The sequence below is a fragment of the Lissotriton helveticus genome, chromosome 2_1 (genome assembly GCF_964261635.1).
Source record: "Lissotriton helveticus chromosome 2_1, aLisHel1.1, whole genome shotgun sequence".
NCBI classification, from domain to species: Eukaryota; Metazoa; Chordata; class Amphibia; order Caudata; family Salamandridae; genus Lissotriton; species Lissotriton helveticus.
The window spans coordinates 1,002,603,263-1,002,891,620 of NC_136059.1; the positions used below are offsets into that span (position 1 = coordinate 1,002,603,263).

The 288,358-nt window shown below is 45.9% G+C and overlaps 1 protein-coding gene across 1 annotated transcript; it reads left to right on the forward strand.

Moving 5' to 3' along the window:
- The first annotated feature begins 6,964 nt into the window (after positions 1-6,964).
- On the forward strand, positions 6,965-235,504 carry LOC144818400 (cytochrome P450 1A1-like). Its single transcript, XM_078675774.1, has 8 exons — positions 6,965-7,053; positions 79,463-79,561; positions 110,177-111,004; positions 169,468-169,585; positions 170,669-170,758; positions 170,858-170,981; positions 200,369-200,455; positions 234,892-235,504. The coding sequence occupies exons 3-8, from the start codon at positions 110,198-110,200 to the stop codon at positions 235,172-235,174; spliced, it is 1,509 nt and encodes a 502-aa protein (XP_078531900.1). The 5' UTR covers positions 6,965-7,053; positions 79,463-79,561; positions 110,177-110,197; the 3' UTR covers positions 235,175-235,504.
- Positions 235,505-288,358: the final 52,854 nt, after the last annotated feature.

The window sequence follows — 288,358 nt, forward strand, 5'->3', positions numbered from 1 at the left end:
GTGTTGTGGAATGTCGATCTGGTGGGTATAAACCCTGCTTTATCTGGAAGGATCAGCCTCGTCATTAAAACTTGCAGTCTTGTTGCTAATATTTTAGACAGTATTTTGGAGTCAACATTGATTAGAGATAGCGGCCGGTAAGAGTCACATGTCTCCGGGTCCTTGTCCGGCTTCAATAGTGCTATAATCAGAGCTTCTCTCAGGGAGGCCGGTAGCACCCCCTTCTCGTGTGCATCCCCCAGCATAGCTACTATGTGTGGGGCTAGCAAATCCACAAACGCTTTATAAAATTCCCCGGTGAATCCGTCCGGACCCGGCGCTTTGCCATTTGGTAGTGTCTTTATTATCTCTGTCACCTCTTCTACTGTCACCGGTTGGGATAGATATTGTCTCTGCGTATCCGATAACCATGCCAGTGCTATCGTATCACAGTATTTATCTATTTCGTCCGCTGTGGCGGTCTTGTCGGCTTTGTTTAGTTTACCAAATGTATGTCGGAACGCCTCTAATATGCCTTTAGTGTCATGTCTCCGCTCCCCATAATTGTCCTTTACCGCCTCTACCACTTGTGGTGGTTTCTGCCCACATATTGTAGCCGCTAGTGTCGCACCTGGTCTCCCCGCTTCTCCGTATCGTCTTGCTACCTGTCGTTTGTGCACGTATGTTAGTTCCGTTTCTGCTCGTTTTTGGTATTATGATAGTTCGAGCCTAATTTTCCCCAGGATGGCTGGATCTTGCGTTTCAGTATATTCTAATTCTAGTTTCCTGCTTTCAGCTTCTTTTTTCTCCAATTGCTGTCTCAGGTCTTTTAATATGCCCGCATTAGTGCTAATACAGACCCCTCTGATTGTGGCTTTGAAAGCCTCCCATAGTAGTTCAGCGTCTTTCGTTGTGACCTTATTAATCTCAAAATATTCCGATATGGCTTTACTGATTGTGTCTCTATAACATTCGTCTTGCAGGGCTTTCCCATTAAAACGCCAGCTGAAAGGAGGAGGCACATAGTTAGGCAGATTGATCGTGAGCAGCACCGGGTTATGGTCAGATAGTGTCCTTGGGATGTGTTCTATCTCTTCCATCCATTGTAACACTTCCTGCGACCCAATCCAGTAATCTATTCTAGACCAGCTGTTAAAGGCCGCTGTAGTGTGTGTAGCCGCTTGTTTGTTTGGATTTTTTATTCGCCATAAGTCTACTAGCCGCCTATCTAACATTATGTCTTGTAGTGTGCGTAACGCCCTTTTGTGTGTCTCCGTGGAGTTTTTGGATCTATCAACTTCCTCATTCAGCGCCATGTTAAAGTCTCCGCCCCATATCATCGGTACATCTGGATGATCGGATAACTTCGTCCAAATTGTTGTATAATACTTTGGGTCGTGTATATTTGGAGCATAAATGTTTAGAAGAGTAATCCTATGTCCCCTTAGTATGCCCGTGACGATTACATATCTCCCTTCACTATCAGTATGTGTTTGCTCCAGTTTGAACTGTAATCCTCGACGTATCAATATAGTTACTCCTCTAGAGTAGGAAGAGTAAGTAGCGCTGTATGAGGCTTCCGCCCACCGATGCCCAATGCGCGTTTGTGCATGCGGGTCTAAGTGCGTCTCTTGGAGACATGCTATGTCTATATGTAATCGTGTTAAATATGCCAATACTTGTCTGATTTTTTTGGGGTTGTTCAAGCTACGTATATTCCAGGACAATAATCTTAATCTTTTGACATGCCTATCCATCATTATATCTTGACAGTAAAATTAGCATTTGCATAATGTTGAGAACAGTCTTGGTCATAGTTTTTGACGTATTTAGCCCATAGAATGCAGCGAGCAATTTATGAATTCCATGGAGTCTGGCAGTGTTTCTCAAATACAGTTCCGTAATCCAACTGTCCCCAACTCTCCCCCACCTCCCCCCACCCACTTCAGCACCTTAATCATGCCTAAGCCATACCCTGAATGTAACGAAAACTAACATTGTACCATATTGGGGGGGACACCCCGTGGGGGGGTCCGCTCGGGTCACACAACTTTATCCAACATAGTGGATGTGGCCCGAGTGGTGTGCATAGTGCAGGTGCAGCAGTTCACACTATTCGTGTTTACCCCCACTCTTGGGTGTGCACCTCAGTAGTGCCATGTATTTCCGCCTTCATACCTCACGTGTGATACACCGCAGCCTATCTAGCACCATCGTATAATTCTTCCAGTTAGCCACCTTTACTTCTCAAATAATCATTTGTAGTATTCTAACGTTACACAGTTCGTTTGTAACCACTTACACAACACAGCAACGGGCAATGTACGTTATCATGCTACATCAGTGTTTCTACCATAGTCTGTGCGCTGTGTTACAATACACTGCTCTAGCCCCGCAGACGTTAACTATATTTCACCCAACCGCCAACAATCCAATAGTCCCTTGCATCATCTTCTTTACAACATTGTCGGTTAATCAGTGTTCAACTTATCTGTTTGCTGTCTGTGGTGCAGTCTTTCATCTGTGAGTTTGTCCTCTGCTGTTCGTATGATGTAGTATTTATGTTCGCCCATTACCTTCTTCACATCATATTGAGATCTTATGGTGGTGTAGTCCGAGTATTTTGATTTCAGTGGTTCAATCCGAGTCTTGATTTTGCTCCTGGCGTCTTTGTTCCCTTCTCTGTTGACCCAATTTTTTAATATAGTTATTCGCTTCTTTAGGAGTTTGACATATCACTGATTTACCATCTCTGGTGATTTTTAACCTCGCTGGGTAAAGCATCGCATATGTTACGTCCATTTCTCTCAGTTTCTGTTTGCCGATGCGAATTCTTTTCGTGCCAACTGTACATTGATGGTGAAGTCTTGAGCGATAAGCCGAGCCACCACCTTATCTCCTGCGCTTGGCCTTATCTAGAGGGTGCGCTTAGTACTGTTTTACACACCCCACTGCAATCGCTCAACACCAGGGCAGCAATATTCCACTGCCGCTTCCCTTCGTTAATCGCACTCTGTTTTTACTGCTTCGCAGCACACAAACGATCGACACGTTTCCCCAGTGCACTATGTACCAAAGTCGCGCCGTCCGAGGTGTTTCTTCTCACTCCCCTCGTTTCTCCGCACGTTTGTATAGTTTGAAGCCTGAATGCGCCTTGCGCGGGAATCCCCTCTGTAATGGTGGCCGTTGCAACAGAGGCTGAGTGTAGGTGTACCGTCTTGTTCGCGCCTTTTTGGAGCGTTCTTGCCTACAGCGCTACCGTTTGCCCCGCGTTCGCTTCTCCTCAGCCGCGACTCACTTAATAAGCGCCGTATCGCCTCCTGTATCGTCGCTCTTCTTTGATATTCTTCTACAGGACGACGTTATTTATCATTTAGGCACTCTGTTTGCTCCGCAGTTCACCAGCCTGCAGGCGCCGCCATGTTGTGCTTCCAGGCTACACACTGTCTCTGCTTGGTCTCGCGCCGAGTTACACAACATCCAATTTTTAGTATATGATCATGTACATCTCATGTTATTACACAGCTAACGTTGACCGACTTAGCAGCGCCATGTGCCCGATAGACCTACGGCATGTACATTATCTAACGGAGCTTCCCAGACTGTTTCGCGCCGTTAATAATTATTGCGCCTTCCACACATCAGTCTCATTGCCAAACAAGGCTCCACACTCCGCTTATCACCTCCCGCTGTGGTCTTCCGGCGCTGTATAGTTCAATTCAACGCTGGTGGATAGCTTGAAAGTGCTCACCTCTTCTGGCTGTCACTGCGCCGCCATTTGAGCCGCAGTTGTTTACCCGCCTCGCCGGATTCAAAAGTCGTTTTCTGGAGGGGTATTACGCGTTTTAGCAATCCGCTCCTGTCATCGTGCTCTCTACACCTTCCGATTTATTTCCATGTCGTTTTCGGTAAGTTTAGCACCGTTTTTCATGCTATTTGTTTCTGTTGTTCGTCTCTGGCCGGCGGAGCTGTCTCAGGAGGCAGCCATTCCGCTGTGCGCCCTCTAGCGCCCCCGACCGAGGACAAAAGTTGGTTTGTTTTCCTACTCGCCAGAAAGGGCGAGTAGGACCTAAAAACAGCTCAACCTTGTTAAATTTAGCTCGACTATGCGAGCGGTCGAGTGGAATTTTCGAGCCCTGACACGTGATGTCGCATGTGGCGCCGCTGTCAAGCTCGAACCGTGCCTTGTGTGGGCCGACGTCTATTGTCACAGATTCCGTCTGTTTGATTGTTTTCTTATCCACCAGGCGAATGCTTTCCTCAGTTTTGCCTTCATCTGTGGACATGAGGTAAAGTCGCTCCACTTTTTCTTCTTCTTCCTCGTCTCCTGACTCTACTGATGAGCTTCTGTTTGTTGTTTCAATGTGCCTGACCTGCCTGCTTGTCACCATCAGCGGTATTCCTGGTCTTCCTCTTTCATTTATAAACTGCATTCCTTGGCACACACTGGCAAAGTGGTTGCTCCGGTTGCATTTTATGCAAGTTTGACCAAACGCTGGGCATGCGCCTCTATGTGGAAATTTCAAACCACATCTGTAACACTGTGACTCTTGTTGTTTCTTTGTTGTATGTTCGTTTTGTCCTTTCTTCCAGTTGCCGGCGCGGCTGTTGTCTGTCATGCGGTGCGCCTGTTCAATTCGCCTTTCTATTTGCTTTGATTGTAGTTTTGCCCTTGCTTCTGCTCTTGCTAGCGACAGGATGTTTTCTAGCGTTGTGGGTTCCTTCAAGATTCGTGTGTAGAACTCGGTGTCACGACACCCTTCGATGATTCGTAGGCGAATCGCTTGCGCGTTGTCATACTTGTAGAACTCGCAGTGCGTTACTAGCTTCCTTAGTCGCGTCGCAAAGTCATCCAGCGACTCATCTGTATGTTGGAAAGCTATGGTGAAGGTGTATCTTTCTAAATCAATGTTTCTTTGAGGGTCAAATTTGTCTGTCAGGCACTTGATGAGCTTTTTGTATGTTGATGTCTCACTTGCTGGTAAGTTCACTAATAGTTCATCCACTTCATCACCCACTAAGTTTAGAAACAGGCCCAGTTTATTGGCCTCTACTACGTCAGTAGCCTCCATGTATCTTTCAAATCTTGCGATCCATCCATTGGGTGCTCTGTCTTGGCTCTGCCATATCTATATTTTAAGTATTTCTCTTTGTTACTTCCTTTCTTTGTTTCTACCTCGTGGTGCTCTTTATGGCACTTGTTTCTTTTAGGCTCTTTCAGGCTCTTTTTTGCTCTTTTTTCGTCGTCTGGAGCTCTTCCTTGCTCTTTATTTTGTTCTTGGCTTTCTTTGTCGCCTTTTTCTTTACTTTTGGGGCTCTTTTCGGCCTTTTTACAACCTTTTTTGCTTTTGCCTGACTTTAAAATGTCCGCCGGCTCTTTCTGTCTTCTGATTGGCTCCTTTGCCTGACCTCAAGATGGCTGCCGAGATTCTCGCGCGATTTCGCGACCAATCGGGCTTTGCCTGACTTCAAAATGGCCACCTGTCTTTCCTGCACGCTGATTCGTTGATTCCGCCTGACTTCAAAATGGCCACTGAGACTCTCGCGAGAGCTCGTGCCAATTTCTTTGATTTCGCGCTCTTTCACACAGCACTTACCGGGCACAGGCTATATTGTTCTCGCAGCGGTCTGGGTGGGCTCCCGCGTCGCTGCTCTTCCTCATGGCGCCAAATATTCTTCACTTTGGGCACGACGGACGCGATCCAGGGAGTGTTCCTGGTTTGATTGCGATGCGGGCGATCCGAATCAAACGACACGCGTGGCCTCTTCAAACCTTCGTCGCCAGTTGTAATATCGTAGAGGGTCCCCCCAATGATCACACGCCACTCAGTATCTTCAGTCAGGTACATTTATTCTTTGTTCTGTTACAGCCTCGTGCATTTGCGTCCTTCCCCTGTCCCCGCTCCCAGTGCTCTGCCTCCTGCCCCCCTGACCGGATGTGGTGTCCGGTGTCCTTTCCCCAGTGTCCTTGACCCGTGGGTCCTAGTGCCCAGCTGTCTGGTCACGACAAGGCCCAGAAGCTTCTTCCGGGGGGGGGGGCCCGAAAGTGGCCACTCGTGGAGCAGCGCAGCCACAAAAACTCGGCGATATCCGGTCGCTACCAAAGCTGATCAGGGCTCCCGGTTGCGGGACCCTTTTTTTTCGCCCCAACGCCTACCCGTCCTGCAAACAACTGAAAAGGTGGAGCGGGAAGGCAGAGGCGTGCAGCCGGCCACAATGGGGCAGGCTGCTTCCCGGGACCGCACAGTGTGTCACATCTGCCTAACAGGAGTTTGCTCGAACCAACCACTGCACCCGCTGGGAGCACTTACCGCTACGTGGAAAGGACGAACATGATTGCTGAAATGGCTGCAGCTGATTCCTTTGCCATAGGCCTGGTTCGTAAGGCCCGCTGCGCACCTTCGCCGCGCAGTTGATATGTAAAGGCGCACCAAAGCAAGGCACTTGAACAAGGTGCCACCGCCCTTGAAGGAAAGCACCCCGCAGGACGACTCTGGAAAGGCTGTGATCCCGGAGATTTCTACTGCACCAAGACTTTGTCGGGGCGACACGCAGAGCTCCGCCTCTCCAGCTATGATCAACCGGTAAGGACAACAATTCCGCTGTGCGCCTCTCCCCTGCTCCACGCTGATAGGAGCTTCCAGTTATGGCGCCGGCCCTCGAGGCACCGTTCTGGGGCGGCTGCTGCAAAAACATTTGTAACAAACGATTTACAAAATACAATTTTTATGGGGGTGTAACACCCCAAACACACCCCCTGAAGGTACGCCTCTTCCTATGGCTTGCAGGTATCAAAGAAATCTCAGCAGCTAAAACTGTGCCTGCTGAGCAATGTTGCTGGCTGTCCAAGTCAGATAAGCAATGTAGAGCTAGAAGAGCCCCTGCAACAACAGAGTTTGCACTGTCCCTTTAAAGGAAGGGAGGGGCGAAGAGGTTTTTCCTGAAGTCTGCACTGGTTATCGTTAATTCTACAGCGAGAGAGCTCGGTGAGCGAGGGCAACGGGTGCACGTTCCTAGAGAAGCTGCATTGCATAACACATCAAAACACGCCTCGACCCGGTACTGAAAACAAAGGTAATTTTACAACAAGATAAGTAAATAATGTTTAACTAACGAGACCCGGATGCAGTAATTAACTTAAAGGAAATGTTTTAAAACGTGGAGGACTGTAGATTTTTTTTTTTTTTTAAAGCTGTTGCAGGCTAAGGTGTTCGTTTTTTCCCCCGCAACATTCTTTCTCATAGTTTCCCAAAATGTATTTACAATTTTGTTTTCAACATTTTTAGGTTTAGAGTGTATTTGACTATTGATCGGAAAACAAACTCTAATACATTCTCAAAACTTTTATGTCTCTATTACATAAGACGCCCCACACCCTTTTTTTATAGTTTCAAACATCGCAAGGTGCCCTTTTTTTTATCGGTTTCAGAACTAGAGAACCCTAGGAAAAATGGCAATGGAAGAAGAACCCAGCCTAACAAAGCGAAAAGAAAATATTTCAATGACCACTAGCCGCTTGTAACTCACATCGGGAATTGTTCAATTCATCCATGTTTCAATCGCGTGAGAATGAACACTAAAACCATGCCTTTTCGAAGGGGCGTTCGCTCTCCGGTTTCAAGCCCCAGGCCTTGGACAAAGTGAGTTTTAAAGATCAGGCAACTTAACTCCAGTCTTGGTCTGCTCGGGCATGTTCACTGAATGAATGATTGTCGCTGTGCAAGGGTTGTTCCTTACCGAGCAAAATATCGGTTCGTAAAGTAAGAGTATGTAAAACAGTACTACTCCTTTACGTACAAGTATGTAAGAGGGGAATATTACAATGGTAATAACACAGTAATATTCATATACAATTAACACAAATTAAAGGGACCACATTCTTTGCACTTTTCCTGATAGGGAGATGGCGTAATTCGGGCTATTTCACAAAGGTATGTGGAGTACACAAATAGTAGTCCTGCAGTACTCCTCCCATACTCCTAGATGGCTTTGTGAATTTACCCCAATGTCTTCAAATAACACAGACTCCTTTAAGGCATGCTTTAGCATATACAGACTATAAATTGACCTTTTTGACACACCTTCAATTGGTAAAGATCCAGATTTTGAAATAAAGAAAGCCTGCGTTATAAAAGATTTCTTTTTTTATTTAGATAATTGTTGGTATTTTCTGTCAACTGGAGCGATGTTTGCATTATGTTTTACTATGTGAATTAGAAAAAAATGTGGGATTGCTAAAATGGATTACGAGAGAAACAGACAAAGCAGCATTTTTCGTTTAGGGCGATACACATGTCATACGTTTTTAGTCTTGATCAATCTTATTGGGAGCAACTATAGGCTGCAAGTAGCACCTGGGCTCTCATAAGTAGTGTCAGCAGTAAAGGGGTTATACCTAGGGTGACCAACTGGCATTGGCGCAAATTCAGGACGGTGAGTGTAAAAATTCAGGACAAAGGGTCAAAATTCAGGACAGAAATTCAGGACAGGAGGTCAAAATTCAGGACAAAACTTCAGGACAATTGGATAAGTTTTACAGACACATCAGAGGTCGCGAAATAATATATAAAGAAGCCCAGCCATATCCAAACATATTCAACCAGTTGCAAACCTATCCATCATGTATCCTTCCATCTATCATTTCACTCATCCATCCCTTCATTCATCCTTTCACTCATCCATCCATTATCCATCCACCCACCCTTTCACCCTATCCGTCTGTACACTCATCCATCCACTCTTCTACTCACCCATCCATTCACTCATCCATGCAGCCATTTACCCTTTCACCCATCCAGCCATCCTTTCACTTACTCATCTATCCACCCAGTCACTCATCCTTCCACCCTTTCAGTCATCCATCCATCCATCCTTTCAGTCATCCATCCATCCTCCCTTTCTCTCTCCATCGACCCTTTCACGTAGCAATCCTTCCTTCCATCCATCTACCCACCCATCCATCTACTCATCCACTCATGAATCCATCCATTGACCCTATCACTCATCCATCCTTTCTCTCATCCATTTATCCTTTCACTCCTTCACTCATCTATTCATCCCTTTGTCCATCTACCCTCCCTTTCACTCACTCATCCATCTTTACATCCACCCTTTCACTCATCCGTCCATCCGTTCACCCTTGCACCTATCAATTCATCAATCCATCCATCCATCATTTCACTCATCCATCCACCCACTCACTCACTCATCATCCACCTTTTCACTCATCCATCCTTTCACTCATCCATCCACCCTTTTACCCATACAGCTACCCTTCCACCCATGCATCCAGCTATTTACCTTTTCTCTCTTCCATCCTTCCACTCACTCATCAATCCATCCATCCTCTCTCATTATCCATCTATTCAATCTTTCATTCATCCATTCACCCTTTCACTAATTCATCCAGCCATCCCTTCATTTACTCACTCGCTCACCTTTTCATATTAATTTTGAGCTGAGCCTTTTTGAGAAGAGGCCTATCAAGAACTTCACCCTCGCTGCAGGAGCCATTCCAGGACTGGGACAGAAGCCAACCAGGGCAGAGACAGGATCCACTACAGGGAGAGACAGGAACCATAACAGGCGGGGAGGGGGGGGCAGGAGCCACCACATGGGGGGACAGGAGCCATCACAGGAGGCGGAACAGGATCCACCAGGGTGGGCACAGGAGTGGGCATGCAGTATTCTAGGATAATCTTGGTCTCTTCCAGGGTGGGGTAGGGCTCTTCACCCCCTCCTGGACAAGACAACGAGAAGACAGGCTCTCTTTCCAAAATTTTATTTTTGCCATCCACCACTGTGATGTACAGTACTTAAAGGAGATACACCGAGAGAACTGATTTAACGGATTGCCCTCCATACTTTGTTAATCAGTGTGGGTGTGATTGTGCCATTTTTTATTTTATTACATTTTAGACTGCATGTTTGAAGAACCTAGGTTTGTTTGAACCACGTGCTGCCTCGGTGTAATCAGGGCCGGTTCTAGGATGTTTGGGGCCCTGGGTAGAAAAGGAATGTGTGAGGCCCCTCTAAATTGCAGAGACATGACGCATTCAGGGCTGTTTGCATCTGAATAGATGCCCCTGCTCCTGAAGCTGTGGCCCCTCCCTCTCAGTCACCTTCAAGCACCTCTTAACAGCTCATCAAGGGCTGGAGGTGTGAGGGTTGCCACCCCGCTGTGCCTCTCCAATGCTGCTGGGTATCTGAGCTTTGGTGCAGCATCGGAGTCTGTTACACCCGACCTTAGCAGCTTTGGAGTCAAGAAGGGAGGTGGGTGGTTAAAATTACGGACAAATGGCGTCCGTTAAAGAATCCTTCACGGACAGCCGAAATTACGGACTGTCCAAGAAATTACGGACGGTTGGTCACCCTAGTTATATCTTCTGTGAGTTATAGTCAGGGGCGCAACTAGACCCGAACTGTGAGGGGGCGGGAGGCTAAGCCTCCCAGCCAGGGCTGGCTCGAGCACAGGTGGTTACGACAGTCTTTTTTTGCAGTTTCCTCCCCCATATCCTCCTTCTCCATGAATTCCCTCACTACCACTCTACTACAGTGCACCTCATCTCTCCATGGTCTCTCTCTAACTTACATTTAATTGTGTTATAGTGCTATTCATAGTTCACTCACACTCGGTTCTGTGATCTGCATGGTACACTTTTTTTGCAGCAGGCACACTAACCCTCTGTGCTACTGTATGATGAGCCAAAATTGCAACTAGACAACATTCTGAACTCTCACTAGTAAGAATATTAATCACCAGAGTTAGCTTGATATGTTTATTGTTGCCTGAAAAGTAACTGATGCATAAGTAAGTTTATGTGCTTTTAAACCAAAAATAATTTTTAAACATAGCGCCCCCCACCAAAGTCAACGTCAGGTGTGCCTGCACCAGTCGCACTGCCCTGAAGCCAGTCCTGCTCCCAACAATGGTGCTGGACAAGCATTCACAGAAATGGGGTGAGAGCTAATCTCATACCCATAATAAGAGGAAAAAGATCTATGTAAGTGGTTGGGTGTGATACTTCCTCCGAATTCCAGCAAGCAAATCAAGTTAACCAGATTTCTTGTAGATAATTTAAGGGAGAGCAGACCTCTCCTCTGAGAATTGTTTGAAACTTTAGCAGTCAAAATATGCTGAAACCCACAGATTCTTATGGGCATTCATGAGAAATTTCAGTACTTGTGCGCCAGGGAAGCCTGGCCTTTCCTAGAAGTGGATCTCGTTTTTCCAACTGCCTTAAGCCATTATTTACTTCCACTGTACCAAGGTCATCCTTTTTTCATGGGTGAGCCCCTTATGCCAAGGAATACATTCAGTATGACAGAGACAGAAATGTACCACAGATAAATCAGCCACACCCACAGGTCCCTCTAAAAATTCTATCTGGTTTATAAGGGTCGGCATTTTGCCATTGACAACCCCTATAAAATGAATACAGGAAATCTTATGACAAGAGTTACCTCAAATATCAGTTTTAACATTTTGCTAAGGATCCATCTAGTATGCTAAGAATTATGTGCATTGTCTCAACGCCTTCCGCTAGGTGTGGTGGTGCATGTTCTGTCTCCCTGTCGCTGCCTATAACTGGGCTAGTGGCTTTTTCAGTTAGACAGTTCGTGTCCCCGCAGCCAGTGATGGTGTCTTAATAGGAGCATGTCAGGGCCTGCAGTTTGCCATAGGTATTACTTCTCATCTATATTCTGTTAGTGCCCTTGTCCATAAGGCAAGAATACTCTCCAGTATGCCAGACCACCAGCATACTTGCATGCATAGCACACATACACTGACACACATTCTCTTGCACACACATTCTCACTATATCTCTTGCACTCTTTCGTACATTTGCACACTTGACACCCTGCCACTCAAGATTCCGTTAGTCAATCTGCTTTTATTGTGTTGAAAAAGCTTACCCTGCTGCTTCTGCCTTACATTTTAGTGAAACTAAAAAAAAATATTCTCTATACGCTATTCAAAAATAATATATTGCCTTGTAAATGTTTGTTACAAGTATGATCTGAATGAAAAATAAAATTAAAATAGGTGTAAGGGGTTTATATTTGATTTCACATGTAAATCTAGCAGTTACAGTATTGGAAATGAACAACTCCACATTCTAGCATGTAATATCACAGCATCCAACTGATCTTATGAAATGCTTGACTTCTTCTGCAACCATGGATTTTATCCAGTAAAACTTAGCATTTTTCGATTTTTTAGACCTAAAATACAATGTAAAAAAAAAAAAAAGAAATCAAAATCCACAAGTCCCAGGATAAAGCATTGTGTTTAATGGAAAGCCAGGAATGGCTTTCCATTCAACACATGATCACATGATCCTTAATCCATCTGCATTCCCCAAAGCCTACGCCCTCGTCTCCCTCCTCTTGCAATTCCACATTCTCAGTGCACTCTCCCCTCTTGCACCAGCCCTGTTGTTGAAGATGTGATTAAATAGGCATCCAGTACTACGGAATGAGCAGGTACTCTGTGGGTAACATTGTAGAAATATGTGCATATTCATCAGTGTTGTGCAATTTTTATATGTGCAGCGTAAAAGGCGTGCTCATATAAGTGCTGGGTGATGTTGAATAGTTTGAGCTAGTGCAACGTGAGTGGTGCAAGTGTAGAGTGAAAACTGTGCTGATGTTTCGGATGAGCTGCAGGAATGCAATAAGAGGAGTGGCCATGCAGGTCAGGTGAGAGGAGTAGGTGCAGAGTGAGAGGAGTGAGTACAGGCTGGTGTGAGCGGTGTAAATGCAGGGTTAGTGGTGTGCCTGTGTGTGGTGCAGGGTGTGCTGCGAGAGTGAAGGGTGATCTGTGAGAGTGACTGGTGAGTGTATGGTGTGAGGAGTTAGTGCAGAGTGAGTGATGTGTCCCTCCGAGTTCCAGCTGATTATTGTCCCTGTGTGCAGGCAAGGTGAACAGAATGCCTGCATGAATGCAGGCTGGGAGGTTTGTCAGTTTGAGAGGAGGAAGCGCAGTTTGCGTGGTGTGATTGCAAATGAATGCAGTGCCCATGTGAGTGAAAGGTGAGCTGTGTTAGTGATAGGAGTGCCTATGTGAGTGCAGAGTAAGCGATGTGACAGAGTGAGAGTAGGGTGAGAAGAGTGACTGCAGGGTGAGTTATGTGACATGAGTTTGGCTGCGGGTGAAAGTGCAAAGTGGGAGCAAGGAACGAATGCAGGGTGAGTGATGTGCTTGTTTGAGTGAGATTGCAGAGTGAGCAATGAGTGACAGGTGAGTGAAGTGTCACAAGTGCAGGGTGAGTAGTGTGCTCGTGTAAGTGCATCAAGCAGCTGCAGAGTGCCACTTTGTGTCACAGGTAGGGGGCTACCAGCTGGGGGAGACCCAATCCGCTGCTTGTAGAGGAATGTAGCGGCAGGTGCTGCCATCAGACATCTGCCAGCAGACATCTGCCCCCCTGCCATCCACAATTTGCCAATCCACCAAGCTTTTCTGTCCTTTCTGGTTTTTTCTGGTCCCTCTGAACCCCTGATTTCCCTGTGCTGTTGGCAGCTGGGCTGGACCAAGGTTTCCCAGCAGCCCACCGCAGCTCAAGGGTGCCACGAGAGCCCCTGGAACACCATTGGGTCGCTGAGGACCTGCTGGTGCCCCCATTCACAAACATCCCACTTAACTCAACCCAACCTCACCAACATCCCACTGAACTCCACCCAACCAGGCCAGGCCAGACCAGACAAACACCAGACAAATACCTGCAGACCTGCACCATAGGCAACTTGGTGTAACCCAACACTAGGGGACCAATTGTGGCCATTTGTGGACAGGAAGCAGAACCTAACGGTCCTCAGTGGCACTCTGCCAGTCATTACAACTTTTCAGTGCTTCGCACCACTTTTTAGGTCCCTTCGCTCAGTGGGGGCGTGGGTACTTGACTGCGCAGCATCAGGCAAACAGCCACTTGGACGTCAGTCTATAGAACCAAATATTAGACAAACTACTCCTCAGACCGGGGCTCAAGCCTGGAGCCCATAGCCACCTTCTTCTTCCCACCCAGTTCAACCAGTATCCCACAAGCGGGCACAGATGACGTTGGGGATTGCCAGAGTCAACAAGAGGGAAAAAACTAAAAAACGTTCCCCCCTGCTCAAGGTAACGCCAGCGCCACATTAATCACCTCAAACTCTGCATCAAAAGATTTGCAAAGTGGTTTAACTGTACTAACCTAACCGAAAATCTACACAAAATGTAGTTTCCTCACTGACGCAGGCTCAGCAATCTATTTGAGCAATACCACCCTCAAACGTCTGCATTTCCCTCTGCCCCCTCACAAACTGAGTTGACCAAACAAACTTTTCAGACACAAGAGACAACCTGCCCACGCGCCAAGGAGCAGCCAAGCTTGCCACTAGCTAACAACTCAGTCACAAGAATGCTTACCTCTCCAGTGGGCCAAAAGCCCTCTCCAGAGATCTGCAACAACCACCGCTCCCCTTGCTCCACCTGCTACAGTCAGCTGGGGCCTCCAAAGGCCTGTCCCAGCACACCGTAGCGGCTCCTGGAGGAATGCTGCGGGGCAGTGGGGTGGGGCGGGGAGGGGCAGGGTGGGGGGTAGTAAACTCTGGCATACGGTCAAACGGAGGTAAGTACATAATTAAATAAAACAAATTACATTGCGCACACCTCATCACCATTTGGCTTTACAGCATGCGCAATGTAATTTGTTTCATTTATTTAATAATTTATGTACTTACCTCCGTTCGGCCGCATGCCGGAGTTTACTACCTCCCACCCTGCTGAAGCCCCGCCCCACCTCACTGCCCCATAGAACTCCCTCCAGGAGCCGCTACTGCAAGCACAGCAGACAAAAATCAGCCCCTTTCCCGAAAATCCCCAAAGAACCTAGAGCTCGATCAACTTACAACAAGTACAAGCACAAATACACCAATGTCAAAATAAGTCATGGGCAGCCAACTGCTTCGACTCAGAATCAGAATTAGCAGTGGAACAGGCCCCACTGCAGGCCACAGTGGGGGTGCCAATATCTCACGAGTGCTCACCCCAAAAGGCTGCTTGCCCACTGGCTCCCAAACAAGAGTATAATAGCCAAAAAAGTACTGTATTGCCAAATCAACTAGAATCTGCCTCAGAACGCCCCCCAGGATGCGACTTAGAGGACTGCCCTTTCCTGACACTAAAGGAGAACAGTGCCTCATGCCTGACACGCTCAGAGAGGATCAAACAGGCAGAACGAGACCTAGAAAGCTGTTTCAGCCAATTACTGACATGCAGGGATACCATGCTGGCAGCCTCGCTGCGGCCGGCAAACACAATGGTATCAACCCCAGATCCTCCACGTCCACAACTTTGGACATCGTCAATCCCACCCAGACCTTCTGAAGAAACAGGGGGGGTCTGCTGACCTGATCCACAAAGTGGGGGGAAGGCAGCGCTATCATATCTGAACACACAAGAATGGGAGGAAATGCTTGCCGCTTATTCACTTGACCCGCAACAGAGTGCTACTCCAGCCACGGTCCCTCACCTACGCTCCCTAAGACCTAGCCAATCAACTGGGGAGGAGTCCGTAGATAAACCTATAAGTGGGACAGTCCCCAAAGAGCAAGTCGGCAGCACCTGGGCCTTCCATCCTAAACACGATTCAACTAGCTGTTGAGGCGCTCAAATATCAGTCCGAAAAGATGGATATCCAACTCTCACTCTTGAACACCTTGGCTCTGTTCTCCGCAGGCATTGATGGGAAATTGGGGTCGTTCAACGGCCTAACTATGAGTTCTCAATCTGAGGCCCAACTCAACTGCGGCTGTAGCTACATAGTTGATAAACTTTCCACCCTGCCCTCAATGTTACACAACCTACAAAGGGAGATGACAACCATCAACAATCGGACCTGAAAACAAGCCGCTAAGTGGCAGCACTACACCACCAGGGCCGACCGAGGGGCATCAGGCAACCCTGAACAGTGGGCCGCTGAACCACCAAAACCAGCAGCCTGGATCTGACATCAAGGAATATGCCGGGTCGTCAGGGATTCACAAAGACAAGAGGTTCGAGCCCCAAGAAGGAACGCACGCCTTAAAGCAAAACACCAAATAACGACGCCAACAGAGAAGGAAAGGCCACAATCAGAAAATCGCTGAAAAGCCCACAATCTTCTACCCAATCTTCTCCCGTCAACACACACAGCTGCCCACTGAACCTGTTTCAGCCAATTTTCAAACCAGAGACCTCCTGTCGAATAACTATCTGGACCAAGGAAGTCCTTTTTTTTTTTTTTTTTCGTTTTTTACAAACCCCGGAACAGGAGCTCAAGCCAATCAAAAGAGATAATGGAAATGGGAACCTAAAAAAAAGAAGGCTCCCCAGAGCAACAGCCAACCGAGGCCTGAATGACCAGAGCCAAATGGAGGATCTCTGCCCCCCTCACACTCCCAGAGCAACCACGACAATCTACAGAAATGGATTGGCCCAGACCAGTATCACTGGGGGCAGCCTCAAAGAGTTCTAAGCCACAAAAGGTTATAAGCAACAGCAAAATTGGGCAGCCCTGGATGGCAGTGCAAAATCCGGAAAACGTGCCCTTACCTACCATCCTAATGTTTGGAAGGCACCTTGTAGATCAGCCTGAGAATCACGCAGTTCTACCTGAACAGAATGCACAGCACCCCCCTAAGCATCTCTCGACAGAGGCAGGCTGTGGGCCAATAATACTCGAGATAGAGTTAAGGAATATAGCTGACAGTTTGCTGAGTAACGGCTGGGAACCCTTGCCAAAGGCAGTACTACAAAGTAGCCACCTTCCTGGCACCCAATCCAGTCAATGACCTCAAACAGAAAACTCCTTCAAAGGGAGACTTGCAGATGGCCACTCATGCCACTCTCCTCTACTCCATGTTTACATCAAAAGGACTTTAGGACAAGTGAACAGTGGGAATATTCTAAGGCTGCTGCAAATGATTCCAACCCTCACTGATCTGAGCTATACTGACATACTCTTGATTGAATTCATTTGCCGCACAGACCTTTCAATGTCAGAGACTACAAAGGCCCTTGGAAATCAGCAAAAGTTGCCCAGAAGGTACTAGTTGAACAGGGCACCTTTAAAGCGTGGGGGATAGATATTGCTCAGCATCTAACTCCCACGTATCCATCACCTTTTTTGGCCTTCACTTTGGGGTCAGCAGTCACAAAACCACAGGGGGGTCCAATTTCAATGATTAGAGGGGCGCTAGGCCAATCACCTTAGCGGCGGGCCAACCTGAGGACGGCCAGACAAAACAGCTCCTGCGCAGAACCGGTCACACGAAGCAAACCGCCCGCCTTCGGCTCAATCATCTGGACAACAACCATCTCCGCAGGAAGGCAATGAAGATCAACACAAAATGGTCTTTGGGATAGAAAAGACGCCATCCCTCTCCGCTTATGCTCGTGGAATATAAACAGCTTGTTGCCCAAAATCAAGGATCAAAACTTCTTACAATATCTCAAACTTTTCGACATAATCATGCTGCAGGAAACATGGCTCACATTACTGCATCACATCCTAGGCTATATGTGTTTCTTGACACTGTCCACAATGAGCTACAAATATGGACACAACTCAGGAGGGCTGACGACCTGTGTCTCCACAATGAGAGTCATATCATTAGCTCTCTTTGGCCCCCTTGCACCGGCTACCTCCGCAGTGAAGACTGCTCTCTCTCTCTAAGACGGGCAAGATAAGGTGGTTCTCCTTAACACTTCTGACAACCCAAAATGGAAAGCCAAAGATTTGGAGAACTTAACCGCCAAAGTATCCAGTTTCATAACTGAAATGGAAACCCAATATTTCATTGTAACAGGAGACTTTAATTAACATCTCCTTGGCACATGGGGTGGTGAAGAAACCGCCATCCTCAATTCACTCTGCAACATCCCCCCACAATCTGCTTCATCAACCGCAAGCAAGATCCGGAAAAAAAACATCTCTTGGAAGACCTAGAACATCTAAATCTAAGGGCTCTCAACTGCAGATTCCATGAGGATTTCCCCCCTGCTCGCTCACATTACACTAATTTATCATGCTTAATTTTAGATTACACGTTCGCAAGCCTATCATTGTTTCCCTTTATACATGGGTTCAGAATGGGGGAGAAGAGGGACAGCGACGATCATCCACAGGAAATCCTACTGTCAGCTATTGCATCCTTCGCCACCCAGCAAGAACTGGCTTTGGAGCCTACCTACACTTCAAATTTAAGGAGGATCAAATGTGCGGCAACAAATACTGAGTCTCTGTCAAAAACAACAACCAAGCTTTTTCAATCAACAGGTACAACTGACCGGAGAGGACACTGGGAACACTTTACTGCAAAGCTCTTAAGCCTCTAGGGCACAACAATGCCAAAAGCAGAGTCTTGCTGGATAACTGGCCCGAGAAACAGGATCCCTAAAGCTCAAAGGGACTAACAAAAAACACTCAAGAAATCAATAAACTTCACCCTAAGGTGCTTGTGGAGACATCCAGGGGACTTAAGAGCAAGCACATTCTTGCTAGACCGACAGAAGCTTCTGAAGAAACTAAACTGGGAAATCAAGAAGATGAAATCTGGGTACAGCTGCTCCATGATGCTAATCACAACAACAGCGCCCCATTCTGGAAAAAGGTGAATGTTATAATCTGCCCACATCACAAGGGAATCTCATCCCACATTTCAGAGGAAATATGGCTCAAATTTCTATCTGAGCACTTTAACAACGAAGCCAGGGACATATGCTCAATTGATCAAAATGGACACATGCCACGAGATTGCCCGGAAGCAGGCCCCAAGACAACGCGGGAGCATTGAACATGCCTGATCCAGCAAAATTATCAGGGCGTGAGTCAGGCGAAACACTCCCATCGGCAATCAAGCAGCAAATCACAAAAGAGAGAAGAGAGGGGGCTCTGGTCCCGAATGGAATCCCACAGGCCCTGTTCAAACACAAATCGGCCGACTGGGCTAACTTCCTGCAACTTCTATTTTCGGAAATCCGGTCACAAGACAGAATACCCGAATCAAGGGGAGGCCCAATGATCGAGCCGATCTACAAGAGGGGCAACAAGGTCCGGCCTAGCAACGATCGCCTGGTGGCCCTGATTGACATCGAGGCAAAGTATTTTGCAGGTACCATTTTGCAGGATCTCATAGCCTGGGCAGATGCCAACAAAATAATCCTGCCAAACCAGACCGGCTTCTGCAAAATGACTGGTACGACAACAAACATCCACGCACTCTCTCTTCTTATCGATGTAAACGAAACAGCCAACTTGCAACTACATCTATGCTTCATTGACTTTAGTGCGACTTTCGATAATGTTGAGAGGGGGAAACTCTGGGGGAAGCTGGCACGCTGGGAAATCCCTTAGGACATCTTGGACATCCTGCTGCTTCTACACACTGCCACCTGCATCCAGGTGAAACTGGGAGGGGTAACTTATCTCTCTAGAAAAGTCCCTACAACCAAAGGCCCGAAGCAGGGTTGCGTGCTGGCACCCACTCTGTTCAACCTCTATTTGGCTGACCTCCCTCAAGCGCTCAACATCAGCAATGCACATGCACCCAGGCTCGAAGGAAAACCACTGACAAACCTTATGTATGCTGATGACGTGGTGCTGCTCAGCCATACATATGTTGGTCTTCAGCATCTACTAGATGAAATGCAGAAGTACGCTGTAGGAAACTGGCTCTATATATACTACACCAAAATGATGTATAGTGTGTATAGAGTCCAGTTGACCCCAGAGGTAGGAAGAGTTTAAAGTTAGATAGAACCTTACTCTGTATTTGTGATAGAGTGGTCGAGCAGTAAGGCAGTATCAGAGGACAGTGTTAAGCATTTGATGTGCACACTCAGTCGGCAAATGAATTCACACACTCAAGGACAGAACTCTAGACCAACTGTTTTTGTATAAAAAATATACTGTTGTTTTATTTTTAGAACCAAGCAAGCCTGGCACAGGTAAGCATTAAGTACTTTACAGTAATAAGTTGCTGAATGTAGAACAGTTTGAAAATGCAATAGGACTTGTACTTTGTTTGATTTACAGGGGATGCAGTAGGTTGCAATACTTAGCAAATACAGTACATTGAAATGAATAGGCTTTTTAGTAAGTTACAGGTAAGTTACTTTTTACGTTACTTTTCTAACTCAGTACTGGATACCTAGATTCAGCCCTGGGACATTTCCTGCAAACAGGTAAGTAAATACGTTTTGGTTATTCGTGCGATTTTTAAAGAACATTTTTAGATTTAAAAACTCCACACTTTTTGGAAGAAAATTGTCAATGTTATCCTATGGAGGAAAACAGGTTATCGGTTCACAGGTAAGTTATCAACTGTGGTAGTTATGGTTCTGGGTTTAGACTCAGGGGTCCCCCAGGGTGAGTGACACACTCTTGTTACACCCTCAGCGGCACTAGGGCGGCCGGGTGCAGAGTGTTGAGGGGCTAGGGGGCTTACGGTTGGTGGCTGCTGGCAAGCAGACCACTGGGTTGGGGGAGCAAAGCTCCTAGGGTTTAGGTCAGGGCAAATTGGGAAACAAAGTAGCACAAAAGGTGCACCCTCAACGGCACTGAGGCGGCAGGGTGAAGAGTGATGTTTCGACATCTGCGCCTTGTTGTTTTCAATGGAGAACCTCTGGTTTGCAAAATCACTACAGGCAGGGAGACGAAGGACTATTGGGTGCGACCACCACTTCGAGAGGTCAGTTGGGAAGTTAAGGGTTGGTTAGGCACCATTGGTTTGGGCACACAAGGCTGTGGGGCGTCGGGTGCAGTGGAGCCTTTTGGGCTCGGATCTTCTTACCAGCTGGTCGCGGGTAGGGGGGCCTTCTGGATTAAGTCTGCAGGTGTCGGCTTGAGGCAGGTCAGGGGAAGTCGGATCTCTGGTCAGGATCACCTCATGGTATTTTTCTACTCGAGCTCGAGCTGGGTTCGGCGGTTGCAGAGTGGGTTGGATTTGCGGTTGCCGGCTGCTGCCAGAGGTTGCATTTGAACAAATCCAGTGTTCACGGGAGAAGTAGTCTTTGGAAGTGAAGGCAGGCAGGCCCTCCAGGGGTTTCAAGGTTGCTGGCTGCAGGAAACACCGGGATTTAGCAGGAATAGGTTTGAGGGGACACAGGCCTGTAGGGCTGGGGCCAAGTCAGTGGGTGTCTTACTCTTGCTAACAGGTTGCGCCACTGTTTGGCCCTTCTTCTTTTCTTCTTGTTGTTTCTGGACCTGAGGAAGCAAGGTTCAGGGTGCCCCCTAAATTTTAGATTTAGGGGCGTTACAGGTAGGTAAAGGGCAGGGAATAATGGGTCCCTTCCCTGGGGTGGGTACACCCCCTATCGTGCCACCCTCCAGTGAGAAGGGGGCAGGAGCCTCTCCTTGGTTGGTTGGCTCCCCCTTCCTCAAGGTGGCGGGGACTCTGAGTTGTGCTTCACCTCTTCTCCCCCACCTCAGGGATGGAGTTGGCAGAGGTGGGAACACCTCTTTCCCTCACTCGTTTTTCCCACCGGTTCTCCCGCCCAAAGTAGGGGGTAGAACTGGTGGGTCAAGGCTGTGGGGAGTCCTTCTGGAAATGGGCATAGAAAGATCACTGGTGGGCTTCTTAGCCGATCTCTACCAAGGATTGGAGGCTTCGGTTAGAGTAACTAAAGACGGTAGATGCACTGAACCCTTTAACTCTCAGAGAGGAGTGAGGCAAGGTTGCATCCTTGCCCCTCTCCTTTTCACTTTGTACATAAACGCACTTGAGCCGGCGCTTACCACCCTGGGGTCTGATGTTCCGCGTGCAGGAGAGAATAACATCCCGGTCCTCCTGTACGCGGACGACGCAGTCCTCTTGGCACGAACAGGTGTGGCCCTTAATAAACTATTGGCTTCCTTTGGGGACTTTATGACCTCGCTAGATTTAAAAATAAATACACAAAAATCACACGTTATGATTACGGGACTTAAAGGCAGGAAAAACAAAACCATAACTTTCATCTGCACAGGAAAGGAAGTTCAAAGGGTTCCTTCCTTTACTTACCTGGGTGTGCTATTCGATGATAAAGGCAATTGGGGCGCCCAATATAAGTCCAAATCAAACGCAGTTACTAGATCTGCTGGAGCCATCTTGAATTTTGCTAAAAAAATGGGGTCACGTCCAATGAATGCTATTCTTAAGGTTTACAATGCTAAATGTTTGGCAATTGCCATCTATGGGGCCTCAATATGGGGATACACAAACCCAGCCCCCATCCAAAGGGCGGAAAATAGGTTCTTTAGATCATTACTTTCCGTCCCCCAGTCTACCCCTACTTTTACAACTCATTCAGAGCTGGGTACTGGGTATGTTACAGACATCATAAAATCTGCCCCTATCATTTCTTGGCTAAAAACTTTGCTTAATGAGGAAATTTCATTAAATCGCATAATCCTCAAAGACTGCCTGAGCATGGATGGAGCCTTAAAGATCCCATGGTTGATGTATGTAAAAACGATGTTAACCCAGGTGGGACGTATCGATCTCTTTAACTCCCCAGATGGCATTCAAAAGGAGGATGTCAAGATGATAAAGACGTCACTGATAAACCTCTTTACAGCAGAGCGGGAGGAAATAGAGCTTAAAAAAACAACGGTTAGAAGAAATTTTACGCTTAAGACTGTTCCAGGCCCAGAACCCTACCTGGCATTTGTTAATAAACCATTTCATCGCTTTCTTTTAATTAGATTTCGTTTAAACCTGATTCACTTTTTGTTGGGCACCTACTATAGATGGCATACACCTGATAACACTAAACCATGTGATTGTGATCAGTTTTCATCTCAGGACACTTTACATTTTATTATGTTCTGTGACCATTATGCTCAAATCAGGAGGAAATATCTTGTTCCAATCCTCCGAGAGGCTGGCTTCTTACAGGTGAGGTCAGCGCTCTTATTTCTGCAACTTTTGCACAATGCACGAATCACTTTTCATGTTGCAAACTTTCTAGTTGCAGGAGTCCGTAGTAACAAAATGCGTAGTAAAGGAAACAAAGGATTAATTATAAACGATTGTTGAACCCACCACTGATTACAAATACCTTGGTGTCAATTTTGAAAAGGAAGGGGCTTTAATGCGCCAGAAAGAAGAGATCAGAAGGAGAGGCCTGGTTGTAGCAATAGCGCTGAAAACCCTGGCTTCAAAACTGATGGTGCCCTCTCTATGCCCCCTCCTGAAGGTAGCACAGGCCAAGCTTCTCCCCACGTTAACTTACGGAAGAGAAGCAATGCGGGGGAGGGATGCCAAGCAACTGGACAGCTCCCTGATATTGGCACATAGAACCATGTTCATCCTCCCGAAATATACTTCACCAGCTCAGATAGGGTTGGAGTTCGGGTTAGTGAAACAGTCACTGGCCAGGCATGGTGCTTACATCATCTGCCGGAACAAGATAAGACTCTGCCTCGAACACTCTAAACCAGCTGCTATGGCAAGAAATCCAGGGATACCTCTCTGGGCAGACACTACCTTCAAAAATCCCTTGAAATCACAGGGCTCACTAATCTCTGGAACACTCAGCTACAACACACATCCTTCAAAAAAGTGGTCTGGAAGTCAGTAAAACAAATCTCATGGCTGGAAGACCAGGCTCTGTTCTCAGCCAGATCTAATGCCTGGATGACCCTGAACTCTTATAAATCATCTGCACCCCAAAAATACTTCAATCAGGGTTACCCAAAGACTCTTAAGATAAAGTTTTTAAAGCACCGCCTGGGCATTCTACTGTGCACCGAACACCTTCCACCATGGCAGAGGGCATGCTCACCAAGCATGTGCAGTCTGTGCGACACAGGCCCGGGAGACATTCTGCATTTAATCTGCAAATGCACAGCCCTGCAGCAAGAGAGGATACAGCTGCTGAGGTTCCCACTCAAGCAATTAGGGATCTGCACCGGGCGGAAAGCGATGCTGGCATATTTAGACTCTGGGGCCACATAATTGAACTGTAGAGGGAACACATTTCTCACACTGACGAAACAAAAAACGAATCAACATCATAGGAGCCCACAAGCCGCTCTAGTATTAAGCGGACAATGAAGAACCTGACATGCCAACCGGAAGCTGCTTCCTTAGAACTTAATTTAAAAAAAAAAAAAACCTTTAAAGAAAGAGCCCACTGAGCTGGGAAATTCCGTCCTGTCGCTCAGCCATCAGGATCCTCCTCCTGATAAGAACACACTCTCTGCACTCTGCCCTGTGGTTGTTTAGCACTATTGCCTTATACAATAGATGCCCACCACAGGCCACAATAATCATTATCATCACAGCCATGTAGTACTTCAGTGTACACTTTTTAGGGCCCCTGTGTTGTTTTTTTCTTGTTTTTCGTAACTGTTTTTACTGTCATAGCTTTGGCATTCACCAAATGGTTTTATCAGTCTTGTAAACTTGTATGTAAGCACGGAACAGTACTTTCGTCATGTGTATCAATGTTTGTTGTTGAACCATAATGGCTTTTTTTAATCTTGATAGCACATAATTGTGCAATGGTTTTTAATAACTATGCACAATAAAATAAACCTAAAACCTGTGAGTGCAGGGTGAGCGGTGTGCTCATGTGACTGCAGGGTAAGTGGAGGGAGATCAGCGTGAGTTCATGGCAAGGGGCAGTGTGGTTGCTGTGAGTGTAGGGTGAGTGGTGTACTTGTGTAAGGACATGATAACAGGAGGATGCACAGTTTGAGTACAGGGTAACCGCTTGAGTGCAGTGTGAACGCTGTAATTGTAGGGTGAGTGGTGAAAGTGAAAAGGTAATGGAGTGTTATGTGCTTGCAGGCTGAGCGGTGTGCTCGTTTGAGTGCAGGGTAGGATGAGGGTGAAATACGTGAGTGCATGGTGAGCAGTGTAATTGCTGTGAGTGCAGGGTGAACGTGAAAGTGAAGGGTGAGTGGTGCGAATGAGAGGGTGTTGTCTGAAAGCAGGATGTATTCCCAATCACCTGGAGTAACTTGGAGTTGCATTTGGCGGCTGACGTAGGGTTTCAGATACAAGTTAAACTATTGCTATTATGGCATCAATCGGGGATGGAGGGTGGAATGAAATAAATAATGTGCTGATCCTGCAACAAACTTTAGTTTTCCAGATTAGGGTTGCCAGCTGATTGGATTTATACCGGCACCACGAGTACTTTGATGTCATAGCCATCTTAATAATAAGCAAAATCACTGGTATTTTTAGCATAATTCAAACAGTAAATATAAATAGCACTCTTAAATGTGTTCTAGGGCTGCATTAATAATCCATGACTAATTAAATGAAAGAAAGACGGAAAAGTCATGTTACAATAAAATACATGCCATTTTATTTACATCTCAATTTAGGGTCAATGTGAGGCCTGTGCAGACTCTTTAAACAACAACCAATGGCCTGTATTTTTCTCTGGGAAAGATGGCATCCCTACTTCTGAGATGTTTTTTCACTAAATGCATTCTTCCACTGTGTAAGTAAAAATAGAAAGCAAATGTAAGAATAGGCAGCATCAGCATACAGACTCGGGGGGGGGGGGGGGGGGTACTGGAAACTGTGAAAAATGCAAAGCCTCGTTAACGAGTTCACAAAGATATGTAAATGTTCTTTTAAAGACCTGTGAAAAACTTGGGTGTGGTAGAGATAAGACTCCTGACACTGCCCAGTCAAGCGCACGGCAGCTCAAGCTACAGCAGCCTGGGCTGAGACACACGGCAGAGCGGTTGCGGACTGGGGGCTAACGCCCTTTTAGCCCTATGGAGGTTGCGCGCCTGGTCAGTGTAGTGAGAGCCTGGCCAGGGTGCAGGCTCAAGGGGATGCACCACCAATGGACATTTTCCAGGGGCAGCTCATGGGCTGTCTTTTGATATAAGGGGTGAAGAAGGGACTGGAGCAATTTGTGTCATTCAAGGTGGCTTGCACGGTTAGCTTCTTGACTTTGCTCACACTCACCTTTGGCCATGCAATGTAATCTTGATTCGAGATGGCCAGTGGCAGGACTTTCTAGATAAAAGTTCCTCATCACATTACACTAAACACTTTATTCTTTGGGTTGAATTAAGCCTTGCTCCCTACATGCGGTGTAGTACATCTGCTTCTCCCTTCAGATTGCAGCAGCAACAATTCTTTTCCACAGTCAGGAGCATATTGTCTTTTCCTACTAGAAAGGCAAACAGATTATAACCAAGAGTTAATCATATATATATAGGAGAGTATGCCTTGCCTAGCTCTTTACCCTTCTGGCCTTGCTCCCGATCCCCCCTTTTTCCTACTTTCTACTCCCCCTCACCATCCTTGCTTACCATTTACCTCCCTGGTCCCTCGTATTCCCCCGTCATTGCTTGTCTCTTGCTCATGTTACCCCTAGCCTCCCTTCACCTTGTTCATTGCTTCCTTCTTGCCCAACCTTTCACCACTTTCTAGAGCCTGCAGATGTGCAATGGTCTGGGGTCCATTTGAATGGATCTGTGTCTCTGTGGCACATTACACCATAGCAAAGATTGTGGGTGAGCAGTCTAATGAGCTTCATTTTAGCATCTTAGGCATAGTTTTAGTCCCCTTAAAGTTAACGGATACTTATTTTTTTCTTTCAATGCGCGCTTAAATAGTTTTTTTGCTATTAAAATATATAACATATAAAAGTCTTATCAGAACAGTCGGTGCTAGAAAGAAAGTGGACGGACATGCTTGCCTTCATGAAGCATTCCTACCTTCCTTGCCTGCCCTATCCGTCTGGCCATGGCTTGCCACCTCAGCTGTCTGCACTGCATAACAAATATCACACAGCTCTGTTCTCACTCAGCAGGCACTGAAGAATGGCAAGTTCACTCACTTAGGCACAGACAATCGGGGCTTCCTTTCCTTGAATACTTATGTTATTACAGGAACAGGGCCTGGCTGTCGCAGCTCCGTTTGTGGCTCCTTCTAGGCACTATGCACATAATCACTGTCATGTCCTTAATACAAGAACGTGGATTAATAAAGGGAATGCGATATGTTCTCTGCCCACCCTAAAGAGAAATGTCAGCTTCTGAGCACAAGATCCGAGCCTAGCTTAGTGGTTTAAGGTGGTCTTCTTGAGATCACTGCTTCTTTAGCATTTCCCTATGGGAAGATTCCTACCAGACATGCTATCTACTTCTAACCTCCCTATCCCCCTGCCTAAAGCTTTTTTTTCACAGCATCCAGAAGAGGTAAACACTCATAACATTGAGCCACATCCATGTAGGCAGGATACGTCTTTATTTAGCCTCATCTGTTGCCTGTAAACTATGTCACCTCGAACTGTTATATGGAACCGTAGGATTACAAAACACATTTTGTTCCATTATGTTGCTGGAACGCTAACCTCTAAAGAGACCAGTAAAAAAACGACTCTCTGAAAATACCTAAGGCCTCTACTGAGTATGCTGCTTCTACAACATCAACCCAACTTAAAGAGGGTTTTCAGATGACTACTGATGAAGAGTTGTAGAGACGAGAGTTCCCCATTATAAGCAGACCGGCTCTGTGTGCAACTCAATTGATCCTCTAACTTGATAATACTAATGGACCCCAATTGGAACATTTCCACCTATAATTCTGTTTGAGACAATGTCTTTCTTGTGTAAGTTCATGTTCAATCAATCAATCAATCAATCAATCAGTCACTTGTTAAGCGCACTACATACCCGCGAGGGTCTCAAGGTGCTGGAGAGGGGGGAGCGCTACTGAGCGAACAACCAGGTCTGAAGTGTCTTCCTGAAGGTCAGCAGGTCTTGGGTCTGTCGTAGGCTCAGTGGAAGGGTGTTCCATGTTTTAGCGGCGAGGTGGGAGAAAGATCTCCCGCCGGTGGTTGCTCTTTGATGCGCGGGACTGCAGCGAGTGAGAGGTCGGCAGAGCGTAGCTGGCAGTTGGGGATGTAGAAGGGGTAGAGGGTGAGTCGTGCCGAGGCGTTTTGGATGCGTTGCAGTCTTTTGATGAGCTTGGTTGGGGCTCCCGCGTAGAGGGCGTTTCTGTAGTAGTGTGCTGCTGACGAGGGCCTGGGTGACTGTCTTTCTTGTATAAGTTGGGATACATCTGTAGATCTTCAGTGTTGAAGAAGGAGGAGGAGACTGCATTGACTTACTTGGTCATTGAGAGCGTCGAGTCTAGGATGATTCCCAGGTTACGTGCGTGGTCGGTGGGTGTCGGGGCTGCCCCCAGTGCCGTCGGCCACCAGGAGTCATCTCAGGCTGAAGGGTTGGAGCCGAGGATGAGGACCTCCGTTTTGTCCGAGTTCAGCTTCAGGCGGCTGATCTTCATCCAGTCGGCGACGGCCTTTATTCCTTCGTGGAGTTTGGCTTTGGCGGTGATGGGGTCCTTGGTGAGGGAGAGGATCAGTTGAGTGTCGTCGGCGTAGGAGATTATTTTGAGGTCATGCTGTCGAGCGACGTGTACGAGCGGGCCATGTAAATATTGAACAGAGTCGGGCTGTGGGAGGATCCCTGGGGTACACCGCAGATGAACTCGGAGGCTTCGGATCGCAATGGGGGCGGTGGACGCTCTGGGTTCTGCCAGGGAGGAAGGAGGTGGTCCATTCTAGAGCCTTGTCTCGGATCCCTGCGGTGTGGAGGCATGCGCGTAGTGTGCGGTGGCAGCCGGTGTTGAAGGCGGCGGAGAAGTCTAGGAGGATGAGTTCTGCGGTCTCACCGTTGTCCAGCAGGGTCCTGATGTCGTCGGTGGCGGCGATGAGGGCGGTCTCGGTGCTGTGGTTGCTGTGGAACCCTGACTGGGAAGGGTCCAGGATTCTGTTTTCTTAGAGATATCGGCTTAGCTGTCTGTTGACGATCTTCTCGATGACCTTGGCCAGGAACGGGAGCAGAGAGATGGGCTGGAAGTTCTTGAGGTCTCTTGGATCTGCCTTGGGGTTTTTCATTAGGGCGTTGATTTTGGCGTGTTTCCAGCTCTCTGGGAAGGTCGCGGTCTCGAGAGAGAGTTTGATGACGTTGCGCAGGTGGGGTGCGATTGAGCTGCTTGCTTTGTTGAAGACGTGTTTGGGGAGTGGGTCTGACGGAGAGCCGGAGTGGATTGTGCTCATGGTCTTGATGGTGTCATCGATGCTCACGCTGGTCTAGGCTAGCAGGGGGTCATGGTCGGAGATGTGCGGAGAGTCTGTTGTGTCGCTGTCTGTTGGGGCTGTCTGGGTGTTGAAGCTGTCGTTGATGTCTGCTATCTTGCGGTGGAAGAAGGTGGCAAGGGAGTCGCACAGGGCTTGCGACGGCGGGATGTCGTTGGTGTTGGAGCTGGAGTTTGAGAGTTCCTTCACTATGTTGAAGAGCTCACTTGCTATTGTGTGTGTTGTTGTCGAGGCGGTCTTTGAAGGAGGTCCTCTTGGCCCCCCTGATGAGGTGGTGGTGGTTTCGGATGGCGTCCTTGTGTGCTGCGTGGCTGTCTGGAGTCTGTTCACTGTGCCATTTCTTCTCTAGTTTCCAGCAAGTTTGCTTGGAGGCTGCGAGTTCTGGGGTGGACCAGCTGGCCCCCTTGCTGGTGTCTTTGTGGGGTGGTTTCTTCAGCGGAGCAAGGGTGTTGGCGCAGTCCTCGATCCAGCGTCTGAGGCTGTGGGCAGCGTCGCCAGTGTTGGAGGGTGCAGTGGGTGGGCTGAGAGCGAGGTTTGCATGTAATTGGTCTTCGGTGATTTTGCTCCAGCGGCGGCAGATCTGTTGGTTACGGTGGTGTGTGGTGGGTTTCTGGAAGGTGAAGTGGATGCAGCGGTGGTCGGTCCAGAGGAGTTCGGTGGTGTGGTTGAAGGAGACGTGTTGCCTTGAGGAGAAGACAGGCTAGAGCGTGTGGTCTGGCGGAGTGGGTGGGCGATGTGACGAGTTGCCTCAGTCCGAGGTTGGGGAGGTTATCGATCAGGGTTGTGGAGTTGCTGTCGTTGTTATCAAGGTGAAAGTTCAGGTCTCGGAGGAGGATGTAGTCAGTGAAGGTCAGGGCGTGCGTGCTGATGAAGTCGGCGATGGAGTAGCTAAACTGGGGGCGGGGTCTGGGGGGGTCGGTAGACGAGGGTGCCTCTGAGGGTGGAGTTTGGGTCCGTGTGGATCTGGAAATGCATGTGTTCGGCAGTGCGGAGGGTGTCGTTGGTGAGATCCTGATGCTGTTCTTGTGGACGATGGCGATTCCTCCTCCGACTCCGTTGGTGCGGTCTCTACGGGTGATCTTGTAGCCGTCTGGGATGGCTATGGCGATGTTGGGTGAGGAGGAGTTGTTCATCCATGTCTCTGTCAGGAAGGCGACGTCCGGGGATGTTGTGTCAAGCAGGTGCCAGAGCTCGACGGCATGTTTGCGTGCAGAGCGGGTGTTCAGTAGGATGCATTGGAGGTGGTTAAATATGAATTTAATTGATGGGATGTGCAAGGCGCCACTGAAAAACTGTAATAATGCAATTGGCTTTATCTCGCCTTAAGGAAGACTTCTTGCCTACCAGGGCTAGACCAAAACATTAGTTTGCTAAAGCAATTGTATGCAACTAGGGCCAACTTTAGCGTGGTGGTGCCTAGTGGTGAACCCCTAATGACCTTCTCCACTGATTCCATCTCTGCCATCCTCCATCAGTGACCCGCATCTCTCAATAGCCCTCTCTCACAAGCATTTAATTTGTTTTAAAGTGCTGGTTGAGGTTGGTTTTACTAATATTTGTAGCTAACCCTTTTCAGCAACATTAGGCCTGAGGGGTAAAAACATAATATCATAACTAACCTATACTATGCAGTTTACATGCAGCTCCTTGATGGCAGTTCATAAGTCACTGTAATGTATCAGGATTGTAACTTATGAACTGCAAGTAGCAAAAGAATCTCTGTGACAAAGCAGTAACGCACCGAACTATCCACATACAAAACAATTCGGTGGTCTGCATACTACACCTGTTTTCTCTGCTACGTTATGAAAAGTCAAAGCGCCACTAGACAAAATTCCCATCTCTCTCCCCCCCCCCCGCAGCAGAGTTATCAAGACATTTTTATTGTTGCCTGAAATTTAAAGGGCACACGGAAAACTCTGCAGCATGTGCTCGCAAACCCATTCAATCAATCAATCAATCATAACACTTGTATAGCGCACTACTCACCGAAAGTGACTCAAGGCGCTTGGGGGAAGGGGTTTGCTACTGCTCGAACAGCCAGGTCTTGAGTTGTCTCCTGAAGGCGAGATGGTCCTGGGTCAGCCGAAGGTGGATGGGGAGGGAGTTCCATGTCTTGGCCGCCAGGTAGGAGAAGGATCTTCCTCCGGCGGTGGCTCTTCGGATGCGTGGTACGGCGGCGAGGGTGAGGCTGGTGGACCGTAGCTGGCGGGTGGGCGTGTAGAAGGTCAGGCGGTCGTTGAGGAACTTGGGGCCCAGGTCGTGGAGAGACTTGTGTGCGTGGGTGAGGAGCCGGAACGTGATCCTCTTGTTGACGGGGAGCCAGTGCAGGTCTTTCAGGTGGCCGGAGATGTGGCTGCGTCGGGGGATGTCCAGGATGAGTCGGGAGGAGGCGTTCTGGATGCGTTGGAGTTCTTTCTGTAGCTTGGCTGTGGTTCCGGCGTAGTTATTTCTAAGCACAGCTCCGCCAAGGTCGGTGCAGGTGCGCTTCACCTGTCGCACCACCGTAAAGGCTGCAACTTTAGAATTTCATGAAGCAGGGTTGCGCTAGCAGCTTGGCAGTGAGGGCCCAATCTGCACTTCATCTTTCTTCTTCTATTAGGAAGTTCTGATGAGCATGCACTCCCAGAATTCAAACAAAATATATGATTTAGCACTGCCCCCCTCCTAAGTGCATGCTGTGCAGAGACACATCCTTCGTCACTGACTTGCTGCACTCTATGTGTAACGTATCTGTTGCTGTTGTTGTTTTCACAACATATTGGGGTACTGCTGGCTTGGTTCACCAATTGATTGATTGCCATGATGCTCACTTTCAGCCAGAGTACGTTTTTGGTGCCTTCTCCTTCTTTATACGTGATTCATCTCATGATTTTCATGGCTCACAGCCTTCTGGCACAGAGCGCTTGTATCAAAAGTAGTGTTCGTTATCCTGTGTCAGAAACATTCACACAAATCGAGTATTCTGTGAAGACAAGTCCTTCTCCTATATACATGCCCTTCTCCGATGTGCTGATGCAGTAACAGGCGGCGGCATTTCTCCTTGCAATTGCTGGTTTATTTTGGCATTTCTTGTCCTTAGAAATGACCTTGGAACACAACATACATTCTGCAGGTGGACCTGGAATACAGCAAACAAAAGACAACTAGTCTACTGCTGCTCTCCGGGCAACTGTGTCCATTCAGTCGCGTGTTCTTGCGTTGGGCCAGAATGCTTAGAAACTGTACCACTGCTGTTTGGGTGGGGAACGAGTCTAGAAGATGCCAGTCGTCATCAACATCAGGATCACTGGTCATAGGTCAGGACAATCGTCAGTTACCAGCTGATGACGAAGTCTGCACTCTGACAGCTATATTGTTAGTAAGTGTAGATGTCTCTGATCTGGTTGCAACTGCTCAACTCCCTTTACTGTAGAGTTTGTGGGCGGATGATACGTCTTGATCCCACTTTTATCCTGTAGGCATCTGAATCTGAAGATCCTAGCCCTGGTCGTGGTTGTATACCCTCTGGATCATGTTCAGGTGGCAGAAATGATGTCACAGTTGCCCTTCTAGATATCAGATGGGTAAATATCACATTTGCTATTTAACATTACATAGCATAGATTTAGCAACAGATACTCCACTTAGCTCTGTGAAAGTGATCTGCTTTGGAGGGAGGAGGTGCTGGTGACTTTTGCAACTGGTAGTGTATTGCAACTAAACAAGTCCGGATCATCATTGATGAATGAAGCTACAGTAATATTTGCCATAAAAACACGCTTATCCTTATTTCCCTGCAGATATGGTCAATGGGCAAAAGAAAAGGCATTTTCATTAGGGGTGGGCAATAAATTCTGCTCTGCCAGCAGAGATTTACCTGGTAAAACTGCGCCAACCATTGCATGGCAGAGTTTTTTTCTTGTGTGCAGCTCGCCAGTAAGTTGGCGAGGGAGAATTGTCATCCCCTAGCGTAATTTTCATGCACTAGGATGGCACCCAGCAAGATTTTCTCAAGGCGGCAGTCGCAGCTGTTTGCAGTTAGAAAGATGCTGTTCGAGTAGAAAATCTACTCGAGTGGCAGCAAAGAAGCAGCATCCACTGGTGCAACGCATAATGCAGTTCACGCGTATTTTGCAGTGTGAAACAAGCTCCTGGCACTAAAAATCATTGCAACATGCTGATTCTGCCCGCTCGTGGAACTCCACGGAATACTACAGAGTTTTTAACTAACTCTGCGAAATTCCACAGAGTGAAACTCAGTGAGTTCCACCCACCCCATATCTTTATAGGCACCTGAAGTAGGGGTGTGGGGGATGCTGCAGCACCCCTAAAAGAACCATACTAGAGTACAGAAGGTGAATGAGCAATAAAGATGCCTTTACATTTTGTTTTTATCTTGTCACATTTGCTGTGTGTTCAAAGACAGAGGTAAAATGTTCGGCTATATCGTCTGACAAATGACTGCTTATTGTTTTAAAATGGAAATTGGTGTTTTACGTTTCTTTCTCTGACTACAAAGTGAGTTTTCTGTGAAGTGAATTATGTAAACTATGTGACTGTGTTACTGGCATACAGAGAGTGTGAAAGGAAAGGCTGTAAGATATCTATTTGTTCTAACACACAACACAATTAAATACCTGTACATTAAATGTATAAAAAACGTAAAAACAAATATCAATAGTTGGCACCATTTTTTTTGTAATTCTAAAGCGTGGTGGAATCAAAGATTATAAATGGATCAAAACAAATCAAGACACTTTATTTGGCAGAGCGAAAATGACAACTATCCACTAAAAATCCCACATATTATGTATAGTTTTATTAGTAAAACTTCATGTGTGTGCAAATGCCATGGTGAATTAAATGGCAAATGTGCTGTTTCTAGTTGACAGTGCACTGTCGCACCATGCATTAGTAATATATTTGCAACTATGCGCTCCAAAATCCTCCTCTGGCTACATGCCACATTCCTGCTGAATGGGTGTGACTCATTTACTACACTTGTATTTTTGTGTAACACTTCTATTTTTCACTATAAGTTTAATGATGTAATATTGATGGTAGCATCCCCACTGTGAAAATTGTTCCAGCACTACTGGACATTTTATGTTTTGACATAGTCTCAGTCATTCAGGATAATCCTCTTCTGCAGAATTAACGAAGAAAAGCAGACTTCCAACTGCTCTCCACTCACTAGTGCAGTGTTTAGGCACAAATATATTTTTTCGGAATCAAATTCTTTTTTCTTGCATAGTTCTCACTGATATTGTACAGTTAAACGGAAGAGTGTGATAAAATATTTTTGGAAAGAAATAGTCTCATTTGAAGAAATGCCTTTTTATTAAGGTATTGTCACAATCACATACCCAAGGTCTGAGAAATAATTGGTTGTAAAAGAAAGATTAGTTGTTGTTTCATAGAGAACACCGGCTGTGTTTAATCATGCAGCAAGTGAGCAAAGCTTGAACATCACACATTTTAGCCTCTTGAGCAGGCACCTAGAGTTTACTTTGAAAATCAGCTTTGACTGCTTTGCTGCATTTGCCACAGCATCCATCTGCTGCATAATTTGCAAATTGTAACAAAAGAAATTTTGTTTGTAGCTCAAACCGTTCAAAAGTTAATAAAAGTGCAGCAACACTTGCTGCCCGGCCTTCAGTGGCACTTTGGGAAGGTTGACTGGTCACCTTTCTTCTGCCTATTACTATATTTTGTGTTCCAAACTGGTACTAATGAGGTGCAACAAAGTACCCAGACAGTGTTAATAAATGTAAAAATGACTAAATAATGAAATAATACTATCACAAAATGTGCTGCGGTATGACGTATGATTTGCCTTTTCTTGGTGCATAATTTCCTCAGCCCTGCTGCCTAATTTGGCCAGCACCTGCTGCATAATTCCAGTGGCACGACATATAAACTAAATAACCTTGGATGCCAATAGTTCATCTTAATTGGTACTCTTGATTGGATCTCTTAGGTGTCTAGTTCAGTTGTGTGCTATTGATTTGGTTGCTTTCCTCCCTATACTTATGTTTGTACCAATCAGGAGCATTTCATTCTCACATTTTTCAAATTGGATGATTTGTATGCTTCCATTGCATTATTGAGGGGCTCATGTTTAGGTCGAGCCTACCAGACAGTGCAGCTGTCTGATAATGACCTAATGTCAGTTTATCAAGAACTATGAATGGGCTTAAAGCTTGCCCTTTTCTTACCATTGGTGGTTTATTCGTCATTCTCAATTGCTTCCTTCTTATTTTATGGCTTGCCTTGCCCATCTTGTGTTTGTCCATCCTCTGGGGCATAGTCTGTTTATCTGTGCCTTTCCACGGCTCAAGTTTTTAGGAACTACCTGTTTCTTTTAGCTCAAGCACTCCATACGACTGCCTGTGATTTCCAGCTGTCACCGGTTGCTTCTGTCACCCGTGCTCCATGTTGTTTCCCTCAATTGTGTGCTCCCTGCTCTATGTTGTTACCTCTCACCCATGTGCTTCTCTCTTTTGTGCTCCATGCTGTTCTCTCACTTGTTTTGGGTCTTCCCTCCGCCCTGTGTTGCTGTCCCTTGTGTTTGACTTTTTGCCACCCACACCCCCATTGATTACCACCCAACACATACTCTTCCATTGCCCCCAGCAGTCCATTTTTTAAATTACGTTTTTTGAGAAAATATATACTTAAAAAGGGTTTTCGCACTACCTTTTTAGGTTTTGCCTAGGGAGCGCATGCACTGTCTCGGCAAGAGATGCTGTATACAGTATAGTGGGGGGAAGCTCCGCCCACTTCACGGCCATAAATGTGATTGGCTACAATGAAAAATTCTGCATTTTGATTGTTTTTTGGCGTCTTAGTCCCGCCTCCTGACTGCCATGGTGTCATTTTTCCTCTTCCGCAGCTATCCACACCTTTACTAGTAAAACCGTTTTGTTTCCCTGTCTCTCCCCATTCCCTCCCGCAGTCTGTAACTTTTTGTACCACAACCAACACCCCAACCCCTCCCATTCGTGCCTTCTTTCATGCTGGCTCTTCCATTTAAAATGCAATAGGTCTCGGGTAAATCCGAGTCCTATTGCATCTTCAATGCTTGTTTGTACCGTGATTGGTTGGTGACTTTGCACTATATTTTGCCTGGCCTGTCCTAATGACATGCGCAATACAAACAGCTCTCTTACGCTGCCTTATATTCCACGCATGCTGCATTTTCTTAATTCTTACTCGAAGCCACAAAGCTTTGGTGGCGATGAAATAGTGCTGGCAGGTTTATTATACTGGGAAGGGAAACGGCTCACGCATCCATATATCTACCTTTGATTATTTACGCCACATGGTGCTACTTCAACAATGCACACAATGCTAACATGTCTCACACGTAACTATAATTTGACATACTGTACAGGCGATAATGCTTCTTATAGCTATATAACACAAACACCAGCTACATTAGGCAAGGACGTGTTTTTTAGGTCTCGCTCGGGACCTATTGCTGTTGAGATGCCTCTCAAGGGAGACACGGGGCACGCGTGGCGATTGGGGTCAGTGGACGCGCACGTACAGGCACGTGCACATCTCCAGCATGCAGTTTAACTTTCGCCCCATTGTTGGAGCGGCTCGCAATGGCGAGTCCGCTCAGGAAATAAACTTGATACTGTGCCTTCATCGTCACAAATTGAGAATCCCCCACTCACCCGGTCTGTGGGGGGAGGATCCTCCTCAACGGTGGCTGGCTGCGGCCGGAGCACTCCAGCTCCTCTACACATCTGGCTTCACGACGCGGGGCTCTCTCCATAAGCATGGGAGCCCCACACTGCTGTGTGCCACTCTTCCTTTTTGGCGCCGGGTATCTCTCTTCAGCACGAGAGCCCCGGAAGGGGACAGGCGCTGCTTGCACCGGCTGCACACGCCGCCACTGGGCATGAGCTGCGGGGCACACGAAAGCCGGGCCGGATGTGAAGTTGCTTTCTGTTTTGCTTTTTTTTTTTTATCCATTTTGTGTTATTCCGAGAGGCCGTATGCATTTGTATTACATTTTGAACCTTGCCGTGTGCCGTGCTGATGAGTGAACTCTGTCTTCTCATTTTGTCTCGTGCTGCTGGATAGGTAAGTGTGACTAGACTGTGTAAGGCGGTGACAGTCCCTGCTCAAGACAACGTCTGCGATTGTCCTGCTTAGGTCGTGTATCCTTGATTCGAGGTCCCTCTGCTCAGCCTCAATTTCCAAGCACCGGAAAACCCTCCCCCTCCCCTCCGACCTTATCTACCTGTACACCTGAGGCTGCTGAAGGCATCCCCTCAGTTGTGTAGAATTAGCTGGCATCAAGAAAGCAGTGAAACCTTCTAATGTTGTTTGCGCAGTCGCTGTTGCTAGCTGCCAAATGCCCACTGGTTTCTTGCAGGAACTGTCTTCCATCTCTTTTAGGAGCGATGTGGTGTATATAAAATTACATTTGTTTGGGGGACAGTCTGGTAAGTGTTCATACTTTGAAAGCTTCACTGCGTTTCATACCGGATATAAGTAAGAAACTGATTAAACCAATTTTGTGTGTTACGTTATGAAGCACAGTTTTTATGTAGCATCTGTTTATAATTCCTTGACTTCTTGGAGGTTTTGGTTCTCACGGACAGCCTGATGTCCACAGTTGTGGGTTGATTTGATGTAGAGCCTCAGAGGTGGAAGCATTCTGATTCAACCTTCAGCCGACTGGTGATAAAGCCAATAGGGCAGAGATTTCCTCCTTGGTGGTGTTTCATAATGGGGGATCTGATTTTGCGCTCCTCCAAACTAACGTGCGTCATATATTGGTTCTCGTCTGGTATAAAAATTGGTGTAAGGTACATGTGTATGGGCTTATTGTTCACATCTTTTTAATGGGAGTATTGAAGGAAATCCCAAAACAGCAGTGCGTTTGGGCTCAATGGCATGCCCACCCTATTCAGACATGCGTAGTTGACAGTTGTACGGTGTGCTGAACACAAGACAGAGTGAACACGAGTTACAGGTGTTGCATTTCACAGTGTTGTGCATCAGTGTTTACCAGTAGCGGCTAGAGTGATGGCTCTAATGTGCTGCAATATTCTCACGTGCACCTGGAGCTTAGTACTTCCCACATATCTAAGCCCACAGGTGCACGTGAGGACATATACTGCAAACTCTGGGCGGCAATTGTAGTTGCCCTTAATGTCAACTTCATTTTCCCTGAATGGATTAGTATACTTGGTTGTATTTACTCCAAACTTGCATGCGCGGCACGTTATACATTTAAAGAAACCCTTTCTAGGTGTTAACCATCTTTTCATCGGTTCCCCCTCAGCATTGTTCTTGGATAACTGGGTGGCCATTGATTGGGATTTCCTAAATGTAATCAATGGTTTCTCTGGCAATCTGTCATTTAAAATATTATCTGTTAAGACAATGGGCCAATTTCTATTTATTATAGCTCTGATCTTACGTTCTTGGCAACTGAATGTGGTGATTAATCTAGGTGAATCTTCCACACATATATATATATATATATATATATATTCACTGAAAAAACCATAGGTTATAGACCATATATAGTTAGGAATTAGCATTTAAAAAACCTTATTTTACTCACACAAAACCATTGAAATTCCATATATAGTTAGTTGCACTAACTATATATCGCGCACCCGCAATCCACTGCTGATGATGTCACATATTACATCATTCATGACATGGTCAGTGACATCACTGATGACATCACTGATGACATCTCAAATGACATCACTGATGATATCTCATTTGACATCAATGGTCACATCAATGATGATATCATTAATGTGACAATACAATGCATCTCCTCACACTTTAATATAACCTCTGTTACACCCAGTGTTAAATACAGAGTATAATTTTTGAAACCATTGACACACCAATACTAGTTACTACATACGCACTCACTGATTCCTACGTCTACACACACATTCACTCATTCACCCATACAATCATTCATACATACAATCACTCATCTTTACAACACTATCATATGCACTCATACACCTATACAGACACTCACACTCTGCCACTCATCCATGGAGTTACTCACACACCTAGTCAGTCCTGTAAAGAATCAATCACACTTCCATTTTCTAATCTACACAGTTAAACATAGAGTACCTTACATTTTCAAACATATACTAACACATACTTACTCTCTTATAGAATCACTGATACAAGTACACATTGATCTGCACAGTCACACACCTCCCAGCCAGCCATACACACACTCAGTCTCCCATACAAATACTTGTGCAACCAATCAATAACCCATATAGCTACTTATATAGCTACTGATCAACACATGCAGCAGCTTGCACAACAACAGACATACTGATGCACACTTTCAGACAGTTTAGTCACTAACCCGTGCATTTAGTAAGACGCATTTAATCACTCACTCATACAGTCAATCACGCACCTACTAAAACCTTCATTCAGACACTTATACATCCACTCATTCTTCAATATGTAAAACATATTTAAACTTTACAGAAACACATAATCACTGGATGTTGTCATCAGTGATGTCATTTGAGATGTCATCAGTGATGTCATCAGTGATGTCACTGACCATGTCATGAATGATGTAATATGTGACATCATCAGCAGTGGATTGCGGGTGCGCGATATATAGTTAGTGCAACTAACTATATATGGAATTTCAATGGTTTTGTGTGAGTAAAATAAGGTTTTTTAAATGCTAATTCCTAACTATATATGGTCTATAACCTATGGTTTTTTCAGTGAATTTTCAAGGTTTTGTAAATGCTAATTCCTAACTATATATAATCTATAACCTATGGTTTTTTCAGTGAATTTCAATGGTTTTTTAATAGCAAATATCTGTAGCTGTAAAATGTATTCTTCTTTAAATCCCAAAATATAATTTATATGTTTATTAATAACTTTTTTTTAAAAAATTTTTTTTCTTCGTTCCCACTTCGCGAATCGTAAAGCTTCCCGTTAGCTGACCTTGATGCCGCGAAATAGACCGCGAGCCGGTAAACGTTTCTTTACCGCAACTGCCGCGTTAGAAAACAACATCGTGACGCCTCCCGTCCGCATGACGTTTCGCGTTGTCGCGTGATACGTCATATGACGTACTACGTTAGCGAACTGGTACGCTTACCGAGTCGCAAAGCACAGGTTTCTGGAAGCAAACCGGAAGGCCCTGCAAAGCGTGTAACGTAAACACAGCAGGTCATGTGACTTGGTAATAACACTTTTCATTGGTTCATTTCACTTTTGGTTTCCTAATGATGTAAGACTAGGTCATATAATCTAAAATGAACACTTTTCATTGGTTGAGAACTATTGTTTTTCCCAAATGATGAAAATCCCTCTTTCTTTCCTCACTCTGACTTTCATCATTGTGAGAGAAAGACCCTTTGTTACCAGTGAGCAATGGCTTCTTTAGTAGCTTCAGCTGGTGCTTCCCCACCACCTCCACCACATCCAAGGAAGAGTGGACCGATGTGTGAATGTGTTCACTGTATGCAACAACTTTGACACTTACAGAAGCCTCACCTTCTCCATGCCTCCTACACAGTTCTACATGTACATCATAAATGCAAACAGAACAGAATTAATTATACATGTTAAATGGTTTATTTTTGCTGTTCTAAGAATGTATCAAATTTCACTAAAAACAGTGACTTGAAGGTATTCATCATATAACAGCGGGGAAAAAAAACCACAATCAAAATGATTGTGTTTAAAAAAACCCATACAACATAACAAATCAGAATTCAGAACTCCTTAAAGTTAACTTACTTTCCATGACGGCCAAGGATGTCCTATGAACAGCTTACACTCTGTTGTGCTGTTATTACTTTCAACCCGCCACTTTCTGAAAGAAAACCTCCATCGTTTTCAAAAACATGTTACATACAATAAATGACTTCTTGCTCTCTACCACAAGTTTCCACAAGGCCAAATCTTCTCAGACCCATTTATAACTCTTGGATTTCTTGTAAGCCAATCCCGTCTTTTCGCATTTCCGCAACTTTCAGAATTAAAATGTTGAAGATCATTTACACAATCCTGGACTAGTAATATCTTCCCCTTCTTGCTCAATCATGTTCTACATTTCCTATCACACTGATACTGCTTACTATGAAGCAGACTTACACTACCTTTATGACTAGTACAATTATTTAATTCTCTACATCACTTTTAATCACAAAGCAATGTAAAACAGTAGACAGCATTGCAGACTTACATTCCCTCTACTCCATGTTTTGATTGGCTGCTTCAATTAGCTTATAAAAAGAAATAGTTTTTCTGAACTCATTCAAAGTGCACGTATTTCTCAATGACGTCCAGTGTTATGGTAAAAAGTTATGTCTCTGTACTACACTTATCCTCAAGGCCAAATAGTGTAGGAGCCATGAGAACTTCTTGAAATTCCTCAGAGCACATCCCGAGATTCTTTCCCTAAAATTTTGGTTTTAAAAACACCAGGTAAGAGTTTTTAAGGTCATATGGCAATTTTTTTTTGAAAATTAAAACAGAATCATTGCAGAATGACCAGCCATTTCTACACTTTAAATAAGCTGTATAATGTCCTGATGTTATTGAAGGACCATCATGATATATAATTGCTACAGTTACAAAAGTCCTTCCTGATATTGACAACTGTGAAGCCACAAAATTTTTAATTAAAGTTGTCAATTTTGTTCCATCAGGCCTACATCGTTGGAACATTAAAATGACATACTGGCCATATGTTCGTATAAATAATGTGGACATCATTTCAGATTTACATTGGCTACACTCCATGTTGTGATCAGCTGCTTTTACTAGCTTATTAAAAGAGACTGATTTACTGTCTGGCAAAGTTAAATATATAAATCTTTCTGAGTCTACACTAGTAGTACTTGATACCCTACAGTTCTCGCAGTCATGCTGCCATTGATAAGAAAGCCCAAACAGGTGATCTACATCTACACCTTCATCATGCAATACATCAAGCATATACATTAAAAACTCCTGACAATCTTGCTGACTATTTTGAGAGAATTGTGTTTGGCCTGAACATCTGTCTAACAGATTTCGAATTTCAGACACACTTTCTATGTTTGTTCTATCAGTGCTACATTTCTCTAACACAGAATTTAACAAACTGCAAAATCTTTGATCAGAATTGACCACAATCTCTTCTTTTACATTTTCTAGAGAAAACAAAACATTAACCACTACATTAGCATAGCAGTTGACACCAGAACTGTTTTCAAATTGAAAACCAACAACATCTTCAACAGAATCCTTTTTGTTTCTGCTTATAATTTCAGGTTCATCGACTTTTCGTCTTTTTGCTACAACCTCCCCAGTATTGGTCACATTTCTTCGTTTCCGGCCTACCACACGTTTCTCAAACAAAGGATACTGAGGCAAATGTGGCGCATACTCTCTTCTCAACCTATTGTATTCCTTAACACAATCTAGATCCGCACAAATGTTTGTGACATCACACTCAATCAAGTACAATCCCGATAAAGTCCTAACTCGTGACAATGCCACATATGCCATACCCTCCTTGAACACAGAACTGCCAATATTCACCAATGCACAGTCTACACTTAAACCTTGCGATTTATGGATTGTCACCGCATATGCCAAGCAAACAGGAAACTGCTTACGACGCACATATAAGTCTTTTACAAGCAAAAATCTAGCAGAACAACGAGCAATTAGCTGTACTTCCTCAATGCCATCAAATTTAATTTTTAAAAATTCAATTCCATCTCTATTTCTGTATTTCACAAAATCAACAACATTACCCATTGATCCATTTACCAGACCTCTTTCAACATGTAAATTCCTTCTTAAAATTATACGGCAGTTCAAGCACACATTCAGAGTCTTTTCAAAACCCGCAGTTTTAGATATACTCTTCTCTAATGAATCCAATTTTGTTTTCAGATTCTCAGACAAAATAATTGTTGATCCCATATGCTCTACTCTGTCAATAGCTTCCAGTTTCACAATCTCTTGCTTTTCTAAATGCAACATTTTGTTGTTGAATTTGGCACATTCTGCAAGAGTTGGCATCAAACATATTCCAGATTTTTTCTCAGTAACTTTCTGAAAAATATTCTCAGGTACAACATCTTCGTCTGGATATAAATTTGTCAGTAATCGTGCATGTAAAGCTTCTTTCCCATGCTCGGTCACTTTTCCAATTCTAACATCTTGTAGAATAGTCTTGTAAACTTCATCCTTTGCCCGACGCATATTTTCATGCAGTTCAGCATAATTGAAGTTTAACCATATATTGACGTTGCCAATGCTCCCTAAGCACTTCCTGGTATCTTCATGCGTGAGCATTTTGAACACAGGTTGCCCTTTCACTGGTGTCAGCTGCAGAAGATCTCCGAAAACAATGATGTGTTTGCCACCAAATAACACATCATACTCTGTTTTGAGAACTTCTTGCATTCTCAAATGCACAAAGGCAAGCATGACATTGGAAACCATGCTTACTTCGTCAATGATAAGAAGTTTCATTTTCCTCAAGACTCTTGAAACTTCAAAACAAGCATCTCCAGATAGCTTGTGATATTCTAATTTGTTGTCATGCTCCACTGGCAGCATCAGTAAACGATGTAAAGTAATCCCTTTAATGTTATGTGCTGCCAGTCCAGTTGGAGCGGTGACAACACAAGACAGCGATGACTCTGTCCTTTCCTGCAAATAACATGAAATTGCTTTAATAAGGAAACTTTTTCCAGTTCCCGCTTCTCCACTCACGTACAGTCGGACAGGCTTCAACGACGTACATGAGCACTCTTTCTTGTCATGACTTAATCCATGATCAATTTGCATGGTAAGTTCGTCATATATTTTCCTCTGCTCAACGTTGAGTTGTCTTTCCAACTCTTCTAAGTTAACCGCATCCTCCTGAGCATGTGCCATGGCTCTTTCCACTTCATTCATAGCAGTGGCAGCTTCATTTTCGATAAGAGGTCCTCCTAGTGGATCCTGACTCAATGAAGCAGAACTCTGACTGTCCTGAGAACTGTCTCTGGCAATCTCGGCTGCAATCGTTGCTTCCTGCTCAATTTCCACATTCAACATTTCTACATATTTGGGAAAAGCAGGACATTCTATGGTCTCCTTGGCAGCATTGGATGAGTCTTCGTAACAAAGGAAATCTCCAAGCAGTTCCTCTTCTGCACGCCAAGGCTTAAAAAGTTGCAAAAGTGCTAAATAGAAAAACTCCTCTTTTTCTCTGGAGATTCGCCACTCAATTTTCGATGGTTTATCAAGTGGCATTTTCTTTGCTTGACCAGACATCCCTCACTTCCTATTACAGCATACACTCCTTTCTCAGTATCTTCTTTGATGTTCCTCTTGAATATGTAATTTTGCAGAACCTCATACAGACAAACATTCTCGAGGTGACTGCTTCGATTTGGATAATATGTATCCAACATGTTGCTCTTCAAAATGTCGGTACTGTTTGGCTCCTTTTCCGCCAAATACTCAATTTCCCGCACAGGTTTCAGAACTCGATTACGCGTTGCAGCAAGACCAACACTCGCCCAAACGATACTCCTGGACTTGGCATAGAGACTTGCTGAAGACAACCGGTCAGAACATTCGTAAGCTCCGATTTCTCGATGCGACAACATCTTCAGACTGAAACTGTACAACTTCTTGCTGAGGCTCTTTTCATGGGAAATGTCCTCCCACATATCCTTCAATTCTGTCTTCTCTTTTTTGGTGATGTAAGATGTCACATACCGAGCCACAGCCATACAGTTATCAGCCACAAACTGTATATCCATGTTAGCATTCCACATGGACAAAATCACCGGGTTGTAGTCGTTGATGTACTTAGACTCTTCGTTCCTCTTCAAATTGTATGTGTTTTTAGGTGATTTCTTCATCACATTATGTCGCAGCGAAGACATCAAACTGTTCACTCTTCCTTTAGAAATCACCGATCGTGGAAAGCCGAAACGTCATTTGGTGTAGAACTTGTCTTTGTTCCGGAATTTACGACGACAGTACTTTCCACATCGATGGCTTTGGAAACGTAGAACTTTTTCTCTTAGGCTTTTTTTCTCCTTTGCGTTTGGAACAGCACACGTAGAATACTGTTCTATGAAACTCATCACTGAGTCTTCTGCATCCGTTCCAAATTTAGGTGCATCCTTGATCCACAGCAACATATGTATATGAGGAGCACCTCTTGCTTGGTACTCCTTCCTCCAGAAGAAATCCAACACCTCTCCAAGAGGTGGATTCTTCTTATTCATGATGAAAGACATCATACCTTCAAATCTATGATTGAAGTACCTACATACATTGACTGGATCCAAAGAGCACAGTTCTCCGGGTGTCTTGAATTCGATGTTTTCTACGTTAGCATTTGCCTCTCGTAGAAATTCAAGTAAGTCTTCCCAGCCATACTCAGCACAGCTCAAAGTGAGGAACCATGTGGGACTTCCTAAGTTCCTCAGCATACATTTTAAATCACCATGACGACGGTACCAGTACTCATTAGTACCACGCTGACACGCCATGAGATTAATCAGGTGAGAATCCAAAATACTGTCTTGGACATTGACTTTATCCATAAAGTCACTTGCCGAGATGTTTTGCATGTGTATACCACTTTTCAAGATGTGGTTCACTGCATATGACAGTCCAGACAGATCGCTTTCAAACAGGAGATGAAACAAATAAGGAATGCATTGTCGAAACCTAGGATCTCCTGCATACAATCGCAAAGTCCGGTATTCAGAAGCAGGAATTTGATGAGGTCGCTCATCATATCTTCCTCCCTGACCTGTTGGAAAAAGCTGTGGGAAACACCGAGCTTCCAAACTTTCCTCCCAAACACTAATGGGACTCCCTTTCGCTTGTTTCATTTGAAACAACTCAATAGCATTCCCCATGACTTCCTTGGAATGCAAAGGATGAACACTATAATGTTCATATATTTCTTCACTAGTACAGGGTTCTACTTTCTCAATTTGACCAGCACACAAATCGCTATCCTCTTCCTCACTTACTTCCTCTTCTGCAACATATACATTTTTATAGTATTTATTATTTTTTTTCAAATACAATGTTGCCCTTTTGACTTTCCTAACATCTACTAAATCTTGCCATATTTTCTTATTCTTTGTCGGAACCCCATTAACTAAGATAACAAGAGGTTCCTCTTCCACTTTTTCTACTCCAATTGTGTTAATGTTTTTCTTCAAATCTAGAGGCAAATAAACAACTCTTCCCTTTAATCCTCTCTGTAAATCTGATGGAGGCAATTTCCCTGTCTTTGGCTCCATTCTTACAATAGCCTGAAAGGGATGGATACTTTGAATCAAAATAGATTCATAAGTATTTAAATCCTTCAATTCAGAAGGAATCTCAACCAATTCCAGATTATTATGAACTGCTCTAGCAGGCATCTGGTTTTGATTTAATTTGTTACAACAATAAGTACACACACGTTGATCCAATCCCAAATCAAAACAATTTTCTACCATCAAGTATGTTGTAAAATCCTTCCATTCACTATTATTTTCCCTTTCACTTTTTCCATATAAATCCACTAACTTAGTCTGATTCTTATAATAAGTGCGTCGACAACACACACAAGTGAAATTTGGCCTCTCACTTGATTTCACCTCAAACGTCGCAATTTCCCTCTGGAAATTATCTGTACTGGAAACCTGTACACTATCTTCCACATTACTCTCTTCTTCTTGGTCAATTTCAACATTCTCCTCTTTACTTCCAAAGTAACAAAACTCAATTTCTTCACATATATTCTTCACATCTATTTCAGAACCATGCAAAAGAGCAGCGCATAATTGTTTAAGCATAATTGCTGGACTCTTAGCATAATACAACATTCTAACTAATTTCCTCACTTTATTATGATGCACTGCTAGCATCCTGAAATGATGAAAAACACTCTGGCATACTCTCCTGGAAAGACAAGCCAGTGAATGACCATGCAAACCTATCACTTCTCTCACTCTGCAAGGATCTAATTCTTGCAACAACTTCATTTTCTGCTTCAAACTTTTCTTATTAAATGACCGTATAAAATCACAAAGCAAATTGATGGAATCCTGTCGTACACTGCAAATACTACTACACTTCCAGGTGTACACAGGACCCTTAGGACGTCTCCCTAAAACCTCCTTACCTAACACCTCTTCTATCTCTGTTCTCACAAGTTTTTCTTTTTCAACTGGACAACCATCTTTCACTTCATAAGCTCGACCACTGGTGTCAACTGCATGCACCAAATCATTATCCTGGAAATAACTCTCCTCATTAAAAAATGCCTCAGAGCTTGAACTATGCATCCATTCTCCAGAAAAAACTTCACAAAAATTACTACGATTAACTATTCTCTTCCATCTACTATTTCTTTTGAAATCATAAATTGCCTTGTTTAGCTTCCTAATTCTATTGATTGTCAAAATAAATAACTTACGTTTAATTTCAAATGCCTGATCAATAACTTTCTCAACTATTTTTTTTCTCTTATAAAAAACCACTTTCTGTTGACCTTTCTTAATATTTTTTAACAAATTCCCAATTATCCTGTTGCGGAACATTCGTTTACGAATGTCCCTAAACTGTTGTTTCCTTCTACTTTCATGCATAGAGTTATCTCTTACTCTAGCAGTAACATTTCTCATTGGCCTTTCCTTACCATTTGAATTGTTTCTCCTTTTCTGGACTGAAACATTTTCTGTAGTAATATTTTTTTTACTAGACATATTTCTTATGACTGTTTTTGGACTCTTACCCGGTGCTTTCTTGGTGACTTGACAAATCTTTTTGTTAGAGGACTGCTGCATTATTCCATGGTCCTGCTGTCTTTGACGTTTTGCAGCCTTTCTCACTCTTTCTTTGCTTGGCATCCTAAAATCTTGAAATAATCTGCAGTTGAATCTGTGGCAAAATATAATAAAAAATGTTATTAACCACTATTAGCCAACAGTAAATTAATAACAGTCATCAAAAACTTAACACACTACTTAAGTATATAATATACTGAAGCCTATCTCCAATTTTTCACTGAACAGGACTCATCTCTTCTTAACCTTGGATAAACCTCACCTACTCTGTGTCCCCTGCACATAAATAAATGTAAAGGGGCAGATTTATATTAACTAGCACATCCCCAGGGATGCACCAGTTAACGTGCACCGCTGCTCTGCCACCCACGGTGTGCCGCATTTACAATCAGATAGGACAAAGCTACATCAAAACCCTGCGCCTGCTTGAAGCAGGCATAGATCTTGATGCAGGTAGGCTGAAAGCTAAAGCAACAACTAAGTGTCGTGTGCAGAAGTTACAAAAAAGGAAAAATGGCGTTTAAACCAGTAATGAGCCCATGCTAACTTAACACAGAGTAAAAATATCCAGGATCTACATCAGTTTGGGGTTCACGAACCTGGCAGGTACAAGGCACTAAGGCTTTCCACCGTGCATGTCTCATCCCAAATCATATGTTGTTTGTGAATGAAACAATTTCCCAGACCAAATGCTTTGGATTGGCTACTTCTCAAAAATTAAACACCCCTACTATCCCGGAGTTAGAGGAATATGATAGTTGGAGTAATTTTACTCGTTGTCCATTAAAGATTTACAGGCCCTACTCCGTAATTCTTCCTTTAACATTTCCAGTATAAATCCAAAAGGTTGACTGCTTTGGCAACGTGCCTTATCCACGGTTTAATAACGCTGCCTTTTGCTTTATATAAGTTTTCAAATTGTATGAAATAATAACCAATAGGTCGTTATTAACCTTTAGGTAGTGGTTTTCTTCATGAGGTCTGGTCGCTTCCATACACATACAGATTTTCAAAGATGATCAAGAAGTTTATCTGAATGGAGAGGAATGCACTGAGACGCCAGATCATTCACTAATGTGTAGGCACATACAGTTACACGGTTCATGCAGCAAACACCGACCAAATATGGCTTGCGTGTTGCAAGGCACACCAGTTCCTGCTATCATCCCCACGTTCAAGTTCTTGGAAAATGGTAGTTATTTGATGCTCAATAATGAAGATTGTTCTGGGTTAATTAAAAGTATTCATTTTATCGTAACAGTAAATGAACGGGTTATTTGCTGCAGAAATGTTCTATTTCCTCCCACACATGAACATACGGAGTTTTCAATCTGGCCACAAATACCAACCTTGGGAGCACATTTCAACGGCATGACAAGAATAAGAGCTCTTTTGTCTCAGAGAGAGGTGGCCTTGACTTCGGCCCGTGAAACTTTCGTGCTTCACATAGCGAACACCCGTACAGAGTTGCAGACCCTTTTAAATACAGATTCGCCTTTCCATTTCAGCAAGATGGTTCGGACTATCTCTAACGCGTCCTCCACAAAGGGCCTGGCGCACTTTTTTAAAGTTGTTACCAGTGGTCTCGTGACTTCATTTGAGAAAATCTTTGGAGTCATCCCTACTTTCTTTCATTCTATTTTTTCCACTCTGCTTCGTGGATTCCCATTTTTACTTGCATTACCAGCGGACGCTCTTGTGCTTTTTTACATTTTTAAATATGGATGTCCCTCCTGTGCAAGCTCCCGCCCTGCAGCTGCTGACACTGTTCCGCAATCGCATGCTAGAATATTATGGCACAATGCCGTTGGCGATATTAAGCACGGCATATGGATTATCTTTTCGATTCTCCTACTTCACCTGTGTCCAGCCTGTATTTCACTGCCTGACCTGTGATTTCCATTGGGCCATTGATTTGTGTCTCTGCGGACCGGTTTCTCCTGACGTCGACTTTAATCAGCTGATGACTCCTATCATTACTCACGAGTTGGTTTGTCCTGGCGAAAGGATTATGGCTGTGGCATTGATGCATGGACTAATTGGTCCCTGGAATTTACTGGCGGCAACACAGTCTTTCTTGGAACAGAGCTTTCTTGAAAACCCACCGAGCTGTCCTCTGATGTTGATAGAGGATCCGGTGCTGGGAGAGCACATATGTTCTTTTCCGCTTTTAAATTGGATGGCTGAACTCTTTTCGGATGAAGACGGTGACTTCCTATTGGAGGCTGTTGCAGCTTATTTTGCATACACAGTTATGTCATAGACCTTTTTCATGTTTGATATGCTGAGTACTAGCATTTCATTGACAATTCATTCACTTATTTGTCAAGTTTTTATTATTTAGCTTGCCTATTGGCTTAAGACTCGATAAAGTACTTGGCTGTTTTATTTTTCTATAGCATTAAATTTTCCTAGTTTTTAATGTTTTACCTTGCGGACCGTCCACATATAAACTTGCAATCTGCTCTCATGAGATGGCACTTCTATTATCTTATTCAGTTCGTTTCCGGATCATGGGGAGGTGTCATCTAGGTCCTGGATATCTTTACACCGTGTTAAGTTAGCATGGACTCATTACCGGTTTAAACGCCATTTTTTCCTTTTTTGCAACTTCTGCACACGACACTTAGTTGTTGCTTTAGCTTTCAACCTAATAGTTCATCGTGATTTACATGACAATAATATGTTATTGCTCTACTATCTGCTTTACTTGTTAAACTATATCTGTACAGCGAGTGCTGAAGTTTCAAGAACAACACGATACAGAATTGTTATGAGGTCTGATCTCCACGACTTCATACTCATAACATAAGTGCAGCTTCTGCCAATTCTGGGCATGAGGCGGGTTTTATATTGCTTTGCCGAACACACATACACAACACTTGATGCGGTTCACATGAAGAGAGAGCTGGTGTATGCTGATGTGATTCCTTCAAATCTAAGACACTAAAGTATCGGCACGCCCTAAACCAACACAAAGAGACCTTCTTAGGAAATAATATATTATGTGTATTAGGGAGGGTGAGATATAAGCAGCCGTGGGCCGTGGAGGGAGTTACGGTGGGGCAGGGGCAGGGTGGAGCCCTCTCCACCCTGCCCCTCCCCCTCCCCGCCTCCCTGCCCCACCGTAACTCCCTCCTCGGCCTGCGGCTGCTTATAAGTGTTGCTAACTCTTATTCATTTACAGCATGTTAACATACTGTCACCATTCGCTTTTTATGTACTACTAACTATGCTGGTAATTTTGCTACTGATAATATGTGTACTTGTATAATCTAAGATACTACGCCTGAGAAGACGGCATTAGTAAATAAACATTTCAAATACACATGTGTTCTTCTTAACTCCATGTTCTGGTTTCAAAGAAATATATAACGACCGACTGTTCATGAGTTCCACGTATCCTGAGGTACTATAAGTTCATATTCTGGATTGTCTAAACATTGAGAGTTTGTTATATCCAATGTGACACTGTACCTAGCTTGCTAAGGGGTTTTGATTACTAAGGTGAGTTTTGGGACACCCTAATTCGCCGAGGTTCCAATCCTCTGTCCACAGTTCTGTCTGAGAACAGAAACCCTGCGACAGGGACACCCCTGAGCCTTGCTGGAGCTTCATCACACTTGCGATACAACTCCAGCAATGCGCCACCTTTACGGCACAGATACGTCACGCATCTGTGCTGTTTTTGCCCCATGATGCGCCGCATTGTAAATGCAGCACACCATAGGTGACGGAACAGCGTCACAGAATGACTAACACATCCCTGGTGATGCGCCAGTCATCATAAATCTATCCCTATGCTTCTTATCTTGTTAGAAATGAACCGCCATATGTATCATCAAAGTTTTTTGCATTTCCTAAATAGCGAACTTTAAGGAATAAATAGCGATTCTTTACCATTCCTAGTTTGCGATGACCTATTTGCTAATTACAAATTACCCATTCATTTCCATGCAGCAGGAGGCCCATAGGAATGAAGGTGCAATTTGCGATTAGCAATTACCTCATCGCAAACAACGAATTTTTCCGAGGGTGCAGGGGTGTCTCAAGAACACCCTGCTGCACCCCTGAAAAAGAAATTTGGGGGCATATGGCGCACATAAATTTTGAAAACATTCCTTTACCTCAAAAACGATTTTCAACTCATAATTTGAAAACACTGCACATGGGGAAATGACTTAAAATGTCCTTAAGACACATAAAAGCGTTTTTTGATTGCCTTTGCAGCATGTTTCAGTCACCTTTAACATGCCTATGTAACGCAAACATTCAAAATGTAAAATTGCCATGCACAGGTGGGAGCATATGTACAAGCAATTTGCTCCACAGACAAACTTCTTACATTGAAATGGGAAAAATAACATCAGAGACTCTCAATTACCTTATAAAGAAGCAGACACCATTATGTCCTTCTCATCAATATTAAAACCATTGCTTTTTCTCAAAAACGATTTACAAGTCATAATTTGAAAACACTCCACAGCTCCTATGCACATAAAAGCCCTGTCAGTACTAATACTTCACATTTTCTCCAATTACAATTTCTCAAAGAAACAAAATCTATTTGTAAAACACTTGAGACAAAGCAACATTTGAAAAACACAACTTTCTTCATAATTTTCTCCTTAAAGCACACTATTTTCTATCTAAATTAAAGAAATCTTTTCTCACCTTAGCAAATACTTTGAGTTTCAAAACAGTCTCAGAAACACACCAATTTGTCTTCAGCAGAGCAAAAGGTATGCACTCCAGAGTCTGCAGCTATCAAAAGCGCAGAAATGCTGTAATTCCTCACACATATCTCTCATGTCACCCAATCAAAACTCTTCCCTCACTTTTTTTCAAATGAAAACCCTTCCCCCCTCTGCCATTTCATGCCTTTTCTGCATAGCAACCATCTCTTGCAAGACCTCTGGTGTTTGCAAGTTCACACAACAATGTTGCAATTGAACTCTGAACTCTCAGTGCACCTGCATATCCAGAGCATTCTTTCATTTAATGATTTTTTCTTCGCCACTCAAAATACATCTTTCAACGAACTCATCCATGCACACTAACTTTCTGTTTTCAGCAATCAAAATCCACCAATCACTCTTACTGCTTCATTAACACAGAAACTCCTCAGTTTTTTTCATTTTACACTCTCATTTTTTCAACTGCCATTTCATTGCCACACTTCATCTGACTGCAGGAGAACCTTCTCTCGCCATGTTTTCTGTCTGGATTGTTGGACATAGTTATATCTATTGGGCTCAAAGGTACGCTGAAAACAGGAATTTACCTAACCTCAATTTACAAGATGTGGAAATTAAGTGGTTTGGCCACAGAGGATTAAAATGTCACCAATTGATACCATTGGTGAAAACCTTTATGCATTTGCCAAAACCTGACCTGTTAATTGTGCACTGTGGAGGTAATGATTTGGGCACTTTGACTGGGGTAGGTCTGGAAATGCTTTTAAAGGACACCTTTGAGCAATTGATGGCACTTTTTCCTCAGACTGCCTTGGTATATTCAAATATATGCCAAAGACAGAAATGGAGGTGGTCGAACCAATTTTGTCCACAAATTGAGAAATCGAGGAAGCATGTAAACAAATCTGTTTCAGCTTACATGAGAGACCATGGAATGGGCTCCCTGTACAACAATAACTTGCGTTACTACATGCAAGATATCTACAGAGGAGATGGAGTTCACTTCTCAGATGAGGGCAACAGAATTTTCATTCTGAATTTAAGACTGTGCATTGGTACCTACTTATAAGTACCTAAATGTACCATAAACCCAAAAGCTCTTCTCAGAGCTACCCTACATCTGATCACTCACAATTATTATTTTACTCTAACTTTTTTCACTAATTTTCAAGAAAGTACGCTCCCCAGAACGCTTCCCGGTTCGCGAACCGGGCGCACTCCACGCAAAAAAACAAAAAAAACTGTATATTTTTTTTTTGCCCTGCGAGACCCTTTCAAAGCCTCCACATCAAACCTAGGGGGTCAGGGACGATCTACTATGCCCCCTTATGGTCATTTGCCCCTTCGCTTTGGCCTCCTCTTGTCTCTCGATCCTACCGAGAGACAAGATGGCGGCCGCTACGGACTGTTTGGAATGTTTACAGACGCCGAAGAACCAATCAGCTTCGCAAACCTCTGTAACGCGAAAAGTACGCGAAGCGGAGCGCTGTTACAGATATATATCTTTTTTTGAGCGTTAATTTCTCAAAATCCACTGGAGCACATATATTGAGACCTAGCAAAGGCACATCGGGCTACCAGTCCCTACAATTTTGCCAAGTTTCGTGCAAATCCATTCAGCCGTTCGATTATTATTATTTTATTTTTTTTTGCCCCGCGGGGCCCTTTTAAAACCTCCACATCAAACCTAGGGGGTCAGCGACAATCTACTATGCCCCCTTATGATCATTTGCCCCTTCGCTTTGGCCTCCTCTTGTCTCTCGATCCTACCGAGAGACAAGATGGCGGCCGCTACAGACTGTTTGGAATGTTTACAGACGCCGGAGAACCAATCAGCTTCGCTTCACAAAGCTCCGTTGCGCGAAAAGTACGCGTACTGGAGCGCTGCCCGGTCCGCTGTTACAGATATATATCTTTTTTTAAACGTTAATTTCTCAAAATCCACTGGAGCACATATATTGAGACCTACAAAAGGCACATCGGGCTACCAGTCCCTACAATTTTGCCAAGTTTCGTGCAAATCCATTCAGCCGTTCGGGCTAAAAGTGAGGCCAACCGCCCTATGGAAATTAACATGGGAAAAACGCGTTTTGGGACCCCCCTTTTTTCTCGGCCCCCCCTTGACGAACCCCCCCAAAATTTTCAGGGGCTGCTCAGAAACAAAATGTGCCATTTTCCTGAAAATTTCAGCCAATTCCGTCCACAAACGCCAAAGTTATTAGACATAGAATTTTCAAAAATCCCATAGAGAAAAAATCCTAACTATATATACCTACTGGCGACCGCCAGTAGGTAATATATATATATATATATATATATATATATATATATATATATATATATTTCTTTATTTATATATATATATATATATATATTTTTATTTTTATTTTTTATTTTAAAGTAAAAGTCAGAGCTAACGGGTATAAGTATGATCCTTGTGTATTGCAACATGTTTGCCTTGCTTTTCTTTCTCCTGGAAGCTACCTGTAGACGTTCCACAAAACAAGGTCTCCCTCTTACTCTCCATAGGGAGGGAAAGGGCTTCAGGAGCTTGGAGTCTGTACTTGCCTGTTGAGTCTGAGCGAGTTTGGGGTTTACCTGTATTCAGTGCACAGAAAGTTGAGCATTGGTTGAGGGCTTCAGTTCTCTTTGCTCTCCATCAGAACCTAGGGCTTAGAAGTTGTTCCCCAGTGTGCTCTCTGCTACCACCCTGCCCCACCTCTGCACAAGCTTAATCCCTACACCGGTGTGCTCCAGAATCTATTGTTTACTGCTGTTATGTTTACATGAGCCCCCTAGCTGAGATTGTCGGTCCATTTAGACTACAAATCGTCTCCTACGCCGACGACACTCAGCTAGTGGTGGCTCTAAACCAAACTCACACAGGGCCATGCAACATGAGGGACTGCCTGGAAGCAGTGACCTCATGGATGACCTCGTCTTGTCTCAAACTGAACGGGGACAAGACTGAGCTGATGCTCCTTGGGAACACCCTGCACCCCTCCATTGATTCCTTATGGCCATCCTGTCTTGGACCTGCCCCCATATCCAAGGACTCAATCAAGAGCCTGGGTATATGGCTGGACAAGGCACTGAATTTAACCATCAAGCTGCCAAACTTTCAGCCGTTTGCTTCGGCATACTCAGGCTCATCCGGAAAATCCTCCCCCTACTACCCTTCAAGGCGAGGCAGATTATGATTCAGGGGCTCATCTTGTCCTGCTTGGACTGTGGCAATGCCCTCTATCTTGGATCCCCCAGGCAACCCTAAACAAGCTCCAAGTTACTCAGAACTGTGCCGCCCGAACCCTTCTTCAGATCCCCCGGCGCCTCTCCGTCGCAACTGAACTTAAAACCCTCCACTGGCTCCCTATCATGAGCAGAATTGAATTTAAGAGCCTGTGTATCGCCCACTGGGCCTTCTGGAAAAAGGTGCAACCATTAACCACACTCTTATCACCCCATACTGCCCAAGCAGACAGCTCAGATCTGCCTCCTCCTTCCAGGCCACCGTTCCCAAGATCCGGAGAGCTAGATGTGGCGGCCGCTCGTTCTCCTACAGCGCAGCACGACTTTGGAACTCCCTCCCCATCCATCTGCGATCAGAGCCCAATCTACTGCCCTTTCGCAAAAAGTTCAAAACCCTGCTGTTCAATAAATCAGACTAAGCTCCCACTGTTCATTTACATCCGCCGTCCAAAGCGCTAGGACGCCTCAGGGTAGCTACCGTGCTTTATAAAAACTCTTTTCATTTCATTTCATATGCAGACTAGTCACCCCATTTCATGCCTCTTCTCTAAATGTGCTAAATCGCTGAATACGTATAAGGTCCCAATGGTGAAACCGATTGCATTGTAAATGCTTGTTTAATTTATATTTGATTTATATTCACAAACAGTTGTCAATGTATTTGAGCATCTATTGCCACTTCTTACTTACACCTTGCAGTTTTAGGAACATGTGTTTGGAGAAGTGCACCAAATATAGCTAATGTCAGAGATAAGTTGGAACGAGCAGATTTTTAAGGGAAAACATTAACTAAAAAATACACCTTCAGTTACATCCCTGACCCATTACTTTTGACAATACCCGTCATCTGAAGCCCACTGTCAAGGTGACATGGAGCCACTGGCTTCACTGAAAAGCTAGATGGGCACCCGAGTCTCAGCAGAAGGATAAGCAGATGCAGTGGTCCCAGTGATGGGATGAAATTAGGCTCCCAATCAGACTGAAAATGAAATGGCTTTCTGACGCCTCACAAGATTAAGACTTCGGTGCAGCATCTCTTATTTGGGCCCTCAACCAATGGGCGGGTGGCAGGATGAAAGGAGCCACTAGGGGCGCTGAACTGTAGCAATATCCCAGCGTCAGGACAAAGGTGAATGAACTACTGGGGGTATTCTAAGGTAGATGTCCACCAGAAGTCTTTTGACATTTAGACTTTGAAGGGGACCATCTTGGCGTCATATACATATACAAATACCTCCCACTCGACCAACCCTAATTGTATTCTGGCCACAAAGAGCTCTATTGGGCTATCCCTTGGAAATAAAGTATCAAAGAAAAACGTACAAAAATACATACATTGCTTTTTTTATTTATCATTTTCTCCTGTCCGTTATTAAAGCTTATTTTTTTCAATTACTTTTTTTGAATGGTGACACCACCATAATTTTTACTGTGTCCATATATACAATAACAGATCAAAGGTGATAAAACATTGTGATACTTCAATTGGCTATTCAAATTTATATATAATTAATGCAATAAACATATACAAGATTAATATATCCCCAAACCAAAATCACATTTTCACTCACCTCACATACAGTCATTAAATATCAAACATACTCGTACACACATCACATCACATTCATTATTCTCCAGCTAGAAATGGCTTGCTACTGCGAACTCATGGTGAAAATTCTTCATTACCTCCTTGTCCATCTTCCTCGCCACAGTAATTACTAATGAGCATCCTGCTCCCACAGAAACTCCAGGCAAAAGTTAAAATACTAGTCTCCCTATCCCTCCAACATGGCCCCCAGTGGGAACCACCAATCACATAAAAGGATACAAGATCCACAACACAACCTGTTTTTTTTGTTTCTGCACTACACCGAGTGCTGTTTATGTTCCTATTCTTCAGGTGAGTTGGGGGCGGCGGTCCTGCTTTAGGGGACTCTTGGGCCCCATTCTGATGGGGGGAGTTGGTTTTCACGCTCGTATTGCCTGTTTCACTCCCTCCTTGGTTGGCGCTTAGGGCGATTTCCCCTGTCCTGCTCTAGCTGACACTGGGGATTGCTGCGCTGGTCTCTTTTGTTTGTGCTACCGGGTCCTGCTTTTGCGGACTCGGCGTATCTTCCCAGTTTTTGTGCCTCGGTGGGGGGGGGGTCTGGTGAATCGCATACAGGTTCCCTTCCTCCCTCCTGCACGTTTCTTTTGGCTGTCCTGCGGACGCGGCATATCTTCGTTGTTTTCATGCCTACGCAGGGGGGGTGAGGGCTGGTGGTTCACTCGCCGGTTCCCTCCCTCCCCCCATGCATGTTTGGTTTGGCTGTACTGCCGTGTCTAGCGGACTCGGCATGTTTATTGGTGCCTCCTGATGCCGCCATTGTGCTTGTAGCAGTCCTGGCGTGTTTTCCGGGGTGCCCGCCCTCACGAACCAGGGTTCGACTCCTGCCTAATCTGTGAAGATTTCCCCAGGTGGTACTTTTTCGTAAGTCCCGTGTGCGTTTCCCTGCACGCCTTCCTGTTTGTGGCCACGGCATTTGGTTCCTGCTGTTGGCCATTTTTTAAGGTGGGCAAGTGGGGGAGCTGCTTTAGCTTGCGGTTTGTGTCCGCTTCTGATACTGCATGTATTTATGTAGCGCTTGCCTTGCGGGTGCTTGTAGGGTTTGGTGTTTCCTTCCACTTGTGCTTCTGCATGCTCAGTATGTTGTTGGCTTCCCTACAGGTCACGCTGGGGGTCACGTACGTGTTCTCTTCTCCTGACTGCTCCTCTCATTTTGCATGTTACTGTGTCCTGCTTTAGCGGACTTGATGTTCCCTGCTTTCGGGCCTCCCTGTTTTGCTCGCGTAGGAGGGGGTTTGACTGTGTGTTTGTAGGTCCCTGCTTCTATCATGGGGTTTGTCACAGTTTGGACTTCTGCTTTGTATGTCGCAGAGCTGTTTGATGTCGAATCGTTTTGACGCTCTTCGTTATCATATCCTTTAATGGCTGTGTTTCTTGGGATCATACGTGACATGCCTGCAGCGTGCTGCACCCGGACTGGGGCTCTTTTCTCTGGTTTCCATGGTGATGGTACCCTTTTGGGGTGCTCCTACTTGCCATGGTGATGTTGCTGGTCATTTTTTTTCCGCGGCCGCGGAGGGTTCTTCTGGTTCTCTGGACTCAGTCCCTTGCCTTGTGTTGTTTCAGAAGCTGTTGGTTCCTGCGGTGGTGGCTGCCTTGCATGTTCGGGAATCGCCTCCCCCTGCCGTGAGGGCCAGCTGGGTTCCGGGTCCTTCCTGTGTCACGGTGAGGGAGGAAGTTGTGGACCTGCATGGTCTTTTTATGCTGGGGTCGGATCATGGTCTTATTCTTCGATGCATCCGTTCCTTCCTGTTGTTTCCCGAGTCCATGTTGGATTTCCCCTGGTTTCTGATGTGGATGGTGGGATGTCTCACGGAGGCCTATGTCCGGTGATGGATCTGCCCTGGTTGGATTGATGTTTTGGTTCTGTCACATGCCAGTTGGTGTCCTTGGAGGTGTTCCTGCCTCTGCTCATTCATTGGGCTTCTGGATTCCTTCGGTTTGCGGGATGCTTCTCTCCATGCCCCTGTCGTTTTGACCTCTCGTATTCGTTTGCCTTTTGGCCTGTGTTCCTCCCCTCGTGTCTTTGCTGCGGTTCTGGCACCTCTGGTTAGGCTTTTTCATGGGAGGGGGATTGCGTTCTTCCTTAACTGGTTGGTTGGTTGAATCTGTTTCTTTTTTCTCTGAGGCAATGCTCCATGTCAGTGAGGGTTGCCTGGTCCTCGTGGGTCACAGTTTCTCTTGCTTCCTGATTCCTTCTCTGGATCGGATGTACATTGGGGCTCACTTGGGACGCTGTTGGCTTTGGTGTTCGGGCGTCATACACTGACTTTGCCTCTGGAGCCTGTTTTTGGTCCCTGGTGTTGGGGACTTGCCCTCCAGTGTGTCTTTGGTTGGGGGTCCGGGTATTCTGTCCGCCTGCTTGTTGATGGTGCCTTGGGCTCCTCTCCCTTTGTCTCTTATGATGAGCTATCTTATTTTTTTCATTGACGCCCCTATGGTCGGGATTTCGATCTGGGGTTCCTGTGCCTGCCCTGGTGAGGGTGGTTCTGTGTTGGTGGCTGGATGTTGGTCATCTGTTCCGTTGTTGTCCGTTTCTGTTTGTTCCCTCTCGGACGGTCACTGCGCATGTCTGTCTGTGGCCTTGGGGGGCTTTTCTGGATGACTCTTTGATGCGGACTGGTGGTCGGTGGCTCTGCTTTCTTGTTCTCTGTTGCAGGGGGCTGAAGGCTGTTCAGTTGGGTCGCTGGACGTTTACCAGCCTTACTGGCGGTTCGCCGTGTTGGTGTCCGGGCGGACTCTCATGTTGTCTCTGTAGGGAGGGTTACGCTGTTAGTTCCCTCAGTTTCCTCTGTCGACTCCATTGTTTCGGGCCGGAGTCATGGTTGTCCTCCCTGTCTGCGGTTTCTCTCCTGGAGTGGGGGAGTGTGGGATCTTCCCTCCGTGGGGTCTTTTTATCTGCTTCAGATGGTATTCCTGCCATTGTTGTGGTGTTTTGAATATCGGGTGGTGGACTTCTTTGCTTTTTCGGTCCTTGGCACGTTCCGTTGTTTCTCCTCTTTTGTGCCTTTTTTGTGGGCTTGGAGGTGGATGCATTGTTCTTCCAGTGGCCGAGGGGACTGTTGTTCGCCTTCCTCTGGTTCCCCTACTTCCGGCACTTGTGCTGGGGTTTGGATGTGTTGGGGCTTTGGTGCCTCTGGTGGTTCCGGGTAGGCTTCACCCCCGTGGTTTCCTCTGTTGTTAGTGGCGGCGTTGCGTCCGGTTTGGGCGTTGCCGTTCCTTTCATATCTATTCGTTGGACCCTCTGGTTCATCTTCCGGTGTTCCGGTCCGTGTTCCTTCTAGGTTGGCTCTTGTGCAGTGTTCCCTGTTCCTGAATGATTGTTCATTTGGAGTTGCGGGCCTTGTTCCGCTGTGGGGGCGCCCCTCTGCTTTGTTGTCTTTCGCTACGCTTTGGGTCTCCTTTGCTATTGAGGTCTGCACTATGATTTGGCTCCTGGTTGGGTCCTGGATGTTTTTTTTTGGGGGGGGTCGGTGTTGGTTGGGCTTGGCCCTTTCTACCCTCCATGTTTGGGGTGGGGGGATACCTTTGGAGCTTTTTCTTGGTCTCCCTTTTGTGTCTGTGGGGCCTTTTGGAAGCTTTTATTTCGCGTCTCTGGACCTTCTACCTTCTTGTCCTGGGTTATCTCCTCCCTGTGGGTCCTTCCGTTGGTGTGGGTGCATTGCACAGGGTTCCATTGGTCAGTTGGAAGTCGGGGACTTACTGTTCTTGACGTTTGGAAGGTTTCGGTGCTCTTGCGTACTCTTCCTTCTGTTGTGCCTGCTTGTGCTCTTTTTAGTCTGTCGGCAGGGGTGTTGCTTCCTGTTGACTCCTTTGCACATTTTTGGTAGTGTGACGTGCCTTGATGTATTCTTGGTCTCGCACGTCTGCTTTTTCTGTTGTGGTCTCTTGTTTGTCATTTTGGCTGCTCCGTAAGGACCTGTTGCCATCTCTTCCGCTCTCGACCGGTGGATTTGGGTGGCTCTCCTTTTGGTGTCTGTTTCAGTCGGTAGTTCCCTCTCGTTTGTTTCGGGGGCATTCTTCTGGTTTGTTGCGGTTTCTTGGTCCACCTTTCTGGTTGTTTCCTTGGGTGTCTGGCTGGTCGACCACTTGGTCTTCCCCTCATGCCTTCTTTTCTCGTTACCGGCTTGGGGTTTGGTGCTTCTGTTGCCATTGCCTCTTTGGTTCTGTACTCAATGGTTTCTTGGGGTGTATCTCTCTCCTTTGTTGTCGCTGAAGTTTTTTTTTTTTTTTTTGTGCTGCCTTCCGTGTGTGGGCTGTATTTCCTATCCATGAAGCTGATATTGCTTTGGTATCTGCTCATTAGTAATGACTGTGGCGAGGAAGATGTACGAGGAGGTAATGCCCCGGTTACTTACCAGTAATCTTCATTACTCCGAGTCCTAGTGTTCCTCGCCACAGTATAGTTTCCCTTCCGGCCCTTTGTTGTAGCTTCATGTATGTGGCTTTGGTTTACAGGTCGTGTTGTGGATCTTGTATCCTTTTATGTGATTGGTGGTTGCCACTGGGGGCCATGTTGGAGGGATAGGGATACTAGTATGTTAACTTTAGCATGGGGTTTCTGTGGGAGCAGGATGCTCATTAGTAATTACTGTGGCAAGGAAGACTAGGATTCGGAGTAATGAAGAATACCGGTAAGTAACCGGGGCATTAATGTCCATGGTTATGCCGCCAGCTGGAAAAAAGTTCAGGCCGACGCACGTGTCAGTTGATACATATGATTCAGTTCACCTTCTTCAGGGCCGCTTGCTCTATTTCATTTCAGGCTGACTTCCTTTTCACACTGACCCATCCATATCTCTATGTTCTGTTTTCAATTGGTCATTAGTAGTTAGTGCTCCGACTATTATGGTCACTTTTATTCACTTTGTTATACTTTATTTGGGCATCTCATTTGTAGTGCGATCTAATTTCTCAATTTATACCGGGTCCATTATTATTGTTTGGCTGTTATTCTTTTCGCTGCCCAGAATATCATTTGGAAAGCTGCTCGGACTCCTGGCTACCGCAAACCCATCTGCCAAACACCATCTTGGGGTCATAACATCCTCATTTAAAAAAAAAAAAAAGAGGTGGCCATCTTGGGGTCAAACTTGTACTCCAGTGTGGACAAAAGCAACAAATTTGGGAGCAGTAAAAATATACGAAAATGTATTTGTATATATTGCACGCATGTATGAGATAAACATTGAATATCGGATGATTCAGTGTAATTTGGATGTTTAATAATCTCATCCCCATTGAAGGCATAAATATACATCTAAATCTTCGATACATGAGTTGAGAGAGAAATATATAAATATTATGTATGCATTTTAAAGTTTTGGTAACAATAGGTGCTAAAACTATCCATAGTCAGTGCTAGAAAATCATATATCCCTCTGTGTGCTGTTGCTATGAATTCAGAGTAAGTGAAGTGGGGAACTCCCCTTACCTATAATTTTTTTAATAATGAAATTCTAAAGAACTTTATGAGCTATGTGAAGGGCAAAGGACAAAGTTTAAGAAGCAAGCATTGGCAAAGCCAATAGGTCTCGCCTATCTAAGAGCTATTGACTTTGCTAATATGTTTAGCCATGTTGTACATCAGCGTGGCTGCAGATCAGCATGGTAAACATGTAGTGGGGTAAAGGAGAGTGGTGTGAGTGGCATATAGTTGTGGAGTGGCATAGAGTGGAGTGATGTATAGTGTTGCACAGTTTTATAGAGGAAGTAGAATGTCGTAGAGTCAAGTGCTGTAGAATGATTGGAGTGGCATAGAGGGTGTTGCTTAGAGTGGAGTAGTGAAGTGGAGCAGAGTGGAGTAGTGTGTTGTAGAATAGAGTGGAGCATGGAATGGCATAGAGGGAGTTGTGTATAGCATTGTAGAGTTGAGTTGTATCACAGAGTGGCGTGTCATAGAGTAGAGTGACCTCAAGCGAAGTGGCGTAAAGTATAGTGGTGCATCAATTTAAAGTACAGTGGCGTAGAGTGCAGTGGCACAGAGTAGAGTGCAGTGGCATATAGTAGAGTGAGGCAGAGTAGATGGCAGTGGCGTAGAGTGCAATAGCATAGAGTGGAGTGGCGTAGGGTGCAGTGGGGTAGAGTAGATGTGAAGTGGTGCAGGGTAAAGTGGAGGGTTGCAGGGAAGGATTTCGATGTGTGGAGTGCCATGTCATAGAGGGCAGATGAGTGGCATAGATTGCAGTGGTGTAGCATGGAAAGCAGTGGCATAGAATAGAGTAGTGTAGAGTGAAGTGACATAGAGCACAATGGTGTAGAGTGACATAGCATGCAGTGACATAGAGTGTTGCAGAGTATAGTGGCGTAGAGTACAGTGGTGCAGAGTAGTTGGCATAGAGTGCAGTGGCATAAAGTGGCGCACCATAGAGTGCAATTACATAGAGTGGAGTGGAACACAGTGGAGGAGGGTGGCATTGAGTGCAGTGGCAGGGATGTGGAATTCCTATAGCCCGACCCCTGGAACATATTGTTTGGGGTCGAGGGCAACAAGCTTTCATGTGTATTTTGTCCTTGCGACAAGTAGGCCCAACCCCCTAGAGCCTTAACCCTTTGGGTGCCAGTTTCTAGTAACACATTATGAATTAGGGAAAGGCATTGCATGCAGTTAAGGTAATTTTTATATCCATGTCTTAATGCTGTTCAAACTTGTATTTATGGTTCATTAATGCAAAGGCTTTATTATTAGGGCGAGCGCTCAAAGTAAATGGTTTAGGCTCAGACTGCACTACTGACAGTGGTTAAAGTATAAAAATTTGTACACACATTTTAAATTTTTCCCATTATGCTCTCTGATTACATTCTAATAATTGCAGAATCTTGAAATAAAGATAGATGATTCTTTGCTTTCAAAATAAAATGTTCACAAAACAAAAGCAAAAACATTCAGCTAAACTACTGAAAATATTTAGGGACCAATTGAATGCAGCATCATTTAGTAAAATGTGTTGCTGTACGCTAGTATTTCGCAAAAATATTCATAATGGAAAATCAGTGTAACCGTTTTTAATATGTTTATGTTTATGTTTATTCAATTTGTAATGGGCACAAATACCCGAGGGTGTCTCGGCGCAGAGGATTTAAACAATTAACTGAAAAGAAAAATGAATTTATTGATCAAAAAGCCATGTTTTGAGCTGTTTTCGGAAAATTAGCAAGGTTGGACTGGTTTTAATACAGAGAGGAAGGGAGTTCCACAGTCTCGCCGTAGCTACCAGAAAACGTCTGTCTCCCCAGGCAACTGTTCTGGTGCGAGGGAGGGGCAGAAGAAAGGTGGATGCCGAATGGAGAGACCTGCTAGGGGTGTAAATCCTGAAAGCATTTATTAAAAATTGAGGGCCTGAGTTATGTATTGCCTTGTATGCAATACAAAGGGCCTTGAATTTTATGCGGCTTCTAACTCTAAGCCAGTGGAGTTGACGTATGGCAGCTGCAACAGATTGATATTTGGGGATGGAAAGAAGTACCCTGGCCGCTGCATTTTGGACTAATTGTAGTTTATCCACAACCTGCTGTTGGGCATTTAGCAGGAGGGCGTTGCAATAGTCCAATTTCGAAAATATTAATGTGGAAATCAATGTCATTCCTGCAGCTAGGGGTAAAAAAGGAAGTAGTTTTTTGATTTTCCTGAGGGTAAAAAAAGAAGCTGAGGTCACATTGTTGACATGATGGATAAAAGTTAGTTTGGTGTCGAACGTGACCCCCAGGTTCCTGACCTTGGCAACCGGTACTGGTGGGGGGCCGAGTTCAATGGGCCACCAGATGTCAGACCACACCGGGGACAGGTTGCCAAAGGTCATCACCTCAGTTTTGTTCGAATTTAATTTAAGGCAGTTCCCCAACATCCAGGATCCTATGGCTAGTAAAGCCTCCTGAAATCTTGAGGCAACTGCCAAACCATTCTTATGGACCGCCAACACCAGTTGGGTGTCGTCTGCATAGGTGGTCAGATTCAGTCCATAAGTTTTTATGACGATTATGGGAAACAAAAATAAATAAGCATTTGTAAAGCCAGTAGGTCTGAAATTGTTGGTCAGCCTTTTTGTTTTGTCAATGGGTCACTGGTATGGTTTTGTAAAACCTTATTGGTGTGAGAGCTGCTGGGCCCTAACAATTATACCAAACACTGGCAAAAGCAAAAATTGTTTTGGTCTCAAAAAGCACACATTGCACAGTAGTTCCTGGCACTGAACAGAACAACTGTGTGTTGATATGTTCCTTGTGAAAAGAACAGAATGCTGTCACTCACAGTAAAGCTAGCTGATAGACAGAGAGAGAGACATAACATTTTAATAAACACATAAGGTCATGGTTAAAGCAAATTAGGGGCTAATTAGGGGCTCAATTATTAATTAAAGTGCACCCATGTCTTTGGATTAAGTGCAGATATACAGCTTTCATGATTTCCCTAGACTTTACAGAAGGAGGCCATGAAATAGTTCTCCTAGAAAATATTTGTGAACTACATTTAGCATGAGCAAATTATGCAGGTGTAGATTTGCTCATGCGAAAATCTGAGTGTTTGCAAGTTTTCTTCCCCTCCAACCATTTTTTTCCCAACCCAGGAATAAGTTTTATGTCTGCCATTGTCAGGAGTAAATATGCAACCTTTCTCAGTATGGGAAAAGATTTGAGAAGAGTTAGTGAAAACCCTTAAAACGTGCAAGTTAGTAGGTTTGCAACAGAAAATATACTCCTAGGCAAAGGACAGTTTAGCTAGTATCGGCTTTATTATACAACAAAATTATAACAGTTTGTAAGGAATTTCCAGTGTGACAACCAAAGATTACATGTGTATAAAATTGTATTTATTATTTTCAATAAAACCAGCTTTGATAATTTAAAATCAATTAAAAATGGACCTCAAACGAATTTGACACCCTTAATTTCCTAAAAGATGTATTGCTACATCAACGTTTATCTCATTTTACAAAATATCTCAATGCATTAATACATGTAAGATACAATAAAAAGAAGAACAATAATTCATGGCAGAGGATAAATCTTCAATGCGTGTTTCGGCGTTTGTAATGCCTTCGCCAGGAATGCCACGTTCACCTAAAATAATAATAATAATTGCAAGCCACACTGAGAAGTTTAAATAGTATACAGTGAGTTAACTATATAGTGTCAATGTAGGACTCTAAAACAAGGTCAATATTAAGAGAGGATATATGAATAGAAAATAGAAAAAGTAACGTGAATATTGATGCATCAAAGTGTTGGAGTATATAGATCATAGTAGAGAATGGGTTGGATAGTCCCTTTTCCCGCTTTAGACACCTTGTGCAAAAAATATAGATAGAATGAATGCTGTTTACTAGATAATATACTTATAAATGACTTTTCTCCTGGACGTGGACCAAATAAGTTGCTAGGGTTTGCTCAGCAAATGCAATCTGTAACAACCCATAGATTATATTAGCAATATTTCAAATGGATACATGTTTTGAACTAGTTTAATGAGAAGATATAATAATTACCGTAAACTCCAAGTTTCAAATATGTTGCTAATGTCAAACCGCTTGATATCTGAATTCTTTGTATTTAATTGTCGGTAATCTTCTAGTAGTAAGCCAATTAGGTCTCTTGTTCAAAGAAGGTAACAGAAAGCTATGGATTCATTTTACCTTAATCATTCTATAATCTATATTAGGAACTGTATTTTTGACCGGTAAGACTCTAAAATGTAAGGATGCTTACCGAAATATGCTTTACAGATAGATCAGCGATAATGGATTAAAGATGGTAAGTGTAGTGTCCTGCTAGACACGTTCTAGTTGTTCTACTATGTAACCCTACACTGTACACCCACCCACCACTGGTGTCACGAGTCAGGTGACCCAGTCAATAAAGGGGGCGGAGCGCACGTGCTCTTCGCCCATTTACTTGCCCACTATCCTGGTGTCCGTATCTCATTAACAGTACCTCATGTGGGCCTAGGGCCCAACATTACACTGGCGACGAGGTGGCTGTACCCCGGCATGCAACAGCCAATGAAGAAGAGGGAGAGAATGCTGCCCGCCTAGGGGCAACCCCCCTACAACTATCGGTGCCGGCCGCCGAGAAGCCCGCGGGGCGTGTGTCGTACCCCGGGGCCATATGCACATATTGAGGTGACCGGGAGCCCACCCCGCACCTCAAGCGCCTGCACCGAACTGCCCCCCTGTGAGGAAGCACCGGGAGAGAAAGCGGACCGACCGGAGCCCACCCGCGTCGGCCGCGACTGACCCCAACTGTGAGGCGACCACCGCGGAGCCCACCCGCGTGGAAGTAGAAGGCCCATCGGCCAAAGGTGAGCCTGTGCAAGTGCAGCGGACAGAGACCAAAAGCGGAGCCCACCCGCAACGATTGCAACCGCGATAATGGCGGCCGCCAGCTAGCGCCGCCGGGAACACTAAAAAGCGGAGCCCACCCGCTATGAACACAGACTGTGCCCCAACAAAGTAATCGACGTTGGCTACTGCCCCCCATAGGGAAGCAAGGCCAGCGGAGCCCACCCGTGGCCTGCCTGCAGCGTCCCCTGTCCCCGCCACGCAGCGTGTGTGATGTGAGGCTGCGGCGGCAGGGGTGAATGAACTTAAAAGGGGAGCTCCCGCAGCGTGTGGAGAGCTGCCAGGCGGCGAACACTAAAAGCGGAGCCCACCCGCATTGAAGCGCCTCAAGGAATAACCGGCGGGTGCCAACCCCGCACGGCCACACACGGCACCAGCCCCCCCGCGCAGCCGGGAGGAGTAACAGCTTGCTGCGAGGGGCGAGAAGCTGGCAAAGCGGATCACAGGCTGTCCCCCCTCCCGACTGGAGAGAAGACTGCGAGCTGACCCCAGGCGGTCACAAAGGAGTGCGACCACTCCACGGGAATAGGAGACACCAATAGAAGCCCCGCAGCGTGTGAAGAGCTGCCGGGCATATATGCACCGAGCGGAGCCCACCCGCCGAAACAGGAGCCCCGGTGTCTGTGTCTTCCTCCCCCTCCCCAGCCAAACTCGGGCACGAGTCTGTCGCCCCCGGAACCCTGAATGCTGCCCGTCAGAGGCTTACCGGAAGAGTGGTGCCCAGAGCACGCCAGTGCAGCATTGCGTCCCAGCCTTAGGGAAGGTAACAGAGCGCCAGCAGAGTGAAGAAAGCCTCTGTACCAAAGAACACGGAGACAAACGAAAGCAAGGCCACAGACTGCAAAGAAAAGAGCAGCCGCGCCACCTGCTGGCCAATTTACAACACTGCACTTACGAACGAAAGTAATGCAGGTGCGAACAGACCTAAGCAAGGACTACACTGTTGTGGTCCACGATTCGCCTGGGAGCCCAGATAGATGCACTTGCTGCATTTTAAACACAAGGACAAGACCGCTCTAGCAGAGGAGGCAGCTCAGACATTGTCCGTCCACTGGTAAGGAAGAAAGCAATTTCCGTCCCCCCCTTCGGCAAAGGAAAACCGGAAACGCCTGGGAATTTCAAATAGAAGAGTGAAGACAACACCATTCCACGGTAAGAAGTAAACAGCATGAGATTGGCGCAGGGGCGCCACACAGCTACAAAAAAAACAAGCATTGCACAAACCACTCAAAAAACTCTTTCTAAGACAAGCCTGCAGCAACGCGGATTGGAGACGGCAACCCACGCTACACAGCAGCCCACAGGAAGTGCCATGCCCGCAGCAATGTAGAGTCTGCGTGAGAGATCTACCAAGACAGAGTAGCATACACCAGCAGTGTGAACTTGCAGGCAACAAAGTTCCAGAAAGACAGCAGCAGCACAGGACAAGCTGTCTTGCAGCAGGAGAAGGTTGCCACGCCCGAATGTCGCCAAGTCGCCACACAGCCCTTAAGGACAAAGAGGGACAGCGCACGAATGCGCCAGGAGCACAAGAACTCCAAACACACATCAGGACAGTGCAGCACTGCGCAGGAATGCACCAGGAGAGAACTCCATGCACAAGGACATGCAATGAAAGAGTGACGCAAGTTCACTACGCAACCAAAGAAGGCGAAGCAACCATGCACGTTTAACGCCCCAAGAAGCACAAAAGCCTCACCGTCAGCACGCGAGAGACCGTGCCCAGCGAAGAGAAGGTCACAGGAGCGGTGGCGTAGCCTTCCGGACACAGTGAAGAACCCGAAGAGCGCGGACAAAAACACGCCACGGCAAAAGCATCGCATCTGAAAACAACAATGATAACACAGATCACCGGAGGCATGAAGAGTCACGAAGAGGAAGGAAAGCCGGCCACCCAGCCTGGTCTCAAGGAAAAGAAAGCCGGCCACCCAGCCTGGTCGCAAAGAGAAGAAAGCTGGCCACCCAGCCTGGTTGCAAGGAGAAGAAAGCCGGCCACCCAGCCTGGTCGCAAGGAGAAGAACGCCGACTCCCCGGTCTGGTCGCCAGGGAGAAGAATCCGACCACCCAGTCTGGTCGCAAAGGAAAGGAAGTCGACCACCCAGTCTAGTCGCAAGGAAGGTAAAGCCGGCCACCCAGTCTGGTTGCAAAGAAGAAAAAGCGGACCACCCAGTCGGGTCGCAAAGAAAAGAAAGCCGACCACCCAGTCTGGTGGCAAGGAAAAGAAAGCCGGCCACCCAGCCTGGTCGCAAGGAGGACGAAGTCGCAAAGAAGAAGATAAAGCCGACCCCTGTCTGGTCGCCAATGAAGATGAAGTCGCAAGGAGAAAGGGTGACCACCCAGCCTGGTCACAAGGAAGACAAAGCCAGACAATCGCATAGAAAGAAAAGGAGAATCCGACCAGCAGATGGTCGCCAGCGCAGAGAGACCTGGCAGGAGGTCTGCTCCGAAGACAGAAGATGTCCTTGAACCAAATGCCCAAGTGAGTGTCCGGAAGAGGATCCGAAGAGACGGACGCAACACCTACAAGAACCAGAAGTAACAGGAAGCAAGAAAAATCGCAACGAGCGGTCCAGCCACAGAAGAGAAGAAGACAGTGTCCGAAAGCCAGGACAAGACCAGAGGGAAACAGGCGGAGTGCACGCTGCCTGGAGAAGCCTAGTCAGGAAGACAAGGACAGCGAGATGACCAGACCGTTTCGCGAAAAGGAAAATGGAGAAGAAGGGCACGACGCCATGAAGGAAGGAGAAGAAGAAAGGAGTCATGTGGCACGACGCCATCAAGAACAACAACATCCAGAAAGGTGAGGAGAGGTGTGACAAATCTACACACCCACCAGAAGAAGAGGTGACACGCACCACAACACCACGTACAGTGACCCACATGTCCAGGAGAACGTTGATGGTACTAGGAACAGAAAAGGCATCTACTTACAAGTTCTCCGACGACCGGTCGACTACAGGAGAGTACAGGCTGAACCATTGGTGACACCTACCTTTGGGATTGAGCGGAAGATTGGATGCGGAGAGCGCTCAGACGTCCGGCAGAAGGAGAACTGACCACTCCACGCCAGCCCGTGGATATCCAAGGGGCAAAGGCCTCAGGGACACCGGTGGCAGAGGGTCCCAACAAGAGAGATGGATCCACCGCCGTCTATCCTGCACGTCCTGGGAAGAAGAGGAACTTGTGCGCAAAGGCAAGAGTCAACAGCCACCCTCCAGGTGGAGCCACAGACTGCGAGGTAGTAATCTCATCGCCTCCTCCATTCACACCCAGACTGTGGAGTTGGAGCAACGCTGCAGAGAACACCCAGCCCAGGGGAAACCTGAAGAAGAGGGCCTCCGGGACATCTTGTGGCAGGAGAACACCCGCGAGAGGGGCGTCTCAGTGAGAGGGATGTCCTTCATCCACTCCCTCCTTTGCAATATGAAGCCAAGCTGCCTACAGTGAAGAAACCAGACGGACTAGTAGAAGATAACATCCCTCAAGGCTATCATCTGGTCATCCTGTTCGGCGTCACCCCAAAAGCAAGATCTCAATGGACTGAAGAACACACTGCCATGGCGCAAGTCCAGAAGAGCACGCCCACCGAGAACCAGGACACCGAGCCCAAGAGAACGATCGTTTCAGCTGCAAGTTTCCACCGTCGTCATCTAGCAGACAGCTGAAGAGCCTCCTTCTAAGTTTACAATATTGCATATTTGATTTTCCTCCCACAGGTTCGGACTTTGCTTTTCCTCAATTCTTATTAAAGTTTGGGAGGAATGTAGTGTCCTGCTGGACACGTTCTAGTTGTTCTACTATGTAACCCTACACTGTACACCCACCCACCACTGGTGTCACGAGTCAGGTGACCCAGTCAATAAAGGGGGCGGAGCGCACGTGCTCTTCGCCCATTTACTAGCCCACTATCCTGGTGTCCGTATCTCATTAACAGTACCTCATGTGGGCCTAGGGCCCAACATTACAGTGAGTATACTTCTTTTTTCCAAGGAATACGATTCTATGTAGAAACGGGAAAAATAGATGAAAGGGGGGATGGAAAGAACAACAAGATGTTAACGGGATCTATTTTTGTAAGAACCATTTTCTAGATTGCGGACTCCATATCTACGTCCTGCTTACCTGCTTCTCCTGCGTTGATGATTTCGTCATCCAAACTGTTTGCGATCGCTCGTTCAATGAGTGCTCATTCTATCACTGACATCCCCATTTAAGCGATATCGGTGATTCTCCTCAATGGCATGTCAGCTGATACTGACGTGCCATAATGACGTCGCCCGGACCTACGTGTATTTTCTCCATGAAGGGTTTACTGCTAAAGAAAGCTAGAATGCTAAGTATTTTCCTGTTTATCGTGCTACTACCTCTTACTTCCTGGTTCTGAATAAGTCAATTAACAATTTAACTGATATTGGCGACCTATGATGGATGACGTGCTTACAGATGTTAGGTCTTCAAAGAAGTTACAGCTAAAAAACGCTAGACTGCCAACTTCTTTTTTGAAAAATAACAATGAAAATTCTTACTCCCTGTTTGTATTTAGCTAACTTTATTTGTTTTCAGTTACGGCCTTCATATATATTTTTTGGTCTATCATATTATGAAAAAATGAAGAAATCTTTGGTTTATATCTCTTCTATTATGTTCTGCCTATCATTAACCATTTGCTTACATTAAAATGCAGAAAGTAATACATCTTGAGGGAGCTATATTAAAAAACATCAGTATATTAACCCCTTGGGCGCGGCCGCGATTCTGCGCCTGTGCGGCACTTCTGAAGAGTGTGCGGGTTCATGACGACCCCCAGCCGTCATCAGCACACGAGCACTGTGATGCATGACGGCCAGGGGCCGTCATCAGCATGGAAGGGGTTAAATAGCGTTTTCCAACGGCAGTTCATTGTTTAATCCACATGAAAAAGTATTGAGGGAAAAGATCCGATAAACCTCTCTTTTTTGGGGATTTCCAGTCCGCCGTTCTCATCTGCAATTTAAACATTTTCTAAAATGCGTCATCTCATATCCTCTGGTGAATGATTCAATTCTATATAGTGTTTCACTAGCGTTGCTGTTAGTTTCGCAGTCCTAATTGTAGAACGATGTTCTGTAATTCTAATGTTGATTGCTCAAGATTACTCTCCGACATAGCCCAATTGGCACGGACAAAGAATTAAATAAATTACGTTTTGAGTTTTACAGTTCCACATTTGATTTGCATGTATGGTAACTCATTATGAACCAAAGTTTCTCATTCCATGACTGTTTCTTAGGATTGACATGACGAGCATTTGTAGGTTCCTTTAATAGGTCTGCTGCCATCAATTGTTTTTTTAATAGAGACAACTCCCAAAGATTGTGATTGGAAGCGTGAATGAACAATCATATCTGTAATGTTTTTGTTACGGTGATGTGCAAATAAAGGTTTGGCATAGTGATGGTCTTGTTCAGGATCACTATTAATAATATGCCAATTTGAGTAGATAATAAGTTTGACAGGGTTCATTGTTGAATGTTTGGTGACATACTATTTGATTAGTTTTAGGTTGATTGGCAGATTTCAATAGGTGATCTCTGTCATAAATTTTGCTCGCTTGTAGGTTTCCCGTATCAGCCGATGGGGATAACCTCTTGCCAAGAATTTAGCTTTCATCACTTTTTGCTTGCACATCGAAATCAGATAGATTTGTGCAATTACGTCTTATTCGTAAAAACTGTGAGCAAGGGATACTTTGTTTTTGGTTACGATGATGGTAACTTCTAAAATGAAGGAGAGTGTTTCTCGCAGTAGGTTTAACAAATAAGTCTACTTCTAAAATACCTGAATTATGCCTGATTTTTATAACTAAGAACGCGACTTCTTTGGTACTCGTATGCCGTAAACTTCAGGTTGGTATCTACTAGATTTAACCATAATAAAAATTCTTGTAGATTCTCTTACCCATCGGTCCAGATAAAAAAAATGTATCATCTATAAATCTGGACCAATGGAAATAGACTCGAAGAATGGGGCAATGTCATTTTATATATGAATTTGAGCTAAAATAAGGCCATATAGATATTTGCTACTGACGGAGCTACAGAAGCCCCCATACTTACACCCTTGATCTGGCAAAACAAATTGTCGCCAAACTCAAAGACATTTTCTGTTAAAACTATCTTTAAACATTTAATTAAGAATAGTTTAGGGCACGGAATGTCAAATTCATCAATAAACCATTCAACGGCTTCCAGAGCTTCTCTTTGTGGGATTTTACTATATAGTGACTCTATGTCTAGAGTCACTAAGATGTTGGTCTGTGGGTTAAATTGAAGGTTTTCCACTTTATTAATCATGTTCCCTGTGTCTTGAAAATACGATCGACTTTATGGGATAAATGATCTTACCTTGTTATCAATAACGTTAGATAAGGGTTCTGTAACCAACCCTATAGTTAGTAGGTTTGCACAGACTCAAAAGGGCATTCCAACCCTGAAACTGTTGATTTCCACTACCTTCAGCCCCAGTATGTAGATCTGTCAAAACTTGGCAAAATAAGGGAATTGCTAGTATTCAAAGCCTATTATGAAAGGAGCCCTGTCATAATCAGAGCGGCTGTTTCAGAGCTCCTATATAAAGAGATTGCTGCCAAAATGTGTCACCGCATTACATGGCACAAAAGGGACAAGTGGATTTTGTTACAGGACAAGTAGATTTATGAAGCAACCTGCCCCATGGACAAGTAGATATTTGATTAAATTCCACACCCCTGGCAGTTAGTAGATTGATGTACAGTAAAGATGTGCAGGGTAGAGTGGAGTGGTGCTGGGTAGAATGCAGTGGCAGAGAGTGGCACAGCATAGAGTACAATTACGTAGAGTGGAGTGGCACATAGTGAAGTAGGGTGGTGTTGAGTGCAAAAGCATAGAGTGCAGTGGCATAGAGTAGGCTGATGTGGAGTGCTGCAGGGTAGAGGGGAGTCGTGCAGGGCAGATTGCAGTGGGATATACTTGTGGCATAGAGTGCAGTGTTGCAGAGTAGCATTGAGTACAGTGGCGAAGAGTGGAATTGTGTAGAGTAGAGTGCTGTAGAGTGCAGTGACGTAGAGTGCATTGGTGCAGAGTGCACTAGTGTCTAGTAGAGTGGGGTACAATGGACTGGCGTAGAGTAGTGTGTTGTAGAGTAGAGAGGCGTACAGTGCTGTGCCATAGAGTGCAGTGGTGCACAGTAGATTAGAGAGGCGTAGAATGAAGTGACATAGAGTACATTGGGGTATAGTGCAGTAGAGGGGTGCAGAGTAGAGGGGATGCAGAGTAGAGTGGCATAGAGTTTAGTGGTGTAGAGTGCATTGGTGTTGAGTGCAGTGGCATAGATCGGTGCAGAGTAACGTGCCGTAGAGTGCAATGGTGTAGAGTAGAGGGGCATAGAGTGTTCCAGAGTAGAGGCATAGCATGTTTCAGGGCAGAGTATAGTAGCATGCAGTGCAGTGGTGTAGAGTAGATCAGTGTAGAGTGTAGTGCCAAAGAGTGCATTGGTTTTGAGTAAAGTGGTGTAGAGTGCAGCTGCTTAGAATAGAGTGGCTTAGAGTGGAGTGATGCAGAGTAGACTGCAGTGGCATAGAGTCAGTAGTTCAGAGTAGGTTAGAGTGGCTTAGAGTGACTTGGCATAGAGTGCATTGACATAAAGTGGAGCTTTGCAGAGTAGAGTGGCCTAGAGTGTAGTGGCATACAGTGAACTGATGTAGAGTGGCTTCGAGTGGAGTGCCAGATATGAGCAGTTCCCACCTGTCCAGCAGCCCGACTTCTTTTACTGACCCTATCCTTTTATGTTATGTAATGTCTATTTGTAAAGCACATTATCACCCACAAGGCTATCCTAGAGCTGAGCAGGTGTGTGTTTGCCTAACCCTGCCTATGATGGGTTGGTTAATTGAAATGTGGGAGCTTCAGCTTCTTGGGGAATTCAAAAAGAGAGGAGAATACTCTGATGTAGAGTTGGAGGCCGTTCCACGCTTTAGGAGTGTTATAAGAGAATGCCCATCCTCTTTATCTGGTTCTGTGTATGAGGGGGATGTGTGAGTGTAGGAGTTCTGCCCATCACAGGTGTCTGGTTGGTTGGTGAAAGAAGATACAACTATTCAGGTAGGTTGGGCTTGAGTTGTATAGTGCCTTGAATTTGAATTGAGCACATTTGTTGTATCAGAAGCTTCCTAAGGGATGGTGTGATATGAGTTCTATGTGAGAGTTTGAGGATGAGTCTGGCTGCTGAGTTTGGGATGGTTTCTAGTCTTCCAGTGAGTTGCTTGGGTATCTCAGCATAGAGGGGGTTCCCATATTCCAACTTGCTGGTCACTAGGGCATGAGAAACAGTTTTTCTAGAATTGCTTGGGCACCATTTGAAGATCTTCCTCAGCATCTTCAGGGTGTGGAAGCAGTTTGCAGTGACAGCTTTGACTTGTGCGGTCATGTCCTATTTGCTGACGGTGATTATTCGAAGGTTCCTGGCACAGGTTCTCTGTGTGGGTCATGTTCAGCCAGCCACCAGCTAGAGTTCCATAGTGAGGTGTTAAGGAGCAGGCCTCAGGCCCAGATCCCTTGCACTGCTGCACCACTCTGCTCTGCTTCCTCACTTATTGTTTGAGTGCTTTCTCCTGCTTTTGCCTCTTTTTTTACTTCTTCCTTTCCCCCCCCCCCCCACATTTTCTGGGTGCTTTTCCTGCTTTTGCCTAATTTTTTACTTTCTTCTCCTTCCTTTCCTCCCCATTTTTCTAAATGTTTTTCCTGCTTTTGCTCTTATTTTACTGCTTTCTCCTTCATTTCCCCTGTTTTTCTTGAGTGGTTTCTCCTACTTTTTCCTTTTTTTAAACTTGTTTCACCTTGCTTTCCCCCTTTTTCTGAGTGCTTTCTCCTGCTTTTTGCCTTGTTTTTCACTGCTTTCTCCACGAAGCAGCTAGCAGCTCCAGCACCTTGAGACCCTCAGGTGATTTGCCACACTTTATAAATCCTGACTGATTGATTCTTGCCGAAGATCATTACCTCTGTCTTGTTGATGCTGAGCATAAGACAGGGGCTTTCATCCAATTAGCGACTTCAGGCAAGCATGGAGTGAACTTGTTTCTTGTGTTGTGGGCCTTGTCTGAGAGGGAAAGTCTGAGATGCATGTTTTCGGCATAAGAGAGGATGTTGTTGTGTGTGCAAATTATGTTGGCCAAAGGAATCATGTATATGTTGAAAAGGGGGTGGACTGAGTGATGAACCTTCAGTTACTCCACAGATGAGTTTGTGGGCTTCCGAAGTGTAAGGTGCGTAGCTGACAGGGGCTTCAGATGATTAAGGTGCCCACCTGACACCTTGTGTTCTATCCAGTCTCGTGCAGACCCCCGATGAGAATGGGGTGTGAGACTGTGTCAAATGCTGCAAATAGGTCCATGAGAATGAGTGCTGCCTTGTCTCCTCTGCCAAGGGTCATGCAAATGCCATTTGTGGCAGCTATGAGTTCTGTTTCTGTACTGTGGTTGGGCCTAAATCTGAACTGAATGGCATTGAGGAGCTGGTGGTTTCTGAGGTGGACAGTTGAGCATCTGTTGATTAGTTTCTCTAAGACCTTCACCAGGTATAATAGGAGGGAGATGTCTGTAGTTGGAAAGCGTGGCTGTGTCAGCGGATTGCTTCTTGAGCAGGAGCATGACATTGGTATGTTTGCTTTTTCTCTTACCTTGAACCATGTACCTGAGTAAGGATGGGTTGCTGCAGCACTCCACAAGTTTCCTGCTGCAAGGTGTCCCACATGAGACATCCTTCCTGCAGCAGGAAATCCTTTAGTTTAATCTGAAAAAGCTCAAAATCTTTGCCTGGTATTACCAGTGACAATGTATTCACTTTTCATAACTACTCTTGCAAATATTTTCCCTTTGCCCAGGTCAAATGAGCATGTATATAGTAGACCATATTCAAATGCACATACCTAGGCTGTGGGGTTTTAGGTTTAAACCTATAATAACTGATAAAACCCCACTGAAAGAAAAATAGCCCTCACCGGTGAAAACATATAAACACTGAAAAAACACCAGCACAACCACAAACTAAATGTCATTCAAAGAAAGGAAAAAGAAAGTGAAAGTCATTTTGTTCTTACTGAAGGGGTCAATAAAATGTAACTTTGTTATACAAGCTAGCAGTAAGAAAGACTGGCTAACATTATTCTGCTTGAGTTTTGTTCTTTAGGGATGCCACTAAAATATTGTTTCTTCTTCCTTTTACTTTTTTCAGTTTTATGGCCTTTGGTGTAAAGATGCAGGGTTTAGTTTCACGTTTTAGGTTTAGTTTAATTATTTTATAAACTGTAGAGAATCAGGACATATGTTATGTTATGTTATGTTAAGGGTTTGTTGAGCGCGACAGCTGCCCCAGCAACGGGGCGTCCCGGCGCTAAGAACTATAGCACAACCTACTGGGGTGAGGGAGGGGAGAAGGGACCTACCAACATGAAAAAAGGTGGGTTTTAATAACTTTGCGGATAGTGAGTAGGTTGTCGATACAGCGGATGTGGAGGGGTAGGGAGTTCAAACTAACATTTGATATTTTGGCTGCATTTGATTCTTTCACTGATAGGTAAAATGGCTAGTTTCATAAAAATCTTTCCTAATATGTGTCATCACATTTACCCACAGAGAATGGGTAAAAACCCTTAATACATCAGACCATAGTTTTTAGTGGGTCAGTATTTTGATAGTAGGTGAATTGCCAACGCCTCAGGCTTTAAACATTAAATGCAGACTTTTGGAAAGCATGGAACGCAGTGTCACTTGTTATGCTCTGCAAAAAAGGTTCTTTCCAAGTTCAACAAAGATTGGAGTGATATTGTTTGTATTTGTAGTGATTCAGCTACGTATATAAAAAATGTGTGGGATGACCTGTCAAAATTGATACCCGAGCTGAAGTGATTCCCTGTAGGAGATCCTTGCCACTTGTTAGATGGTATGCTGAAAGCATCTTTACAATCTTCAGAGTTAATGAGGGATGCTATTGACTTTTTAGTCCATTCTGGTGCACTGTTTTCTTATGCCCAGGAACTAAAATGCAAATATTTATCATTTCGTGCTTTATGTGGCATCAAAGAAAGAGTCATCCCAACTGTGTCCCTTAGCTGACGGTTCTCAGCCCAAGGGGCTATGAATGCCCAGAGGGCCTTTTCACAGACGTTTACATGGGAAGTAAAGCACGAGCGCACATGAAAAATCTCTTTGGACCTCATATACACTATACGTACACTGTCTATATACCATGTTCTTTCAGTGCAAAAAGCAAGCAATGATAAAAGCGAAACGTTCCATAAACACCGGGAAAAAACTTTTTCTGTTGTTTTATTGGCGTGAAAATGTGTAACCACTGATAACAACTGTTTTTTAAGATATTGAAAACACTGAAAAAACCCCACCAGAATTTACCAAAAATAGAAACTGAAAACAGGACAGCCTACACATACCTAAAGGGTAAAAAGGAAGCTCATTTGAGCATTGGTTGGGAATTTTCCACATTTACTTGAGTAATGTATGGCTTGCACGTTCTGACCATGTGCAAGCGCAAATTATGATTCTCCTAATTCAAAAGTGCTTTGTGAATCTGGGCCCTAGTTATCTTTCTTTTTTACATGCTGGTTGTAGTTTGATTACATTTGTCCTACATCTCAGTACTTTTTTGCAGAGTCTTGAGCTCCGCCAAGCTCCCAGAGAGTTGAGAGGTTCTGAAGGCACCTTTAGCTCGTGCATACAGGAGTTTTGGGATTGTGGAGTCCTGGCCACAGTGAGTGGAAAGAATAATTTATTTTCTTTACCTCCATTTTTTTTATTCAGAAATGTCTTAGTACTCTTTCTGTAATTGTCAAAGTGTGGCCTGGGGTCAAGCTTGGGTGCCTTGCATTAGTGGATCATCTGAGGAATTCCTAATGAAGAGGAGTGAATCTTTGTATTCGGAGTGTTTTTTTCTCATAAGATACGTGTCAAAGGCAAAATGTGGTAGATAGAAGAGCAGTATGTTGTGTACATTTATAGCACAGTAAAGGCAATTTTGAAGGGAATACTAGGAATCATTTGGACTACCCCCCTTCTGCTAATGGGTGGCTGTAAGTTTCCTGGTAAAGAGACGGCAGGGCTGTCTGGATATGTCACGGAGCATAACTGCATCAATAGGCTCCTATTAAAACACCAAAGGTGGTGCTTATAACATACTTTCACAGTGTGTTGGGTGAGCCATGCTGTATGAGTGTGTACAGAATGGTACCAACAACTAACAGAAGACCTTACAAAGCAAATAGAGAGTGGAATCAGCACAAAACTCAAATGGGGATTAGACCAAGGGATCCTAGGACCCAAAGAGTTTGTGTTCCTCAACAAAAAACAACCACGAATTCCAGTGATTTATTTCCCCCTGAAAATTCATAAAAAGCAGCAACAACCACCCGGGAGACCAATTGTATTGGGGTGCGATTCAGTGCATTAACGGATAGCGAAATATGTTGACGTCTTCCTCAAACCGTTCTTAGAACAAGTACCATTGTACCTTAGAGACACCACAGATTTTATCAATAAAATTGAAGGCCATCCGTTTGATTCCAACCAACAATGGTTGGTCTCATTTGATGTGAATTTGTTGTACACTCCGATCCCAAAGAAGGAAGGCCTGGAGTCTAAGAAATGTGACCAAAACCTCAAAGAGTTCCAACAGAGGTCATATTGGACCTGGCAAGAGTAGCCTTAAAAAAGAACTACTTTAAATATGAAGACATGTTCTTCATGCAGGTCAAGGGTACCGCTATGGGGTGTCAATATGCCCCAGAGATGGCGGTTGTCTTCAAGGCCCTGCTTAAAGATCGCTTCATTTTCAATCATAATCCATATAGTGTCAATATTTTATCATGGTACCGATACATCGACGATGTCTAGTGCCTATGGGAAGGCACAGATGATCAACTGTCAACTTTTTTCGAGTGGCTTAACAGTACACATGCAGATATCAAATTTAGCATGACAAAAAACTAGACCTGCTTAACGTTTTTGGATGTAGAAGTGATTGTGCAAGATGAAAAGTTAACCACCACTTTACACCACAAGCCCACGGACAAAAATACAATTTTATTGTATCAAACCTTTCATCCTAGAAGTTACAGTCAACTACTGAGAATTAGGCGAAACTGCGCCCGAAAGGAGGACTTCTGTATTAGGGGATGTCTGTGTATAGTCATAATCTAGTGAATAGTCCCGCCCATGTGCGTGGACCCCGGAGCAATCAAAAATAATCTCTTAAAGTGTCGAAAAATGCAGACCTGCACAGACACTTAAGAGAGAATTAAAGACAGATAATGCAGCCTATAACACAGGCTACACTGTCCAGTACTTCAACTAGAAATTCCACCAAAAAAATCCACAAAACAGCAAAGCCTGTACAGATTTCCCTTGCCTCCGCAGCAAAAAACCTCAGGAATGATAGAGAGGAAGATCTGGACAGACAAGCCCCATAGGCTGCCATTATGTGGCTCAGAACAGGATACTGTGCCTTTAAGAGAACTTTCCAGAACTTCACAGTATCCCAGAATGCACTGCAGGTCACTTTTACTTTCAGTTCTTTTTTCCGGCTCCTGCAAGCAGGACCCTGGAGCATTGAGCTCTTCCTTTTCAAGGGTTTATTGGTGATTTTTCACTATTAATTTCATTTTGAGTGCTTCTAAAGTACTTTAGTGCTGTTCTTCTTGGTTTTTGCTCCTTTTTGATGTCAAATATGCCTGCATTATTTGACAAATGCCCGGAGTGCTCCAAGAAGAAGGCCAAATCAGATCCCCATGAGGTGTGTATCCTCTGCCTTCCCTCTTCCCATGTCCCAGAGGAGTGTGAGATTTGTCAAGGCTTCTCTGGCAGGACCCTGAAGGACAGACAGAAGATCAGGCTTCAGGGACTCGAGGAAAGTATGCTGAAGGCGCAAGGTGGGTCTGTAGGGGCTCCTTCTGCCCATGCTGAGGCCTCTGGGGGGCTCCCCAGAGGCAGGAAGACCAGCAAGCGTGCCCACTCTCCGTCTGGGTCGATTGCCCCGACCACGACGTCGAGAGGAATGACTACGGTCTGTTCCCCGTCTCCCCAGGGCTCGACGTCGAGGGATGTGCACAGACCGCCGTCTAAGTCTCCTGTGACGATTTCGTCGTCATCCTCGTCGGTCTCGACGTCGAGTGATCGACGTCAAAGGGCCCGACGTCGGCGCTCGCCGTCGAAGCGACACCGCCGTTCGTCGTCGGCGAAGAGGAGAAGATCGTTGTCGAGGGGATCCTCGTCGTCGAGGAGTAGACCGCCGTCGAGGCGGAAGAGGTCGCCGTCGAGGCACAGGAGGTCGCCGTCGAGGCGCAAGAGGTCGTCGTCGAGGCGCAAGAGGTCGTCGTCGAGGGCGGTTGAGATCGCCATCAAGGCACGAGAGATCGCCGACGAGGCATGGAAGGCGGTCGACGCCGAGGAAGAGACGTTCGACGTCGAGGGGCCGACGCTCGCCGTCTGGTCACCGTTCTTCGACATCGAAGAAGCGGGAGAAGAGGCCTGATGCCATGGGAGGCTGGCCAACGTCCCAGGCTGGAGGTGGATCACCGGGCTCGGTGTATTCCGAGGTGTATACGCCTTCGGAAGTTACGCCTCCTCCTCCATTGCCGAGGGGTCCCCCTCCGAGGGCTCCTACCCCTCCTCCTTTGCCCCCGCTTCCACAACCCATACCTCGACCTCAGGTGCCAGAGAGTCCGCCCCCGGTTCCTCCGAGGTCGGTTTCGTTACCCAGGCTTCCGACCCCTCCCAAAGGGACTCCTAAGCCGCAGGCCCCGGTCAAACCCAAGACGCCTGCTCCGGTGGAACCGGCGGATCGTCCGAGGCCTAGGAAGTCAAGATCACGCTCCGGACAGAGAGGAAGATCAAGGAGTCGGCGCAGATCCTCCACTAGATCTCGGCATCGCCATAGGAGGCGTGGATCCAGGTCCCGCACGGACTCCTCCAGGACACGATCCTATTCGCCGACCTTGTCGGATTCCCCGGGGACAAGGGTGTCTCCGGTGGACGACATCAGCACGTTCCAGGAGGTTCTCCTGAGGGGGGCGACGAAGTTGGGCATCACGGTGACGGCTCCTATACCTACGACGTCCGTGATATTTGAGACACTTCACAAGAAGCATCTGTCTCGCCCCCTGCTGCCACTAGTGCCAGGTTTGGTGGAACCTGCGGAGGAGCTGTTCCTTACGCCAGCGGTGGTAAAGGCCGCTCCCTCCCGACTTCTGAAGAAGTACAGGGCCCCGGATTCGGACCCGGCATTCCTGCGAATGGATCCAGTACCCGATTCCATTATAGTGACGGCGGCCAGGAAGTTACACTCTACCTCCCCGTCCTCCACCGTGCCGCCTGACAAGGAAAGCCGATGGATCGATTCGGCTGGGAGTAAGGCTTGTGGGACTGCTTCCACGACCATGAAAGCCTCCAGTGATTCGGCCTTGCTGGGGCGGTACGACGGTGCCCTGTGGGATTCCCTGCAACAGTTCACGGAACTTCTGCCGCAAGACAAGAGGGAGGACTTCCTAGAGATCCTTAAGGAAGGGATGCTGGTTTCAAACCAGGTCATCAGCGCGGCTGCGGATATCTCTCTCTTGGGGGCCCATGGTTACTGTCATGGGATCAACCAGTGACGTCATGCTTGGCTCAGGCTCACGTCACTCAAGCCGGAGGCCCAGCAGCGGGTGGCCAATCCGCCGTTTTCAGGAGAAACTCTGTTCGGAAAACATGCCGATGATGAGATGGCCTGCATGAAGGCGGAGGCAGAGACCCCGACTGCAGTGGGCTTGAAAAGCCCAAAGAAAAGAAGCCCTACCGACCGTTCCAGAGACGGTTCGGTGCACAGGGCAGAGGGCGAGGACAGTCTTCGGGACAGCAGCAGCAACAACAGCAGCAGTTCCGAAGCCCTACCGACCGTTCCAGAGACGGTTCGGTGCACAGGGCAGAGGGCGAGGACTGTCTTCGGGACAGCAGCAGCAACAACAGCAGCAGTTCCGGAGACCCTTCCAGAAACGCCAGAAGGGTAGAGGTGGACAGCAGTCCTCTACAGCAAACAAAGGCCCGGCCGGGTCTCGACCCTGAGCGGTTACTTCCCCCTTCATCCGTTACCCGCTCCGGTGGGAGGAAGCGTTCAATTTTTTCTGGCAGAGTGGAGAAAAATTACTCAGGACAAGTGGGTGCTGAATATTGTTTGCAATGGATACAGTCTTCGGTTCACCAGCCCTCCTCCATCGATTCCTCCGGTCAGCTCGCAGTATCAACTGCGCGAGCTCCAGGCGGAGGCCGATATCCTGTTAAGGAAAAGGGCGATAGAAGACGTACCTCTGGCTCAAAGAGGAAGAGGTCTGTACTCCGGGTTCTTTCTGGTCCGCAAGAAGGACAAGAACGAGTTCAGGCCCATTCTGGACTTGCGACAGGCAAACAAGTGGATTCGCAGAGAAAAGGTTTGCATGCTGTCGTTGCATCAGATTTATCCTCAGTTCCAACAGGGAGACTGGCTATGTGCAATAGACCTACAGGATGCGTACTTCCATGTGCCCATTGCACGCAAACACAGGAAGTTCCTGCGATTTCAAGTCGGCACCAATCACTATCAGTACACGGTACTTCCATTCGGGCTGAAGTCTGCACCCAGAACTTTCTCGAAGTGCATGGCAGTGGTAGCGGCACACCTGAGGAAGAACAATGTGTTTGTCTACCCGTACCTGGACGATTAGTTGATCAAGGCCTCCTCCTTCTCGGAAGCTCAAGCACACTTCCAGAAGACGTGCATTCTATTGAACAAGCTGGGGTTGCACATCAACATGTCCTAGTCTGTCCCGACTCCGGTCCAGTGCATTCAGTACTTGGGAGCCACCATCGATACGATGTCAGCAAGCGTGTCTCCTTCGGAGGAGCGACGATTATCACTCCTTCGGAAGGCTCAGGCTCTTATGACCACTCCGTCTACAACAGTGAGGACGGTGTCTTCTCTACTGGGATCGATGGTCTCTTGTATCTTCCTGACGCCACATGCGCGGCTGCACATGAGACCGCTGCAGGAGTGCTTGGAGGATCAGTGGGACCAGAGGAGAGGATCTTGGGACGACAAGATACGACTGTCTCTGCATGCTCTTCAGTCTCTGAAGTGGTGGTGTTCAGCGGAGAATCTCCTCAGAGGGGTTTCCTTCCACAAGGACATTCCCACTCAGACTTTCGTGACGGATGCTTCTCTCCAGGGATGGGGAGCGCACTCCGGAGACGTACAGATTCAAGGGACGTGGTCCCCGACGGAGTCCACGTACCACATCAATTTCCTGGAACTAAGAGCTGTTCATTTGGCACTGAAGGCTTTTCACCCGTCCTTCCAGACCAACTCTCTGCTTGTACAGACGGACAATACGACCACGATGTATTACCTCAACAAGCAGGGGGTTTCGAGATCACGCACCCTGTCGCAGGAGGCGCAGGCGATCTGGCACTGGCTTCTGGCTCGAGGACTGACGATAACGGCCACCCATCTGCCAGGTGTGCAGAATGTTCAGGCAGACGCACTGAGCAGACTGATTCAGGAAAACTACGAATGGGTCATAAACGACGAAGTACTAGGAGAAGTCTTCGCAAGGTGGGGAACTCCAGACGTAGATCTGTTCGCCACCGCAGAAAACAGCAAATGCCGAGACTTCGCCTCCAGGTACTACCAGCCGGGGACGCTGCGTAATGCGTTATGGATCAACTGGTCGAACAGCTTTCTGTACGCTTTTCCACCCATTCCCCTGATTCCGACGGTTCTCATCAAGCTGTCCCAGTCCAGGGCGCGGATGATACTGATTGCCCCGGAATGGCCCAGACAGTGATGGTTCATGGACCTGCTTCACCGGTCTCTCCTTCCTCACATGAAGCTGCCGTGCAGGCCAGACCTTCTCACGAAGTTCGGGGGGCAGATGTTGCACCCCAATCTCTTGTCTTTGAGTCTGGCGGCATGGCTCCTGAGATAGTGCAATATGGCCATCTTAATCTCCCAGAAGATTGCATGGACATACTGAAGGAGGCTAAGCGACCTTCCACTAGGACTTCTTATGCTTACAAGTGGAAGAGGGTTTGCATCTGGTGCAAGTCCAAGAACTATGACCCGACGACATGTAAGGAAGATGTCATCCTTCCATATCTTCTACATCTGGCGCAGTCTGGCCTTAATGTCCATTCCATTAAGGTCCATCTGGCTGCATTGACTGCCTACAGGAAATGCCCTTCACAGACTTCCTTCTTCCAGATCCCTGTGATCAAAGACTTTTTGGAAGGCTTGAAGAAAGTGTTCCCTCCTGTCAGGCTTCCTTCGCCTTCATGGGAATTGAATGTGGTGCTGTCCAGGTTGATGAAGGAGCCTTTTGAACCTATTCATAAGGCTTCGTTGCAGCACCTGTCCTGGAAGGCGGCGTTCCTCGTGGCCATTACATCGGCCCGCAGGGTGAGTGAAATTCAGGCGTTGTGTTGCCAAGAACCTTATACTGTATTTCATGCTGCTAAGGTTGTTATGCATACTCACCCTAAGTTTCTTCCCAAGGTTATTTCTGATTTTCATGTCAACCAGACTATAACTTTGCCTACGTTTTTTCAGAATCCTTCATCTCCAGCGGAAAGGTCTTTACATTCCCTGGATGTTCGGAGGGTGTTGAAATTTTATCTGGATAAAACCAAAGATATTCGTAGGTCGGACTAATTGTTTATCAATTATGGATCAGTCAGGACAGGTCTTGCGACCTCTCAGCAGTCCATCTCGAGGTGGATTGTGTCCTGCATACAATTGTGTTACCAAAAGGCTAATAAGACCTTAGGGGGCAAACCTAAGGCTCATTCCACCAGGGGCAAAGCTGCCACGACGGCTTTGATTCGTAATGTTCCCATTGCAGAAATCTGCAAGGCGGCCACTTGAAAGTCGGTCCATACCTTTGCTAAGCATTACTGCCTGGACACTGATGCCAGAGCAGACGCTCAGGTTTGGCAGGCTTCGCTGCGAAATCTGTTCGCACAATAGTGGTGTTATTTCTCATTTCTCCACCCCCGCTTTGGTGTGGGGATGGGCTTGCCATTCTATTCACTAGATTATGACTATACACAGAGATCCCCTACTACAGAAGGAGTCGTTTCTGTCCTGTGACTCCAGTTCTGTAGTAGGGGTATCTCTGTTATAGTCATAAGCGCCCGCCCTCCTCCCCGGTGGAGAGAGATATTCATGTAAGGAATGCTACAGGTCTGGCGTGTTACGCCTTCAAAAAGAACTGAAAGTAAAAGGGACCTGCAGTGCATTCTGGGATACTGTGAAGTTCTGGAAAGTTCTCTTAAAGGCACAGTATCCTGTTCTGAGCCACATAATGGCAGCCTATGGGGCTTGTCTGTCCAGATCTTCCTCTCTATCATTCCAGAGGGTTTTTGCTGCTGAGGCAAGGGAAATCTGTACAGGCTTTGCTGTTTTGTGGATTTTTTTGGTGGAATTTTTAGTTGAAGTACTGGACAGTGTAGCCTGTGTTATAGGCTGCATTATCTGTCTTTAATTCTCTCTTAAGTGTCTGTGCAGGTCTGCATTTTTCGACACTTTAAGAGATTATTTTTGATTGCTCCGGGGTCCACGCACATGGGCGGGACTATTCACTAGATTGTGACTATAACAGAGATACCCCTACTACAGAACTGGAGTTACAGGACAGAAACTACTCCTTCATGGTGCATGCAGAAGTCTTAGGTGAACAACTAAAGGAAAGATGGTACCCGGGGGCGTGGCCACGCAAGCGTCTAAGATGGCCGCTTGTGATTGAAGCTCCACCGGCCGGGATCGTTTTTCGTCCGTTTTGATATGAAGAGCCCCAGATAACGGACCAGAAAGCCCACCGCTGATCCCGTGAGGCGCAGCGGAATTGAACGGCATCACCCGGCGGCTGCTCCGATGCCCTGAACTGGGGTTACTGACTGCTGCGCAAGACCGCACCGAGATTCTGAGCCGCGGCTTACGACATGGCTGGGAGCTGCGGAAATCTGGCCCTGAGGTGGGCGGGGGCCGCCGGTCGTCCCTGGATCCAGGTACCGCTTTCCCTTGCAGTTGTGTGGCTGTCCCCCCCTGATCCCCCTAATCCCCCTAATCCCCCAAAGCCCCTAAGGTGTGCATTTCCCTGGTTTATGGGTGTGGCGTGTCCAGAGCGAGGCCCAACCTGGCGCTGACTGCCTTATCTGGAGACCGAGTCGGGGACAGGGCGTTCCGGTTTCCTTGACTCCTGGGGGTACGGTGGGGGTGCGGGGCGGCTCTCTCGGCCCCACACTCGGGGTCGGGACATCTGCTGGGCTGACTGTGTGGTGCCTGCTCCCTCCTCCACTCCTCAGGCCTGTTTGCTTCACCATGGCTGACTGCCGGGTCTGGTCATCTACGAGAGCCCGGGAACCTCATCCCCTGCGGCAATCAGCACCGTAGTGCTGACAAGCCCGCATCGCCCTGTGCCTGGCAAGTTTGGGTCATTTTGGAGATGCTCTTGCTGCTTCACCCCTTTGACACTGGCAACAACTGCACTCAGCCATAGACGCCTCACAATCACCTGTGGCACAGTTTGCTATTCGAGTGCTGCAATTCCCCTCCCATTGTTGCCTCAGGCATCTAATACATTCTCTCCCTGGGGGCTACGAGCGGATTGCTCATGAGAGGCTGTAGCTCTTCAGGCTGTCCCGCGTCTCACCTGCTGTCCACAGGCCTCTGCAACAACTACTGACCTGAGATTCGCTGACCCTGCAGAGGCCACTCCCCGCGTGCTCCGGCCTGGCTCTGGTTGCGTTGGGGAAAGGGGGCACTGTGACGCTTGAGGCTCCGGAGCTTTGTGGCAGACATGCGCCGCGGCTTACCAGCGTTGGATTCCAGGCCGCTTCCACTTCTGTATGACACTGGGTGGCCTGCACTCCGAGACCGCTGCCCTGATCTTCGTCCACAACTGCACGACTACGTGGGATCCACTGCCCCAACACGGGCCCCTGTTTGCTCTTCAGATCTACCTGTTCTCCCCTGGCAGTGCCTCTTTACTTCCCTGCGACATGGGCCGTAAAGCCTTTGGGAATGTTGCAGACGGCGCGTCCGATGACCCCACTGACATGGCAGATGACACCCATGGAGCCGATGGTACGGAAGACCCTCAGTCCCTGACAGTGGCCATGCTTCAAGAGATGAGAGCAGGATTTCGGCAGGTTCGACGCGCTTGATAAAAGTCACACATGATCGACGGCTGGATGAGGTGGAGGCTAGGATATCGGATGTGGAGGATGGCGCAGCGCAGTCACGGAAACATCTGGACAGAGTGGAGCGTTTTTGAAAGAGGTGGCGATTAAGAACGAGGACTTGGAAGCGCGTAGTCGACGAAACAACGTACGCATCTTAGGCGTACCAGAAACAGCCACAACTGGTTGCATGGACCTCTTCATTGAACAGCTGCTGTCTGATCTATTTGGTAAAGCCTCCTTTACTCCAGGATTTGTCATAGAACGCGCCCACAGATCTCTGGGCCCCCGTCCCAACCCTGGCTTTCCTCCAAGACCCATCGTCGCAAGAATTATGAACTTTCGGGATCGAGACTCCATTCTACATGCCGCACATGAATGCGGTGAAGTGCAGTGGCAAGGTTCTAAATTATCCTTCTTTCCAGATTTTACTGCAACGGTACAAGATGCACGCCGCATGTTTAACGGGGTAAAGGCTGCCCTACGAAATCTGGGACTTCGGAATGTAATGCTCTATCCAGCTAGATTTAAGGTTAATGTCGGAGGTTGTTCCCGTATATTTGACACCACAACTGAAGCGCAGGAGTTCTGCCACTCCTACAAAAAAGACAGCAGTGGATCAGCGGCAGCAGCTAGTCTCATCCCCTCCCCAGAGCAGCTCTGAAGCCAGCATGGAATTCTTTTCCAATTCAGGGACTGGATAACGTGGCAACAATGTTTGGGCTCTCTGATTTTGATGCTTTCGTTGTATGGTTTCTTTTCATTCATTGTAGTTATAACTTGTATGTCCGGTCGGCGTGGCGTTGCCACCTTTCAAGGTGTATACCTGATTTTGGTTTCTAATTGTTCAAAAATCGTGGTGTGGGTTTGTTTTATCCACTACTAGATTTGCATACTACTGGCATCGCCAGATGTTCCGGTGGGCATGGTTTTGATTCGCTAGGGAAAGGGTGAGGCTGGGTGGTGGGTGGTGGGGGGGACACTTACATTATGTTCAAGATCTTCAGGGGACAGATATACATGTCACTATCACATGGCGTTTGGTTTTCTTCTCTACACACAGAACTAATATCCCCGTCACAGTATGGCACAGCTAGGTAACTTGCCTGGTCCTTCTGGGTTGTCCCTTATGTCATGGAATATCAGGGGCCTAAATAACACCCGTAAAAGACGACAGGTGACCAGACCTCGAGTCACTCCCCACGCCGCACGGCTCCCCCTGAGTGCCCGTGCCTCTCTCCCGCTCCTGCTGAGGGTTCGCAGCCCCTGGTGACTGTTGGTGACTGTTTTGGTTGAACTGCTAATCTTGTTTCTTTTTCCCAATTTGTTTACTGTAACTTGTCTTTGGTATTTCTGCTTTTTTGTCTCTACTTAGGCGCTCCTTCTTGCGCCACTGCCCTCTGTGCCCCCCCGCCCCCTGCTTCCCACCGCTGCTCCCCTGCGGCCCGCCCCCTTTTTTGCCTTCTGTGTCCGTCCCCTCGCCCATTGGCCGCCCCGCTCCCAGCTGCCCCTCCCTCCCACTTGGCCTCTTATGGAGGTCGCCGCGCGGCAGTGAGTGTGACCTGACCTCGGGTCACTCCCCACGCCGCACGACTCCTCCTGAGTGCCCGTGCCCCTCTCCCGCTGCTGCCGAGGGTTCGCTGCCCCTGGTGACTGTTGGTGACTGTTTTGGTTGAACTGCTAATCTTGTTTCTTTTTCCCAATTTGTTTACTGTAACTTGTCTTTGGTATTTCTGCTTTTTTGTCTCTACTTAGGCGCTCCTTCTTGCGCCACTGCCCTCTGTGCCCCCCCGCCCTCTGCTTCCCGCCGCTGCTCCCCTAAGGGCCGCCCCCTTTTTTGCCTTATGTGTCCATCCCCTCGCCCATTGGCCGCCCCACTCCCGCCTCCCAGCTGCCCCTCCATTCCACTTCGCCTCTTATATAGGTCGCCGCGCGGAAGCGTAGCGGACGCGCGCCACTGGCGTGCCGAAGGCGCGCCAAAGGCAAGCCCGTCTGCGTCCATCCGCGCCTAGACCGCGCCCAGTGCCAAGACCCCTGGACCCCCCGCAACGCCAGACTGCACTACGACTCCAGCACCCTCCATGCACTCAACACCGGACGAGACCAACCTCTGCTCCCGGCCACCCCGAAGCACACCCAAGGGCCCTTCGCCTGCCAGAACTGCAGATACACCAGCATCCAGCCCACCAAACCACCAGTCAGAGAACCCAACCACCTCCGCTGCATCCTCCTCAACACCCGCTCCGCTCGCAAGCACGCCATCGAACTCTGGGACCTCCTAGACTGCACCACCCCGACGTCGCCTTCCTGACGGAGACCTGGCTGAACACTTCCTCAGCACCAGACATCGCCATAGCCATCCCACAGGGCTACAAGATATCCCGCAGAGACCGCACCAACGGAGTGGGAGGGGGAATCGCCATCATCCACAAGGACACCCTCAGAGTCTTGACCAACACCGACGACACCCTCACCACCGCCGAGCACATGCACTTCCAGATCCACACTGACCCCAACACCACCCTCAGAGGAACACTCGTCTACAGACCACCCGGACCTCGACCACAGTTCAGCGACACCATCGCCAACCTCGTCAGCACCCACGCCCTCACCTCCATGGACAACATCCTCCTCGGGGACCCGAACTTCCACCTCGAGAACAACAACGACGCCAACTCCACCGCCCTGATCGACAACCTCGCCAACCTTGGACTCAAACAGCTTGTGACGACACGCACCCACGCCGCTGGACACACCCTGGACCCCATCTTCTCCACACGCCCCCACGTCTCCTTCAATCACACCACCGAACCCCACTGGACCTACCACAGATGCGTCTTCACCTTCAAGAAACCCACCACACACCACCGCACCCAACAGCTGCCATGCCGCTGCTGGGGCAAGGTAACCAACTGACAACCACCCTCGCCCTGAGAACACCCGCCGACCCCACCGACCCAGACACCGCCGCGACCAACCTCAAACAGTGGATCAACGACTGCGCCAACACCCTCGCCCCTCTCAAGACCACCACAACCAACCACACCAACAAGAAAGCCGCCTGGTTCACCGAATACCTCCGGATCTCCAAGCGCACCTATCGGAAGCTGGAGAAGAAATCGCTCCACGACCGAACACCAGACAGCCATACAGCCCACAAGAGCGCCACACGCAGACACCACCAACTCATCAGGACCGGCAAGAGGACCGCCTTCAAGGACCACTTAGACAACAACGCACACAGCACCAAAGAGCTCTTCATAATGTGAAATAACTCTCCAACCCCAGCTCCAACACCAACGACATCCCGCCATCACAAGACCTGTGCGACTCCCTGGCCACCTTCTTTCACCGCAAGATCACCGACATCCACGACAGCTTCAACTCCGACACCCCCGCACCCACCACCGAGTCCACCACCCCTGCGACCACCACCCGCACCAGCCTCCTGACCACCTGGTCCTACGTCAGCGACGAAGACACCATCAAAACCATGAACTCCATCCACTCCGGATCCCCATCTGACCCCTGCCCTCACCACCTCTGCAACAAAGCCAGCACAACCATCCCGTCCCACCTCCGGAAAACAATCAACAGTTCTTTCGAGACAGCAACCTTCCCGGAAAGCTGGAAGCAAGCCGAGATCAACGCCCTTCTGAAGAAGCCGAAGGCGGACACCAAAGACCTCAAGAACTTCCGGCCCATCTCCCTGCTCCCGTTCCCAACAAAAGTGACAGAGAAGATTGTCAACAAACAGCTAACCCGCTACCTCGAAGACAACAACATCCTGTACCCTTCTCAATCCGGTTTTCGCAGCAACCACAGCACCGAGACCGCCCTCATCGCCGCCACTGACGACATCAGCATCCTGATGGACAAAGGAGAAACAGCCGCCCTCATCCTCCTGGACCTATCTGCAGCCTTTGACACAGTCTGCCACCGCACCCTATCAGCACGCCTCCTTGACGCCGGAATTCAAGAGAAGGCCCTGGCCTGGACCACATCCTTCCTCTCCGGCAGAAACCAGAGCATCCGCCTCCCACCGTTCCACTCAAAAACCACCGAGATCATCTGCGGCGTCCCACAGGGATCCTCCCTCAGCCCGACGCTGTTCAATATCTACATGGCACCGCTCGTCCACGTAGCACGACAACATAACCTCAACATCATCTCCTACGCCGACGACATCCAGCTGATCATATCCCTCACCGAAGACCCCCACACCGCCAAAGCCAACCTCCACAGAGGAATGAAGGCCATAGCCGACTGGATGAAGGACAGCAGACTGAAACTGAATTCTGACAAGAAGGAGGTCCTCATTCTCGGACCCACCCCATCAGCCTGGGACGACTCTTGGTGGCCCACATGGCTAGGCACAGCCCCGAAACCCACAGACCATGCACGCAACCTGGGGGTCATCCTCGACGCCACCCTCTCCATGACCACGCAAGTCAACGCCGTCTCCGCGTCCTGCTTCAACACCCTCCGAATGCTCTGCAGGATCTTCAAATGGATCCCACCCGACACGAGAAACTGTCACCCAGGCCCTCATCAGCAGCAGACTCGACTACGGGAACGCCCTCTACTCAGCAACAACAACCAAGCTCCTGAGACGACTACAACGAATCCAGAACGCTTCGGCACGACTGATCCTCGACGTCCCCCGACACAGCCACATCACACCCCACCTGAGAGGCCTGCACTGCCTACCCGTCAACAAGAGGATCACCTTCAAACTCCTCGTCCACGCACACAAAGCACTACACAACACCGGACCTACATACCTCAACAACCGTCTCAGCTTCCACACCCCCACCCGAAGCCTCCGCTCAGCCAACCTCGCCCTCGCAACAGTTCCTCATATCCGGAAAGCCACCGCCGGCGGCAGATCCTTTTCCTACCTCGCCGCCAAGACCTGGAACACTCTCCCTACCAGCCTACGGCAGACTCAGGACCTGCTGGCCTTCAGAAGACTTCCCAAGACCTGGCTCTTCGATCAGTAGCGCCCCCCAGCGCCTTGAGACCCTCACGGATATGTAGCGCGCTTTAGAAATGCAATGATTGATTGATTGATTGCCAGGTGATCAGCTACTTACTTCGCTACAACATCGATGTAGCCTGCCTTCAGGAAACACACTTATCCAAAACAGACTGTTCCCCAGTGGCTACTAGCTGGGGAGCACACATGTATTTTTCGAATTATAGCAGTTACGCTAGGGGGGTTGCCATACTAATTCACAAAAGTATCCCCTTCTCCCCCAGGTTAAGTGATTATGGATAGCGAGGGCCATTTTTTGATTGTCACAGATACTTTAATGGGTCACTTTTTTGCAATAATAGGCATCTATGGTCCCAATATAGACTCCCCAGAGTTCTTCTATTCCTTACAGGCACACTTGCTGACATTAAATCCCTGTTTAATTATTATGGGAGGTGATTTTAATTTATTGATGGATCCTGTTAGGGACAGCACTTCTTCCTCTCCAGACACCAAAACCTGCTCTCGCCTTGCATTACAAGACATCTGTCAGCAATTCTCCTTAGTGGATATTGAGCGCACACACAGTCCTGCCACTGTTTCCTTCACTCACTATTCTGGCTACCATAACACCTGGACTTGAATCGATTACTGGTTGGTCTCCCCTGGAATAGCGGGCTGGGTCCAGGCGCTTGACACCCTACCACGTACCTACTCAGATCATTCCCCTGTGGTACGTAGGCTTGCTGTCCCGCGACCCGGGGGCGTTAGAGCGTCAGTGGAGATTTCCGAGTAGAGCACTTCAAGATCTGGTGTTCCTTGAACAAATTAGGATTGCCATAGAGGACTACTTTTAAATTAACACTGGTTCAGTGGATACATGGGCGGTCCTCTGGGAGGGCTTTAAAGCGTACATTTGTGGGGTTTGTATTGTCAAGTTTTCTTAAAGACTTGTGTAACTCTCTAGCGCGCATTGAGCAGAACATATTGGCACTAGACACAGAGATGCTTCAGAATGCCTCTGCAGAGATGGAAAGTCTGCGCCTGGCTCTATTAGTGGAGTTCCGGGATACAGCAGATAGGGAAATATTGTATTTGAGTAAATATTACACGGGCAGGAGATATGGTGAGGGTGAACGTCCTGGTAAGGTCCTTGCGCAAATACTCCGCCCTCCCTATAGCAGGGCATACATAACTGAAATTAAAATTCCCACTGGTCAGTCGGTGTACTCTACCCCAGAGATAAGTAACACGTTCTTGGCTCATTTTAAATCCCTATACAGTTCCAGAATAGATGGAGACCTAAGCGCTCTGTAATATTACTTATCCAAAATAGCGCTAGTTTATCTCGAGAAGCATATGCAGGACTTCCTAGCCATCCCAATAGCCCAAGACAGTTTTATGGAAGCCATTGATGCATTACGGAGTTCCTCTGCTCTAGGTCTAGATGGGTTTACGGCAGATTTCCACAAGGCGTACAAAGACATTCTAGTCACCCGATTGATAGAGGTATACGAGAAGCGCTGGAAAAACACATCTTTCCTCTTACTTTTAGAGAGACCGTTATTATTCTGCTTCCTAAACCTGGCAAGGACCCCTCTCAATGTGGTTCGTATAGGCTCCTCTCTCTATTAAATCAGGATTATAAAATATTAGCCAAGGTGGTAGCAATCAGACTTGCTTTGCTAATGGAGTATATTATTTCCCTGCACAGTCCGGGTTCGTCCCACATCGCTCCACTTCGCCTAATCTTAGAACCCTTTTTTCAGTAATACACATGATAGATCAATTGGTCCCGGCAGCAGCAGCATTATTAGATACCGAAAAAGCTTTTGATTCCTTGGAATGGCCTTTTCTTATTTCAGTATTGCGCCGCAGGATTTTGTTACCACCACAGCTCTTTTATACACTTGCCCCACCGCTAGACTACACATCAACGGCACGCTGTCCCTGCCCATTTACTTGGCCAGCAGAACGCGGCAGGGATGCCCTTTATCTCCATTATTGTTTATTTTAGCTATGGACCCCTTGGTGAGACATTTCCAGGAACGTCACTTGCACCGAGGGCTACAGTTCAATACTGATCCACTATTGGTATCACTTTATGCAGAAGATACTATCATATATGTGAGACATCCTCAGACTAAGCTTGAACCAATAATTAGAAAAATCTTGTGGTTTGGCCTTTTTTCAGGGCTCGGCATCAACTGGCACAAGTCTGTAATCTTTACATTGACGTGCAGCACGGAACCAAGGGAATGTGGGTTTCCGCTTGAGTGGTGCTACGACTCGGTCAAATATCTCGGCATACATGTTCAAATGGACACCTCTACTATAATTATGCTAAATTATAGGCGAGCTATAAGCTCCTTGGAGTGTGAGTATGAAAGGGGTAGGCCCTTAAAACTCAGGACCTGGGTCCGTTGGTCAGTACAAGTGAGGATGGTCTGAGTATAGCAAATGTAATATACATATATATACAAATTCAGATAGAACCATGTTCACCTTTAAAGTTGAAAACAATCAAAAGAGAATTTAAATTTTTGTTTTTCTTTCTGGCGTTTTATTCATTCATAGCCAAAATTGTGTAGAGTAAAGGTGTTGTGACATAAATAGTTGCATCCAAGTTAAAAATGAAAAAACCTCTACAACCAGACTAATGGGCAAAGGTTCCCAATTGTACATCACGCATAGATTTATGAGAATACATCTCTTAATTAGCTCCTATGGTGTGTCAAGGAAAAACGGCGTATTTCAGGTTTTTTCATTTTTAACTTGGATGCAACTATTTATGTCACAACACCTTTACTCTGTCCCCCTCACTTATTCACCTACCCTTCCCTTTTCATAGAGAGCACCGATTTCGAATACGGAATGTAATGATGCAACAATTACATGTCTTTATCATAAAATGCTCTACACAATTTTGGCTATGAATGAATAAAACGCCAGAAAGAAAAACAAAAATTTAAATTCTCTTTTGATTGTTTTCAACTTTAAAGGTGAACATGGTTCTATCTGAATTTGTATATATATGTATATTACATTTGCTATACTCAGACCATCCTCACTTATAAGCTCCTTGGAGGCACAGGTTGAGAAATGGCTTCGTCTTCCTTTGTCTATGGCGGGTAGGGTCACCATTATCAAAATGATAGTACTGCCTAAATTCTTTATATCTTTTCAATAATATTCCCATTCCCCTCACTCAAGCCTTCTTTCTGAAGCTGCGCCAATACCTTATAAGGCTGGTTTGGGGTGGCGGGTGGCCTAGGGCTGCTTGGCAGATCTGGACTCTCCCGTATGAAAGGGAAGGCTTTGGCGTTCCAGATATGTATTTATATTACTTAACAGCGCAGTGCAGTTATGCTTATGCTTGGTATCACCCGGACGCCCGGATCCCCTTCCTGAGGCCGGAGGCGGACCTAGTGCTCCCTCACAATTTGTCCACAGTCCTTCCCAGGGGATTTCCTAGAGACCCACTTGACATACAAACAGTCTCCACTACCAGCTGGGCATGGGAGAAGCTGCGTAGACTGCTGGGGCTGGATCTTCTTTATTCCCCGGCATTACCTCTTCCAAGCCCTACATGGCTCCCCATCACGGGAGAAACACTAGTGCAATGCATGTTAGCTAAATTTGATATCCAACAGATTGGCGATCTCTTTCCCCAATAATTATATATTCTCGATGCCTGAGGACGCTAGGTTTCAGGGTAGTACTTTCATGGACGCCTTCATAATGATACGCATGCATTTCGCTCTGCGAGCCAACCTACCTACCTATCCAATGGTGGAGGAACCTGCGGCCCCATTAACACTGATTATAGAGAGCGTGACGGGCGCTCATTTAATTTCTACAATGTACAAAGCATGCCTCAAGATACGTCCGATCACCGATATTAAAGTCCGCTCGGCATTTGAGCATGATCTCAGTCGGCCCATATCTGATGATCAATGGGAGCAGTGCTGCAGGGTCACAAGGGAAATCTCTCTCAACACTAGGCACAAACTCATTCATTTTAAATTCCTGAGCAGAATGTATCACACTCCCGCCTGGTCACATAAAATCGATCCGTCTAGACCACATCATTGCTTGAAGTGTTATGCCCCCCAAGCGGATTTTGCCCACTTAACATGGACGTGCCCTAAACTAGAACTGTATTGGGAGCAGGTACATGATACACTAGGCAAAATTACCTCCCTATCACTGACCCCCACCCCGGAGATCTCACTCATGGTTTACATGACTAACTTTCCCAAAAAGACAAAAAGGTTCGCGGCACCTAGGTTTCTGCTGGCTAAGCGGGAGATAGCGCTGATGTGGGGCGGGAGAACAGCTCCAACATTGAAGGCCTGGCTGCGCAGACTAGCTTATTGTAACGTAAATAGTGAAATCTATGTGTCACTAATGCCAAACTCCTCATGCCCTAGAGACATATGGGGCCCATACCGGGCGTATGTCGCCGAGAGGTGCAGAGACACAGGCACACAAATTGAAAAAGGCATTGTGCCTGAAGGGGTCGGCTGAGACAATATGACAAGGGCAGGCAATTCTGGTAATTTAATGTATTTTAATTTTGCACTTCTGTATTATTCTGATTTCATTATGTACCATAGATTACTGATGTTGTAAATGACACGACTTACAATGCTCAATCGTGCCAAAGCATTCCTGATCGAACATGCTGAACTGTGTAACCTGTCTATTCCTTAGCCCTTTAGACTTAATTTATTGCTCTACTGTTGCCACATGCTGTGATATAGATGTCATAGAATACCTCTGCCATGTGACGATGTTCCTAACTATTTCCCATTTCAATACTGTTTCCTGATTATGTATGACGACTGAAAAATAAATATTTAAAAAAAAATGGAAAGAGGGTACCCAAAAAAGATGTTGAAACATGTGACAAATCGAACGTGGTATACACCGCGGGAACAACTACTGATCAAGAAGACCAAAAAACCACTGGACAAGCTAGTATGTGTATCCACATTTGGCCCACACCCTCACCAATTTTGCAAAGCCATCTTGAACAACTGGCATTTGTTCACTGGCCTTGAATGCCCTATGGATAGACCACTCCTCGCGATGAAAAAGAACAAAAGCATAGGCCAACAAATCATATGTGCCAATTTGCCAATTACTTAGACTAACACAGACCTAGGAGCATTATGGAATTTGAAAGGCCATCATAAATGTGGTACTTGCTCCGCATGCATCAACACCGTGTAAGGCAAGGAATTCATGTACAACTCCATCAAATGGGTACATAAAGAATTCACAAATTGCAAAACTAAAAATATTGTTTATGCCATCACGTGCCCCTGTTCCAAGTTGTAAATTGGTAAAACAATGCAGCAGATTAACCAGAGAATTCTACAAAATTGCTCTAGGATAAAGCAAAAAGTCTTAACAGCACCAATGGTACCACATTTTGTCGAAAATGAACATTCAGAAAAGATTTTGTCTGGACAGTACTGTCAGGAATCAAATCACCACCAAGAGGCGGTGACATTGAAACATTGCTCCAAAGGAGAGAAGCTTATCTAATCCTAAAATACAATTCTGGGACGAATGGCCTGAACGAAATGTCAGAATTGCATCAAATCTTGCGCTGAGCCCTCTGTAAATATTCCAACTGGTGGTTGAAGGAACACTCATCAAAGATCTTGATGTAAATGTGTCCTTCAGCTGGAAAATCTATGATCCATATTGAAAACTTTATAGATCTTTTGCTCGCAGGGCACTCCAGCGCCGCACGGCCACCAGCTGTGCCGGTGACCTCTCCCTTCGCTGCTGCTCAGCCTCGCTCAGACCTCCGCCCAGCTGACCCGCCTCCCCCTGCGGCGTGCTCTGCTGCTAGGCAACGCTCGCACTCTGTGAGCGCTCTCCCCCTCTATCTCGGCTCCGCCGGATCAGGTAGCACCCTGCTGCCCGGTTTCTCTTTCAGCGCTATTGTCTAGTGTAGTTAAGTATCTGTGTATTGTGACTTGTGACTGCTGCTTTTTGCACGTTTCTCTTGTGCTTGTTCCCCCTGTGCCCTCCCCGCCCCGCTCCCCGCCGCCGTTCTCGCGGCCACGCCCTCTTCCTTTCTGTGCCCTCCCCGCTCCCGCCTCCCAGCTGCCCCTCCCTCGCTCCGCCCCCTCCCACTCTCCACTTATGGCAGAGTGGATAACGCGCAGCGGTCACGCGCAACGGGCGCGCCGATTGAGCGCCGAAGGCGCGCCAAAGGTAAGCCCGTCCGCGCCTGGACCCCTGGCCCCTGCAGACCCCAGCCCACCCGCCGGACGTACGACGCCGCCACCCTCAACGCACTCAACGCCGGACGACTCCCAGGATGCTACCGAGCCACCCCGAGACGCACCCACGGACCCTTCAGCTGCAACGTCTGCAATTTCACCTGCATCCGGACCATTAATTCTCCTGCACCAACCATGACCAAGACGAGCAACAGCAGCAGCCACCTGAAATGCATCCTGCTCAACACCCGCTCCGTCCACAGACACGCCGTCGAGCTCTGGAACCTGCTCGACACAACTTCACCAGACGTCGCCTTCCTCACGGAAACCTGGATGAACGCCTCTTCAGCACCCGACATCGCCATCGCCATCCCAGACGGCTACAAGATCATCCGTAGGGACCGTATCAACCAGACCGGAGGAGGCATCGCCATCATCAACAAGAACACGATCCGCATCACGACCAACAACGACGACTCCCTCGCACCCACCGAACACCTGCACTTCCAGGTCCACATCAACCCCAAGACCACCCTCAGAGGCACCCTCATCTACAGACCCCCGGGACCACGCACACAATTCAGCGAGGACATCGCCGACTTCATCAGCCCACACGCCCTCCTCTCCGCCGACTACATCCTCCTCGGGGACCTCAACTTCCACCTGGAGAACAACAACGACCGCAACACCACCACCCTGCTGGACAACCTCGCTAACCTCGGACTCAAGCAACTGGTGACCACCCCCACTCACTACGCCGGACACACACTCGACCCCGTCTTCTCATCCAGCAAGGACATCACCTTCAGCCACGCCACCGGACTACACTGGACGGACCACAGCTGCGTCCACTTCAGCTTCAAAAGGACCACGATCCACCACCAACAACAACAGGTCCCACGCAGAAGCTGGAACAAGATCACAGCCGACCAGCTCACGTCTTCCCTGAGCAAGAACCCACCCACCAGTGCAACGAACCCCAGCCAAGCGGCCACCAACCTCACCAAGTGGATCAGCAACTGCGCAGATGACCTCGCCCCCCTGAGGACCCCGCCCAGCAGACCCGGCAGCAAGAAAGCCCCATGGTTCACCGACGAACTCAAGAGCTCCAAGAAGAACTGCAGAGACCTCGAGAGAACCTGGCGCAGAGACCCAACACCGGACAACATGACTGCCCTCAAGCTCGCCACCCAAAAACACCACCAACTCATCCGTGCCACCAAGAAAACTGCTTTCAAGGAACGACTGGACTACAACGCACACAACAGCAAGGAACTCTTCAACATCGTTAAAGAGCTCTCCAACCCCAACTCCGGAAACAACGACATCACCCCTTCGCAAGACCTCTGCAACTCCCTCGCCACCTACTTCCACAACAAGATCGCGGACATACACAACAGTTTCAGCACTCAACCAACGCACGCCATGACCGAACCACCGCCCCCCACCACCACCCTCCGCGCCTGGACCCCGATCAGCACCGAAGACACCGTCCGCACGATGAACTCCATCCACTCCGGATCTCCGACTGACCCCTGCCCCCACCACGTCTTCAACAAGGCCGACGCTGTCATCACACCCCACCTGCGGGACATCATCAACACCTCCTTCGACACCGCTACCTTCCCGGAGAGCTGGAAGCACGCCGAACTCAGCGCTCTTCTCAAGAAGCCATCAGCCGACCCCACCGACCTCAAGAACTACCACCCCATCTCGCTGCTCCCGTTCCCTGCAAAAGTCATCGAGAAGACCGTCAACAAGCAGCTGGCCGCCTTCCTCGAGACGAACGGATCCCTCGACCTCTCGCAGTCCGGCTTCCGGACCAACCACAGCACCGAGACCGCCCTGATCGCAGCCACCGATGACATCCGAGCACTGCTCGACAACGGAGAAACAGCGGCCCTCATCCTCCTGGACCTCTCCGCGGCATTCGACACTGTCTGCCACCGTACACTAGTACAGCGTCTCAGCAACGTCGGAATCCAGGAGAAGGCACTGGAGTGGATCACCTCCTTCCTCGCCGGAAGGACACAGAGAGTCCGCCTCCCACCGTTCAGATCTGAAGCCACCGAAGTCATCTGCGGCGTTCCCCAAGGCTCCTTGCTCAGCCCTACCCTCTTCAACGTCTACATGAGCCCCCTCGCAGAAATCGCACGCCAGCACAACCTCAACATCATCTCCTACGCCGATGAAACCCAGCTGATCCTCTCCCTCACCAACGACCCCGCCACCGCCAGAGCCAACCTTCACGAAGGGATGAAAGAGGTAGCCGAATGGATGAAGAACAGCCGCCTGAAACTGAACTCGGACAAGACGGAAGTCCTCATCCTGGGATCCTCACCCTCCGCCTGGGACGACTCCTGGTGGCCCCCCGCCCTGGGCAGCGCACCCAAACCAACAGACCACGCACGCAACCTGGGATTCATCCTGGACTCCTCCCTCTCCATGAGCAGACAAATCAACGCCGTCTCCTCGTCGTGCTTCAACATCCTGCGCATGCTACGTAAGATCTTCCGGTGGATCCCCACCGAGACCAGGAAGACGGTCACCCAGGCCCTCGTCACCAGCCGCCTGGACTACGGCAACTCCCGCTACGCCGGAACCACCGCCAAACTCCAGAAGAGACTCCAGCGGATCCAGAACGCCTCAGCACGACTCATCCTGGACATCCCCCGTCGCAGCCACATCTCCGGACACCTGAGAGGCCTGCACTGGCTCCGGGTCAACAAGAGAATCACCTTCCGTCTCCTCACCCACACACACAAAGCCCTACACAACCAAGGCCCAGGGTACCTCAACAGTCGCCTCAACTTCTACGCTCCCAAACGCCAGCTCCGATCGACCGGCCACGCCCTCGCTGCCGTCCCCCGCATCCGAAGAGCCACCACAGGGGGACGGTCCTTCTCCTACCTCGCCGCCAAGACATGGAACTCCCTCCCGACCCACCTCCGCCTGACCCAGGACCACCTCGCCTTCAGGAAGCAACTCAAGACCTGGCTGTTCGAGCAGTAGCGGACCCCCCTCCCCTAGCGCCTTGAGACCCTCTGGGTGAGTAGTGCGCTATATAAATGCTTTGATTTGATTGATTGATTGACAAAGGACATAATCATCTACTAATCACAATACACGTTAATGATCCGTATGTGTATGTTTCCCACAGCCCGAATACTTTTTTTTTTTTATAACTTTCATAATTGCAAACAAAATGCTTGGATTCGATCCAGGTAGGAGACTGAGGTACAGAATATGGGCATTTCACAAGCAATTGGTTATCAACCCACAGGCAGCACCGATGATACAATATCTCATAAACTGTTTTAAATAACTCCTGTTTAAAACACACCATTACTCCCCAGTTCCACTCTTCTGTTTGGTATTTAGCTTCCAATGTCGTGATGGAAACAAATATCGCGCTATGCTGAGTAGTTAAAGATCAGTGACAAGGGAACTACAAATCCCACAATCCATTAAAAAATACCTTGTTTGCGCTTCCTGTCGAACAGGATATAGACAAATGCGGTGCCTCAAGCCATTTACAGTTTGACTCTATGGCTGATGGAGAGCGTTTACAATCGGACGGCAGGAGCACTTAAAGTGAATAGCCTATTGCTGTAATATAAACCTTTCAGCTAAAAAACAACAGACAAGGGACGTCATTGCATCTGTAATTGTTTTCACAGAGAAACAAGCTTTTTTAAAAAAAAAAAAAAAACAATAGTTGATTATCTGGTCACCACGTATGAGCGAGTGTGCGCTCCATTAGGTAAGTGTACCAATTTTGTTTGTACAATCAGTACTAGATACTTAAACAAAACAAAACGCGCACACTATTATTCCCTCATTTCAGTCAGCGTGGTGATCACGCCGTGATAATGAAAGTTTCAACAAATAGGGTTGAAGGTCTACCCTTCTGTAGTGTCTGGGTGGCACACACGACCCGGACTCGGCGGGAATTATTGCACCGTCTTTATTTCTGCGTCCGCCCTCATTTCCACTGCCCCTGTGGAAATGTTCGCAGGCCCAGACTATGGCCAAGCTCTCCTTTTTGGGTTGCGAATACGCTCTCTGCGTGTCTGTTAAGCTCCGACTGGCGTACGCTATGATGTGGCGTTGATCCTCTTCTCCGTCATATTGCGCCAGGATGGCTCCTAGTCCCACAGGACTGGCATCCACTGTTATTTCTGTCTTTCTCTTTGGGTTAAAGTATGCCATGTTTTCGGCAGACTCCACTGCCTTCTTGATGTCCCGGAATGCGTGCTCACACTGTGACGACCACTGAAGCGACTGCCCCTGTTTGGTGAGTGTCCTCAGGGGGTAGCTTATCGTGGCATAGTCCTGTATGTATCTCGCACAGTAACTGGCCATTCCCAGAAAAGAGCGCACATCCCCCACATCACACGGGCTTGGAGTGTCGTTCAGGGCAGGTACCTTATCGGGATCAGGTCTCATTCCCATTCCAGAAAGACATGGCCGAAGAATTTCAACGTAGGTTTATGAAATTCACACTTGTCTTTGTTTAGTTTGAGGTTGGCTTCCATCAGGGCATGGCAGACTCGTTCCAGCGCTGTATCATGCTCATGAGTGGTGGCCCCATATACAAGAATGTCATCACTATAGTTCAGGACGTTAGGAACGTGATTGATTGTTTTCCGAATCGCCTCTTGAAATATTTCGGCAGCCGAGGACACACCGAAACTGAGCCTTTTGTACCTAAAGAACCCCAGATGAGTTGAAAATTTTGTGATGTACCGGGATCGCTCATGCAACTCCAGTTGATGGTATCATTTGTTAAGGTCCAGTTTCGAGAATATTTTTGCTACGTTGAGTGACGCGATCATGTCACTAATGTGAGGGCCTGGGTGTCTCTCCCTCTCTATGGCGGTGTTAGGCGCTCTCATGTCAACACACAGACGGACTTTGTCAGTTTTACCTTTCTTAGGGACTACTACTACTGGAGAGACCCATGGCGTCGGTCCATCTGTCCTCTCGATGATATCGGCTTTGAGCAAGTCATGAAGCTCTTTCTCCATGGCTCGTTGCAAATGAAACGGGATCTTTCTGTGATGTTGGGCCACCGGAGTGACTCGTTCATTGATGTGACGCCAAATTTGACAATTTGTCATCTTTCCAAGTCCTTGGAAAAGCTTGGGGAATTTTTGAGTGATGTCGAGTTTGTCATTGACTTTGTATAGTATGTCCACAAGTCTTAGTCGTTCCGCCGTAGGCAGACTTAGGAGGCAGTCGGCTTCAGGCCCATCGATGACGTAAATGTAAGCTTGGATGGTGCGATTCTGATAAGTCAGATCCGTTGGAAACTTCCCAAGACAGGGAAGTGCCTTCTTGGACATCCACGTGTATACCCGTACATGGGCATTGCTCAACTGGGGTGGTGTCTTCATCCTTTGATATTCAGCCACTGGTAAGTAATTGAGAGTGGCTCCACTATCCAGCAACAACTTGGCACAGTGAGAACCAATTTTGATGTCAAGCCGCGGATAGTCCTTTAAGCGCTCAGGATACGCCACCAGACATATGTATTCATCGCTGTCCTTTGAGATGAGTGACAGCGATCTGGACTCTCTTGATGAGGAACGGCGAGATTGGTAGGACCGGCGGGAGTGACAGCTGGAATGTGGTGACCCAGTGGACTAATCCCTGCGATCTTGCACCGCTCTAGCATGATGGCGACTACTTGAGGGACGAAATTGTCTGGTGTGTTCTCGTTGATCATTGTTCTGGGGAGTTCCACACACACTTTCAAAATGATTATCCCTTCCACACTTCCGGCACCTCTGACCTAGTGCCGGGCACGTTTCCATATGAGGGAAATCATATCCGCATCTGTAACATTTGAGTTGGCGCTCCGATCTCTTCTTGGTGCGACTTGAGCTTCTGCGTCGACGACTTGAGGGATGGTGCTGCCTTTTGGATCTGGAGGAGCGAGCTTGCGCTGGGGAGTGTCTACGTGTCTGTCGAGAGTGAAGTCTGAAAGCTTGCTCGCGTTTCTCACTTCGCCCGGCCTCCATTTTCTTTGCATGCTCATCAGACTGATCGTTCACTCGCGTCATTTCCTCAATTTCGTCTAGTGAATAGCTCTTTTTTAGCAGTTTTCGTCGCAGTGATTCTGATAGACAGCCTTCAATGATTCTCAATCTGAGCGCATCCTCGGTGGAGAAGGAATCAAAGTCACAGTATTGTGCTAAACGTCTCAGACGTGTAATGAACACACTCATAGGTTCCTCTTTCTCTTGCGATGCCAGGTTGAACGTGTATCGCTCATAGTCAACATTCTTTTTGTGTAGAAACTTGCGGTTGAGCGCCTCGCAAACATTAGCGTACGAGGACGCAGCCGCCGCTGGCAATTCTTTTATGATCTGACCAACTTCTTTGCCTACTAGATTCCGTAGAGCCATCAATTGCTGTTCTGCAACGGTCACGTGGGACCCCTTCATGAAGTCCGTGAAGTCCTCCAGCCATTCTTGCCACTGGAGACCCATACCCAGGGCCGGACTGGCTACCGGGCAGTTTAGAATGCTACTGAGCTGGGGGGTGATTTCGTTCATGGAGATCTGCGAGTGCTAAACGAAATTCGTTTTGCATTAATTATTTCGAAGCACACGCAGGTATCCATGAACGAAATCAGCCCCCACCGCTATGAAATCAGCCCCCAGCTCGGCAGCATTCGAAACTGCCCGGTAGTCAGTCCGGCCCTGCCCATACCCCCACCAGATTCAAGAGTAAGGGGTTCTGGGGGGTGCAGAAATTACACTCCTAGCACACCCATGGGACCGGGGTTGACAGTCGCCTGAAGTTGGCGCGATGATGGAGATCCTGACATCGTGCAGCTATGAGACCCTTTTCGGCCGATCACACTGCGAAGGCTCCTCCACCACAGCTACTTCAGCTCCATCTCCACAGACAGCTGGGTCGTCTGCGTCACAGGATTATTAGAAAATGTAATGCCACTCTGCACTCAATGTTAAGTATCCATAGACTCCTGGTACCTTCACACCACTAACTGCCACTTCTGCTCGCGATTTTATATTTTTCAGTTGCATTCGCCAAGGCTTGTTGACTTTGCAGCACTCTGCCTGAGTTTAAAATGGCCGCCAATGATCCCTGGCTAGGGATTGGACGAGGCGTCTGACCTCAAGATGGCTGCCGCGAGAGTCTCGCTCTTCCCGAGACTGAGATCCTGAGCTGCCTGCACGAGGAGCAATTCTCCTCCCGGATTCACCGCAAAGTCGGCGGGCACTCACCCAACCCCAGATGCAGCTCCGAGGGCACAGCAGGTGAGAGAGGCGCTCACGGGCCGCCTCACGCGACAGTGCAGCTGGGGTGGGCTCCCAGCAGGCAGGCAATGGAGCGTTCAGCTCACGCGATCTCCCGCAGCGCGCCACACAAGCACAGTTCAGCTGGGGTGGGCTCCCAGCGCGCGTGGACACTCGCTCAGCGGCACAGCAGTAGGGCAGACTGGCGGTCCGACGCTCTGGACGCACCACCACTGCCGGGCATCCGACGCTCATAGCAGCAACACTAACCGTTGCTATGCAGCTCCGCACCACCGCAGGTCCCGTGGCCCCCTCTTCGCCAGCTGTAGTGTCTGGGTGGCACACACGACACGGACTCGGCTGGAATTATTGCACCGTCCTTATTTCTGCATCTACCCTCTTCCCACTTCATACTCCAACTGCCTATCCTGTCCCCCCGACTCCTCCCTTTACGCCCGACTCTGTCCTGCTTTCCGCGCAGGTCCTGGTGCCCCTGCTTTTCACATCATTACATCTTCCAGTCTTCTACCGTGGATACAATATAAGTTATATTTTAATTTATTTTTCGCCCATATTGGATACAATGTCTAACATGAACACACTGATGATTAATGCGCTGGCTTTTTCAGGTCCAGAAAACGCGACATTTGAGAACCACAAAGAGTGCATCAAAATGTTTTCAGGTACCATACCAATTACTGTTAATATGGATAGTTGATACTATTCAAATGAAAAGGGGTGACCAGTTTTAGGCAATTCGTTTTCACTTTTATTTTGTAACTTGCAGGTTACACCGTGCCTTAGGCCTGACGAAAATCCCGTGAATTCCAATCTGGATTGGAAACGCGTCGACATTTCCACTTGTCAACGCCACAAAGGGCGTTGTTGATCTCTGGGGAGGATTCTCAAATTCAAATATAACCCACAGAGTAGTATTGATCCCTTGTGGTAGCAGTCCCATAAAAGTTCTCCAAACTATAGGGTCCTATGGAACTGCTCTGTATGATTTGTATTAACAATTTGCTGGTGTAATTGTATATATTGAGAAAAATTAGCTTATTCTTTATGGTCACACTGTTATTCTTTACACATGTTGCTTTCAACTTATGTATGCACTTCATATGTTTCACAGTTCTTGTGTATTAGATCTGTACTTGATCCAGATATGAACAAAACGTTTCTTAAAAAGTGTTTGAATATGATAAAAAAAATTGATTTATACACTGAAAGCGCAAGAAACTAAGGTCTAATGCTTTTGCCCGCTTAAATAAAGAGCGGCTTGAAAAATTGACAGCCAGGTTTTTCCCTTATTTCTACATGGTATGAGTGTGTACTGGCACTTTGCAGTGTAGATACACTCTTTATTAGTAAGAGCATGTGGTCCCAACCAGAGGTCTGACTTTTTACTACAAACTGCAGTGAGATTCTGCAACAAGTCTGGACATATTTATTCAATTAGTTCCACTAACTTAGTTTAAATTATGAGCAATAACGAGGGTGTTTAATTATTTGTTGACCAATAAAGGCAATTTACTGAAGATTTTGTCAAACTAACTGCAATGTGTCTCCACTGCCGCATATGGCTGCCATACAAGTAGAGGAAAGCAGAATGTGTAGGAGACTGTTGAACCTTCTGCCATCAAGTGCCAATTTTATTTTGTACTCCAAACTGAACCTAGAGTACATTTCAGATACTATTAAACTGGCACCCTCCTGCTTTGGGTGAGCATATGGAGTAATAGCGAGGCAAGTTTCAATAGGGCAGTTATTGAGGACTGTCTGAGTTTGGATAAGATGCTCCCCATTCCCTGGCTGAACTATGTCCGTAAATCCCTGGCTAATATTGGTCTTCCTGATTTGTTTAGTACCCCTGGTTTAATTACTAAGACCTAAAAAAGGATGGTCAAGCAGAGGTTTGCTGAACGTACCTCCTCACAGAGTATTCAGAAGGCTATTTGTAAACACAATATTTGCCAATGTTAGTCCATTTCTGCCACTCAGGATACTGCTATGTATCTTATGCTAGAGTTAACAAGCTGGGAGCGGTCTGTCCTTTTTAGGTTCCGGTCGGATTGGTTTGGCGTTTAGCATGTTTTTCTGATGGGGCTAATGTGTGGGGTAGCGTGTTGAACCCCCTGTCCCTGTAACGATAAGGCGGAACAATCCTTATTACATTTTATGTTTTTCTGTGGCTTCTATCGTGTTTTCTGCTTTGTCTTAAACCCACATGGAAAAAGTTAGCCTTTCAGAAATGTAGGGTGTCCTTAACCTTCCTTAAAAAGTTAAACAGCTCTGATATCTGTTATTGCATGTGTTGTTTTCTTAAGATGGCTATTTGCAGCAGAAAATCCATGGGGGGGAGCTAGTAGGGAAGGTGAGGCGTCTAGAGAGACCGTTTTATACTCTCTTTTAATTACATTTGCTGTATGTGATAGATTGATGTGATTTTAATGTTTTAGCTAATCATGAATGCATTCAGAATGTTATTTATGATACTGAATTTATTTTATATGTTTTCTATTTGTGTTTTTACTCTGCTTTTATGATCTTTTTAAGATCGAATAAAGATCTGTTGAGTTAACTGGTTATTTCAAATTAAATTTTAATAGACAAAAATGTGCTAATTCTTGCAGGTGACCCACAGTACAGAAATTATGGCTGTTGATCTTACTTACCCAGAAGTGATGATTGCACTTATAACTTTTGCACTAGTCTTCAAGGTCCTAAGAAACATGAAAAATGAGGGTAAAACTCCTCCAGGGCCATGGGGACTGCCAGTCTTTGGAAATATATTTCAGCTTGGGGCTCTGCCTCATATCACCCTTTCGAAAATGGCAAAGCAATACGGAGATGTGTTCCTCATCTCTCTTGGAACTGTGCCAGTCCTTGTTATCAGTGGTCAAGAAACCATCAAAAAAGTACTGGTGAGGCAAGGAGACAGCTTTGGTGCCAGGCCAAAGTTGCACTCGATCTCTTTATTGGCTGAAAGCAGCATTTTGTCATTTTCCCCAGACTTTGGAGAAACATGGAAGCTTCATAAGAAAATTGCCAAAAACGCTTTACGGACATTTTCAAAATCCGAAGCAAAAACATCCACGTGCTCTTGCCTTCTTGAAGAATATGTGTCTGCTGAGGCGGTGGAACTGGTGACAACACTGTCTGAGCTCACAGAGAGAAAAGGTTATTTTGATCCCAGTGGAGAAATCGCCCTTGCTGTTGCCAATGTTGTTTGTGCTCTCTGCTTTGGCAAGCGATATGAGCATACAGATAAAGAGTTCACTGGTGTGGTACAAAACAACGAGGAAGCGCAAAAAGCAGCAGCTTCCGGGGCTGCAGCTGATTTTATTCCACTGATACGTTATTTACCTCTGCCAGGCCTCAGAGCGCTAACAGAAAGCGTTAGGCGTCTTCAAAACTTTATCAAGAATCGTGTCGATGAACATTATAAGACATGCGACGAGGTAAGTCACTAACAATATGAGTTGGACTATTGTCTTGATTTTATTGGGATCTATCATTATCTGTAATGTTGGTGGCTTATCCATCTTTACCCATTAAGTATATTTCACATTATTTCTTTTGGGGTAGTCGGTTTGAAAACACTGTTTTGTTCGAAGTGAAGCCAATGTGGGCCACTGAATGCAATTTCACTTCATGAATAAATTGTTGATAAAACCATGGCCATCTTGAAGGTCAATAGATGCCTGAGCGGTATGTGAATGGGTGTATAAGTGTCTGAGTGGGTATGTGAGTGTGTACATTAGTCTGTGACTGGATCTGTGAATGGGTGCATACGTTTGTGAGTGGGTGCATGAGTGTTTGAGTGGGTCTGTGAATGGGTGCATGAGTTTCTGAGTGGGTATACAAGTGAGTACATGACTCTGTGTGATATACAAGTGGGTGTAAGAGTCTCTGAGTGGGTATGTAAGTGGGCGCATGAGTCTGAGTGGGTATGTAAGTGGGCACATGAGTCTCTGAGTGGGTCTCTGACTGGGTGTATGAGTCTTTGGGTATATGAGTAAGCACCTGAGTCTCTTACTGAGTATGTGACTGGGTGCAGCACTGTCTGAGTGGTTATGTGTATGAGTGTCTGAGTTGTTATACAAATGGGTGTATGAGGGAGGGGGTCTGTGAGTGTGTGTATGAGTCTTTGACTGGGTCTGTGACTGGATGTTTTGAGTCTCAGGGTGGTTCGGTGACTGGGTGTGTGAGTGATGCATAACTTTTTTTAATATCCTCATATAACCTCCATACTTTTGTATAAGCATCCTCTCGATAGTAGCAGCCCATATGCTTATATCTTGGAGGGTCTGATCTCAGCTGATGTTCTATGGGACCAGGCCCACATGGCACATCGTAGACTGACCGAGAGGTGTAATCATTGGACAGTTCTTACCAAGCATACCAATTACTCCTAATCTAGTAATCTCCAAAAAAGCCCACGCTCGCTTCTGTTACTATGGCATCTTTAAAATATCTAACTGAATTCCACCATTCCCTCCAAGATGGAGGGTCCACCTCACACCATCTTTTGCAAATTTCTCTTCTTGCTAAAAGAATCAAATAAAACACCAGTTTACCCTGTTCAGCAGTAATGTCAACCTTCCCCTCTGAGAGCTGTATTATTCCAAAAACAATTAAGATGAAGCTTACCTCTATATCTTTAACCAGTATTTCTGCCAGGGTCTTACCCACATTGTCCCAGTAATCCTTTAACACTGAGCAGATAAAACATGTGGATATCATCTGCCTCGGTTGTGGCATCTTGTAAAACTGGCATCTCCTCATCCCCTCATTTTGGATATCTTGAGCGGAGACCAATACATCCTATAAAGGGTAAAAAGGTGATTCTTTCTTAAGGCAGCAGATTTATTCAGAGGATATAATTTGTCTAAAGATACTTGCCATAAGGTTTGCAGCTCTTCGTCTGGAAAAGCACTTCTCTCAGACCATATGGGGGTGATCCAGTTTCCTGTCCGCTGCCTCAAGTAGATAATCGTTCCAGAGAGCAATCTCCTTCTTTTTTGGGTTTGGATCTTGGAGTTCATCCTCCATTGCACAATCTCCTGGAAATTGCCAGTGTTGATTTTCACACCAGGTCGAAATTTGATAATATTTAAATCTGGAGAGCCTGTTCTTCGTTAAATTCCTCCATGTATCCCAAGAAAGACAGCTGTTTCCTTCAACTTTGTCACCCCATCTCTTCACCCCGCCTCTTTCAAAGGTTAAGATAAAACGTCATTCAGGCATTCTGGAGTGTCTGGGGAATCCCACACTGGGGCCCACTCACTATAATAGGGAATACCTAAAGTACTACGGCAGTCAAACCATAATTTGGCAGCAGCATTTAGAACCTTCATGCAAACTTTTAAAAGAAATGTAGGGGCGCCAAACTTGTACATAAAACCCTCAACTGGGCTCTCGTGCAACATGGCCTTAAACATATGACCAATCGGGTAATCGTCTGGCCTATATAGGAGCATCCTACTGTTTTTCAGTTGGTATGCCCAACAATATAACTGTAAGTCTGGTAAGCTCAGGCTACCGTGTGCCAACTTTCGTCTGAACTTTCTCCATGATAGTCTGATCCCTTTACCAGCCCAAATAAAAGAAGAGATCTTTCCCTGTTATAGCATTTTATTAGAAGATCATTTTCAAAAGTCAGGGGTATATTATTAAAAAGATAAGCGAACTTCGGCAGTACACACATTTTGACCAAGTTTACCCTGCCGTAATGTGTAAGTGGGAGATTGTGCCATCTCTTCAACAGTATATCAACCAGTTTCTTGTCTTTTTCTATTATGTAGTTTTTGGTTGTCAATCTAATTTTGTAACTGGTTTTAATGCTAACATCAGTGTAAATGTGCTTTAGTACAGCATATATTTTCCTGAACCTAATGCTCTGCTCAATAATTATTTTTTTTTTAAAGTATATCAACCTCTTTAGGGACTCCGGCTATATTTGTTTTAGGGAGTTCAGTCAGCTCTTGTGTGATGGTTATTCCCAAATACCTTAACTCCTTTGAAATCCTAAAACCCTGCACTTCCGAATTCCATGACATGATCTCAGTCTTACTGCTATTAATCTCCTAGCCTGTCATTTTTCCAAAGACCTGCACTTACCTGAATAAGCTTGGTAGAGCTTGGTTAACATTAGATGTGAAAAGTAGCAAGCCGTCAGCATACAAAGCTAGTTTCCTTGAGAAACCATTCATTAAAAAGGGATTTATTTCTTTATTTAGTCTTAAACTTTGAACGAATGGCTCTATATATAGATCAAAGAGAATAGGAGCCAACGGACCACCCTGTCTTGTACCACGCCCTATTACTACCGGAGCTGAGAGGTTCCCATTGACTAATATTTGGGCTCGCGGTTCACTATAGATTTTTCCCAGCAGATCTCTAATGGTGCAGTCAAACCCAAAAGCCTCCAATACACTAGAAAGATAACACCAGTTAACACGATCGAAGGCTTTGCGGCATCCAACGTTATAATTGTTAAGGGAACTCTAGCCACCGTTGCCAAATCTATGGCGCCAATTAAGGAGATAACAAGATCCTTCATCTGATGTCCCCGGGAGAAAACCCTTCTGATCTTCATGTATTTTTGCCCCAGCGATTTTACTTAACCGAGCGTTCATAATTCCGGTAAAAGTTTTATAATCGCAGTTCAACAAGGATAACGGGCGATTAAGATTGACATTGTGTAGGATCTTTACTCAGTTTTAAAATTAGGGTGATAACTGCCTCTTTCCAAGTATCTGGTAGAGGGGAGCGTCCTCTCAAAATGTTGTTAAATATTTTAACCAAATGGGGATAACTTCATCCATTAGTATCGAGTAGATCTCTTTGGGAATCAGATCTGGACCTGCAGCTTTGCCTTTCTTGATTTTCTTAAGAGCTTCCAACATTTTACTCCCTGGTTATATCTTGGTTAAGTAACGTTAAACTTTCAGAACTCATCTTAGGAAGCTGTTTTTGAGCAAGCCATTGATCTAAGGCTAGTTTATCTATCTCTAGATCCTCCTTTTACAAGTCCTGAAAAAATTTACAAAACTCCCTCTCAATCTCACTCTTATTGTCAGAAAACCGAGCAGAAGGCTCGTCACCATTTTCTAATCTCATCCTTCTAATGAAGTTTTGAGATCTATCCATTCTGCTCTTTATTGCTAAGAGTTTTCCACAATCCTCATCCTGATTAAACTCTCTTATTCTGCTCGCATCCCACTTCTGTAACATAATTACTTCCAATGTCAGTCTGTATTCATGTTGCAAATCCTCCACTTTACCCATCAGTTTATCTTTTTCCTCCCCCTGGGCTTGAACGAGCTTTAGACTAGCTTCGGACTTTCTCAACCGCTCCTCCAATAAATCTATCTTCTCCTTCTCTGATCTAACCCAACCAGCATCCCTCTCAGCCAAGCTTTGAAGCTTTGAAGAGTCCCAGACCAAATAAATGGGCGCAGACTCTTAAGTTTTGGTTAAAAAAGGCAGCGGCTTCTAGTTTAATTTTCTCCATAACTCCGATTTGTGAGAGCAGTCTTCTGTTCAATGTCCACCTCTTAACCCCCCAACCCCCCCACCCCCCGGTGCTGAGCCTTGTTTTGGCTATTTGGGGTAGTGCGCGCTTAGCCCCTGTAACTTTTTGACCACATAAGGTATCCACGCCAAATTATTTGTGTCCTTTTCTTCTAACATCATGGAGATTCTAAAGGTACCCAGGGTTGGTGGATTCCCCTGGAGGGGTCCCAGAAATTAGCCAAAATGCAGCAACATTTTGATTTTTGTGTACAAAATAGGAAAAACAGGCTGCAAATGAAAGCGTCTAGGTTTTTTCCTGCAAATGTTATCAAAAAGGATTTGTGGGGCTGAAATCACCATTTTCCCAGCTTTTAGGGAATGACAGACTTTTGTCAGAAAACCAAAATTTTTTACAGTTTTAGCATTTTTCTGGGACATAGCCTATTTTTGCTATTTTTTGTGGTTTCAACCGCCTTCCAGTTAATGGTATAAATGGGTGTGAAAGCAATAATGGTTCCTGGAAAGCTATACATTTTAGAAAAATAGACAATTCTGAATTCAGCAAGGGTTCATTTGAGTAGATCCATCAAGGTTTCTTTATAGAAACTAACAGTTAAATATAGGAAAAATTGAAAATTTGTTGAAAAAACAGCCTTTTGTGTCAAAGTTTTCACCTGTAACTTGTTGTAATTATGACAGCTCTTTGAAAGCAATATACCGTTACATCCGCTGGACCTTCCTGGTTTTGGGGATATATAGGACTTGTAGGTTCACCAAGAACCAGACGAACCCAGAGTTAAAAACTGAGCAGCAATTTGAATGGCTTTTTATTATGTACCGGGTATATATCAATTATTGTGGGAAAATGTATACATGGAAAAATCAGTATGAAAGACACCTATGTATTTCTGAAATGGGAACAAATTATAGAGTTTAGAAACAGTACATATTTGCACATTTTCGAAATTGGGAATACTCATACTAGCATGAGAATTATCGGTCATTTTTCAAAATGACTTCTTCTTTACATGTATTTCATTTGGAAGGCAGAAGTGCATCAAACATTGATAGGTAATAACAGTTGCTTTACAAATATGAATTACCCAAAGTCTCCCGATAAAAATGGTATCTTACTTGTGTGGGTAGGCATAGTTCCCACGCAGAAAATGGCTCAAAACCCAATGTGAACACACCACATTTTCACAATGAAAATTTACCCTTTTTTTTGCGAAGTGTTTAGCTGTAGTTTTTGAACCCTAGCTCTGCCGGTACCTAGGGAAACCTAGCAAACCTATACGTTTTTGAAATCTAGACACCCAGGGGAATCTAGGATGGGGTGAATTCACTGCCTCCCACCAGGTTCTGTTACCCAGAATCCCTTGCAAATCTAAAAGAAATTCAAAAACCCCACATTTGCCCCATATGTCTGTGATGGAAAGTCCTGGAATCTGCGTGGATCCACAATTTTCCACCTGCCCTGCGTTTCCCAAAGTCTTATGAGACAAATGGTACCTCAGTTGTGTGGGTTGGCTTAGTGCCTGTGACAGGAAACGGCGCACAACGCAACATGGTCACACCTCAATTTCGCAGTGAAAAATGACCCTTTTTTGGCAAAGTGCCTAGCTGTAGTTTTTGAACCCTAGCTCTGCCGGCACCTAGGGAAACCTACCAAACCCACACATTTCTGAAAAGTAGACACGTGGGGGCTTCCAGGGAGGTATGGCTTGCGTGGATCCCTCAATGTTTCCTTACCCAGAATCCCCGGCAAACATCAATTTTAGCTGAAATTAACAGTTTTTTCCCACATTTTTGTGTGGGAAAGCGTGGCATCACGGGGCTCACACAAATTTCCTATCACCAGGCGTTCCCCCAGGTCTTCCTATAAAAAAGATGCCTCACTTGTGTGGGAGGCCCAAGTACCCGTGACAGGTAAGGGCCCAAAACATAGTGAGGCGATATCAAAATTGCCTATCTCAAAACCACCTGGTTTTGCAAGGGGGTCACCTGGGTTTTTGGCCCCGTGCTCGGCGGCCATCTAGGGAAACCTACCAAACCCACACATTTCCGAAAACTAGACACTCTGGGGCTTCCAAGGAGGTATGGCTTGCATGGATCCCCCAACGTTTCCTTACCCAGAATCCCTTGCAAACCTCAATTTTAGCTTCAAAAATCATTTTGTTCACACATTTTCGTGTGGGAAAGTGTGGCATCACCGGGCTCACACAAATTTCCTACCACCCACCGTTCCCCCAGGTCTCCCGATAAAAATGGTTCCTCACTTGTGTGGGAGGCCCAAGTACCCGCGACAGGCATCCCCCACCCCACACATAAAAAAGACAGCGTAATCATTGGCGTCTAGTGGGCTTTTTGCCCCCGGGGGGCGGCAGATTGGGAGCAACTGCACCCATATTCCACCCAGGGGGGCATTAAGGCTGTAATTGTTGCAGCTGGGGTCATTGGCATGCCCGTTTTGGGCAGCCCCCACTCAAATTAAAATTTGCCCCAAAAATTTCCTGGCGTCTAGTGGGCCTTTACCCTCCCGGTAGGGGAGATTGGGGGCTACTGCCTCATATGCCCCCCAAGGGGGTAGGAAGGCTGTAATTGTTTTTGGGGAGGGGTTGGGGGCCTGGGCATGCACGTTTTGGGCAGCCCCACTCTACTTCAAATTCTCCCTAAAAAATCCCCGGCATCTAGTGGGCTTTTTGCCCCCCGGGGGCAGATTGGGGCTATTGCCCCCATCTGCCCCCCTGGGGGGAGGGGGGGGCAGAAAACCTACTAAACACCAGGGATTTTTTGAGCCAATTTTTATTAGGGTGGGGGTTGCCAAAAACAGGCACGCCTATACCCCCACCCTAATACAAATTTGCCCCCAAAAATCTCTGGCGTCTAGTGTGCTTTTTGCCCCCCAGGGGAGCAGATTAGGGGCTACTGGCTCATCTGCCCCCCTGGTGGGCAGTACGGCTGTAATTTTTGCAGGGGAGAGGGTGGGGTCATGGGCATGCCCGTTTTGGGCTGCCCCACTCTAATTCAAATTTGGCCCAAAAAAACCCTGATGTCTACAGGGCTTTTTGCTCCCCCCCGTCGGGGCAGATTGGGGGCTAGGTGCAAGGGAGTTTTTTGGGCAAATTTTAATTCGGGTGGGGGCTGCCCAAAACGGGCATGCCAATGCCCCCACCCTAATAAAAAATCCCTGGCGTCTACTGGGCTTTTTGCCCCCCCCCTGAGGCAGATTGGGGGCTAATGCCCCCATCTGCCCCCAGGAAGGGCAGGAAGGATGTAAGTTTTGCGGGTGTTGGGACATGGGCATGCCTGTTTTGGGCAGCCCTCACCCTATTTCAAATTTGCCTAAAAAAAATCCCTGGCGACTATTGGCCTGATGCCCCCCCCCCCCCCCCCCGGGTGCAGATTGGGGGCTAATGCCTACTAGACGCCAGGGTTTTTATTGAGCAAATTTTCCCCAAAAAATCCCTGGTGTCTAGTGGCCTTTTTGCCCCCTTGGGGGAGAGATTGGGGATTGGGGGCTACTGCCCCATCTTCTCCCCAGGGGGGCAGGAAGGCCGCAATTTTTGTGGGGGAGGGGGGTTGGGGGCATGAACATGCCTGTTTTGGGCAGCCTCCACCCTAATTCAAATTTTCCCCCAAAAAATCCCTGGCGACTAGTGGGCTTTTTGCCACCCCCAGGGGTGCAGATTGAGGCTAATGCCCCAATGTGCCCGCAGGGGGGGGGGGGTCAGGCAGAAAGCCTACTAGACACCAAGGTTTTTTTTTGAGCAAATGTTACTTAGGGTAGGGGTTGCCAAAAACTGGCATTGCAATGACCCCACCCTAATAAAATTTTGCCCCAAATAATCCCTGGTGTCTAGTGAGCTTTTTGCACCCCCAGGGCGCAGGAAGGCTATATTTTTGCGGGGGAGAGGGTGGGGCATGCCCATTTTGGGCAGCTCCCACCCTAATTCAGATTTGCCCCAAAATAACCCTGGCGTCTAGTGGGCTTTTCACCCGCCCTGGGGGTGCAGATTGGGGGCTACAGCCCCATCCCTGAAAAATGGTGCAAAAACAAAATCCTTAGCGTTTAGTGGGCTTTCTGTCCCCCCAGAGTGGGGGCGCTTGCCCCATCTGCCCCAAAGACTGTAATTTTGTGGCCGCAAGTGTGGGGGCATCGGCATGCCCGTTTTGGGCAGCAACCACCCCTAATAAATATCCCATAAAAAATCCCTGGTGTCCAGTGGGCTTTCTACCCCCTTCCCCCGGGCAGAAAGGCTGTAATGGTGGCGGGGGTGGGGACATTGGCGTGCCAGTTTCAGGCAGCCCCCACCCTAAAAAAAAGGTGCAAAAATAAAATCCCTGGTGCTTAGAGGGCATTCTGCCCCGGGTGCTGCTGCCTCATCTGTCCCCCAGTGGGGGCAGAAAGGCTGTAAGGGTGGCGGGGTGGGGGCATTGGCAGGCCCATTTCGGGCACCCCCCAAAATGGTGCTAAAACAATATTCCTGGCGTTGAGGGGGCTTTCTGCCCCGGGGCGGCAGATTGGGGGCTACTGCCCCATCCCCCCCAGGGGCAGAAAGACTGTAATTTTGGGTCCATGGGGGTGGGGGCATCGGCATGCCCCTTTTGGGCAGCCCCCACTCCTAATACATATCCTATAATAAAATCCCTGGTGTCTAGCGGGCTTTCTACCCCCTGGGGGGCAGAAAGACTAATTATGCCAAAATGAACATGGGGGAGCAAAGGCCCTTGCCCAAGGGCCCGCATCCCCCTTCCTGGTGCCTAGTGGGTGGATCTCTGCTTGGTAATCCCCAAGCAGGGATCCACTAGGGAGGGTTACCATTGGAAAGGGGAGATTCTACCCTTTCCAACTATACCTCTCCTGAGTTTCTACGTGCTCAGGGGGCTGAGATAGCCCCCTGAGCACGTTGAAACTGAAATGAGCCTCTTAGCTCATTTCAGTTTCGGTTTCACTGAATTGTCAGCGCAACGTGTGTGCTGATCATCATTTCAGGGAAACCAGGAGGGGGGGGGAGGGGAGGGCTCAGGAGCCGGGGAAGCTCTTTCCCAGCTCCCGAGGCTCTTTTGGTATAAAGGAAATCCCTCTGTGGCCCGCACTAGAGGGATTTCAAGTGCAATGTTTCATAACGAGATGGGCTCGTCATGAGCACACGGGCACTGTGTGCCATGATGAGTCCAGCTCGTCATGAGCATGCAAGGGATTAACTGATGGAATGGAAGGAAACTCCATACTTAGTTCTATCACTGCATGATCTGATATATGAATGGGCAAATAATTTTCTTGACCTGATCTACTTCTAGACGGTCCATAAATATATAATCGATCCTAGAGTACTGACCATTCTTTTTACTAAAAAAAGAATAGTCCTCTACATCGCCCTTTTTCTTTCGCCATACATCACATAAATTTAAATTATCTAGCATAGCAAAAACACAAGCTCCAACTCGAGGCGCATTGATTGAGTGCGGGGTGAGGATCTATCCAGCTCATTATTCATTAATACATTGAAATCCCTGCCAATTATCAATGGGGCCTCAAACTCAAGCAAGTATGAGCATAGACTGTTTGAGAAACTAACCTCGTCCTCATTTGGACTATAGTAACCAGCCAGCGTGTAGGTGTTAGCATGGGTTTTTATCTCTGCAACCACCCAACGCCCTTTGGTATCCACCTGGGTTTTAACCAGTTCAATTCCGGATTTTCTTTAATAACTATTGCAACTCCTTTTGAACAGCATTGCTGTTCTGTAGCTATCACCTTATTTACCCATTTCTGTTTATTGAATAGTGCCAGCCACCAGACTTCAGGAGATGTATCTCCTGGTGGATAAGAATGTTCGTAGAGGTGTTTTTCAGATATTCTAAAACCAAACTCTGTCTCCTTTTAACTCTCAATCCATTTACATTTCAACATAGTATGCTAAAATCCTCACTTCCTATTGCCAATTTTCTATCCCCCATCTTCAGTCTTTCTAATTTTTCTGCTTTCAGTAATATCGGCTATATCAAGAGGACGCTTTTTCCATCTTTTCTTCCTTTTTATCCCTGTGCTCTCCAACATGCTCCCCACCACCATCCGAGTGACTTCTCACTGTTAAGCCCCCAGGGGGTGCGGGTTTGGAGCTTGATAATATATCTTGCTTCCAGCTGTGGCAACAGTTTTACCCTATCTCCTCCTATCCCTTTTACTGGAACTTGGTCCAGATAGAAGTAACACACCTTGTCACTTCTGGAGTCATGGGCTTCCGCAAAGTGTCTAGCCACTGGATATAAATTATCATCATTGGTGATTGGCCGTGTGGGCTCCAGCATATGTTTCTTTGCCGGATGAATCGTACTATGAATATACTGGAGACCACACGGGCAAACCAGACAATACACCACAAAATTGGTGTTACAATTGAGAAATGTGCTCATAATGTGTTTGACTTTCTTGCCTGGGACTCCATACTCCAATTTTGTAGTGATAATGCTGAGGCAGGTAAGTGGGAATATGCTACATTTATTGACTGTACATATCCACAGCTTTCAGAGAAAATCAAGTAGCCAACTTTTACATTCAAACCGGAACATTCCGTAATCTAGGAAACTGCATCACAATCACTGTAAGTAAATGCTGACATTATCTAGTGCAAACAGGCCAAAAGCAAAAGCCCCATCCCAAACAAGGGAAGTGTCCACCCTCCAGTGCCAGTGATGCTTCGGTGATCATCCACTTGACATCAAATTTAGCACAGAACATCAGGTGTCCAGCGCAGTCTCTGGAGGCCACCACACTGTCAAGCTCTGTTGCTCTTACGACCTGTTTATTGATGCAGTGCACTAATTATTGTTTAAGCAGCAAGTATTGAGCACATTTTCCCCCAAAAATCCCTGGGGTCTAGTGGCCTTTTTGCCCCCCTGAGGGGAGAGATTGGGGGCTACTGCCCCATCTGGTCTTCTCCTGTGTCCCTCCAGCTTCTTCTTGGGTGCAGCATGTCGATGGTGACATACCAGTAATAATAGAGGAAAAAGATCCACTCCACCACTTTGGCTGGATTCTGCAATGTCACACTCCTTTTTTGGCTTTGCATGCCAATAGTGATTTAACAGCCTTTGGCAATACTGGAAGACCCATTCCAATACTCACGTTGGCTCCTGTGTAGCTCCCATGCTAGTTTTCATTACTGAGCTGGGCTTTCCAGTTGGGCACAGCGGCTGGACTCGTCTGGCCAGCCCCCTACTGCAGGGATACCTTCTATTTCAGTCTCTCTGCCAAGCCAGGAAGGCTCTGGTATCACGGCAGACCAACAGATTCTTCAGCAGCTTGTTGCTAGCTTTCCAGATAAGACTGGCATTCAGCAACATCAGTCCTGGGTCTCAGGAATGCCTCTAATACTCTGTGGAATACCACCTCCTTAATCAGCAAGAAATCTGGAAACAAAACGGGAAGTTCAGTCATTACTTTGCATGAGAGCCTCTGTATACTGAAGGAAAAGTGAATACTGCACATCGGTAATGCCTTACATAATCTTACTAAGGTGAATATTGCATGGAACCTTGCTTTCGTATTTAATGTCCCACTGCCATGCGGTTTTAATATTGTGCTAGTATTGGGGCGTGGCCAACAGCATGGCCGGTTAGGACGTGCTGAGACTGAGCTCCCGCCGAGCTGCCTCAAGATCCGACTTTCTAACGAACCTGATCGTCACCAAAACGCAGGCAGAGGTACCAAAGGTGTCCGGTACCTACTGAGAGCGAGAATCGTACAGAGAATTGCACCCGGGAAGGAGCAAAGTGGTCCGGAATCGCCCGCTCGCACGCCGGACTACACCAAGATGGCGGCTGCCAGCACGAGTGCGAGACGAGCTCCGTGACTGCGGGAGCTGGGCACCCGGGCGCGACTGGAGGAAGGTGGGCGGCTGTATCCCTGACTATATACACCGCGGACTGGCGCCTGCATCGACCGCGCTTTCCCGGCGGAGGTCAGACACCGTAAGGAGACCTACACCAAGATGGCGACCGGAGTGCGGTGGGAACATCAGAGGTGTTGAGCCCTGCGACCCGGTCTCCGAACGCCCAGACACACGGAATCCGGCGCAAACGCTGGTGGGGCGAGGCGGCCATCGGAGGGACCCGTGGGGAGCCCCCCCTGCATTATCGGCGGCAACAACTGGGAAACGGTAGACTGGCCCCGCCCACTACCTTGAGCACAGTCGAACCCCAACGAGGTCCGGTCCCCGGGCAATGACAGAGTGAGTGCACGGGAGCCGTTTTTTCCCCTGGACTGTTCGGTGTGTAGGGGTGGGGGAGACCAGCGAGGCCCGAGGCCTTCCTAATCCGAGGGGCAGTCAGGCAGGAGTGTCCCAGTGGTCCGGGGGCAGTGGAAACTGCTGGGGAGCCGGTGATTCGACAACGGAGGTGGCGCCCCCGAGTGAACCCAGACGCCACTGGCCTGACACATGAAGAGAGGCGCCGGGACCCCCAGGGCAAACACGGACTGGGATCTGAGCAGTATTCTTGGGGGGATTTGGGCCTCCGACACCCTACGGAGCCCGGGAACAACTTTAGCCCATAGACCACCAGCACGTGGGAAGACAACGGACTGGACCACCGCTACTCATCATGGGCAAGAGGGAGACATTACCGAAAGGACCAAAGCAAGGCCCGATGGATAACTACGCTGCACCGCGCCAGGCGGTGAATGGACTCCCGGCGGCCCCGGGCCCGCGCTTGAATACAGACCTGCTCATGGAGGCCATCCAGGCGTCGCGTACCGACATACAGGAGTCGACAGCGGCATTGGAGACCAAGATCGGCGAGGTGGGGTCGGAAGTAACACTCCTGCGACAGGATTTTCGGAATCTATCAGAAAGGTTCACCAACGCGGAGACGCGGATGGGTGAGGCGGAGGACTCTATCACTGCCTTGCGTAGAGACATGACGGAACTACAGGCCTCGCATCGCCAACTCCTCTGGAAAGTAGATGACGCCGAAAACAGGGCACGCCGCAACAACTTGCGCTTCGTAGGTTTTAGAGAAGGATGCGAGAAGTCCGACATGGTGGCCTTTCTGAAAACATGGCTGGTGGACACTTTCCCGGAGGCGCAATTCTCAAACTGTTTCGTAATAGAGAGGGCGCTCCTTGCCAAACCACCAACAGGAGCACGGCCGCGTCCGATCATTGCACGCTTCCTGAATTTTGCCGACAGAGACTTGATTTTGAGAGAGGCAAGGAAGCTGGGAGAGATCCGCTTTGAAAATACGCACATCATGATTTTCCCAGACTATAGCCAGGAGGTACAGAAGCAGAGGCGATCCTTTGATGCAGTGAAGACGAAACTGAGAGACCAGAAAATCGCCTATATGCTACTGTTCCCGGCGAAACTTAAGGTGCTCTTTAATGGACAGACCCTCTTCTTCACACACCCGGAGGACGCCTGGCAGTGGCTGGAGGAGCGACCGATCCTAAACAGCAGGGAGATAGCCAATCGGGATCTGCTGGACAGGTCCGTGAGAAATGCCACCCACTGGGAAATCCCTAAGGCGCAGAGACTGAAGGCTAGAAGATCCAAGAGGCGGACCCCAATGACACCATATGGGGGTCAAGACACAGGATCGGTGCGAAGGGGGCGCTCGGCCTCACCAAACGGGGCGATTGGCTCAGGATCACGATTTGCAGCACTGCGCATCACGGCCCGCTCGGAGGGTGAAGACGACGAGGTACTAGACTGTCGCACATCGGGCGGAGAAGAGGAGGAGGAAGAGGGACAATCTGATCACCCACTGGTACAAGAGATCCGTGTACTGGAACAGGACTTGTCAGGACAGCACAGCGCACCAGAATCTGAGATTCCGGACTCTAAATCATGAACGGATGCGGACCCGCAGTTAGGAAGAACCGGGCATCCAATTGCAATGAGGTGTGGACAGACTCTCTGATACCTGACGGTTCCATGGGACTGGAATGGCAGCTGGTCGCAGGGAAGCACGCAAGTTGGCACCCCCTTATGTTTTGTTCTGCACTTTTGTGGTGTTTTTGAGAGTTTGTAAGGGAGGGTATAGTGGGTGGGCGACAGGCCTACTCCTACTGAAAGTCATGTCCCGCTTAGGGGCACATCTGGAAGGGGAGGGAGGTGGGGAGGGGGAGGGGGGGAAGGGTTTTCTAGTTTGTTGGGGTGGGGGTGTGGGTAGGAAAACAAGTTGGGGACATTGGGGGAGATGTTGGTTACGGGAACACTCATTGGGAAACAGTCAGATGCACGAGAATCAACGTTGTCGCAAACAGCTGCTATGGTCTCCTACTGACCTCCAGACGAGCAACACAGTATGGCAGATACACTAACGACTACTGAGAGAACTCAGAGGGGGATCTCCATTCTGACATGGAATGTTAATGGATTGGGGTCCAAAATAAAGAGAGGATTGGTAAACTCATACATCAAAAGGGTCGCCCCAGACCTTGTCCTCCTACAGGAAACACACCTTAGGGCAGGAAAATGTACGTTCATAGCGAGGGGGAGATATAAAGTCCTGACTCACGCGGGCTATATGTCAGGAGCCAGGGGAGTCACAATCCTAATTAACAAAACACATCCCTTTACCGTCACACGCTCATGGTGTGATCCACAGGGTACATACGTGGGAATACAGGGGTCGTGGAATAGACTGAACATGACAGTTATCTCAGTATACGCCCCGCCAAAACTCCAATCGCGCACACTCAGAGAAGTAGCATCCATCCTATTGGACACGGCAGACACGATGCAAATAGTGGGGGGGGACTTCAATGACGTCATGTCGGAAGAATTAGACCGTTCAGGTGCAACACGCAGAGGGGGGACGCAAACGGCATTGGCAAACTACATGGCGGAGATGGGACTCACCGACACATGGCGATGGCGACACCCGACACAGGAGACGTTCTCCTTTTACTCAGGGGCCCATAAAGCCTTCTCCAGGCTACCTGGCGGAGGGAGATGAGTTCACCTACAAAGCAAGGGGGATATCAGATCACTCACCTCTGTATGCACACTTAGGGAAAAACACGGTGAGGCGAGAGACAGAGTGGCGCTTGGCAGCATGGGACCTACAAACCCCCGAGATAACACGCGGACTGAGGGCGGATATAAAGGTGTATGTGGCAGAGAACAAGGGTTCAGTAGACTCCAATATTACCTTCTGGGAGGCCATGAAACCGGTGTTGAGGGACAGAATCAGAGGGAGACTAAGGGATGAACGCAATAAACAGCACAGGGAGGCTGCAGGGCTAGAAACTGAAATCCTAGCGCTAGAAAGGGAATACCATGTACACAAAGGGGAGGGCATACTGAGGCGGTTGCAAGACAAACAAAGGGAGTATAGACAACTGGTCTCTAAGGAGGCAAATACACAGTCGCTAGCAACATTGCACCGCCTATATGATGTAGGTGACAAATCAGGCAAACTTCTGGCATGGCTTGGCAGGAAAGAACGAGCAGCAAGGTGGGTGGAAAAAATCAGGAGAGATGGGGGAGACATGGAAACTACAGACAAGGGCATAGCAGAGGCGTTCGCACTCCACTATGAGAATTTCTATAGAGGCAGAGACCTCGGAACAGTTGACGAGGCCCTACAATATATGGAAAATGTGGACATCCCATTGCTGGATGCAGAACTCAGCGCCCCACTGGAGGCGGATATCACAGTGGAGGAGATTAGTATAGCCATAAATAAGTTAAAAACGGGGAAAACACCGGGACCCAACGGGTTTCTGGCGGAATTCTTTAAAAAAACGGCCGACTTGCTGACACGTCACCTGTTGGCCTTATATGTTGAAGCTTACGAGATAGGGACACTCCCACGAGACCTAACATTGGCGACCATAGTACCGATACACAAACAGGGCAAGCCAGAGGAGGATTGTGCCTCATACCGCCCCATCTCACTGCTGAACATGGAGGTGAAAGTGCTGGCCACGATTCTAGCGGCACGTCTCCGGACAGTCGTTCCGGACCTTATACACACAGACCAATCAGGGTTTCTGCCGGATAGAGCGACAAAGCTCAACCTCCGGCGGACGCACAACTGGCTTCAAGAAGTGAAGGATAGGACGGACCTGCACTGGTTCCTGTCCTTGGACGCTGAAAAAGCGTTCGACGCAGTACACTGGCCCTTTCTCATGGCGGTGTTGAGGCGGTTTGGTTTTGGTCCACACTTCCAGAAATGGATAGGGCTGCTGTACACGGCACCGAAAGCGCGGGTACGAGTAAATGGATGGTTATCATGTGAATTCCATGTAGAGAGGGGCACCAGACAAGGATGCCCGCTGTCCCCGCTACTCTTTACGCTCACGATAGAAATATTGGCTGCCAGAATTCGGCAAAACCCAGGGATCCATGGTTTCACGTGGAGTGATTCAGGGGAGGCACAGGAAAAAGTTTCATTATATGCCGACGATGTATTACTGTACATTACGAAACCCGAGGTCTCAGTAGGGACATTGTTCAGAGAGTTAGAGGGCTTTGGGGCGATGGCAGGCCATACCATCAACTGGCACAAATCAGTCTTGTATACGCCGCAGGGACCAGTGACAGAAGTGACGCTACCGGACCGTTTACTCACTACCGCGGAGGGGTTCCAGTACCTTGGGGTCTATATCACTCTGGACAAGAAGCTCTCGTTTCAGACTAACGTGGAACGAATAATGAAAGAGGCAGTAGATGATATGACGAGATGGAGGCAGCTACCGCTCACCCTACTGGGTAGGGCGGCGATGTACAAAATGATTACCTTACCCAAATTCCTCTACGCACTTCAGAATGAATACTACCCGCTCCCGACTAACGCGATCACCAAACTCCATGCAGACCTGCGATCATTCCTATGGTTAGGCAAACAACCACGCATCGCACTCCAAACACTCCAACGACACCAATATAATGGAGGGATCTCACTGCCGAACCTGGAGGCATACTACTGGGCGGAACACTTGACCCCCATAAACGACTGGTTACATACACCAGCGGACCACCCGACGTATGCATTAGAAAGACATAAATTGTCCACACACAATATACTTCACTACTTGTATGGGGGGAGGGCAGGGAGGAAGCTCCTGCCCGCTACCATGATCACGATTCGAGCATGGACACGGGCCACGAGATCCACGGGGTGGGAGAAGAAACTTACACGCCAGACACCACTATGGCACTGCAACTGGTTCAAGGAACTTCAAAAACTGAAAGGCTTCCAAAGGTGGGACGACATAGGGATATCTACTATCGGGGACGTGATTAGGCAAGGTGAGCTGAAGACTTTCGCAATGTCACAGGCAGAGTTTGGATTACATCACACACAACAGTACAAACACTTGCAGCTAGTACATGCTTGGAAAGCACAGAAGATATCACTACAAGATATACCGGAATATTCACCCCTAGAAGGAAGACTCTTACAGGAACAAATAATACACCAGGCAGTGTCCCTCACATACAAAACACTCACAAATAATATGTTTGGGAATTTGGCGAAACTCAGGGGAGTGTGGGAGGCGGAAGTGGGGCAATTAGAAGATTTAGACTGGGAGCTGATCCTGATGCACCCCCGAGAAGTAGCCATTAAGTCACGGCTAAGGCTGATTCAATTGAATGTCCTGCACAGGACGTACTTTGATAGGAGATGTCTCCTCAAGATGGGAAGGATAACAGACGACACATGTCTTCGTTGCAGGGCCGAACAAGGGGACTTCTACCACACTATCTGGTCCTGTGCGGAGATTCAAACGTATTGGTCTCACATCTTTACGGAATTGGGGGAGGTACTGGGAGTAGAGCTGACACTGGACCCGAAACTGGCACTACTGGGAATGGTGACTGAAGTAGACCTGCCGCGCCCGCATATTATTTTCCTGGTGCTGGCATTAGTAGTGGCGAAAAGGGACATTGCAAAATACTGGGGGGCAGCGGAAAGGCCGGAAGTAGAGGAGTGGAGGAGAGGGTTGGACCTCTATATGGCTGCAGAACGAGTGACGTACAAAGCGAGAGGCTGTCCCAAAAAATTCCGAAAGGTATGGGGTAAATGGAGACAATACCATGGCCTAGAAGCCGGGCACTTGGGAGGTGCCTCATAGACGAACAGAGAGCAGTGGCGGGAGTGGGAGACCACCCGATAATGATATATGCTCGGTAGCAGACTGGAACACTGAGAACTTAGAGACACCACACATGTAAGGTGATATACAGTAACATGGGGAGGGAGACAAGCATCAGTAGAGTAGGCACAAATGGCACTGATGGACTAGTGGCACTTACTTTGATGGACATGTGATCGGACTGTTACCACGTTGAGGGGGGAAGCCAACCAGTTTTGTAGATAGGGGGGGTGGGAGGGGGGGGAGTTGTGGGAGAAAAAGTAACACAAAAGCAGGTTTGGGGAGTTACGTGAAGAGCTCGCAAGTCAAAGAATAACTGCAAATTACTTAACGAAAACCATGTCGCCGCCCGGCCTCCGGGTTGTGGGCATGAAGGCTGTGGATATAGAATTATGATGTAAGTTTTCCCATGCTGAATATGAGCCTGATGCGACTGTATTCTTTTATACCTGCGCCAAAAAAAAAATATATATATATTGTGCTAGTATTCAAAATATAACAAAGTACCTTCATTGTATGTATTCTTGGTGGATCACCTTAGCCTCACAGTAACCTCATTTCTCCTCTAAATAAATGAAGACTAGAAAGCACCAATTTTCAAGAAACATTTTTAATATCACAAGTAAATAAGGCCTTATTGCTGTTCCGCTTCAATGTTATATAAAAATGTTGCCAAAGTAATGCAATTTAACTGCATCATGCATTTGCTCTTGCTTTGCAGAAATTACTTCCCTGTCCTTACACCTAGCAATGCTTGCCTTTGCGTACAAAGCTTGTATTTTATGCAACAGTAGTGTAGTTGACCAGAGCCATATCAGGGTATTGTGTGGTAAATCCAGGTGACTTAGGCACAGAGGCTGGACAGGACAGTCAGAAAACCGCAAGGATATTCCTGTTCCCTGACAATGATGGGTAGTAGGTCACACCAGCTCCACCCACCATCCAATTTAATAATGCCTTTTGTGATACCTGGTGAGTTCTGTCATCAATGTTTTTCACTTTCACATTGCTTTCTCTAATGCCTTTCATAGACTTGTTCAAAGTAGTGTCACAGTCCTGCCTTTGGCAGGTTTATGCTCCCTCACAAAATTCTGGCCAATCTCCAGCTAATGTTGTGGGTTTATTTAACCCAAATTGCAGTCCACATTTGATATAGTTGATTGCCTGGGCCAGATCTCAAGACATTTTTGACTGGTGCTATTAGAAGTCATCGGTGGTAATTAAGGCAGTAATTGAGGTTAAATGCATTCTTTCAATGTTGCTCGGATATGAGTTTACCTTAAAAAATGAAAAGACAAGAGAAGTTTGGCAAAACAGGAACAAATTGGTTTAATTGAACGCAGCGGCCGGGAGAGTATCGACAGAGTAGCATCTGAAGAAAGTCTTTCGTTGTACAGAAATTCTGGCAGACCATTTATACTGTTTGTGATGTACAATAAATCAATCTGGCATTCTTGGCCTAGTCATAAACCAGTACAACCATCTGATAAGGGGGACACAGGTGGCTCTCGATCTTGGGAAGAGCTAGTGTGGGCCAGTGCGTGTCCAGATGTCTGGCGTGGGGAGCACGTGACCACTATAATAAAACGAAGATATCTTGTCTTGAAAGAAAGTCTTTATTCAACACCCACCAGAAAGCTGCAGCAAGCATAACAACTGACACTCTGGCACAGCTTAAGTAAACACGTTCTCAGCTGATGTCAGTCGCATTCTTAACAGACAATGCTAAACTTAAAGGGCAAGTTACAACACATCTCCCTTTAATAATAATATAAACAAAATGTGAGAAAGAAATAAAGGAAAATAATCATAAAATAAGATAGGAGGAGGAGACAAGAAGGAAAAAACAATTCACAACAATTACTTATGGTAATAGTCTTGTAAATACGATGGTGACCTCTTAGCTCTGGTATTGCGAGTAAGAGGATCAGAACAAACCTTGTTGTTAATTCACTGAGAGAGATCATTTTGTGACAGACTGGTCTGAGATTTCAATTTTTAATGAGAATGACCACCTTAAAGTTTGCATTGAGACAGAGGTTGAGACTTAACATACTCACCCCCTTCGTACATTTTGTCAAACGAGACATGCTCCAAACATCCCCACCAGCAAGCATAACAACATTGTTCATAACTTTGATAATGCGCCTTGGGCCAAAATATTTGACTCACCTTTGGGTGACCAGACTGCTTTTTTTACAAATACAAGATCACCCACTTTCCAAACTAATTTTCTTGCCCCCATTTTGATATCAAACCTCTGTTTATAATTGTTTTGATATTTTTGCACTCTTCAATTGTTTACAACACAACCCCTATCCTTTACACTCAAACACAAGATCCAGTTTAGAACCAGCTGTCCTACCCTTGTTTTTTTAATGGAGAACAACCTGTCACATTGTTGGGAGTATTCCTGTGTGCCAGTAATTCCTCTCTGAGTATGGGTTTAAACGGAACTCTCATCTATAAAGCAGTCTGGGCAGAGACTCTAACCTATCTATTCATGCTCTCGACCAAACCATTAGCCTGGGGGGCATAAAGAGCAGTTATGTGATGGTTAATCAATAGATCCTTAAGGAAATCCGACATCTTTTGAGAAGTGAACTGTACTCTGTTATCTGAAACAAGGATATCAGGAACACCCTCGCATGTGAAGGCATCCTTGAGAAACTCCATAATATTTTTTGTCACTACAGAACTCATGCAAGAAGCAGAGACCCATTTGGAAGTATAATCAACAAGGACAACAACAAATCTCTCAGAGGGAGTTAAAGTGTCAAATGGGCCAACTATGTCTACTGCGAGTTTAGACCAGGGACGTTCAGGTATGGCAATAGGAGAAAGAGAATTAGTCCTCACCTTCCTAGATTTGTAATTTCCAGCACAAATGGTACAATCCCTGACAATTTCTTCAACATGGTGGTCAACCTCCGGCCACCAATAAGATTCTCTGACTCTTGCCTTTGTAAGACTGCGGCCAAGGTGCCCTTCATGTACAAGATTGATGATTTTTTCTCGCATCAGAAACAGGGGTATGAATATATCACCCTGTGAAAGCTCACCTTGCACAATGTTCAATTTGTCGCCAACATTCCAGTAACCCTTAGCACATTCAGGAACCTCTTTTAAAGAGGGCCAACCATTAACAGTAAAATCCATAACCGGTCCCCTAGCTTTATCACTTACAAAACAATTTTGCCATTCTTCTTTGTTGAGAGCTGACTCTTTCACCCAAGAAACATTTAGACATTCAGGATTGGTAGCAACATAGTTTTGCAAAGGCATTCTAGATAGGAAATCTGCCGGAATATTTTTAAGTCCAGGCAAATATTCCACACAAAAATTATATTCCCAGATCCCCTCAATCCACCTCTTGATTCTCAGAGTGGTGCTCTCAAAATTCATACAGGAAAACATGTGCACAAGGGGCTTGAGATCAGATCTAACTAAGAATGTCAAACCCCACAAGTAAAATCTAAAGTGATTGATGGCCCATGAGCAGGCCAGGGCCTCGCTTTCAATCAGTGAGTAACGCTCCTCTGTTCCTTTCATTGACCGGGAGGCAAAACCAATGACTCTTTCACTGCCATCCACCATCTGAGATAGAACAGCCCCTAAACCTCACACACTGGTGTCTGTGGTCAAGAAAGTCTTTTTGTGTACATCAAAATGACCTAACATTGGCATCCGTGCAATTTATCTTTTTACCTTTTTAAAAGCATTAACACAATCATCAGTCCAATTGAAATCAGCACCCTTTTTCAAAAGAAGTCTTAGAGGTTGCATTACACTGGCAAAATTGTACACAAACTTTGAATAATATTTGGACAGTCCAAGAAAAGATTTAACTTGATCTTTGTTGGAAGGAGGTGGTGCCTGTAGTATTGCTTCTGCAAGGTCAATCTTTGGGCTGATGCCCTCACCAGAAATAGAATGTCCAAGATATGACACTGAATTGACCCTGAATTTGCACTCCTCACTCTTTAAGGTGAGTCCCTGTTCCTCCAACCTAGATTAGACATAGAAAAGGACTTCATCGTGCTTGGCCCTATCTTGTCCATGGACAAGAATGTCATCCTGAAAAAATAGTACAGAATCGATACCTGACAATACATTTTTCATTACTCTTTGAAAACAAGCTGCTGCACTTGCTAAACCAAATGGCATCCTGATGACTCTATAAGCACCTAAAGGGGTTAAAAAAGAGGTTAAAGGTCTTGAATCTTCATGGAGCAGAATCTGATGGTATGCTGCTGATAAATCCATAACGCTAAACAAACAAGCACCTCCTAATTTTCTCAAGGTTTCATTGATATTTGGCAGTGGTTGCCTGCCAACCCAAATTTAGTTATTTAAGCTTCTTAAATCCACACACATCCTAATTTTAGTTCCTTTCTCCTTAGGGGCCAAAACGATGGGAGCGAGCCATTCTGAGGACTCTATTTCCTCAATAACTCCCAATTTGAGTAGTCTGTCATTTTCTTCCTGAAGTGGTTTCATCATGAGGTTAGGCACCTTCCTTACCCTGTGCACAACTGGTTTTGCATTATTTTTAAGAATTATTTTATGGGTGAACCCATTCAGAAGACCATGCTCTCCACTGAAAACTCCAGGAAATTTCTCTATGATGTCCTGAACATCACTTGCTCAGGTGCATTTGGGTTCAAAACAATGCCAAGGTCTCTTTGGTGACGCCAACCTAAGAGATTATCACTACGCTTCGCAACATTCATTTTACCCACCGTTTCTCTACCTTTGAACACAATAGACTGTATAGAATATCCTATTAAGTCAATGGTTTGTCCTCCATACCCTACAGGGTTAATGTCAGGTGCCAAAAGTTTTATTTTGTCGGTCCCAAAGGTGGAATACAAAACGTGTCACTTATCAGAGTATACAGGGAACCATAATCGGCTAAAACTGGAACAATTTCATCTGCAATGCACACATCACATTTAGGCATAGTCACACTATCAGAGTCCACTGACTTTACATCATTAACAGGTTCAAGCGTGCCATCAGTGATACAGTGAATTGCTTGTTCGGAAAATTCTTCATCATCAACTAAGTTCACTTTGGTATTCCTACACATTCGGGCATAATGCCCTTTTTTCCCGCAATTTCTGCAATTTGTACTCCTGGCAAAGCAATTTGGGAAATTAGGCCCATGGTTTTGACTTCCACACCTGGGACATTTGAACTTACCTTCCTAGTTTGAATTAAAACTAAACTTCTGTCTGTCAGGCTTGCTAAAACTTTTCTCCTGCTTCATATTTGCTTTTGTTAACAGTGCGGTACAAAAGGGGGTGGTGATGGACGGAGCATCTGAACCAATCAAACACTCACACCCAGTCAACAGATCTGGGTTTAAGGCACAAGGTCAGATTGATTTGCATATGGCCATGTCTGAACTGGGGTGGCAAGAACGGTGATGGATTAAACCCAGATCTGTTGACTGGGTGTGAGTGTTTGATTGGTTCAGATGCTCCAACCATCACCACCCCCTTTTGTACCACTTTGTTAACAGTTGCAACTTGGATTTTAGATGACATATTCTCATGGCATTCTTTGTTTATGTTGGCAACAGGGTCAACATGGGTTGTGCTTTTGCGTATCTCTTTGACCCAGAGGTGTGCTCAACGCTCTCTACAATGGTTATGGCCTCTTTTAAATTAGGATTTTTTGATAGCAACTTTTCTTGAATCCTTGGATCATTTGTGCAGCGCACAAGTTGATCACGAATAAGAGAGTCAGTCAGCTGTTCAAATTCACATGTTTGTGCCAATGACTTTAGGGCAGCTACGTAGTTGCCAACTCTATCTCCTTTTGCTTGTACACGCATACAAAATTTGTGTCTTTCCATAACTACATTTAAACGTGCTCCAAAATGTTTTTCTAGTAATAGGATACTCATTTCATAGACATCGTTTGGTTCTCCTGCCCCTCTACCTATGGGTATAGCATCTAAACTGTCATAAATGTTTCTCCTTTCAATGCCAAGAATGTGTAATAATTAAAACACCCTGCTTCCTTGTAGCAGAGAATTTTTCCCCACCAATAGCAATAAGTTAGGAGTCAAAAAGCGGTTTCCACTTCTTCCATGGAAGGACAGGTTCACCTTGTTCACTTAAAAATTTAGTTGTTGACTCCTACCAGTGGCCGTCATGCTGAAAGTGAAAATAACTTAACAAGCTAATAAAACAAGCTAATATAATAATTTAAAATAACAATTTAACATAAAGAAGAAAAATAACAATCTAACTCAAATTTCTTGTTAAGCTAATTCTTTATGAGCATGGTATTCCAATAAACTTATCATACTTGTTGCTGTAGCTCATAGTTAGTAGAAATTTCAAAACTTGAAATAAAAACTAACACAATAAATTAAAATAACTAACTTATCTGAAAAGGTTATCTTGACTTTTTTTCAAATGTTGCATCCACGTCAGAAATACTTGTTTTGTGTTATGAAGCCATGGGAAGTCTAGTATTAATTGTAGCAAGTCAATGTGTCACATTACGCTGTCCAAACACTTGATTCCTCATGAAGAAATCAAAATCTTCCTTGCGCATGCACCACTTTGCTATACGTCATATTTCACGTTTGCCATGCGTCGCTCGCTTGTTTAGCGCTGAAAACACAGTGAGGAGTTTCTTCTGTATGCACGGTGAGTCCGCTCGCGCCTCCTTCAAACAAAGCGGTTCCATTAACTCGCCATAAACATCATGGAATTGAATCATCCACACGCTCAATCAGTCTGCTTTAACGTAACCGCTGCGCTCACTTCAAATAATGCGCAGGTACAACAGCCACAGTTAGGCTAAATAAATTCAGATTTCAGAAACAACACGCTAAAATATGTTTTTCTCTATCGCACCTTCTTGCAAATCTTCAATAATCCAATAATAGTTCACCCGACTGCGTGTTATCTTAAATAAAAATATAAACCAACCTTGATTTTTTTAGCTTGGAAGGCAAATCCTTTTGTGGCATGCTGAGTTCTTCGGTGGGTGTATCGTCGACAGTAATAAAATGAAGATATGTTGTCTTGAAAGAGTCTTTATTCAACACCCACTGGGAAGCCTGTGGCTGCAGCAGACATTATAACTGACACTCTGTTACAGCTGAAGTAAACACGTTCTCAGCTGATGTCAGTCGCATTCCTAACAGAGAATGCTAAACTTAAAGGGCAAGTTACAACACACTACATAATAAAATAAAAACAAAATAAAATAACAAATGTAGAAGCACAAAAATGACCAGAATAATACATAAGTAGGTTTATATTTCACAAGGAGACGCCAACTTGAAAAAGAGTGCTAACCTATTATGGCTCCTTAATGTTGTCCTAATCTCCAGGCAGTCTCCATTTGTGGTGTGCATGCTGCGTCCTGATTGGCTGAGTGTCCCTAACTGTATGTGGCATCTATCTTTGTGGTATTTTGGGAATGGGTGCCTTCGACCAAATAATTTTTATTGGGGACGGTTTTCTTGGACCGATTTGTGGCGTTACTGCCAATTTGTGGGCTCAATCAGCGTTTTCCCTGGGTGCGCGTTTGTCGTTGGGCTAAGTTTAATCCCACTTGTGACCTGTCAATCGGTAGGCTCAGGTTTGGGGTGCAGGGCCTGTCTAACCACATACCTATGACTCAGGTTTGATGGGGAGGTCACCTTGGGTGAATCAGAGAGCAGTGATATTAGTTAACTAGATTGTGTACAATTAACATGGTGGTCATTGATATCAATTTAACAGCTACCCTCAGTAATATGCGTCCAGTTGTCATAGAGTACATCGATATTGTCTTTACTAATATTAACATTGTTATGCATTCATAGATTATGGCATGCATTGACATTGTTTCTACTGATATCAACATTGTTATGCGTGCATAGATTACGGCATACATTGGCATTGTTTCTACTGGTATCGACATTATGCAAGCACATTTTATTGGGTGCATCAACATTGCATTTATTGGTATTGCTGCAGTCGGATCTGCATATATCATGGTGTGTAATAACATTGTATTCACGATTAGCAACATAACCACCATATTATGAAATCAAATTGGTGGAGGTGTTATTCTGTGACAAAATGGTTGTGCATATTTGATGTGTTGCATTTTGCTGCGGTGGCGATGTGTTGTGTGACGTTTTCTGCATCATTATGACTTGTGGTTCTGTTGTGCTGTGGTTGTTGTTCTCTTCTGCTATGCCTGTTTTGTTGGGTTGTGCCCTCCCTGATATGATCTTCTTGTGTCATTATGTTGTTTTGTGTTATGCTATTGCATTTTGTTCTGTGGGTTTCTTTAAATGTGTCAATAAATACTGCTATATTTCCAGCATAAGGTTGTAGTTAAGCACCTAGCTTTTCATAAATGTTTTTAAAAATCTGTCATTTTAGTTTCATTTACGTCGGATAATTGCAATAACACTATATTTTTAATAATGAATCACTACAGATACCAAAGCCTAATGAAATGATCAAATTAAAATGAAGTCATAAAAAAGTTAAAAGTATAACTATGGAAGGAAGCCTAATTGCTGGGTCGTGGTGGAATCAAAATTGATAAGGGAAGAAGCTGAAAACCTGAAGGAGCATTAACTAAGTAGGAAAGTGTTCTCTTTGGAGCCCAGGAATTCTTCATATTGTAGCCAATTGCTAAAAGTTGAATACATCTGGCTCACAGTATAAGCGGCAAATTAAGAACCACCAAAAACAGTTGGCCTTGGGGGTAGTTCGGATAAAAAGAGTCATTACCATGCAACACAAAACATCCATGTCTAAAACCTACATTAGAGAATATGCTTAAAAACATCAATGTGAACACAACCCTCCAATTAAATGACAGTATGGTTGAATATTCAAAAACACTGAGTGTCCAGACAAAAAATAGAAGTGACATACAGCTCTGGAAAGAACTGCTGATGGCAGGCAAAAGAACCACTAATGCCATATACAAAGTGATGTAGTATTTTTATCTGTTGAAAAAGAGTCAATAGGCCGAGTTATTTATGCCGTCAAATGGCTCCCGTTCTCTTCTTTAACACCTGGGAGGTCAGTACTGGGACGCAAGCCTCAATACACCTGACAATTCAGATTTACAAGCCCCTTGCGCCACTTTTGTGCAATTTTGAAAATGGGAAAAGGGACACAAAGTGGCGCAAGGGGCTTGTAAATCTGCCCCTTGGTCTTTCTGAGAAAGCACCAAAGGGAATAAAAAAGCTGTAAATAGAGAAACTGAAGTCTTCAAGAGGAGTTGCCCGTTTATCCTAGAGACAGCATCATAAAATGATACCAAATTGCAGTGGTACAGCTGACAATTAAGAGAAACGAATACTCAAGAAATAAATTAAGCTCAGTTCACTAATGGAAAATGTTCACAATAGGCCAAGAACTTTAACCCTTATTTGATATCTATGACTCTGACTGGAAGTGAAGAAATTAGGTTATTTTCTGTGAGCAAAAAGAATCACTAGAACTCTTCATTTCTGGCACTAAGGGACTTATTTACAAGCCCCATTGCGTCACTTTTTCCCATGCTAAAAGTGACGCAACGTCGGCGCAAGGGGCTTGTAAATAAGCCCCTAAGAATTTGTTGCCCAGAGGAAAAGTTGCATTCGAGATGAAAACCTAGGAAGCTACGACTTTTTGTTTTCTTCTTTTTACTAAATGACCAGTGTCCTGAGATCTCCAAGAGCATCTGGCCTGGCCCCTTCATAGATACATGGTGGGGAAGAGGAGAGGTTATCCAGCTGTAGAAAGAGGGATTGAATCTCTCCAAGATGATGGAGCACTGGAAAAGTCTGAGACTAAACCATGGGAAGGAAGATGCAAACGTCAATGAGAGGCAGGTTTAAGCACATAATCCTCCCTAGGAAAAGGGGCTCCCTATGCTATGGGTGGAAGAGGCCCAAAGCCACATTCATCTGATCTACAGTGCGGAGGGGTAAGCACACACTTTAAAAAATAAATTAAAAGAAAGAGAGAGAGCAACTCATATGAGGCACATATGTGCATTTCTGGTGACTAGGAAAACATTAAGGAGCCATAATAGTCTAGTCAAGTTGGAGTCTCCTTGTAAAATATAAACCTACTTATGCATATTTCCAGTCATTTTTGTACTTCTGCATTTCTTTTATTTTATTGAGTTGAAAGGCAATGGTCAAAAGTTCCCCATATAATCTGAATTAATTTGAATTGAATATAGTGAGATTAGGTGCTTAATTTGTGGACGAATGAGTGCCAGTGCCCAAAGTTCAGTTTAGAAGCTGGCAGCCTGTGCATTGAAACATGGGCTCACCTAATACCAGGACTGGTAGTCTTTAATCCACTACCAGACACTCGCTGCCCCCTTTGTCTCACACTTTACTTGCAGGTCCTGCTTTCCGTTTGTGATGCTTTACCCATCTTTTTCTTCCTATGTCTTTCAGATCTGTGTGTTCTTCTCCCCCTTGTACTCGGTAAATATCTGATAGAGCAAACATTAGTGTCAATCCCCAATAATAAGTGCCAGTGCCCCCACCGGCAACCACCAGCTCAAAATAAGCTCTGGATATTACCATGTAGTAATAAAACAATCACTTCTGGCAAGTGCTGCTATAGTTAGTGTTCACTGTAAAACAAGCATTAGTGTTTCAAATTTGAGTGATTCAACCAGGGACCAGTGTTTAGCGATGCACGCGCTAAATAATACGCAACACTCACGGAGTTCTTTGACCCGTCTTTATTCCTTAATTACTGCCCTCTCTGTGCGTGCGCACACGCGCCGCCCCCTCCCGTCGTCTTTCTGCCATGCCTGACCTGGAAGTCCAGGACTCGGTCAGGCATGGCGACGCGACATCTCCCTGTTTTGTGAATTGTCATTTACCTTGGGTCGCTATTTTTAAAGTTCTTCAATGAGTCGGACTGGCCTTCGTGTGATCCTATGTGGCCGGCGGGGAGGTCGCTGTTCCTCGGGTTCATCCATGTTAAATGCATGAAAACGTTCTTTGAGACCGTCTGCTCCTGGGTCTGTGGTGTCTGTGTCCGTTTCCTCTTCTCGACGGTATGCCGCTGGATTGCACTTCTTGAACTGTGAGACGCTTCTCGTGTTTCTCTTTGCTGTGGAAGCTGTTGTGATCATGGTTCCTTTTCAGGTCTCGCCTGGCGATGCTGCGCGAAGCGCTGTCGCCAGCGAGACTTATTGTTATTGTCTTGCCTCTCATGCGGGTACATACCGGGGCACGCGCAGGGCTTTGGCGATTGGGGTCTGTGGACACGCTTGGGAAGACGCGCTGTGCACACACATGCACCAGCCGTCCCCAGCCGTGCACACACCCACCAGCTGCCTCCACACACACCAGCCACCCCCAGCCGTGCACACATGCACCAGCCGCCCCCAGCCACGCACACACGCACCAGCCACCCACACACGCACCAGCCGCCCACACACACACACCAGCTGCCCCGAGCCAGTGCACGCGCCCCCTCGGCGTAACCAAGTCCCACTCACCAGGTGTCATCTCCTCCGCCTCCATTGACGTGGCACACGCGGGGCTTCCCTCACTGATGGGAGCCCCACACTTGCATCCACAGCCTCAGTCGCCACCGCGGGGCTCCCCCTCAGGCATGGGAGCCCCATGTCCCCACTTTCATCTCGGCGAATCACTTCATGGGCACGGGCTTCCCGCGGATGGCGGAAGTCCGGCCCCACAACAAGCATGACGCTGCCGGACTTCCGGATTTCACGCCAGATCGGGCGGCGGCTTGTTCCAGTACTTTTCCTGTGCCATTTTCTTCCTGAAGTAGTGGATTGGTGATATATGGCTTCTAGTAAACTGATGTTTTTAAATTATACCGCACCTAGTTCACTTTCCTCCAATCTCAAAGTATTTTGTTTGTTATTAAATAGCATGGTGTAAATTAACAAAATAAAAATTTGCCTGCATCATTTTACCTTTCAAGCAAATTGTTTCCATATTTTCAAGTCATTGTTCTAGTGTTCTTACTGAGGGAAGAGGATGTAAAGTCATTTTTAAATAAAAACTAAAGTGCTTAGTTAGCACGACTCCATGTCACTAGTGCCATAATTTCCTATCCCCGAGTTTTGCGTTGTTAACCTATTATATAATCGGAGTAGTAGTCGTGGTACGAAGTCAACTTAACCAACTGGACAACCACACCAGAAAATTATTTTGAAAAGGACTGCTCAGGACTAGACAACGTAGCATGTGACATGAGTCATCTGGCAACTTTAAAACGTGCAGAAAATTAATATGGTTTTAAATGACACAGAGTTAAATTTTTTCAAATAAATTTACATGGCTTTGAGTATAATAAAATTAACAGGAAGCCAGAACACGGGCCTGAGGTTATGCCTCTGGTGTACGCCGGGAAATGTCAGTGGTGGGATGAGACAGAGGAGCTTCTGCCCCTTCCGGTGGTCCTATCCATGCTCGACCCTCCCCGCTGCAGCCAGGGCGGGCCTGGGGACGTCCCTTCCTTTCCTCCTCCCCTGGCCCGAGTGTGCCTACGCTGCCAGCGGCAGGAGGAACTTCAGCATGGCGGCCATGGAGAGCAGCCTGGTGTGCGAGACGCAGGGCTGCTGCAGCCAGGCCAAGCTGCAGTGCCCCACCTGCATGAAGCTGGGCATCTAAGGGTCCTACTTCTGCTCGCAGGTAGGGGAGGGGACGGCCTCGGGCCTGTGGGGAGCAGTCGGGTGCACAGGTACCTCTACTTGTACTTTGTACGCTTTTTGTAACTTGCACACGTCACAATTTCCTCCTGTAATGCACTGTTTCCTACCTCTTGTATTAAGTTTGCTCACGATTGTCACTTTTGCCTCATATAATGTAACTTTTGCGATTTGTTAACTTGTAATGTTCTCTTGTATCAGTTCTGTTTCTATTGGGAAGCGCTCTGACACCTCGCCCACATAATCCAGACCACACAAATTTTGTAGCAGAAAAGGCCACTTTATTCAAGACAGATGAATTCCCATCAAATAACCATTTTATTATAACGATGCAATTTGGCAATTAAAACCGAAACCATTTGTCATCTTAAATTTGCAAATATATATAACATCGCACCAAAACCATCAATATAATTTTCTTGTGTCACAATACTGAATTAAACTTCCCCAACCTTTTTTTCCTTAAATTCTTCCCCTCAATTGTTCTCAATAAACTCCCCCTAAACACCCCCCACGAAGGACTGGACAAGCCCGCTCTAGACTTATCCTCCCCCAATTTACGCCACCCAGGAAAACCAAAGAGTTTTCCTGGACCCCCACCCTCCTCTAGAACTTAAGCGATTTATAACTTGAGACAAACAGTACTCCTGAGGCAGAAGCCGGGAGATAGCGAAGCTGGTATTTTAAGCAAACTGTGATAATTTGACTGCACTTTACCTACTTACCCCCCCCCCTCCTGGGCACTTGTATTTTAAACTTCTATGGTTCTGGCAGGCCCGCGCAGCTGATTGTATAGCTGCAGCGGTGCCACAACTTAATCGCCGCCATTCAGCAGAGGCTGCTGGCCACGCCCCTTTCAACAGGCCCCGCCCCCCGCCAAAGCCTTCAAAAACGCGCTGAATGCGAGCGCGAGGTTAGAGACAAACAGTACTCCTGAGGCGGAAGCCGGGAGAAAGCGAAGCTGGTATTTTAAACAAACTGTGATAATTTGACTGCACTTTACCTACTTACCCCCCCCCCCTCCTGGGCACTTGTATTTTAAACTTCTATGGTTCTGGCAGGCCTGCGCAGCTGATTGTATAGCTGCAGCGGTGCCACAACTTAATCGCCGCCATTCAGCAGAGGCCGCTGGCCACGCCCCCCTTCAACAGGCCACGCCCCCCGCCAAAGCCTTCAAAAACGCGCTGAATGCGAGCGCGAGGTTAGAGACAAACAGTACTCCTGAGGCGGAAGCCGGGAGATAGCGAAGCTGGTATTTTAAACAAACTGTGATAATTTGACTGCACTTTACCTACTTACCCCCCCCCCCCCCCCCCTCCTGGGCACTTGTATCTTAAACTTAGCCATGCCTTTCAGGACGCGCAGCGGCCACGCGCAGCGGGCGCGCCGTCTGCGCGCCGAAGGAGCGCCAAAGGAGGGCCCGTCTGTGCCCGTCCGTGTCCCGGACGCGGCCAGCGCCAGCCCCCCTGCAGCTGCCCCCTCATTCACTGATCGGCCACGTGTCTCTTACTCTCGTGAGGACTTAATAGCACTTAATGCTAAACCTTGCCCCTGTTTGAGCCATTGGGACTTGGTAGATACTTCTCAGTATACCTGTCAAGCATGTACATTCCGCTTGCAACCTACGCTACCTGCCCCTACACAGTGTGCTACTGACCCGTCCTGCCTTCGGGCTGGCTTGATCAATGCCAGATCTCTGGTTAAACATTTTAACGATATCTTTGAGCTTCTAAGTGACAACGAGTTTGATCTTCTCTTTGTCACAGAAACGTGGCTCAATGATACATGTAACCCAGTGATCGAACTCGCCATCCCACGCGGCTTCAAAATCATTAGACAAGACCGCCCCCTAGGCAGAGGAGGTGGCATAGCAGTTATTTTCAGGGAAAAATGGACCTTTTCTCTAGATTCCATGGGTCCATCTATTGATGCCGAGATACTCCATTTCTCTCTCACTCTGGGGGCACATTTCACCCTAGGTGGATCTCTGGTGTACCGTCCTCCTGGCCATGCAGGAAAATTTCTAGAGGCCCTAGAGGACATGATAGTCCCACGTGCCCTGAAATACCCCACATATCTCCTTCTGGGGGACTTTAATATTCATGTGGACCAGTTCGATCTACCTGATACAGTTCGGCTAAACAATGCGTTTGCGATGGCCCAACTAAAACAGTGGATCAAGGCCCCCACTCACTCAGGGGGTCATGTCCTTGACCTATTATGTACCAACTTCAACATAAATATGTCTGAGCCTGAAAGAGTAAACTGGTCTGATCACATGCTAATAAGATTCTCCTGGCCATTGTCTCGCCCTGCTGAGACCAATCACCCCGTGGCTCATACACAGAAAATTAATATAGCTATGCTCTGTGATCATCTTGATACCTCTCGGCCCTCACTTCCTTCAGAAATTGAATCAGCAGTGAGCTCATTTAACTCATGGATCGAAGAAGGTGTTGCTCTTTCAACCAAAATAGGTCGTGTCTGCAGAGTTCGCTCCTCTCCCTCCAAACCTTGGTTCTCCAATACTCTTCGCGATCTTAAATCAGGCTGCAAAAAACTCGAAAGACGTTGGAGACAAGTATATCTCCCTGAGGCCAAGAAAGAATTAAGAATAGCTCAAAAGAAGTACTATGCTGCAATCAAAGTGGCAAAAAGCTCATACTATGACGGGCGCATTACCAAGGCCAATAACAATAGCGGAGAAATCTTTGCTATTGTCAAAAGCTTTGTCTCCCCCTGCGCCGCTCAACCTCTTCTAGCCTCATCGGCAAAGTGGTGTGAAGAACTCTCTGTATTCTTTGTGGAAAAAATTGATAAAATCCAAGATGATTTGCTTACTGTATGTAGCAACTTTCCAGCCTCCATGACTATTCCCTCTCCAATTATGCCTATTGCTATGGATTAATTTGCCCTCTTCACTCCAGTGAACACAACAGAGGTTGTGAAAATTCTGGCCACCTTACAATCGGGCTCTCCCGCTGACCCCTGCCCAGCCAGAGTCCTTGCGGGCCTGGCTGATATAGTCGGTCAAGAGGTGACTCATATTGTGAACCTCTCTTTCTCTAGTGCCAATGTGCCAGCATGCTGGAAACAGGCAAAATTGCTACCACTTCTCAAAAAAAATGGCCTAGATCCAAAGACCCCCGCTAACTTCCGGCCCATATCTTTATTGCCAGCACTGACAAAGATATGTGAAAAAGTAGCATTCTCACAGCTGGACAAATTTGTTGAAAACTCTCAAGCTCTTCACCCTGCGCAATCAGGCTTTAGAGCTGCTTTCAGCACTGAGACGGCCCTTGTCGAGGTCTCTGAGGCTATCCGTGAGTGTTTGGACGGAGGCGGCAGAGCGGCGCTGATTTTATTGGACCTCTCTGCCGCCTTCGATACGGTCCCTCACTCTCTCCTACTCACCAGACTAGCAGCCATAGGCATAACCGGTCCAGCCCTCGGCTGGCTAACATCTTTTCTAAATAACAGGTCCCAGCAAGTGTGGATGCCGCCTTTCTCCTCCTCTCCCAAAAAACTCTTGACTGGTGTACCTCAGGGCTCCACTTTAAGCCCCCTGCTCTTTAATATATACTTGACCCCCCTCATCTATCTTGCGGAACAGCTAGGAGCCAAAATTATGGCCTACGCCGATGACACTCAGCTCTTGTTTTCATGGCCCAAAAACAACTCGGACACGTCGAGAGTTCAATTCTGCTTATCATCGGTTTTTCGTTGGCTGGCCCTGGCTCAACTCAAGTGTAATGAGAGCAAATCTGAGGTTCTGCTGTACGGCTCCTTTCCAGTCAACTTATATGACTCTCTCTGGCCCACCGATTTTCCTAGCCCCAAAACCACAGGCGGACCTGTAAAAAACCTAGGAATTTGGTTTAGCAACAATCTCAGATTTGAAGACCACCTGAAAAAACTCACTGGAATCTGCTTCTCTACTCTCAAAACCTTGGGCAGATTTCTTCCTTTGCTTCCGAGACCAGCCAAGGAGATGGTCATTCGCGCCCTGATATTATCCAGATTGGATTATGCGAATGCGCTCTACTGTGGACTTCCAGCCTATCTGATTCACCGCCTCCAAGTCATTCAAAACGCGGCGGTTCGGCTGTTGTTTAACATACCCAGAAGATCCAGCGTCCGTCAACCGCTCAGAGATCTTCATTGGCTCCCAGTGGCTCAAAGGATCCTATTCAAGATCCTTGTGTTAGCATACCGAGCACTACACCTAACAGGCCCAACCTATCTAAGAAAGAGGTTCTCCCTCTATGTCCCCAACCGCCCTCTCAGATCAAGCAGTCTTCACCAAATGACGGTTCCAAAGTTCAAATATAGCAGGCTTGGTGGACAATCCATTTCTGTTAGAGCAGCGAGAGCTTGGAATACCCTGCCTCTGCAGCTGAGAACAGCCCCCTCCATCATGGCATTCAGGAAAGGCTTAAAAACCCACCTTTTTAACATCACTGCCTAATGGTTGTTTCTCCTTTGCATTTACTGTGATCTGTCCCCTTCTCTTCCGCGCCAGGATACTATACTATTTAGTAACAGAGCGCGCTACAAAAGCCTCTATAATAATATGGTTCTGGCAGGCCCGCGCAGCTGATTGTATAGCTGCAGCGGTGCCACAACTTAATCGCCACCATTCAGCAGAGGCCGCTGGCCACGCCCCCTTCAACAGGCCACACCCCCGCCAAAGCCTTCAAAACGCTCTGAATGCGAGCGCGAGGTTAGAGACAAACAGTACTCCTGAGGCAGAAGCCGGGAGATAGCGAAGCTGGTATTTTAAACAAACTGTGATAATTTGACTGCACTTTACCTACTTCCCCGCCTCCTGGGCACTTGTATTTTAAACTTATATGGTTCTGGCAGGCCCGTGCAGCTGATTGTATAGCTGCAGCGGTGCCACAACTTAATCGCCACCATTCAGCAGAGGCCGCTGGCCACACCCCCCTTCAACAGGCCCCGCCCCCTGCCGAAGCCTTCAAAAACGCGCTGAATGCAAGCGCGAGGTTAGAGACAAACAGTACTCCTGAGGCGGAAGCCGGGAGATAGCGAAGCTGGTATTTTAAACAAACTGTGATAATTTGACTGCACTTTACCTACTTACCCCCCCCCCCCTTCCTGGGCACTTGTATCTTAAACTTCTATGGTTCTGGCAGGCCCGCGCAGCTGATTGTATAGCTGCAGCGGTGCCACAACTTAATCGCCGCCATTCAGCAGAGGCCGCTGGCCACGCCCCCTTCAACAGGCCACGCCCCCCGCCGAAGCCTTCAAAAACGCTCTGAATGCGAGCGCGAGGTTAGAGACAAACAGTACTCCTGAGGCGGAAGCCGGGAGATAGCGAAGCTGGTATTTTAAACAAACTGTGATAATTTGACTACACTTTACCTACTTCCCCCCCTCCTGGGCACTTGTATTTTAAACTTCTATGGTTCTGGCAGGCCCGCGCAGCTGAATGTATAGCTGCAGCGGTGCCACAACTTAATCGCCGCCATTCAGCAGAGGCCGCTGTCCACACCCCCCTTCAACAGGCCACGCCCCTCCATTATCTCCCACCTTACTAATAATGTGCTTCCCCCGTACGCGCAGCGGACGGGCGCAGCGGGCCCGCCGTCAGCGCGCCGAAGGCGCGCCTCAGGCAAGCCCGTCTGCGCCCTTCCGGGCCCAGGGCCCATACCCCTTGTCAAACGATACGCCCTCGTTTGTGCTACAATTCTGATCATTGCAAAAAACACAGTTGATGGACAGAATGTAGAACAATGTCATACATTCACCCCAGTACAAGGATCTGGGCCTAAATCCATCGTTTTTTTGCACTCCACACCACCCTGGGTTAGACACTGGCTACATGCAAATCAGCTCTGACCCTGTGCCTCATGGGAACAGTCCAGTCCGAACTACCAAGCCATGTCTTTCCCAGACCGGAATCAAGCATCCAAGGACCGGTTTCTGGCTATCAGCCTTCATCAGCCTGGATAGCTTGACTCCATTGGTGTGGAGAGCCTGGGACTCACGTCTGAGCATACCCAGCCCACTCGGGGTGAAAATTGCAAAAAACACAGTTGATGGACAGAATGTACAACAATGTCATACATTCACCCCAGTACAAAGATCTGGGCCTAAATCCATCGTTTTTTTGCACTCCACACCACCCTGGGTTAGACACTGGCTACGTGCAAATCAGCTCTGACCATGTGCCTCATGGGAACAGTCCAGTCCGAACTACCAAGCCATGTCTTTCCCAGACCGGAATGAAGCATCCAAGGACCGGTTTCTGGCTATCAGCCTTCATCAGCCTGGATAGCTTGACTCCAGTGGTGTGGAGAGCCTGGGACTCACGTCTGAGCATACCCACCCCACTCGGGGTGAAAATTGCAAAAAACACAGTTGATGGACAGAATGTAGAACAATGTCATACATTCACCCCAGTACAAGGATCTGGGCCTAAATCCATCGTTTTTTGCACTCCACACCACCCTGGGTTAGACACTGGCTACATGCAAATCAGCTCTGACCCTGTGCCTCATGGGAACAGTCCAGTCCGAACTACCAAGCCATGTCTTTCCCAGACCGGAATCAAGCATCCAAGGACCGGTTTCTGGCTATCAGCCTTCATCAGCCTGGATAGCTTGACTCCAGTGGTGTGGAGAGCCTGGGACTCACGTCTGAGCATACCCAGCCCACTCGGGGTGAAAATTGCAAAAAACACAGTTGATGGACAGAATGTAGAACAATGTCATACATTCACCCCAGTACAAGGATCTGGGCCTAAATCCATCGTTTATTTGTACTCCACACCACCCTGGGTTAGACACTGGCTACATGCAAATCAGCTCTGACCCTGTGCCTCATGGGAACAGTCCAGTCCGAACTACCAAGCCATGTCTTTCCCAGACCGGAATCAAGCATCCAAGGACCGGTTTCTGGCTATCAGCCTTCATCAGCCTGGATAGCTTGACTCCAGTGGTGTGGAGAGCCTGGGACTCACGTCTGAGCATACCCAGCCCACTCGGGGTGAAAATTGCAAAAAACACAGTTGATGGACAGAATGTAGAACAATGTCATACATTCACCCCAGTACAAGAATCTGGGCCTAAATCCATCGTTTTTTTGCACTCCACACCACTCTGGGTTAGACACTGGCTACATGCAAATCAGCTCTGACCCTGTGCCTCATGGGAACAGTCCAGTCCGAACTACCAAGCCATGTCTTTCCCAGACCGGAATCAAGCATCCAAGGACCGGTTTCTGGCTATCAGCCTTCATCAGCCTGGATAGCTTGACTCCAGTGGTGTGGAGAGCCTGGGACTCACGTCTGAGCATACCCAGCCCACTCGGGTGAAAATTGCAAAAAACACAGTTGATGGACAGAATGTAGAACAATGTCATACATTCACCCCAGTACAAGGATCTGGGCCTAAATCCATCGTTATTTTGCACTCCACACCACCCTGGGTTAGACACTGGCTACATGCAAATCAGCTCTGACCCTGTGCCTCATGGGAACAGTCCAGTCCGAACTACCAAGCCATGTCTTTCCCAGACCGGAATCAAGCATCCAAGGACCGGTTTCTGGCTATCAGCCTTCATCAGCCTGGATAGCTTGACTCCAGTGGTGTGGAGAGCCTGGGACTCACGTCTGAGCATACCCAGCCCACTCGGGGTGAAAATTGCAAAAACACAGTTGATGGACAGAATGTAGAACAATGTCATACATTCACCCCAGTTTAAGGATCTGGGCCTAAATCCATCGTTTTTTTGCACTCCACACCACCCTGGGTTAGACACTGATCAGATCCTTGCTCTCAATCCTAAATTGGACCATCCGACAGCCACTCTCAATATGTTAGATCGTTTCCCACTATGCTGTCCCCACTACCCCTTCCATCTAGAGCCCCCACAACGCTGCCGTAGCTTAGCCCCCGAGCAGAAACCCACTCTCCTTCAAACTACACCTTCCTAAGCCTGAACTGCCGATCCTTACCCAAACACAAACGTGAGATTTTCGATCTTCTCACGGATGAATCTCCCGATGCACTTTTCATCACAGAGACGTAGCTCCGGGATAGTTCTGGACCAGATATTGCAGAAGCTCTCCCTGCTCAGTATGCGATTGTAAAGCATGATCGCCCCAAGAAAATTGGTGGCGGCATAGCAATAATCTTTAAAAACACCTACCAATGCCATCTGGATCCTTCCCCATTTAACGGCTGTGAGGCGGCGTTTTTTAAGCTGGCTCTGCAACCCAAAATCACTCTTTCAGGTCTACTAGTGTATCGCCCTCCAGGTCTTAGCAACGCCTGGCAGTCACAGCTCTCTGAACTCATAGCCTCAACCTTATCTACTTCTAGCAACTTTTTTGTCATTGGCGATCTGAACGTTCATCTAGACGATCAAAATTACAATTTGGCCTGCAACCTTATTGCAGACCTTGCTTCCATGAATCTCAGCTTATTTAACAAAGGCCCCACTCATAAAGGCGGTCACCTTTTAGACCCAATCTTCTCCAATAGTATTCATGTAAAGTGTTCCGCAGCAGTGGCTATCATCTGGTCTGATCATTTCTTAATCAAATTTACTGTTACAAACTATGTGAACACACCTACTTACAAACCTGATACCAACTCACAGAAAAGAGATTGGAAAAAATTCGACAACATTCTAGCTGATCTTAAACCAGAAAATATATTTGCGTCCTATGATATGGATGGAATGGCTAATGTTGCTAATGACTGGCTCTCAGAACCCTTAAATATCTGTCTCCCCACTACCCACAAGAAAAATATTATCCACAAAGCCCCTGCGCCCTGGTACAATGAGACGCTCCATTTACATAAATCAAAATGTAAGAAATTAGAATGCTTATGGAGGAAAGACTACTCATTCTCATCGGGTACCGCCTATAAAACCGAGCTGAAATGCTATCATAAGGCGTGTGCTACAACCAGAGCCATCCACGTTAACAAATCCATAAACAAAGCTATAAATAAATCAAAAACCCTGTTCAACGTGGTGAAGGAGCTCGCTGGTTCACAGACCACGGCAACACCTCCCCAGCTGTCCAACACGAAATGTGATGAGCTTGCCCAGTACTTCATCTCCAAGATTACTAACATTCATCAGGACATCCTTGCTCAAAGCAAAACGCATGTCTCCTCCACCCCCCCTCAGACTAATAACGTGGCCATAAACACCTCTGGGTCACCTTCGCCTCTACTGTTGGCTTGGCCTGACCTCTGCCCGATAACCCTCTCAGAAACATTGAACAAAATCAAGTCAGGATCCCCGTTAGACCCTTTGCCCGCTCCGATTCTACGCTCCCTGAACTCCTCACATTTAGCCACCATCTGCAAAATGTTGAACAACTCACTTGCTACTGCTACTGTTCCTAGTTGTTGGAAACATGCCATGGTCACCCCGCTCTTGAAAAAGCCAACAGCTGATCCCAAACTATCCGCCAATTACCGTCCCATTTCATTACTACCGGCTTTTTCGAAAGTCCTGGAACGTCACATCCATGTTCATCTCTCAAAATTTGTTACAGACAACAACCTGTTACATCCTTCCCAATCGGGATTTCGTCCCGATTTCTCCACGGAGACGACCCTGCTGGGCGTCACGGATACCCTGCGTCTGCTTTTAGATCGAGGAGAAACAGTTGCGCGGATCTTACTCGATCTCAGCGCAGCTTTTGATACTGTGTTACACAGCATCCTTCTTAAATCCCTCGCTGCCATCGGCATCGGAAACAAAGCATTGGACTGGCTCGCATCTTTCCTATCTGACCGCACTTTTCAAATCTTTTCCTAGTCATCGTCCTCCAAGAGTTACCCATCCCCCATGGTGTACCCAAAGGGTCTATCCTTAGTCCTTTTCTTTTTAATTTATATGTCACACCTTTGGCCTTTGTTGCACAATGTTCTGGATTAAACCTTTTTTCTAACGCCGACGATTCACAAATTGTTTTCTCACTGTCCCAAATTGATCCCACGGCTCTCTCTCCTCTGCAAACAGGACTCGGCAAAATATCCGAATGGATGAACAACAACCTACTCAAGTTAAACGGCGGAAAGACGGAGGTCCTCGTTCTTGGCAACAAACCAGATCTCTGGAACCTGAGACACTGGCCCACTACCATGGGCCCCCTCCCAACTCCATCTGAACAAGTGCGCAACCTGGGTGTAATTATTGACAGGAGACTATCCATGAAAGATCAGGTCAACAGAGTCACAGCTACCTGTTTTACCATTCTACGTTGGCTGCGCAAAATCTTCTGGATGCTCCCCAAAAACACCCAGAGATCTGTTGTGAATGCCTTGGTGACCTCCAGAATGGATTACGGCAACGTGCTCTATCTGGGGTCCTCAAAGGCCGTCACACTGCGCCTTCATTTGGTGCAAAATACAGCAGCCCGGCTTCTCTGTGGCTGTTACAAATGGGACCACATTACAGAACGCCTGAGAGAGCTGCATTGGCTCCGTGTTGATAACCGGATAAAATTCAAAGCTTTGTGCTTTATGCACAAGATTAAAACAGGATCAGCACCCCTCTACCTTCAAGCCCTTGTCAGCCCCTACCTCCCTACTCGTGCTCTTCGTTCTTCATCCCTTCATCTCTTCAATGTACCCAAGTTCAAACTTAACAGAATGGGTGGTAGTTCCTTTGCGAACTTAGGACCCAGACTATGGAATTCTCTTCCGCTGGCCCTACGGATGGAAAACTGTCATACACGTTTTCGCAGAGCGGTGAAGACCTGGCTCTTTGATCTCTAGTTTTCCTGCCTTATGTAGTCGATCTGTCTCTTAGCGCCGGGAAACCCTTAGGGGTAGCTGTCGCGCTTAATAAATTCAATAATAAATAAATTAATAAATAAATAACTTGGAATTGCACCATAAATTAACATTTAACTCATGAGCCAACATATCCCTTATTTCCATTAAGTAATAGAACGATTTGTCATAATGTAATAATTCACATGACGCCGCTGGACCCCTGGGTTACCAGCTGAATGGCTGTGTGCTACAGAATATTGTGATACTGCTATATGCGGCCAGCCTCCGGGTTGTAGGCCATTGGCGGTCAAAATTGTGTCGAACTTTTATGCCAATAAAGATTTTGTTGAACTCCAAAAAAAAAAAAAAAGTAATAGGCTACGCCTAAATGCGATAAATTGACTCCGACCTCTCTAAACAGGTGACCTTCTGTGCTCGTGATATTATCATGAGCAATACATTTGATCCGCATTACTGAACAAAATACTCTCATGGCTCTATTCAGCTTTCTTCTCGCTTTTTCGACTGCTGTGACACCTTGCCTTTCTCCAAGACTGTCTATAAACAAATTCAGTCCAAATGAGGCGAGTGCCCGGCCAATTGTTTTTTAAAACAGCTAAGTCCAATTGCATTTTCGTGATGAACGTTAAACCAGATAGTTCAATCAAATCATTCTCTCCTAAATGAAGAATTAAATAATCAGGACAACCTCTAACATGAAACAAACCTTTGAGCGTCGGAAATAAGTCATCCCATTTCATGCCTCCTTTACCCTTCCATACCAACTCATGTCCAGCGCTGGGAATACCGAGTGATCTTCCATAAATTTGTTTCTCAGCAAAAAGAGCCGCCCATTTAACAAAGGAATGACCCCCATCCACGTTTGCTTTTTTAAGGTTGAAGGTGCACCCCGAACATCACCTAAATGGAAAGGCAAAAAATTAACATGCGGCAAAAATTATTACATAACATACTTATTTATGCACATATCGCTTACAACAACTTGATTTCCACCGACCAATACGTTGCAAAACTTCCAAACCCAGTCCCAATCTTGATGCTTCCGTAGCTCCCCCAATTCTAAACAAATGCGTGGCGAAATCTTTTGGGTCTTGACCAACTAGCATTAGAGCTTTTCGCAGAACAGCCAAGAGATGAGCACTCGGTATTTTGTTACCATCCATGTGAGGGAAAATAGGGCCCTGCTGAAATGCACCTGAAGAAGAAAACTGTACCCATTCTTGATCTGGGTAGCATTGCGATACACCGCTGCCAATTAGAAAAACCCATATGCCCCTGCCCAGTTGATCAGTTTTTGATTTTTTAAGCCAGATACCTAATTTGTGTCCCACTACTGAAACCTCATCACTGCACAAACCCATGTCCCCACCCAAACCCAGTACTTCCGATACCCTGAATGCGCCAAAAAACATCCAAATCATTCCAAGTCGGAAATGTTCCCTTTCCCAAACATTATAACAGCAAACTGAAAGCTGCTCCAGAATTGGTTGTAATAACTCAAACGTAATAGGAGCACAGAGCTGCTTGGGCCTAACTTTTTCCCTATTCAGCCTTTTCAGCATTTTTCCAACTAAAATGTTGTCAACTGGATCGAAACCCCATAGCTATTCGCCAGAAAATGACACACCTGATAATGTTCCCGCAATAGTGGTGTGGGATAAACCTTTATCTATTAACATTAGAACAAAGTCACAAATAAATGCACCACATTTCCCTGTGTAAACTGTCTCATGCAAACCATTCTCTTAACTCAAAAATTCTTCCCATGCTTGTAGATAACTTCTCCTAGTCGAAGGTGCTATGGAATGCTCGACTAGCTGGTCGCTCCTCAATCCCCTAGGGCCCAAATGTTGTGTGGTACCATCATTTTGCTGACGTCCGCCCCTGGCGCCAATGCACGAAACTTCTGCCAATGGGAACGAGAAAGTGCGTCAGCAAGGGAATTGTTGACCCGTGGGACATGCTTAGCCTTGAAAACCATATTAAACTTAAGACTCAGAAGCATGAACATTCTAAGCAACTGCAGTACTTTCAAATCCTTAGCCTTTTGGTTGTTCACTAGGTTCACCACTGCCAAATTATCCACTTGGAACAAGACAGATCTGTTCCGAAATTCGTGGCCCCAAACCAACAAGGCAACAATCAATGGGAACAACTCCAGAAAAGCAATACTTCGTCGCTGTTTCATCCAATGCTCAGGCCAACTTTCCGTGCACCATCTCCCTTCCCAAAACAAACCAAAACCACTTGATCCTGCAGCATCGGAATAAATCTGAATCTGCCAAACAAAGCCATCATCCACAAATTGCAAAGGTACTCCATTGAAACTGTCAAGGAAGCACAACCAAACTCTCAAATCCTCCTTAATGGCCCTACAAATTCGGATTCTATGATGTGGAAGAGAAGCTCCTGATAGCGGCATACCCAAACGCCTATAAAAGGTCCTTCCTGCTCTGACCACTCTGCAAGCGAAATTTAAGTATCCTAAAAGACGCTGTACTTGCCTCAACTCAATTTTCTTTTTGTCAAGCACCAACAGTAAAAATGATTGAATTTCCTGCAACTTACTAGCTGGGAGGCGCGCTGTCATTTCCAGGGTATCAATCTCTATACCTAAGAAAGTCAGGATTGAACCGGGCCCTTCTGTCTTATCTGGAGCCAAAGGGACTCATAAAAACTTGGTCAATTCCTGAAATGTATTAAGGACTGCCATGCAATGACCTGACTGAGCCCGTCCCATGAATAGGAAATCATCCAAATAATGACACCTGGCACCTTTGTCACACACTTGTGAAAATATCCACTGAATAAAAGTACTAAATGTTTCAAACAGAGCACACGATGCCGCACAGCCCATTGGTAAAACTCTATCCACATAAAAGTGGCCCTGAAAGAACATCCCAAGTAATTCAAAATCTGAAGGGTGTATGGGCAGTAATCTGAAAGCTGATTGGATGTCACATTTCGCCAGCTCTGCCCCCCTACCCATCTGTGTCACCATTTGAATAGCCTTGTCTACTGTGTTGTACGAAACCGAAGTATCTGTCGTTGAGATGAAATCATTGACAGAGCGGCCTTCTGGCCATGACAGATGCTGTATCATCCTATACTCCCCTGCAACTTTTTTAGGAATTACGCCCAGCGGGGACACCATTACATTTTCTAGGGGACACTGTTGAAAAGGTCCCGCTATCCTGCCCGCCTTTAGTTCAGCGTTCAACTTGCACTGTACCACCTCCGGCAACTCTTTTGCAGAACGCAAATTATCAGCCCACCTACGCTGACGGGGGCCTTGATATCCCAGTTTAAAACCATTTTTGAACCCCCAGAATAACCTAGCTGCTGCCTCGGTATCTGGGTAAATTTCTAACCAAGGCCTTAGATTTGTCAGATTAACTGGTGTAGGTGCCTTTTTGGAAAGCATGGAAAGGGGCGCCTCTCCCCCTATATGCACCACTGCTCTACTCACTAAATCTTTGCCCGCCAAAACCTCCAATTGGGGAACCACAATGCGTGAGAGGATGTCGCCCTCCACATTGGGAGCATTCATGTGTGAAACAACATATTTGTCTACTGCACAGTCCTCTATTGAAATTCTAGCAGGCTCCTGTCCCTGAACTTTGCCCCCGTCCCCAACCACCCGCCCCTGTTTGGGCGGGACGCCACAGAAAGGGCCGGTAGGTGACTGGCAGCCCCCTTGCCGTGTGTGTCGTTGCAGGTGGGTGGGAAGTGGACATCCATTGTAGCCAAAGCTCTGAGTCTACATCCCCCCATGGCTTTTCTGCACATAAACTAATACTTGCTCTAAACTCTTCATCGTAGTTTAACCACGAATATCCCCAAAATGCATTTGTGCTTTCCTGACTATATCCATGTACTTATAAAGAGCTACTGACCTCTCGGGATATTTTTCACAATAAATACTCGCATATATCAGAAAAGCCGAAGTCCAATTTTCTATGGTACGAGGTACCCCGGGACGCCGCGGTAACTCCCATTCCTCTTCCTTTGACCCTTCTTTAGCCTGGATATCTCTGTGTAGTAATTTGAACACGTCCACAAACTCATGATTCCATATTTTCTGTTTGGTTTTGTCAGCTAAATGGGTTCCCAACGGCATTGCTAGACCCATGTAAGGAAGCCTTCTCTTAAGATTAATAGACACAGTTCCTTCAGACCCCTCACCTTTGGACAACTCATCAGATAAACTGGATTGCCTATTCTCCAACCCTTCAACTCCCACTGTGCTAACCGGTGTTAGTGTCCCAGTCTGTACTAAGCGGTCAGACAATCCACGTTTCTTAACCCCAATGTCAACAACTTTCTGTGATCCAGGTTGTAATCTCCCAGCTTCCCCTTTTTCATGTACATTCTCCCAAACTGCCCACCAATGGGGCTTACCATAAGGTAACTGCTCCGCTCTCTTCTGAAACTCCGTCTGAGACATCCGTTCTTGATAATCTCTCGGCGTTTGCTCTGTACGAGATGAGTCCACACTTGACATCTGAAAGGATAAAACAGACTTTTTCGTTGCCCCCCCTTTATTACCCCTTTTTTTATATACCATACCTGTTGGCTGTTCTGAAACCGTTTTGTTATTAAAACTTTCATTGTCCCCTAAATGCATCCTATATTGCTCGCCAACACCATCAAAACCACTCTGCGGTGTTGCACTTGTGCTGGGACATGCCCCGTCCCCAACCCCGCCATCAAAGGTTTTCCAAGTAGAAACAGCCCTCCGCTCTTGAGGTCTACTCAACCGCACAAAATCTGCTCAAGATCCTTCACAATAAGTATAAGGATGATCCCCCACTGTCGCTGGAACAGTGGTAAGAACAGCTTTACCTGATGTTACGTTAGGTGTAACATTCATGACGTTGTCAGAAACGTCGCAAGAACCCCGTAGAGAATTGGAACGTGTCTTGTGAGCTCTCCAATCTGCTGGGCCCGCGGGCTCCACCCAAACCCACTGTCCCTCTAAGTTCTGTGGCTGGGGGTAAGATACTTCCTGCTGGGAACCAGGTGACGGGCGGGCGCGTGGGAATAAATATTCTCTGTCCCATCTTTTTAATGAAACACCTGAAGCAACTGTGTGCCCATTTTCATCAAACGGGGCCTCATCCTCTCCTTCGTCATCACTGTCCCCACCCAAATCAATCTCCGTATCTCTGGGACCATAATTCGCATGGTCTCTGGAAGTCTGTGCCTGAGTTCGAGGCCTCCCACGCCTTGCCAAAGGCCTTTCAAAGTCCCCTGAATTTCCATTACCCCCAAACCAGTCTCTGTCTTGCACCACATTGCTCTGAGCCTTTGAAATTGCAACCTCTTTTGTAGCTTGCGCCGCAAACTCTTCCCCCTCTTCACTGTCACTGGAATAAGAAACCAAAGAAGCTTCTTGCCTCCCCACCAGCACATTCTGCCCACTGGTGCTTAAGACATTTTGTTGAAGTGGGTGATCCACTACCTTCTGACTGCATATGTCTGGAGACAATGCTGATATCACTACAGTCCCCAACCCGCTTTGGCTGTCCAACTTTTTCCTCGCAGCTTTCTCCTTCCCTTTTCTCTTGGTGGCGGCAGCCTTCCCCTCACGAGGAGCCCCGACCTGCATAACAATGCCCTGAACACTGGCGTCATTAAAATTAATTAGGGCATCCCCTTGACTCACCGCCTCCTTTGGTGGAAGGGAAAGGCCCCTGCGAAAAGCCACGTCCTTCGAAACTGCACGAGCTGTGGAGACCCTCACAGCGCCGGTACTCCAAGAGCGCGGCCTCCTAGCTCCTCTCTTCAGCGGTGTCTTCCTGCATGCCTCCACCGCTGACTGCACTCCTTTTGCTGCCTTACGCTGTGGTGGCCGTGCAGAGGGAAGCATCTCTCGAAGTGCCTCAGGCATCACCATATCCCCTCTTCCCTCCTGTTGTATAATGCGCAGGGCCTCCACAAGCTCTGCACTCATATTCATTTTGCCAAAAATTCTGAAAGTTGAAAGTCTCTTTTAAAAGGTGAAAAAACGGCATCTCAATCTAACGAGAAATGCACCCTGCCGCCTCAGCCTTGCTCGCGCTCCTAAACACCCTGCCTACGCACCTACAAATTCTCAGCGCGCGCTCCTGCTCCTGCCTGACGCTCCCTCAGCCAATCCCCGCATGGCCCGCTTCATGTGCGCGAACATCCCCAATGTGAGACAGCTCGCGCCGGTCCCCCTGAGGGCCCATTCGGGTAGAGTCAGCGCTATATAAAAACACATAAATAAATAAATAAGCCCAAGCGCCGGCACTCACGCTGCCAGCAGTGAACACCCTGCCGGGGGAGGTGCCTGGGCAGGAAGCTCGCCTGTATAAGAGGGCAGTACCAGCCCCACTTTGAGCCGGGTGCTGCTCCTGTGCAGGTGCACAGGGGCCTAACCCAGCCCCCCGTAGCTGCCATTAGGTGGTGGGGGAGTTGGAATGAGTGTCAGCATGTTTTTTTTTTATGTAGCGCTTACTACCCCGGGTTTGACAGTGCACCCCTGTACCGTTTGCGAGTTGCACATAAGCTCGCCCTTCGCCTTAATCTTTCTTAAAATATAGTTTGGTTTCACAAATTTCATTTAGGATTTGCTGCACGTCTCCAATTCACTATAAACCTCCATATTTTTACAACTGTCCTGCTCGCCGTGCCGGGTTGCCTTAACCTCCGCGTGCTGCGGGTCAGTCTCTGCACGTGGGCCCCATGCCCTTTTTTTTCCCTCTACATTTCCTGACGTTATTTCTACCATTCGTATTATTCTTTCATTTCCATTGTATTTCAAAATTACCTTGTCCTCAAAAGTAATGTGATATGTTGTATTGTTTGCGGGCGGGGGAGGGGGGTTATTTATTTTGTATTGCCCCTATCCCTGGTCGTTTCCCGTTAACCACAGGGACGCTCTGTGCCACCCGAATTATTAGAAGGCACTGGAGTGGATCATCTCGTTCCTCGCCGGAAGAACACAAAGAGTCCGCCTCCCCCCGTTTCGCTCCGAGGCCACCGAAGTCATCTGCGGCGTCCCGCAAGGATCTTCACTCAGCCCCACCCTCTTCAACATCTACATGAAACCTCTCGCAGCCATCGCACGCCAGCACAACCTCAACATCATCTCTTACGCCGACGACACCCAGCTGATCCTCTCCCTCACTAGAGACCCCGACACCGCCAGAACCTGCCTACACGAAGGGATGAAAGACGTCGCCGAGTGGATGAAGGACAGCCGCCTGAAACTGAACTCGGACAAGACGGAAGTCCTCATCCTGGGATCTTGGCCCTCCGCCTGGGACGACTCCTGGTGGCCCCCAGCCCTGGGCACCGCACCCAAGCCAACCGACCACGCATTCAACCTGGGCTTCATCCTGGACCCCTCCCTCTCGATGACCAGACAAGTCAATGCGTCTCCTCATCGTGCTTCAAAACCATGCGTATGCTTCGCAAGATCTTCCGCTGGATCCCGACCGAGACCAGGAAGACTGTCACCCAGGCACTCGTCACCAGCCGACTGGACTACGGAAACGCCCTCTTCGCCGGAACCACAGCCAAGCTACAGAAAAGACTCCAGCGCATCCAGAACGCCTCCGCCCGACTCATCCTGGATGTCCCCCGAAGCAGCCACATCTCCAGCCACCTGAGGAACCTGCACTGGCTCCCCGTCGACAAGAGGATCACGTTCCGGCTCCTCACCCACGCACACAAGTCTCTCCACGACCTGGGCCCCAAGTACCTCAACGACCGCCTGACCTTCTACACGCCCACCCGCCAGCTACGGTCCACCAGCCTCGCCCTCGCAGCCGTACCACGCATCCGAAGAGCCACCGCCGGAGGAAGATCCTTCTCTTACCTGGCTGCCAAGACTTGGAACTCCCTCCCCATCCACCTTCGGCTGACCCAGGACCATCTCGCCTTCAGGAAACAACTCAAGACCTGGCTGTTCGAGCAGTAGCATACCCCTCCCCCCAAGCGCCTTGAGACCCTCCCGGGTGAGTAGTGCGCTATACAAATGGCATGATTGATTGATTGATTGATTTATTATTACGAAGATCTTTAGGTCAGCATCAACAATATCGTAAACGACAGTCTTTCTTTTAGGTGTGTTCCGGCAGGTTTTAAGGCCTTCAGTAACTTCTGAGATTGACGCATGGCAGCACTTTATGCAGTGTTAAAGAAAGATAACCGCACTTCCGTGGTCATCGCGAACTACATTAAAGCACTTCCCACATACGCTCAAAACAAAAACACCTTTCCAATCACGCATGGTGTACTTTGCGATCCGCATGGGTAAGCACTTCAGCGCCCCAAAAAATGGTAGTAAGCGCTATACAAATACATTACGATACTTTATTTACATTGTGGCATTTGTCCAATATACCTAAATGTGTGCTGGTTATGACTAAGGATTCTGAATGTTTGTATCATCTAGAATGGAAACTAACCTGCAAGTTCTAGCATATTTGCACAGCAGATACATTAAATACAAAAAGATAAAAATACAATACAAAATGCTTGTCAAATTACCTTTTGATTGCAGTAAAAAGGTTTTTTTTTAAAGTGCATCAATTTGAGGCTGCTGCTTACCTTGTGTAATCATGGTGCGGATAGATATGGCCAATTCACATGACATTTCTCCATCTATGTGGAACAAAGGTGTGCAAAAGGAGTACTTTGCAGTAGCAGATAATTAAAAAAAACAAATGGTCCACGTGTAGCACTAATCCACTGGGGGCGATCTTGTCAGTTTAAATAAAGAAGGGTGCTTTGTTATTTGGGTTCGTCTTTATAAGAAGTCAGACCTATATTTCACTGCCCAGCATCTGACACTTGACTCTCCCACCACTGTCTGCGGCTTGAATACAGCTTCATAAACGGATGCAATAAAGTTGTAGCAGCAAACTTGTAGGTGCTGTTTAGAAACGGTTAACACTCTGTCCACAGACACCACATTTGGAGGTAAGTCAGAAGGTCTTGAAGTTGATTTGGACATGCACTCAAAGCCAAGGCCATGTCTTCTGCCTCAAGGCAACCAAGATTTCTTCTGGTTAAGAGCTGGGTTCTGGTAGTCTGGGCTACTTGGAGATCAAAATATTCGCATTTTGACCTCATGAAAATGTTCATGTCTGTTCATTAATTTGTCTCTGAAAATGATTAGGATGCAACAAGTGACCGATGTATTGTGGGAGTTAAAAGTTGTTTATCTGTTCATTGATTGTGTAGTTTGGTTGATATGTATGACATGAAAACACATGACTGGTCATAGCCGAATGTAGAATGACTCCTCAGTGTTTGGGCATGTTCTTGGATGAACTTTGGCCATAGGTTCGAAGTAATAGAGACAGGAGTTCTTTATCAAAGTTTGAGTTTTAGGAAATATGCAGTTATCCACATTTCAGTACATTATATCCATTTTAGCTGTTTGCTGTTGATTGTGTATTTGAGTGTTTTAGTGATGTGTACAATGTTGCTACATAAGTGGAAAATGTCCCGGCTGTTGAGGAGATTTTGAAGGATTTAGGTGACTTTAGTGAGTGTTGTAGATCTGTTTACGAGGCCTGGAGACAATTTAAGGGGAATACATTTTCATTTGAGCTCTGCTGAATATGGAGAGCTGGTACACGGAAAAGGGGGAGCCTCCGACTTGCTCTTACATCAGAGGTGGCTGAACAGTATATTCTGGCTTGTGACATTGAGTTTTGCTCTGCTTTAGCACCAATAAGCATGCATCACTTTCATTAACTTCTTTTGGGCTTTGTGTCAGATTTTGAAGCTGGTTTTCGTTTCATGCTCTATGTGGAAGCTGAATTGAAGTCGTTTGAGGAGATTGTGGGTGTTGATATGCATTTTTAGTTGGGTAGCAACAGAATTGTACGTTTTTGCTTTTGAGGGTTAACACCAGGTCTGTAAATGATGGTGTTCTTGGGGTAATGGTTGGCCTTTTCGCAAAGGACTTTGAAGATGGCGTGTTATGATGCGTGCTTGGCAAATGACTGGTTCATAAGGAGTGTAGTAAATTGTGCTTGAAGTTATGCTTGCTCTTTGACAAGTTTGGTAGCGGTGCTGTCTCTGGATGAGGTGGAGTCTTTTAGTGTCCTTTGTTTTACCAAGAAATGCTGAGATCAGACATACTAAACACTTGGATGTTTTAGAGCCTGAGCTAGCTTATCTTAAGACTCTCATTCAAACGAGACTGACTACTTGTTGGGAGTGGTGCTGATTATCCGGGTTTCTGTCTTTGTTCCAATCAATTGAAGATAAACTCTCCTTATCCAGAGGTGGACGCAAATCATGTAAGTTATATCTGATTTGTGATATAAGTTTTTTTTTGGTCAGATATGAATTTGAATGTTATCATACAGTTAGACTTGTGACTGGTTTTGTGAGATGATCACTCTTTTGCAGTTTCCTGGACTGTGGGTTGTCACAAAGCACAATGAAGCATAACTTGTTACTTGCTCCGAGATGTCTCTCCAAGAAGTTGCGGGCATTTTCTGTTTGTGGAATAACGTTTGATGCATCCGGAGATTGTTGTTTTTGTTAGATCTGTGACACGTCAGGATTGCCAATTTAACCTGCCCTATCAGGCGCATTTACATCATAGGGCTGATAATCTTTGTCTGTGCTCCGCTGTGGATTAAACAGTATGCCATGTCATCCTAACCTTTTAAACATAATGTAGATACATATTTAATTTGCTTTTACCTTTTAAGCTTTGTGTGTATGGTGACTGCTCATTTTATTACACACCATATCACACATGCATACTGATGCAGGAAGAGGTTTTTGGATAGCTCCTTTCAGTCGTTGGCTACTGCCGTTCAGCTGGCTTTTTAGGTCGAGCCTGGGCAGCGCATGCGCTGCGAGCACTGCTGTATTGGAATATGTAATTGAAGCCCCACCCACTATACGCCCATATTTGTCATTGGCTGCTGTCATTGTCCTCGTAATTGCTGGCTTCTGATTTATTAGGCTTGTTAGTCCCTCCTTAGTACCGCCTTGTTTTCATTTGTAACCTTCCATGAGGACTGGCCTTTTTACTTTCTTTTGTTACATGGTATGTCTTCTTTAGTTCTTCAGCCCTGCGGATTGTGCCGAAAATCACTCGCCGCGAATAGCAGCAATTTAGACCCATTGACTGCTGACCCGGATACTCTCAGTATTGCCGGCACAGCGAGCATTGCTCTCTCGCTGAGGCTGTCATATCCCTTCCACCATGCCACGAGATCCAAGCTTTGCCAGCCCTATCTTCTATCATTAAGATGCTGATCCTGCATCATGGTATTTTTTCAAATGATAAGATCCGATCTCCCAGGGTCAACGAGCCGCACCTGCAATCCTGATACGCTTAATACTGCCCAAAACCATAGGGCCACTCTGCAGTAAATTACAGCCAAATGTTTTCAGACACTTTATTTGATAGTCCTGATGATGATCCAACATCTTACAGATAAGGATCAAAACGCTGTCAACATAGTTGTCAACCATATACACAGTGATTCTAGCATTTAATATTGTGTAAAGGTGACCTCTTTATATTGTTTCACAATTTATGTATTCCACTATAGAAACGACCACAAACTGCCTGGGCCCTTTTACTTTGTCTGTTTTATATGTGGGTCCATGGATACAGGCTTGTATCCCACTGTTATATATTTCATATTAAAATTGCCTTTATCTGGCTGGATACTGGCACAAATATAGTACTGACTGGGGCTATATTCATTGTATATACATTTCTCACTGTCCCAGGGACCACTGTCTCTTATAAAAAAATTGTTTAGTCTAGACACTATTTTCTTTAATGAGTTTCTCTTATTGCAGGAGTCTCTCGTGTGCAGTTGTGACCACCGGCTCTTTCAACTCGTAGCAAATGGGGAGCTCTTCAGGGTCCATGGGAGACAGAAGGGGGTAATTCAGCAATGCCTTTTGGAAAGCAATAGGTTTTGCATTCCTGTGAGTTTAAGATATTGACATTGTAAATGACAATGCCTTTTATTTATGTTTTAAAAACCAAAACACAAATAAAAGGCATTGTCATTTACAATGCCAATAGCTTAAACTCGCGTAAATGTGAGACATATTGCATTGCAGATGCTTGTTTCTTCACCACTTGCAGCGGGTGAGCATGATATCGGCTGTCGGCTTTAGTTCTCTGTTCCTGCTTCACTAGTACCCAGTCTCATTCTTGGATGTTGGATGTCTTTGCATGGCGCCGATTGTCAGCGCAGTCTTTCATCTTTGCTTTCTAGTCTCCATCAATGTTCATTAATGTCTCATGATCTGTGGTCGGGAGTCTGGAGTGTATGACTGCATCTGACTTCAGAATCCTGGTACGCGGAGTTCTCCCAAGCATCAGGGTAGCAGGGCACCGGTTGGTGGTACTGTGTGGTTTTGTGCTGTATGCTCTCATTGCCGCTTGTTGTATTGTTTTCTTAAGGGTGGCCATGAAGCCCTCAACCATCCCATTGGCTTGAAGCCAAAGGGGGGAGATTTTCCTGTGTCTAAAGTTCAAGTGGTCTGCGAAATTCTGTAAACTCATGTCCGTTGAAAGGTGGTCCATTGTCCGTTTTACTGTCTGTGGAATCCTCCATGCTACGAATATTTCGTCAAGGACGGGTATGACTGCAGATACTCTTGTGGACTGTTGTTGGTGTGCAATGGGAACGCGAGAATATTCGTCCATGACAACGATGACATATTTCCTAGATTTTAGTGGGCCCAACAAATCGACTGCTACTTGTTGCTATACGCTGTCCAGGAGATCAGACATTTACAATGGGGCGTGTGGTTCCTCTCGCCCCACTAGTTGGCATTCCGGGCAGTCTTGAAGCGTGGCCTCTACCATCTGGTCAAGAGATGGGAACCAGACTCTCTCTCTCAGTGCTTTCTTTTTGGCCACTACACCCCTGTGGCCTTTGTGGGCTAGATTGATGGTCCCTTGTCGTAGTTGCCGAGGAATGACAATACTCCTATCCCTCAGTAGCAATCTACCTACACTGATCGTAAGGTCATCCACAGATTAGAGCCTGATGGTTGGTAATAAGGGTGAAGTGCTTCCCATAGACGAACAAGTGGAAATGTTTGCACGCCCACACAACAGCTAGGCTTTCCTTCTCCGGTTACGAATATGCTTTCTTCGTGTTGGTGAGGCTGCGGCTGGCATAAGCTATGATGTGACGCTGGTCTCTTTTGTCATCATACTGGGCAAGGATGGCACCCAGACCCACGGGAATGGCGTCAACGGTGACTTCTGTTTTCCTTTTGGGGTTGAAGTAGGCCAAGTGGGCAGCAGAGCTCACTGTGCCTTTGATCTTATTGAAAGCATGTTCACATGCCTTGGACCAGTGAAAGGGTTGACCCTGTCTTGTTAACTCTCGCAGTGGGTAACTGATGGTTGCATAGTCTTTAGTGTATCTGGCACAATAACTGGCCATGCCCAGGAATGACCGAACTTCACTGACATCGCAGGGTTGCTGTGTGTCAGCGAGTGCTGAGACTTTGTCTGGGTCTGGTCTCATGCCATCTTTGGAGAAGATGTGGCCGTAGAACTTGAGGGTTGATTTGTGAAATTCACACTTGTCTCTGTTGAGTGTGAGATTGGCACTTCAAAGGGCATGGCACACACGGTTTAAGGCTTTATCGTGTTCTTCACGTGTCGTGCCAAATACAAGTATGTCGTCACTGTAGTTAAATGAGTTGGGAATGTGGTGGATCACCCGCCGAACAGCTTCTTGAAAGATTTCCGCCGCTGACGAGATGCCAAAGTTGAGGCATTTATATTTGAAGAGTCCTTGATGAGTGGTGAATGTGGTAATGTATTTGGATCTCTCGTGGATTTCGAGCTGGTGGTATCCTTTGTTGAGGTCTAATTTTGAAAAGACCGTTGCTTCGTTCAGGCGGGTAATCATGTTGCTAATATGAAGTCCGGGATGCCTTTCCCGCTCTATGGCTGTATTCGGGGCGCGCATGTCCACGCACAGGCATACTTTGTTTTCATGCCCTTGTTTGGGCACGACTACAACTGGTGACACCCAGGGGGTGGGTCCAGATGATCGCTCTATGATGTCTGCTCTCAGTAGATCTTGAAGCTCATCATCGACCGCTTGCTGGAGGTGAAAATTTACTTTCCTGTGGTGCTGGGCCACTGGAGTAACTTGTTAGTTAATGTGTAATTTGACTTTGACGTTGGCTAGCTTTCCTAGGCCTGAGAACAACTTCGGGAATTTGTTGATCATTTCGGGCAAGTCATCCACTTTGAATAAGATCTCTACCAGCCTCAGCCATTCTGCTGTGGGTAGGCTGAGTAGGCAGTCAGCAGCTTCAGGGCCTTCTATGACATGAATTTGAGCTTCAATTGATCTGTTCTTGTAGGTTAGCGTTGTGGGAAAACGTCCCAGGCATGGCAGTGGTTCCTTGGACATCCAGGTGTAGACGTGCACTGCAGCTGGTTCGAGCTTCGGTTTCGGGCACATCTTTTCATAGTCCATTGTGTAGATATAGTTCAGTGACGCTCCCGTGTCCAGAACAAACTTGGCAGAGTAGTTTCCCATTCGAATATCTAGTCGGGGGTATTTCTTCAGCCGGTCTGGGTCTGCCACCATGCATACATATTCGTCACTGTCATGCGTTATGGGAGTGAGTGCGGATCATACTCTTGATGTCAACCTGCGAGAACGATACAACGCCTGGGACTGGGTCCTGGACCTGGAGGAGCTAGTTGATCGATCTCTTATTCCGTGCACTGCCCTCGCATGGTGACGTGTCCCGGCACTTCGTCTGACTGGCCTGGTTTCTTTACGCCTGGTTTGGCACAGAGTTTCAAAGTGATAAATCTCTCACGCATCTATGGCATTGTTGCCCCATGACTGGGCATGTGCCAGTGTGTGGATATTCCAGGCCACTTCGGTAGCAGTGCGGTGGTTGTTTCCAGGTTGTACTGCTTCTGGTCCTGCCATGGGACGAGCTCGTAGGTTTGTCAGGCCGACGTCTTGTGTCCGTCTGGGATTGGACTCTGAGAGCTTGTTCCCGCTTTTCTGTCTTCCCGGCTTCTATTTTCTTTGCATGCTCTTCGGCTTGGTCATTTATGCGTGTGAGTTCTTCAATGTCTTCGAGCGAGTAGTGTTTTTTAAGGAGTCAACGTAGCAGTGATTCGGATTGGCATCCTTCGATGATGCGTAAGTGAAGTGCGTCCTCAGTGTTAAAGTTGTCGAACTCGCAATAGCGTGCCAGACGCTTTAGTCGTGAGATGATATCACCCATTGATTCATCGCGTTCTTGGGACGCGAGATTGAAGGTGTAGCGTTCATAGTCTAGGTTGCGTTTATGGAGACATTTTCTTTCCAGAGCACCCTTCACGTCTGCATATGATGCAGTATCTGCTGGGGGCAATTCTTTGATTATCTGTCCAATGTCTTTGCCCACTAAATTCTTTAGCGCTATAAGTTGATGGTCAGGATCATCTACTCTTGAGCCTTTCATAAAGTTTTCAAAGTCTTCTATCCAGTTTTTCCACTTGGGGCCCATACTGTTTCCTGATGTCAATATCAGAGGTTTGGGGGGACGAGGGAACAATACACCGATTAATATGGGCCCTTGTGGTGCGGCTGAGGCCAGACCGGGTGTTGCATTCTGCGTGGAGTCAGGTCGGGTGGACATGGTAATATTCTGCTATCTTCACTGCCCTTCCTGACACTCCTTGTGGCTTTGCAGGGCTTCAAAGATTATTTTGACGGGCTCATTGACTTTATTTTTTCTTTGCCTGACCTCAAAATGGCCGCTGAGGCCAATGTCTTCCTATAGGGAGTGCCTGACTTTAAGATGTCCGCCGGACAGGACGCCTGTGTGCAGTTGGGGACATGAAAATTACAGTCCTTACCCCAGTGCTGCGCACCATGTGTCCATTTGTGGCCTCAGGAACTCGTCTCCCAGGAGCTCCTCGACGTGGCTGCAAGGCTGAGCTGATCGGCAGGGCTTGCCTGTTTTTTTTTTCTTTTTGGAGCGTGCCTCTTCTTGTTGTCTGGGCACTCTTCTTGTTGTGTGCGGTTGGAGGGGGTGTCTTAGCATCCCACTCTTGTTGCCAGATTTAGAGTCGGACACGGTAAATAATGCGCAACACTCACAGAGCTCTTTGACACGGCTGCCCCCTCCCGTCGTCTTCTTGCCATGCCTGACCCGGAAGCCCAGGACTCGGTCAGGCATGGCGACATGACACAGAGGAGCACTGTCAGTGCTCATTCTACTTGTTCACATCCAAAAAAGTTAAATGAAATTCTGTGCTGGCTGCTTTGTTGGGCATACTTTGCAATCTGGTGGTAATGTTTTTGGGATTTCACAATTAAATTACACTGAAAGAGTCCAAAAGAGAGACTGCAAGAGCTCTTGTTACCTGAGCTCAATGATTGATTTGGAGGTGCAGAAATATTATTGGAATCCACTTCGGGGGTCTAAATGCAAGGTGCATGACCCGAGGTTTCCATTTCTATGATAAATGTATTTAGCATTAATGATTGTATTGCAGATATGTTAAACTCACATGCTATGCTTTCATTTGTTTATATATAGGAGTACTGGTCTGGTTGTCAGACTAATATTGTACACAAAAGCCATTTGTTATACAATAATTTCACTCACTGGTTGCAATGCCATACAATAGTTTAAATAGATATAGCAACGTGGCCACATTATTTAATATTAGGTGACCAAATTAATAGTTCTTTTCTAAATCTAGTATACTGTAATGTGTCTGGTTTTCCAAACTCCTATAACAATCCGAGACAGATATGGATTTTTGGAAAGAAATGATCAATGCTTCTATTTATTTTAGGACTGTATTAGAGATATTACAGATGCCCTCATTGGACTTTGCAATAAAAGACAAACAAAAGACAACACAATAACCAATCACCGAATAATGTCTTCAGTTGGAGACCTCTTCGGAGCAGGTAAATATTGTTTTTGTCATTTGTAAAGTAAGTAGCAAAACTGACAGACAGCACTTTAGTAATTGTTCTTTAAAGAGGTTGCTGCCAAACATCAGTTATCATCAGCTAAAAATCTTCAGACCGATTAAATCAACTCAATAAAATTCACCATGGTAGATAGTTGCAGGCAAAAGTATGGTTGAGGTGTTTTTAAATGCCCACATGATTGACGGTGTGTGTTTTCGTCTTTTACTGGTTCAACATGCATTCCCAGGAACCTTCTTATGGATAGAAGTGAGTATTAGAACAAAAACATGCTTTCTTGTTGTATTATAGCAAATATTACTTATACTAGTAACAGTTCTAAGGTTAATCATCCTTAATGATACATGGACTTTACTCCTCGTCCTAACCAACACAGGCTTTACTCAGTGAATAGTGCTAGCTTCCTTCTCAGGGGTTTGTGGTTTTCTTCATCTGTAATTTCTCTTTCTGTTATAAAAGGATCTGTAGTACCTTTCTTGATTAGGTCCTGTGTACATCAGACATTTTGCAGTCCAACCATCTGAGATATCTAATGGACTTGAATTCACTAAGGATTGTCTAGCAAGTGCCAGACTAATTTGAAAATGGATACTTTCCTAGTGGGCTAGGCTGGACAAGTCATGAACAACAAACATTACATGGTCTCCACTGTACTGTCAAAATAATTACTGGGTTAACCTTTATTTCCCTTTGATTGTCTCTCCCCCTCCTTTTCATTTTATCTTCCATCATCATTTTTGCATTGAAATGTCATAGCATGACTGAAAGCTATTAGAATTTTGAAAATTATTTAACGTCTGCCAACACATATTTCTATTCTATGGATTTTCAAAGAGCGAGCAAAAGTGCCTGATCCCTGCCAGACCACTATGATATCCAAATAAGGAACCTTAACATACAATTAAACACAATGGAAATCACAGATAAAGTAGGCGATTATCCTGAAGGGTTGGGATTTATCCTGCCCTCCAAGACCTCACATTTGACACCATTGTCATAAATGATACACCGCATGCTTGCTTCACCCATGCAGAATAAATATCCCTTTGTTTTCCCTAGGTTTCGACACTGTATCATCTGCTCTTCAGTGGATATTTCTGTATCTGTTTCACTGTCCTGAAGCGCAAATCAAGATCCATGAAGAAATTGGTAACATCAATATATGAGAACAGTTTAACATTTATACATATTTGACATAAATGAAATTTGATTTTAAATACAGGCAAACAATTGCTATTTTCTTTGCAGATGAACAGATTGGAAACACCAGGCTCCCAAGGTTTGAAGACAGAACTAAATTACATTACACTGAAGCATTTATCAGTGAAGTCTTGAGGCATTCATCCTTTGTGCCATTTACGTTGCCTCACTGGTAAGTGAGTACAAGGATCATCAATCCTGCATGCCTTTAATATGGATTCCTTACGACTGTTAATGAAGATAGGAGCCAGTTCTGCCAACACTGTCTTAAGAGAAGATTGTGGGTGCACAACATCTAAATCTATTTGTCCAAGTTGTTCATTTAGTTTATATTTATATTGATTACAAGCTTATAACAAACTGCTATTGTACATAGTAATGCAGAAATATCAATAGCAAGGTGCCTACTTGAGTTTAGAACATAAAACCTCATCATATTGATAGGCCACTGTCCTAATTAATTTAGACAAGGTCTACGTTTTACAAGTGAGCTGGTTTCTCCTCCCAGTATACGACAATCTAATTGCTCTGTTACCCTTCTTTTGGTGGGCAGCGGCTACATAGGGGCTTATCAAAGTATACGCCCCTAAATCACATGGTCATCTGCTTGATTTCCCCATGGCTCTCATCTCATTTTCATTAGCTGAGGGTTACCTATTATATGGAGTCTTGAATGCGCCCACCCATCAACTTGGCTGTTTCACTAGCCCTTTTGCTGCAACAGATATTCCATCCCTGCAACAATAATGTCCCGAGCTATGACTATCTGCACCACATAGCAGAATCCACCTAAAGGGTCCTGTTCGCCAATGGCTGATCACTTTTTAGAGCTGGGAGCTGCAGCTATGCCAGAGTAAGGCAAGGTACGGGGAACCATGTCTAAATGAGAAATACAGTTAAACTAGAAAGGTATAGGGCCAAAAAGGAAGTTGCATAGAACAAGAAAATTGATGTAACAAAAAGAGGCAAAAGACTAGAAACGAGGAGAAAAGGAAGCATAATAAAGTCTAGATTCAATATCTTAGGTGAGGGAGGGACGCTGGGCGTCTAGTCCACGCTCTAGCACCCTAGGAAGCTCGACCTCCTCTTAAGGAAGGTTAACCAGGGGCTCTGTCTTGCTGAATGAACTCTCAGAGGAAGACCTGACCTTAGCAGAGCGGTCATACTGCATTGCCTACCTAAGTGGTGCAATTTGCTTGAGTTACAAGCATTTTTAAAATCTCCTCGTTTTGCATTTATTTTTCATTTTAATTTGTCTTTCCCTTGTTTTTAACGCTGCCTCCCACACTTGCACTTTAATTGTGATCTCACCGCGTTTTGCGGGTCCCGGATCCTTTGGTTTATGCCTCTCGGTAGTTGTGTAGTTTGGCGGCCATCTTAGGTGAGGGAGGGACGCTGGGCGTGTAGTCCACGCTCTAGCACCCTAGGAAGCACGACCTCCTCTTAAGGAAGTCATGCTGACGCGCAGCGGGAACGCCGGATCACTGCCGGAGTCACGCCTGAGTCCAGCCCGTCTGCGCCCATCCGCGCACAAACGGGCCTAGGGCCAGCCACTCTGCCTAATTCAGTAAGTTCTGCAACCACTTATTCGCGTGCCGAACTAATTCGGCTTCGCCCCCTAACATCTCTACACTGTACATCAGTACAGAAGGTTATCGAACCATTTACTTACTGTGCACTATGTAGCCCCCCCATCAAGTATCGACTAAAAACACCCTACGCTCAGCCCTTCTGAACTGTAGGTCTCTTCCGAGACATTCTTTGGAGGTTAGCCTCCTTATTCAGGAACATGAGTTAGACATTCTGTTTTTAACAGAAACATGGCTCATGCAAGGCTCAGAAGCGGACATAGTGAACGCTCTTCCTCCCGGGTTTTTAATCTATACCCAGGATCGACCGGTGGGTCGAGGGGGAGGTGTTGCTATTCTGTATAAGAACTCGTTGGTATGCAGAGCCCAAAAGGGTGAGGTGGAGGACTGTGAGAGCTGTAAGTTCTCCCTCCAAATCTCACCTACGGTGGCGATGTCTGGGTTACTAGTCTATCGCCCCCCAGGAAGTAATGGTAACTTTATCGGCTCTTTCATGGAGACGGTAATGGTTCTTGCCGCTTCTACAACCAACTTCATTACCCTGGGAGACTTCAATCTCCATTTCGACGACCAGGAAGACCGGTCAGCGACAGCCCTTCAATGTGACTTGGAAACCTGTGAGGTTAATCTTATAAACCTGGAGGCTACCCATAATAAGGGTCACTTATTGGATCCTATTTTTACTAACATCACCACTATGAAAGCAGCCTCCCCGATCCCTCTTCCATGGACGGACCATTTTATGGTCCCCTTTGCCTGGCAAACCGTGCCAGAGAGTACCCCCTCCATCAGTGTCCGTACGCCTGATAGACCCTGGGCCAGGCTGTCTGTGGAAAACCTGTCACGCAGTCTGGAGGCCTCACGCTCTTCATTAGCGAAGGACCCAGTACTGGCGGAAGCAGATTTCTGCAGATGGATCTCTAACACACTCGATGCCGTTCTTCCCTTAAGATGGGCAGGAAGGAGGGAGAAAAGATCGTGCTCCGCTCAGTGGTATACACCAGAGCTTAGGGCTATGCGGAGGGCCTGCAAAAAACTAGAACGCGCCTGGAGGAAGAATTGGGGAGTAGCTTGTAAGACTGAATACCGAGTGGCGATAAGGAATTACAAGCTCACCATCCGGTCCGCCAAAACCCAATTCTTGGAGGAGAGAATCAGCAATGCCTCCAATTCCTCCAGAGAAACATTTCTAGTGGTCAAGGAGCTCTTGAGGGTCCCTACGCCACCTGCCTCCACGGATAATCTGGAAGTAAAATGTAATGATCTAGCAGAGTACTTCCACACTAAAATTTAAAATATTTTGATTACCCTGCCCCAAATTGACATAGGAGCCGAGCCCTTCGTGGATGAGGGAAGACCTCTGAAGACCCTGGAGTCTTTTGGACCAGTCACTGAGGATGAAGCTCTTAAAGTCTTAGTGTCCGTTAAGAGTGGTTCCCCCCGGGACGTCGTCCCCATGAGGATTCTCAAACTGGTTGCCCCTTCCATTGTGGAACCTATCACGGAGGTAAATAATGCCTCGCTAGGTGCCGGTGTGGTCCCACCCAATTGGAAGGGTGCAATAGTAAAAGCCCTCTTAAAAAAAAACAGCCTAGACCCCCTTGACATGGCGAACTACAGGCCCATCTCGCTACTTCCGGGACTCAGTAAAATCACGGAAAAATTGGTTAATTTCCAGCTATCCAACTTCCTTGAGTCCAACGGTGTGCTGAGAAGTTCCCAAACAGGCTTCCGCCAGGGTCAAGGCACTGACACCGCCTTGCTGGCAGTCGCGGAAGAGGCACGTTGCATTTTGGACTCAGGAGGATCAGTGGCAGTGATCCCCCTGGACCTTAGTGCAGCGTTCGACACTGTTAACCATCGAGTGTTACTTCAGCGACTCTCAGATGCGGGAGTGAGGGGGACGGCGCTGAAATGGCTCAGGTCATTTCTTAGTGAACGGTCCTTCCAGGTCTGGGAAGGGGGCGCACGATCGGCTTCCACCCACCTCCATTGTGGAGTGCCCCAGGGCTCCTCCCTGAGCCCCACATTATTCAATGTATACATGGCCCCCTTGGAGGATGTGGTGGCTCCATTTAACATCAAAATCGTGAGCTATGCCGATGATACCCAGCTGGTGTTTGCCCTCTCCCAGGCCACGGAAAATCCCCAGGTGCTACATTCCTGCCTATCCAAAGTCCACACCTGGATGGGGGAATCAGCACTAAAGCTGAACGGCTCAAAAACCGAGATAATGCTGATGGGGATGAAAAGTCCCTCACTCCCCCGGTCTGCCTGGCCTAGCTGCCTGGGATCCCCCCCCAAGCCCAAGGCTGAGATCAAGAGCCTGGGTATCTGGTTGGAGCAAGACCTTTCCTTTAGGACCCAGGCTACCAAACTGGCTGGTGTCTGTTTCGGCCTTCTCCGATCGGTGCGCAAAGTGCTGCCTCTGCTTCCTTTTCTATCCCGGAAACTCTTGATCCAGGGCCTGATTATATCTAGATTAGATTTTAGTAATGCAATCTATCTGGGTGCCCCTGAGATCACTCTGAACAAACTTCAGCAAGTTCAGAATGCAGCGGCACGAATGCTTCACAACATCCCTATGTCACGATCGGCCAAACCCGCACTAAGGGCGCTGCATTGGCTGCCAGTGCGAGAAAGGGTGAAATTTAAGTCTCTCTGCCTTGCATATAAAATCTTGCAAGGCAAAGGCCCTCCTGCCCTTCAAAAGCTGGTGACCCCTTACAAGGCAAGTAGATCATTACGCTCAGACCAACAACACTTACTCACGATCCCTAGGGTTAAAAAGGCTCGCTCAGGAGGGAGGAGATTCTACGTAAGGGTTGCAACCCTTTGGAACTCACTCCCCCTAGGTTTACGCTCGGAGCCATGCCTTCTGCGTTTTCGTAAAGAGCTGAAGACCTTTCTCTTCTGTTAAACCGCTGTGCTTCTCTCTCTCTTAATCTGTGGCTCTGTTTGGCGAAGCGCCGGGATGCTCTAGGGTAACCACGCGCTATACAAAACTGTTTTAATAATAATAATAATAATAAATGTGAATGACAGGACTGTGGGGGCAATGACAAAGAGGGACAGGCATTTTTGGTAAAGGAATAGTGGCATAGGACTGCAGAGGCCATGAATATGAGAAAAGTAGGATTCTGAAGTCAATGGTGAAAAGAGTGACAGGTTTGGAAATGCAATCTTAGGCAAAAATGTAGAAGTAGATGGACAGGATTCTGGGAATGAGAAACGAGGTATTGACTCTGTGGGCAATGAGAATGCCATGGACAAAGCAGTCAACTTAGTGGCAATGTCATGAAAAGAAGAACATGACTCCTGAGGTTACAAGAGAAGGTGAGAGTTAGGACATTTAAAACCATGACAGTGAGGGAAAGGACACCGTGCACATTGTGAAAAAAGGAGAATTCCCTGGTTGTTATCAGGTAGGTTCAGAGGCATGAGACAATCCACTACAAAGACATAGCAAAGAGAGGAACACGAATTACATCCCTATGATGGACTGTTGGCCCAATTTTCATTTTGAGAGCTTTTGCAGGTAAAACATTCTACAACTAGTGCCAGCCCTCTATGAATCCTCCTGAGCTCCCAGGCCTCTGGTTCCTTTCCTCCACTACCTTTTAATCTGCCTCAGTTATTCCACCACCTACCATACCCAGATTCAAAGTGTGCTGAGAGCTCTCTCACAGTATGGCACATGTGTTGGTTCAATGGCAGACCAAATGATTGTTGGAGTTCAAAGTGCTCTGCAGACCAATGTTCAATGATTCTGGATCTGAGGTGCGTGAATGAGAGAAAGGTGTTGGTAGCCATGTGTTTTATTAGTGCCATGTGTGATGTCAAGAGAGTCTGCAAGTAGGATAATGCATCAGTGATGATCAAATTTTACACTTCCAGCAGAAAGCGATGAAAGTGTGAATTTAAGTGAAGACAATAGGTGTGAAGATAGGTTCAGAAGCAGTATATACAAATCAATAAGGGTGGCGGCTTTACAGATACTTGACTCCTATGTTATGCAAACAGCTATGACGTTCTCGCTCTTCTAAATTACAAATGATGTTTCAGGGATTTGAGTTTCTTTGACATTTTTTCTATAATTTGCATGTTGGTACTGTCAGTCAGAATATCTTTATTCGACTTATTACAAGTCATACAAAGAAACAAAACAATAAAACCCTGAGAAGGGATATATACATAGATGACCCTTCAATAGCCTAAAAAACATCAAACTAAGTACATATTATATTATAAATGCTATATACAAGAATAAATAGAAAATACATTATACAATCCATCAAAGAAAAAACATGACAATTTTTAAAAAGTTTAAAGCGACATCTAACCTCCCCTTTTTGCCCTTGCAGCGGCCACTAAAAAGTTTGCAATACAAAAAGTTGTGCGGGGATTAGTCAGGAGTTGTAGATAAAGCAAAGCCGGGCGCACCTGGGTAAAGCCTGCTTCTTTCAGGATAGGGAGCAAATATTTTCTTCTCTGCTCATGATATAAACTACAAAACATAATAAAATGCATAGTATCCTGAACAGAAAAATGGTCACAACTGCAAGGGGGGGCTAAATCTGGCTTCTGCCAAGATGTATAAGATCCTAAATAAAAATGTAACAGGTTAAACCTAAATTTAGTTAGTAAAAACCTGTGGTAAGGGACTGTAACAAAAATGAGATAAGATGCAAGGGATGATTCGCTCACCAAGAGATTATGAGCCCTAACTGCTGGCTTCTGCATTTCGGCTTCCTCGCGAAGCGTTTCCTTCCTAACCCTGAATTACTGTTTTATAAGGTCTATGTCCAGAGCTCTAATTTTATCTGGGCTTAGAAAGAGTTCTGGACGGCCCAGATCAGTAAATGATTTAATTAAGTAGGCCAGCCATGGGATGCTACTATGTTTATCAAGTAATAAGACATCCTTCAATATTATGTGGTTCAAAGGGAGATCTTCGTTCAACCACATTTTCAGCCACAGAGTTAGAGGTGCTAGGCTCAATGAGTCTGACAGGTAGGGCAAACCCACCTCCTTATGTATGGAAAAAGTCGGGGTTGACTGGGGGATAGAGAGAAGCGATCTTATAAATCTATTTTCTGCCCTTTGAATGGGATCAAGATTCACATACCCCCACAAAGGGGATCCATATAGGGCAATAGCAACAGGCTTGCACTTATAGATCTTCAAAAGGGCTTCCATGGGCCTGGCACCCAGCTTGCCAGCAAAACCCAGGAGCGCTGAGGAAGATCTTATGACCGCCAGCCTCTTTGCTCTAATCTGTGGCCCCCACGTTCCATTCTGGTCAAACAAAACACCCAGGTAGGGAAATGTGGTTACCTTAGCAACCAGGGCCCCTCTGCAGAAAAATGATTTATGTTTCTTTTTGTAACGTTCGCGGCCCATGACCATAGTATGCGATTTAGCGACATTAACCCTAAGGTCTAGGTTATCCATGAAGGAGCCAAAAGCGTCCAAAAGATGCTGTAAGCCTACACCAGTGCGAGCGATCAACACGGCGTCATCCGCGTACAGGAGTGCCGGGATATGGACATCTCCTGCACGTGGTACGTCCGCGTCCTGGTCTCGCAGATATTCCCCCAGGCCGTTGATATAGATAGTAAAAAGCGTGGGCGCTAAGATGCAGCCTTGCCGGACCCCTTTTAAAGATTTAAAAAGCGGGGTACATCTGCCGTTGTTTGACACTCGGACAGCTGCAAAAAGCTCCTGATGCATGGTGGCCATGAACGTTACCAAAGCTTCATCGATACCCATCTCCAAAAGAATTGACCAAAGTTTTGCCCTATTAACGAGGTCAAAGGCCGAGGATAGGTCCATAAATGCCAAAAACACTGAACCCTCCTTGGCCACCGTATACTTTGAGATGAGTAGATGCAGATTAATACATTGTTCGATGGTCCCTTTTCTCTCCCTAAAACCATATTGTAGGTCAGACAACCCGCCACAGCCCTCAACATTCTCCCTCAATCTAGATAAAAGAACTCTGCCCAGAATTTTTATCGTTGAGTCCAAGAGGGATATGGGCCTATAGAACGCGGGGTCATCCCGCTGACCTTTGTTTTTAAAAATAGGGACGATGGTGGATCTAGCCCACGAGGCGTGTTGGTACTGGAAAGCAGCTATCCAATGTGCACAGCAGAGGGTTTTGAAAGATATACTTCTGCCCAGCGTAGCACTTTGAATACAAGGGCAATATTGCCCCTTCTGTTTAGGTTGCAAACCTTTCTGGCTGCAGGTTTCAAAATGTATTGTAGTTTGGAATTTGAGTTTTTAATGAAACCAACCTACAGTCTATTGACCTAGTCCAGTCTTTCTATTAATTGAATTAGAAAGACCCATGCTAGAGCTATCTACAAGAAACCCAGGTAGAGGTAAATGGTTTGTTGGACTCTCATTGTGTCAAATGAGTCACTAGTACCTTTGGGATTGAAGAGAGGTGTTAGAGTCCTTAATGGCTACAATGTTTTTCACTTCAGTCAAAGTGATAGCTGTCTGACCCATATTCTGGGCCAAGAACATATGGAGCTGTAGTTTTGCTGTGAGCTACAGGTGAGTATTTCTGTTTTTGAAGAAGTGCGCTTGAAATTAATCTCTAGCATCCATTGAGCCACAGTTAATAAGAATCCCATGATTCTTGAAGATCTTACCTGTGAGGGCTTTTTGATGTTTAAAATGATTTGTGTCGTATGCTTAGCAGTTGTAGGTGTGGATAACAAACTTCACTTGTTCCAGATGAGGGAGTAGGCAAATGCTGAAGAGTAGAGATGTGATCTTACAGCCCTTGGGAAACACTTGATGAATTTGAGAAGGGTGGACGATTCAATGATGATACTGAAACAATTTGGGGCCAGTACTTTGAGGTAGATGTTTATCTAGTTCAGTTGCATGCCCTTGTATCCCACCGTCACATAGCCTTAGCTCTGGTAGCTAGTGGGTCACCCTGCATCAGAACCTAGTAATAGGTCAAGTAATCATGGAGCAGCAACCTCATTGTTGTTGACAGAGACCTTAAGATTGTCCAAAATTGGGATTACTGCTGGTATGTTGTTTCCATAGTGTGGACCCATTCCATCTGACTGAAACCGTTATGTTCAATGAAACTGGCTATCTGACAAACGCTGCCTTTTCAAAGAGTTTGCCTAAGAAAAGTTCCTGTGCTCTAAGTCTGTAGTTAGCTCGGTCAGCTTGGGTCAAATCACTGTTTCTTTAGGACAGGTTTGTTAGGGGGGAGCTGATAATCTCTCTAGTCAGTATGCATCAGGGAACTCAAGTAGTTGTGACTTAAAAAGTTTGACAGTGAAGGTCAGTGACATACCAGTCAAGTTTATGCCTTTAAACAGTGTCTTTTTATGTCAGTAGGTTTAATAGGCACAGTGTGGGTTGAGCATTCAGAGTAGCCTGATTTGGATGGAGATTTTCAGTGGATGTTGCTTGGTTCTGAATGGAAATAAGCTTTAATGCTAGAGGCTTTCTTGTGGAAATGTTTTGCTAAGGCATCACAGAGTTCCAGCAGTGTTTTTATGTACTAATATCCAATTCAGGTTCCATAATTCGTTGATCATTCTGACGAGCTCGTTATGCTTATGAAGTCTCCGAGATGTGTTGTGCTTAGTAGCAGCCTTTGGCCTTTTTGATGGAGGTGTGCTTGATTCTGGTTCACTTTTGGAGCTACTTTGTATCAATTAGGTTGAGTGGATTCCTCCAAAGTCTTTCAAGATCTGGCATTTGTTTTTTTTTACTTTCACATTGTAGATGAACTAGCTGTTTGTCCTGTTATGTCTCAGGCATATAAGTTTCAGAAGGGTTACCAAGTCAAAGGCCTAGGTTAACCACTGATGGAGTTGTTTCACTGATATTTCCAGTCACAGGTTTTGGGAGGTGGAAAAGGGTTATTGGAATGAGTTTACACTGAATTTCTTGTACGATTTTATAGGTATGGATATATTATTGCTTATAGAATCATTAGTTGCCATGTTAATGTTTAGTGAGAAATGGATGGTCTGATACGTATTCTATGTAATGGGGGGTTTTCCTCCAGTGAGCAAGAATAAACCTATTATTTTGAATATACCATCAAGTTGGTGCAAGCTGAACTGGTTTGATTATAGACCAATTCGTAGAAGCAGAGTGCTTTAATGTTAGAAGGCAACGAGGTCTGGCATAGGGCTAGATTGTCAAGCCAGCTGTTTCAATATAGTAATTATAGCAATTATAGCAATATAGTAATTATAGCAATTAGTTAAGAGCCACAGACTGCTCGCTCTTTTGGCAGACCGGAACGCAAGTAGAAAAAGTGTTAATCCTTTTATTCAACGAAGTGCTGAGAACTAGCAAAGGTAACTGTAAAAGATTAGAGAGGAAATGGCGCAGGCAGAATCTTCTAGAGGACAGAAATACCTACAAGGGAGCAATCAAAGTACACTACAAACTAGTATGGACGGCCAAAAAGAGTTATTTTGAAGATCGAATTACTAATAATAATAACAGTGGCAAGGAAATCTTTAAAATTGTTAAATTGTTCACAAACCCTAAAGCAGAAATCAAAGAAGCAGCACCTTCAGCCGATTGGGCAAGGCAGGTGGCCTGCTCCCTTCATGATAAAATTAAGGTGATCCAGCAGTCATTCTCCTCAGAAATGGAAGAAACCACACCCTCCCACTACTCACACGGGGATGATGTATTTTTGCTCTCCCCTTCAAAGGTATTGTTAGAAAGGCTGTCACTGCCACAATTCCCATCCTTCAAACTGGAAGACTCTCTCACCTATCTCTCGGGGCTTAAGTCAGGATCACCTACTGATGCCTGCCCTGCTAAAATGTTACTAGCACTAGCAGCCACCTTAAACGTGCCCGTCAATAAGGTAATCAACTCCTCACTTGTTACAGGTGTCATGCCATCTGCCTGGAAGCAGGCAAAAATCTTGCCTCTCCTGAAGAAACCCAACGCAGACCCCAACAACCCTACTAACTATGGACCAATCTTCCTGCTTTCACGAAGGTAGTAAAAAAACATGTTAACACCGTAATGACTGAATACATAGAGGAATATGATCTCCTCCACTCCGCGCAATCCGGGTTTAGGACTAACTACAGCACAGAGTCTGCCCTGCTGGAAGTGACCGAATACCTTAAAGATTAGCTTGATGATGGGGGAAGAGCAATTCTGATCTTGTTAGATCTGTTGGTGGTATTAGGTACGGTGCCCCATGAGATGCTCTTAAACAGATTAAATAACATGGGCATGAAAGGGAATGCATTGGCATGGATTACTTCTTTTCTGGAACACCGGGAACAGATTATTTGGACACCTCCCTCCTCTGCCGCAATGCAAAAACATAAAAGTGGGAGTCCCGCAGGGATCTGCCTTGAGTCCCACCTTATTCAATATGCCTATGTCACCACTTGCATCATTAGTAGAGGTACATGGCATAAAAATGGTCTCTTATGCGGCTGATACGCAGCTGATTTTTTCATGCAAGATAGGAGATGACTTTAATGGGGAAATAATTAGTTCTGCCTTACCAATGTTTTTAAAATGGTTGAAGCAGAATCAGATTAAGTGCAACCCAGATAAAACCGAGATTGCATTCTTCGGCCAACCTGTAGAGAACAATTGGGCTCAGTGGTGGCCTTTAGACCTATTTTTTTTCCCCGCACTGCCCAATCAGTAGTGAAAAACCTAGGTATCCATATTGACAACGAGCTATCGATGTAGACCAGTGGTTCCCAATCTTTTTTGACCTGTGGCCCCCTTGACCTAATCGGCAGTTGGCCGTGGCTCCCCACCATTTTTCTACCGGTGGGCGGGATGTAATCCGACCTTGGGAGTACTTCCTGTTGTCTTCCTTAAAGTAATTGGGACGCAATGAAGGTATTAATATCATATTTGTAACAAACCAAGAAGATAACAGTTGTTTAATAAAAACTCCTTAAGTGAGAAATACTACAATATTACCATGGCAGCTATGTGAACCGGACTACAATTTACCCTCACAAGTCACCTTTTTTGTGCGTTTTAGTTCAATGAATCACGAGGAGTGCCGGCAAAATCCGCTTTAAAACACCACAGGCCAGCCAGCAAGCCTGTTGTAACACACTGCACACGTAAATCTGCAAACCCCTGCTCTTACACATTGCACATGTACTACACGTAAAACTATCAGTGTTATTAAATAAAATGATGTCTCTGTACTCATTTGATTAGGCCAGATTTATAATGGAGCAGTCAAGAAAGCAATTGGGTAATGCTTATTTTACGTTAGTCAGAGCAGCAGAAGAAATTAAAGAAGAACACCTACTCAAATCGTCGTTAGTGGATTCTGCAGTGCACCGTGGCTACATTCCATACCCCAGCGAACGTTGATGTGTGCTTTCAAGTGACCCATGAAAACAGTGCTTATCCGCCTCCCTCTCTTTTTATCCCCCACTACAGCAGTTATGCTATTCTCTACTTGAGGTGAGTAAGTGGCAAGCAACTGCGCCGTTTATTTAAAAACATAATCTAACCCTATTACAATAACTGACCGCTACAATTTACAAAATCATTCTTTTGTTTGTAGCAGCACGGCGCACACTGCAAATCACTGGTGCAGACCTGAGTCCTTCAGTTTCTGGTGCTTTGCTGCCAGTTTTAACATTTTCATATAATGTCTTGTTTTCCTGGTTTTCATTGCATGATTTTGGTTGTGACAGTGTCAGTCATAGTTGTTGAAATGTCACACATAATTGTACTGCATTTATGAAAATGTTACACACAGCAATCTGAACCTTGGCAGCTATGTTTATGTGCATTTTAGTTCAATTACGGCGGTGGACTTCACTTACCAATATCCTTGAGTTCAGAGTCCACGAGGCACGGCGGGCAGGCAGCACAAACTAGGCTCAAACGAGGCTCAAACGCTGCTAAAGCTGGAGTCCAGAAGAGGGTTCCCATGAGGCACAGCGGGCAGGCAGCTCAAACGCTGCTCAAAAGCTCAGAACATGGATGGCCATATGACAGTAATGGCGGAGATTATACCTGTAGAAAACACGTACGACGTGTACGTACGCATGCCGCTCGTGGCCCAATCCATAATCCAGGATAATGAAGGGGGGTATTTCTAACTCCCCCGTAGGTTCCCAAGTTGTGCGCGGCGCCCCTGGCCACTCATTGCGGCGCACCAGGGTGCCGCGGCGCACAGTTTGGGAACCACAGATGTAGACCCAAGTTCAATACCTAATAGGAACCTGTTTTGGAGTACTACGGATGCTCAAGAAACTTCTACTGCTTCTCCTCCTGGATTCTAGGAAGAAAGTGGTTCCGTCTCTGATCACGTCCAGACTGGACTATGCTAATGCCCATTATCTAGATCTGCCAGAATACCTGTTACAACGTCTTCAGTTAGTGCAGAATTCAGCAGCAAGAGCAGTTCTTAAACTAAAACCCAGATCACATATTACCCCCCATCTAATGGCCTTACGTTGGCTCCCAGGTAGGGAGAGAATAAAACTTTAGGCCCTGGTTATTTTTTTTAAAGCCTTCCATGGAACAGGTGCCGCCTACCTTAGGCCCACCTAAGGTAGGCGGCCCCCCAGGACACTCCGATCGTCCATTGTCAACCTGGCTTGCATCCGCAAAGCTCACCTGGCAAGCAGCGGAGGCAGATCCTTGGGCTTTTTGGGAGCCCACATTTTGAATAAACTACCAGCAGCTCTGAGATCTCAGACAGTGCTCTCCCACTTTAAAAAGCACTGAAAACTTGGCTATTTAAAATCTAAGCCTCGTAGGAGGTGCACTTGTTAATTGTCAGCCCGGGACACTCTCTAAAGAGCAGCTGTGCGCTATACAAATACGGGTCATTCATTCATTCATTCATTCATTCAGTACCCTAGTTTTCACAGGTTTGTGCTATCCAGAGTAGCTACTGGTATTTTGTCCAGGACTGAGCCTGTACAATTGTTCTGTGAGGGTGAGAAATAAATAAGGAGGAATGAGGCTAAGAATGTTGCACATAGACAGTTATGGTCTAGCATTGATTAATTTTTCAAAATAGAAAAATCCTTGATGTAGGCCTGGTCTTTCTGTCGAAACACTGTTTGTCCTTAAGATAGGGGCAATTCCTGTAGAGAGTTGTGTATTACGTCCCCTTTGGGAATTTCTTTGCATAGACGGTGAACATCAAGCAACATATCAGCGATGAAAAGTATGTCAAGTTTTAAGTCTGCTGATAGCTCATAGATATGATTAATGATCTAATTTAGCAATCTCGCATTTACTGGCTTGCTTGATAGTTGGTTTGAATTATATTTGGGCAGTGGCTAGTTGAATCCTGTAGTTCTTTAAGGGACCAAATATTGGCCTTACCATTGGATTTGTTTTTATAGATCTTTGTGGGCACATCTGTAACCATTTCTTTTAAAGATTCATCTGATTGATACTTGTTCAAATCTAGTGTGTGAGATAGTACAAAATTAGGTGAGGACCAGATGTTTTACCATTGGAATCCCATGTTGGAATTTACAATGGTGCTGATGCTGGAGGGAGCTCATTTTATAGTTCGTGTAGCAGCTACAGCCGGCGTGGTTGCAAATGCTGTGAGCATGATCTGTTACATGGTTCTTTGAGTTGCTCCAGTATTCTAATTAGCAAAGTTACTGGGTTTGGAGAGAAGGGAGGGTAGAGGCATATACACCAGAACTGCTAGCAGGAGTATGGCTAGAGGAGTGATAGGGAAAGATATTGAAGTTACAAGGAAGTTAGGAAGAGGGTTTAGCAATATGAAAATACAGAGATTGGTGAGAAGATGAGTAGGCTACAATTCCTTAAGAAAACTAGGACATTCTACTGCTAGACCAGTTCTGTATCTTCATGATAAATGTTGTGGCTATACATGAGGAAAGCTGGAAAGTGGTCAACAAAAAGTTGCTTTTGGGATTTGTAGTGGGAGACAGAGCACAGGAGAGAAAAGGGAGTCAGTTGAGAGAGGTGTATATGTAGTTGGGGAGAGAGAGACTTGAAGCATATGGATAGTGTTGGACAGGCCCCATGACGGGCTCGCTCCCTCCCCGCATGACAGAGCCCAGACACCGGCTCTCCGGGTGCTACCCACAGAACCAACCCGCAACCCGTCCCCTGTGGGACGCCTGCTCCCGGATGTCCCTGTGTCACGGGCCCGGGCCACCGTCAGCACCATTGCCCGGCCCAGCCGCCATCTTGGACACGGCATCACGCGGCCGCGCGGCCTCAGCTCGACCCCAACCCTGGGCCTGGCCAGGCCCCGACATCCCGGCACCACCATCCACCCAGGAGGTGAACGGACCACTTGGCAGGTCAATGGGAGTAAGAAGTGTCGATGGCTCTCTCCCGCCAGGTGCCGATCACCCCCAGCCTCCTCGGGCGCTGGCTCCACCCCCCTGCTGGGTGTCTGGACTCCCTCATCCCGGACCTCCCGACCTCCAAGAGCGAGGGTCCGGACATCAAAGAGCGCCAGACCTATAACTGAGGCAGCCCCAGAACAGGAAGGCAGTTGTATCCTGGAGTCGAGAGACACCGAGAAGAACTCATCCTTGACGGACTGCTGGCGCTGCCGCAGCCCTGCCTTGTGAACTATCGTCCTGCCTGCTGGCGCTGCCGCGGCCTTCTGCAACCTTCATCCTCGTGGGACCTGCTGGCGCTGCCGCGGCCCGTTCCAACCTTCATCCTCGTGGGACCTGCTGGCGCTGCCGCGGCCCGTTCCAACCTTCATCCTCGTGGGACCTGCTGGCGCTGCCGCGGCCCGTTGTTACCTTCATCCTCGTGGGACCTGCCGGCGCTGCCGCGGCCCGTTGTAACCGTCATCCTCGTTGGGACCTGCTGGCGCTGCCGCGGCCCGTTGCCACCTACGATCTCTTCGGGACCTGCTGGCGCTGCCGCGGTCCGATCCATCCGAACGCCGAGCTCGAGGATTGTGAGCTACCGCCGTTTCCACCCCAGTACCCGTAGGTACCAAGACTGTCCCGCTACCCCCGTTCCCTACTAGAGACTAGAATTGAGAGGACCGTCGTGTCCTGATCTCCTTGTATCGTACTGCCTCACTTCAAGAACTGCCTATAAAAGGTGTTAATCTGATCTTCGTGTGGTGTCCATCTGTGGGGGGGAAGTTACCTGTCTGTGCGATCGTTGGAGACGGCCCTCACCGGAGCCCTCTCCCCTTGTGCTCGGCCGGCCCTCCAGGTCCCCGTCTAATATTGGTGGCCAGCGGCGCGATCCGAACCAACGCGTACCGTACAGATAGTAACTCACCCTACGACTAAACCACAATGACGACCAAAGAGAGCGGATCTGCAGAGAAGTTCCAGATGGAAAAGCTGGAGGAATACAACCACCGAGAGCTAAAACAATTTTGCATGGACTTAGGCATTGCTACCACCGGGCTAAGCACAAAAGAAGACTTCAAAAACGCCCTAGAGGCCTGGACAGAGACGAATACCGCCACCCCCCGGGACCTCGAAGCCCCGGAAGTCAACACCACCCTGACGGAAGAACGGAGAACAGGTCCCTCCCGAGAAGAGATCCAGGAGCGGGAAAAAAATAGACTACACGAGTTAGACTTGGCACGGCTCAAATTAGACGGAGAATTGAAGCTGGCGGAACAAAAAATAAACTTAGAACACTTACGGCTCAGAGAAGAGCGAGAGGAAAAACAGAGACAGAGGGATCTCGAAGAAAAAAGACTGGCATACGAACACGAGTGCAAACTAGCAGAGATAGAAATGCGCAAACTGAACAAAACCCTAGGGGTGCCCGAGCCACCGCGCTCCCCGGGTACTACCGAGCAGAAGGTCCACATCCCCAAGGATGTGGTCCGAGAATACCACCGAAGCGACGACATACAGCAGTGGTTCAAGGCCTATGAGATCGCCATGACTGCCCACCGGATCGCTCGAAGTGACTGGGGAGCCGGTCTATGGGGGAGATTCGTCAATGAGGGCCGTGATGCCCTGCTGCAGCTTCCGGACCATCAAATGACGTCCTATGACCGCATGAAGGCCGCCCTCCTCAGTCGATATGGGCTTACGCCCGAAATGTACCGCCAGAGGTTCCGCAACTGCACCCGGATCCCAGGTACAACTTGGTTGGAATACGTGAACTATTTCAGCCGAGCCTTCGAGGGATGGATCAAGGGTAACAACGTAACCACTTACGAACAACTCTTCAATCTCATTGTGTGGGAGCACCTCTCCAACAACTGTTTCGTCGAGCTCAGGCAGCACCTCCTCGACAGTAAATTGACTGAACCACGGCAGCTCGCCACCGAGGCGGACCGGTGGGAGAGCACCCGAGTGGCCCGGAGTGGGCCGAACGAGCAGAACAGAACCAACCAAGGTCATCATCGTCCCCGAGGAGGAGGAGGAGGACAGGGCCGGGGCAGAGACGCTGTCCCGGTCACTCCCGCTAACACCACCCCGCCCCCAGCCGGCCGGGGAAACCCCCCGATGCGCCCGGGGTTCCGAGCCAACGTTACGTGTCACCGATGCCAGCGAGTCGGCCACTATGCCAGTGACCCGACCTGCCCGAAGAACCAGGCTCCCGGGCCCCGCCAGGTGGCGGCCGCCGCCCTAGGAGAAGAACAAGTCTCCGAAGACCCTGAAGCATACGAGTCGGAACAGTTCGAGTGGGAACCCGCCGCCATGACCCTGGCCTGCCTAGGAGGAAGAGACATGGTCCCGCGGACTCCCCTGCCCGCCAACACTCGGAAGTACAGCCAATGGGTGAGCATAAATGGGCGCAAGGCCGAAGCCCTGCGTGACACCGGGGCCAGTGTGACGGCCGTCCGTTGTCACCTGGTGACCCCAGAACAAATCCTGCCAAACGTTCTTTGCCCCGTCCGATCGGCAGACAATTCGGAGAGCCTGTGTCGGATGGCCTGCGTCCCCTTCGAATGGGGAGGAGTGTCCGGCATGCTAAAAGTAACTGTCCGCGACGATGCCCCCGTGGACTGCCTCCTGGGGAACGATCTCGAGAGCTCCCCGTGGGCAGCTGTTGAAAGAAGAGAGCATCTGGGGATGTTGGGTCTCCCGGACTGGGCGTGCGTGACCACCCGGTCCATGGCCACCCGCACCATCCCTAGACCAGAAGAACCCGAATGGTCAGCACCTCCGCCCCCGATCGCTCCAGAAGAAGACTCCATCCATACCGACCACCCGGAACCAACCCCAGAGGGGTCCGCACAGCCCCCCGAATTCCCGACCTGGCTCAGTGGCGTCAAGAAGGGGGGCCCACCCAAGAACAATTCCGGCAGGAGCAAAAGACCTGTCCCTCCCTCGAGGGACTGCGACAGCAAGCGCTCGCCCAGGGCCAAGGAGACACCACCGGGGCCCACTGGGTTTATTGGGACAATGATCTCTTGTACAGCGAGCAAAGAATCGCAGAGCTGGGGGCCGGTCGAGTGCTGGTGGTGCCCCTCCACTTCAGAGACTTCCTGTTGAACTTGGCCCATGATGTCCCCCTGGCTGGGCACCTGGGGCAAGACAAAACCTACCACCGCCTGGTGACTCACTTTTTCTGGCCCAAAATGAGAAATGACGTCTCCAACCACTGCCGGTCCTGCCCGACCTGCCAGGCCAGCGGGAAGAGCGGCCGCAAACTCAAGGCACCCCTACAGCCATTCCCCGTGGTGACCACCCCGTTCGAAAGGGTGGGAATAGACATCGTGGGGCCCCTGGACCCCCGAACAGCACAAGGGCATCGCTTCATCCTGGTCCTGGTGGACCACGCCACCCGCTATCCTGAGGCGGTCCCCCTTCGTACTATAACAGCCCCAGTAGTGGGTCGAGCCTTAATGGGGATCTTTTCTCGAGTGGGCTTCCCCCGGGAAGTCGTCAGCGACAGGGGTATGAACTTTATTTCAAAGTATATGAAATCCCTCTGGCAGCAGTGCGGGGTCACCTACCGATTCACAACCCCCTATCACCCCCAGGGAAACGGACTGGTTGAGCGGTTCAACCGCACTCTCAAGGGGATGATCATGGGACTAGAAGAACCCCTACGCCGCCAGTGGGACGTGCTACTACCGTGCCTCCTCTTCGCCTACCGAGAAGTCCCCCAGAAGTCCCTCGGCTTCAGCCCCTTCGAACTCCTGTACGGACACCCCGTTCGCGGGCCTCTCAGCCTAGTGAAGGAGGAATGGGAAATGGCCCCCCTGAAGACCCCTCCAGACATCTACAAGTACCTCCTGACCCTCCGCAATCAGACCCGGCGATTCAGGGAGATCGCCAAAGCCAATCTTGAGGCCAGTCAAGAGGACATGAAGAAGTGGTACGATCAACATGCCTCCTCCATCGAGTTTGAACCGGGTCAGCAGGTATGGGTGATGTCCCCCATCGAACCGTGCGCCTTGCAGGACAAATGGACGGGGCCCTTCAAGGTGATCGAGCGCAAGAGCCCCGTCACCTATCTCATCGACCTGGAGTCCCCCCGGAACCCCCTACGGGTGCTCCACGCCAACAGACTCAAACCACACTTCGCGCGCTCAGAGCTCAGCCTGCTGATGGCTACCGACAGTGGCGCAGAAAGAGACTCCGAGCCCCTCCCTGACCTACTGAGGTCCCGTGAAAGAGATGGTTCGGTGGACGGGGTCCGACTCTCCGAGGCCCTGACCCCGGAGCAGCGTCAAGATTGTCGGGCCCTCCTGCTACCGTTCGCAAACCTGTTTTCTCTCGCACCCGGAGTCACCTCCTGGTGCCTGCACGACGTGGACACCGGGGACAGTCCTCCTGTCCGACACTGGGCGTACCGAGTACCGGATCGGGTACGTACCTGCATCCAAGAAGAAGTCTCCAAGATGCTCGCCCTCGGAGTCATCGAACCTTCGGACAGTCCCTGGGCCAGCCCGGTCGTCCTGGTCCCCAAGGCCGCGGCCCCGGGCACCACACCTGAACTCCGATTCTGCATCGACTATCGGGGTCTGAACGCGGTCACCCGAACCGACGCTCACCCTATCCCCCGAGCAGATGAACTAGTCGACCGCATGGGGGCAGCCCGCTACCTAAGCATCTTCGACCTGACAGCGGGCTACTGGCAGATCGGCCTCACCCCCAGGGCCCAAGAACGTTCCGCTTTCTCCACCCCAGATGGGCACTACCATTTCAGAGTGATGCCATTCAGCATGAAGAACGCTCCAGCCACTTTCCAAAGACTGGTGAACCAGGTGTTGGCGGGCCTCGAAGAATTCAGCGCCGCCTACCTGGACGATATCGCAGTATACAGCCGCCACTGGACAGACCACCTCCACCACCTCCGAGAAGTCCTGCAGGCCCTCCAACAGGCCGGCCTCACAATAAAGGCCAGCAAGTGCCAAATCGGCCAGGGGTCCGTGACCTACCTCGGACACCAAGTGGGGAGCGGTCTGGTGGCCCCCCTTCAACTCAAGGTAGCTGCCATTCAGTCCTGGCAACCCCCCGAAACACAAACAGAGGTCCGAGCCTTTCTGGGACTCACCGGATACTACCGGCGGTTCGTGAAGGACTATGGCAGCATTGAGGGGCCCCTCAACGGAACTCACGTCCAAGAACCACCCAAAAAGAGTCAATTGGACGCCCGAGTGTCAAGCGGCCTTCGAGAAGCTGAAGGCCGCCATGTGCACCGCTCCTGTGCTCCAGGCCCCCGACTACAGCCGCGAGTTCATCGTTCAGACCGATGCCTCCGACCATGGTATTGGGGCCGTCCTCTCCCAACTGAACCCCGAGGGAGTCGACCAACCAGTGGCCTTCATCAGCAGACGCCTACTGCCCCGAGAGCAGCGCTGGAGCACTATTGAGCGGGAGGCCTTCGCTGTAGTGTGGGCCCTCAAGAAGCTCCGGCCTTACCTCTTCGGAACCCACTTCCGGGTACAAACAGACCATCGGCCCCTGCAATGGCTAATGCAAATGCGGGGGGAGAATCCCAAACTATTGCGATGGTCCATCTCCCTGCAGGGGATGGACTTCACTGTGGAACATCGCCCTGGCCAAGACCACGCCAACGCGGATGGCCTGTCCCGCTTTTCCCGCCTCGACGAGGAGAGTCCCCAGGAGGATGGGTGACTCTCCCCGCCTTCAGCTGGGGGGGACGCATGTTGGACAGGCCCCATGACGGGCTCGCTCCCTCCCCGCATGACAGAGCCCAGACACCGGCTCTCCGGGTGCTACCCACAGAACCAACCCGCAACCCGTCCCCTGTGGGACGCCTGCTCCCGGATGTCCCTGTGTCACGGGCCTGGGCCACCGTCAGCACCATTGCCCGGCCCAGCCGCCATCTTGGACACGGCATCACGCGGCCGCGCGGCCTCAGCTCGACCCCAACCCTGGGCCTGGCCAGGCCCCGACATCCCGGCACCACCATCCACCCAGGAGGTGAACGGACCACTTGGCAGGTCAATGGGAGTAAGAAGTGTCGATGGCTCTCTCCCGCCAGGTGCCGATCACCCCCAGCCTCCTCGGGCGCTGGCTCCACCCCCCTGCTGGGTGTCTGGACTCCCTCATCCCGGACCTCCCGACCTCCAAGAGCGAGGGTCCGGACATCAAAGAGCGCCAGACCTATAACTGAGGCAGCCCCAGAACAGGAAGGCAGTTGTATCCTGGAGTCGAGAGACACCAAGAAGAACTCATCCTTGACGGACTGCTGGCGCTGCCGCAGCCCTGCCTTGTGAACTATCGTCCTGCCTGCTGGCGCTGCCGCGGCCTTCTGCAACCTTCATCCTCGTGGGACCTGCTGGCGCTGCCGCGGCCCGTTCCAACCTTCATCCTCGTGGGACCTGCTGGCGCTGCCGCGGCCCGTTCCAACCTTCATCCTCGTGGGACCTGCTGGCGCTGCCGCGGCCCGTTGCAACCTTCATCCTCGTGGGACCTGCCGGCGCTGCCGCGGCCCGCTGTAACCGTCATCCTCGTTGGGACCTGCTGGCGCTGCCGCGGCCCGTTGCCACCTACGATCTCTTCGGGACCTGCTGGCGCTGCCGCGGTCCGATCCATCCGAACGCCGAGCTCGAGGATTGTGAGCTACCGCCGTTTCCACCCCAGTACCCGTAGGTACCAAGACTGTCCCGCTACCCCCGTTCCCTACTAGAGACTAGAATTGAGAGGACCGTCGTGTCCTGATCTCCTTGTATCGTACTGCCTCACTTCAAGAACTGCCTATAAAAGGTGTTAATCTGATCTTCGTGTGGTGTCCATCTGTGGGGGGGAAGTTACCTGTCTGTGCGATCGTTGGAGACGGCCCTCACCGGAGGCCTCTCCCCTTGTGCTCGGCCGACCCTCCAGGTCCCCGTCTAACAGATAGACTTGACCAATAACCCAGAGTGATTTGAGACAAATGAGAGTTTGGTAAAACAGTGATCAGTTTGCCTTTAGGGAGACATGAATATGGAGGTTGGCACAGAAGAGATAGTTTAGATGGAGTGATAGGGAATGAAGGAAGGTGTTGGGTTAGGGGTGGAATAGAAGGTGATGGGTATGAGTGAGGAAGGGCCAGAAGGAAATTAGAATTCTATTAATGTATAATGAAGGGCAACTTTGAGCATTCTCATTTGCAAGAATTTTGGCAGTTTTGTTGAGCATATGACCCATTGTATCGTAACCATTGATTATGCTCAAGCAGTTTGCTGGGATTAATAAGAATGGTGATTTGTTCTGGATATTATAACAATACCAAAGACAGAATTATTAACTTGGGTAACCCAAGAATATCCCTGGAAACAAGAGGTCTCTAGGACTTGCCCAGTGGGCCACAATATTTAGGCTGAGAGTCTTATTCAGAGGTAGAGCTAGGGCAATACAGGAAGAGATGTATATGCTATAGTAGTAGGCCTCAGAGGCCCACCAAAATCAGATTAGGCAACCCAAGAAGAGAAGCTACACACTATTGTATTAGGCCTGAGAGGACCACATAGAATCAATGTTATATCATCATGGGAAGGGTGGTTCTAACACTAAAATAGTTGGTCTAAGAGCCTACCCAGAAGCAACTTAGGGAAACTCATGAGAGGAACTAGACACTTCTGTGCTAGGTCCGAGATGCTCACCCAAAAGCAGAGTTAGGAGATAGACAGACTGAGCCCAAAGTTAGGATAACTGAGGGATAGGAGTTAAACAAAAACAGTAGGTCTGAGAGGCTCATGCAGAAGTGGAGTTAGAGCAAACCAGGAGGTGAGCTTAACACTATAAAAGTAGGTCTGAGAGGCCTAGGGAAATCAAGGAATGGGAGCTAGACACTACAGTACTATATTTCAGAGAGCCACCAAGAAGCAAATTTAGGGCAGGCATTAGATACAATCACAAGAACTAAACTGAAGAATGTATGTGGCTACCTTAAGTACACCTACTCAGAGGTATCAGTCACACATAGATGGTAGCAAGGTTGATACTTATCTCTTACTTGGATGAGTCAGGTTTATGCTGGGGAGTTTGGAATGCAGAGGAGGAAGATTTCTGCTTAAGGGCCCAAACATGTTCGACACCACATGAAGATGCCCATAACCTTGCTAATCTTCACTTAGACGCCTGGCTAAGTACCATAGGAGGAGAGGTTTAATTGAATTAACGAGGAGTACCAGTAGAAGTAAAGGCCCAAATGAAGAGAGGACTGGTTGTAATGTACTTAAAATGTATTTACAATTTGTTATAGTGCTGCTTTAATAGGAAGGTGTAATTGCACTTTAGAGAATAACTACAAAAGTACAAATATCAAATCCGAGATGAAATGCAGAATAACTAGTAGTGCTAAGGAGGAGAGAACAATAAGAGCATACCAGATGTGGCATGAATAGAGAAGGCGACTGACAGTGGTGATTGTACGAATTAGTTGAGGTGAATGTGGAAAAGGTGGAAATTTCCTGAAGGTAAGCCCATTTGGTTTCTGATGGATGTAAGAAAGGAGTTCTAGAAGCTGGTTGCAGCTCATTAATACAATTATTTTATTTCTAGTAACCTGTTCAAGGCTGGAGTTTCCAAAATAAGACTTTTTTTCTCCAAAGTCTTCTCTCTTCGCCAATGATAACGAGTCGGGGTGGGCGGAACTCACGGAGTTTTACTCCGTGGAATTCTGCGGAGTTGCATGAAAACACCACAATATTCCGCAGAGTTCCGCGAAAGGGCAAAAATCATCACATTGAGCTGCTTGCACTGATTTTAATGCCAGGAGCTTTTGCCGATCTGAAATATCAGTGCGAGCGGCATGCCAAAGGGCGCTGCTGCTCAAGTTGATTTTGCTGTTGCTCAAGTAGATTTTCTACTTGAGCTTCAGCTTTCTCACCACGAGCTGTTGCCGCAGCCCGTGTTGGGAAAATCTCACCTGGTACCCTTCCGCAGCCCAAAAATTGTGCTAGGGGATGGCAATTCTCGCTCATCAACTTACTGTTGGCGAGCCGTGCCGGAGAAAATTCTCTAATCTCTGCCTTGCGGTCATTGGCGGAGTTTGGCTTGAAGTCTGTGTTACCACATCTCCACCAACTCCACCAAAGGAATGGAATTCATTGCCCATCCTTAATGATAAGGAGAGCTGAGAGGTAAGAAAGGGAGAGGACTTGAGGTGGATGTGTGAGGCATCCGATTTTGAATTGAATTCTGAAGTGAATGGGAGAGCCAGTGGAGTTCACTTGACTGGAGTCATGTTATGATATTTGCTTTCAGATCAAACCAGCCAGATAGTTGCAAGATAAAATGATTTAGATTGGGGTACTCGGCCACAAGTGCAAGAAACTGAGTACTTATGGTAGTGACTCTAGAAGGATGCAAAACTAAAATTGGTGAAATAACCACTATCTTCAACACAGCAATCCAACTATACAAATCACCTTCTTGATAGTAGCAACTTCACCATCTTATGGGTATCCCTTCCCTCTAATATGAGAAATATTTGTGGCACACATTTGTGGAATAACATCCTTTTTATTCAATGTTTTCAATATGCCCTTGCAGTCTTTGTCAAGCAGCCATCAATACTCCTGAAAATGAAGAATTGTGAACATAATTATAACATTCAGATAAAGGATCAAAAGTCTACGGTATCAAGACATTCCTTAATAGATGGCTACCATGTTGCGCAGTTACACGTGCAAGTATGTGATGTGATGTGATCAATACCATGAATAGGCAGTCTACCCTGCAAACTGCTGTAAAGAGTGCCGGTGGATAGAGAATCTTCAAATACAAAAGCTATTGGTTTTAAACGATAGACAAAAATGATGATAAACATAATTAAAATAGTGTGCCCTTCGCTACCAAAACCATTTTCGTTCCAGTCAGGAGGTTGTCCAAGCCTGAAAAATAAAACTGAGGCAGTGGCATAAGTCAAAGGTAACTGCACCTTGCCTTTATTTCATTGGAACTAAGTAACATAAGGTATTATTAGGCTATATCAAGTTTGATATGATTTTTGAAGATTCCTCATTATTTCTTTATTAAATACAATTCATACCTGCTTAAGAAGGGACCTCTTGCCCAAAAATCTGAGAGGGGCTGTTTGAGAAACTAAGGATATTGGAATAATATATATTGGATGTGATGTTTTTTCTAATATTCTTTGAAAATGTATTGAAAATGTTGAATAAAAAGGATGTGATTCCACAAAGGTGTGCCACAAGTATTTCACTCGCAGAGCCAATATATTTTTCCGAAATTACGATCTTGCATTTGAATAAAGTTTCATATATTTTAAATTACTTTCCAATTCATAGGGCCTTCTGGGTCTAAAACAAAAAGTGTGTAGGTGAAAAAATGCATAGGAGCCATATGACATTCTTATTTAAAATAACTTAACCTTGTGGGGTGCCTCTGAAGACTGATGCCCTGACGTACAGAAACAAAATAGTTGTCAAGATCTTAAAAAGTATAACAATGAGTAGTACAAACAAAGACAGAACAGATCTCAATTATCGGTTTACAAAAAAAAGAGAGGCCCATAAACAGATTTCTAGTCTGATGGGTGTTCCTAGTAAGGCACTATTGAATCCACAGTGTAGTACAGTGTCCTATATCACACAATTTTGTATTGCTAAATGTTGCTCTGACCATTGAGGGAGCTTAAACAAGAAAGGGCTGGGTAGGTGGTCATGGGACAGCTGCGGTTGGAGTGCAAGGTAAGGTGGGTATTCTAAACATGCCTTTGTTCGGTGTCGTTTTACTAACCATTTTCAGTTCCCCTGACTAGTGTGTCCCAACTGAAGAAAGTCAGGAAAAGCATATCTTATAGTTGTCTCCTTGAGGTTTGAGTCTTAAGGTAGCAGAGACCCAAATTAAAAGCAATTAAAAAAAATAGGAGACATGGGTCATAGAACCCAAGCATAAACACTGGTAAAGTCTTGGAAGTACATAAAAATGAGGACCTAGTAATGCTTTAATGTTTTTTGGTACGAGTTTTCATAAACTGTGTTGAGAAGAAGCTGCTTCAAAACTGGATAATGCAAAAAGAAAATGAGTGTGTCTTCCAAAGATTTTATTGTCAATTGAAAGGATACTGTCCGTGCAAAAGTGTGGTCCTGGTTCAGTTTATAATATTATTGTTCCAAAATTACGTTGTTATGTACATTATAGCCAACAAGTGTTTCACCCTCTAAAGGCATGCAAGCCTATGGCTTTTTCAAGGCTATATGAAACGAAAACAATTAAACCATTTTGCCATAAAGGTATTACTACATATATATTAAAAAAAATAGGGTATTGTTAACAAGGAAATGATCAAAACGAGACTTTGTGAGTCAAAGGAAATTTGTATTCCACCATGAAAAAGTGATGTTGAAAAAAGACCTCCTGAAGAAGGGTAAAACAAGTAAAAAGAATGCCCTGTGCTTGGGATAAGAGAAAATAAAATGGCTGTTTTATAACAGGGAAGGACTACTTGTGACCTAAAGGAGCTGCTGGAGTGTGTTTTTTAATTGGTACATTAATTGGAACTGGCAAAAAGTAAGTATCCTCAAAATGGGTTTTTATCAGTGTTCTCCATTGATTGAATAACAAATAGGGTATGTGTAATCACACTTTTCCTAAGTAAGGCTTTCTGAAAAAGTAAAAGTGAATAACCTATGTGAGCTCACAGTTGTATGTGCCAAATGGTGAAGAACAATTAAGTATCTAAAATGGTAGAATCACACCATCATATGATATTCTTCAATGTGGCTTCAATTGCCAAGGCAGTAATAGGTGCGTGCTATCCTGGAACGTGCTCCATCCATGTGTGTTAATGTTGGTCCCAAAAAGCTGGAGCCTCGTCAGGCACCCCAAACTAGGATGCACAGCTGAAGTATATGTAAACCATCCAGTGAAGTTCAAAACATTTCGTCCATTTTTAATCACATTTGTTTTATCAGAAAAAGGTGATCTGTGCATTTGAATATGTTTTTGTTTCCATTACCCGCTAAAGTTCGAGTGCCTGCCAGACTTTACTCATGTGATACACAGAAGTTCAAAATTCTGTACAATCTAACGTGGAGAATTTAATCCCAATGCTTTTCGAGCAAGTGCTGCCCTTCCTTAGGGGTAACTACAATGTAAAGTCAGAGTAAACCCATGTGTTATAAATGTACACTACTAAAACATTTTGAAAAACACCAACAAATGTGTCTCAATATTGTGCCCCCAAGTTCAATATTCAATGTTCAAACATGTGCAAACACTATATTACAAACAAAACTTTCTCCCAAAACGTTTTACCAAAGGGCATGACTGGTGCTCAATAAATACATGCACTCCGTACAGCTTGTGCAAAAACCGGACCACCAAACTCATAACTAGTGCTCAATAAACCAGCGGCATGGAGCGGAAACAATTTGGTTCATTGGAGTGGTGAGCCTTTTGATACAAGTGTGACTACAAAGGTCACCACCTTCTCCCTGACCGGCCTACAGGTATCCCCTAAAGTATAGGGTTTTCCATGAGATTCATTTGGTTAAAAACACATGTAGAACTCACTTGGGTGAATATGTTGTTCTGTGATGCACCTGCATTACCAGAAAGGATAAACTGAGCCTAGTGGCTATTTTTGTAAGGATCCTTGAGTCTTGACTAATGTCCCAGATTGTCTAATTATTGAGGGCAGAAACATGTTGGTGACTAGCAGACGGGTTTGAGCAATTGCGCTTTCCCTACCTGCCGAGCTGTGTTTTTAGTTCTACCTAAAGTCCTCACGTATAAAGGTGATAACCGAGGAACTTTGAGGTATTTTCAGATTTTCTGGATCCCGTCCTGTCCAGTAAGCTTTTTGTAAGAACTCCCTCATACGCCAAGTCTTTGTGGAGGTCGGGTCCGCCCTGGTAGTAACAACTTACCAGGGTGGGGAGAGGTTGCCGATGGTGAAGCATGACACGGTCATGTGTGTGAGACATCCTTTTCCATTAAAGAAGGCCTTCCCTTTTTAATTTGACCCCCACTGAATTTAGTGATAATGTTAACCCCTTGATAATTTTGGACGTGGTAGTCTCCATGTATCTCTGATCTTCTTTGCATGCGCCCTACTTATATGTGATATATGATTTGTTTACGGGAGCGTTGTGTAGGTGCATTGCCCTCCTACTCTCTATTTCATGATATGAACACGGAAGCCTAGATATGCCTAGATAAGATCCTTTCCCTTACCGGCTCAACCAGAACTGCCAAACCAAACTTTGCCAACTGTATGCTTAGATGAAAGACAACTTCCTTCTGCTCAACACAGACAAAACCAAAGTTCTAATCTTCAGCAACAAACTCCCTCTAACACACCTCCTGGTGGCACTCTGAATTTTCCCATCCACCCCTGCAAACCATGGCAAGAACCTCAGGTTCGTCCTGGACACCAACTTCTTTATGAGCATACAGATCAACACCGTCTCTTCATCATGCTTCCACAATCTGTAAATGCTATGCAAGATTTTTAAGTGAATCCCACTGCACACCAGACAAACAGTCACCCAGGCTCTCATCACAAGTAGACTTGATTACAGAAACATGCCCTACATCGGAATCCCACCCCATATCCTACGCTGACTCCAAACCACCCAGAAGGCCGCAGCCGGACTCATCCTTAGCATCCCGCAAAATAACCACATCTCTCCACACCCCACAGTCTCCACTGGGTCTCAGTCCAGGAAAGATGCAAGTTCAAGCTACTCACCCACGCCTACAAAGCCCTCCACAGCACTAGTCCAGCATACCTCAACCACCGCCTCAACATCTACCAACCCACCAAATACCTTTGATCTGTTTCCCAGTCAAGAGCACATGTGCCACATGTCAAGAAGACGAGAAGTGGAGGACGCGTTTCTCATACCTTGCAGCCAAGAACAGTTACAACCTCCCGAAACACCTCAGAACCTCCCCTCCTCCATGGACTTCCAAAGGAACCTCGAGACTTGGCTCTTCCAAACAAAATAAGCATGATCTCCCCCCTCACCCCCACCCTCATCAGGCCTGCCCTACTGAATGCCAGGACACCCTCACAAGTAATTAGCTGTGCTCTACAAATTAACATAACATATCATCTTGCTCGCTGTGTAAAAGGAAAGGCTAACCAATAGGCATTGGAGGATAGCAAAGGGGGATCTGGGATTCTGACTTGCATTGCACAAGTAGCTAAAGCTGATAGCATACACCACAAGTCACTTAGGTAACGGGTGGATCCAATGATATATAAAAATATATAAGTTGCTGCCAAAATAGCACCTGTCTGTTGTAAAACTGGAAATATATTACATAATCTTGCAACTTTTAGTTTTCGTTGAGAATTAAGGTCAAAAGATAGATAACAGTCGATTGGCCACAATATTATTTTGTCATCTTTCTGTGCATGATGTCCTTTATCATAACGTATTCTGCAAAGCTTAATTTTAATAGCAGTTGAAAAAAATGTATTTAAGTTTTTGTGGCGCCTAAAATATTTTATGGGAAAATGTTTCCTTCTTTTCTGATCAATATTTAGCTCGAGACAATTTGAAAATAAAACAGTGTTAATGTTCTTACCCATATTGATGTAGTATTTTTTAATGTTTCAGTACGACTTCAGACGTTAATTTGAATGGTTACTTCATCTCCAAAGATACATGTGTTTTTGTCAACCAGTATCAAGTGAATCATGATCCGTAAGTACAGCTTATTCTATTTCTAAAAATACATTGAATGAATTAAGAATCCATCTTCTATGTGGTGCCTGTGCAGCAAGGAGAATCTAGATTAACGATTGTCAGAATTTGTTTCAACCTAATGTGGAGGTTTTGGCAGATTCTGTGCCACGTTTTGTGACATAGAAATAAGCTCTCCATTTTTTTTAAAATGAGCAAAGACATTTATAGTCCAGTGGACTAAACTTACCCTTCGCAAAACATACAACAAATAAAATGTATGCCTAGTTGTATACCGATTTCTTCAAATTTCATAAATCTGCAGATTTTTTAGTGTATCCAATTACGCTTTTTCCTGCTCAGTTTAGCATTTTCCTCTGGGGCTATTTAGACCTTTTCTGAATTAGTAGGTGGGTGTGTGAGTGAGTCATTGAGTGGTTGAGCCGTCTATAGTGCACATTGTAGAGTTGATTCAATATTTTACTTTTGTTTCTTGATGGTCATGGTGCTGTATTCCACAAAACAAACACTGTCAATCGCAGAAAATAAGAATTAGTATACAATGCTGTTGAAAAGAAAAGTTGAGTTTTAACAAAATGTCTAACTCAGCAATATAATGTAATTGTTCCCAAATGAAGATGGTTCTGGTGACTGGAAACATGTCTATATACAATACTAACTCTTGTATCATACAAAAATATTTTTATGTATATTGTTGTAAAGTTAAGTATTTGTTTTTGTATTCATGGGGAATCGTGCTTGATTTTTCTGAAGTATGTGAAGAGGGTACCTTCTTTGTAGAAAGTCTTGTTAATGAGACACAATAGGTTAAACCTGATTCCTGCATGGGGTCATTGAAGATTGTGTGTTTTATTGGCAGCATCTTCTTATTATATGAAATTGAGTCAACAACTTACAGAATTATTTCATTTTCCTGCACGTTTGGAATAACTTTAATTACCCCCATTTGCCTGCTTACAATCATTTATCACACACTTGAAGGCTCTTTAGGTATTTTAATTATGAAATTGGTCTCCAAATTCATTGTTGACTATGTCGCACAAGTAGCTGCTGGCAGAGAAAGAAGCATCCTGAACGCCTCATTAGATTAACTAAGTCACCCCTTTGATGATAAAGCTAAGACTCCATGGGCTGTATTACAGAAGGTGCACAGGGGTGCAGTGGCGTTTGTGCCCGCTTTGCACGTCCCGGGGCACTTTGGTATTATAGAAGGGGGTGCAGACGCTTTTGCGTCCCCGTCTATAATACCAATAGCGCTGGCGCACTTAAAGCACCAGTGCCTCTTTCAGAGGGTGTTCCCTCATTTGCATAGGCGCGTACCCTATGCAAATGAGGGAATTCCTTTGACTCTGCGCCTGCGCCATATTACAGAATGCATTTCCCCCAATGATAATGTGTAATACGCCCCATATGTTTAAGTGCAAACTACATGGCAGGTGAGCCACCTTGTAATTCTTTTCAAATTGCCTGTCATCAAACAAACATGGAGTCCCATTCTGACCTACTGTTCTGTTGGAGCATATTACATATTGGTGCCTTCAGTATGCGAGGCTCTGGAGTTATGGCACCTACTTAAAGAATAGATATCAGCATATTGTTTGCTATACCCGCACTGACATGTGTGGTATTTGCAGCCTTGTAATAGGTGTAACTGTTCCCTCCTTGGTATTGAAATCAAATGGTCCCAGAAACCCTCCCTGTCCCACAGCGCTCATCTTCTCACTTTGGAGCACAAAACACATGCCACGGATAGGGTGGAAGCATGTGCTGCTTTTCTCTAGGTTATTTTTTTGTTAACAGGGTACCATTATACGAGTATGTACAGAGGTGGAATAATTTCCCTTAAACTATATGGAACACTCGTGCAAATGAGCCCTAACCAGGGATGTACCGGATGCCCCCACAGCCCCTGTGGTGAGGGGGGACACACCCTTCAACTCAAAGGGGGCTCACTTAGTCTGGCCAGCTGCAAACAAAACACTCAGAACAGCAGTAAGGCAGTGAGGGACTGGGCAAAGGGGGTTCCCTCACCTTACCTTGCAGGGAGGCCCCCTGGGGATTTGTTATGCCACTGGCCCTAGCACAGCAAATGTAATAATACAATGGTGTGCTTAATGTCACTTCAAAATTAACAAAGAGTGATTATGCAATGCAATGAAATGAAATGAAAAATGAAATGAAATGAAATGAAAAAGGTTCTTAATAAAGCGCACTGTTTCCAAGCGGCTTCCTGGCGCTAGAGGTAAAGAAAGCTGAGGAAGATGGGAGAAGCCAGAAGTGATTAGCAGGAATAAGCAATAGAAAACAGATGGGTTTTTAGGGCCCTGCGGAATTGGGAGTAGACAGTGATGGATCTGATAGGTAGGGGGAGACTGTTCCAGAAAGAAGGACCCAAAACAGAGAATCTGGTGCCTCCGGTTTTGGATCTACGAAACCGAGGTACATTGGAGAGGAACTGATTAGAGGAACGGAGGGAACGGTTAGGGGTATAGGGAGTGATGAGAGAGTTGATAAAGGCAGGGCTGATACGGGTTCGAGCCATGAAGACCAGGCAACCCATCTTAAAGAGAGATCTCTGAGAGATGGGGAGCCAATGAAGTGCTTTCAGAACGGGGGTAATGTGGGAAGACTTTGGGAGGTGAAGGATAAGGCGGGCGGCCTGATTCTGAACAGCCTGTAGACGGTGAAGTTCATACGCTTGAATGCCCACATACAGGCTGTTCCCGTAATCGAGACGGGAAAGAATCAATGCCGGGATAATGAGCTTAAGGGCGTCAGAAGAAAAGAAACGGGACACCTTTCGGATGATTCGGAGAGAAAGAAAACAGGAAGATACAACCGAGCTGATCTGGGGGTGCATAGAGAGGTCCGACTGACTTTAATTCCCAAGGTCTTTGCCGAGGCCGCTGGTGAAGGTGGAGGGCCAGAGATGGAAGGCCAAAAGGCAGTCGACCAAGGGGGAGAGGATGAGCCAGTCAGGACCAACTCTGTCTTGTCCAGATTGAGCTTCAGTTGGTTCCGATTCATCCAATCTGAAATAAAGACCAGGGTGGAGTGGAATTTAGGAAGTGAGTGCACTGGAGAGGAAAGATCAAAAACAAGCTGGAGGTCATCCGCGTAGTTATACACGGAGACCCCCATATCAAGAAGGGAGAGAATAAGAGGACGGATATAAAGATTGCACTCTGCACTCTGCGCTCCCTATGCACTCTGCGCTCCCTATGCACTCTGCGCTCCCTATGCACTCTGCGCTCCCTATGCACTCTGCACTCCCTATGCACTCTGCACTCCCTATGCACTCTGCACTCCCTATGCACTGTGCACTCTGCACTCCCTATGCACTGTGCACTCCCTATGCACTCTGCACTCCCTATGTACTCTGCACTCCCTATGCACTCTGCACTCCCTATGCACTACCTATGCACTCTGCACTCCCTATGCACTCTGCACTCCCTATGCACTCTGCACTCCCTATGCACTGTGCACTCTGCACTCCCTATGCACTGTGCACTCTTCACTCCCTATGCACTGTGCACTCTTCACTCCCTATGCACTCTGCACTCCCTATGCACTAAGCACTCCCTATTCACTCTGCACTCTGCACTCCCTATGCACTCTGCACTCTGCACTCCCTATGCACTCTGCACTCCCTATGCACTCTGCACTCCCTATGCACTCTGCACTCCCTATGCACAAAGCACTCCCTATGCACTCTGCACTCCCTATGCACTCTGCACTCTGCACTCCCTATGCACTCTACACTCCCTATGCACTCTGCACTCCCTATGCACTCCCTATGCACTCTGCACTCCCTATGCACTCTGCACTTCCTATGCACTCTGCACTTCCTATGCACTCTGCACTCCCTGTGTACTCTGCACTCCCTATGCACTCTGCACTTCCTATGCACTCTGCACTCTGCACTCCCTATGCACTCTGCACTCCCTATGCACTCTGCACTCCCTATGCACTCCCTATGCACTCTGCACTCCCTATGCACTCTGCACTTCCTATGCACTCTGCACTACCTATGCACTCTGCACTCCCTATGCACTGTGCACTCTGCACTCCCTATGCACTCTGCACTCCCTATGCACTCTGCACTCTGCACTCCCTATGCACTCTGCACTCCCTATGCACTCTGCACTCCCTATGCACTCCCTCTGCACTCTGCGCTCCCTATGCACTCTGCGCTCCCTATGCACTCTGCGCTCCCTATGCACTCTGCGCTCCCTCTGCACTCTGCGCTCCCTATGCACTCTGCACTCTGCGCTCCCTATGCACTCTGCACTCTGCGCTCCCTATGTACTCTGCACTCCCTATGCACTCTGCACTCTGCACTCCCTAGGCACTCTGCACTCCCTATGCACTCTACACTCCCTATGCACTCTGCACTCCCTATGCACTGTGCACTCTGCACTCCCTATGCACTGTGCACTCCCTATGCACTCTGCACTCCCTATGCACTCTGCACTCCCTATGCACTCTGCACTCCCTATGCACTCTGCACTTCCTATGCACTCTGCACTTCCTATGCACTCTGCACTCCCTGTGTACTCTGCACTCCCTATGCACTCTGCACTCCCTATGCACTATGCACTCCCTATGCACTCCCTATGCACTCTGCACTCCCTATGCACTCTGCACTCCCTATGCACTCTGCACTCCCTATGCACTCTGCACTCCCTATGCACTGTGCATTCTGCACTCCCTATGCACTGTGCACTCTTCACTCCCTATGCACTGTGCACTCTGCACTCCCTATGCACTATGCACTCCCTATGCACTCCCTATGCACTCTGCACTCCCTATGCACTCTGCACTCCCTATGCACTATGCACTCCCTATGCACTCTGCAATCCCTATGCACTATGCACTCCCTATGCACTATGCACTCCCTATGCACTCTGCACTCCCTATGCACTCTGCACTCCCTATGCACTCTGCACTCACTATGCACTCTGCACTCACTATGCACTCTGCACTCCCTATGCACTCTGCACTCCCTATGCACTCTGCACTCCCAATGCACTCCCTATGCACTGTGCACTCTGCACTCCCTATGCACTGTGCACTCTGCACTCCCTATGCACTGTGCACTCTTCACTCCCTATGCACTCTTCACTCCCTATGCACTATGCACTCTATGCACTATGCACTCCCTATGCACTCTGCACTATGCACTCCCTGTGCACTCTGCACTCCCTATGCACTCTGCACTCCCTATGCACTCTGCACTCCCTATGCACTCTGCACTCCCTATGCACTCTGCACTCTGCACTCCCTATGTACTCTGCACTCCCTATGCACTCTGCACTCCCTATGCACTCGCTATGCACTCTGCACTCCCTATGCACTCTGCACTCCCTATGCACTCCCTATGCACTCTGCACTCCCTATGCACTCTGCACTCCCTATGCACTCTGAACTCTGCACTTCCTATGCATTCTGCACTCCCTATGCACTCTGCACTCTGCACTCCCTAGCAGTAGTATTGGTGGTGGTGGTACTGCTGGCTGTAGTACTGGTAGTGGTAGTACTGGTGGTGGTGGTACTGGTGGTGGTAGTACTGGTGGTGGTGGTACTGGTAGTGATAGTACTGGTGGTGGTGGTGGTACTGGTAGTGGTGGTGGTGGTGGTAGTACTGGTGGCTAAAATAGTGGTGGTACTGATAGCTGTAGTAGTGGTAGTACTGGTGGTGGTAGTGCTGGTAGTACTGATGGTGGTAGTACTGGTAGTACTGGTGGTGGTAGTGGTACTGGTAGTACTGGTAGTGGTAGTACTGGTAGTGGCAGTACTGGTGGTGGTGGTACTGGTAGTACTGGTGGTGGTGGTAGTACTGTTGGTGGTGGTATTGGTAGTACTGGTGGCTGTAGTAATGGTAGTACTGGTGGCTGTAGTAGTGGTAGTACTGGTGGTGGTAGTACTGGTTGTACTGATGGTGGTACTACTGGTAGTACTGATGGTGGTGGTGGTGGTACTGGTAGTGGTAGTACTGGTGGTGGTGGTACTGGTAGTGGTAGTACTGGTGGCTGTAGTAGTGGTAGTACTGGTGGCTGTAGTAGTGGTAGTACTGGTGGTGGTAGTACTGGTAGTACTGATGGTGTTAGTACTGGTGGTGGTGGTGGTACTGGTAGTGGTAGTACTGGTGGTGGTACTGGTAGTGGTAGTACTGGTGGTGGTGTTACTTGTAGTACTGGTGGTGGTGGTGGAGGTACTGGTGGTGGTGGTACTGGTAGTGGTAGTACTGGTAGTGGTAGTACTGGTGGTCGTGGTACTGGTAGTACTGGTGGTGGTGGTAGTGGTTGTACTGGTGGCTGTAGTACTGGTAGTACTGGTGGTGGTGGTGGTACTGGTAGTGGTAGTACTGGTGGTGGTGGTACTGGTAGTGGTAGTACTGGTGGTGGTATCCAAAGTACATGTTGCTATTAAAGAGAAATACATATCAGACAGCGCTTCAAAGGAAATAAGCGAACACCATGTCCTTGTAATCGGGAACACTTCCTTGCAAACACACATTTTTCCGAGCAATGATAAATCACATAAAAGTACAATACAATAGACGTCCACATTTCTCAGCCCCAAAAACGCTGCAGACGAACGCGCGCCCTATACATGCAATGCAGAATGGTGAATGCGCTCCCACCATCTGGATTGCATTACAAGGGCACTCTGACAGCTCCTAATTAAAATTAATGGTCTGCCGTGCACGTAACCGCACAGAATATGCCAAAAATGGCCGACTAACATTACATATGCCCTATCACATGAAGACTACTAAAAAAACAGCACCGCGACGACCAATCACTATTCAGATAATAAAATAGCGCACTGAAAATGCACAAGCAAAGAAAAATTTTCAGCATGAACGAAAAAGCCGCTACAATACGGCTCGCAGCTCCTCCCCACTTCTGACGAAGTGGTGACGTCGCCGAGCCCGTAAAAAAAGCACTATCATGGCAACTGCAGCAGTTAGCTCTGCCACTGGGTAGCATAATCGCAGCATAATCGCATACCCATTTTAAATTCATGAGCCAACGGATACGCCGTTTTGTCTGAAAGCAAATAATGTGCACATAGACAAAGGGCCCAATAAGCCACAGCAATACTTGTACACAAATGCAGAAAACTATCTTTGCGGCACAACATGTGCAACATATAAGTACAATATTTATGCACAGTTTTTAAACTAAATCGCAAAATATTTATTAACAGCTAATGCTCTATTATGCAGTTATATACTACAGGGCCCCTCCATTGCTGGTCTTTTAAACTTTTACTGCTTACTTAAACTTTACTGGTTACTGCGGTAACTTCACATGGTTTATTCACTACATGTATAATGTTGCAAGAGGCAGGATCACAGATCAGGCTTCATCAGTTACTGCGCCAAATCCAAACAATGGTTAACAGCCGGCTGCATAGTTTTGCAACAGGCGGGGCAAGGGAGGGACCCCTTACTACAAGATATAACTACACGCAGTAGGGTAACTTGCCTACTGGGCCTCCTGAAACTCTTAGGTTGCAAATAGGAGGCTAAAAGGAGGTAAATTCTTCCTATACCAACATGACCATAATGCTATATTGGTAGGTATGGGTGTATGCATATGCGAGCTTATAATACACAGCTACATGTTTCACTGGGTGGGGTGCATACATATAGATATACATGCAATTAGGAGGGAGATACACCAAGTACTAAGGTACAGGTGAAGCTCTATACATATAACATTTTCATGTGTGTATATATATATATATATATATATATATATATATATATATATATATATATATATATATATATATATATATATATATATATATATATATATATATATATATGTCAAAACACCTCCGGGTTAGCGAAAGTAATGGGCGCACTCGTGCTGTCTCTCCACAATGATTTTATTATATTATTTCAGCATGGAAACAAAATTAAATGATCAACGCGTTTCAGTGCTGCTGGCACCTTGCTCACGATATATATATACACACACGTATTAAGCAAAACACGGTATTACATATGCAAACAGTTCATGTATGTGTTTTAATATATACATATACGCCCCTTTTACCGGTAACACGCGCTGCATGGCGCCTGTGGGGAAAAAGATCACAAATAGAAACACTGTTTTTCTATAGGGGGCACATACAATGTCTTTTAAAACACCGTCACACAAGACATTTGAAGCACATACCTACTCCCTCCTCTATTCACCACTACTGGATGGCACAACCCTGTTTCTAAAACTGGCATTTGTCACATAAACACTATGCACAATCTCTAAGCACAACAGGCATAATTATAATGGGGAATTAAGTCTCACACAACAGGACTACAAACCCCGGAAGATAAGTACATAGCTTCAAATGCTAGACAGCATTACCCCACCGCAAAATGTACTTGCAACCCAACGTTAAGTTGGCTATCTATATATATACCAATGGTGAATCAGCTTCACTAAGGGGACTGATCGCCACGAGATGCTGGGGCATACCACAACCACAATCATCTCATAAACATTATCGGTGGTTCACTGTGGCCGGTGTAAAATATACAACATACATAAGGCCTGAAAGAGACGGTGCTGCAGATATGACACCATGCATACTCTAAACGCACTGTTACTTCTAAGGGGTATTTCAGTCTCACTCAGCAAGACTATAAACCCCAACATACAGGTACATATCTATGCACGCTAAACAGCATTTCTTTCACCAATGCAATATGTACTTGCAGCACAACATTACGTTTTGCTTCAATGACAAAGCGGATTCAGCTTCACTAAATGGGCTGATCACTATGAGAGGGGTGGGCTTACCACAACCACACTCACCTGACACACACTATGGACGTGGCGATCCCAAAAGGTGGAAGTCTTCTCCTACCACAGAGACTGATCTTCACACCATAAGGGAGCCGGCAGCTCTTCAAGGAGAGTTAGCCACTTTTTGCAATCAGAAAGCCGTCAACTGAGGTTCACTGCGGCCTTTCTGAACACCGTAAAGAAGCCGGGGGCTCTTCAATGGAGTTCACCGAGACTTCCAAAGGTATCCCATATGGCCGACCAACTGCGGTTGACCGCGACCATAAAATGCGCCAAACACAGTGGGGGGTGCACACCCTACCACTACAGGCTGCACCCACACACAGTAACACAAACACAAACAAATCAATATCTCAAACATTGCATATGCCTACCATATAGCAAAGCAGGTGGACGGGGATTATATAGGAAACATACCTCACACCTGGCCCACCGGAGGGGGGCCTGCTACTCCTCACAAGGTATGAGGGCAAACGCAACACACCCCTAACCTGGGTTGTGTTTCCGTGGCAACTACCATTAACATCCATTAAAGGCAGAATGAACACAAAGCAGGGTGCAGATCTTCAGGCTTATTGGCTACATGATAGAAACTACACATGGTCTGCACACAACAAATGTTACTGTATCTCTCCCTTGCACGTAATCACAAGGGAGCATAATACCAAATAACACCAAGCAATAGCCTAATAAAAATTGGGAGACCATTCGCAAGTAGCCAAAAGGCCCACTGTGCACAATACACTTAAAGGGCCGTCACCTTCCTTGAAACCAGGGGCCAATGTACGTCCAGAACAACTTCTCCTGTACAGGTCAACATTTGGATAGACCACATGGGTGGAGTATTCTTCATAAGGAAGGGATAAGCGCACACATATGTGGGCTTCTACATCACAATATATATATTAAATATATAGCTGGTATAGCATCAGGTATGTTTTATGTACAAGCTAAGGCAGATAGTAGGGTAAGGCCTTTCTTCCCTCTACCCTCTTTTCTCTCCTAAGTATATTTACAGGACACATAAGCATGTAACAGCGGAAGGGTGGTAACAAATTTCAACAGGGCATCAGCATACCCTTGCAGTGGTCTGTGGCTACCAAGGTGAGCATCAGACAAAAAAATACGTACTCTAGTAAATCAGCCAGGCACCCCAAAAAACCATAAAAGCCTTATTCGCTTATGGTAATAAAAATCGGCCCATTGAATCAAAAATAAATAAAAATAAAAAAAGAGCTAGTGGTTGGTAAAGACCATATTAAAATAACACTCACAGAATATAACAAGAAAATCAGATGTTAGCCTACACAAGGATGAATGGGCCTATAAAGTTTAACCATTTGAACAAAAACATCCAATGGTGTTGTTTCTGGTCACATCTAACATAAGGCCACGCTACAATTGTTAACAATGAAGACAGCCTTTCTAGTGGCAATCACCTCACTACAAAGTGTGAGCAAGCGGCAGGCACTTACGCTACAGGAACCCTACATCCAGATACACAATGACAGGGTGGTAATGAGAACGGACCCACACTTCATGCCGAAGGTGGTGTCCAGGTTCCACATGAACCAGACAGTACAAATACCAAGCTTCTTTCAGAAACCAGCCACAAGCGTGGAGAGGGCACTGCACACTCTGGACGCTAGAAGGGCGGTAATGCACTACATGGAAAGAACTAAGGGTCACAGGAAAACAAAGGAGTTCTTTGTGTCCTTCGCAAGCAGTTTCATGGGTAGACCAGTAACAAAAGGAACGATCGCACGATGGATTGCGCAGGCTGTACAATTCTGCCACAAACAGGCAGGCCAACAACTAGCAGGAGGGGCAAGGGCCCACTCTACCAGGAAGAAGGGTGCAACAATAGCCTTTCTGGTTAACACACCCATTCAAGACATATGCCTGGCGGCAACATGGGCTTCAGTGCGCAAGTTCACGAAGCACTACTGTGTGGATATACAAATGAACAAGGAAGCACAAGTCGGACAGAAGGTGCTTCAACATATATTCAACAACCAACGCTCATCTTCCACCCAGCCACCGCAAACGTAACTAAACCGCTACAAAGTCTATGCACAGCATAGTGAATCCAGAAAGATTCACGCTGCAAAACGAATAGTTTCTTACCTATCATTGTAGTTTTGCAGCTTGAAGATCTTTCTGGATTCACTAGCGAACCCACCCACCTCCGCCAGAAAGATGAGGCTGGAGAAGCAGGTGGTAATACAAGAAAATATATATATATATCTATATAGCTGTTTGCATACGTATGTAGACACATACATATATAAAAAAGGTTTGTACATGTCAATATGTATATAATATTTATAAAGAAGTCACCTTTTGAAAATCGACAAGTGTCTCTGCACTCTCAGCCACTTAGGCAATATATATAGTAGACTTATTAAGCAATGAGACAAAATCGCAAGGCAGAAGGGGAAAAAATAATCCGAGAGCCTGCACACACACAATGGGGGATGTAGCCTCACCAGAGGCATCAGGTTTCGCAAACATCCCTCAGCAAAAAAAAAAAAAATATATATATATATAAAGCACTTTCTGAACTCCAACCACTAGATGGCGGAATATGCACAGCATAGTGAATCCACAAAGATCTTCAAGCTGCAAAAGTACACCGACAGGTAAGAAACTATTCCTTACTTGTGGGGAAGTTCACTGTTAGCTTTGTCACTGCAGAGCCCGCGAAGGCCGGGATGCGGTGCTGAGCATTTATATTCAGATGGTCTCTGGGTGGTGGGTAAGGACAGGCGCATTACTCTGCTGGGGCGGAAACATGTTCTGAGAGGTGGCAAGATTGGGGTGGGGTTTCGGGGTTATTTGTCCCAAACCATCTTGACTGTCTTCAGTTGTGCTTCTTTGGGTAGTTCCCAATTTGACTTGGTTTCCTTTTCTTTTAATGGTGTGTAGGGTTCCATTTCCTGTTTCTAGGTATTGAAAGTACTGGCTAAATAACTGGTTACCTTGCAACGCTTCGAGTATTGTCTTTTTTTTGTCCGGCACATTCTTTGCATTTTTTTCACTTCCTGTGTGTTTTTGTTTCTTGCTTTCTTTACTAATTCCTTCTTACTGGATTTGAGTGTTCCTCCTTTTTCTTTCTGACTCTACCCTGAGCATTGTAATCAAACCTCAGGGTGCACTGGCTTCTTTGCATCAACTGCTACGTTGCTACTGTCATCTGTAACTCCTGCATGTAGGTTTTTTATCCCTCAAGCTTTTTCCTCCAATTGGTGTCATCTTTAAGGGGATGCAGGTGATTTTTAAGTTGATGTATGCTTCCAAAGGTAGAAAATCTATTTGCTTAAAGAGCGGGGTAATTTGTTCTGACTTTTGCATTTAAGACAAGCTGGGCTGCAGCATGTGATCCTGTTCTGAGAAGTGTAGCTGATTATTTTGGTAGACTGGCAAGGAGAGATGTGTCTCCATTCGTATGTGGAAGGATAAGGGAATGAACAGAAGTCCTGAAATCTGCTGAAGGAATAGAAGATTTTACTTTTCTTCAGCCGTGTAGTTGGTTGAATACTGACGTGGTTAGCGTATTGATGTGTTTCTTCAGATTGAGGTTAGAATTGATGCAGATACTAAGGGATATCACTAACGGCACTAGAGATTGTGTGATGCACCATGGGCAAAGGGAATTGAGCCATTTTTGGACTGGTAGCGGAGAGAGTTTGTTTATAGTTTGGATTTAGTTTGAGAGAGAAGGCTGCCATCCATTTAGTTATTTCTTTAGAACAGAACTTAAAATGAATATCAGTGGGTATGGAAACTTTGAAATATAGCTGAGTGTCATCAGCATACTGAAGTAGGAGCTTTTTGAGCAGGGTGGCATATGAGCACCCGATGCCGAACTTTATTACTTCTACACATAGGTGCAATATATACAGTGGCTCCACCCAGCACTTCACCTGCTGCACATAGTGGTGGAGACAGGTTATGCTTCCCTCTGACCTCTGAGGGCTGTCGTCTGCTCCTCTCCGAGGCGCCCATGTTGCGATGTCGATTCTGTGAGGTGCAAGGTGAGGGCGTGGGATGGATAGCACTGCCTACCCTTTACTCACCAGTTCTACAATTTGCACGAAATCTTGCCTTACCACCCCTCACCCCCATCAAATGAACAGGTCAGCCGGCAGCTAACACACATGAAATTGGACATAATTGGCACGGGGGTTGTATCCTGGGTGGGTCTTTATTTAATTGTAAGATATACAGTCAGCTGTTGACTGGACACCCCTTGATGCCTTTCTATATTACTGGATGCAAGGTGTCTGTAGACAGGCATGCACTTCTTTTCCTCAAGAGCCCTCTAGCCTAGTAGCATTGAATTGGGAAACATCACTTACAACGCAACTTTTACAACGCGATGCTTTTACATCGCAACTTTTACAATGCAAACCATTACAACGCATTGCGCTGGGGGGCGCTCTAGGATAGGGAATAGGTTAATTTACTATCCAATAACCTTCCCTACTATCCACGGGGACTGGAGTTGGAATAATAAATTAAATAATTCACTATCCAGCGCCCCAAAGCACTATGCGTTGTAATGGTATGCGTTCTAAAACTCGCGTTGTAAAAGCATGCGATGTAAAAGCATGCGTTGTAATGTCGTACATCCCATTGAATTTGGCCTTTGCATCACCCTCCCCCAAGAAATTGATACTACAACTCTCCAATACTTTGCAGACTACTGTCCCCGGTGCAGTCAGAGTGGCAGAGGGAGTTTAGCACCGATATTCCTAAGCAACAATGGAGGTATTGCTGCCCCCAGGCTGGTGCACTATCCCCAAGTTACAGGCTCCATCTCATACATATCAAGTTCTTGCACAGGCTTTACCATACAGCCCTCCAGCTGCATAACATGTACATTGCAGTTGATACACAATGCCTCAGGTGTGGTGCAGAGTGCTCTCATTTCCTTCATCTTGCCTGGCAGTGTTCGAGGTTAACAGATTATTAGACTTGAGTGTTTGAATGTATCTAGGAGGATACTGCTATTGTAGTGCCTATACTGCCCGTGGTGGTGTTATTTGGTATCTAGGAGAGGTTCCGCACAGTGTTGCAAGCTTACCATCATGATCACTGACCCTCAGAGTGACTGTCAGGAACAATTACCAGAATAGTGGCTCTTAATGCCCGCTGCCAGACAGCCAAAACATTATCTGGTCCTCATTTGAGACCTACCTAGCTATATAGGCACACTGGCAGAGAGGTGTTGAGTGATAACTTCAGAAGACTCTTGATATACACAGCCCAACCTTTCAACAGTAGTACAGCGAGGCTGCAAAGCTGTCAACAATTGTACACTGCATCCAACCTCCGATGCTGACGCTCAGATACTGCCCCTCCAGCTTGACGATCTTATGAAATTGCTTATATGATGTACATAGTCATTGCATACACACCATTAATTTCTATACTACTTGGATATGTAGATGGGATTGATGCATGTTTTTGTTCTTGAATTTAATAAGACCACTAATAACATTTAAACAAAACATAGTGAAATAGGAGATGTTCTTATCATGGACTATTTCACGATTTATTTAAAAAAAATGATGTCAGAACTCAACTGTAATAACTTAGAACAGTTGGGTTCTGATGTTACAATCCATGCTGCCAGGAGCCGAGGAGAAAGGCAGGTCATGTCACACAACATAACTCAAGCAGCTGTTTAAAGAAAAACAAAAGGTTGCTTTTGTTTCTTCTGATATGTTTTTCTAACTTACAGTGACAAGCACCAAGGAGATATGTAGTGCAACATATTTATTTTTTGCACTCCTTAGGTAAAGATAGACTATTTCTGCATGTTTCTACTTTGCGGGAAAGATGATGATGTGACCATGTATTATATAGGATTAAGTACCCTCTGCTGTTCATCATAAGAATATTGCAAGTCACCTCAGGGTTTACTACCTTAGAAAGGAACTCCGCCTTCGGCCTTGTTCCTCTATATTGTCATGGCACTCTTACATGACTTACAATACCCTTATAATGTCCGTCAGGGGGTACTTTATCCCATATGTATAAAGCAGACACAAAACTTTAAATCAAGTACTTTGCTTTTTATACTCTTCCTTTTTAAGTATTGCAATGTGGTTGATGATATAGAATGCTGCAGATAGATTCAATATCTTCAACAGGCACTCATTTTCATCAACTAGTGTATTTAGGATATCATCTACAATTTGTAGAGCAGCTATTTTCAGTGTGTCATTTGTGTCTGAAGCTGAATTTAAATTTGTTCAGGAGGGTGTATGTTAAGAGCGTCAATTCACCTGCTTGTAATAATAAACAGAAAACTTGGACCAATTCACTTCATACTGTGCTTTTGACTATGTGCATGGTACATAATTGATTATCCAGAGAGAGTTTTGCTAAGATGATTTTGCTTGCATTTACCTTTTTTTGCAACTTTTATCTTTATTGATTCAGTGTTTCATCTATTTATGCAAGAGGAGGGTGAAAAGGTTCCTATATTTTGGAATAGCATTCACAACATGTTTGACATCCAATGCTTAGGGTCCGATTTAGATATTGGCTGCAAAGATACTCTGTCACGGTGAAGTATCCTTATCACCAAGCTAATGGTCCACCCGCAGAATTTAGATGTGGGCGGACCAATTGTGTAACCATTGTGGAGCCTACTCTGTCTCCACCATGGTTGCACCCTTCTGATGGCCTAACAGAGTAAGGGCTGTTGGAGTCTGACCTCAATGTTGTCCCACCAAATTTAGATGGGCAGACATAGAGGTCAGTTTTCACTGCCTTTCATCACCAAGACACCCATAGCAGTAAAGGACAGTAAAAACTGGTTGATGTCCCCCTTGCTATTGGAGATAATATCCATGGAGGGCATTTTGTTTTCAAAAAGAAAATACAGCATCCAGTTTGATGGATGCCTCCGTTATGTTGACGAAGCTGTGCAACAAACTTCAAGAAGCATTGACAGGAACCACATTGACAACGGTTCTTGCCAATTTATTTTACAAATGTTGGCCAGCTTGGCAGTCAGCTCTGAATTTGACTGGTGGAGTACCCTTGGTCTGGTGAACATTAAGTCCCATGGCAGGCAGACGGAGATGACTCAGTCCACCAAATGATATATCGGACCCTTACTAAGTAAACTATGCATATTAAAACTGTGCATCATATACATTTAAATAGCTGCCATCATGAATGTTATGACGTGAATGTATTGATCAGTTGTGCAAGTGCTAACAAACCGTGGGCCTGCATATTAAGGATTTGCAATGATATCCATTCCCAAACATGGACATTTGGGACAGACCAAGACCTGTAACAGGCTGCTCAACTATTTCTATTGCCTCCTTATGTCTGGCAAGGTAAAAGAGTTTTTGCAGTTCATGTGGCACAAATTAAGCCAATGGCAAGACAGGGGGCAAGCCATAGGCTTTCTTGATACAACTGCCACTGGTTTGAACTCCCTTTGAGAGGGTGGGAATTGATATTGTTGGTCTCCTAGACCCAACAGCTGCTGCTGGGAATAGATATATTGATGGTAGTGGACCGTGCCACCAGATACCCAGAAGCAATTCCCATCAAGATGGTCACTGCTCCCACAGTGGCAAGAGCCCTACTTGGCATCTTCACCAGCGTGGGCTATCCGAAGGAGGTGGTCTTAGACTGGGTGACTAACTTTATTTCCACGAGTCTGAAGGCGATGTGGTGGTACTTACAAGTTCACCACCCCATATCATCCCCAGACCAATGGTCTGGTGGTAAGATTCAATAAGACCCTGAAGGGCATGATAATGGGCTTTTCTGACAAGCTCAGGAGGAATTGGTATGTTCTCCTTCCATGCTTACTATTTTCCATTTCCATTTTGATAACTTTATTTCGGTCATAGACCATAAAAGTGCAGATAAAATATATACATGCGCTAAGATAAAATGCATAAATAGTTAAGAACATTAAGTTAAAAAATTATTAAACAGTAAGTTATCAAAAAAGAAAGGAGGTAGCGATCAACAGAGTTTATCACAGTTAATCAGGGTAGACCTTCTGCGCCACATACCATGTAGGAAGTGGGAAACCGAGAACACAATAAGGGTGGAGGTGTCATGTCTTAAGATTCTGCAGGCTTGTGCACATTGTTTTAGTCCCAAATTTCTGCACAGCGGTGCCAACCAGCATCTCTGTGTTTTACTATATGCTGGGCAGAAGAACAAAACATGGACAATGTCTTGTTTACTGCTTTTACAGGCTGGGCAGATTCCATCTTCTCGTTACTATTTTCTTCTCCCATGCCTGCTATTTTCTTACATGGAGGCACCACAGAAAGGGGTTAGTGTTAGCTATTTTGAGTTACTGTTTGGCCATCCTGTAAGAGGACCTTTGAGTTTGGTTAGAAAGCTCGGGAGAAGCCTTTCAAAGAGTGCAAACAAGTTATGCTGTATTATGTGCTAGGCCTGCAATCTCGCAAGGCAGAGTACATGAAGAGAGCAAGCAACTACCTAGAGGCCAGCCAAGAGATTATTAATCTCTGGGATGACCGAAAGGCTACTATGCCCGAGTGTCATTAAGGGCAGTTGGTGTGGGTGTTGGAGCTTGTGCCTCCCAGGGCCCTCTAGGACAAGTGGACTGGGCCCTCCCTCATCCGGTTAAAAAAGGGTGAGGTCACTTACCTGATGGACCCTGGCACCACCAGAAGGCCCCACAGAATTCTCCATTTCAACAGACTGAAACTTCACCTAGACAGGGCAGACATGACCATGCCCATTGTCACAGAAGAAGGGCAGGAGGAGAGGGAGCCTCTGTTAGACGTCCTCTCCACTAATGCACAAAATGGGTCAGTGGAAGGTGGATTACTCTATTGACAGACCAGCAGCAGAAAGACTGCAGACAAGTATTGGAGCAGTTTGCTGGACTTTTCTCCCTGACCCCTGGACTCACCACTTGGTATATCCATGAGGTTGACACTGGTGACAGCCTACCTGTCAAAACAAGTCAAACAGGTTAGGTTGTCTGACCAGGTCAAAGCCAGCTTTAAGGCTTAAGTAGCCAAGATTTGGGTTTTGGGGTAATTGATCCCTCTGACAGTCCATGGGCCAATCCAGTGGTACTGGAGCCCAAACCCAATCCCCAAGGGGGAAAAAAAGAATTTAGGTTTTGTCTGGACAACAGGGGTTTGAATGCAGTCACCATGACTGGTGCTCACCCCATACCTAAAGCTGATGAGCTCATTGACAGGATAGGGGCTGCAAAGTACCTGAGTACATTTGATTTGACCTCTGGTTACTGGCAGATTGCCCTAAGTCTAGGAGTACAAGTGAGGTCCGCGTTTTCCACCCCTGAGGCCGCTTTCAATTCAAGGTGATTCACTTTGGTTTGAAGAACTTTCCAACTTTCAGTACAGCTTGCCTGGATGATATAGCAGTTATTCAGTTCCACCTGATGGAAGTGCTTCAGGCCATGCAGCCGGCAGGACTGACTATCAAGCAAAGCAAATTGCAGATAGGGCAAGGTTTAGTGGTGTGGCAGGGCCACCTTGTAGGTAGAAGCCATTTACAACCTCTCCAGTGCAAGATGCAGATCATCCTGTATTGGGAAGCTCCTAAGACCCAGACACAAGTCAGGGCCTTTCTTGGCCTGACTGGGTATACTACAGGAGGTATGTGAAGAACTATGGAGGCCATGGTGGCTCCCCTGACAGAGCTTACCTCGGAGAAGCAACCCTAAAAGTTAATTTGGACCCCAGAATGTTGGAAGCTATGAAGAGGCTATGTGTTCAGCACCAGTCCTACTGGCCCCTGACTACAATAAGCAGTTTGTGGTACAGACAGATGCTTCAGAGCGTGGGATTGAGGAATGAAGAGGGCCAAGATCAACCAATTGCTTTCATTAGTAGACTACTACCCCCCAGAGAGCAAAGATTGGGTGCCATTGAGAGGGAAGCCCATTGTTGTGATCTAGTCACTGAAGAAGCTGAGGCCATATCTGTTTGCTGCTCACTTCCATGTTCAAATGGACCACATACCTCTTGGATTGCTCATGCAGATAAGGAGGAGAACACAAAATTGTTGAGGTGGTCCAACTCCTTAAATGGGATGGACTTCACAGTGGAACACCAAACTGGAGCTGCCCATGCCAATGCAGATAGATTTACCAGGCTTTTCTACTTTGATGATGAGAACTACCAGGTTGTAGGTTAGTTGCCCAACACCTTTGTCCTTTTTGCCTTGATCACCCCCAATTTTTGCCTGATGCTGGTGGCTACTGACTCTTATAGTGCCCTGCACTCTACTAACCAGTCCCAGGTCATTGCTCTGACCTCCAAAGGTATGTGGTAAATGGATTAATTCTAACTGGGCACACCCTACCTGTAAGTCCTTAGCATATGGTAAGGCATGTAGGTTTAAGGACTCCAGTGTACTTAATGCATTTAAGTGTACTCTGTTGTGGTGTCTAGGATAATTTTAGGATTGTAACATTTTATAAGTTTGTTCACAATTCCCTACGCCCACTTCCATTGGCTGGCGAGGTGGCAAGAAGGTTTTGGGGGTGGGGGGGGAGGGTGCAAGGGGGAGGCAAATGGAGAGGTGGAAGGAGGCGGAAACAGAATCAAACCTCTTCAATAAACAATAACAAAAGTAAGACACACCATGCTCATTTCACATTGATAAATAGGTCATCACTCTTCTTTTTTATCTGAATCATCCGTAGAGGTGGTTGTAACCTGCAATATTCACAAATATATTGAGCATGTGAGTTCTTGGTATACTCCTGAAAGGTGTTTTATACATGTTCCCCATCTTTTCTCAAACTTTGGTAAGGTGTGACTGATAACCGCTGTACATTTTTCAGATCGTAATAAGTCCCATAGTTTGTGCATCCAGTCTGCGTGCATTGGAATAGTATCAGTGCCCCATTTTGATAACATGACCTGCTTTGCCGCGCAGAGTGCCAAGGTAATAATCTTCCCTTTATTGTAATATAATGGGTAAGTTTGTGTATTAGGTAGTTCTAACAGGACGTAGCTAGGAAACCGGGGTATTTCAGTGTCGAACATTTTATCGATGTCCGCCAGGACCGCCGTCCAATATCTGTGGAGCTTGTGGTAGCAAGTGATTGAGCATACCTGAATGGGTGCAGTGTCACCAATATGAATCCTTCCTTCCTATTTACCATTGAGCCAGACGAGCTGTGGTATAGTACCAGTTATGGGCTAGCTTTAAAAATGTTTCCTTGCCTGAGGCGCTGGTAGCGGAGCTGCGTGCACGTTGTAGGATGTCTGTCCATTCCTTGTCAGTAAATCTGCGCTCGCATTCTAGCTCCCACCTCGTCCTAGTCGGTGTTTGGAAAGGGGAGGTCTGGGTTTTTAGAAAGGAATATATGTCGTACAAGATGCGGGAGTCATCCTTTCTGGACAAAAGTCAGCATTCAAACAGGGTTATTCGTCTGCTAGCATGAGGCCTAATATCAGCAAGGATCACCCAGTGTTGGATTGCCAGATAATGCCAATATTCTGAGTCTGGGAGCCCAAAATCCTGTCAGACCGCTTTATAGTCCAACAGGCCTCTCACGTCAAACAAGTCTCCGATTCGCTTGCAGTTGGCCTCCTGCCAACATATGAAAGCTTTCTCCTGTGTGGCCTTCGGAAAGTCCGGGTTACCTGTGATTGGCGCGAGTGGGGATATCTGTGCACAGAGCTGCTTAGAGGAGTACACCTTATCCCAAACCCATATTGTAGCTCTAACCACAGGTGAGATGTAGATGCCCGGCTGATGGTTCTTGCGTAGGAGTAATGGAATTTCCCAGATGTGGATCCCAGCCACTGCCTGGTCTAGGAAACACCAGTGCTTCTTGGTTAGTGGGCGCTGCCACTCCACCATGTAGCGCTGTTGTGTAGCTTGGCAATATCTTATCAGATTCGGTATGCCCAACCATCCCTTGCCCATTGGTAGATAGGTCCGCTCTTTCACCATCCGAACTCGCTTACCCACCCATATGAAGGCCTCAAGGGCAACTTGTAGCTTTTTTAAAGTGGGTGCGGGTGGCACCAACGGCAGTACCTGCATAAGATAGAGGATTTTTGGCAACAGAGTCATTTTAACTATTGCTATGCATCTTAACCAGGAGATTGAATCCCCGTGCCAGGACGGGATAAGGGATCTCACCGTCTTTAATAGTTCCGAGTAGTTTTGGTTCACTGAGCCCTCTATGGTATGGAGTATCTGAATTCTCAAATACTGCATTCCCCGTGGCGCCCACAGGAAAGGAAAGTCCGATGCCAACCGTAGTTGCTTGTCATGCGGGATAGTGATATTAAGTGCTTGGGACTTGGCAGTATTCACCTTAAAGCCAGAGACCTCACCCAATGCTGTGAGTTCCTCAAGGAGTGGGGGCAGTGATTGACGCGGGTTTGTGATGGTCAACAACACGTCATCTGCGCATAGGGCAATTTTATGGGATTGGCCTCCCATCCAGAATCCCTCTATTTGTAGATTGTGTCGGATGCACTCCGCCAAGGGCTCCATATAGAGCGCGAACAGAAGTGGCGAGAGTGGACAGCCCTGGCTAGCCCCCCTGGAGATGGGAAAGGTCGGGGACTGGGCATGGTTTACCTTGACCATTGCTTTTGGTTCTGCATATCCAGCCCAGATCCACCGTCAGAATCTGGGGCCGAGGTTCACTGCCTCCAGCACTGCTCACAAGACTGCCCAATGGATACGATCAAAGGCCTTTTCAGATCGATAGAAATAAAGTCGGTTTTTGGGAACGAACTGCCAAGCCACGTCTTCCCTGGACCGGAAACAATCATCCTAGGACTGGTTTCGGGCATTTCAGCCGTCATCAGCCAGGCTTGCTTGAATCCAGTGGCAAAGTGAGCAAGGGACTCACGTCTGAGCATACCCTGCCAACTTATGGCGAACAAAGCAGTACAAAAGGGGATGGTGATGGACGGAGCATCTGAAGCAATCAAACACTCACACCCTGTCAACAGATCTGGGTTTAATCCATCACCGTTCTTTAGCCCACCTTATGTACCGCTTTGTTCGCCATTAGTTGGCAGGGTATGCTCAGACGTGAGTCCCTTGCTCACTTTGCCACTGGATTCAAGCAAGCCTGGCTGATAACGGCTAAAATGCCAGAAACTTGTCCTAGGATGCTTGTTTCCGGTCCAGGGAAGACGTAGCTTGGCAGTTCGGGCTGGACAGTTCCCATGAGGCACAGGGTCAGACTGATTTGCATATGGCCATGTCTGAACTGGGGTGGCAGAGTGGGCTAAAGAACGGTGAAGGATTAAACCCAGATCTGTTGACTGGGTGTGAGTGTTTGATTGGTTCAGATGCTCCGTCCATCACCAACCCCCTTTTGTACCGTACTGTTTATAAAAGGCAACTTTGAATCAATCCTGCACTGGCGCTTCTAGCTGGAGACTCCCTATCACATCCAACACCTCCCGCTCTGTTATGTCTTTCTCCAAGGGTGTTGTGGACGGGTCCTGCAATGTTGGTATTGGGGCCTGTGCAATGTAAGGAATGCAATCTTCTGGGGATTTTCCATCATCTCCATATAATTGTGCACAAAATCAACCAAACTCCTCTTTTCTAGTGATGTGTTTCTGGTCTCCGTCTATTAGGTCCTGCACGTGCCTAGATTGCACCTGTGTTTGCTATCTGTGTGCCATCAACTTCCCTGCCTCGTTCCCCCACGTAATATTTCTGTTGAGTTCATAACAAGGCATACTTTTCAGTATCCCTGTCAAGTTCTGTAAGCTGTTTTCGTGCTATGGTCATTTGACTTCTAGTTTTGTGTGAGCTTGTGCGTTGGTGAGCCTCCTCCAACTCTTTCACTGTGCCTTCTAGGCTGGCACATTTTATTGCACGTTCCTTGTTGAGTCTAGCTGCTATCGCTATATATGTGCCCCTAATTACTGCCTTTAGAGTCTCCCTGAGCGTTGCTATTGTTGTGTGTGGAGTATCGTTAATTGGTAGTTAGTCTACTATGGCTTTCCCCACCTCCTTGATCGCTGCATCATACAATAGCAATTTAGGGTTGAGACGCAACAATTTACTACAACCCCGATGTGTGGTCGGGAGCTGTAGGTCCAACTGAATGGGGGCATGCCACATCGATAGTGGTTTGTGTTACTCTTGGACATAGTGGGGTGGAAATGAGGAGATAGTCAATTCTAGCATAGGATTGGTGTGCAGCTGAAAAAAAAGAAGTAGGGCTGTGTAGGAGGGTGAACTGACCGCCATATAGCTGTCAACCCCGCCTCTGCTAGCCAATATGTTCCCTGTGGGGTAAACATCCCTGTATTCCCTGGTCACACAGGAGTTCTATCTATAGAGTCATCTAGTACCAGGTTAAAAGCGCCCCCTATCACTAGGTTAGAGTCAGGCACTGTAAGTACAGGGCCAATTGCCTGGCGTATAAATGGCTCCTGGTGATCATTATGGATATAGAGGCTATTGTAAATGTGTGGTTGGAGAGGGACACAAGTAGGGCTATCAATCGGCGGTAAGGTGACGGTGGCAGTGTCCCCGACCCGCTTGCTTTAAGAAGGTTGCCTAATTTTGCGCTCCATGCTGTGTGTGATTGGAATTTAAAATCGTCATATTGATACTTGCTTGTCTTTTAAAAATACATTCTGTGCCTGCTGAAAACTATCACGCCAGAATCAGCATTTAAAATTGCTATTTTACCGCTTTCCCTACCTGACTTAATAGGAGGGGAAGCAGCTTTTCTTCATTTGTCTTGGGGACAGCAACAAGTCGAGGCTCTACTTCCTTCCTGCCCGCTCCGGTCCAACAGGGTAACTAGTACCGTTGTGCGGAGGGCGGTCAGGTGAGAGCAAGGCACTTCCGGTAGCATTGGAGCGGTTAGCGCTCTAGTGCTCTCACTTCTGGGGCTATTTAGGCGGAGCATCTACCTCAGAGAAGCTGCGGTACGGTGACGGTGGCAGTGTCCCCGACCCGCTTGCTTTAAGAAGGTTGCCTAATTTTGCGCTCCATGCTGTGTGTGATTGGAATTTTAAATCGTCATAATGATACTTGCTTGTCTTTTAAAAATACATTCTGTGCCTGCTGAAAACTATCACGCCAGAATTGGCATTTAAAATTGCTATTTTACCGCTTTCCCTACCTGACTTAATAGGAGGGGAAGCAGCTTTTCTTCATTTGGCTTGGGGACAGCAACAAGTCGAGGCTCTACTTCCTTCCTGCCCGCCCCGGTCCGACAGGGTAACTAGTACCGTTGTGCGGAGGGCGGTCGGGTGAGAGCAAGGCACTTCCGGTAGCATTGGAGCGGTTAGCGCTCTAGTGCTCTCACTTCTGGGGCTATTAAGCCCTCGCCCCCCCTTGAGCGCGCAGCGGTCGCGCGCAGCGGTCGCGCGCAGCGGTCGCGCGCAGCCGAAGACACGCCGAAGAGCAGCCAAAGAGCTGCCCGTCTGCGCCCGTCCGCGACTGGACGGGGCTAAGGGCTTCTGTAGGGGTACATATGATCAGGTATTCTGCGCAAACTTTATTAAACTTAAGGACAATCCCACAAAAAGGATTTCTGGCCATGTCCTGAGGGCCCTTTCTCCTGTATTAACTGCCATTTTCAAGCATCCTATGCTAGCTCCAGTATTGAGGATAATAAAGCGAAATCACCACCACAAAAAGAGACAAAGTGTTTTCTCTTAAATGTCCGCTCCCTACCTAAACGCCAACGTGAGGTATGGGACCTGGTACATACACAGCAACCAGACTTATGTTTCCTAACGGAAACCTGGCTAAAACCTCATACCGTCCCTGCTATAGCAGTGGCCCTTGGGATATAAGTTTGTAAATTTAGATCGCCCAGAGAAAATAGGTGGTGGCTTAGCCATAATGTATAAAGAACACCTGAAGGTTACCATAGTAGAACAAAAGTATTGCCCACAATTTGAAATAATGATTTTTAAAATTAATTCTGCCACTAAATTTTTTGGGAAAGGAGCATTAGTTTATCGCCCACCGGGATCTAGTGTGGGCTTCTCTCTTGCTCTTTTGGAGCTTTTAGCCCCATATTTTAAAGCAAAGGAAGATTTTATTCTCCTCGGTGATTTTAATATTCACACTGATATTTCTGTGCACCCAGAAACTATACCTTTGCTCGCTGATTTATCCACTCTTGGCTTAGATCTGCTGAATAGCGGACCCACACACACAGGAGGTCACTTCCTAGATTTGCTCTTCTCTAATTACTCTAAAGTACGATGTCTACCCACTGTTCAAATAAATTGGACTGACCACTTTATAGTGGAATTTTCCCTATTAGTAGTGGATAAATCCTCTCAAAAGAACTCTTTCCCACCTATCTGGTGTCGACAGTGGCAAAAAGTAACAGTGGAGGAATTACAGAAGGTATGGAAGCAGCCCATTCCTCTAGAGGAGGACACTGTGGAGTCCGCACTATTCAAATTTAACAACTCTCTCATAGAGGCAATTGACAAACTAGACCCTCTGAAGCTACATAAACAATACCCTCCTTCCAAGCAGGAAGTATGGTATACTGAAGCTCTCAGAATAGAGAAGCAGGGATGTAGGAAGATAGAAAAGAAATGGAGGAAAATGCGTACAGAGAAAAGCAAGAAAGCACATCACGAAGCCCAGTCTAACAATTATAAAAATATTAAACTGGCACGGAGGAACAGCCTTGCTCAGCAACTCGCAGAGGCGGGTAATTCCTCTAAGGAATTATTTAAAATTCTACAAGCATTTGTAAAACCAGTCGCATGCGAAAGCCCAGATGATTTTTCTCAATCCTTATGTGACGAAATTTCTTTGTTTTTTTAAAATAAAATCAATTTGATTTATTAGAAAATCATGAGGGCTTCCAGCCAGAAGAGCAATATCTCCATTTCTTTTACTCTTCCTACACAGAGAGATATTTCACTTATGGCATTTCCAGCAGTTATTGATTTGGATCTACCCTCCCTCATGAGTCACATAAAATCGGGGTCTCCTGATGATTTTCTGCCCGCCAAAATAGTTGCCTCCCTGAGTACTTTGCTTGGACCTTATATCCAAGCAGTAATAAATCATTCTCTCAGGGAAGGACATGTGCCCACGGAGTGGAAAAAAGCAGTGGTGAACACTATCCGAAAGAACGCGACACTTCCATGGACTGACCTTTCAAACCTCCGACCCATCTCCCTCCTGCCTTACCTTAGCAAAATGACCGAGAGACATGTGAACACCCATCAGTCCAAGTACATCGAGGCTGCGGAGGGTCTAGACTTTTCTCAATCTGGGTTTAGGCCCAATCACAGCACCGAATCTGCCCTCCTCTCAGTGACCGATAACATCAGGATGTCACTGGATGGAGGGGGCTCTATGATTCTGGTGCTGTTAGGTTTATCCGCTGCCTTCGACACGGTGTCACATGAGATACTTCTCGGTCGTTTGAGGGAGGTGGGTATAGGAGGCGTGGCTCTGTCCTGGTTGGAGAGCTTTCTTTCGGGCCGCTTACAAGGAGTCAGATTGGGCTCCCATCATTCCATCTCAAGGGAGCTCACCAAGGGAGTGCCACAGGGCTCATGCCTAAGCCCTACACTTTTTAATGTGTATGTGGCCCCCTTGGCAGACATCGTAAGAGCACATGGGTTCTCCCCAGTGTCGTATGCTGACGACACTCAGCTTTTGTTCCCCTTTCGGACCCTCACGCCCGCAATACAAAATTCTTTTGCGGACGGAATGAGGGCAATATCGGACTGGATGGCCTTACATTGCCTCCAGTGCAATGTAGGCAAGATGGAGGTCATGCTGTTCGGGGAGTCCACCCTCTTGTGGTCTCCAGAATGGTGGCCCCCGGATTTGGGACCAGTACCAAGTCCCAAACAGACCGTAAAAAATCTTGGTGTGCGGCTTGATAAGGCACTTTTGTTTAAAGAACACATAAATCAAGTAGCAGGATCCTGCTTCCATGTCATCGGACTGCTACGACGTGTCTTCCCATTCCTATCTGATATCTATAGGAAAACACTTGTCCAGACGTTGGTAATTAGTAGGCTAGACTACTGTAATGGCCTGTTCATCTCGGCCAATGAGGAACAACTACAAAGACTACAAGTAGTCAAGAACACTGCAGCGAGACTCGTTCTCAATGCTCAGCCAAGGACAGCTTCACGTCCTCTCCTGGACAAACTTCATTGGCTGCCGGTTAGGCAGCGTGTAAAATTTAAAATCTGCTGCACAATACACAAATGTCTGTCTGGCACTGGACCTAAATACCTTTAAGAAAAATGTAACCCCTATAGTCCTGGACGCACTCTACGCTCTAGCAGTCAGCAACTGCTCCAGGTTCCAAGGATTAAAAAAGCTAGACAGGGAGGTCGTGCCCTTTCTTACAAAGGCCCCACTCTATGGAACTCACTCCCCTCCACCTTGAAACAAAACACTAACTTTCAGTCTTTTAAAAAGACTTTAAAAACGTATCTATTTCCGGCCTGTTAAGATATCATCACACTGACTCCTTCACAGTCCATGATCATGATTAGGTTTTCTTGGTAAAAGCATAAGCGCGGAGATACGCCTTCGGGGGTCGAGTCCTGCGCTATACAAGAATATAAATAAAATAAAATAAATCGTCCTGAAATCTCAGATTGCATGCTAATGATTTTCCTTGAAAATGTGTGGCCACTAGGATTTTGACCACCACTTTTTTCCCCTGGCCGGAAGACCTGAATAGGCGATCGAACCATCTAGAGCGCATTCTGCTCCAATCCTTTTTCAGGAGATAAGTCATATGTCATATTGGGCTGCTCTAAGCTGGGTTAGAAGTGCTATTCTTTTGATTGGCAAGTTTAGGCCCCTCACATTCAAGCTAATTATATTCACCAGGTCCCTGGGAGAGTGACATAGCTGTCTGGGTCCTGTGCCCAGCGGCCTAGAGCCCCATACCCTAAAAAATACTGGAGTGTGACAGTGTGGCTAAGTGCTGAGTATGATTACATTTTACTAACGTACTAATATTAACAATTAATAAAACAGTGGCACCAACAGGTGCAAAACTTGGAGTTTTGTAGTGAGGGTTCATGTCATTTGAGGTCCGCAGCCCCCGCCACTACCAGCTAATGTTGGCTGAGGTGTGACACATCCCAAGGGGAGCTGGCTTGTCCCTTTCTACAGGTCTCGAAGGACACAAAGCACCGTCAGTCAGCCTCTCTTTACAGGGATCGATGTTGCTCCATGAGTAGTTGTAGCAGAACTGAATATTCTTTCATGCTTTCAGTCTTGGTTGGCTTGCTCATCTGCTGTTGCAAACGATTTCTTGAGTGCTGTCTGCGACGTGATTCTTGGGAAGGCAGCTGAGAGAGTGTCTGCTGAGGGGAGGACTTCTGATCGAGCTCTAAGCCCAAAATCTCTGCTGCCCCCTGCGGCGTGCGCACTACCTGGATCTCGCCCAGCCATGCAAAGACCAAGCGGAATGGATGACCCTATTTATACTGTACTCCTTTGTCTCTCAAAAACAATACAGCCATTTGGTGGGGGGAGAATGTGTTATCAGGCGAAGCAAGGGAGAGAAAGGGAGCCCCCACTTTGAAAATCCCCAGCTGTTTGGGAGCCCCCCATTAGATTAAAAGAGGGGCTGGAAGGGGAGTGTTGTGAGTTGTTAGCCACACCTTTTGTTTGGGTTACACAGATGCACACACTCACACATCAAGGAGAGATTTTCTCCATTTTGATTTTTGAATAACAATGCATTCTTGTCAAAAATATGCCACACTTCACAGGAAGTGGTCATAGCAGAGGGAGGTACCTTTACCCCCCTTTTGCCATCCCAGAATGGAGGATAAATATAGGAGAGTTGCAGGATCCTCAGAAAACTGCCTGAAATAAAAGGAGGACTACCTGTCAGCCCCTGGACTACACCACAGAAGGCTTGCACTCAAAAGGGCTGCACCTGCTGCCCTCGCAAGGCTCCACAAAGAAACCACCATGCCTGACTTAAAGAAAAAGGAATGGACTCCCTGATCAGCAGCAGGAAAAACAGAGCTGGAATAAGCCATCTGCAAGCCCAAAGAAAGGATCACCCCAACTGGATTTTTCCTGGTCTGTGCAGGTGCATTGTGGGGAATTGAGTCCTAGTCCCCAAGAGGTGATCCAGCGTCTCTACAACCTTGGACTGAGCTAGTGGACATCTATTGTCCCCAAAGGAATCAAGAAACTTCAAGATTTAAAAGTTTAGAAACTCTCTGAAAAGTTTTGCGGAATATCTCTGGGAGGAGACTGGCTCAATGTCGAGAGTCAAGATGCCATTGTGGATTTGGAAATCGGCCTGACTGCGCTGGTTTGTCCCGCTGAAAGCTCCTGAGCTCCTCACCATCGAGGACAAAGACTTTCAAAGACTCACCAAAGCATCATGCTGCAGCAGGCCGCCATCGTCAACTCGAACTTTGGATCCAAGAAGCCCGAGGACCCACTAATGAGCCTGTTGCCAAGAAAAATGCTCCAAGAAAAAGATTAAGCTAGAAGATAAACTTTTGACCGGGCCCTAGCACTCAGCCTATCTGACCTGTGCTCCATTGCAGTTGGCATAAAACCTTTACTTTGTCCCGATGCAGCGTGACCAGATAGCCGTGAGTGGCACTTTAAGCTTTTTGGCTCTAGAATGAGCAATCTTTAATTTAGCCTTTAAAAATTCATATCTCCAGTTTACTACATTGGCTTTTGTCTTTTTGGTGTAATTATAAAGAAAAAATATTCTATATTATTATTATATTTTTTTTTTAACTTTATTTTCCCAATTTTGCATACAGGAATAAAACGATCAGTACATTGCAGAGTATAATATCGGCAGCAGTAAGAAGAGCATGTACATCAAACCAAGCGTAAACAATAGCAGCTATTGATGTAAATGGATTATGCGTTGGGGGCATATAGCAATGACAGGTTAAATGCGAACAAAGCAGAGATTCGTAACATTGTAAGACTACGGTTCCCAAAGAAACGGCTCATGCAACACAACACCACCAGTGGCAGTTGTCGAATGTTGATCATTAATACAGACATATGTACCAAAAGTCTCATCTAGCCGACCCCCTCAGGAACAATACCGTGTGCCGTCTGCAAATGTTGATCGGATCTTTTCTTGGCAATGTATTCCCTGTATGGGCCCCAAATGTCCACTGGCAGGGACGAGCTAGGAATCTGAGTGGAGTATTCTTTGCAGTTAACGTTACAGAATGCTAAACTACTAAGCCATGCTTTCAGTGTTGGGGATCTCTTGCTGCCCCATAACAGAGTAACCTCCATTTTGGCCAAAGGAAGCCCAGCGCTGCTAGTTTTCGTACTGTCCGAGGGAAATTGGCCACGTAACCCAGAAATGCGATCTCAGGGGTGGGAACTAGCTGCATGGAGAGTATTTCACCTAGTGTGGTATGTATCAAGGACCAGTATTGGTGTATTTTAGGGCATGTCCAAGAGAGGTGAGCAAAATCCGCAAAAGGAGCCCCACATTTCTGACAGTGGTGGGGCCTATTGGGGTCAATTCTATGTGAGCGTGCTGGTGTATGATACAGTCTGCAAAGAAACTTAAAATGAAGGAGTTTGTGCCTGCTGTTTAAAGAAATCTCCTTTGTTGCCCTACAGCACTGTTCCCATTGGTTGTCAGTAATTGGCTTACCCAGATCCACCTCACACTTAGCTCGCACCTTAGTGTCAGAGATAGGCATGGATGCACTACACTGCTTGTATAGTTTAGAGACCAAATGGGCACCAGAAGGTTGTTGGATAAGCAGCGCCAATTGGGGGGTCGGTTCAATGGCCATTGGAAATGAAGGGAATGTGACCCGAAGCATGGATTGTACACGTGTCAAAACAAAGGTGTCCATAAAAGAGCGTTCAGAGAATCGGGCATCCTCTAACACAGAGAAGGAGTGGCCTTTGGGGAATAGGTCTCCTACCGTGAAAATGTGGAATTTTTCCAGCGTGCGTTGAATCAGTATCTCACCCGTTATCGGAAACAGTGAGGGGTTAGGTAAAGGTAGTGCCGGTGAGAACAGCCGGTCAAGGCCCAACAGACTGCGTAGGCTGTTCCATGCCCAGCTCATTGTTGATACCGTTTGAATGTCATGGGGGTCACAAGGGAATCCAGTAGGCAAAATAGTGGAAAGGTGACGAGGGAGCACCAGGTCGGCTTCTGGCTTAAGATATGAGATGCAAGCGTCTAGATGGAACCCGCCATGTGCATAACAGCATTGTGCTATCAGATAATGTAGATAAAAGTCTGGGACTCCAAAGCACCCCCTGGCATATGGCAGGGTCAGAATCCGCCAGCTAACCCGAGGTGTCTTGACCCCCCAGACGAGGCGCAATAATAATGAACGTAACTGCGGAAAAAAAAGTTTTGGTGAGCAGGATGGGAATGTTATTAAAAAGGTACAAGAACCTCGGGCGGAGTACCATTTTAATTATGGCGACTCTCCGAGCCATAGACAATGGCAACCGCAGCCACTTCACGATCTGAGATGGTAGTGGTATCTAGATGGACATGGACACCAAGATATTTGACCGCGTCTTGGCAGCACTCAAGCGGAAATGCGCAAGCCCAGGTATTTGTGCTGGCTGTAAGTGGAAAGATAACTGACTTGTGCCAATTGATGTTGAGCCTGGAAAATTTACTGAAGCGAATTTTTTCTAAAAGGAGGGGTTCGAGATTGAGTTGGGGCATCCTAACATATAATATAGTGTCATCTCCATAAAGTGAGATTAAAAGGGGGCCAGTGCGGAACTGTAGGCCACGATGAAGGTGTTTTTCTTGGAAATGGCGAACCAGGGGATCCATTGCCAAAATAAAAAGCAGCGGGGATAGGGGCAGCCCTGTTGTGTGCCCCGGGACAAAGTGAAAGGGGCAGAAACAGTGCAGTTCAGACGTAATCTAGCTGTTGGCTCGGTGTATAGCAAAGCCACTGTGGAGACAAAGCACTCGGGCATGCCGATATGTATCATGATGGACAGGAAAAAAGGCCATTCAAGGGAAACAATTGCCTTCTCCGCATCAAGGAGGATGGCGGCAGCAGGCGTGGCGGGATTGATCCTGTGCAAAACAATAAACAATGTCTCAGATTGAGGGAAGTGGACCGATGTGGCACAAAGCCCGACTGCGCTCACGAAATGATGAATTCCATTAATAATGACAGGCGAATCGCAATTACCTTGGCTAGTATTTTGTACTATAATCAATAAAGACAGCGGCCTATAAGAGCTACACAGTTTAGGGTCTCTGCCGTGCTTAGGAAGGAGAATAATGACTGCTTCTCTGAATGTAGGAGGAAGATAGCCTACTTCTAGCGCCTCAGCATACACCTCCAACAACCGTGGAACCAAAATATATTTGTATGCTTTATAAAACTCGTCGGAAAAGCCCTCAAGGCCAGGAGCTGAGGAGCCTCGCAATGCATTGATGGCCTCTAGTATGCTGTCCTGGGTAATGGGAACAGCCAAAAAGTCCTGCATGTATCTTTCTAAATAGACCATAGCAATCTCTGCCAGGTAGTTCCCTTGATCCCCAGAGAGTCTGGACGTATATAATGCCTTGTAATATGCAAGAAAGGAATCGCATATGTCTGGGGTGGAATATAGCAAAGTGCCATCTGGGCCAATGATTTCCGTGATGTAAGATGAGTCCCGAGGGGGCGCAGAGTCTGAGTCAATAGTGTACCAGGTCGTTCGCCTTCACCATAATGACGCGTGGCATTTTGTTTATTCAGGAACAATAACTCACGGTCTGCCGTTTCTCTAAATTCGAGCATCAGCACCAGGCGTCTAGCTTCTCCTGCACTGGATGCAGTGACCACCAATTCTTGGTCCAAAGCGGCGATGTCTGTTTCAATGCGATTCAAAGTGGAGCGCAAATCTCGTAGCACTCCTGCATGTTTTGCAATACACCTCTGATGTAGGCCTTAAACCCTGTCCAGAGAACCACCCAGGTGTCTACCGATCCAGTATTAATTTCAAAATAGTCCTCAATGGATTGTCGAACTTCCTCATTAAAAAACGGATCTAATAATGCCTCTCCAGGAAAGCGCCACTGCCGTTCATAACCACCTGGCCTGGGAATGTTTAGTTTGAGAACAACCGGAGGGTGGTCCGAAAGTGTACGGGGGAGAGTAAGTAGCCCACTCACCCACCCACCCACCCAGCCTGCAATTGCCGGGGAGACTAACCAATAATCTATTCTGGTCCATGTGTTAGGAAACCCTGAATAGTGGGTGAAGTCGGGGAAATGCGGATGAAGTTTGTTTTCAATGTCTAACAAGGAAAAGTGAGTGCATATGTCGTAAAGGGCCTGCCGGGAGCGGGGTTTAGTATCAGGAGAAGTGGAAGTGCTGTCCCTGGCCGGATCTAACAATAAGTTGAAATCGCCCCCCATTATCAATAGTCAGGATCAAGTGTGAGGAGCTGCACCTGCAGATCGTGGAAAAAAGATGGGGAGTCTAAATTTGGACCATAAACCCCAATAAATGAAATCTTGTGTCCCAGAAGGGTACCTGTAATGATCAAATTTCGACCCTCGACATCAGTCAAGGTCTTGTGCAAATATTCTATATTTTTATAAATTGTTGTTGGATTTATATTTTCTTGTGTCTTTTACTTATTTACTTTTGTGGTGCTATTAAATGCTGTACACATACATGTCTCCTAAGTTAAGTCTGACTGCCCATTTGCCAAGCTACCAAGGGTTGAGCAATAATTCATTTTTGGAGACTTGACTGGACCTATTAGTGATTGCCATATTATTACTAGCTGAAGGTGAATACCCCCACATACTAATAATCCACTTTCCTACAGGTTGCTATATGCAAAACACGTGCTGGCCAGATATGTATTCCGGAAACTCTTGTTTGCTTTTAATTTTAGAATAAATATTCCATTCAACCAAACAGATTGTTGGTGATCACTTGAACATAAACCATTAATACTCCAAAAGACAATGCTATATAAGCTTCAATAAAATGAATGCTGTACTAGATCTATAGGTAATGTGGTTCACTCTCATTGAAGTCATAGGCACCTGTTGTTACAAATAAAAAATGTCTTCTGTGTCCACGTGGCACTAGTCTTTTTGTTAATTAATTATCAAATTAACATATGTTTCTGGAGTATTGGAGAAGTGTATCAGTGTGTTGTCCGTTAAGCTTCTCCTTCATGTGACTAGACCAATATAGCATAAGGGACAAGCTGCTGGTTCCCCAAGCCTGATAATCTATATAGCCTACATGATAGAAGACTGAATAGGCATCATATGACAGGCTGCAAAGAGGATGCACAAAGCACTTCCCTAAGAAAAGTCTTTGTAATGACTTGCATAGTAATGGGCCACGTGGTAACAACGTGTTTGTTGTATTGCCCGCCTTGTAAAAGTATGCATGGTTGTATCATACATCCAGGTGCATGGCTCATTTATAAACCAAGAACCCGTTCGCTTTCTACTAACAGCAGAAATCTTTTCAGCGCATATTAGCTTATTCAATTATAGATGTATACTATTTTTTTGCAACCTATATGTAACTATGTGTAGTGCAATTTTATTGAACACAGTAAACGTTTTTTGTGCCCGCATATCAGCAATTTTTTTTTATTGTTCTTCAGGTCGCTATGGAAGAATCCGGACTCCTTTCTGCCCGAACGCTTCCTCGATAAAAATGGGCAACTCAATCGTATCCTTCAGGAAAGTGTTCTAACATTTGGAATGGGAGTGCGAATGTGCCTAGGAGAGGATGTAGCCCGTAATGAAATATTCCTCATGCTCACCACTGTTCTGCAACGGCTGAAGTTAGAACCTCATCCACAAGAGAAGTTGGACCTCACACCAGTGAATGGCTTGTCAATGAAACCAAAGACATATCAAATTAAAACTGTACTGCGCAGATAGTTATTTCCCGCTGTATTCTGTTAATTTGATTTCAAAAGAGAAATTGTTTGCCTTTCTTTAAAGTTCACTCACTCTTTGTATATTAATGCACCTCCATAACGTTTTAGCATCAATACAATGGACACGGTTCTTGTTTTGATATGATGGAAATCACTGCAAAAATTCTTATCCAGCAGGTTCCTTAAACATACATGAACTATTGTACGATGCTATATTTTTACTTTGTTTACATTTGTTAAGGTTATCCTGTCCTATTGGTACTGTAAGGATTTAAAGTTAAGTAAGGTTTATGAACACAGGCTGTGAAATCATTAAAATATGAAGTGCCTTTATGCTGTTGAATTGTTGTGGGGTCCATTATACATGCAACTGACGAGTGCCATAACTTAGTTAGTTAGATATTTGTAAATTTGACTTCTCGTTTGTTGTTGATAGTAGAAGCCACAGTTTGGTACAGATTCCAGTGATATAAAAAACATGAAAAAAACAATATAGACTTGTGCATGAGATCTCATACTGCATTGCCAACAGCTTGAACTGGACGGCCTAACAAAATGGCTGGAATTGATTTGTGTTCAGATCTAAACTAAAATGACAGGTGTTGATCTAAGATACTGCCAGCCATCACATATTTGCCACCAAAGCCTTGGTGACTAACCCCTACGTCTGTCTGTCTGTGTTGCTTGATTGGATCAACCTTTCTTTACAAATAACGGATTACTAAGTTCCCAATGTCTTCACTCACACAACTGTGTGTTGTTGTTTGGTTTTTAAGGCTGTACTGATTGTTTAGCTTAGCCTAAGTGCATAATCATTAGCAGACATGTCTATCATGGATATTTGATACTTTGGTTAAGGTTTTTTGTATCTGATGTAACTTGTAACGCAACAATCCTAAATGTAAAGTGCTCTGATACCCTCTTGGGTCAAGTTTGCGCTATAAAAAAACTTTATAAATAAAAAAATATATATATATAAAAAATACACTAATGCAAGTAAAATTACTTGGCTAATCCTATAGCTGTAGAAATGAAATATTGGCACAGTTGATTTTTAGGCTTTTAAGTACGATTTGGTTTTGTAAAGGCACTAATGATTTATTTAGCAATTTTGCGGCTGAAGTTTTCATTGATTTTCAAAGTATACATTCCATCACTTCAACATTTGATACAACAAATAAGAAACTGAGCAGTGGGCCAGTGCTCCCCACACCTCAGTCTTAGTCTTAATAAGTCAGTACAAATGTTGTACACTTCTTATCTGTGTGCACACACTGTGAGCACCTACTGCTCCAAGGTGTGACTCTGTTGTCAAAACATAATACTAATACAAATAGTGGTGCACCACATTCAATTTTCTCAAGAAGAAAAAGACCCATGCAAATATATTTTGTTTAAAGACAGAAATACAAACGATACAGCAGAGACAGCCAACTTGTTTCGTCCACTTAAGTAGACTTCGTTGGTGCTGTAATACATTGACTACAAAAGGTGCAGAAAGCCATATGTTCACATACAGTGTATTTACAGCATAAATCCACAAATACATTGAATGCATAAACAAACACATAATTACCTAGCCCAGGAAAGACAACATATTCCATAAAAAGCACTATACAATAAGTGATTTAAATCCCCCTAGGTCAATCCAATTAAAACAACTCTTTTGCTTTTGGTTGATGTCCTCACTGTTTGTGATAAGGATGATTGGCCAGACAAGCGATAATGAGACATATTTCAGCTGGCAGTATGGCTAGATACATCCTTGCAGTGGAGTTTTAAATCTGTATATGTGTCTCAAAGTTGTGGTCACATTGGGCACAGCGCACCCATTTCTTCTCCACGGAGGTAGGTTTCTTCAATATGTGGTAAACCAACACGTGATATTTTTACCAAAATTATGTCATATAATGAGACTTAAAATCAACACACCTCTCAGCCAATATACACGTCACTGTCTGAACAACCATGATATGCTCTGAATAGGATGAACAGAGGTTGCCATATAGGTATAAGCATTCTTGAGAAAATCTATTGTACTGCATTCTGGCTTAATAGGTAACCAGGACGCCTTCAGAATGTGAAAACTTTTTTGTGGTAGGATGCTGTCGTTCTTGACCCCTTGCCCAGCACAGCTCTCTCAAACCGCATGAAATCACTTAAATGTAACGGAGTAAAGAAAAACAAGTATGCATGTATTTACAGACAGAGCTCTCGGCTGTCATTAATTCACCAGAAATCACACAAGAGACTATTTGTGGCCTGAGTTCACTTTGCTGTTGATGTGAGTGACTTGAAGTACCTTTCCAGAAATGTTAGAGATCAGAAGAGGTACAAGGTCATCTCATACGTGAAGACGAGAGGAGTAAGGGGGCATTCCTTCAGCAAAAGCACCTCTCACTGGCAGGGGGACGAGCTCTACAAAAAATGCTGGAATGGCCAGCTGTAAAACACACACTTCTAGGCCTAAATCAAGGTTGATCTTGATCATCGATCTTACTGGGGTACCACTGTACGCTTCCACGGTCAAAGTAAAGTAGATATGTCATATTGAGGGAAGTGTAGATGAGAGAGAATCAATACAATAAATGATTTAAGACAAAGAGGAGCCCCTACTACTTAATACTAGCTGAACGGGAAGCCAACAAGGTGGGCCACTCAGAGAAGGGTGAAAATCGAAAAAGTTGCTTTTAAGCTAGTATGCAAATGTTGGCAAAATTAGGGGGATTACATGAAATACAAATCCATAATTGTGCGCTATATTTTATTGCAAAATTAATCCTTGTCAATTTTTAATGCTAGAACACATTTCGCACTAAGCACACTTCAAAAATACAAAACCACCACGAATATCAGCCATATGCCTGGTGTTGTACACGTGGGTTTGTTGAAAGTTTTCACCACAAATGGTGCAAAAATACACAAAGCGACATAATAGCATCAGAATTTGTCGCAAGGATAGTGTGAAATGCCTAAATTATGTACATTATCCTGGTGTAATTTAAATTTGGCCTGGGCCTTGTGGTCATATGTAGATAATGCATTACACAGGGGGGAAAGAAGGGGCTGGCTGTGGAAATACAACCGGTTCAGATGGCCTTCCTTTTGAATGTTATGTTTCATATCTAGGCCTAACACAATGACAAGTGAACTAAGCCACCCCTCAATGATGAAAGGGATGCTGTATTAGTGTCACTGCCCAGTTCAGCAGGGATGTTGCAAACCTGGCCTTGGAGAGGCCCCTTTTGATGCCCAACACCAACCACACGGTATTGAGCTAAGTATAAGCCAAACAGACTCCACCCATCAATACAACAACTAATACACGTGGATCAAGGTGGGTTCATCCGAGCTCGCAGCAGGCAATTAACATACAGCATCTACTCCAGATAATAGATGGAATGGCAGATTGCTCTACACAGGCATGAATATTATGCATTGATGTAGAAAAAACAGTTGACTCCCTCTATTAGGGATATGTCTATGCCGCAATGGAACAGATGAGACTGGGAGGCGGGTTCCTATTCTGGACTGCACTGGTATATACCCTCCCCCCGTGAGAGTTTGCATTGGGCAATAATCTCAGAAGGGAAGATGCCCCCTGACCTCACTGCTCTCCACCATAGCGACCGACCACTTGCAAATTAAGATGGGGAATGAACTACAATGGTATAGTAACTGATGGAGATATCCACCACATATTGCAATATTCATATATTATGATGTGTACATGGAAACCACCCTAGTCATGGGCGTACTGTAATTAATCCGCAAGATCTGTAGTGAGTAAGGAGTCTTTCCCCTTGATCCAACAGTGGCTAGGGAGAAGAGGCTCAAGCTAGCACGCAAGCTGAAAGGCAAATGAACTACAATATCTTGGGGTCCAGCAGTGGCATAACGGAAGTTGAAGGGGCCACCCTTCAAGGTACACAGAGGGCCTCCCTTCTGGAATTAATCCAGAGCTATCAGGCGGGAGTACTGTGCTGAGGGGGTACCCAGCAGCTCAGGTCCACCCCCCAGGCCTGCGGGCCTGTGTTATGCCCCCGGGGTCCAGCTTTACCACTCAGAGACCAGCAATGGCCTCCTTTAGGAAGGGAATGGCCTTTTGGAAAACCCTGCCTTTGTTAGAAAGGAGAATACCTCTATTAAAACTGGTGGCTTTGACATGGTTGTTGTACTATTTCACTGCATTCCTAGTCTGCATACCTACTGATGTGTTTCATGAATTAGACACCCTACTACCCGACTTGATAAGGGGGTCGGGCAGACACAGGGTGGTATTAGCAACACTCTACCTCCATGCGGCTTAAGGAAGACTCACTGTCTCTAACAGTGAACTATATTAATTAGCACTAAAGTGTACAAACAAATGATGGGGGGGGCGTGGTCTGGCCTTGCAAGAAGATGGCCGCTTTGATCCAGAGCTCCATGCTGTGGGGAGCCCCGGACGGCTGTAGCGATTCTTCGACGATAAGAAGCGGCTTCTAAACTGCTCCCCTGACAGCAGAAAGATCGAGGAAGAGACAGCGCTATTTCTGTCTTAAATGACAGCCCCTGCAGCGCGCTTAAGTAAATATTTGCCTTCATCTTTAAAAAAAATTATTTGCACAGCTTAAGTATTTTTGTCAGTTCTGAGGAGAATCTGGAGTCTGTGAAAAAAAAACGAAAAATCGTATACAAAGGCTTCTACTTGAACCTCTGTGAAGTGAGGAGCTTAATATGATGACACACGTTATTTGGCAGCTCCTACTATAATCTATTAACAGTAGAGACTTTAAGAGTAAAATAGTAGCCTCTTTTATTCCAAATAACGGTTGAAGTTTGCAGTTGAGGAATAAATAGGCTCACACATGGAATGAATAGTGACTCATAAAACGCGGGAACTATGCTAATGAGGTAATTTGTGTGAGTTATTTATAACATTTGTCTTCCTGTTCTATAGCATTGATCCTTACACAAACTCCAGTCATTTACAACAGTAATTATATAAAGAAAGGAAGTATGCTTCATTTTACTTCAAGCAGTTTTCATTGCACTTCCACCAGCTTTGAGGAATATCTGTGGTATTTACAAATCGTCTGCAACAGTGTTAATAACATTTGAAACTATTCCAGTGTGAAACCTTTTCAAATCCTTTTGCTATTCTGTCAGCAGTATAGAGTCTGAAGTTTGAACCTCATCTTGACAAGACTTACTGAAATTGTGATTACTGACTTTATGTTAACGTATTTGGTTTGCTTACTTCGGAAAAACTGCACAATTTGAGGTGGATATTTCTCCTTGTATTGCACCAAGTTATTTTATGCCAATTATGCTCGAAGACACACAGAGTGACTTTAAGATATTCTATAAAAAAAAACACAAAACCGACACAAAATACAGCCTTAAGCTCTTACTCATAACTAGAAAATAAAATTTCCATTTGCTGCTTTTGAGCAATTCATCTGACTCACTCTATACGCATTTATACCTGCTAATTGATGCACAGTAGCCACATACAGAATAAATTGAAGATGCCTGCTGTTAAAACAAATGGAAAACTTGCAAAACAACTCCTCTTCTCAGAGGCCTTAAACCAAGGTTGCTCTACTTCAGATGCAAGAGGTTCTACTTCCTTGACAACAAGTGGTCACTCTACTGCCTCATCACCATCTGATTAAATTCTGGAACATATACTTAAAGAAATCTCTCAAGGAGGAGCTTCGCGCGCATCCAAGATGGCCGCGTGAGCTTGGGGCTCCCGAGACCTCCGTAGCCCCCCAACTATATCCTGTCGTTAATCCTGTCTGCTGTGGAGTGCTTCTTGCAGTGGAACCGAAGAAGAACTAAATGCTGCAAACCACATCCCGAAGGCGCCCTGGAAACCGGAGTTATGGGGTCGAAAGGTTTGCGGCCTGTTTCTCTCGGATGCCCGGAGCTTGGGTTGGCATAGTGCCCGTGGTGTAGTTCGACAACAACGGCGCTGTATACCGGAAGTAGCCGATCTGGCCCCACAGCCTCACTTGGTTTCACTTTCGATTTTGACGGGTACGCTTGGCGATCTGGCCGAAGTGTGCGTCTGACTGTTGGGCACCCCAGTTGACATCAGTGGGCCCTGCTGTTTGGACATTTTATAAGTGTGGAGGCTGACGGACCCAACAGACGTTGCTTTTGACCCCGTGCAGTGTCGTGTGGCTATCGCAACCTGATCTCTCCGTTAACTGGAGAGCGATGTGGAGCCACGGATGGCTGACAGATTATCCTGAAGGGTCAGAAGCAAGGGACTTGATGTGGTCCACCAACAACGATTGCTGAGTGCCACCTCCCCAGATCGAACGACGAATATAAGATTGTACCAAAATGGCGACCAAGCCGGAGGGGGACAAAAGGCAGCAGAAGGCCACCAGAGGGGGGCAGTATACGCAGTCGAACAACATGGACTGATATGCACACACTAAGGGGTCACCTAGTGGACTGGGAAAGTCACAGGAAGGAGTAAAGGACGCCTCTGCCCTGGAAGTGGAGTCGACATTGCAAGACGTAATGGCCGCCATTGACGGGATCAAGTCCTCGCTTGGACAGAAGATGGAGACCCTGGATCATAAACTTGATGCGGTTTCCATTGAGGTTAACTTGATTCGAGCGGACCTCATGAAGACGAGTGAGAAAGTGAAGTCTTCGGACAATAAAACGACTAGTCTCACAGATGATGTCACTGAGCTACAATCTGAAGTACGGACTCTGAGATGAGAGCCTCCAATGATCTTGTTGTCCTTCGACTGGAGGATTTCGAAGGGAGGGCCCGGAGGAATAACATTCGTATCATTGGGGTGCCGGAAAAAGCGGAAGGGCAGGCAGCCGATCTCTTTGTGGAGGGTCTCATAATCAATCACCTTGGACCCAAAGGCCTGAGCAAGTACTTCACCGTCGAGCGGGCACACAGAATTCCTGGAGGTAGACCGCGTGTTGGTGGTCCGCCTCGGCCCTTGATAGCCAGAATATTCCATTTTAGGGACAGAGACACAATCCTCCAGGCTTCCAGATCGGGAAGCTCCTTGAAGTATGAAAACTCATCCATCAGTTTCTTTCCAGACTTTACGCAAACAGTCCAGAAGCAGAGATTGAGTTTTATGGGGGTGAAGAGAAGGCTTCGTGATATGGTACTCAAATACGCCATGCTTTACCCGTCTAAGCTGAGAATCGAAAATGAAGAGAGAACTTATTTCTTTGACAAGCCGGAGATTGCTGCAGATTGGTTGGACACTTTGACTGCCCGGCAAGAACCCCCAGAGACAGAGTGGAGAAGAAGAAGGGGGTGCCAAGAACAAGAATGAGACCTGTCGTTCTGGGACCCGGGGAGAGCTGGGGAAAGGTCCCTTGTTGTAATGTCTTGATTCACAAAGTAAGCACAATGCATAAGTGGGGGTTAACGGGCTATCGGTAGGTCTCTTTCCTCCTCGGACTTACTTTGTGTAGTTTAGTCTAGATGTGAGGGCGACAGGCACACTGCAAGTTGGGGAGGCTTGAGAGTCGTAAGCAGGGGTGCAGGGAGGGGGGTAGCGTAACGGGATGTTTGGGGGGAGGTGGGGGGAAATGTTGTTTTGTTGTGTTTTGTTCGTGTTTTTACAAGGCATTGTATTTCAAGATTGCTCCTTTATGGTGCTGGGCTCGGAGGAGGGTTGGATCTTCTTTCTGTTTCATGATGGGTGGTTGAGGGCTGAGGGTATTGAGTTGGAACGTCAATGGATTGGGGGATAAAATCAAGCGTAGTGTGGTTATACAATTCCTTAAAAGACATTCCCCGGATGTGGTCCTCCTTCAGAAAACTCACTTAGTTGGAAATGTATGTAAGGCGATGAATAGGAAGGGCTATCAGCTGGTAGCGCATGCAGGTTTTACTTCTGGGTCCCGGGGTGTCGGGATCCTCCTTAGGAGTTCTCTCCCATTTGTTTTTGATTTGGTTGTTGCGGATGAGAGGGGACGATACTCTGTGGTTTCGGGACGTTGGGAGGGGCGTACTCTCTCTCTGGTTTCGGTTTATGTCCCTCCGGGTCTGCAGAACACAACCTTTCGTGAGTTGGGGAAGATTGTTTTGCATCTTCCTAGTGGATTGTTGATTTTGGGTGGAGATTTCAACGCTGTAGTCTCTGGCACCTTAGACAGATCTCTGTCGCGGGATGTGAGGCGAGCTCAAAGATGGCTGCCGGACTTTGTGGAGGCACTGGGCTTGGTTGATAGCTGGAGATTATTTCATCCTAGTCAGCGGCAATACACCTTCCACTCTGGCGCTCATGGTAGTCTCTCTCGGATTGACTATGGTCTGGTGCCTGCGGCCCAGGCCTCGTATATTGTTGAAGTACGGCATCTGGCCAGAGGCATCTCAGATCACTCTCCTCTCTGGCTTAGACTTGATTTTGCTTCTGGCTCCAGTGGTAGAGTAGCCCCCATTAATCCCTGGTATCTGCGTAAACCTAAAATTCGAAAGGATCTGTTACAAGCGTTGGAGCACTATTTTCAAGATAATGAGGGATCGGTTTCCTCATCGAATTCGTTGTGGGAGGCTTTTAAGACTGTAGTCAGGGTCAGGCTTTATCCCTGATCGCAGGTGTTAAAAAGCAGAAAGAGGAAGACGTAGTGAGAATTGAGTCGGAAATAGCTATCATAGAAACGGAATTGGAGCAGGAGGTGACCCGTGCCAGACTGCATGTTTTACAGCTTAAGCAGCTTGAGTATAGGACATTGGTCACTGACAGTGCAAGAGCTCTAAGTCGAGAGCAGCAGGGGCGTCTTTATGATGTGGGGGACAAGGCCGGTAAGTTGATAGCCTCGTTGGATAGGAGGGATAGAGCAGATTGGGTCGTCCCAGAGATTGAAACTACAGACGGGACTTGTGTGACCGACCCACAGGGGATAGTGGACCGTTTAGCTGAATACTTCCATACTATTTACACTTCCGTTTCAGATAGACCGGAGGAAGATTCGTGTCTATTATTGAGAGATATTAAGCGTCCGTGTCTGTCTATGGAGGATCGTGGCCTCATGGACGGTAAGCTTACCGCCGATGAGGTAGCTTTGGCAGTGCGTTCCTTGAATTACGGAAAAGCGATGGGTCCCAATGGTCTCCCTATCGAATTATGTAAACTTCGACCCGATAGAATCGCCCCCTATTTGAGAGATATGTTTCTGGAGTCCAGAGAGTGTGGTGTGCTCCCCCGGGATCAGAGACTGGCATCGATAGTGGTGATACATAAGGAAGGGAAGCCCAGAGCTAGCTGCGCTTCGTACAGGCCGATCTCATTGTTGAACTCAGAACCCAAGATACTGACCAAAATACTGTCCAATAGATTGATCAAAGTCATTGGTGAGCTTGTACATCCTGATCAATCGGGATTTATTCCTCATCGAAATACGGCTTTGAACCTGAGGCGGTTACATGGGGTTCTTGCGAGGGCGCATACCTTGCGAGAGCCTGCAATCTTAGCGTCACTTGACGCGACGATGGCTTTTGATACGGTGAGATGGCCATATTTATGGGCTGTTCTGGCTAAATTTGGTTTTGGTCCGGAGTTCATTAGCTGGGTACGCCTATTGTACACTGAGCCACTGGCGCAGGTAGTTGTTAACGGTCGTGTCTCGGCACCATTTTGTCTTGGGCGGGGCACTAGGCAGGGCTGCCCGCTTTCCCCCTTTCTGTTTTCGCTGGCTCTCGAGCCTCTAGCGGCCTGGCTCTGCTGGGAGCCCTCGATCAAGGGTATTTGTTGGTCTCCGCAGTTTGAAGATCGGATCTCTTTATACGCTGATGACATCTTGCTTCATCTTTCCTCTCCAAGGAAGTCCCTTATTGTTCTCTGTGATGTGTTGGCCTCTTATGGCAGAAATTCAGGATTGATTATTAACTGGGCGAAATCTTATCTGTATGTATTATGTGGTGACGCTGCCGTTTTGCCTCGGAACTGTCCCATCCAAATCGCAAGGGAGGGGTTCAAATATCTCGATGTCTATATTTCCTTAGATCCCACGGCCTGGTATGAGCGAAACCTTCTCCCTCTACTGGCTCGCCTGAAAAGTGATGTAGTTGGGTGGCAGAGACTTCCACTTTCGATGTTGGGACGGGCGGCCCTTTTTAAAATGATGTCCCTGCCGCGTTTCCTATATGCCCTCCAAAACACTTTAGATCTAGTACCTGCTAGCTATTTTCGTGAAGTGGAGGGTTTGCAGCGTAAACTACTCTGGGACGGCAGGCCGCGTATAGCGTTGGCCAAGCTAACGCTGCGGTGGTATGAAGGAGGGATCGCCCTCCCCGATATCAAGAGATATTATTGGGCGTCGCAATTAGGGGCTATAAATCATGGTACCTACGGATCTGATGCAGATCCCGGCTATATCATGGATAGATGGTTACTTCCTGGTGGTAGTTATAGCAGAGCGCTGTACACTAGATCAGTAGAGAAAACCCTGACGGCGCCGACCAGGGTGGCGGTACGTATATGGTATGATGTTACTAATTTGCTTGGATGGAAGGACCGCTTGACTTTGGCTACCCCACTCTTTGGATCTGATAGGTTTGGCAAGCTATGGAACACAAAGGGTTTTGCCAAATGGGAACTGATTGGGATTACTACTGTAGGTGATATCTGGGCAAAGGGGAAGGTTAAGTCATTTGCTGATTTACAAGCTGAATACGAGCTGAGTGGGAAGGAGTATTTTCGTTATGTGCAGGTTAGACATGCACTGAGATCGGTCTTCCCCAAGGGGGAGGGGATACCAGAGGCGTCCCCCTTGGAGGACCGTATACTTTATGGACATTGCCCAATAGCACCATTTCTCTTGTTTATAAAAAACTGATAAATCACAGAGCGGATCTTCTAGTAGATCTGAGGGATAAGTGTACCCAAGATGGCCTCTAAATTGATGATGAAGACTGGCAAGCCGCAATCTCCTCTCCGAAGGAGGTTGCGATTCCAGGAAGACTGAGACTTGTCCAGCTGAAGATACTCCACAGAGTTTATGTCACGGGTCCAGGTTTGATTAGAATGGGTCTAGCGGAGGAGGGTCTGTGTAAGCGGGGATGTGGTCAATTGGGGACGTTTCTCCATATCATATGGGAATGTCAACATATGGTAAACTACTGGGGCTCTGTCCACAGTGTTATGCAGGAAGTGATGGGAGTGGCTGTCTTGCCGGAGGCTAGGAGATGCTTGCTGAATATTTGGGAGCCTACGGACTTAAATACTGCACAGACCCAATGGGTCATGTTGGGGGCCATGATCGCTAAGCGAAATATAGCACAGCATGGGGCTCTGAAATGCCGCCAATGATAGAGGGGTGGAAAGAAAGTATGGATTGGTGTATGTTCCGTGAAAAAACTGTTTACCTGGCAAGGGGTCGTCCTCGGAAGTGGAACAATGTTTGGGGCCCTTGGAGTGATTACAGAGGGAATATGTGTGTACCACCTGCAAACGTAGTCTTTGATGCCCCGGTTTCCCCATGATCCGTCTGTATAATCATTTATGATATCGATGTTTTGCTACACCCCATAAACAAGAATTTTTGTATTGTATGTTGCTGCTGAACGATCCTCTTCTGTTCGATGCACCGCTGTGTTTATTGATGCCTTTTTTTTAATATAAAGAAATATATAAAAAACAAAAAGAAATCTCTGCTGTAGGTCGCCATCTGGAAGGCATGGAAATGTCCATATCAACTCTTACGACCTAAACTAAATCTTTTTAAGCAGATATTGCTGGATTCCAGAGCTGTATGGATGGTCTACAGCACAAATAGTAACAGTAGAGAATTGTCTTGATGCTGTTCCAGACCGAGATCAAGAACTTCTGTTTCTCAGAAGCAAAATAGTAGTCTTAGAAGACAGAAGCCATCAAGATAATGTCAGTTTCTTTGGATTTCCTGAACAATGGAAGGGTCAGATACCAAATCATTTCTCAGAGAAACTCTTCCAAAGATCACAGGCCTTACTTTCGAACCATCATTGGAGATGCAGAGAGCCCATCGTATTGGACCGCCCTACACGGGAAAAAATACTTGACCGTGTCCGCTCATTGCCTGTTTCCTACGACATGAGCAGGCCCATCAAATGATGAAAAGAAACTAATGAGCGTCGCAAAGCTTTCCTTTCACCTAGACCCTGTCTTCGCCCGCTTGACATCAAATATGGCCTCTTTGAGCCTGCACGCTTGCAGATCACCAAAGATGGTGTCTCTAAGGACTTCTTTGATCCAGGAGACCTCTGTCATTTCCTAGACAATATTTCTCCTCAAATATGGAGTGTGCCGAATTCATTCCAGAACCTATATCCCATACTCTAACTTGAAACCTACGATATCTTCTTGTGATACTCGATGTAACTCAGATCTTTCCCAAAGCAGAGGACGAGACTTAGACCGACCCATACGTTCTTTGGGAGATCGAGCTCAGGTCCTTCAAGCAGTAGCCGCCCTTACAAAGGATAGAGATAGAGACAAATCTTAATCTCCCTTAGAACCTACTCCACTCAAAGAAAATGTATCCTGAACTATAGTTAAGGCATTGATTTTTTTGTGTGCATCTACGAGAGGATTGAAACCTATCCACTTGGAATTTACTGAAGAAGATGTCCAGTTGAGTATCAGATGACCACTTGAACTTTTGTCTTTTCTTCACAAACTACTTCTATCTTTCCGTGTTTTCTTCTATCCTCTCTTTCAACATTTCCTAATCTAAGCCCATGTTAATATTCTTTTGACATCAGAATTTTCTTCTATAGCCTATTTGCTACATTTAATATGATAAATAATGTAGATTATTGACTACAAATATGAATCTCCGTTCATTTGATATTTAAATTATTAATTTCTTATAGACTACAGGATTTCTATGCTTTTTTCTTAGTACTTTCCTTTACATTCTCTCTCCTCCTCTCTTATATAATCTATTTATACTATATTAGAATATAGGATTATTAATACATTATTGTTAAAATAATCACTTAGAAAACATTTACTATTGATTGCTATCATTACCATTTTTTGTGAAGTTTGTATGACTATAATCTTTGTATATTATGTCAATATATTGTTTTATAATTATAATTTCCTTCTTTTTTTTTGTCATCTGTCCCTCTTCATTAGGTATTGTTAAAAACGTTATATTATAGGTATTAGGATAACTAACTATATACATGAATGACAGTCTTATTGTTATCAATTTGTTATGAAAAATGTCATGCGTCTACTATAAATTATACGTACTGCTGCATTCTATACCATTACTTTCCCTTTCATATACTTTCCTCCCTCCTTTATCTGTTCAGTATCTATTATATTATTATATTATTTGTATATGATAATATGGAATATGTATTACTTAACTGTCTTAATAGTTGACTATGATATTATCTAATAAAATAGTGCTATTTAGACAAGATTATAATTAAATATGAAACCTATTATTTTGGTTAACATTTAATATTCAACTTTATTTTATAATTATCACTGTTATTATATTATGCACAGTTTATTCAATAGTGCTATGTATTTGACAGTCCCATATTATGCTGATCTCTCTTTTCTCATTTATACTTTCCATTTTCTCTCTCCTCCTTTTTGCTTCTACTTAACCAACCCTTTTATCACTATATTCTTAAGATACTGGTCTCTTTCTTCTTCCTCCAATTCTGATTACAAATTCTATGTTACTGTTTGAATATTGTTATTATTATTGTACGCATATATTTCTTAACATTGTCTTGGTGGCCGGATGGGGCTCCTCGGGCGCGAATAGCCCGAAAGCTTAGAGCCGCAGGAAACAGTTCTGTTCCATGTGTGCTGTTCTATCCCTGAACAGTATATTTACCACCTTTTCCCTTATTATTTCACTCGATTTTTCTTACTTTTTCTTATTTCTCTAATTCACATTTACCTGACTCTTTCATAACTCTGAATCTTTCTGAATTATTTAGAATATTACTCATCTTTGATCCACTCCTTACCTGGAATCTCCTCTTTTCCTTATTCCCGCCCCTTCTTCCTCTTTTCCCGCTCTTTCATTGTATATCAACAATTCCTGTTTTGATTTTATTTCTGCACTTTCTTTCTTTCTTTATTCTCATCACCTTCACAATTTAAAATCTTTTACTCCTAATATCAGCTTTTTCAATTAAATTAACATCTTCATACATCCAACACGCATACAGCAATTAACACATTCTCTCTTTCTAGACCATTACGCATAATTTCCTGAAATGTTAATGGCCTTACGCACTTTATAAAACACAAACAAGTACTCTTATCTTAAAAAGAAAAAAACTGATATTGCTTTTTCACAAGAGACCCATTTAGATGCTCTGGAATCTTCCAAATTACAGCCCCCAGGAGGTTGTCTGAGTCAGCCCTTGGTTGAATGACTGCATCTGCAACTAGGGAAGTGGGAGGAGATAGCACCTGGGAGTGAATAAGGCTGTGCCTGCCTGCCACAATGCTGGCTCCACCTCCCGCTGGGCGACTGTCACCTCTGCCCCTCACACTGAAAGGAGTTCCCTATAACCAGTTCTAGCTGGTTCTAATGCTGCCTGCACCCTTTAGACAAAGGATTTTATAGTATAGCAAGCATTAAAAATGCAATAGGTCTCGCCTTGATTAAGTTAAAGCCATTTGCCTTGCTAATGGTATTGTATTCTAGCGTTGCATTATTTCGTGTATATTTGTGATATGTGCATAAATTTGTTCTCGCCTTGCCCCTTTCGTCCGCCTCATGCTATTGTAACCCTCACTATACGAAATTAACACATACTATTCTTCTATTCATTCACCTCCCAAATCGAAAACACTGCTCTTTTCCTACTAACGCTATGCTTTAAACTACTACACAGCTAACAAAACAATTCTAACTACATACAACTACAACATAGCACAAATATACACTAAATAATGCAAAGCTAGAATACAATACCATTAGCAAAGCAAATGGCTTTAACTTAATCATAGGCGAGACCTATTCTATTTTCAATGCTTGTTAAGTAAGGATACAGCTGAATGGGCCCTGCCGGCTGAGAGCTTCGATTTCTGCTCCTGAATCCATCTGCCTGTTTCAGAAGGACTGAAGCATAAGTGAGGCAAAGGTGTTCATTAACTCTTGGTCAGGCATTCTCCAAGGTGAGGGTACAGGCCAGTCTGCCAATAACTGCCAAGGTTTCAGATGGCTATATGTGACATTTTCATATTTTCATTGTAATTATGGGTCAGCCATCTCAGTTGTTTGCACCAGTTTTAAAATCTTACAGTATCTCAGTCTGATTCATTTCTGAAATTTTTATGTTTCCCTGTCTTCATTGCTTGATTTTTTTGCTCGTAAGAAAGTGTCACTCTTACTCGTCAAAATGTCACTCATAATTGCATTTACATTTTGAAAATGTCACTCATAGCAATCTGAAACCTTGGCATGTATGGGTGCACTCACACTTGCACAACTTCAGACACTCATGGACAGACTAATGGCCGCACAGAAATTATTATAAACACGTGAATGGAATCTACGTGTGGGGCACAAACATGCAGACACGCAGATTTTAAGCCACCTCGTAACACACGGGGAGAATAAAGGAGTGATGACCCACTGTGGGTGAGAGAAGTGCACGTTCCAAGGAGATATGCGTGTTTTTTAGACAGACGGTGACAGGTACAATGCAGATTTAGAGATAAAGTGAGAGGCGCTATACGTTGCCACACAGTGATTGCGATATGCACGTTCAGACATCCACACACGCGCGAACAGGGTGACACACTGAAGGCAGAGAAGGAAGGTGTATGTGGCCGAAAGGACTCTTATTCTGACACTACTTTCTTCCTTCCAAATGAGGGTCTGGAAAAACTGAGCAGGCGAGCTTGGCTCCCAAATCACAGCACTCCCACTGACACAAAGCCAGGCAGAGGAGAGAGAGAGAGAAAGACCGAAGCAAGAATAGGGCGAAGAGACAGTGAAGAATGAGGAAACAGGGGCGCGGGAAGTGAGCGCGGAAAGACGAGCAAAGAGAAATCAAAGAATATGGAGACAGAGAGAAGGGGAGATATGGGAAAGAAAGAGACAGCAGCAAGATGGGCCGAGGAGAATGGGGACATAAGTGGGGATCGAGAGAAAAGTGAAGACTGGCAGCGGAACAGGAAAGAAAGAGAGGGGGAGGAGAGAGGGAATAGAACGGAGAGCAAAAGAAAGAGAGTGAGACGGAGGAGCAACACAGACCAAGAGACACATAGGCACGCAACACAACAAAGAAAGGAGAAAGAAAGTACAAGGGAAGACAATGAGCGTTGGAAAGTACCAAGACACTGCGAAAGAAATAGCGCAATATGCAATGGAGAGAAACAAGAGGGAAGAGGATGGAGATGAAAGATGACAAAGAGTGCCATAGAAGTGTGGGGCAGAGAGGGTGAAAAGGACACTCAAAAGAAGGAGACTGACAGAAGGAGTTAGAAAGAAGAGGACTAGCGAGAAATGAAGAGAACACGTGAGAAGAGAGAAAGAGATGAGGAAGGCGAGTGGAGAAAGATAGCATGATGGGGGAGGGAAAGAAAGAGGTGAGAGTAACTGAAAGATAAGAAGAGGAGAGGGACCGAAAGTGAGAGGAACAGAGAGAAAAAATGAGAATAGCAAGCGATGAAAGTAACTGAGAGAGAAAGAATAGGAGACATGGAGGGGGATAAGTGCGCGGACACCTCTCCTGACCCACGCAGGGCAGGCAACTGCCAAGCACCCTGTTACGAGGCTGCGCTCCCGGCTGTGAAGGCAGGCGAGGGGTGGGGGAGGGACAGGTGACATTTCATCAGGAGGGGGTGAGCAGTTAGCAGGGGGATTGTGAAAGCAGGCAATGAGCCCCTGTTTGTGATCACATTCCTGAGCAGTGTAGTTTGTACACAAATACACAAGTAGAAGTATACTTGGGCACATTTAACACTACAAACACACGCGCAGAACATCTCACACGTCATCACTGCTCCTGCACACACAGGCTGGGGGACGCTGAACTCTACCAACACGTACAACAGGCACCGACAGATAGAATCAATCTCTCTTTGTCTTACACACACATGGACACCACATGAACAGTTAATCACCACTATGACACACACAGACTGAGGTACGGTCCTCACACGCGCTCAGACACGCCAAACCCCAAAAGCTCTCACGCACGTCACACCAATACAAGGCCAGTCACAGCAATACAAGGCCAGTTTTGAAAGTTGTAATGTAAGGCCAGATATTTTGTCAGAAGGCTAGATATTTTGTCGTCGAGCTCTGGACCTTTGCCGCTGACAGCAATTCATACCCAGCTAAGGAATTTACAGTAGTAAACGTCCCAGAGACTGTAAAGTTCAAGACAGACAGAATCCTATTGCAGCAACACACCCTTTAAACAGCAGGGATTAGAGAGGAGCACTTGAAAAGCCTTGTTGTTCAGGCAATGCCTTTACTTGCTGCAGAAAGCAGCTGTACTCTGCGTAATCGGGCACAAGCGATATTTCATTAAGTAGCAGTATTTCAGTGCTACGGAGAAAAGAAGCTTAGGCGCGAATATTTAAAGAAGCACGGGCATCCAGTATAAAATAAATGAACAGAGCGCGGTGTCCCTAAAGTGGACACAGCGCTCCGATGTAAACTAAAAATGAATAAATAACAAGCCGTAATGACACTAAATAAACAGCGTGCGCCGCACTCCAGCCGGAATGATAAACAAGTCAGGTCCCGGACCGGCAGCCAATCACAGCGCGGCCCGGGGAATGACGTCACGGAGGTGTCCCGGGCTGGCAGCCAATCACAGCGCGGCCCGGGGAATGACGTCACAGGGGTGTCCCGGGCCGGCAGCCAATCACAGCGCGGCCCGGGACACACGGCAACAAGGGGCGGGACTTAAAAAAAGAGTCAGAAACGCCCACGATTCGCGTTCTGACCGGGAAAAAGTGATTGACAACGATGTCTTCCAATGGCTAGCCTCCATTTATGGAGCTAGCCAATGGAAGAAGGGGCGGGTTCAAGTCCCCCATACTGCTCTAACATTAGATTTCGCCTGCGCGAAACTCTGCTTGCGCAGCTTTCGACAGGCAAAACCTAAAAAGGGGCTGTGTCCCCTTCCAAAATGTTCTTGTTTCTAAATTGAATCCTGCCAGGGGCATGCTGCTGCTTGGGCCCAGGGGAATCCCTGGGCCCTGCCCAGCCCCTGGATACCTGATGGACTTTGCTGCCCAGGACTTTTGGGACCCTTTGCCTGGCTTTCTTGCCTTTGCCCAGGCTTGTTGAAGCCTAAGCGCCCTGGGATCGCTTTTGAGGGAGAAGGCTCGTGACTCTGGCATTGCGCTTAGAAAGCGCTGCTATTTTATGCCTGCAGCGCTGGGCTGCATCGTGTGCTGGTATTCCCCCCTTCTTGGGCTCATCGCGGGTGCTCACCCCGCTTATGGCGATGCGTTTGTGCATATTTGCATTGTTGGCAGGAGCCTACCCTGCTTATTTGTTTCCCCTCTGCTATTTTAAAATTCAAGGGAGCCTACCCCGTATATGCCGCTGGAAACTCATTGATTGGGCATTTTTTGGCCTACACCACTCTGTAGACGTTGCCTAGTAACCGACGCACACTGCGTCCTCGAGGCGAAAGGCACCACGTTGTCTCAGGCCACGCCACTGCTCTGATTGGCTAAGGCTTTCCTCGACCAGGCGACGAGTATATTCAGCGTCCGATGTGGAGCTCCTCAGTTCGAGCTTTTCTTCCGGACAGCTCGGTTTGGCATTCCATATCCAGATCGCGGAGTTCGAGTGCGGATTAATACTGCATCGAGGGTAAGAGTTTCTTTGACTTTGGAACTCGGACACCATCCGCATTAGTTTAATCCACTTTCAGGACTTGGGCACCCGTTTTTAATTAATCCTTCTGACCACGAGGGCACATCCCGTGCCAGTTTTTAAATCACAGAGGCATGTATCGCAATCCCATCACCAGGCACGATAACCGCCTAGACACTTTTAATGCATGCCGTCTGACCATTGCCCGACTTATATGTGGATTCATATCATATGGTCCTAAAAGGTTCCCTTTTCCATTTAGGTTGACCAAGGGGCTACCTTCTGGAACTTTCACCACTTGACCGATCCCCGTGTAAGTAACCTAGAGCGACTCTCGTCATTATTGACGCTATTTACAAGCATCTCTCTGATACCTATCCTTTTCTTTTTAGCCCTCCCCCTGTCTTGATAAAGACCCGCCGCAACCACCAACTGGGGTGCAACAAGGGTCGAAACGTCGACGCTATTACCTCGGCCAAGTAAAAAACTCCAGGAACTTGGATATTAACCATTTGGTTTCCTTGGATTATCTACTTGTAAAAAACTGGCCTCAGAAACGACAAAAAATACCTCGTTTTCCTCCCCAACCCCACCGCCCCTTTTCATTTCCCATTAGGTCTTATTGTAAATAATTGTTGTGTATATAAATGTCACTGTATACATTGCACTTGTCACCTTAATCACTACTGTCACTTTTTCACGAAGTTAGTGTATTTACTAGCAATGCAATGGAATGAAGTAATTCCAGGATATTGTCTCATGTTCTGTTTTTAATATATATAAAAACTTTGTCTATCAGAGAGGTTGTGCTTGTTGCTTGTCTTTTGAGCTGATCTAAGCCTATATCAAAGGAATTGCCTTTGCTACCCAACAGAACCATTTTGTTTGTTAATCGCTGGAAACTCACCGCCATCAGCCCCGGGGTCCGCTGACGAGACTGAAGGGCCGCGCTGCGATTGGGCCGCTGCAGGAGGCTCGTTTGCAGGAGCCGCGCTGTGATTGGCCCGCTGCAGGAGGCGCGACTGAGAGGCTGCGCTATGATTGGCCCAGCCTGGAGGGCTTCCCCGCGTGCAGGCCTGGAAGCGAAGCTGTCCCGAGAGCCGCGAGATGAGGGAAGGAAGCTGCCTGCCAGGTCCCCCGGGGCTCCCGAGTGTAGGGAGAGCCCCGGAGGTTTTGCTGGAAGGAGAACGGCTGAGAGTGCAGGCGGGGCTCCGGTATTGAAGAGGAGCCCCGCGCTGCCTGACGGAAGAGACCGGCAGTGTTTCCCGCCCCCCGCAGCACCAGCGAGGACCCGGTGAGTGCGGGGGCAGCTTCTTCTTTCTTTGCAGGGCGACCCCGGTTGCCAGAGGGCCGCTCCCACGAGTGGGGCATTGGCTGCAAGCCCTGAGAGGCTCAGAGCCCAGATTGTGTGTAGAGCCTCGAGGGCTCTGGGGGCCATTATCTCTTGAGTCCCCCGAGCGGGACTCCAACGATTGGGCATGATTGTTTTAGAGCCACGAGGGCCCCAGGGCACTCCGCTGTTTTCGAGTCCCCAGAGAGGGGACTCCCACAGAAGGGTGCCACAAGTTGTCTTGGAGAGCCCACGAGGGGTTCAGGCGCCACAATTAACTTTTAGAGCCCAAGAGGCTCCTGGCCCACAGTTGTTTGCTCAAGCCTAGAGAGGCTTGTGGCCGCATTTACATTAGTTCGAGCCCAGAGAGGCTCTTGAGTGCCACATTTGGTGAGGAGCCCAGAGAGGCTCAAAGGGGCATTTCTTTGTTACAGAGCCTGTGTGGCTCCAGCTTTGCGCAGCTTTTGTTCTAGGGCCAGTGAGGGCCCTGGCGCAGTTTTGTTGATTCACAGCTGCCCAGCAATTTGTGGGCAGCTGCCACGTTTAGGCCCTGACTTTTGGACACAGGGCGTCCTAGCCCCATCAAGGCCAGTTGGCCTAGGGACTGCCTCAGGTGGTGGCTTATGTAAGTTTTTGCGCAATTGTGTGGTTTTTCCTTGCACCTCTGAATGTTTTAGGCATCATGTGTTCTTGCGCTATTGAGTTGTGTTCTGGCACCTCTGAATGTTTTTATGCATCATGTGTCTTCCTTGTTCTTACACCTCTGAATGTTTTATGCATCATGTGTTTTCTTACCTACACCTCTGAATGTGTTTTTATGCATCATGTGTTTTCTTTCCTTACACCTCTGAATGTGTTTTTATGCATCGTGTGTTTTCCTTTTCCCTACACCTCTGAATATTGTGATGCATCATGTGTAATGTGTTCTTGCTGATACCCCTAAATGTATTTTATTCTTAGGTGGTTGTTCTTTCCAGTACAGGTGGTCCTAGTGAGGTCCTCGTTCCCTGCGTGACATTCTCCTAAGGTGGTTAGGGTTGCGTAGGTGGTACTTACCTGTTACCAGTAGTTACTGGTTGTGTGCTATACTTGCTGATTTGTGCTACAATGATTTTATATCCTATATTCTAAGTTCTAAAAGTGCTATTTCTAAGAGTGTTGATTCTGACAGTGGCCCATGTGGCCCTGTCTTGTACATAATCCCTTGTGAATATTGCCCGTGCCAGTTGGCACAATGTACATGTGTGATTTCTATCTGATGTGTTTTGACAATATAAAAGTTATTTTCATATAACCTTGTGTGGAGTTCCTTTTGTGGTGTGCCTAGGATGTTGTTGCTGTTGTGTGCTGGCGCAAATGCTTTACACATTGCCTCCGTGTTTAGCCTTACTGCTCGTGCCAAGCTACCAAGGGGCGTGTGAATCCCTTGCCCTGACTAGAATGGTGGTTTCTGCCTGGCTTTGGTGTCAGCCTTAGCCTACCAGTAATTGCCAGTTCTAACACCCATTCAGTAGTTGCAATCACTAATGATTCCAATATTCTAGAAGCAGCTATATCTGATCATTCTCTAATTCTTCCTGCTCTGGAAATCGGTCTAACCTCTCCAGGTCGAAAGCCATGGCGTATGAACATTCAAAAATACTGTTCGCCTCAGGGCAAAACTCAACGGCGATCTCATCTTTCTGAATATCTAACCAATAACAAACCCTCAGTTACGCCTTGTAGAACCATTTGGGCAGCTGCAAACGCAACAATGCGCAGACAATTAATGAGAGATGCAGCTGTAGCCAATAAATCTGCATCCTTACGTCGTACTGAACTTGAAGCTCAAATTGTTTCTCTTACTCGTTCATATACTTCTCATCCCACTGTGACCAATCGCAAAAGTTTAGAGATCGCTAAAATGGCACTTAATAATCTCTACACTTCAAAGGCAGTGCTTAAAAGGTTGACACTGTGAACGAGGGGAGAAAGCAGGCCGACTACTTGCAGCACAGCTGAAACAACTTCGAACCTTCCATGGCTATATCTGCAATTCTGAACCGAAACTGGTGAGATTCTCACCAAACCACAAGAAATAGTAATCACTTTTGCATCCTTTTATAAAACACTTTACACGCCTGAGAATCCAGCAACTGAAGATCAAATAGCTGCATATCTTGAAAAAATTTAACTTACATGTCTCACAGATGAGGGTAGAGATTTACTTGGTGGTGACATTACTAAAGAGAAAGTAGCTAAAGCTATCTCTAAATACCTTATCATAAATCCCCAGGTGAAGATGTGTTCCCTGTGGAATATTTTAAATGGTCAGGGGAAGAAGCAATTAGTACTTTCATGAAGCGGTTCGGACATCTTCTCTGGATCCTATTTCTAATAAAGCATTGATTGCAGTCATCCCATGCCGGGTAGGGATCCGCTCATGTGCGGTAGCTACAGCCCCATATCCTTTATAAACGGTGATGTTAAGATCTTAGCGAGTATTTTAGCATCACGATTATGTAAAGTTATTCTTTCTCTAAAACATCATTCACAGGTTGGCTTTGTCCCAGGCCGTTCCTCTAGAAACCATCCCCGATCATTAGCTCATACTTTATGGTTTTCAAAAGAAATGACAGAGGATGCGATTGCTCTTTCCTTGGATGCTGAAAACCGCATTGATTGGATTTAATCTTTTTGCCACCGTGAAATGCTTTGGCCTAGGAGATCCGTTTATTTCTAAGGTTTGTTTATTATATGATAACCCCATAGCACAGGTAAATTGTGGAGGTTTTCTTTCTGATTCCTTTCCAATTCGAAGAGGTACTTGTCAAGGTTGCCCACTATCCCCCCTTATATTCTTATTAATGATGGAACCCTTGCTACACTTATTTGCCACTCATCACAGATTCGTGGTATGCCTATTACGGGAGGAATATCAAAGTTATACTTATATGCTGATGATATCCTCACATTCCCTACCAACTTTACTTGACATTATGAATGAATTCTCAATAATTTCTGGTTATAAGGTGAATTGGGACAAAAGTGAAGCTCTTCCACTCACTTCTGGTACCACAAAAGCATCAATTGATGGATGCCCCTTCTGCTGAAAATCATCCCAATTAAAATATGTAGGAATTTGATTAACCGTGGACTCGAGGGAATGGTTTCGGATAATCTTTCAATTCTTATAGCGTGGAGAAGTGTGGCTCACTGGTTAGAGGAGGCAGACCTGGAAGCAGAGGTCAGCCCGGGACCAGGGTTCAATTCCCGGCTCAGCGGGGTCTTGAGTCCTAAAATGTCCATGGACTCGACAATTCTCGCTCCGGTGCCTACTCGATTCACGGGTTCACACTCTGTGACTCTGGGCAATAGCTTGCTTAATCTCCACAACGGCCCCTCGCGGCGGGATGCCTGGCTTTCACCTTGCGTATACCCTGCTGGGGTTATCTCACAGGGGAATACCAGGACGGGTTCCCTAAGCAAGCGCTTAGAAACCGCTCGGTGATTTGCGCTATATAAATTCCTGTACATATAGCACAAATGGAAACTGATTTTGCTAAATGGTCACTTAAGGGCTTCTCTATGTGGTGGAGAGTTCAGGCAGTGAGAATGGTAACTCTACCCCGCTTTTCTTATACTTTAGGAATGCTTCCGGTTGTAATACTTTTGAACTTGCTTCGCCGTTTTGATTCTCGTATTCGGTCATTTGTCTGGGGAACCATGCGTCCTCGTTTGGCAGCTCCTAAATTATTGGCACATCATTCCCATGGTGGCTTTTATTTACCATCATTGGAACATTATTCCTTGGCCTTACACCTCTCACAAATGGCTTATTTACTTTCAGGTGTTATTAATCCTCCACAATGGGTTACAACAGAATGTCTAATACTTAATTGTGATGATGGTCTCAATGTTTTATTCAGTGCTTGTAAACCTCAACCGTCCCCTCCACAACCTGTACATGGCATAGAGCACATCGCCTTTTAAGAATTACCCATTGTTTACACTCTAAAGCTCCACCATGGCGTAATGTAGGTATTCGAATTAATGGTCAAGCACTTCACTGGACTAGCTAGAGTTTGAAAGGAATCCAGACATTAGATCAGATTATAATAAATGGCGAACTGAAATCCTTTGATCTTCTTCATGAACAATTTGACCTTCCTTTACATCAGACTTCGCAACATTTACAGCTATAGCACTGTCTAAAGAGATGTCTTGGTCCTTTTCCCTGGACGTTAGTGTAGTTGCCGATATTGGACTATCTTCACGTCTGGGCTAAACATAAAGGGGTAATGTCAGGGTTACATCGTACTCTAACTAATCATCTATGCTCACAACCACTTCTTAAAACTCTTTACGGGAAATGGCAAGAACGCTTACATATCTCTATAGATGAAAATGCATGGCCAGACATTCTGGAAGCCCTGGACAAGGGCACCGGTGAAGCACGCTTGAAATTCTGCCTTTTGAAAACACTAACTGAATGGTACTGGACACCATCAAAATTGCAACAGTCAGGATTATTACCCCACTCTAAATGTTGGAGATGTTCTGAAGTTAATTGTGATCTCCTCCATATACTTTGCGAATGTTCTTCTATACAACATTTCTGGACATAAATAGGAGAGATAAGAAAGGAAACCATACTTCTTTAACTTACATCCTCCACTATTTTATTGCATGATCTTGGAATTTCATATGATATCGCGCCGACTCTTACATACTGCACTTTCCACAGCCAAAATGTGTATTTTAAGGTTGTCGCAATCACCTAGTCCTTCATCTAAGGAGGACTGGATGGCAGCAATGATCCAGACAGCATCACATGAGCATATAATATACAAATTACAAAACCAAGAATAAATATTTCAACAAGTATGGACTCCTTTTCTCCGAGTTCCTTAAATAAATCCCTCCTATTAGTTTTCTTCCCTTCCTCTTTCCTCTCTCCTCCTCAAGTCCCATTTCTATCTTCTTTTTGTTTCCGGGTAAGGAGGTCTCACCCCTGTTTTTTTCTTTCTTCTCATTTCTTTATCTATCCCTTCTTGCACTTCCTTATTCACTTTATTACTCAACTACTCTCTCAAATATTTATTTACTTATCCATTTATTTACCCATCTATTCATTTATCTACTTCATTTAATTATTTGGCTATTGTGTACCCTTCATGCTCTTCAATTACCCATATGTATATATTTAACATTCTTCATATTATATACACAATATATTTTACTAGTTCTAAATTATATTTTCCCATCCCATTATGTACTTTGGCTAACTTTTTCCCATTATTATATCTAGCCAGAGTTAGATTTTCTATCATACAATGTCCAATATTCTCATTTTCTCTTCTTAACACTTTCTTTTATTTCATTTCTCTTATTTCCTCCCCTTTCCTTTCGTATATGCAAGTTTTTTTTCTTCTTTATATTATACTATACATGTTAAATTACTAGACTTTTGTGGGTCTACTTTAATTGATTATACTTTTATGAATTTATATACCTTTAATTTCTCAATAAAGAAATACGACACAAAAAAATACAAAAAAGTAATGGATGAAATGCTTGAATTAATTAGCCACTGATAATAGAACCAGCCAAATGGAAATCATTCTTGACCCTGCTCCAAGAGGAACAGTCCAGCCTGAACTCCCAGCCCAGGTCCTCCCCAAACAGGAACACAAGCAGTTCATCACCGGTTTCCCCCTAGTTAGGGCTCTTCAGCCAGGTATAGCTTAGTTCCAGTGGCTCGGTGTGCACCAAACCCACATCTGGGCATATCTGTCGCATTTATGGTGACACACTAAAGATAGAAAAAGTGTTGGATGAAATGCTTGAATTAATCTCAGCCCCTTATAATTACAGAGCCTTATCCCAGTCCATCGTTACTTTGCACACCATGCCTCCTCAGTTTGGACCCTGCTCCATTAGGAACAGTCCAGCCCAAACGGCTAGGCCAGGTTCTTCCTTGAACTGGTACACAAGCGTTTTTGGTAATGGCAGCATTCTCGTATTGCTGTATACATCTGCCTTGTTAATGCTATGAGACAATACAGTGCACTCTTTTGAAGATGTAGGTGTTCGTGTTGGATCATGCCATCCTGCCCTGTGGCCCATATTTATACATATCTTGCACTTGTGATTCTAGCCAGCGACTGAACCAAAAAGAAAAACTCATATTTTATGACTAAAATTGAAAGTTATATTCTTCGTGACTTAGCCCTTTAGGACAGAACATTTCTCTCCCATATAAAGAAACAAAATAGTTCATCTGTTGCATTCTCTTTGACAATTGCACTTTTTCTCTGCTCTTCTTAACCACTGTGATTCATATGATGAAGACGGGCACTCTGATTTCACTGAAAAGATATAGTGGATTGTGGCTTTCTAGTACTTGACATTTACAGGCTTAAAATCATTTTTTAAACCTAATGGTATAATGAGCAACCTAAAAATAAATGAAATACATAGTGTGATGTGCTCTGGACAAACAGCCTCACTTTTGCAATAAACTAGTAATAGTGAAATCTTGTGATAGAAAATAGCAACAATGAGTGCAAGGAAATAATCGTGCAGTCCCAGAAACAATTTTCAAAAGAAACAATTGCCTCATATCATGGAAGCAGCAGGGTAATTGCAAACCATTTCAGTGAAAAACATCACTAGGTTTAGGAAAAGGCCAACAGAAGACAAGCTTTAGTTAAATAATGGTAACTATAAGGCTTGCGATGTTGTGTCTGTGACCCTAACAAATAGAATATAGTCAGTGGTGTGAAGTGTTGTACAATCTATACACCCAGTCACTTGAGGACTGTGTTTTGGACCCGAAGTACGACATTTCCATTTACAAAAGTGGTTGCAAATTGTGGACCCCAAATTTGTGAATGAAAAATTATTTTGCAAACTGACCTACGTACTCCGAGTAATTCACAAATCTCCAAATCATAGTGGGATGCAATCCGACCTACCACATTAATATTCATGAGCTAGGTCACACATTGTGGCCTACTACAGTTGGATGCCATCACTGGGATGGTGGCCTGCTTGGTTCAGCAGACCACCATGTCTGTTATTGTATTTAAAACAGTTCAACACATTTTCTTAAAAGAAATGGGGCTGCATTTAAAATAAGAAACGCTTTTTCAAAGTTTGTTTACTATCAGATACGTATCTCAAAACATTGATACATACCACAAAGCTCTTTCTAACCCCATTTTGTGCCCTGGAAACCTAGTACCGGATTACAAAATGGGGTTAGTACATTTCAAAATGTAATTTATCTGTTGCCAACCCTGTGATTTATTGTATCATACCTATGACTGCTAAATGGCTTCCTACGTCAGTCCCTAAATTGTATATCCACTCAGATGTAGTCAATGAGGTTTACAACATATATTACAAGCCTTGCTCCTCATGTGTCCTGTAGAACAAGGTGAAGTTTTAATACATCAAGTTCTAATAATTTGTGTACTGATCTTTTCAATAATATAAGGAACGAAACGCAATGTGATAATATGAGTATTAAATGACGAGTCCTATACAAACAAAAACTATAAGCGTTTCACAGCAAATAAAACCATGAAATAAGAATTAAGTGCCCGATTCACATTACTTTTTAAGCAAATAAGTTGGATGTAAGTGTGCAAAGTAATAATTTTACAAAAATAAAAAGCCAACCCTGAGTCACAGAGTTAGGATAGCTGGAATTCTACATTTGTCTGGTGCTCTTGCAAACCTAGTAATTCCATCCCAAGGTGTAATTGATTCATTCATAAGTTTAGGGTTAGAGTCGTGCGTCTGGGTATGTCTGGTAGGACAACCCTGGGTTTTCCTACCTCTAGGTTTGCACTCATTCACATGCCTTTTGAAGGCCATTTCCCAAACTGGGAGCACATGCATATTTTTTTTTAGAAAAACAGAAGCCCTTGTGTTTACAATGTGGTAAAGGGGAGGGAACACCCTTATTTTTAATGTGGGTGTAGGAAAAGGGATTTCACCAATGCAGAAAATGTTTCAGTTGTCAATGCATATTTTTCCAAATGGTAGAAATTCCACATGAAAAAATATTACACATTGGAGTCCTCCAGGAACGCCATTACAAGTACAGATTTCTTGGTATCCTTTGTGAATTCTGCCAGAGGAAAGTTCTGACTATAAAAAAGGGGGCAGTGTGACTGCCGGGGACTACAGAAAACGACAATTGTCACCACACACACTATATATACTCTGACACAACTAGAGGTGCAAAGTAATCAGCATCCCAATTTATCGGATTATTTTTGGGTAATTCTCATTACACTGAATCTTTTCCTTTGTCATTATAATTGTAGCCTAACAAGTAAGAATCAAGTCTAGAAACAGCTCACTATGCCACACTCTTTAAAAAAAGTGTATCTCTTCTTATTACCATGATGACATTAATACTTGGGTTCTGTCCCTGACAAAGAAATGTAGGCCCTATTCTAATGAGTTACTGCAAAGTAATCAGAGCATTACACCTTTATCTATTTCCCTTATCACAGCTCTAGTACCAGAGACCTGTTTTGATGTTCTCATCTGAGAAGACCTCTACTCCACTCAGCTACAGGAGAGTAATAATGCCAACAAGTGACAAAGCAACAATTGCACCAAGGACCAAACCAAAGCACATCAGTGACACAAGTACATCAGCTCATGACGAGTAGCTATTTCACACCAAAAAGGGATATTACACAAAATGACCATAAGGACAAACAGAGGAGATCGCCAAATTAAAGCAAAGCTACTCCAATATTGAAAGAAACATGGTGTCAGGTAAAACAACTCATTCTGGGCATGACCAAGCTTAATTGAACCAAAGAAGAAGTGGGCGCTTAAAACCAACATCTGGGTAGGTCATAAACAGCAGTACAGAAAATACCACAAGATAAATGCAAAACAGTAAAAAGGCCAAAAAGTAATCACTGTGAGTCCCATAATGTGAGAAGAGACACAAGGGTTAAACAGCCAGGCCAGTCTCAAGCCAAGCATAGTGCCCTGGTAGAAGATGAGCACCATTCTACATGCTAGGTAGGAGTATGAATCATTATTGAGAACCCAGGAGGCAACTACTGGCTTCTGCAAAAACAATCCATGGAATTGCTGGGAGGACACTGAAAACAGTCACAGAAATCGTGAGTAAAGGAACAGCAACAGAGTTGTGGACGTAAGAATTCCCTACATTTACTTACGTACAACCAAGCCACCACAAGGTCACCTGAAAGACCACACACAATTGACGAATATTGAACAGTCACATCCCGCCCCGTATTTTGCATTTGTTTAAGCTGTTGAACTCTTTTGTCGCTAGGCAGCAACCAAAGTCAAGTGGAACAGTTTTTGTTCAAATACTAGAATTCAGAAGTGTTACAGACTGCATTAAATCTAAACACATTTTAAAACATGTATACATTATTTATACATTATTCACCACACCAATACATGCATAGACCCTTTTCTTTTGGTAGTCACTTTGCAAGTGGCTACGCATTTACACATATACAAATCCAACCAACATATTTACCTTTACAACGCCAATATATTAATTTGACATTACAAACTACCCAACTAACCAGAGCAGTACTGTACTGTACGAGGCAGGAGTTTTCCTATAATGAAATGACAAGTAATGGTATATTATGCTATGAAAGTATCCATATGAATGGCTTCTCATGTTTCGCATGTCCACAGTAGAACTCAGCAGGATATTAGCATGTGATGGTTTTGTGATCCAGGATTTCTCAATGATTGTTCATCCTGGAGCTCTAAGTCATCACACGAAGATTTCCTGCTCGAAGATGTACTGAGTCATCTTAGAGCAGGACATCGGTCAATGAGGTCATATGATGATTTCCTGTCTTGCTGATTCTGGACTGCTGCAGCCCATCCTCCTGAGTCAAGGTATGACATGGACGGCCTTTATTGGCTGTGGAGGAGTGTGCTCCTTTCAAGACAGTGTTCAGATTCTGAGAAACATTTCCTGACTGGGTGTGGGCTTTTTTCTGCTGTCAATGTGATACCAGTAACGTTTGCTTTTCAGTGATCCTGGGGTTAATTAATGATTTTCTGGCATTCTGACACAAACCTACGTAACTGCCAGGCAGCTGCTTGCAGTCCTGAGAGGTTTAAGGGATGATGTCCAAGGTCCGTTTTTTTTCTCCCTTTTATTTTGCTGATTCCACATCTTTCCAAAACTGACGAAGCTTACAACAATTATATAGGTCATTTTAACTTCACACATCTATAGTGTAACTTCACAAGGTCTTGTACAGGATGCATGAGTTTCTGAACCAGCAGCAAATGGCCTTAGGCAGCCAGCTGTGGGATCTGGGGATCAGCAATATGTAGTCAAAATCTAGCCCGACATGACTCTGGCTGCTGCCTTCAGAATTGCTTTGAGTGGTGTGCATAATGCAGGTAGGTAGCCTCTGAATAACGAGATTACATGATCTATTTGTGATGTGACAAGCATCGTTATAGTCTTCTTTTAACCTTCCATGCTTAGGAAGGAGTTTCTGGTCGGAAGTAGTCTGAGTTGGTAGTACACCTGCTTCATCATATTCCGGATGTGTTCTGCCAGTTGACCCTTTTTGTGTGTTGTGAAGCCCGGGGCTTTTAGTGTAGACAATGTTAGGATCTATTCCTATAGCAGAACAAGCAAAAGTTAAAAGACCACTTTATCCTAAGAAGTGCCATCAATGTCACATAGAGGTAGCCAGGGGTAGAAGCTGCTACCCCATGGTTTGCTCTGTGTTGCCCCAGTACTGCTCTTGCTTCTCCTGAACTCACGGTTTATGATGCCATACGCTCAAAAAGAAGATAGCAGTGCTCAACATGACCAGTTTCATTTACCTGGGCTCCACTGACTGACTTCCCCTTCTCCTCAGCAGCAAATACAGGGCTTTTGAGAGGATAATTGTTGGGCAAGGGGTTCTAAAGTGTGATGCCACTGAGGGGCAATAAGAGTGTGGCATTACTTCTGCTACATCTGGCATTTGTTGACTTGGAATCCATGAAACAAGTTCACCCCACCCACCCCTATCACTAGACATTTTCTTGAACTGGTAAAATCAGCACAGCCCAAAGCAGAGTTAACTAATCTCAGGTAAAAGGTAGATAAAAGACAGATAAAGAAGAAAGATTGAGACAGGGAAAGCTTAGCCTGCTGATTGCCTAATAAACTATAGAAGAACAGCCGCAGTTACTTATTAACCATAGACTGTGGGTTCTCTTTGATCACTTTTCTCTGAATATGCTTGGTCATTATTGATGGCTTTGGAAGAGGGTAGCCTCAGATGAACCTTAGGGGGGTGTCAAGAGGGCATACAACTTTCGAAATACCAGTGTGTGTGTCCTCAAGTGCACCATGTTTGAGTTGTACTAGAGTCTGAATATGACACAATAAATGTGGCCGCGCACGAAGGTTTATTTCATGGCCATAATTCGTTGATGTTAATAATCCATCTATGCATAGTGGAGGCCACAATACCTTTCAAAATCTAGAATAGGCCGCATCAGACATAGCAAAACACTAGAGTATATATTAACCAAAAAGTCAGGTAAAGTTTCATTTTACTTTGGGGAGGTAAGGAACTTAGGACTTCCCCTTTAATATGCGAAACGACCAGCGTTTGACCTGGAGCCCTTTGAAGAATTATGCGATGGATTTAAGTGAGGAGCCAGATTTAAATTCCTTTATGTGTAGCCACTTGACATTTGAGGTCTATGCTTGTGTACAAAAGAAAAAGTGCAAAACACCTGATTTTCAAATGAATATACTTGAATGGATAATGACGTCTGTCTCCGCCACATGGTAAAACAAGCATTGGCAATGCCAATAGGTCTCGCTTTATAGTGGAATGTAGTGTGTAGATAGTAAAGAGTAGTGTTAGGATAGAGTGCTGTTGTATAGAGTATAGTGCTGTGCAGTATAGATTTGAAATAATAGGTGAGATTATATTTTTGTTTTGTTTTTATTTCTTTTCTCATTTGTGACAGGTAGAGCTGTTGGCGTTGTAAATTATATTATTGTTTGCTAGAGGAGTCTAGAGGACTAAAAATGCGGAATTAATGGTGAGACGAGAAAAGCAGCTAGTAGCACTGCCTAGAGTACTAACAATGAGGAATTACCACTGAGAACGGAGACACAGCTTGCGCACTGCCTAGAGGGCTAAGAATGAGGAATTACCACAAGTACCAGAGAAGCACCATGCTTCGCAGAGTAATGCATGCACACTGATAGGCTCGACCTAAAAAGAACCCACAGGAGTGAAATAAAGGGGCAGAGAGTGTCTGGTGCTGGAAGAATGACGAACGAGGCGGAATCCAGACTACGCATCCTTAGTATCTGGCATCCCTGATATTCATGGGTGCCTTCTGTTGGCTTTGAGAAAAATGTTGGGCACCAGCACGAATTATCTCATAAATTGACATCTGTACGCAAATAGGCAAACACATTCACACACTAAACAGAAGAGCACAAGCATGCTGAAAATTTAGGATAAATCTTCTCAAACGTTGTATATTGAAAACAGCACTTGTGTTTTAATTTAAATGGTATGCAATGTGATTGAGAAAAAAACCAAGACCATTGTCAATCAGATGAACCATAATAAAAATAAAAGCCATTCCCTGGCATGATGCTGTATGAAAAGATAAACTGTGTCAGATTCTTGAGCAAACCCTGTGCTGGTGGGTATCCTATTCAGGAATGGGTTGATTCTTTGTCTTTCTACAACGACAATAAAATTAAATCAATCTATTCCGCCTTTCCGGAACCCAGTCAAGACCTATTGCAATATGGTAATGATCTATTCCATAATGCCCCCATCAATGAAGCCATGGGGACACCGTCCCTCACAGAATTTGAGCCCATCAGCACCATTGAAGTTTTGGAAGGTCTTAGAAAAATTCAATCTGGCTCCCCTCTTGACCTTTTTACCCCCCGCAATTGCTCGGAAATAATTCCGTTATTGGCCAGCTCTCTCACCAACATCTTTAACACCTCTTTTGACCTTGCCATCATTCCCAGCAGTTGGAAGCATGCCCTGGTCAAACCTATTTTAAAAAAGCCTTCTAGTGATCCGACCCTCCTGACAAACTATCGCCCTATCTCCTTACTTCCCTACTTTGCTAAGGTACTGGAATATCTGGTGAATAAGCACCTTACCACCTACATTGAATTACATGGGCTCCTGGACTCCTCCCAGTCGGGGTTCCGCGTCGCACACGGCACTGAGTCAGCTGTTATGGAGATTGTCAACAACATCAGACTAACACTAGACAGAGGCGATTCCGCAATTCTTGTCCTACTGGATTTGTCTGCTGCCTTTGATACCATCTCCCACAGCATCCTGAAACATCGACTGTGGGAGATAGGTATCAGAGGTAAGGCCCTATCCTGGTTTGAAAACTACCTTGCGGACCGCCTCACCACCATTATGGTTGACACCTTAATTTCTAGCAGTCGTCCTCTCACCGTAGGAGTGCCCCAGGGGTCGATTCTCAGCCCCATGTTATTCAATTTGTACCTTACGCCGTTGGCTAACATAATAAAATCCCATGGTTTCACAACAGTGTCGTATGCTGACGACACCCAGGTGCTCATCACCTGAAATTCTGATTTTGCTGAAACCTACGCCAGGTTTAAAAAATGCATGACTGACATCAGTAACTGGATGTGTAATAACAAGCTCTAACTGAATTGCAGTAAAACGAAAATCATTCTGTTTGGCAAGGCAAAAGAAGTTTGGTCACATGACTGGTGGCCCCTAGAATTGGGACCATGCCCCCCCCAGGAGGCTGTACGTGACCAGGAATTACCATAGACTGCTCCCTCTCCATGAAGACCCATATTAATCAAGTATCAGGAGTTTGCTGTGGGATCATGCAAAAACTTTGAAACATTTTTAAATGGCTACCTTTAGAGGCCAGAAAGCCACTGGTGCAGGGTCTAATCATAAGCCACTTGGACTACGGCAATGCACTGTTCGTAACACTTAACAAGAATTTACTCTCTAAGCTGCAAACACTGCAGAATGTTGCGGCTAGACTGGTGCTAGATCTTCCTCCCAGATCAGCCTCCGCTCCAAGCCTCAAGAAACTGCACTGGCTCCCAATCCACCAAAGAAGCCATTTTAAAGTGCTAAGTGTGACTCACAAACTACTCTACAGTGTCGGTCCCGCATATCTTGCAAAAAAATTGATCTGTATCGTCCCACAAGATCATTAAGATCCAGCTCTAAATCTCTCCTGGTTCAGCCACGTGTACATACGTCACGTAATGGATGTCAGTCTTTTTCTTATGTTGCTCCTCAACTATGGAACAAATTACCCCAGCATCTATTGTTAATCACCAATCACCTATCTTTCCGTAAAAACTTAAAAACCTGGCTTTTCCCAAAATAACCAGTGCTGTATCAGGACCATGCCTTCGTCAAGGTTTGGGTGTTCTTCGCTGCTAAAGCGCCTTGAGACCTCACGGTGAAATGTGCGCTCTACAAGAACATCTGACTTATGACTTATGACTTAATATGGTAATATTTAAAAATGCACTGTATTAGACACATCCTATTGCAAAGTTACTGCGGAACTGATGCTCGTCTTGTAATGAACTAAATCCCCTGTTCCAAAATGGCCACAATGATAGTCTGTTATTGTCATGCAGAATCATATCCCTTTGTCATAGCTTCTAAGAGCTCTGAAAATACATAAGCTCAGGATGTGCACTGTCCAAAATCCTCCCTTGACAATGATTTGACTCCATCTATAATATATTGCTAACATAGGCCACATCTAGGGTGCACATGACAGCTGATTTGTTTCTTGCTTCACTAAACAGACCCTCCAGGATTTCGCAATTTGTGAAAAAAATCGCGAGATCTGCAGATTTGTAAAAATGCCGCAATTTTTTAAAAACTGCCTGTGAAATCCGGAAAACGTGACCATTCAGTAAACTCAAATCAACACCCATTTTTCCCAATTACTTATCGTCCTCGCTATTATTTCATTTCATTTTTGCCCATCAAGGCAGAATTTAGCACTTCCCTGGTCGCTATTTTTTCCTTTACACCACAGCTTCCTGTTCAATACCATGCAGTTAGAGCTACTAGGCCCGAGGCCGCACTGCCCTCCCCCGTCCCCTTTCCCCCTCTATAGACCCCCTTTTACTCCTCCACTCGAACAGATTTCAATTTACATTTGTTTCGCATATTCCATCATAAGTTTCAGCCCGTTTACCAGACTACCCATCCTTCCTCCAGCCCACTCCTTAAATATGCCACGGATAGGCCATCTGCAGCTACAAAGACACTGTGTGCAGGACACAAGTCTCACCCTGCTACAGGCTCCAACTGATTTTCAGACGTTCGTTTGTGTATCATGACCCGCTGCAGACTGTGGCACATTTTAAATTTCCTGGCTGGCCTGGCAAAAGCCCACAAAAAAGATACACCAGGTCTTGCAGACAGCGCAAGGCTTGACCTAAAAATACAAACTCACATTCCATGTACAATATTTGAACATGACTGCCACACATTCCACAAAGTGCTCAATTGCTGGGTCAAAGTTGTTGACTTGTCATTTGTGACAACACGGAGGACTCTACACTTTTTAAGCAATGCCAATTTGGATATTCCTTACTTGAAAAGTGCTGCTGCGTTTAATTGAATGGGCTCGAACTGCCAGCATGCAAATGATGTTGGCTAAAAATGAGTACCGGTATAGGGTGTCACACACTTCCATTTACCATTGCCTTGCATGTATCTACTAGGACCTTTTGATCTTTTTTTCTAGTATTTGCAGTTCTGAATTTCTCACTCAAGTACGTCACTGCAGGTCCCAGAATACCAAAAATATAAAATAAGACTATATTAGTTACTGATACTTCGTTTTCGGCAATTTGTGATTAACTCCTTCGCTGCAGTGGCAATTCCGCCGCAGCGCTAGGGGTGCGGGGGGGCCGAGCGGCGCTCGCATGCTCGTGACGGAGCGGCTCCGTCATGAGCCGCGGTTGCGCTGTGCTCATGACGGAGCGGTTTCGTCATGGCCCTGCCCGCTCAATGGAACGTCCAGCGCAGGCGCGGAATTCGCGCCGCACAGGTGCGCCGAGCGGGCCATGACGGAACCGCTCCATTATGAGCACAGCTCAACCAATGCTCATGATGGAGGGGCTCCGTCATGAGCATGGAAAGAGTTAAAGTAAATGGTCACCACATCACAGCAACTGAATTACACAACATACAGACTTTGGCAAACCAATAACTCTGGCTTTAAAGTGCCTAGCATACACAGATAGGCATCCCCAAATACTCTTTACACAAGTTGCATGCACAATTTCTGTTTCTCACATTAAAACATGGCCTACTGGTGTATGACAGAGGCACACATGGCTGAAACACACATGCCAGTACAACGCAGACGCAACCACGAATGTATCTTAACCACCCGTGCATTTACCACACATGCCTTTACCATGCAATTTTGATGTAAAAGCATGATTGATTAAGAGATATGCATGGTAAAGATCAGCCACTACCCTAACCCCCCTCCCCGCCCTAAGTCTTAAAATCCTATCCTCTTAAGAGGCTTAAAAACTACCCCACCCTGCCCTCAAAATGACCCCTGCCCCTCCTCCCGTACTGAAGACTGAAACAATTCCCTTGACATAAAATAACCCGACACCAGCCCCTTGCTCTGAGCCCTAAAACGTATCCCTGTGCTGCCCTTAAAACTACCCCTACCCCGTCCTCTGCCCTAAAGCCTAAAACCCTGACCCTTTTTAAAAAAAAAAATACCCGAACCTCCCATCCTGAGCATTAAATCCGTCCCCTACCCCTTAAAACACCCCCAAACCCAGTCCCAGTCCTTAAAGCTACCCTGACCCGCACCCTGAGCCCGAAAACCTTGACCCCCTCCGATAACTACACCTACCCCACCACCCTGAGCACTAAAACCTGACCTCCACTGCTAAAGACTATGGGCCTAAACCCAGCCTAGCCCCACTGACCTGTCAGCATCTGGAGCTCCCTGTTTCTATGCTTCCTCTTCCTATCCGCACCCATTCAGACACTAGAGCGCTATCTGCCTTAACCACAAGTATGAGTATTTAAGGTAGATGCGTGCTTTAGGCAAGCATGATTATGCTTGCAGGGAAACAGCACGCATATCTCAGCGCATATGGGAAAGGCTGTTTTCCCTCTACTGGCTTTGCTGGTCCTGGGAAAATAGTAGGAACAAATTATTGCTTTCTGTATTGAATCCATACAGGGTTAAAGATCTGAAGGTTGCAGTGTGGTGACTGAATGGCCTCTTCAGAATTAAGAGTCCCATGTGAATTCTAATGGAAATACTTCCTAGAGGGTTGGATGATACTAACAGCCAATAGCTTGAGATGCGAGTAATAGTCCTCTGGGTAGCCAAAGTATCTGCTTATATTTGGAAGAATTGAAACAAAATGTCATGCAGACACACCAAACATTAATAGGGTCACATCTGCTAAAACTGGGTATTCATATGGATCACTGACAGAATTTTGACAGTCAAAATATCGAGATGACAAAATATCGAGGTAAAAATATCGACTGCCAAAATATCGACTTCCTATCTTCAAACAGGTAAGTACAAAAATATCGACTCCAAAATATGGAGTGTAAAAAACATAGACTGTCAAAATATCGAATTTTTTAAATGTCTTAAAAGTAATTTAAAAGTAATATAATAATAAATAAAATTAATTTTAACTTATTTAAAATACTTAAATAAACGTAACATTAAAAAATAATTAATGTAACTTTAAAAAAATGAATTTATTTTTAATACATATATATATTTATACATATTAATAACAAAACATGTACAATATTTTTACCGTAGGATAGCAAGAGGTTTAAATTTACTGTAACGACTCCAGTGAGTGCAACAGTAGGGAAAGCATTGGATAGCGTAGAGGTAAAAATGACTATTCCCACTCCAGAGAGTGCAACAGTAGGGAAAGTGTTGGATAGAGTAGGGGTTAAAATTACTATTCCAACTCCAGAGAGTGCAACAGTAGGAAAAGAGTTGGATAGCGTAGGGGTAACAATTACTATTCCCACTCCAGAGAGTGCAACAGTAGGGAAAGCGTTGGATAGCGTAGGGGTTAAAATTACTATTCCAACTCCAGAGAGTGCAACAGTAGGAAAAGAGTTGGATAGCGTAGGGGTAAAAATTACTATTCCCACTCCAGAGAGTGCAACAGTAGGGAAAGCGTTGGATAGCGTAGGGGTTAAAATTACTATTCCAACTCCAGAGAGTGCAACAGTAGGAAAAGAGTTGGATAGCGTAGGGGTAAAAATTACTTTTCCCACTCCAGAGAGTGCAACAGTAGGGAAAGCGTTGGATAGCGTAGGGGTAAAGTTACTATTCCCACTCCACAGAGTGCAACAGTAGGGAAAGAGTTGGATAGGGTAGGGGTACAAATTACTATTCCCACTCCAGCGAATGCAACAGTAGGGAAAGCGTTGGATAGTGTAGGGGTAAAAATTACTATTCCCACTCCAAAGAGTGCAACAGTAGGGAAAGCGTTGGATAGCGTAGGGGTAAAAATGACTATTCCAAAACCAGAGAGTGGAACATTAGGGAAAGCGTTGGATAGCGTAGGGGTAAAAATTCCTATTACCACTTCAGAGAGTGCAACAGTAGGGAAAGCGTTGGATAGCGTAGGGGTAAAAACTACTATTCCGACTCCAAAACTCCAAATTAGGTCCTGGGATTCTTGCACCTGGAAATGCTACTTTCCGCTAGGCAAGCGCATTGCAAATTCACTATCTATTTGTTACATCTAGTAGTAGATTTGTGTAAATCAGTGTGAAGGCAGTCTGAATAAGAGTGGACTGAGTCTTAAAGTAAAGAGTGTTGGGCTCTTGTGCAGTAAGTGCTACATTTGATGAAACACCATAAATTCTACAGATCAACAAGGACAATGAGCACAAGCTCAGAAGAACTGGAACATTTCAGCATTTTTTCAAGAAAATAATATAACTTTAGAAGATAGGTTTTAAATGACCAAACATTGTATATCAATAAAGTTGAATGTATACTTGCTGTCTACATTACCAGTATACCAATCTCCACAATGAAGTCTCTTGCACAACAAACAATGTGGAATAGGATCTATGTTCAGAATGGAAAAGCCTATAGTATGCACATATGTCAGTCCATTATATTTAGTATTTCTACTGCATATAAAGGGCACAGAGTAAAAAGATAGATATTAAAAACAATCTTAAATCAATTACGTTAATAGAACAGTAATACAATCAGTTTAAAATGCATTAAAAACAATTACTAGTTCCTTTAAAGTTCCAAATGAATCTTAAAATATTTCAACCCTAGGCACCTGGAAAGAAAGATGTTGTAAAGTGCTGAATGGGAACTAATATAAATACACTCACATCTTAAGTGGACTCAGGGTTTCTAATCTAAGCAAGCTCTCCTTTTCATGCAGGACCAATTAAATGAGGCTAACGCGAACCATAGGACTGGGTCATCAAGTTTTCTAAAGAAAATAAAGTGCTGGGGGACATTGGCGAACTTTATATCGACCCAAAAGAGGCAGGATGTACCTCAATCTTTGTTCTTTATAAAAACAACAAAAGAAGAATAAATAAAGATCAGACTGCTTAGAATTACCATTACAAGGGAATGCTGTTAAATCATTAACTAAATACCTCTTCGGTGGGGAACCAATCATCAGGGGAATTAGATAAGTCGGAGCCCCACCAAAATGAATCTTTGTTGTAAATTCTCCACCCTGTCTAAATATGTGTAGTCCCCCTCCATACCGCCATAGTGGGTGGGATCATTTGATATAACCTTACAGAAGTTTTAAAATAGTTTTCTTCTTTTCTCTTGTATTCTGCCTTAATGCAAACATTGCCTTTAATCTACTTTTAGGGAATCTCAAGCAGCTACTAGGGTTTGTGTACAACTCTGCAAGGCCTAGAGAAGTCAATATGGACTTTAAATAGTGCAACCATACAATCATATATGCGTTATCCAGCGATAAACAATCTTTTATTATCGTTTGGGTTAGATTGACAGTATACCTCCCCCAGATCGAGTGCCATAGTAGGATGGGGGCAAGCCTAAGACTATCCAACACATATGGTGAGCCTAGTTCGATATGGCAATTGTAATTCGAACAGGAGCAAGGAAGGGCCAATAACCTCTTGAGAAATCCGTCTTTTAGCCTTTGCAGGGTGTCTGTTGCCACCCTACCCCAGACCCGCTGCCTCATACATAACAGCAGGAATAGTCTTCCCACTATATTCCTTTTTTATTTTCTGTATGGGTTTTGACCCCAACTTTTTGATAAAATTGAATGTGGCTGTCACACTTCTCTCCAATACAAGAGCCCTATTGGCTACCATATTTAGCCAAGAGTGCTTTTTCTCAAATAAAAACCCCTAAATAGAGGAAAATGTCCACCATTTCCAGCCTTCAATTTCCTATACAGAAGGCTGGGAGTTACTTAAAAGAGGATTCCCCTGTCACCAGTACAAATGATTTTGACTCTCAGATCCAGACTTTTCATGAAATCCACATAGGTCACTATAAGGCTTTGTAATGCCACCCCTGTTTTTGATATTAACACAGCATAATCTGTATATGCCAGTATTGGAAGTGGAACTGCATTAAAAGAGTGGATGTCTAGAGTAGAACCTATGACTGTGGTATCTACCCCATTAGTATAGATTGAAAATAAGAAAGGGGCAAAGATGCAGCCTGGTCTAACTCCCCTTGAGATCTGAATAGGTCTCGTGCAATCCCAATTTTTGCCTTCATGGACACATGCAGTGGCTTGTGAGTACATCTGACAGATAAAATTAATTATCGCTACATCTATACCCATCTCTTAAATTATTAGCCATAATTTAGGGTGGGATACACAATCAAATGGGCCCAATAAGTCCATAAAGGCCATAAAAATCTGCCCCTTCTTGGCCATCGTATATTTTGTGATTGCCAAACACTGATCTGTTATCCCCTTAACCCATTGAAAGCCATACTGTGGTGATATCAACATTTTCTTTTCATCAACGCAATCCTCCAACCTGTTCAACAGTAAGCACCCCATAATTTTTGAGGTGCTGTCCAAAAGAGAGATGGGACTATAATTCTGCGGTAGATCTTTATCCCCTTTTTAGGTCTCGCCGAGTCAGCGCATGCGCTACTCTGCGAGACATTTTGTAAGCGGGTTTTAAAAGTGCTGCTACCAAAGGCTGGGCCACCAGCTTGTGATTACGTGCACAAGCGCGCGCGCCTCTCTCCACCCCTCCCCGACCAGTTCCTGCCTACAGACAATTAAATGCTGCTTAGCAGTGCTTTTGCGCGCAGCGTGCGGACACAACTCCCTCTGCCCCTTTCTCTCCCGCTGCAGGCCCCCTCTGTGCATTCCGCATGGCCGGGAACTAAATGTTGGTTAAAAACAGATCTGACCTGTGTTGAAAGAAAGCGCTCTCGCTCGTGAATGTATTCACCCGAAGTGCTAATCACTCACAATGTGTGACTTCCCGAGGTGTATTCTCCCTAAAGGCGAAGCGTAATTCTGGTACAGCATCGCACGTTTTGTAACGCTTTTCTCGTGCAAGTCAAGGAACATACTCAAATTGGTTGATAGTTCCCTTTAAATAATAATTGAGAACTTTCGCTCGTCCACTTTGAGAACCAGCCCGCTGCCGCCCGTGCATGAATCATATAAAGTGGGAGCCAGTCTGTAACTTGAAGTTGGATTCCAACCTGCAAGCATACTTTCCCTCCTTCCCACCCTGAAAAACCACAAATGTCTATTTCTGTTGTGTTCTGTTATTGATCTTGGAGTTCTGATTGGTTCTTAGAGCCCCTCCCTCTCCGCGCCTTCTGGGCGTGCCACATATGCTGGGTGAGATTGGATTGGCTTCATTAGAGCTTCCCAGTTCACACCCACAGGCAGTTTGCACACTAGGCAGGACGTTCGTAAATGCAGCGTGTCGCTTCCCTATGGGAGCTGCCTATTCTTGGCGGGTTGCAGAGAGCAGCAAGCAGGCCTAAACGATCGGTGAGCACCGAAATGTATCCATCATTGAACTGCTCCTAGTCTGCAGCACCATCCCAGGCGAGATGCAACCACCTTCAACATTGTAATGTGCAGATTTTGCAGAGTGTGGTGGATTTATGGACTAATGTGACGACTGTATGGGCCTGTGTTCGACCTCATGGTCACAGGTTCAAATTCTGGATGGTCCACTCAGGCTTTCATCCTTCTGACGTCGAAAAAATTAGTACAATTGTATTGGGTAACAATAAAGATTTGTTTTTCAGCGCCTTGATACCCTTGGGTGATATAAGTGTGCTTACACGTTATGTTATGTGCGGTAGTGCCTTAAGAAACATAGCTGCTAAGGGCCGCATGCGCATTGTGAGACCAGGCTCCTGTTTCCCTACAGTAGAGAGAAAACTAGGGCCTCATTTATGAGGCCGAGCGCCACCTTTACGCCGCTGGAGCGTCACTTTTTGTGACGCACCAGCAGCGTAAAAAATTTGCCTTCTTGCACCATATTTATAAAGTGACGCATCAAGGTAGATGCGTCACTCTGTAAACCCCTGCGCCACTTTATACCTGCGCCAGGTATAATGTATGCAGGGGGGCGTTCCGGCACAAGAAACGGTTGTAGAAATGACGCAGTGAAATCTATAAGATTTCACTGCGCCACTTCTAAGACACAAATGCGTCAATATCTTACGCCTGCCTCACAGCAGGCGTAAGACTGACGCAGGCCCTTTCACATGGGGCTTGCCCCATTTGAAAGGACACATTGCTGGAGTTGCGTCTCTTTTGTGACATACTCCAGCAATGCGTCATTTTTGCGCCATACAGATACGTCAGAAATACTGACGTATCTGTAACTCCTTGCGATACGATGCGTCATACAATAAATATGACGCATCAATCGGTTGTATGATGTTACAACGCATTCGTTTGTAACACATGCCTTTTCCACGCATAACCTTTACCACGAATATTCCTTTACCACACATACTTTTACAACGATTTCCGTTGTAAATACATGCATGGTAAGAGCATACTCTTGGTAAAGGTTATTCCCCCACCCCTAAACCCTTCTTACAAATATCCCTCCCCTGCCTATAACCCTTAAATCGGAATCCTTTTAAAAAAAATCTAATATTCCCCTTACCTCTCCATGTCGGCTCTTCTCAATGTTCTTCCTGTCGACATGGCACATCGTTAAGAGGAAATGGAAGTGTCTTTCCGTTCCCTCTAACGACATGGATTGCCTCCAAGAAAATGCATCAGGTGCGTTTTTTATTGGAGGGGAAACCCCCCCCCCCCCAAGGCCCCTTTTTTTCACACTTTTTTTTGGGGGAGGGGGGGTGATGACCCCCCGAGCTCCCTTTTTTATTTTTTGCCTTTATCACACATGCCTTTATTATGTATTTTGTAGTAAAGGCATGTGTGGTAAAGGCTTTCGTGGTAACCACGCATGCGTTGTCATGCAGGCGTGGTTAAGTTACGCGTGGAAATGGCCGCGTTGTAGGGGCCGTTTCCCGCATCAATCATGTCGCCGCAAGGAGGGAGCACTGAGAAGTGACGCATCGCTGCTTTCATGCAGCGATGCGTCACTTCTCATAAATAAGGCCCCAAATGTTTTAGTAAAATGTTGCCAGCAATAAAAAAAACTCCACCACATGATTGATAGCCTAAGATAGATACCTCTCAAATGTGCTCAACTATCAGAGTTGCTCTACATCTTTTAAGAGGCTAAAAACGTCCCACCCAAAACTTTAACAGTCTGACATTTATAAAATAGACCATACTCTTGGAGAACATTCATTAACTAAATATTAAAACATCGAGGGCAGATTTACAAGCCCCTTGCGCCACTTTTGAGTCACTTTTAACCCCTTGGGCGCGGCCGCGATTCTAAGCCTGTGTGGCGTTTTTCGAAGTGGGCGGGATCATGACGGCCCCCAGCCGTCATCAGGACACGAGCCCCGTGATGCATACGGCTTGGGGCCGTCATCAGCATCGAAGGGGTTAACATGGGAAAAGTGGCGCAAGGCCCTTGTAAATCTGCCCCCGAGTGTCATAATTTATTAACGTTCTGTAATGCGTCCGACTCCATTTTTCCCAAATTTGGGTTACTCGGTAACAAGACCGGCTCGGCAGCTTCCCGGTGTAAACGTGACGGGCTACAATTTACAGCGAGTGGTAATAATTTTTAGCAGCTTCTATTTCAGGTGCAAGGACGTGCAGCGGGATGGAGAAAAAAAGGAGAAAGTGACACGTCCATCGACGTAACACGGCACCCACTAGACAGCTCAATGTGTTCAAGTGGAGATAGGAAACTCCTTAGACTAAGCGATCGGGATTCTAAATTTGTTTGCATTGGCCAATGTTTATTGCATTTATCAGTTGGTGCTAGACGATCTAGTGCTTTTCTCTTCCAGTACCCGGTGCATACGTCTAAACGCTCCCAATTTATGTGTCGGGGATCGAAGCAAAGCAACAAAACGTGCCTCGCTCAAAGTCGCATAATGCTATGCAATCAGGAACACTGAAATTATGCGGCAGAAGGGGGCCAAATCATGCGGGAAGGTTAAGTAAATTACGGAACAAGAAAAGGCAAATTATGCGCCATAATGCAGCACCTTGCTCAAAGTCACATAATGTTATGTAGTCAGGGCCACTGAAATTATGTGGCAGGAGTGGGTCAAAGTATGCAGCAGGGTTAAGTAAATTATGTGCCATAATGCACAACATTTTGTGATAGTATTACTTTATTGTTTAGTCATCTTTACTCTTAGTAATAGTCTGGACATTGGCTGCACATCATTAGTACCAGTTTAATATTCAAAAATAGGAATAATCTACAGAAAAAGGACCAGTCAACCTTTGCAAAGGGCCTTCCACAGCCGGGCAACATGTTGCTGTGCTTTTAGAAAGCTTTGAGCCATTTGAGCTTTAAACTTTTTTTTGTTGTTGAAATTTGCAGATTATGCAGCAGACTGTGGATTATGTGGCTAATGCGACAAATCTATAATTATGTGAAAAGCACTACTGCAGCAGAATCACATTTCCAGAGGCCCCGTTTATAGTAGAGCCAAAAAGGCGTGAGCAGGGTGTCATTTTTCACATACCAATTAGAACACATCTCCCACATCATGCCAAACATGCAGTCAGGTGCAGCGAGTGCACATATAAAAGGTTCAACCAAGGCATCTTACTGCCAGATATCTTTTAAGGTATTGACAATTAGCCAGGGCCCACCTTCCAAGGGGCCTCCTGAGGAAGATATATTTTACTCTATCCCACCTGTCTATTTCGTTATCTCAACTACTTGCCCTCTCTCTACCTACATTTTTTTAAATCATTCTTTCTCTCTGTACACTGTGTCAATCTAAGTATTTTAGCTGTTTTTGTATGACCCAGTTTCTGAAAGTTTAAGTACAATTCAATATTGTGTGGCATCAATAGCAGACAATGTGTAACGAATTCAAAGTTACTACGAACAAGGGCCCCCAAAATGTATCATGCCCGGGGCCTAAAAAATCCATTAAATTACACTGTCTAGTGAACCGTGTGTGGTGGTATAAAGAAGAAGGAGCTATGCTGCAGTTGTTATGACGTACATTTCTGTTGCCCCAGCCTCAGGTATTGGCTCTCCTTGACCCCGTGTGCGATGTTGGACAACTTTGCGCTTTACACGAACCATGGGCTACATGTACGAAAGTTAGGAATATAGATTTCCTATTTGTGATTTTTTTGCGATTCGCAGTTAGGAAATCGATATTCCTAATGTATGAAACTATTTAGAGTTTCATTAGCGATTCCTAGTGGGTCGCAAATCAACCTGCCTCTTGAATTCTACTGAGGTATGTTGCAATTTGCGACCCATTAGGAATCGCAGCCACCACAGGGATGGGGTCCTATTGGGATCAGTAGACCACCATGTCTGTGATTGCTTTTAAATAAAGGAATGGGATACTTATAAAAAGACAAGCATTGGCATAGCCAATAGCTCTCGTCTTTGGGACCTTATAAGTATTTAGTTATGCAGCACAATATACCTGGTGCAACAACATCAACTGTTGCATGGCTAAACACTTATATGGTCCCAAAGGCGAGACCTATTGGTTATGCCAATGCTTTTTTATAGATTGGGACTATTATAGTGTGTCTCACCTTACATAGAGTGTTAGATGTTAGTCAACAGTGGGGCCCAAAGATCCTGATGCTCTAGGCAGAAATCTATAGGGACCCCATTTGGGCCTGGGTCTTGACAGTACTACACTCGGCCAGACCACATCTTACTTTGGCCACATTAAATACCATGTGCTCCATGGATGCTAACCCCATTATGTCTGAGATGGCCGAAAGTTCCCAAACATCTGCTCAAAATGAGCCACCCAGGCATCCTACCTAACGTGGGTGTCCAGCATTGGCGCACAATCGTCTTCAAGGAAGGGAGTGTGTGAGAAAGTGGCTCTATATATACTGGACTTTAATGAAATACTGTGTGTATAGAGTCCACCAACTCCAGAGGTATAACAGAGGTTTAAGTCAGAACTGACCTTACTCTCCAAAGTGGTAGCTTGGTCGAGCAGTAAGGCAGTACTAGAGGACAGTGTAAAGCATTTGTTGGACACACTCAGTCAGCAAAAGGTTTCACACACTCAAGAACTGATCTTCAGGCCAATTGTTAATATATACTCAGATATAGTTGTTTTATTTTTAGAACCAACAGTTATAAAAACATACTTTTCGAGGTACGAGTACTCTCATGTAAATACTTTGCAGAGGAGCAATAAGTTTGTACACACAATAATTACAGCATAGCTAATAAGCAATACAGGGCCCGATGTAGGTAATTCTTATTTAACACTTCTTACATACCGAATTTTACCGATTCGGTATTTAAGAAGTGGTAAATATGAAGGGGGGAGATGTAGGTATTTCCAGATGTGGAAATACAGAATCGTTAAGATTCGGTATTTACCGAATCTGGAAATACCGAATCGGTATTTCCTATTAATTCCTATGGGCTGTGAAGCCCATAGGAATCAATGGGCAATACCGATTCTGTAATTACAGAATCGGTAAATACCGATTTTAGCAAGGGTGCAGGGGGTGTCACTTTGACACCCTCTGGCACCCCTGTGTTAGGCTTGTGTGCCATGTGGCACACATACATGCCCTAAGGGCATGTATGTGTGCCACATGGCACAGGTGTACATGCACAGATGTGCATGTACACCTGCATCGGTATTTTACCATGCAATTGTATTGCATGGTAAAATACTGATTTTCAAAGCCCTGTGTCAATGTGAAACTTGGCACCTACATACCGAAAATGCATTTTCGGTAATTTTACCGACCGGTATATTTACCGATTCGGTAAAATTACCGAAAATGCCTGTTTTTTTCCCCCTACATCTCAAAAACCAATTACCGGTCGGTAACGGCCGAATTCGGCCGTTACCAACCGGTAATTGGCCACCTACATCTGGCCCACAGTTCTGAAACACACTCTAGCATGAAGCTCAATGGGTTTGTCATAGGAAAGTACAGTTGATTACTTTATGGATTCCTTTGGTAGTTCCAGGACTAGACCTTAGATTCAGTCCTGGGGTCTAAGCTGAAACCAGATTAGCAAAAACGTTTTAGTTACTGTGATGAATTTTCCTGAATATAAAGCTGTTTTAAAAGTTCACTCTTAGAAACTTCGAGGTGATTCTGACAATGTTATCCAATGGGAGGAAATTCAGGTTACAGGTAAAGAACGATCGCGTTACTTTTGTAACCCAGCACTAGTCTCCTAGGGCCAGCACTGGGGGCTTAACTCAAAACAGGTAGGTAATTGCGTTTCAGTATTTCGTACAATTTTTAAAGAATATTTGCAGTTTTCAAAAGCAGACACTTAGAAGAAATTTTATAGAAAAGCAGACAATGGGTTCCTATGGAGAAAATACAGGTTACTAGTAAACCCGCTAGGGATTACTTTTACGGTTCAGTTCTGGGCTGAAAGGTACAGTACTGGCTTCTCTCCTGATCACAGGTGAGTATTTTCGAATTCAGACTTTGGCTGATTTTATAGGAATATTTTCAGTTTTCAAAACTTCACACATAGAAAATTTTCGAGTCAAAATGGGTCAATGTTATCCAATGGCAGGTAAGTGAATTACCGGTTTCCAGGTGAGTACTTGGTTGGTGAAGTTAGGGTTCTGGGCTTAGACTCAGGGGTCCCCCAGGGTCAGGTGAGTACAGTTAGTTCAGTCCCAGCGGCACAGGGGCGGCCGGGTGCAGAGTTAGGTAGGCCCAATTTTTTCCAATGAGGGAAAGAGGGGCCTTCGGCTAGCAGGCCACGCGGCTCTGGGACCTGGGCTCCTGGTCACTTGCTCTGGGCAAGGGGGGAAGTAGGATAGGGCAAAGAGGTCGCAGCAGGCGGCACTCGGGCGGCTGGGTGCAGGGTGCTTTTGAGCCATCGGGCGCTCAATGTTATCCAATGAGGATCCTGAAATAGGAACAAAGGCTGCAGGCTCGGGGACGGTGACTCTCCAAGGGCGACCAGTACTTTGAGTGGTAAGTTGGGATGCTGGAGCCCTGGTAGGTACCCCAAAGGGAGGCATAGGGGGCGGCGGGGTGCCGGGTACAGGGGTGTCTTTGGGGGTCGGAAAAGCTTACCCTCGGCTGATCGCGGAAGGGGTGGCCCCTGGTTCTGAGTCTGCAGGCGTTGGCTGGTTCGTCAAGGAGGGTCTTTGGACACTGGACTTCGGGTCTCAGTCACCGGGGGGACGTCCTTGTGTTCTCGGTTCGGATTGGCCCGGCCCGGGCTCGGCTGGTGCAGAGTTGGCTGGTCCGGAGCTTCCTGGTGGGCTTCTAATTTCTAACACAAGAGTGTCAATAGGTCTAAAGACAAAGTGCCTATAGTGATAGGAACACCTGATACATACACTGTGGTGTCATCAACCTAAAGATAAATATCCAGACCTAATATAGATCAGAAAAGGATACCCATCAGTCAGCGATGTTTGATGGATCGACTCGAGTGCCTAGTCCTCGATCTGACCTATCATGCACCCGATCGGTCTTTACATTTTGCCTGACATTATGATATAAACAAACAGGCGGGCACTTCCTGCGATCACCTGTCTCAGGGCCTCCAATCATGGCTAAGTATAGAGCAACGTCATCTTATCAACGAATAGGCGTAGAGGGGTGGAGTTGGCACAGGTTGGCACACCCCTCTTCCTGACGTAGTTTTTCCCGCCAGTCTTCCCGCCAAAGTGGGGGTTGGACTGGTGGGGGGCTGGTTGCTGGGTACAGCACATGGTCTGGAGAAGCTCTCAGATGCGGTATGCCTTTGAAGCTTCCCCCTGTCCATCTTGGGGGAGGAGATATAGCACCTCGCTCAGGATGTGCTTTGTTACAGACCCAGGAGATCGGGGGGCTCTCCACCCAGGGGTCCAGCAACATGTCTGCTGTGTGGCAGCTTCTGCAGCCACTCAGCCCAGACGTGGATTGTAGGTTCGGGTTTTCAGGGGGGCATCTCAAAGACGCCCTCTGGTGCATTTTACCTTAAATCTCACACTGGCATCAGTGTGGGTTTAATGTGCTGAGAAGTTTGGTACCAAACTTGTCAGTCTTCAGTGTAGCCATTATGGTGCTGTGGAGTTCGTAATGACAACCTCCCAGCACCATATACTCTTAATGGCATCACTGCACTTACAGTGCCCAGGAATGGCCCTGGGTACTGTAGGGGCACAGGGCTCATTCACCTGTGCCCACATCACTGGCATAGGGCACCCAGCTAGAGGGGTGACTGATGTATGCCAGGGCAGTGGGCTCGTGGGCATGGCACACAGGGATGTGTGCCATGTCGATTCTTTGTTTAGTTCTGCACCTAGGCACCCACCCTGCAAAGGCAGTGTGTGGGTGCCAAGGTATAGGGCCCCTAAGGGTGGCACAACAAGTGCTGCAGCCCTTAGGGGTCTTTCCTGGTCACCATGCCCTGGGTACCTAGGGTACCATTTACTAGAGGCTGATAGGTGGCCAGAGATGCTAATTGGGTTTTGTTTCAATACAGTTTTTAGGGAAGAACACAGGCCCTGGGGACCTGGTTGGCAGGAGCCCAGGGCACACTCAGTGAAAGCACATCAGCAGTTCAGAAAAAAGTGGGGCCATACCAATGCAAAAAAGATGGCACTTTCTTACAGAGTGTTTATCACTTTCCAATATTCCATGCTATTCTTTGTAATTGAGGATTGAGACAGGTTTTCCCAAATATTCTCCATCAGTCTCTTTACCCTGACTTCTCAAGCTATCCCATACAGTTTGCACAGCTCCTTAACCTGGCCAAGATCTCTGGGTGATGCTCTGAGGGCGCTATGGAGGTCTCTTAGAGACTTTGAACAAGTATCGTCACACCAGCAGATTGGGGGGGCCTCTTTAGCCGATTTGAATCCAGTCAGATTAGATTTAATTTCGCCTACTGTCTCACAAAACAATGATGGTGAACAATCAGGATATCAATCGGAGTCAAACACCTCAATACCACCTGTAACTTATTAGACAGAGTCCGTGAAACCACTTTCTCCTTATTAATTTGGTCCCATTTTAGCTGAAAACCATTTTTATAGCAAAGAATTGGTTTTGGGATCTTTGCTGTTACCTGTGCATTACCACCCTGCCAAATCAAAGCTAGAAATAAAGTTGGATGATAACTGTATGCAAATTTTTTTGAGTCAGCTTGGGTAAATTTCCCACGCAGGGATTCAGAGGACAAAGTCTACAATGGACTCGTACTCATTTCGTGCAAATGTCTTTTCAAAGTGTCTTATAGTTGGGTCAATCCTGTTAATTACTGCAACATTTTTAATGGATAACATCCTGTGTAAGCAATTACCATAATTGTGTTGCATAAAATGGGGGATTGCATCACCCGCAACGGCCACTAAACCACAAACAGTATCCATCAAGTACTTGCAAGAGTGGGTGTTCAAATCTCCTAGCCACAAGATACTGGTATATTTTTTGGACGGTACTCCACCAAAATAATTAATATAAAAATATATCAACAGCACATCTCAATCTCCTTGGCCTTCATATAACAAAATGTAGAATCGTAATAGACAACGTATTTTATATTAAGTTCACAAAGCCTCCTCTCGAGCTACCTGACCAGGAAGGTACTGCTGCTGCTTGGGATGAACAATACTCGTCCAAGTATATTGGGTCAACTGCGCAGGTCTCCTAGAAACATTATTGTGCAGAATCAGGACATATTGTCTTCTACTCTGCATTACTCAGCTACGACCGAAGTCCCGCTACATTCCAGGTTGCTAGTTACAGGTAAGTATTGCTCGGCCCGAAAACATCACCCTTTTCTGATTTGTTGTTACGTAAGATTTGGCCATTTCCCAGTTTAATTCAGCAGAGATCAGTCAATCACAAGACTCCAGGTCTGCCATAGGGCCGAAACGATTTTTGACCCGTATAGCAGATCTGATAAGGCCTGCATTGCCGGAGGCATTAACGTATGTTAATCAATTGAGAAAAAAATCTGAAATGCATGTGTTTGTTTAAAGAGGATGAACAAAATAAAAAATAATTTAATTTTAGCAGGTCAATCAACATTAAAATAATGTTACAATGTTTGCATCGGCTCGAGTGAGAAAATGATAAATGGTTTATACTTAACCCTGGATAAAATAAAACTTCTTTTTCGGAGATTCCCCTTAGAGGAAATTGCCCATATAATTGCAGGGGTAGGTTGATGCAGCACAAGACAGAGTGCACTTCTAAAAGAGGTATCAATTTAAAATCACGTCAGCATGTATGAATGTCATCGCTGTTCTTAGAACAGGACTGTGAAGACCTGCCAGTATGAATCAGCTCTGTTGGTCTGAACATTTCTCTCCTACATAAAGGGACATAAATAGGCTTATATATATGCACTGAACATTGTGCTGTTTCCCTCTTAACTTTGTGTCCCTTTTGGTGCACATGACAATTAGAGGCACTCACATTTTACTGAACAGAGATAGTTTGTTGCTTTTCATGCTTGACATTTATTTTCTCGGAAACAGGTTTAAAATCTGATGGTATAATTATCATCCTCAAATTGACCGATGTTAGAGGAAAAAAGTCTCAATTGAAGCCGGCATCCAGTGGTATCCCCATGTAATAGGGAAATATTATTATCTGGAATAGTGAAATCTTCAAATTAGTGCAATGGAAAAAATAAAGGATCTCGGAAACCATTTTCAATCAATCAAAATACTCTTTATTTCGGTTTTTGAGATACCATAAAACAGATACAACATTTAAGAAAAGTAGCATAAACATTTAGTTGATCAAGCATTGAAACCATACTTTAAAACTGTCATATTAAAATAATCTCATAAATATGAAGTAATAGAATTACTTGCAGATCAGAATGTAAAACTCCAAATGCCCTCTGGTTGGAGTTATATAATAGTCATGTTATGATCTGCGAAATACTTTATTTGAATACCAAATTCGAACAAGCAAGCTGATTCATTTTTATATAGATGAATAACGACTTCTTAAATACCATGACATCATTAACAAAATCTCGATACCAGGAAGACCAAAGGGAGTGCAAGGATTAGTTTGAAGAATCCTTAAACGCCTCCTCTTGATTCCTCATACCAAAACTCCTGCAAACAGGAACTAGCCATTTCGATCTAGGTCTGCTGTAAGTGGGGCAAAAAATACACAGTTGAGGCACTATTTATTTAGGATGTCTGCAGCTAGGGCAGATTTGGCCATTAAGATCAGCATCTCCTGCCCAGCCAGATGTAAATACACGGAGAGCCAATGTGCACTTGCAGTTTTTTGAGCCAACCTTGGTTCAATATCATCCAGAAACGTTTATGTTGAGCAAAAATCTTTCTGCTGAACAAAAGAGCTAGTTAAAGTGCCATGTGCATGGGAAATTAAGAGATTCAACAGCTTATAAAACCAATACCTATTTTTTAGGTCTT

Bases quoted from the DNA above. Each gene is read 5' to 3' on its own strand.
- LOC144818400 (XM_078675774.1), top strand. From the start codon at position 110,198: ATGGCTGTTGATCTTACTTACCCAGAAGTGATGATTGCACTTATAACT. The intron at 111,005-169,467 runs GTAAGTCACTAA...TATTTATTTTAG, and splicing joins ATTATAAGACATGCGACGAG to GACTGTATTAGAGATATTAC. The intron at 170,982-200,368 runs GTAAGTGAGTAC...TTAATGTTTCAG, and splicing joins CCATTTACGTTGCCTCACTG to TACGACTTCAGACGTTAATT.